The sequence below is a fragment of the Perissodus microlepis genome, chromosome 17, assembly GCF_051167445.1.
Source record: "Perissodus microlepis isolate ML-2025 ecotype Zambia chromosome 17, ASM5116744v1, whole genome shotgun sequence".
Classification (NCBI taxonomy): domain Eukaryota; kingdom Metazoa; phylum Chordata; class Actinopteri; order Cichliformes; family Cichlidae; genus Perissodus; species Perissodus microlepis.
In genome coordinates, this window is record NC_140477.1 from 23,987,872 (window position 1) to 24,254,704 (window position 266,833).

Consider the following 266,833-nt stretch of genomic DNA (forward strand, 5'->3'; position numbering starts at 1 on the left):
CTCTCTGTGTCCCTTAATTCTGATTAAAGGATGTGCCAGGTTGGACTAGGTTTAATAAACTGATGGGGCAATGACATGTGATGTCTGTGCTGCTCAGAGGGATATCACTTTGTTTTAGTTCTTGTGGATTATGCAATGAGATGTCTCAAAGCAGCACTGCTGCTTAGCATTTTTGCAAGGAGTGTAGCACAGATGCTGTTTTAGTTCACCTCCTGAGTCAGCATCCCAATAGAGATACAGATGGACCACAGCGCCTTGTCTCACACTTTAAAAGAATGCTATGAATTGGGCTAAAAGTCTGTTCGGACCAGCGTCTATCACTTGCACACTGACAGGTTAGTGGGGCATATGAAGAAGACTTTAAAGTCTATGACTTGTAGGTTCATTTACAAGGATGAACACAATTGGCATCACTGGCTAGACCAGGGGTGGGCAATCTCAGTCCACGAGGGCCGGTGTCCCTGCAGGTTTTAGATCTCACCTTGGGTCAACACACCTGAATCGCATGATTAATTCGTTACCAGGCCTCTGGAGAACTTCAGGACATGTTGAGGAGCTAATTTAGCCATTTAAATCAGCTGTGTTGGTTCGAGGACACATCTAAAACCTGCAGGGACACCGGCCCTTGTGGACTGAGATTGCCCACCCCTGGGCTAGACTCACTATTGTGGTTGTGAGGTGCCGTTGAGGTGCCGCAGGACTCTGCAGGATTTTCTCCCTTTGAGCTGCTGTTTGGCAGGAAGCCATGAAGGTTGTTGGAATTAATTAAAGAAAATTGGGAAGAAGGTACAGGGAAGCCTATTAGTGTTAGGTGCATGCCATTAAGCAACTTAATTCATTTAAAAAATAATGTTACAAAAGCTTAGAAATAAAGATGGTCCAGCACACCCAGGGGGCTTGAGCTCCTGGCATAAACATCATATAGGTTTACAGTTCATCAGCATATTTTATTTTAATTTCAGTAGATTTTCTATTGATTTGTTGTTGTGTAAAACAAACAGCCATGGATGAAGTACGGCTGCTTCTTCAAGTCAAAGTGTGTTTATCAGGTGCCTGCCAGCTTTTTCCCAGTAAAGATTTTAATGGTGATTACAGGAACAGTGCTGCTGTTTTGGACGCTGGACAAATGCACCTGCACCGTGTGTGTGTGTGTGTGTGTGTGTGTGTGTGTGTGTGTGTGTGTGTGTGTGTGTGTGTGTGTGTCCTCTTGCTCTAGGCAACGGGGCTAGCTTCTTTCTGCTAGAGAGGTTTTACTGTTTTTACTCTTGTGTTTACTTTTTATTGCTGTTTCGTATTGTAGTAATTCAGTTTTTACATCGTTTTATACATTATCTATGCAATCACTGTGGTAGTTTGTGCTCGTGCAGCACACTGTGCTTCTGCCTAGAAATAAATGAACTTTAACCCTACCCTAAAAATACTGACTAATTGTGAGGTTTGGTTTATATGCTGTGACATCGCTCATCACCGTTGCCTCCACCAGTGTGTGAACGTGAGAGTGAATGAATAGTGGAATTGTAAAGCGCTTTGAGGGTCTCGAAAAGCGCTATATAAATCCAATCCATTATTATTATTATTATTATTATTATTATTGTTTATAAAGTAAGCTATGCTTGCATGCATTTTTGCTACATGAGATTTCATATTGAAGCAGGCGTCTAACTTTTTTCCCTAAAACAAACCTTTTCTTAAGTAGTCTTTGAATAACCAGAATAATGAAGACAAGGAGAAGGAAACCGACAACAGCTGTCAGGCCGAGTAGCCAGGGCTGAAGGGACACTGGCTTGGATCCTTCTGCTGCTCTCATGCCATTTTGAACACCTGCACACACACAGACTTGGGTTCTAATCACCAGGTGATATTGCACTTTGCACAGATTTCCTGTAAACCTTACCCTAAATGCTTACTCTAAACTTGGGTCTACCATAAGCTTAAACTGATTGTTTAACATCATAGTTTAAAGTATGGGTGCTTCTGTCTGTAAAAGGAAGATTAGTCCTCAGTGTGTACAGAGAATTATAATGACATTTGTGATATCAATGCATAACTGTAAATAAAGTGAAAACCGATTTAAATTAATTTGTATGTTTTTAATGACATAATCATTTTTTTTAAATTTGACGTTAGGCTCAGAACTGCTCCTTATCAAAAACGGAGCGAGTCCGAAGGACAGAGTTTACATTCTATTCATTTCGATAGATCTGGTAATTATATGTAACCTGGTGGAAGCAGTTTGTAGGAATAATTGTTCCTACAGGTTCACACCGCACTGCAACAAGGGTCCCATATGTGACCTCTTCAATCATTAATGAACAAAATATGGAAACAGAAAGTTGAGTAACAAAGAAAACACATTTTATGGTACCACAAAGTGCCATAGTTAGACAGATTCATGTTTCACAAGAACAAGCATTTTAGCGTTTAAGGACACCAGGTTAAAATAAATCAAGTAACTAAACAATGACCTAACGTCTGAGCTGTAAACAGTATAGCAGATAAAAGAAAATCAGACACACCAACGCACATATGTGTAGACAGCAAGACGATATAACCCACACTTGTTTGTAGTAAGAAATACAGAATTATATATGAATTCAAACAGAAGGCGGGACATGCTTTACCTCTGTCAGCTAAGCAGATGGTGGCACACAGCAGCACGCATGACAAAAATATTTTCATTGTGAATTCAGACCAAGTCGATCCAACGGCTCACTAGAAATGGGACTCCAACTCACCTGGCTTTCTGAGAAAACACATGCACCTAACACTAACTGGGGTCAAAGTTCACAGTCCACACAGATAATATCACAGAAAGTTATTGTGCTATTACAGTTCAGCATTTTCACGTGGTTCATGTACAGCCATAGGCCTCATAAGGGGCAATAGTTAATTAGGCGAGCACTGCTGAGTAAAAATCACAGGGCCATTACAAAGAATCAGAATATACTGAAATATTTTATAGCTTTAACAGCAGCAGTTTAACTTGATTGCTGAGCCTAGATTATCCAAGCGGAATTCTGGGCAAAAAAACAAACAAACAAAAGCGCTTCTTTCTCCACTAACATAATAATCTGGGTAGGCTATTTAAGAGAATGAAACAAGTAGGAGTTAGGTAAGCAAAGGAAAGCAGAGGACAAGAAAAAAAGGTGTGCCATTTTTATGGAAGTTGCCTACTGAGAATTGCTTTGCTCAACATTAAAGTTGCTGAGAATATCTTCAGTATGCCGACATGTCTGTGTCCTGATGGTAGATTTAACATGAACTCGAAGAAATTAGATTTGAACTCATGAATAAACTTTGGGCTCTCTGTTTTCAATCTAATGTCTGATTCGATCATTCAAAAACATTAGTGAATTTTTATTAGGATATTTCCTTTGTGGATGGATGTATACACCGTGTGTACATCTATCTTAGAGTCTCAGAGCTTATCCCAGCTGCTATGTGATGAGAGGCAAAGTACAAACTGTAGCACAGCTGCCGGCAATTTAGAGTCAATAATCTAACCTAACTGTAATTACCTCGGGAGGAAGCTCCAGAGAAAACCCACGCTGGAGACACCCACGGTGAGAACATGCAAACTCCACACAGCAAAATCAGATCATGATGGAAAGCTAGATGGTGGATTTGAACCCAAGACCAGGGATGGGGTTTTTGATGCTGACGTTTCCTCACTGTGTCGATCTCCCAAAGCACAGATGTTTCGAAATACTGCTCTGAAGTGGGGTATCACTGGTGCTCTTATGGTTTTCAGATTGTTTGTGCCAAAAAGCGATGGTCTGCCAAAAAGTAATTTCCAGTATTTAAACTGCTGAAAATAATTTGTTGTCTTTAATATGTGAAACATATGTCAAATGACATCAAGTCACAAACAACATTTCTGCCACAAGGTAGAAGCTGTAATCAGTTTTTTGGCAAAGTGACTTGTATATATTGCTTATTTGTCCAGTTAAAAGGTCTTGTTGACATTAAAAATTTCTTTTTGAAGAGAGACCTGGCCAAGAAAGCAGCAGAAATGGCAACAAGAATAACAATAGTCCTATAAAGATATTTTAAGTGGCCAAACACTAATCACTACTAACCACTACTCAGGACCTTTTTACTGTGGTAACCTTAAATGCTATGTCATAATCAATATAATAATCATATTTTTTAAGCCTTTCTATTGAAATCTAGCTGGCTAGTATCCATCAGACATCTGTGTCCACGAGTATGTAAGCTCACGATCCCTGTATGTCTGTCACTGAGGCTTTGATGCAATATAACTGCAGCTGGAGCTGAACTCCTGAACATTTAGCGCCCCCTGTTGAACTCTTTGATATGACAGCGTGTGTAACCTGAGTGTGCGAAATACTTCCAAGACCACATCAAGCCAGACTTTGATTCGTAGATTTTTAAGTTTTAAAGGTCACTTGTTCGTGTTTAAAGGATATTTTCTTTCTTATGCCACATAAATCGATTGATTAGAAGACAAAGTGTCAATAAAAGACTTTTATTCTGAAGGATCGTAAACGGAAACGCTTTTAGTTTTGGCGGAAGGCTGTGGGTGGGTGAGGTGCTGAGGTTAAACATCAGCTGAGTTCAACGCGGGTTTATTTCACCATGTCTCGATTCAAAGGGGGGTGTAAGGATTCTCTGGCGGGCTTTAAGGTGCAAACGGCAGAGCCGACTGTTCCGTACGGCCTGCTGAAGGCGGCCAGGAAGAGCGGGCAGCTCAACCTGTCCGGCCGAGGACTGAAAGAAGGTAATTTTATGTTAGCTCACACATACAGCACCACTAAAAGACCAGATCTGCCATTGATTTAATAAAAAAGTAACCTAATATATAATAATAATAATAATAATAATATGACTACACGTTTTCTTCCTCGCTGGACTTCTTTCAGTATATATTTTGACTGAACAAACTGAACCTTGATATTCCCATATTGCTCATGTTTGAACACTGACACATGATCCTGCCTGTTTCCAAAAAGTATATTTTACGCCAGTGTAAATATATATATATGCACAGTCTCTCTGCTTAATGTACACTGCTTGTTAATGTAAACATGTAATCAACCGGCCACATGGCAGCAACCCATTTATTCATGTAGACAGGATTAAGACGACGTGAGTACAAATAAGAGTATGAGAATGGGGAAGAAAGGGGATCTAAATGACTTTAAAAGTGGGAGGATTGTTGGTGCCAGTCTGGCTGGTGAGTATTTCAGACACTGCTGATCTGCTGGGATTTTCCTGCACAACCATCACTGGGGATTACAGAGCATAGTCTGACAAAGAGAAATATCTGGTGAGCAGCAGTTATCTGGGGGAAAATGCTTTGTTGATGCCAGAGATCAGAGGAGAACGGTCACAACACTTTGACCTGTTAGGAAAGCAACAGCAATTTAAAAAAAAAAAAGAGTTAGCTAACAAAGTCAGACAGATAGGGCTGAAATGGTTTGGACATGTGCAGAGAAGGAATAGTGTGTGTATATATTTGATGAATGATGATGAAGATGGAGCTGCCAAGCAGAAGGAAGAGCTTTATAGATGCAGTAAAGGAAGATATGTAGAGGGTTGGTATGGCAGAGGATGCTGAGTGAGATGGAGACAGATCCACTGTGGCGACCTTCTGAAAGGTAGGCCCAGGCGGACAAAGTTTATTGTTCTTGTTGCTGTTGCAAAGGTTAAGATGAAACCTGGGGTCCAGGAATTTATTGGCTTTGTTACTTTGTGACTAGTACCATGTTGTGCATACCTTCATGGCAATGGTCTCTTTCCACAAAAAAATTACACTGGCCTTTGTTGTGTCAGGTGAATGGTAAATGGCCTTTATTCACGCTTATACAACTCACCTCATTCATCCATTCACACAAGCATAGGTTTATGGTTTGTCTAAGTAAGCGCTTTCTAACATTTGCACACATTCATATTCCGATGGATTCATCGGAGAGCACACAGGGTTAAACCTTGCCCAAGGATATTTGGCATGGGAGCAGCCAGGGATCGAACTTCCAACCTTGCGATTAGTAGATGACCTGTTCTATCTTGTGAGCTACAGGCACCACTTTTTCTTACTACTACTATTATTATTATTATCATCATCATCATCATCATCATCATCATCATCATCATCATCATCATCATCATGATGATGATGATGATGATGATGATGATGGGAGCATAATCCTTTTTTTACTTTCATGTTGTAGGCAAGTTATGTGAATGAAAAAGTTTTATGGGTGGGGTTAGGCAAGTAAAAATTAGGCTTGAGTCTCCAGGACATGAAATGAATTTAATGTCACCAATACTGCGTAGAAACCCTACTAACACGTGACTCAGTTCCCCAGAACATCTATCGTCTAAACATCGACACACCAGAGGAGGCCCAGCAGAATGTGTCCTTTGGAGCAGCAGATCGCTGGTGGGAGCAGACAGACCTCACAAAACTACTGCTCTCATCCAATCAGATTACATTATTGTCAGATGACATCAGACTGCTGCCTGGACTGACTACACTGGATGTAAGTAGTAGAAGCCTCAATCAACAAGTTAGCTGTGTGTGTGTGTGTGTGTGTGTGTGTGTGTGTGTGTGTGTGTGTGTGTGTGTGTGTGTGTGTGTGTGTTACTTTTTTGGGGGGGGGGTTCTCATGTTTTTTTTTCCTCCCCTCAATAATAAGCTAATTGCTAATGCTGTGTTAGTCAGAAACAATACATTCAACTAACCTAACAAGGCAGTAAAACTATGGTGAACAAAAGCTGATTAGAATTTGACATGGAATCATTTTTAATCTAAAAATGTTTCCAACATATATTTGTTTTTAAATGGTAAATGGACTGATTCTTATGTAGCGCTTTTCTAGTCTCCCGGAGCACTCAAAGCGCTCTATACAACATGCCACATTCACCCAATCACACCAATTCTCACAAGCACTGTCTCTATACTTAGTGCTTACTAACTACTTGTGATACAGTGTCTGAAAGCTACCAGCAAAGATCAAAACTGTTTTATTGTACCAGGCTGTAAACGGGACTGTATGGGGAATTGTCTCATAATTTAAAACTAGCCTCAAGTGCTGATTAGAGGAAATGCAGTTTCTGTTTTCACCTGTGAAAATTATGACTTGAAATGTAGCTAATGAAAAAATGTCAACTTTTGTTTTGGCAGCTACATGACAACCAGTTGAGTAGTTTACCCAGTGCTTTGGGAGAACTGCAGAATCTTCAACAGCTGCGACTCAGGTACACACACACACACACACACACACACACACACACACACACCATAAGTCCATAATCCTAATGGAAAAGAGAAATCTGAAACAGTTTGTGCACACTCATAATACTCCAATAAAATATCTTATGTTACAATACTGTGCAACAGCCACCCCAGTTTGTTTACATTTTGCCAGGAAAATAGATGTAGCGGTTTATTGAAATGTGCAGATACACATGGAAATACAGTATGTAAGGCAAACCAGAGTTTGTACAATTCTAATGTGTTTGAAAGTCAGTATGTGGTATGACCACCTTTTATTTTACAGCCCAGCCTGAACTCTGGTACTCAACCACAGTCTGGACTATGGTTCAGTGGGTTAGCGCAAAAGCAATCTCCCTGTAGAGTGTGTTTGTCGCTGTAGGCCGTGTACAGACTGTGCAGTATACCCGGTCTGCTGGCCAGTCTTGTGTCCACTGGAGCCACAGAGGGAGTATGTAGTCGGTTCTGTTAGTTTGTCCACAGTCCAGTTTCCAAGATCTCAGCTTCAAATTCTCTGTGATGGTAGATAACGGCTCAAGCTCATTTAGTTTTGGTGAAAATCAGATTAGGTTGCACCAAATATGAAAATCAGTAAAAACTTTCATTACCCACAATTAGTTATGTATTGTTTTCAAACTTCACAGTAGCAGACTAGGCCTTGGGTAACATGAATACCTAGGTTGGCTAAGGCGAACTAAAAAACATTTAAAGAAACCATATCAAGTCATATGTCGTGTGAAAGTGCAGGAAAGAGCTGTACGCTTTATTTTTTCAAAATGACGCCCCACAATGTCACAATAGATCTTAAACTCTCAAGTTTGTATAGCTTATGGAAGCCAAAGATTTCAGCCACGTCTGCTTCAATCATATGGGTAAAGCTAAAATACACCATTTTATGATGTAATCCTTCAAGGTCAAAGGTCAAAGTCACACGAGTTAAGAAAAAGCTTTAGTTTCTGTTGGATCAACTCCAAACTTCAAAACAATATATTAGTCATTGGAGAACAAAACATCGCTTTCTTTGTTTGAGCTCTTTAATGTTTAGTTTAACTTCATTATCATACGTACAACAGTACAATGAAACTGTAGCACTGTCCCACATCGGCGCTAAAAGAGAGACGAGCAAAGCAGTAAATGAAGACTATAAATACAGAATTTGCTGGAGCTATCAGTTATTTTAGTAATAGAGTGTCCTATTGATTATTCCACCAGTTCATTGCATAAGAAATACTTGTGCCTTATTAATGAGCAATAATAAATATTCAAAAGAGAAGACACTGCAGGTCTTTCATAAATGAGGTCTTCATTGATTTCTATTTTAGAAATTGCAATACTTTAATAATTTAAGTGCATTAAACAGCTGTCAAAAAACAAATGTAGTATTTACATGCATTTAAGTGTGCAAGTGAAAGAGAGGGCTTGTGTCTGCAGTCCTTTAAAAAGCATGCGGTGGCTGCAGTGAAGAAAAGTGAGCATATCAGCATTCTGAAGTTGGCAATAACTAGTGATCTGTTGTGTTTTTGTTCTGTGTGGCCAGTCATAATCAGTTAGACTCTCTGCCAGTTGAGATGTGTACTCTAAAGAACCTCCGTAGCCTCACACTGCAGCAGAATCTGCTGGGGAACCTGCCAGAGGATCTGGGACAGCTCGCGAACCTCACAGAGCTGGTAACTAATGCATAATGCATGCACTCTAGTGTGTCTTCCTCTCTCTGCTGTATTGGAAATGCATTGATAATCCATTTATTTCCCAATTAAAACAAAGTGGAATGAAAGACTGAAATGGAATGATGGTCAATTTCTGTCCATCCTGTTGAACGATTAAAGGACGCGTCCAGCAACCAGCTGAAGAGCCTGCCCTCCAGTTTCGGGTGTCTCGTCAGTTTACAGAAAGTGAACCTGTGTCACAACCAGCTTAGCGGGCTCCCAGACAGCCTAGCCCGGCTCACAAGTAAGAGTTGCAGAAGTGCTTACAAATAAGTTGTGAACGAGAAAGCGTTTGTTCCGGCGTAACAAATTATTCCATCCATTTATTTTCTTCAAAAGCAGCTCGCAGGTTGGCGACCACACCGAATAGATGTTTATAAAAAGAATGCAATAATATAGATTTGACATAAAATATGCACTAAAGTATAAACATCTATGTATGCATATGACCACAGCCTTATAATTAATAGTCTGATAGACATCAAGATGACCAGAAACAGACGAGGATCAGGAGAAAAAACAGCCACCGGTGACAAATGTATTTGTGGTTTGAGGAGAGAGAACTGGGCAGGTGTTTTGTTTAGTGAAGGACCATAGCTATTGTTAGCTAATGTTGTTTTATTAAATAATAACATAACTCTGTGCATATTCAGATATAACAGAATTGATTTTGTTTACTGTTGGAGAATTGGTGCTTATCTAAAAGATGAGGATCAGCTGCTATAAAGCAAATGACAACAGATGAGACAGATCAACAGGCCAAAGCTAAGCTACCAATTATAGCTACACTAACATTACAGCAACTCCATCCATTCATTCGCTTCTGCTTATCCTTTTCAAGGTCGGGGGGGTGTTGGAGCCTACCCCAGCTGTCTTAGGGCGAGAGGCAGGGTACACCCTGGACAGGTCGCCAGTCTGTCGCAGGCACAACCATTAGCGCTCACATTCACTCCCGCATTCACACCTATGGGCAATTTAGTGTTTCCAATTAACCTATCCCCACAAACTATTAACTATTATAGCAACTCGTTTAAAGTTAATATTAAAAGCGTATATGTACAGGACAGTTTGTGTTTTTCATTTAGCTGAATTTAGCTGATATTTGCTCCCACCAGCGCTCATATTAGAAAGTACAAGCAAGTGAAGAGAGGGAGTGTTTGATGCTCACATTCACACCTATGGCAGACTTCGATGTTTAGGTCAGTTGCATTAAAAAAAAAAAACAGCAACAATAGTTCATGCAGAGCCTTTCTTTCGTTTTTTAAATTTCATTGTCCTCCTGAAAAATAAACGACGGCCCCAATGCTGATTTTTGCGGTCGTGCCGGGTGGATTTTGAATGAATATCCAGCAAAGCTGCAACAGCATCATGGCTCCTCCTCTTGTTTCCTTCTTGTAAATTCACTGGAATTTTATTTGTTTGTTTGGGGTTCTTTTACCCCTCAGGTAGAACAATGGTGCAGTAATCAGCACGGACACCTTATAGCAACGTTCTGTGTTTAAATCTTTGTATTTATTTCTGGATAACACAATAGTGTCATTTTATGTCTGCCATAATGTTCCACACAGAAAATATTAATATAAGACAAACTCGTGAATGAATAGGTCTGAGTAGTACAGCTTGAGCTTTATTTTGGGCAGCTCTCTCTGTATTTTTATGTTTGCTACAAGCTGGCCAAAAATTCCCCAAGATGTGGGTGGAGGGACAACAAGTTATTTCTTTGACATACACTAAGGCCCTGTAATAAGATGGGCATGTCAGCAGCTGAAAGTTGTGTTACTTTTTCTGCCTTTTTTGAACTCTGGTTTAATTTGGCAGATGTTAAGCTGCTGGACTGCAGTGACAATCAGCTGACTGAGATTCCTGAAAGCCTATCGGAGATGCTCGCTCTGGAGCAGCTTTACCTTAGACATAACAAGCTCCGCTTCCTCCCAAAGCTCCCTGCACCTGCACTCAAGGTATTAACAGCAAAATGATGTTCCAGGAATTAAAACTCCTTTGTGGTGTGAGTGAAGCTGACGGTATTAGAGCAATGGCCAAAACGCTCTGCGCTCTGTATTGTGTCTGAGACATGCTTCTGTGCATCCATTACTCTGGCAGTGCAGAAAGATGTAACTCTGTGTGCGTGTGTGCGTCTGTGTGTGTAGGAGTTATATGTAGGGAACAACCAAATTGAGCAGTTGCAGACGGAGCAGCTATCCTGCCTGACAGCCATCTCTCTTCTGGAACTCAGAAACAACAGGATCAAAACAGTCCCTGAAGAGATCACTTTACTGAGTACGCTAACGCGCCTTGACCTCACCAACAATGACATTACCAGGTAAGCCTTCAGTATGATGACACACTGCTCAGTAAACCTTTTATTACCTGCAAGCAGCCAGGATGTGACTGAATTCAGTTGGAAGGAAATATAATCACTGCTCTACACTGAGAGCAGCTGCATCAAGTTTCTAGTGCCATTAGTCTGAATTTATGCCTAATTTGTATTTTATTCTCGTTTTCTTTATTTCAGGTATTTCTTGATGTTATATCTGAAAAGTGTCCACCTTTTCAGAGTAAATCCTAGCAGGTAGATTTTCATACGAATAATATTTTGTGTCCTGTCAGCCTTCCAGCGTCACTCAGCCTGCTGCCCAATCTGAACGTGCTGCTGTTGGAGGGAAACCCTCTGCGAGGAATCAGGAGAGACATCCTCTCTGTAGGTGACACATGAGGACTCAAATACAGAGTATGCATGGTAAAGCAGAGGAAAGGAAGAGAGAAAGGAAACGTGGCAGCTGAATATGTAAAAACACTGAAATCTGAATTTACAGGATTATATGGAGAAGTTATAATACAACGTGAATTCCAGAAAAGTTGGAATGTTCTTTAAATTTAAAAACTAAAAGACTTTTAAATCACATTAAATATTATTATCTTTGAGTAATTCATTATCTGCAGTACATAATATCAAGAAAATATTCAGAGAATCTGGAGAAACGTTGTCTTTTCTTACAGAAAGGAACCAGTGAGCTTCTGAAGTATTTGAGAGGAAGAGTTAAAGGTAAAGTTGTTTTTTGCCCTACCTGTATATGTAAATGGGATACTAACTAGTAGTTATGCTATATAAATGAAGTTGCTAACACCTTATTAATACCTTAATAATGCTTAGTAGTGTGATGGTATTGCTATCAATGCTTTAGTTCTTCTTGTCTTGGGTGCAAATCTACAGATTCTGCTGTCCTTACATGATCTTTTCAAAGTGTTTATGTTTGTTTTTTGTAGAGGAGCCTGACAAAACAGATGGAGGAGATACAGCTATGATGTTACCCAGCCAGGCCAGGGTCAATGTGCATGACATTAAAACTCTCAAGCTGTTGGCATACAGGTTAGTTATATAGACTGGTTTCTGCATTTCCACAGGAATGTGCATGTACTCCGTCAGGGAATCAGAAAACTATACTCACCAGGCTCTTTGTGCTGGTTTTTGTCTTCATACCTAAATACTAAGAGAAAGATCATATGTGTCTTCATCCGGATAGGGGTTTGTGTTGGTGTGTGGGACTTTAGCCTCAGGCTTATAGTGTTAAATGGTGATTACAGGTCATTTTATGGAGAAACACAAAAGTAATGTAACGAGTAGTGTAACAAATGACTGGCTCGTGGGAGTAATTAAGTAACGTACGGCATTATTTTAATGTTCTGTGTAATAATTACTGTTTTGGAGTAATGACCCAACACTGATCCCAACAAAGAGGAGAAATACCCCCAACATGCACAAACATTTGACCACATCATGCAATTAATTTGCAGAATGTAAAGTCTGTGATATGCAGTTTAGTTATGGTGGTAGCTCACAAAGTAGAGCCAATAACAATCGATGCGAGAATGAATAGTTAATCAAGTGGATAAGGGATCGAGACAATGGAATTGCTAAATTCTTATCAATTCCCATGCCTAATAATTATTGGTTATTACAGTATATTTACGCTAAATACTCCAATGTGAATGTGTTTGTGACCAGTGACAAGCAAGCAGGGAGTATCCCAGAGGAGCTGTTTGATGGTGCAGCTGATCAGAGCATTGCCACAGTTAACTTCAGCAAAAATCAGCTGACTTCAGTTCCCCCCAGGTACATGCACACTCCCTCGCTCTCTTTCTTTCACACACAGAGCATCACTGTGTGACAGACGGTAAAGCCCCAACAAAAAGCCATTTTAATGCAGATGATTGCAGGCTAATCACACTTCTGTCTGCAGGCTGGTGGAATTCCAATCTTCACTGTCAGAAGTCAATCTGGGTTTCAATAGACTGATCAGCTGTTCACCTGACATCTGCAAGTTGCTCCAGCTTACACACATCGATCTCCGGTACGCAGACACAGCCGACACTCGGATATGGACAGAATTTATTTCAGGAAGCTCCCATTTATTATATAATATGCAAATTTTGAGTCCAAAGTACAGAAAGGACAGAAATCCACCGCATCATTCATGTGTGTGTGTTTGTGTGTTCTTTTGCTTTTGTTTTATTTTTGCCTTTCCAAATCAGACACCACATCATTGCAAACCGCTGCCAACATTTTAGCTCTGGAGTCTCCCGTCCTGTCCTGTTTAAATTAAGCTATAATCTGACATTACATAATAATGGGTGTTGTTTTTAGTACTAGTCAGTAAGATGTATGAAACCTCTGAAAAGGGAAGGGTCAGGTGTTAATATTTTATGCTGTATTTGTTTCTTTCGTTTGTTTTAGGAATAATCAGCTGAGTGATTTACCGTCTGAAATGCAGAACTTAACTAAACTACGTTCCATTATCCTCGTTTACAACAGGTAACTTAACTCCACATTGCAGCCCCATCATCCAGCATTTTTTCATCACACCCCGCACACACATACGCAGCTGCTCGAGGGAGCAGCCACAGCAGTCCCAGCGCCTTACTTAGATTCCTCCTTGATGTCTGATCAGCTCTGAGGCGATCCTGACATGGCTTGCACATTACTCCATAAAGCACTTCAGTGCTGTTAGCTTGTAATGTTGTGTGTTGTGATGTTCCATATACAGCTTGTGATCCATTGCAAGACCTTCCCTTGACTGACCTTTCTGAGCACCACATCTAAGCACTAAATAAAGAAGAGTGTGCAGGATGGAAAGATGGAACTCAGTGGGATGTGATCTAAACCTCTGCCCTTAGCAGCTTAGCATGAAGCATCCACTGTTGTCTTACTCGATCTGATTCCACAAGGGATGTCAGCTGACATGTTGATTCCTGCCTACAGTATGTTGTACAGTTTGGACCTCAGAATATGATGCAGTTAATCAATCACAGACTAGACAATGATCCTCTGCTCTCATGAAACTAATAAGAAAAATATGTTATCGTCATGGTCTTAGCTACAAATCGCTGCACGTTGTTGTCCGGCCTCCTCGCTTTGTGGCTCATAAACTGTAGGTAATGGAGCACATGTACAGTGGTTCAGTAAGTTGGCCTGTCTGACCTGTGTTTGTGTACTCGGTATATTTCTGTTGCTCACAGGTTCAAATCCTTCCCTGACGTCCTGTATGAGACCCTTTCTCTGGAGACTATATTGCTAGCTAATAACCAGGTGTGTGAGGTGGATCCTAGTCGCCTGATGAAATTGACTCATCTGTCAACACTAGATCTGGCAAACAATGACCTGCTCAACATCCCTCCTGAACTGGGCCTGTGTACCAGCCTCAGGTAAGGACCTGACTCATTATTTATTTTATTTTTTTAAGTGAGATCACTTTATCCTGCTGGATAAAACAGATGCTGACAACGTTTATCTTTGAGGACATAATTTGAAGGTACAAGTGACAATATATGCTACTGTCAGCATGTCGCAAAATGTTAAATGGCAATAATATCGTACCATGAGTGAAGTATCATGATAATATCATGATACTTCACTCATGATACATGGGCTGTCTGCTGATTCCCACCTCTATACCATAAGTGCATCTACTTAAAATCGCAGCCGAGTTTGGAAACTGTGTAAAATTCCTGTAAGATGTACATTAAATTCCTCACAAAATGAGTTGATTTTGGTGTTGTTCCTCAGGTGTCTGAGTCTGGAGGGAAATCCTTTCCGCACACCCAGAGCAGCAATTGTGGCCAAAGGAACAGATGCACTGATGGAGTATCTGCGCAGCCGCATACCAACATGATTTGTGACCATGTTTGAAGGAGAGCACCACCACCGTGATCAAGACGTTTAAATGCAATCTTTTTAAATTTTTTCACACATCTATGAAAAATGGTGCAGACTGCTTTTTGAAGATGTTAAGGGTAATAAAATAAAACCATTGATCTGTTTTTCTTTTTTCCATGGATGCGAGTCAGAATAGGATTTATATTGTTTGCTATTCTGCAGGTGCTGCTGAAAAGTAGCACTTCTCCAAATAAAGTTGTTTGGCTAATTGTGACTGGTGTGAATTTCGTAACATATTAAGTACAGCTAATAGCCCACTAAAAGTATAAAAACTAAAAAGTGCTGTTTATCTGAGCTCTGCATAGAGTTTATAGAACGTCTATACACACTACAGTCCTTTTGAAAGGTTTTAGGTCCACTTTTTGGTCATGTTGTCAGATCAGTTCTTTTTCCCTCATTAATCACAGTTTCATAACAGAAAACACTTTTCAGTGTAAATTCATTTATACATAGCTGATATGTCCAATATAGTCGTTTTTACCCTTCAGCTGTAAAAGACTGATAGGTATTGTTGTCACCCTGCCAGGCCGGCGTGTAATGTTGACATCCAAGTTTATGAACACAATAACTTGAGAAAGACTTTCGATTGATTCCATAGAGACCTTGGTCAAGGTCAAGGTTAGAAGCCAAGTGTTCTGAAAATCTTGTGAATATGATAAGAAGGTGGTCAGAATTTTGAAAATGATAAGATAGGTTTGTCTACTAGGAGGCTGACAACACTGTCGAGAAAGGTGGGACAGAGAGAGATCAAGTCCCCCTGACATCACATCTGATTGGGGGTAAAAGCTCTTAACATCCAGCCTCATGTGTTTAAAATGATCATAGTGCTAAAACAGAGTTTCTAGTAAATCATTGATTTTGAGTCTGAGAGCAGAGAGTCTCTATGGGGATGCGGTTTGTGGAGGATGACAGAAAACGAGAATCTGCAGAGAGGCGTGTAAGACTGCAACTCTACTTCCTGGTCCCAGCTCTGGATAGTCATGTTTTGGGGAATTTGATACATTTGTTCAGATTTCTAGGAATGAGAGCTGCGCCATCCATAGTGGGATAGATTCCATCTCCCCAGCCACCTCCTCCAAGATTTGGGGGAACACCAAGATGTTCTCAGACCAGCCAAGTGCTCTGGGTCTATCCTGGGGCTTCAACCAGGGAGGCATCCTTGTCAGATATCCTGAACACCTCAACTGGTTTGTTTCAGTGTGGAGGAGCAGCAGCTCTAATTTGAGGCTGAGCCACCCTTCTTCTGCAGGACCATTGGGGTCATGTGTTGGTCAGCAGTGAAGGATGGATGTCCTGGACGTGTGATCCCTGACTTTTGAGGCTAGCTACTGTGATATTTTTTTTAAATGCTCAGCAACCTGGCTTATTAATAAACTACCAAAATAATAACACTTAATATACGAGCTTTCATGTCACGAGCACAACCTGAAGGAGTGTTTTGCGACTTCCTGGTTGTCCAAACTTCTTTTTTAATTAAAGCAGAATCAGTCCAAATCTAAAAACAAAATCAAATGAATTTATTATTCAACCAAATTGCACAGACATTTAAAAAAAATTATAATCTGGCCATGACAGACACACAGATAGAGACACATGGACAAGAGAAACTACGACTTTGGAATCTCATAGTAACTACCACTAATATATCCCCAGCACTGGGAGAAGAGCCGAGTTATTTGAACACTCCCATGCAACTACAGGTCAACACACAACTTCTAGCATCCTATACGTCTTAGAAAAACAGAAAAAGGGTAGTTGTAGTACGTGTGTGTGTGTGCGCTGTTGGAATGACAGGCTGGTTGTTGGTCGAGACCGAGTATGGATGTTTGATGTTGAACGTGGATCTAAAAGTCTTCAGAGCACCACTGTATACCCACTTTTGCAAAATGGCCAAACTCCTTACAATATTTACAAAAATATAAAATGTAAATAAAAATACAAACAAATTTTCTTTTTAAACACATTTTTGTTACGAAAGGAGGACTGAGGTGTAGAAGGTTTGCTGGCTGTCTTTCAACAGTGTCGTCCTCCGTGCAGAGTGGGCGCTGCAGACACTACTGATCTGTCTTCTGCTTCTTGCTTTCAACCTCATCCTGAAAACCGAGAAGATCGAGGTTAGAGGTGATGCTGCACAAAAATACAACACCGCTATTGATGTTTTGTTATCCCCCTTTTCACAAGTAAAAATGAATGTTTGTCAGCAGGTTAACAAAACATATTTCAAAGACATGCTCTGAACTTTTCTATCCCTCACTAAAAAACGTTTCAGGTAAAGATAACATCCATCCAGATACGTGTTAAACAGGACATTGTTTTATGTTTTTATTATCATTATTATTATTATTATTATTATTATTATTATTTAAAGGAATCTTAGATAACTGTTGGATTTTGCACTGTAAATCTGTAGGGTCTTTATAATTTGAAACTATACAGAAAACTGAGCTAAAGTTTCAAATATATGATATTTTGAATATCAAATCTGGGTTCAGGATAAATAACACCTTTCACGAAATAGTTGAAGGTTTACAGACACGTCTCTTTGCAGCTGCAGGCTGAAGCCCTTCAGTGTGACTGATCTGCTGTAACCCTAACTGTTCTTGCTGTTTTTAGCATAAAAAGCTGTTCCTGTAAGCTGGACACATCCTCACATCATCATCATCATCGTCATCAGCTGCTCTCTTCCCCCTCGGTCCATCAATGTCATCTTCTTCATCGTCCTCCTCGTCACCTGAATACAAAAAGATAAAGCTTGTTAGAATGAAACAGTAGAACATATCGAAGCTTCAGCTCAGTATTTTTCATCCCACCTGGATCACACTGTGACTGCTGTGACTTCTAAACAGATGTCTTGTCAAACTCTATCAATAAATAATGCAGACAAATTTCTACTTACATGAATAATTGGTCTTATGTGTAGTTATCCATCGTGTGTATGATTCATAATTTAGATATGTAGCAAACCCTTGGCCTTCTCTCAATAAGCTTCATGATGTAGTCACCTGAAATGGTTTTCACCTCACAGCTGTGCCTTGTCAGGGTTCATTTGTGGAATTTCTTTCCTTCTTGATGGGGTTGGGACCATCAGTTGTGTTGTGCAGAAGTTAGCTTGCTACACAGCTGAGAGCCCTATTTGACTACTTCATATTATGGCATGAACCAATCCACTAAGTACAGAGAAACAACAGTCCATCATTGCTTTAAGAACTAAAGGTCAGTCAATCTGGAAAATTGCTAAACCTTTGAATCTGTCCCCAAGTGCAGCCGTAAAACTATCAAGCACTATGACTAAACTGGCTTACATGAGAACCTCCCCAGGAAAGGAAGACCAAGAGTCACCTCTGCTGCTGAGGGTATATATTTCTGAGTCACCAGCCTCAGAAATTGCAAGCACCTCAGATTAGAGCCCAGATAGAGAGACTGCAGGTATCAGGCCTTTATGGCCAAATAGCTGCTACGAAAGCACCACTCAGGAAAAGCAACAAGCAGAAGAGATCTGTTTGGGCCAAAAACAAGAAGGAATGGCCATTACACCAGTGGAAATCTCTGCTTTGGTCTGATGAGTCCAAATTTGAGATCTTTGGTTCCAACCATCGTGTCTTTGTGTGACACAGAAAAGGTTGAATCCTCACCCTATCTCTCTTAGAGATAGGGTGAGGATTCATTTCCCCCATTTGTATCTGTGATCTCATTCTTTTGGTCACTACCTACAGCTTGTGCCCGTGGGTGAGGGTAGGGACGTGGTTGACCAGTAAATTACAGACCCAATATCTGATTTACAAACATGAGGACTGAAAATTTCCAGTTTATCAAACACCGCTGAGCAGTCCTTACCTTTAAATCTAACCTTTCTTCTTTCATATCTTTCTCCATCTCGGAGTGAAGTTAGCTCTCTTTCTTTTCTCTCCCTGTGTAATACAGCAGCTGAACCTTTAGCCAGCAACACACTGTGGGACAAGCTGCACACAAGCATCTGTGTTTGCTGATGTTTGCTGAGCTTCAAACCAAAAGTAACGATTTGTTTTTGAAAATATAAGAAATTACTACCAACATTCAAAAATGTTGGGAGTAATGTTGGGAGGTGTTACAAAAATCCAAACTCCTAAAATGACCCCAACACTAAAAACAACGCCACGTCTGCTTTTCCCCCTCACCTCTGCATTATATTGATTGACATGTTTTGTTGTTGTTCTGTTTCATCACCTCTTTGCTCAGCATGGCATAAAAAAAACCTACCTTCTCTATCCTCCTCCTCTTCGTCGCCCACATCCTCCTCATCCTCCTCTACCTCATTGTCTTCCTCACCATTTTCCTTTTCCTGACACGGTGAGACAGATTTATGTTGGTCACCAGTAACACACAAGGACTATCCACGTCCTAAAAGGTGCGAGAGGAGTTACCAGGAGCTGTTCTTACATTTTTGCCATTGGCAGCAGAGTCTTCTCCATTCTCTGTCTCTTCAGTCTGTTTCTTCTCCTTCAGCTCCTGAAACAAAACATATTCTCAGACATGCTGGCCCACTTTTATGAATGCAGGAAGAGCACATGATTAAACGAGATGACCTAATGACCAAGTGTGATCTCAGCATAACTCACTTTATGGTTTCAGAAAATTTTTTAGGAAAGATTATTTAGTTTAGAAAGAGAAAATTGAGCGAAAAGGAGAAAAAGGTAAACACAAATTGCATTGTTTTAAAGTTTAACTAAATACGACATCTGTCAAAAAAAACTAATGTAATTTTTTAAAGAAAACATTTTCTTAAATGCAAAAATAGATAAATGATCTAAGTACTGTAATGTCAAATGATATAAGGTATACATGCAACATAATACATAAAATAAAACTGTCTGTTGGGCTTTCTTACGTTAACAGTGGGAAAAGGTTCTGACAGTGTTGCATCTGCTGGATGACATAGATTAGGTATGTGTTCATGAGTATGTGATTTTGTGCAGGTGTGTGTCTGCATGTTTACATGTGCAAAATGATTGAGTGAGTTTGTGTCTTTAAGCCTTTAAAGGAGCATGTGGTAGCAGCGGTGAAGAAAAGTGAGCATATGCACATTCTGAAGATTTTGTCCTGCTGAACATAAACGTTATGATGCTGCACATGTTAATAATTAATGTCAGTAATCATTTGGTGCAACGTAACAGCCCCAAGCCAGTGGCTCATGATCCACAACATTTTTATTGGTCTGTGGGGAAAAAAAGCTTTTCATGTTATATTTTTAAATATTAAAACAATTTCATTAACACAATATTTTATAATATTTCACTTTAAATCTGAAAAATAATGTTACAAAAGCTTCAAATAAATACTGTCTAGTTCACCTCATGGCCCCTTTTAGACTCAGGTGTTGCAGTTGCAGCCTAATCTAAACGTGGTATCAGACTAAGTGAACAGTTTATCTGCATATTTTAATGTAGCCGTACGTCTGTAGCTTAACTGTAGATTTGTTGCTGTGTAAAACAAAGAGCCGTGGATGGAGCAGCTGCAGGGTTTGCTTTTCTTTACATTGGAGTTTATTGATCAGGTTCTTTGATGAAGGGCTCCTGCCAGCTTTACCCAGTGAAGGTTTTAATGGTCATTCCAGCTAGAAAAAAGTTTTCACTCCAGCTGAGCTCAATGTGTCGTCTCCTCTTTGCCCTTTGTAGTGCACAGTGTAGACAGACGTCAAGCCAACGTTAACATGTGACATTATCATCACTGCTTCTGTTGTGTTATCGGGCTTTCTGTTGAAACACTGGGCTCTGCGTGGGCTTTATGTTGTCGTACTTTTTACTCACATGCATGTTTCTAAATACGTTTCTATTGCAGGTCTATTTTTTGTTACAATGTGGGCGAGCGTTACAGTACGGAGGAGTATTTTTGTTTTCTTTTGTTTCTTTTAAACAAAATGTGCAGATTACAGTTGTTTACAGGCTAGCGTCCACAGCTCCTATACCCTCTACAAAATGCCATGTGTATTTGAGATCTTGTGACACAACCTACATCCTCTGTATTGCACATGGTGTAACCATCGATATCCTTGCACCTGTCCACTGCAGCCACTTCATTTTTTACAAATCTGGCCAACTCTTCCCTGACCAGATGTAGCTTTCTGCACCATCTTTTCAACATTGGAGTGGATAGACTGTAAAATCTAATTAGTTCACAAAACGTAAAAAAAAAATGTAATCAAATATGCAAACTTGTTGCCTTAAAAAAAAAAAAAAAAACATACGAAAAGCTTATTTAAAATAACCAAGTTAGGGCAACTTATTCATTATGAGTACATTGGTCATAATTAGTTCTTACAGAGTTTTAAAAAATATGCAAGCTTGTTGCCTCAAAAAAAGAAATAAGCATACTTAAGATCACCAACTTAGGACAGCTTCTTAACTGTGAGTACACAGCACTAAGAATATGTTGGATTTTCTGAGCAATAGTAAATGTTTGGTCAATGACAAACATTTCAAGATCAATTATATTAAAAAAAAAAACTTCTGAAAAAAAATTGTGGTAAGTTACTATTTTTAATTTGTCTACATACAAACTGAATGCAACTAAAATCACATTATTTTTTATATTCCTTGAGTTTAAGAGATTTCTAGTTCAACAACACTCAGATATAAACACTGTAAGTATAATTAAAAACACTTCTCGTAATGTAGTTAAAATCAGCCCAACTTTTATTTTCAAATGCAAAAAAGTATATCAGCCAACATACTGGACACTGTTCTGCTGAACAACAAACAAGTATACTGCCGCTATAGTAGCCTGTGTTATTGAATTTTATTTTAAATATTACCAAATGTAAATTTCATATTTATTTGTTACACAATTTAAAGCTTTAATAACCGTATAATGAAACAAAGTCCTAGTTTCAATTTCTATCTATCTATCAAATGTTCAGTGTAGTCTGTAGCTCTAACACCACATTTGTTTTGCATTTAAACACACAAGCTTGTAATACTTTAAGGATGTGAAGGTCCTGGCATTACTTTCAAAATGACTGTCATAGATTTAGGTGATTCAAATATAAGTGCCTGAAGAAAGTCTTTAACATTGTCCCAACATCCCCGTACAGTGGCAGTGGATGTGGGTTGGAGATCCAATGACCTTGAAGATGCAGGTGACCATCTTCACTGACCACACCATCTGTGACGGAGGACTCATCTCTCCTTGTGTTCTGCAAGGAAACAATCATATTCTTTAGAACCCATTCATTCTCTTCCGCTTATCCTTTTCAGGTTGGTGCCGGGGGGCTGGAGATAATCCCAGCTACCATAAGGGAAGAGGCAGGGTACACCCTGGACATGTCGCCAGTCTGTCACAGGGCTAACACATGAGACAGGCAACCATTTACACTCTGATTCACACCCACTTGCAATTTCGAATAACCAATTGACCTAACCATATGTCTTTGGTCGTGGGATAGTCCGGAGTACCTGAAGAGAACCCACGCCAACACGAACATGCAAACTCCACACAGAAAGGCCCTGGCCAGGTGGCGGAATAGAACTAATCACCGTGCTGCCCATTCTTTAGAACACCAAGTTATATTTGCTCTTAAAACATTTTTTCTGCATTTTAGACAATCAAGTTGCATTATTACACTGTTTTCAAAAAATACTGTCAATTTGATATAACCAGTTATGCCATCCATCCATTTTCTTCCACTTATCCACGGCTGGGTCGCGGGGGCAGGGGCCTAAGCAGAGAACCCCCAGACCGCATGTCCTGGGTCTGCTCTGGGGCCTCCTCCCGGTGGGACACGCCCAAACCACCTCGACTGGCTCCTTTCGATGTGGAGGAGTAGCAGCTCTACTCTGAGGATGATTGCAGCTGTGGCCCCAATCCATCTGCCAATCTTTCGTTCTTCTCTCCGCTCATTTGTGAACAAGACCCCAAGATACCTAAACTCTTCCACTTGGGGCAGCAACTCGTCCTTTAGCCAGAGTGGACGCTCCACCCTTTTCCAGCTGAGGACCATGGCCACAGATTCTCATTCCCGCCACTTCACACTCAGTGTGAACTGCTCCATTGCGAGGCGGAGGCCACCACCTGGCTAACCAAGGCTGGTAGGACTCCTCCTTCAGCTTGATGCCTCCCTTCTGAGATTACCACCACGACAGGCACCAACCACCTACCGGCCGCAGCTCCTTGCTGCAGCAGCATCAGCTATGGAGGTGCAGAACATTGTCCATTTTGACTCAATGTCCCCACCCTCCCTTGGAAACTGTTGAACTGGGATATTAAGATCTCCTGAACTGGGGCTTCTGGCAGGCATCCTCTGTGCAGCCTATATGCTTGGGTGTGACAGGTCTGTCCAGCATCCCCCCCACCACCTGATCCAACTCAGTTGAGTTGATAGCTCAAACGTTCAGACTTCACTATATACTGTACAGACATTGTGGTACCTCTAAACTAAGTTTGTGAGATATAATCTTTCAAGAAATGCAGCCCAAACTGTTGTTTGTATTTACTTACACAGCATGTCTTATGAAATGTACACAAAGTCCTGCTTTAATGCCTCTGAGGACAACAGCATAATGCAGTCATATCTGAGGTCTAATAACAGAAAGCACGAAAAGCTTGGTAAAGAAACAATTTCCCAAAGCCAAAGAATAAATTAGAGGAGTAAAACAGGTTGGTCTAAAGTATGATTAAACGTTTAGCATGATTAATATAGATGACACTGAATATTACTAATCTACTGGAAAACAAAAAATACTTACCACTCAACTGATGTCTGTCCAACAGCTCCTTTTCTAGACTTGCAAGAGTTCAGTGTAATGTGGGGAATCATTAAACTCTTTCAGTCTAACGACAATTCTGCAAACTCTCTGAGAAATCTCTGACAAAGTAAAAAGAAAGAAAGAAAGAAAACAAGAATAAAAACCAGCAAATTATTCAGAAGCAGATTAGATTCCTAATGGCTGTGCAACCATAGATAACTTACAACATAAAGTTCTGTTGTTTACAACATAGAACTTAAAGTTGTTAAAGTTGTTAGTCAAAGGAGCTTGCAAAGAAAAGCGTCTGGACTTCTTTAAGTTACTTGAAGACGTTTCACCTCTCATCCGAGAAGCTTCTTCAGTTCTAAGGTCAAATGGTGGAGAGTCCCAGATATAAACCTAGTGGGAGTATCCCCCCACAGAGGGACAAAAGGACCCCCTGATGATCCTCTAATCGCCTGAGCCAAGGTGTGAAACTGGGTGTGGGTCCCAATCAGCCAGAGTTTCGGGTGTGTTCATTGTGAAACCTGGCCCCACCTTATCATGCGAATTCCTGAGGTCAGATGGCCCAGGATGTGAGTGGGCGTTAAGGCGTCTGGGAAGGGATCTCAAAACTGGATTATAGATGGCAGAGAGTTGGTGTCGTAAACCCCCGCCTCTGTTCAAAGATGGTCGCTCACAGTGGACATAGATGGCTTCTTTCACTCCTCTTTCAATGTGAACATTGGCATCCTCGAAAGAGTGTCCTTTATCCTTAAGATGCAGATGGACTGCTGAGTCTTGTCCTGTGGAGGTGGCTCTTCTGTGTTGTGCCATGCGCTTGTGAAGTGGCTGTTTGGTCTCTCCAACGTAGAGGTCTGGGCATTTCTCGCTGCACTGTACAGCATACACCACATTGTTAAGTCTGTGTTTTGGCGTTTTGTCTTTCGGGTGAACCAGTTTTTGTCTGAGCGTGTTGCTGGGTCTGAAATGCACCGGGATGTCATGCTTGGAGAAAACTCTCCTAAGTTTTTCTGATACACCGGCTATATAGGGGATGACAATGTTGTTGCGTCTGTCCTTCTTATCCTCCCTCGCTGGTGTCTGGTCTTCTTTTCTGTGCCTCTTTGCTGACTTTAAGAACGCCCATTTAGGATAGCCGCACGTTTTGAGTGCTTCCTTTACATGTGTGTGTTCCTTCTTTTTTCCTTCAGGCTTAGAGGGAACATGTTCTGCCCGGTGGTGTAGGGTCCTAATTACTCCAAGTTTGTGTTCCAAAGGGTGATGGGAGTCAAAGAGGAGGTACTGGTCCGTGTGTGTGGGCTTCCGGTAAACTTCGATGTTGAGTTTGCCGTTCTCTTCAATGTGCACAGCGCAGTCCAGGAAAGGCAAACAGTTGTCCTTTGTGTCTTCCCTGGTGAACTTGATGTTTTTATCCACAGCGTTAATGTGCGCAGTGAAGGATTCCACTTCTTGTGTCTTGATTTTGACCCAGGTGTCGTCCACATATCTGTACCAGTGGCTAGGTACTCTTCCTTTGAAAGAGCCAAGAGCCTTCCTTTCCACTTCCTCCATGTAAAGGTTGGCTACAATAGGTGACACGGGGGAGCCCATGGCACAGCCATGTTTTTGTCTGTAAAAGCCTTCGTTGTATTTGAAATATGTAGTGGTGAGGCAGAGGTCTAACAGTGTGCAAATCTGATCGGGTGTGAAGTTGGTCCTGTCCTCCAAGGAGCTGTCTTCTTGTAGTCGTTTTCTGACAGTCTCCACGGCCTCCGTGGTGGGTATGCAAGTGAAGAGAGAGACTACATCAAAGGACACCATGGTTTCATCTGGGTCCAGGGTAAGTTTCTGGACCTTGTCAGTGAAGTCGGTGGAGTTCTTGATGTGGTGTGGGGTGTTCCCCACAAGGGGAGCAAGGATGGTAGCAAGGTGTTTAGCAATGTTATAAGTGGCTGAGTTTATGCTACTGACTATGGGTCTGAGTGGGACAGCTTCCTTGTGGATTTTAGGAAGTCCGTAGATGCAGGGTATGGCATCCCACAGTGCAGCGAGAAATGCCCAGACCTCTACATTGGAGAGACCAAACAGCCACTTCACAAGCGCATGGCACAACACAGAAGAGCCACCTCCACAGGACAAGACTCAGCAGTCCATCTGCATCTTAAGGATAAAGGACACTCTTTCGAGGATGCCAATGTTCACATTTTGGACAGAGAGGACAGATGGTTTGAAAGAGGAGTGAAAGAAGCCATCTATGTCCACTGTGAGCGACCATCTTTGAACAGAGGCGGGGGTTTACGACACCAACTCTCTGCCATCTATAATCCAGTTTTGAGATCCCTTCCCAGACGCCTTAACGCCCACTCACATCCTGGGCCATCTGACCTCAGGAATTCGCATGATAAGGTGGGGCCAGGTTTCACAATGAACACACCCGAAACTCTGGCTGATTGGGACCCACACCCAGTTTCACACCTTGGCTCAGGCGATTAGAGGATCATCAGGGGGTCCTTTTATCCCTCTGTGGGGGGATACTCCCACTAGGTTTATATCTGGGACTCTCCACCATTTAACCTTAGAACTGAAGAAGCTTCTCGGATGAGAGGTGAAACGTCTTCAAGTAACTTAAAGAAGTCCAGACGCTTTTCTTTGCAAGCTCCTTTGACTACGATGACCTGGATGACTGAGAACCTTCACAGACTTAAAGTTGTTACTTGTTAAAGTTTCTTGTTACAGTTTCTAATAAGCAAGATGACCAGATAAAACTTGTGGCTGTGTTTATATCTAACACAGGCTACCCCAAAATGTTTCTAATCTGATTTATGGATGTCTTAAATTTGACTTTCACAACGAAATTTGTATACGAATACAGTTTTTAGTAAAAAGTAATGGTATTAAGACTACTTTTTTTTAAAAATGTAACTAAGCAGAAATGTTGCAAGTTAAATGTAAAAGCAGTTTGTTTATGTTGATAAAGAATGGCTAGATTTGACATTCACAGATGCCGCAGATGTAGCCATAAAGCATTAAAACAAATGCAGGAGTTTGAATACATGCTTGTAAATTATTGTGCTTTTGCCACCTAACAGTTTGTGTGAAGTGAAAACATGACAACGCCGCTAAGCGCTGGGAAAACGTCTCGTCTCTTATCTAATGATTTATAAGCTCACTTTTCCCATTTTGAATCAACAACAGTTAGTTTCACTGAGAGAAATGTAAACGAAAAAATTAAAGCTGCAGGGTTTATGTTTTTTTAACCAACAGAAGCCAAGAGGCGGCAGCATGCACAGAGCATCGGTGCTACAAGGCTAGGCTAACACTGGCTAGCAAGTTTATAAACCTGACACTGCAAGAAGGCAGAAAAAGTAAATTATTTACTCACCAAATCAGTGCACCTCCTATAAGAATCACAGTAATGCCAACAATAACCACTTAAGCTGAAGCTTCTCCAGCTGCATCCAGGTTTGCTCATCATAGTCCAGAAAAAAACATACATGCCATGAAAGTGGAGGAGGAAAGCAGCCACATGGCATTTTTAAACCACATCATTTTATCCTTCCACTGAAGGAAGACTCTGCAAAGTCATGCCATGATGAATTAAAACAAAATAAAATGACCATTTCACATGGTTTTAACTGGTTTAGTATGGTTTAGTAGGCATTTGTATGACCTAAGATGCATGTTCTCAATATAGTTCTTTGTTTTTGTGTAGAAACAAAAAACAAACAACAACAAAAAATACTAGGAAAAAAAGCAATGAGAAAACGCAAATCAAAAATGTATTAATATTAATTTTTTTTAGCTGTACAGCTGGGTAACTTTATACAAAATTCCAATAGTGATACAAACTGTCAGATAATGAAGTATCTGAAGTGCAATTTCATTAAGTCATCTACACAGAGGGTATGGCAGCCATGGCAGTTTGCCTTGAAAACAACAACCGTGATCTCCACATTTCAGCTTTCCTCAAAATAATAAGGAAACACCACAGAGAAAGGCACCAGCCTCTCACCACAAACCAAAAGATTAGACAAAAGACTAATTACTGCATCATCATTATTTATCTATGCCTAAAACAAATAGAAAACAAATACTCAAAGTGAATATTTTTGTCAGTAGACATAAGCGCAAAACCTCTCGGGTTTTTCCCTCCTGTCCTCACCTTTGTGGAAATGGGATGCCAGTTATCGTTTACATACACAGTGCTTCGATGCTTTAAGTTGCAGTTGGCTGGAAAAACAAAAGTTCTTTTTCACAAAGTAGTTTTCGGTGCCTTTCATGGACGCTTACTCTGCTTTCCAGTAGCACGCTCTAAACAGAGCATATTTACATGAATGCAGCATTTCACAGGATTCATTCTAAACATGGCTGAACAGGACTACAAATCTATTCTCCACTTGTGAAATTGGGGTACATGATGCTCTGTGCTGAGTTTACATAATAAAAAGCGCATTTGCACCCTGCCACTCCAGGTCTTTGGAGTGGTTTTCCAGTGTCTGTATGCTAGTTTAAGTGCTTGATGAGTTGTTGGACTGCCTCTGTGTGGTTAAGAGACTGAAATAATCTCCATGTCTCTCATCTTATCTGATTGCCATAAATAGGTCTTAAAACACTGAGCCTTTGCCTTGGGTTTGATAACTAAAGGCTCCACATTAAAACGGGTGGATTAGACTGAAATTTCTACTTACTCTGAATTGTTCTTAGACACTACACTAGGTTATCCAACTAATTAGGCTGCTTTTGAAGGTGTAATGATTATTCAATTGAACTGAGGTCTGCTGATGTAAGAAGGGCTGATTACATTTGCAAAGAGCATATTATGAACAGCACATTATGATTGGGAGCTGAGCCCCCCTAAGAGTTTGAACCTAGAATGGCACCTGGTTAGAGGAAAGGAAGGCTTCCACCCCTCGTGGAGCGCGCGAGTCGGCTTGCAGACAGACATGCACAGCTTCACGGGCACGGCTCGCGCGCCAGCTGTTTGAATTAGCGTGTACCTGTAGAACACCCTGCGCCGCATCGCTCGCTATTAGCCTTTGTTTGAAATGGAGCTGCTCAGAAACTAACTGAGCGGAAATCACCAGCGTCCCCTCGGCATCACTCAGTACTACAGTACCAGCGGGTACACGAGGCGCGAGGAAACTGAGACATTAAAGAAAACTCGGTTAAAGAAGAAGAGAGGCGCAAGGGTCAGCACGGGCACAGCAGCCTGCCTCCACCGTGACGACACTGGTGAGAAACACAGGAGCGTGCGCGCTCCCAGCTCCGCTGAGGGCCACAGTAGCAGTGAGGTGGAGCTCCACATGCATAAATTCAGATTATTGCTCGATCGCGTCACTGGAGTTACAGACAACACAGAGCTGGACAGTTAGAAACATGCGTGTCCACGCCGTTTCACCTCAGCGGAACTACCATTTGTTTTTGTGAATGACAGGAATACATATCAGAAGCACTAACAATGAAGCCGACATTTACTATGTTAAATCAAAACCAGAACAGTAGTTTAACAAGACTAGATGTGGCTCTGTGATAGTCCCACGGTCGTGAATGGAAACACTCGGTGCTGGGCGGGAGATAGCCCACTCTGCTATCCTACCTCCATCCCTGAAGGTCTTTATTTGCTTTCGGTCACTGCTTCGACTTCTAAACGTTCCCCAAACAGTAAAAGTAACAGTTCTGCGCGCCTCAGCTGGTTCAGTTCCCTCAACTATCCGAGAGTTTGGCGACAGCCCTCACAGAACACACACCTGCATTGACGAGTACAGCGGCCGTATATGTAGTTTGTGAAATGACAGACAGGCATCCTACAATCTCTGCATGTCTGACTCTAAATGAAACTGGGAGGCGGTATTAAGCTGCCCACCGAGGAAGCTTAGAAATGTTCCCTGTGCCAAAACTAGTACCTTAATAAGCCCGTCTTTATTCCTCATCCATTAGCTCCGATCCTTCAGTACATATGTCAATGGATTACAAATGTGTAGATTTATATTAGAATTTCGTGCATACAAGCAGGTCATAATGAATATCATCTAGAAAACTGGTAGTCTTCTTTTTCATACGCACTGTGCTTAAAATAGAAAAATTAGTAACAGGTTACAGTTATAAATGGAAGCAAGAGTTAGAAAAAGCATCGTGCCCTGTCTCCTTCTATTGTCCTTACCTTGGTGCTCAGTTCTCCGCTGCTTTCCACCTGGCTGTCTGCCATATTAGATATATAAAAGGAAATTATTAATATCCAGTCAGAATATAGCAAAAAAAAAAAATGAACGTATTTTATTCCAGCTGCTGTGTTAAGATAATCGTTGCGCTGTCAGCTGCGTGTCCGCCAGCTGGAGCTCCCTTCTTTATAGAGCAGTGGGAGGAGAAGGGTGTCCAGAAGCGAACTGTGATTGGTGGTTTGGCTTTGACAATGTCCAGCCTACTATTGGCGAGGGGAAAACAATACCCAGCCCTCCTTGTGAGTGTGTGTGTGGGTCCTGACATTGATACACTATAAATCTCACACATGCTGTGTTGCACACACACACACAGTGCATGTTTAACTTGAACAATTTCACAAGCTAGAGCCTGCACTTTATACTTCATACTACGATATGGGGCGATCGTGGCTCAAGAGTTGGGAGTTCGCCTTGTAATCGGAAGGTTGCCGGTTCGAGCCCCGGCTTGGCAGTCTCGGTCATTGTGTCCTTGGGCAAGACACTTCACCCGTTGCCTACTGGTGGTGGTCAGAGGACCCGGTAGCGCCGGCAGCCATTGAGTCCCTGAGGACATGTCAATGGAGTACAAATGTGTAGATTTATAATATATAATTATATTAGAATTTCGACTAGTCCTTAGGGACTAGTAAAGCGCTATACAAATACAGACCATTTTACTGTCATACACCTGCTGTTCAGTTGTGCAAGAAGCATCGCCTAATTACGCGTAATGAAAGGAGCGATGCTGAGGTAAAATACCCCAACAGCATAATGGGCAGGCACCTAGATTTTACTTCAGTAAAAGTACTAAAGTATTACCAGTGTCATTTAAAAAGCTGTCATCATGCTATATTACACTACTTCTATTATTATTATTATTATTATTATTATTATTATTATTATTATTATTATCATCATCATCATTATTATCATTATTATTATCCTTCGGAAGTGAACATGCAATAAGATTTTTTTTGACTTTTTTTAAAGGAATAATGCAATCAGTTTCTCTCAGTACTACATGTGTCAATTGTATCAATTGTATCAAATGTATCAATTGTATGTGTAGTGGTTGTTATATATGCTTAGCCTACGTGCCAAGATCGCATTTTATGTTCGTTTTTTTCGTAACTGACTATTGCTTCTATTGTCTTTCTATTTGTTCCCAGTTATAGTACTTATGTATAAGAATGGGAAAGAGAAAGGCTGGACAAGGTAGCGAGATATAGAGAGGAGGGAGGACGGAAGCTTGGTGGCAGGATTGGAAAGGCGTTATGGATCCAAAGGAGGAGAAAGTGTGAACATATTAATATGAAAATATTCTCTGTGGACAGGGCTGCATTTTTTTTTTTGCCTAATAACATTTTCATAATGCGTAGTAAGTTCTTTACTATTAAAGGAAATATTAAATAATCCTAGTAAGACGTTAATACTGGAACTACAAAGTAAAGAAGAACGCTACACTGATTGAATCCGTCCTGTAATCAGGATAGCTTGTATTAAAAATCCCACAGAGGGCTTCGGGGGCTTCCCTCACCAACATGGCGAGTCTTGGAGTCCGTATTGCGTCTTGAATGTTTAACACTTGTCCTGATTGGTTAGCAAACCGGAGTAAACGTAAAACTGACGCTTTGCGCCCTGTGAGTGGCTGACAGAGCTGCCAATCACGGAGAGCCGCTTATGAAAGTGTGCGCGCTGTCGGGCAGCAGACAAAGACAGGAGCGAATCGGAAGCAGGTGGACGGGCTGTTTCTGAGCTGCTCTCAGGCCTCAGAACTCAAATGAAAGAACCTGAAATAACGCATTTCGTACTTTTAAATTAAAGTTAGGTAATGTTTGAACACATTACAGAGCAAACTATGAACCAGTGTGTAGCAAAAGGAGAGATCCTTAACACACGGTTAAATTCTTTTGTCTTTTTATATCGTCTGTGTCACTTTTCATCAGAGACATCCCAGAGGTCTTGGAGGTGGAGAAGAAATTCCAAATATGAGCGATCAGGTGGTTGCAGTGGGCACAGCAATCCTGGAAGAACTAATGTGGTCGATCTCCATCTCTGCTGAGACTGCAGATGCTTGGCTCAGAATTTGGCTTGAACAGCCCATGGGGCCAACCTGGCCTGTATCAACAGTCTGGCTGCTGTTGACAATGTAAAAATAATAATATGGGCAATGTTTTCTTGGATCATTTTAAATACCAACAAATCATTGTTGCTGGTCTTTACTGCCACAACCTACCCTTTTCTAATGACCACCTGAGTGCCCCTCCAAGTCACAATCATGTAAATAGAGAAAACAATAAAGGTACCAAGCATTCTAACCAGTGGGTGGTATGAAGGAGGATGGAATTGATGTTTCTTTCTGAGTAATTAATGTTTGATTTTAATTAGGGCTATAGAGTAATCCATCGATTAACCAAGAAATCACATAAGAAATACTTTTGTCTTATTAATGAGCCTTTGGAAAGCTTCATCAAATACATATTATATAAATAATATACAATGATTACTGTCATATAGATAACAGAAAGCGAGAAAGACCAAGACTGGTGGGTGAGCTCCATTTCCTCACATCAGCAGAGAGAGCGTGGCACACTGTGATGTATAATAATTCAAATATGTCAATAAAAACCAACTCTGCTTTCAAGAAGAAAAATAACACAGGAGGGTTTTTTAGCTCTGATTCTGTCTGGTCTCTAGTTTTTCTTGAATTGTGCAGGGCTTGTCTGCATCTTACACTTGGTATACGTGACGTGACCTGAACATAAGACAAGGACTATCAAAATAAAACAGGAAGCACAACAAATACTCAGACGTGGACGAAGACACACAACCTTAATGCTGGGAACAGGGGGGCATGACTGATTTGGAGAGACAGAGAGGGCACCTGGAACACGGAGTCAGAAACCTAAAGACTAAAAACTATAACATAAGCACAAAAACAATAAAGAGAACCAAAACAATGACTGACACAAAACCAAGGAATATTAACAAAACTCAAAAAGACATGAACACTGGGTCACCACACCCAGGACCATGACAATTCCTCTGCAGATGATCAGTCAGCTGTTTGACAATCACTCTTTCAACGATTTTTGAGATAAAAAGAAGCTTGGAGCTTTTTAAGTAATGGTTTAAATACTGCCAGCTTGAAGGTCTGTGGTACATAGACAATTATTATAGATAGGCTGATCATATTTAGGACTGAAACTTCATTAATGGTAGGAATTTTATGAGCAGTCTTGTATGAATGGGGTCTGAAAGACACATTGATGGTTTGGAGGATGTAATTACTGAAGTTGACTCAGATCAACTGGAGGAAAACAGTCTAAATGAATATCAACGCTACTGAAAGTAGCTGTACATAATTTTATGTCTGTGAGACGGTTATGAGTAATTTTGTCTCTAACCTCTTAGGACCTGCCGTCCACATATGTGGACATCACATTTTGGGTTGTCTAGAACAAAATGCTAAATTTTGCTCTACAAGGGCCTGATATCCAAATTTGTTCAATCGACGTTTTAAACGAATGTCTTCATATGTGGATCTCATTTTTCTCAGAAACTAAAATCAGGTAATTCTTTGTTTTTGCATTCATCAGGTCCCAATCAGCCCAAATAGCAAAGAGAAATTAAAAATGCATGCCATGAAAGAGTTCAGGTCTTAGGAGGGTAATGGTGAAAATGTTATCTGGGAAGAAGTTCATGAAGTCATTACAAGTTTACGTTAAAGGGATGTTTGGCTCAACAGCGCTCTGGCTACAGCGATGAAGAGAAACTTAGGGTTGTTCTTATTTTCTTCAATCAGTGATGAATAGTAAGATGTTCTGGCTTTGCGAAGGGCTTTCTTATAAAGCTGCAAAGTGTTTCTAAATGATCTTCTAAATTTGCGATACACCATTTTCTCTCCAGCTTACAATTTAGCAGCCAGAGAGTCAGGTACTTCTGATTTTAAGGCTCTATTGTTCACAGGAGCTACAGTATCCAGTGTCATACGTAAAATTATTAACAAGATAATCAACCTCTGTTGGAGTAGTGTTCGGGTAGTGTTGGTACAAGGCATTGAAGAAGATAACTGTGGCTGAAATATATTCTTAAACTGAGTTAAAGTGCTTTGAGAAAGACATCTGTGATGACATCTACTCCCCACTGCTGTGTGATCCATTCTTGTAAATTCAAATGTTATTAGGAAATGATCAGACAAAAGAGGGTGTTCAGTTTCTATGTCATATGCCAGAACAAGATCTTGAGTGTGATTAAAGTGGTGGGTGGGTGCTTTGCCGTTTGCTGATAGAAATGTTGCGTTTAAAATTATCCGACGCTTAAAAAATACGACTCCCTTTATGCTCGCTCGTCTTCTACTAGGGGTTAAAAAAAACAAAACAAAACACAGTCCCACTTTAACACCTGACTTCCTGACTTTGAAAACACGGTTCTGACTCTTTCATCTTTTATGCGACATCCCCTGATGACTAATATACAAACAGGACTAACTTTTATGTGTTGCTGTTCCGCAAATTGGTAAAAGTAATGAGCCTGTTTTGAAAATGTAAGGAGTAGAAAGTTGAGATATTTGTTTAAAAATATAGTCAGTAAAAGTAAAAAGTTGTCAGAAAGAAAAAAAAACTACTTAAATAAAATACAGATACCTGAAAATTCTACTTAAGTACAGTAACAAAGTATTTATACTTTACTATATAATTATGTTACTTCCCACGTCTGTACAAACCTGTTTAAAAAGAAAAACGGCATCAATACCAATAATCAAACAAAATGAAATATATACATTATATGTGTATAAACAAATGTATACATCTTAATATTTACCAAAAAAATGCCAGTTTTTGTTCCAGCCCAGACCTGAGGAGAGCAGCTGCTGGGCTTTGGGAGGGAATATTGTCCCATTCTCATCTTTCAGAGCACTGCAGCTGTTCAGCAGTCCCTGGTCTCCATTGGCCTTTTTCAGTTGTTCAAAGGTTTGCACTACAGACATGCCAGTTCAGCACCTGGACCTTTCTACTAAAAAGCCATTCTGTTTTCCAAATAGAAATAAACATTTTTATTCTCCTGACTTTAGAGCAGTTTTCCACTTTTTCTCAGTCCATTTTAAATGAGCTTTGATCCAGACAGGATGGCTGTGTATATTTTTTATTTATTTATTTACTGCATATAATTATACTTTGAATTTGAAAGGTAACAAACGGGTATCAGTGTTCTGCATTTGCTACTAACACATTTACATTGGCTGACTGCACTGATGTTAAAGTTTTACTCATAACTAGTAACGCATGCATTAATCACTGCTTCACAATTCCAGCCCCTATTTTCAGATACATTTCTACTTCCTTCCTCAAATCTCCTCTCCCTCTTCCACCATCACAGGATTGCTGTAATCCTATTTGAAATGGCGGATGAGACAAACATGGGAGGGAGGGAGAAGTGAGGCGCCGCAGAGGCTGCAGGGAAACCCAGAGTGGAGCTGCAGCGTAAAGTGGAGCTGGACTGACCTAACTGCTTTGAACACAGTTAACTTACTGAGAGTCAGCAACTTCAGCTGTGCCTATTGAATTAACCGCCCCACAACTGTGAAGCATAAGGATGGATTTTCCCTTTGAATGAAAAAAGCAAAACCATAATATGTAATGAAATCTAAAGCTTCTTTCTTTCACTGACATTCACTGGTCTTTGAGGGTCGAGCACGAAGCTGATGTTACATGAGCCACATGGTTGATTTCCAATCCCAGTTAGCATAAAGCTAGTATAAGATTTAGAGTTTAGCACATTACCTTAAACATCCTAAAAAGTACCTGATGTAACCCAACAGGAGCAACACACCCTGTTAACAGCATCACTGAAAAACTTCACCACAGTACTGCAAACTAGTTTAGCCTGCAAAACTTTTTTTTTTTCATGCAAACTTTCAATAGCACAAACTTAAGTTTTGAATTGTTTTTTCCACAAAACAATTCAGCAACACATTGTTTATAGAACTAATATCCAAATATAAACTAAAATAAATTAGAACATTATATGTAAGATTTGCTTTTTCAAATGATAAAGTTTCACTTCCTGAGCAGCCCTTACCTTTGAAAATAATTCATCTTACAGCTTCCTCCATCTCAGTGTCATTTTTCTCAATCACTGGAAAATACAGCAGCTGTCCATGAGCTAGCAGACACACTTGTGACAAACAGCACAGATGTACTTTATGGTGATTGTTTGTTGAGATCTTTAAAAAGCTGCATCTGAAATTACCCTGCACTAAGCCAAGCTGTTATAACTCCCTCTACTGCAAAGTCTGGAGGACACATGAAGTTAACACAAAGTGCCAGCAGGGCAAACCACAGATTAAGCCTCCAAATAAATCATAGGAATTTATTCACGATTAACTTCCACCATTAAAATAAATCGGAGCAGAAAAAGGAAGCAGTTCAATGGCAAGGTCTCCAAGGCCACAACAAAACCTCACTCTTACTAGAAAGTAAAGAAACACCATTCTCAAGATTGAAACCAAAACTATAACGCCCGAGCTCCTTGGCTGCCCACAAAACAGGACAGAAATGTGCATAAAAATGTCAGAGAGCTCCTACCAAGCTTCTACTAATAAAGAAGTTAGTGTACCAAACAGCCGAACAAAGATTTGTCGCCTTAACTAGAAGTTTACCTAACTACTATTACTACTACACACAGTATTAGTAGAGGCCAAATGGACAGAAGCGCTTGCTGCTCTAGCTTTATATGGGAAACCTGAAAGGAGAAAGTAGCTTTCTTTAAGAAAGGTCAGTGAATGCAATATTAACCTTCTTCTGGAGCACATCTAGAAAGGAGTATGCTCTCTGCAGTATGTATATGATTGCATCACCTATTTCCAGATTGGATCTATGTGCAAACTGCTGGTCTCTGGTGGGCATACTCCCACCTTCATCACATGCGATGTCAGGGCAAAACGCCATAAACCTGACTCAGGAATCACATACAGCAGGCTGACATAGATCCATAGAACACACCAGATCCTGCACTGGTGTAGTGCCTCCAGCTGTCCCAACTAGTAATAACAGTCAGTAATACCACAGGAGACATCCATCCATCCATTGAACTTTTCCACTTCTCAGGGTCGCGGTCGGGCTGGAGCCAACGCTAGCTAGACAGCCTGTTGGCACTTGGGTATTTTGGTATATACAATTATATTACGTATTAAGCTGTCTTACAACAAACCTTCCAGTAGGCTGTTTGATATTGCATTTTCCTTTTATTTTCCTTTTCTTTAACAGTTGTAGTCAAATCTGTGGAGCCTGCATGTTGTCTCAGCACTTGTGTAGGTTCTCTCCGACTTCCTCTCACAGTCCCATCACATGCATGAGTTGCGTTTTCTGGCAATCCTAAATTGGCCACAGGTGTGAATATGAGCATGAGCGGTTGTCTGCCTCTCTGTCTTAACCCTGCAGTTAACCTTTGACAGTTGGTTAGTAGAGTGGTGTAACTAATAGAAATGAGAACTTTTCCTAATAAATTTTATTAATGCATAAGATGGTCTGCTAGCAGCAGTGGCTGTATTATAAACTCACACACATGTGTAGATGGAGCTAACATTCTCATGTCATAGCTGTAAGAGGAAACAGGAACATTTATTGATAAAACATGTAAAACGAACATCGGCAGCCAAACTAGACAAGCGGCTTGGAGACGTTTTAGGCCAATGAGCTCCTCCTGACAGAAGTCTCTGATCTTCTTAAGTATCCATATGTACTGTTGCATAAATCCTTCAACACAAAAGTCTCTGGTAAAACTGGATTTTGATCTTTTCTTCAACAAATCTCTTAGACGTATTCAATGTGGATTTTAATAACGTCCCCTTTGTGTATCACTAGACAACTCATTGATGAAAGTCACTCCGACACATGAGAGAATTAAAACAAGAAAACCATAAAGAAATCAAGTTTCCAGTCATGTACGTTGATTTTTCCAGCAGCACAAAGCAAAATCAACTGCCTCTGCAAGAGCTCGTGTCCTCTTCATCACTTCTTTGCACCCATTGTCAAACTGAAAAACAAGGGAACACCACATTAGCTTACACTGTTACACACAGTTAAACTCAAAGTCACAACTCTGCTGTCGAGCACAACACCGTTCAAATTTCATGTTATCAGGAGTGGAAATAAACTCAGTGGTAAAACATAGAAATGGAATTTAACAACCTTGTTGAAAAAGCTGAGTCAGAAGAAAAGTGCAACACAGAGCAGAGACCAGATCCTTTAGCGATGAACAGGCAATAAATATTAAACATTTCACTTATTAAATTTAGTTGAACTAAATCTGTATTTACAAAAATAAAGGCACGAGTTTCAGATATGATGCAGATGTGAAGCCCATTAGCTGTTTTCTTGCTTATGTGTTGTGGACAAAATAAAGACTGAAGATAAAAAAATTTTTTTAAAAAAGTGTTCATACATTTTCCAGAGGAAGTAGTTTGTGTTTTTATTTGGTACTATATAACAGCGGTCCCCAACCCCCGGGCCTCGGACCGGTACCGGTCCGTGAGTCGTTTGGTACCGGGCCGCGAAAGTTGAGGCTCAGGTGTGAAATGTATGGTTTTCAGGGTTTTTATCGGTTTTCAGCGTTATTTTGTTATCGTTTTTATCGTTAACTCGGTTTTCCTGGGTCTTTTCGCGTGTGTTATGAATAAATCTTCTTTTTTTCGGTACTGGTACTAGTTTTATTTTGTTGTATTTATCCACGACACCTTAAAGGCCGGTCATTGAAAATATTGTCGGGCATAAACCGGTCCGTGGCGCAAAAAAGGTTGGAGACCGCTGCTATATAAAACTAATGACTGCTGCCAGTCCTGACCTCTCGTCAAGTTGACTCGAACTGAGTTCAAGGTCATTGTGTGTTATTGCATTTACAAACTTCAGTGTGCATGCTGCCCACCTGCCTGGGTTACGACCAGGGATGGGCAGTAACATTACTGTAATCCAATTACTTATTTCAAGTAGCGTGTAGAGTAAGGGATTACTATTGCAAAAAGGTAATTAGATTACTGTTTCTTCCTCATAAGTACGCTGCGTTACTAAACCGCGATTTTGTTTGTGAGAGTGTCTCATGACAATGACGTACGAGCGTGCGACGTGTGAAGATCAACGATGGATAATATAGAGTACGACCATGCACCGTACTTTTGAAAATAAGTCATGAGTAAAGTAATAGGATTACTCTCTTGGAGAAGTAATCAGTAATTAGTAACTAATTTCTATTTTCAACACTGGTGACGACAATAGCCTTTCACAGCTGACGGGGTAAAAAGTGCCATGCTTTGGTGGAGAGGTGTGTTTGAGGGGTTTTTGTTTAGAGCGGTTTGTTTTTGAAAAGTTACATAAAGACCAGAACTTTAATAATGCAAAAGCTCATCCGGCTCCCTCATCATTCGTAGGTCACCACTTGTAAAGCAACTATGAGCACAGTTTGGGGGGAAACCATTAGGTGATCGTCACCTGCAAGTTTTGCTAAAATGTGAAAAAGACTCTACGAAGAGCAGCAGCTGAACTGTGGACAGATGGACACTGGACGCCTCAACATGGCACAAGTCCACGAGTCCTTCAGCTGGATGAGCTAAAAGTAAAGACTGTGCTTTGTTTTATAAACTAATAAAAGTGAATTCAGTGAAGGCAATAATGTTGCAATTGAATTTATGTTGATGCCAGCAGGATATTTTACAGGAAAAGAAACACTGTTTATACTTTCTGTTAAAGTGATGTAGATTAAGACGGAGGTCTGAGGTGTTGTTTCGCTTTGTAACTACTGAGCCATGTGCAGTCTGCTGATTGTGTGCAGATACTAACAAAACTGAACGTGGGAGTTGAGCTTCAGCCTCCGATCATTCACAGTCAAGACAAGTGGAAACTAAAAGAGGATGCAGCGTCCTTTGAAGTGATGCAGATGGAAATTAGCTGACAGCGAAATCTGGTACAAAACTGATAAATCTGTGCATGGTCCGAGTAATAAAATGAAACAATGAAGCGATGCAGACATTTGTGTGTTGGTCTGTGTGTTTGTGAGGGACAGAGACTGTGGGTAAACCTACTTGTTAAAAAGTGCCTGGTCTTGTAGGTTTAGGACCAAACTGTCAGCATTAAGATACACCTTGTTCTGAGACGATGCCACCTGGAAGCAGACACAACAATTATTAGTCACCTCCCAATGTTGGGAGTTAAAGTCTACATTTTCACCTTGGGGAGGAATTCTGCTGATTACTCAAAAGCCAGAACACACATTTCTGGGATTTTACTGAGTGTCAAGACAAAACAGAAACGAAGCCACAGGCAATGAAGGAGCGTACTGACCGTCTTAGCAATGTTCTGTGCCGCTCGGATTCTCCTCAGCTTCAGGTAACCAGGATTCTTAGTCACTGCTTGGCCGAGCTGAAGGAAACAGTTTGTGTTTAGATTATTAACGACATTCATACAATATGACAAGAAAGGTAGAGAATGATTACTTTTAATTGTTCTCTATGGATATTTACGTTTGTCACAGTTCATTCTCAGCACTTGTTTTGCTGTCTGACTCGGGTTACATACATGTGTGAAACCGTAGAGGTTTCAGGTACAACATCCCTACTTCCAGTTTGCACGGAAAAGATACTCCCATAATAGAGAACAACTTTATTTCTTGGCTGACATGTAACAGCTTCTCAGAAAAACAGTAGAGCAGCATTTTGTTGTGCAGTAATAACTGCTGCTAACACTGCACTGAGACCACGTCAGTGTCTGCTTACCATTTTAGCAGCTTCAGCCTCTCCTTCAGCCTGGATGATCTTCTGTCGCTGATCTTGTTTGGCTTTCTCCACATAGAACTGGGCCCTCTGGGCCTCTTGCTGAGCTAAACACACACACACACACACAGTTACACTTTAAGACAACAGGCGTGGTCAATGCAACCCAAGCAGCCACATTTACTTCAGAGACAATAATGAAAACTATGGCAACAGCATTTTCGCTGTTTGTTGCTCCAGTGATGCTAATGACAGACTGGAGCAGTCTGATTCACTGTTTGATAACATTGTGGTATACTGAGCCTTACCAACTTGCTTAGCTTCCACAGCAGCAGTGTATTGGTTGCTGAAACTCAGCTCAGTAATGGCGACATCATCGAGAATGATGTTGAAGTCTTTGGCCCTTTCAAATAGCTCCCTGCGCACCAGCAGAGACACCTAAACGAGACACACCAACACAAGTATGATCTGCACCGTGTGTCAGCTTAGTGGAACGACTGAATCCACAGTCGAATCAGCTGAATATTATATTTACTGTTCTGGATCAACTTATCAATGCTGATTACAGTAACTGGCCAACAGGAAAAAAATGAATCCCCCCCAGCAGTGCGAAGGTGCTGCAGTACCTGTGCTCTCTGTGTGATGAGCTGGGAGGCATTGAACTTTGCTACCACAGACTTTAGGATCTCGTTGACAATAGACGGGAGGACTCTCTCATCGTAGTCCTTCCCCAGCCGTTGGTACATGGCTGGCAAGTTGGATGCCATGGGTCTGGACAACACCCGCACTCCAATATTCACCATCTGCAGATCTACAAACAAACATGCACGGTTATTATACTGGTACATTGATACATACATCAGCAGCTGTCTCAAGCACGCGCTAGATCACTATTACAAATAACAAATAAAGAATCGAGATAGTGTGTGACAGAAAGAGAGTGAGAAAGCCCCCCATGTTTGTTACCTTTGCTTCCAGTCAAAGAGGAGATTTTTCTGGGTTTAGCTCTGATATCATAGATGATAGGGTACTGGAACCAAGGGATCCTACAAAAGATTTGAAAGTCATAGCAAAGCTGATCAAGATTTCAAAGCATACTCACATTTAAGTTATAAATGACTTAGATATCATGTGCTGTGATCACCTTTAATATTCTTAATTCATAATCTTTTTTTAAAGGTAATGTCTTGACCTCACCCCAGAGCTCACAGCCCATTTCATGTCTTTATTATATTATATTATATTATATTATATTATATTATATTATTAGATGAGTGGCTGAGGCTGAAAAACAACACACATACCATAGGACCCAACACATGCCGATTTGTGGCCACCCACACAGTTTCCGCCATGTTTGGCTGTGGCTCATCTCCTGCACTACGGCAGTACTAAAGCCAATGGTTTTCTTGTAGTTCTTTAAACCAAAGATCTAAAGGCATCAGTACAGCTGGGCCATGAGCCTACACAGAGCTTTGTAGTCACATGCTCTAACTATTTACTGTCACCAGGGGGCAGCATCAAAAATCTCTAGAACCAGCCAAGAAGAGCAAAGTCCAAACCTAAAGCGCTAAAGTAAACCGAGTGTGCTTCTCATCTTCTTCACATTTTTTCCTGCACTTCTCCCCTTTACAGTCAAAGCTCGTGTCCGTTCCTTTTCAGGTACACTTGTCAATCAATCAGCATTTAACCTATGCATAGCAAATGCTGCTGGGCTACAAGCTGTTGGTTTTTTGGAGGACTGCATACAAGGACATCTGTGTAAGTTGCACACCCAGAATCCTTCACTCTGCCTAGTCATGTACCTCTCAAACAAACATAAAAGTGGTTTGGAAACTGCTTTGGGTGTCATCAGGCAAAGTGACTCACAAAAATAATAGTAAAAAGTTGTTTTTTTTAATGAACTAAGAGTCAGTTTCTCGGGGAATATTCAGAGAGATTTCATTTAATTGTGCTGAGTGCAAAATCTGTATCATTAATAGATTCTCATAAATTTATCTAAAATTTATCTTGACACTAGCTGTAACTCTACCTGAAATGTAGCCCTTCAGCCAGAACTGTGTCCATCTGCACCCCTCCGATCCTGTTGAAGATGATGGCTCTGTGACCACCCTCCACTGCTCACACACACACACATTATATTAGCATGACTGAAGTTGTGAAACCTTGCCTTGTCACCATCTTTAACTCGATCAATAAGTACAGTAGTACAGTTCTAGTACACAGCATGTTATTAACAAAATTAATCATTAAAGTTTCTAAACAGGTCTTCAGATCTATTTCTGTAAATCACCATAGCATTACCCAGGCCGCCACAAATTTAAAGCATCGTGTAAAAACCCCACATCTGTGTTTACCTGTGTAGGTGGCTTCTTTAATGCCATATGCCAATGCACCAGCTCCAAGAAGCAGTTTCAGTCCTAATCCGGCTCCTCTGCCACCAGATGAGGACATCCGACCAGCCAGATCCCTCAGGTGCTGGATGAACCGCTGCAGTTTATGTTTGTATGTGGTGGCGAGAGTGCAACAACAAAAATACAATCAGTATCTTGGTGCGGTTTATGTTTATGTCAGGTGTAAAGCTTAATTTTTCTGATTTATCATTTAGCTGATGGAGCTATGATGGTGCAGTGGTTAGCACCATCACCTCACAGCACCAAGGTTGTGGATTTGAACTTAAGGCTCTGTGCGTGGAGTCCGCATGTTCTCCTCCCACAGCCTAAACACATGCATGCCAGCCGGGTTTTTCATACACATGGATGTGGACATGAATATTGGCTGTGTCTGTGTTAGCTCTGTGATGTATGTGGGACCTGTCCACGGTGGATCACTGCCTTCCGCCCACTGTTAGCTAGCATTGGCATGTTTAGGTAGTTAAGAAAAACGATGAATGCTTGAAAACCATATGTGGTAGTAGAGAAGAAACCCGCTATCCTTAAGCAGAAACAAGGTCTAACAGTAGCTTGCCGGCAGGTTTGCCTGTATAGCCCAGTTCAGGTTACTCTACTAACAGAAGGTCAGCTCATGATATTGCCTACAGTGTGAAACATCTGCCTCACAGCGAAAGGTCGCCCTGTCCCACTATCTCCTGCCCTCACCTGTATCGTGTAAAGCCTACTAGATCACATACAGCAGTTGTCGCTGCTAACCGCGCTGTTAGTGAACTACAACGAAACTAGCAAAGCTGCTCAATCTGATGGAGCATGCTAACTTAGCCTCGTCACCAGTCACATTAGTGCCAGATAAACACGTCGCACAAAAATAAAGTTCATGCTGTCTTCATTCAAAACCAGTCACATTTCAAACACTTACATTCGGCTCCTTATTCGCCATGTTTTAAACGTCAAAGCCCAAGGTCGACACAGATGGAACCCCTCCGCGTGGGCCGCAAACTACACTGGGACATGTAGTCCCCTTTTTCTTCGGCGTTTCACGTCATAAAAGCATTCTCACAGAAGTAATGCTGCCCCCTGGAGGTCTCCGTTAGCCTCCAAAATCCAGCCGTCATCTACAGGGTGGGCCATTTATATGGATACACCGTAATAACATGGGAATGGTTGGTGATATTAAAGTCCTGTTTGTGGCACATTAGTATATGTGAGGGGGCAAACTCCTCAAGATGGGTGGTGACCATGGTGGCCATTTAGAAGTCGGCCATCTTGGATACAACTTTTGTTTTTTCAATAGGAAGAGGGCCATGTGACACATCAAACTTATTGGTAATGTCACAAGAAAAACAATGGTGTGCTTGGTTTCAGCGTAACTTTATTCTTTCATGAGTTATTTACAAGTTTCTCTTTGTTCACAGCCATTGACATGTCGAAGAGGTTAACACGTGAGGAGCGGATCGAAATGCAAGACAGATTTCAATGCAAGACACCCTACGAGACCATCCATCTCCCATGCTACAGTTAGCAAACTGCTTGCTAAGTTTGGTGAAACTGGTTCAGTGTTGGATTTGCCAAAATGTGGACGCAAGAAAACTGTCACTAATGAAGAAACATCAGTGGCTGTCCTAGCTTCATTCAGCAAGAGCCCACAGCGTAGCACTCGCTGCATGTCACTGAGAGTGGCATTAGTCGAACATCCCTTCGGTGGATATTAGCTACTCACAAATGGCACCTTTACAAACTCCAGCTACTGCAGCATCTCAACGAGGATGACCCAGATCGGCGCACAGAATCTGCAGAATGGGCAAAACAAAAATTGGAACAGGACCCTCAGTTCACGCAGAAGATTTTGTTCAGTGATGAGGCAAACTTTTATGTGAATGGTGAAGTTAACAAACAAAACCACCGCTATTGGTCTGACACTAACCCACATTGGATGGATCCCTCCAAGACTGTTGGAACAACAAAAGTGAAGGTTTGGTGTGGTATATGGGGTACAACGATAGTGGGTCCATTCTTCATCAATGGATATTTGAAATTGCTACATGATGATGTGTTTCCCCCTTTATGCACTGAAGCTGGCACGTTCCCTGAGTTTTTCCAGCAAGATGGTGCACCACCACATTATGGGTGCCAGGTCCGAGCATTCCTAGATGAACAGTTTCCTGGAAAGTGGATTGGTCGTCGTGGGCCAGTTGAATGGCCCCCCAAGGTCTCCCGATCTGACCCCCTTAGACTTTTATCTTTGGGGTCATCTGAAGGCAATTGTCTATGGTGTGAAGATACGAGATGTGCAGCACCTGAAACTACGGATACTGGATGCCTGTGCTGGCATTTCTCCTGCGGTGTTGCTATCAGTGTGTGAAGAGTGGGAGAAGAGGGTTGCATTGACAATCCAACACAATGGGCAGCACATTGAACACATTTTATAAGTGGTCAGAAACTTGTAAATAACTCATGAAAGAATAAAGTTACGTTGAAACCAAGCACACCATTGTTTTTCTTGTGACATTACCAATAAGTTTGATGTGTCACATGGCCCTCTTCCTATTGAAAAAACAAAAGTTGTATCCAAGATGGCCGACTTCTAAATGGCCCCCATGGTCACCACCCATCTTGAGGAGTTTGCCCCCTCACATATACTAATGTGCCACAAACAGGACTTTAATATCACCAACCATTCCCATGTTATTACGGTGTATCCATATAAATGGCCCACCCTGTATAATTTACCCAAACAGCGTTTGAGTTTCTTCTGCTTGCTATGTGATTATTTTTTGTCTTTTATCCCAGTGGATCATCTCACCCTGTCCCTAGCATGTGCTTTTTCCTCTCAGCTTCATCATCCTTTATCTGATATATCCACTCTCCCTCCTCTGCACATGTCCAAACCATCTCAACCTCGTCTCTCTCACTTTTTCTCCAAACTGCTCAGCCTGAGCTGTCCCTCTAAAGGACTCAGTTCCAATCCTGTCCATCCTGCTCACTCATAATGAAGATCTGAACATCTTCAGCTCTGCTTTCTTTCTTTGTTTCAGTGCCGCTGTCTCCAAACAATACATCATAGCAGGTCTCACTACCATCTTGTAATCCTTCCCTTTCTCTCTTGCTGCTATCCCTCTGTCACAAATAAACACTGAAAACGACCTACAGTATATTAAGTACATTTCTAAACATAATTGTTCAATCCATAAAAAAAATCCATAAAAAAATCTGCATGAAACTGAAGAGATTTCCACATCAGTGCACTTAACACCCACAACCTAGGCTGAGAGAAGCTGAGCTGTCAACTGTCAAGGTGGTGTGGGAAGATGCACTGATGTGGAAATCTCAATCAAATGTCCAGTGTGGATGTACAGGCACCATCTGGCAGAATGCCTGCTCCAAGAGCAGTAGATCTTTGGTCAGGACATTGAATCCAAATTAGTCATGTGCCACTCCTCTATTTCTGGCTGTAAAGTTGCTGGTACCTGTCTCAATGGTGGACGCCAAAAGTGAAGGGAGCAGTCAGTTGAAGGACAGTTGTACCAATCTTGGTTTGTTTCTTGGATTCTGGAGCCAGCTGACTAGTATCTGCAGTGAAGTAAATGCTGTGGGGCTGTCTTGGTTGACAAATCTCTGCTGCATTGTGTGGAGGTCAGGGACAGTCCCCTCTGGATTGGCAAACTGGGATGGTGGTCCCACAGGTAACTAGGGGAATGACATTCCTTGGCCTCCCTGTGGAAGTCTTTGCCCCAGTACTAGAGAGGAGACTCCACCTGTTTTGTTGGCCTAGCCATAGAAGAGCATATCAAGTCTTTACCTGTGATAAGATACTTCAGGGTGCTTGGGAATTTTTCCAACAACTCTACATGCATCATTGAAATTGGGGAAATTGTTTCCCAACCAGGTCGGGGAAAATTATTAATTAATAAAATAAACAGAACGCATCATGTTATTCCAACATCATGTAACTTTAATCCACACCTCCCATTATATTACAACACAAATCTATTTTACAAAGCCCAGATAGGAGCTAAGAAAAACACATAACGAGGTGTATGTGTGAACTACACAGGAAGCCAAAGCTAAAAATCTAGTGAGAATATGCAAAGCAAAGGTGTTGTAAAAGAATTTAAGCTGCTGTTACCATCTGGATCTAGCTAAGATAAAATGACGCATGTTTTGGTTTCACCCTGATAATGATTTTATTCAAAGTGAAATATCAGAATTAAGTCATGTGAAGGTCAATTAAAACATAAATTAATGGAATAAAAGCTTGTTTTGTTCTACCAATGAATAACAACAGTTTTTAATTATGTCATAACTGTGCGAAGGTTTCATTTTAACAATTCATGGAGGAGTGTAAAAAAACAAGCAAACATGTGTAGCCCTCTATCAGACTACATTGAAACCACTGTTGCAAACATTACATTAAGCGGGTTTGTCTCAGTCACGAGTCAGCCTGCTAAGGTTAGTGCTTTTGAAAACTAACAGGGGATGAGCACTGCAGTGTTAGACGGGCCTCATCAACTCATCAAAGTGAAACATTACGAATGGGTTAATGTGTAAAGATTAATATATCCACAAATGTATATTTCTTCCATTTCTCCAATAAAAACCAAGCAATTCTAATCAATGACTAGAAAAAAACAAATTGACCATCTGAGGAGGAGAAGAGTGCACAGGTTGTGCTCCTTCTGTTGCTCAAATGAAGGAAGGAGGCTGCATTTCACCTGTTTTGGAAAGTCACCCTTACTAGTAAAGACATACCATGTGAGAAATGTGGGCGCTCACAGACAGCCTCTGAAACGGGAGGCAGCCAGAGGAAATGAGCTCAATTCAGTTCAATTTTATTTATATAGCGCCAGATCATAACAACAGTCGCCTCAAGGCTATACTACTTTACAGGGAGTGCAGAATTATTAGGCAAGTTGTATTTTTGAGGAATAATTTTATTATTGAACAACAACCATGTTTTCAATGAACCCAAAAAACTCATTAATATCAAAGCTGAATGTTTTTGGATGTAGTTTTTAGTTTGTTTTTAGTTTTAGCTATTTTAGGGGGATATCTGTGTGTGCAGGTGACTATTACTGTGCATAATTATTAGGCAACTTAACAAAAAACAAATATATACCCATTTCAATTATTTATTTTTACCAGTGAAACCAATATAACATCTCCACATTCACAAATATACATTTCTGACATTCAAAAACAAAACAAAAACAAATCAGCGACCAATATAGCCACCTTTCTTTGCAAGGACACTCAAAAGCCTGCCATCCATGGATTCTGTCAGTGTTTTGATCTGTTCACCATCAACATTGCGTGCAGCAGCAACCACAGCCTCCCAGACACTGTTCAGAGAGGTGTACTGTTTTCCCTCCTTGTAAATCTCACATTTGATGATGGACCACAGGTTCTCAATGGGGTTCAGATCAGGTGAACAAGGTGGCCATGTCATTAGTTTTTCTTCTTTTATACCCTTTCTTGCCAGCCACGCTGTGGAGTACTTGGACGCGTGTGATGGAGCATTGTCCTGCATGAAAATCATGTTTTTCTTGAAGGATGCAGACTTCTTCCTGTACCACTGCTTGAAGAAGGTGTCTTCCAGAAACTGGCAGTAGGACTGGGAGTTGAGCTTGACTCCATCCTCAACCTGAAAAGGCCCCACAAGCTCATCTTTGATGATACCAGCCCAAACCAGTACTCCACCTCCACCTTGCTGGCGTCTGAGTCGGACTGGAGCTCTCTGCCCTTTACCAATCCAGCCACGGGCCCATCCATCTGGCCCATCAAGACTCACTCTCATTTCATCAGTCCATAAAACCTTAGAAAAATCAGTCTTGAGATATTTCTTGGCCCAGTCTTGACGTTTCAGCTTGTGTGTCTTGTTCAGTGGTGGTCGTCTTTCAGCCTTTCTTACCTTGGCCATGTCTCTGAGTATTGCACACCTTGTGCTTTTGGGCACTCCAGTGATGTTGCAGCTCTGAAATATGGCCAAACTGGTGCCAAGTGGCATCTTGGCAGCTGCACGCTTGACTTTTCTCAGTTCATGGGCAGTTATTTTGCGCCTTGGTTTTTCCACACGCTTCTTGCGACCCTGTTGACTATTTTGAATGAAACGCTTGATTGTTTGATGATTACGCTTCAGAAGCTTTGCAATTTTGAGATTGCTGCATCCCTCTGCAAGATATCTCACTATTTTTGACTTTTCTGAGCCTGTCAAGTCCTTCTCTTGACCCATTTTGCCAAGGGAAAGGAAGTTGCCTAATAATTATGCACACCTATATAGGGTGTTGATGTCATTAGACCACACCCCTTCTTATTACAGAGATGCACATCACCTAATATGCTTAATTGGTAGTAGGCTTTCGAGCCTATACAGCTTGGAGTAAGACAACATGCATGAAGAGGATGATGTGGACAAAATACTCATTTGCCTAATAATTCTGCACTCCCTGTATATTTGAATTATGTAAAATATGCAGTGTTCATTGTAACAGGTTTATACATTTTATCTGAGTTGTCAATAAAATTTGTAGCACCTAAAATGACAATAAGAGCTTTCATGTCATCCCCGTCCCTCTAGTGCAGGGGTGGGGGAACTCCAGGCCTCGAGAGCCGTGTCCTGCAGGTTTTAGATGTATTCTTGATCCAACACAGATGATTTAAATGGCTAAATTAGCTCCTCAACATGTGTTGAAGTTCTCCAGAGGCCACTTCCAGAGGTAGTGAACTAATCATTTTATTCAGGTGTGTTGACCTAGGCTGATATCTAAAACCTGCAGGACACCGGCCCCCTGAGGCCTGGAGTTCCCCCACCCCTGCTTGAGTGCATCACCTTCCCTCAACAACAACAGTCCATCTTTGACCAGCCATGACATGACACATGGAGATTAGAAAACATGATATCTATTCACAGAAGGTTACACATCTGTTCTGTTCCTGAGTAAATGCTACCTGGGAGTGAGATAGGGCAGCACTACAAAAAAGAAAAAACACAAGAGGGCTTCCCTAGCTGACTTGAGATCAGTGATCACGTGTTTACAGTGAAATAGTCTGAAGGGGAAAACAGAGAGAGAGGTGATCCTGGAACAGGGGAAGCAATCGAGTTCTCTCTCCTCCTCTTCCCTCTTCTTCCAAGGTCCAGAGGTTTTCAAGTCGACACAAAACTAGAGAACACGAGCTCGCTTGACTGATTGTGGCGCCACAGCTGGGTTTCACCCCAACATGCTGATCCCACGTCAGCAACGAGCTCTTTACCGCTGTGAATTGTAGCTAACCTTGGGTATTTACAGACCTTGGCAGGGTGTCAGCATTCAGGAAGGTAGACTCGGGGGGGGGGGTTAAATGTCAGACGTAGAAAAGCCGTACCCTGGAAGTACTGACATGCAGGTCATCGTCGAAGAACTTGGTCTCTATGATAACATTACCACTAGAAAACAAAGACAAGTGTCAGCCTTTAGTAAAAGTGAAACATAACGGAAAATTCACTACAACAGGGCAAAAGATACATGAATGCTGCGCAACTTTGTACAGCTGTGACTGGTAGAATAAAAGGAAACTAAATGTGGGACTTGACTTTAATTATGATTAGCCTGCGCTTCCCAAGTCATCTGTTTAAAGACGACCTCCGGGCACACTGAAAGAAGAATGTAGGGCTGCTGAACAACACTTTGTGCGGTTTGAAGCTCAGCGACTGGATCTTTTATGATTCGGTCGCTGAAAATCTACAGGGCGGCTACGTGCAAATCTTCAGATCATCAGAATAAAATGCAGGCATGTAAATAGATTTCAGCCAAGAACATAAGACCACTTGTGTGTTGATGTACACTTTGTATCGCTATGGAAGCAGGCCTGATGTAGCTCAAGGCCAGACAAAAGCCTAGCACAGCTCTATGGCATTAAAACATAGAGACGGTCCAAGTACAGAAACACAAAACAAAGCACAGGAAACATCTGAGCAGAGACTCACGTTAAAACATTGGCTGGCATCATCTGGGACTCTGGAGCCGCTTCTATCAGAGACTGCCATGTGTTGGTGGAGTTGGGGATAACGAAACCAAACTCAAAGAACCACTCTGGACAGAGAGACAGAGGGCTCAATGCTGCTGCTCTAGCACACACTATCATTGCTATTACTATACCACCATGGCCTAAATATTAGTTCACAGACATTTCTCTTCTCAGGTGGAAAACAGCAGCACAAACATGTTATGTGGGTGTGGATTGTGTGTTTTCTCTCTGGAACCGTGCAGCAGGGTGTCAGGGGGATTACTGTACTACAAACACAGTGAAACAGGGAAGTGACGACAATGCACAACAGGTTCCAGGGCTGTGAGCTGTCTGTTCTTCTCTAACCGCCTTCTAGTGACCCTGCACAGGTTTTCCTTCTTTCAGATTTCAACTTGCTTGATCATAGAATCTTATAATTAATTTGCTAATGAATTCACAAAAATACATTTTTATTTAATTGTAATTCTGAGCATTTTATCATTTTTGGTTTGGAACTCTGTAACTAATGACCAAAAGACAAAACATGATAATAATCATAATACTATATAGCAACTGTATTCATTGTTTAACCTTCCAAAGACTACCAGGCCTTCATTTGTCCCGACACATGGTCAAAACAACAAAAAAGCTGTTAGCCTCCTAGTAAACGCACCTATAGTATCAATTTCAAAATTGTTTTTTTCTCAAGTTCTCACATTCACAAGATTTTCAAAAAAACTGACCAAGTCCAAGTCATTGAGATTTGAACTTGTCTGAGATTTTTAGTAGACACAGCTATGGTATCAATGCAAAGTTTCTTTTTTGCCTTGTTCTTGAGTTCTTGCATTCACAAACCTGGGTGACCTCTCACCCGCCCACCATGGTGACGACATGACGCAGTCAGCCGATTACAGCTGAGGGGTCGAGGTTAAGTGATGATGCTATGTGAAAATGTTAACATCTTCAAATAGCATTTAACTGCTCACTCTGTGGGTAGTAATCACTTTTAAGGGAATACTATTGTATTTTGTATATATTCATTTTGGTCTTTGTTTTATTTTTAAAAAATTTTAAACACATTTTAATAAACTTGACATAATTTGGAGTAAAATAGGTTTAATCTTACACTGACTATATTATATGAGACAGATAAGATATGGATAACATATAGCACTTTTCCAGCAGTACCTAGTCAACTCCGTTTTTAACATGTTCAGTTAGCTACTGGTCCCTGTACCACATGTGGATAAGAGGATGTCTGTAGAACCAGACAGGAACATGCAGGGCTTGTGTCAGTTTTCACATATTACCTTCTAAACACTGTCCTTTGAAGAAAACTTTCTGCTCCAGTCTGAACTTCTCCAGTTTCTCCGAGGAAGAAAAGTTGAGCTCTCTGGACACTGCTTTACATTTCAGGATCTTCTTTGGGACACGAGCTGAAGAGACAGATATGTCGTATATAATTAACTCTGCTTACAACAGCTAGGTACGTAATACCAGCATTCAGTGTTTTAATTTGTGGGCCCAGGACCTAAGACTTTAAACTTGAATATGAGTATGCAAAAAGTTAGTGATCTCAATTTAGCAAACAAATCTAAAACAACAGTTTGATGCTATTTTGTTTCCAGCATCTTGTTGAATCTCTGTCAAAAATAATGAAGGCAGTTCTGAAGGCTAAAGGGAGTAAACCCAAGGTCTAACTAATGAAGTAGCCAGACAGTGCATGTCGTAGTATATGTATAACAACTACTTTTTTTTTTTCATGTGAAAGCTAAATGAATAAACTCATGCAGCAGACAGACAGTGACATCTGCAAAAGTTTGGGCACCTAACAGCCCTGAACTGGCAATCTGGCATTTGCCTAGTGGGTCAATTTCTTCCCCTTTGTAGACATAATTATACAGGCTACAGGTCAGCTTGTAGGATCGGATCAAATCTGTCAACGCAACTGACCCCTCGTCTGCCCTCCCTGTGCATTCATGCACCTTGTAGAACAGAGTGTATCGTGGAAGAAGTGGCTGATAAAGATGGAACAAAGCAAACAAAAGTAGCAAAGTGGAGCTGAAAAGCTAAGACAGAAATGGTAAATGGACTGGTTCTCTTTTCTACTCTACTGGGGCACTCAGAGCACTTTATACAACATGCCTCATTCACATCCATTCATACAAGCACTTTTTCCATGCTTATGTGCTTCCATCCAACATTCACACTTCGACGGATAGTTAGCATCTTGCCCAATGATACTATGGCATCCAAACCAGAACAGGCAGGGATTGAACCACTAACCATCTAATCAGTACGACCCGCTCTAGCTCCTGAGCTATAGCCACTCTGATACAAGAAATGGATGCAGCAAACTGTGTGAAATTAAGCGACATGTTAGTTGTTAGGGCTGCTGCTACACTGACAGCTGTAGTCCTAGCAACAACTAGTAACCAGCCATCGCAGTCACAGGAGGCTCCTGCTGCTACACTGACAGCTGTAGTCCTAGCAACAACTAGTAACCAGCCATCGCAGTCACAGGAGGCTCCTGCTGCTCACACTTGCTGTGGAGAAGTGCAGGAGGAGAGACCGCAGGCCAGAACAGAGTGAGAAAGACAGGAAGGTGTAATTACTATGGTTTAAAAAACTGATGGAGGGATATGACGGGGAAGGGAGAGAGTGAAGAATAATGAATGGCTGATTTGACCATTGTCCACTAACAGACAAAGTTTAGCTTTTTACTGTCACTAAAAAAAAGTTGCATAACCCATTGATCATTATTTCACTTCAGTAACTGAATTATCAGGTTGAATGGAAACCGAGAACAATTGTGAGTGTAAAAAATTGATCAGGCTCCTCAGATTTGCGGGAAAATCTGTGATGACAATGGAATTCATAAAAGACTCCCTGCTGTCAGTGCGATATCATGCTGTCAAGTAACTTCTTGAACAATAATGGACAAACACATTTTTTCCCTAATTTCCTTCGGGATTAATAAAGTATTCTGATTTTGATTCTGCTTGGTCGTCCTGTGTTATACATTATTTGAAGGCACAGTGCCACACAACATTTTATGATGGATGTGATGACTCCACTCCTGTTTACCTGCAACAGTCGATCCTGATAAACAGTCATTTCCGACCTTATCTGTCATTTACAAAAGAACCCATTTATTGTTTGTGCTGCACACAATTTTCACTGGAAGAGTGAAACCAATTTCTTCCAATGTTAACTAGAGGCTGGTTTCTACAACAGGATGATTGAAAACCGCAAAATCACTTTTGGTAACATTAAAAGGTCAATCTGGTGTTTTTTGAGTGGCCCTCACAAACGCCTCTTGAACATTATAATTTTTGAACTTAAAATAATGTGAAAAAATGACTTTGTCTAAATATACAGCCTCTAAATAAACAGAGAGAAGGATACTGCATATATAGAACCATCAGTATCAGCTGACAATGTTGGCTTATGAGATGAGTGGGTTTTATTATGAATTAGTGGGTAAACCATCTGATAAACAGGTCTCATAAAAATGATTTGAAGATTTGTATTTAGTTGTTCTGTCACAACAGATATGACTTGAGAGTGTCAAAAGCGCAGACATACCTTCGTGCTCTACTCCCGGTACAGAGAGGTCCTCCGTTCCCTGCCACAGCACTTTGCCCGTCTCTGCATCCCGAAGATTCATCCAGTTTCTACCAGGAAACAGTTAAGTAACAGTGTCCTAACCAAAGTGAACGCACCACTCAAATACACACCGGTAGACTTACTGGGAATTTCTGCTGCAGTGGGAGATCTACAAAGTAGCTATGCTGTAACCTAGCGTGTACCTGACCTACACCTCCCTGTAAAGTCCCTACATGTCAGGTCAGCGCAGTGAGACTTTTCAACATGCATATTTTCAGGCTCTTTCCCTGTCGTGTTATCCCATTGCCAACTTTTTCAAGTGTTTGCTGCCAAATTCAAAATATTTGAAATTTTGTATTTGTATCATTTCCAATTAAAGATGATCTTTTCCCAGCAAACAGCGTGTACTGTGAATAAACATTATGGATCTGGATACTTCTACAACTGGTGTTTTCAAAAGGGACATGCTGCACTGGAGAAATCAGCCAAAAACCAGTAGAAGCTTACGTGAAGGAACTGAAGCTGTTCTTAATGCGCCATGCCCTCACTTAATTCCAATCAAAGCAAAATGAAAACTGGCAGAATATCTGGTGAAGAAACACAACCTCTGATCAGCTCAAAAATATTACTGCAACAACAGCAGTACTACAACTTAACACTGGTCAGCCATTAACACCAAAGCATGGTACCCTGGAACAAGTATTCCCCCAGACTTCATGAAGCCTGCATGCTGAATTTCCTACTGTAGTACAGAAGTGCTGACTGCTCACGTTAGAAACAACAGGAGGACAACAGCACAAACCCACAGAACACAACCTTAAAACCATCAGAGTACAGATTTAAATTCTCAAGCACTGATGGCTGGAACATGTTGAAAATGATGACGTTACAACTTTTTTTGACAGTGTGTCAAAACACAGGTAAAAAGCAGACCTTTAATACGCTGCTATTATTATGAACAGTCATCTATCATATACTGTAATATGACCTTTGAAATTTTTCTCATAATGCACTTTCAACCCACGGTAGCTACAATTAAACCCCACCCCCACAATAATCAGAAGAGGATGGATGGATAAATTGATGATGAACAAAAAGCAATAATTTTATATGTAACCTAACCAATAGAATTCTGGAGTCATTTTTGACCAGGAAATGTCCTTCAATGCACACAGTAAACAAATATGTAAGACTTTCTTCCATTTGCGCAATATCTCTAAAATTAGAAACATCCTGTCTCAGAGCGACGCTGAAAAACTAGTTTGTGCATTTATTACTTCCAGGTTGGACTAATGTAATTTGTTATTATCAGGATGTTCTAAAACACCTTAAAAAGCCTTCAGTTGATCCAAAATGCTGCAGCAAGAGTACTGAAAGGGACTAGAAAGAGAGGGCATATTTCTCCTGCATTGGCTTCCCTTCATTGGCTCCCTGTTAAATCCAGAATTGAAGTTGAAGTCCTGCTCCTCACATATAAGGTCTTAAATAATCAGGCCCCGTCTTATCTTAATGACCTTATAGTACCATATCAGCACATTAGAGCACTTCGCTCTCGCACTGCAGGCTTACTTGTTGTTCCTAGAGTATTTAAAAGTAGAATGGGAGGCTTTTTTCAGTTTTCAGGCCCCTCTTCTGTGGAACCAGCTTCCAGTTTGGATTTGGGAGACAGACACGATCTCTATGTTTAAGATTAGGCTTAAAACTTTTCTTTTTGCTAAAACATATAGTTAGGGCTGGACCAGGTGACCCTGAATCCTCCCTTAGTTATGCTGCAATAGGTGTAGACTGCTGGGGGATTCCCATGATGCATTGAGTGTTTCTTCTTCAGTCTCTTTTCTCACTCACTATGTGTTAATAGACCTCTCTGCACTGAATTATACTCATTATTAATCTCTGGCCCCCTCCACAGCATGTCTTTTGTCCCGTCTTCCTCCCCTAACGCCAAACAGTTGCAGTAGATGTCCGCCCCTCCGGGAGTTTTTCCTTCCCACTGTCGCCGAAGTGCTTGCTCATACGGAGTCATATGATTGTTGGGTTTTTCTCTGTATGTATTATTGTAGGGTCTACCTGACAATATAAAGCGTCTTGAGGTGACTGTTGTTGTGATTTGGCGCTGTATAAATAAAATTGTCCTCCATCCATACTCCTGGATCTCCTCCATCTTCTCAACACTCTTTTCACTCATTACTCGATTTCCATCTTTATGTTTAGAGATGGAAAGGCTGCTGCACAATCTTTTCAGCATGATCTCTCTGCAAGTCCTTTTGTCCTTCCTTAGTCTCCAGCTTCACAAACTCACTATGAGCCTTTGCCACCTCTTTCTTTGCTGTAAACCTCTCAGTACACCTGTCTATTTTCTTCATCTCTGTGACTATCCCACTTTTTCTTTGCTAACCTCATTCTTTGAATATTTTCATGTACTTCCTCATTCCATTACCAAGTATCCTTATACTCTTTCTTAAATACAAGGGATATGTCAAACACCTTCTTGACAGGTTCTCTCACCACTTCAGCTGTACATTCCCAGTCATCTGATAACTTCCCAACAAACCCCACAGCCTGTCCCAGCTCCTTCCTGAACTCTGAGCAACATGCTTCCTTCTTCAACTTTCACCATTTAATCCTTGACTCGCTTCCTCTTCTTAATTTCTAAAAACATCCTACCAACTACCATCAGATGCTGCTTAGCTACATTCTCCCTTGACACCACCCTGGAGTCTCATATGTCTTTCAGACTGCACTCAGGGTGACCATAAGGTGACCTTATGCCACCCTATGTTCCTCTCTTTTCTTGTATGTTTGACAGTCCTTTCCATCCTTTTTGCAAAATCCACTGCCATGTAATTTTCCACATTTCTCTCCTTAAAAGCATACCTCCCCAACACCATCACCTCTGTTCCCATAACCTACATTACACTGAAATTAACAACTCCCACCCGCCATAGGGACACTCTGCACTGACAACATTTAACGTCACACCTTCAATTTCCATCATCCAACTCATGATCCCACCTCACTCCCTCTTCATCTCCATAACACTGTTGACATCCTCTTCCTTAAAGATTACCCCCACACCGCTTCACTTCCAATCTAAACCATGGTAGAATAGTTTGAATCCACCTTGAGTGCTTCCCTTGCTTGTTAATGAGCCCCCAGTGAAAAAGCTGCTGCCTCCTCCACACACAATATATCAACCTTCCTTCTCTCCGTATCACCCAGCTCTCTCCTTTTACCAGTCGGAGTCCCTACATGTAGAGTTCCTACTCACACCTCTGCATTCATGCCTTTCCTTCTCTCTTACCAATGCCTAAAACACCTTCCCCTTCTCCTCTGTCTTCATCTTCAGACAACAGTAGCACAGTTTCCACCAGCAGCCTGTTGGCCGACCCCCCAGAGGAATGAAAGTCGTCATATTATGAGATTATTCATTGGTCATCTGTGAATAGTGTAATGAATAGTGGATTTCTTATACTATTTTCTAATTTGCTTGAAGAACACACAGTTCTACAAATGTGTAAGCTTTATGTCACAGATGTCCTTAATTGCCGAAGTTACTTTTCTATGTTTCTATAATAGCAATTATAAATGCTATTATAATTTTCAAATTTATTGGATATAAGTACAACATGTTATTATTTTTTTGATTAAGATGCCAAATCAGTTATTTACTTCCATTTTTGAACTGAAAAAGTAGTTTTAGTGGTCACATGTTTATGTGATTAGTAATTCATTTCTGACCTCCCAGAGAAGTCCACTGAACCTTCACTACAGTGAATACAGTCATTTATAGTTTGGAAAAAAGTTTTTGGCCCATTTGTAAAATATTTGTTATCTGTTGATCACTGTACATGGTGGCTGTGTGGCTTTTGTCCAAACAGTGTATATAAGAGACTGAGTGGACTTTCACATACCCTCCCTTTGGTTGGGTCTGTGCACAGTTGTCTCCACAGCCACTCCACTTGAAGGGCACCAAATGTACATACCTCCTCCAAGCTAAGTGTCTGCAGTCGACAGCTGTCCGTGGCTGAGTCTGCAAGGGAGTATAATCCCAGCCGTATGGGTCAGATCCCACTGACAGCACAACTCCATTACCTCTACTATCCCCTCCCCCTTCCTTTGGCTTTCTAGTAAAGTATGCTGAGTTGAACAGTTTCACTAATCCCTTCAAGTATAACCAGATCTACACCATCCAGAAGAATCCTCTTTACACGCTACCAAAAAAAAGGCTCAGAAAATAAAAACCATCACCTCCACAAATGCTTTACACCCAATAATGTATGCCCTTATTCAATTTACTTCCAATCACTTTCTCACAGTCTAAAATCCATACACACTTCAGCTCCAATAACATCATACAAAATGATACCATAGCCTCCTGTGGGTCTGCTGCAGGTTGTGTGTGTGTGTGTGTGTGTGTGTGTGTGTGTGTGTGTGTGTGTGTGTGTGTGTGTGTGTGTGTAAATCACCAGGGTGCCTGCACAGACCCGTCAGAACATCGTTAATGAGCCCCCAGTGAAAAGCTGCTGTCACATTTTAGTCTGCATTTATTTTTTAAAGACATGTTAATGGCTCCAAGTATTGGCAACTTTCTAACCCCAACATTTATACAACTACTGACCTTTAAGCCATTTACACCAGAATTCAATAAGATTTGATTGTGGAGCTGCCAAAATAGCTTTTATAGTATTACATGTTAGGATAAACAAAGAATACAATTTTGATGTACATTTATTTTGAGGTGATGCTCACAGCACATAACTGCAATTTTAGGAAACTGAGAGAATTTTTCTCTTTGCTTGAGGTTTTACCATCAATTACATTAGCTGCTTATATTATGCCTTTAATTTACAACTAGTAAACCATAAAAAGAAGAAGAATAGTGTTTTGAGCTGGCATACAGTTAAAACAAAGGTCATTATTTTACTTTTTTGATATCTAGAAAGATATCAAAAGATTGAAAAGTCAGCTGGAAACACTGAAGTACCAAACACTAGAGCTGTCTGCTTTAGCACAAAGACCACTGTGTAGCTCTTTTAGTTGTCAGTCTCTCACAGCAGCTTGCTGAAATCTGACTAATCCTAAAAGACTTCCTTCCAGTTCCAAGGTGTCTGAAGGGGTTTTGTAAGAACATCCTGGCCATTTAAAATCATCACATTTCACCATTTACAAATCTGATGACTACTCAGTATGGGACAAAGTGAAATAACTTCACAAACACTACTTTAGTATTATAGAAGTTAAACAGGGCTGTTGTCATATTGGACTTTATCTGTGTTACCGTTACAGTAAAGAAGGGAAAAAGAAAATTCTATTTACCCCATTTCAATAAGGACAGAAGGCAGTAAAGCTCCATTCCACTAAATCATGGGTTTAACCATTACCACAGTGCATCAAGAGGTCTGACCAAACGGTTAAAGGCATGCAGTAAAAGTGCTGTAGAAATGTGTGTGAATGTATGAATCAAGCCTGCAGTAAAAAGTGCTCACATGAAGCTGGTTCTTAACTGGTCAAGTTAACCCAGGATGTCCTAGTGTAGCTTCAAGCTAATTTACATGAAAGGGTGACACTGGCACAGACCATTAACCATTAAGCACACAATCCCCCCCCCCCCTCTTTTCTGTAGACTTTTTCTATAGTAAGATTTCTAATCTGGACATGCTTTTCAGTTTTTATGTTTTCTGAGCATCAGAAATGAAGTGTATTTGTTTAATTCTGTGCGACACAGGTTATAACATAGTTTTACTCCTGTGTTTGAGTGCATATTTCAGAGCTTCTAGGCATGTCCTTCTATTTTACAAGTGTTTTAATGATTGTGAACTGACTCAGCACTGAGTTCTTATAAAATATAGGCAACCTAAACATCAGATGTGTGCTTGAAACACCTCCTTAGCTTCTGCTTCATGCTTATGTTACAGCATGTGTACACAAGGTGTAACCCCTAAAAATAAGTCTACAATGATAACCTACACATAAGAGACTATTGTGATACTACTCTACCGCACTTTTACTGCATGACTTTAATCACTTTGTCTTTTTTTTTTCCCCCCTTGGCTAAAAAACAAACAAAACACCAGCTTCATGTTTAGTTTACAGACTGATGTTGTGACATTTGTCTTTCAAACTGGATGCTACAACTCAGAATTAATGAATCAATCAATGACATGTTGAGCTGCATCAAGCTTAAAGAGACTCCATTTACCTACCTAAATGACTGAGGTAACTTATGCTGAACACTTATCCTGCGTGGGAGCGCGTTACGTTCAGAGTTTTTCTTCAAAATCCACTGGAAGCACCACTTTAAGTGCATTATAGATTCCTTGCGGGGGGAATATGTTTTATATTTGCAGCTGTTAAGCTGTACAGTCACAGGAATGTCTATGTATTAAACTGGCAAATTAGAAAATGTGTAAATGCTGTAATACATGACTAATCTACTGCAGAATCTTTTACTCTGCTGGAACTCACATCAAATATACAGATTCAGTCAACAAAATTGATTTCACTCTGAAAATTGATTTCTGCGTGTCCTTTATCAGGATGTGGGACAGTACCCTGTTTCTGATGAATAAGAAAGTTCCTCTTGGAAATGTTTAATTACTTCTGGCTTAGTCACGTGATCTTTACTAAGCTACAGATGGGCAGCAGTGTTCTCTGTCGGGAGCAGTGGATTTTCCTTGTAGTCCTGCATTCAGTGCACCTGTGCAGAGCAACAAAGATTTTGATCCATTTGTACAGTGTGACTGGATCGTTAGAGATGCCAATTCAACGTTTAAAAACATGATGAGGAACAGCATCTCCTATTCTCTAATCACAAATCTGTTGCTCGGTCACTTTCTCAGACATGTGTTGGATGAGCGCCAACAGGCACACCAAAGAGGAATAAAATTGACTCACTACATGAGTACACGTTTAACAGGTCATACTGCAATCTCCAATGTTGCTCTGGTGGTTAGCATACAAATCCAGAATAGCTGCGTGGAATCAAGTCTGCCATCATCACACAAAGAGGCGCACCTGGGTTTCAACTTCCAGCATTACGGAACCATACAGCAGTCAGACTATGCTCAACGCAAGTCACATACCTGTGAGGCGCTTAATAATAGTTACAGGAGGCACAACAGTTACTTCTCAGCTACCTGAGCAAAATCTCATCCTCATCATGTGCCACAGGTACTACAACTGCAGGCGAATTCACCCTCATGTGGAAGCTCATGTGAGCCCACAGGTCGTCATTCAATGAGCTGCTGTTGTGTCCGTTCAGACACTGGAACACTATACAACTCCGTGCGCAGAGACTGTGGCAGGTTAGCTTTAGCAACTAAGCTTGTTGTACAACAACATCCATCCTGCTAATGTGGCTGCTGCATCCTGTCCTATGCCTTTACCCAGACAGCTAGCTATTTAGCTCACTGCTGTGTTTCTAACATTCGCGCAACACAAACAGGAAAAAGGATACAGTTTGAAGCCCTTCAAAATTTCCTTGGCCCTGTCTTCGTCTGAAGACATGTCCGAAATGGTTTGTTTTCGCTCCTTACAGATAACCTAGACTTTTCTGAAAAAAGACGGCTGCTGTTCACGTTAGCTTAACTACTTGGCTAACTACTAGTCAGAATTCACCTGGAATAACGTTCACTACTCTGCTGGACTGCAGGCTAAATCTGATCCGATAATGCAATCAGCTAAATATACCCAGCTAGCAAACGGGCTGCACACAGCCTAACCAGTGAAACGCAAGGGAACCACTATCAGCCAATCACAGGGAGAATAGCGAGCAAGGGCGGGACTAAAACGGATAAAGACGCGTCACCAGTGGCAACGCCACACACAAAGTATTACATCATTATTGCGCTGTCTGTGTGCTTACTTCTTTTATCATTTAAGCACTCACTCTCCTAAAACGCAAAACTAGGCGTGTGTTCAAATTCAGGGGCTGCCCTTAAAGACCGGAAGTGAGCGGCTGTTAAACTGGACCGTGTCCCCTACGACGCTCGGCTCTTGTTGCTTAGCAACCGCGACAGTAGACGCTGCATCCGTGATGGACGACTGAAATGGAGAAAATCTTTAATTTATGTCATTTATTTTACTTTTATTGGAGCAAAATTGTGTTGTTTCGTGTGATGTATGTGAGAACACCACAACCGTGCGCGGACTCCCTTTAGCCAACAGTAATGTTAACTTTAGCAAGTAAACTAGTTAGCTATAGTGTAGCTCAAGACACTCATTTCACTCATTTAATTTTGACGGTGCAAAAAATAATAGGTCTTATATTATACATATTTTATTATATATCCCGTACTTACATCAAAACGTAGCTCAGAGATAGAATTTAACTCAGTTGTCCTAAATGTTACATTTCAGTTCAAATTCAGGGTATTTAGTTCTAAGTCGTATTATTTTAAACCTGTATGACTGTCTCACAAATAATTATATACTGCGACCCCTACAACTGTCTGAAAGCTTTAGTTATATTGAAGGGCAATATCCCTTAGTGACAGCTAGAAATATGTGATCCTTTTGTAGGTTTTAAATAAAATACAAGGTAAACGGATGTAGTAAATATTCTTTTATTGGATGAGAAAATTGTGCAATATAATTCTCTTAAGTTGTTAAAGACGGCTGGAAACTGTGGTTTGCACGCAGAATCCAAACAGGGCTGTCCTTCTCCAGGACCAAACAATACTAAAAACAGACATGTTCATTGTTGGTGGCAAATCTGTGTGCGCATACAATTTTACACAGTACGACTGCACCAGGCTTATGTAGAAGTCTTGAGCACCCCTTATATCTTTATAATTTGCATGGAAAATGGGAGATGGGTGCAGCAATTTATCATTTTTGCAGATGCTAAATCTTTTGATACTTATCTGGATTCATAATTTCATCGATTTTAACAAGATCTCCAACACCACTGGCTGAAATGCAGCCCCAACCATGAGAGAGCCTCCACCGTTTTTAACAGATGCAGGCTGTAAATTTTTTAATTTGGATCCATCACTCCATTGGGCCAGTTGCCACTGATTTTCAGTCCAGTTCTTGTGTAATGTGGCATACTTCAGGCTTTTGTTTGTTTACCTTTCTTAACAATGACTTCCTGAAAGCAACCCTTCCACTGAGACCATTTCAGATGAGGCTTAAGTGAACAGTACATGGATCAGCTGAAGGTGGAGATGCATCTCTCAGGTTCGAACCTCCTCAAATAAACTATTTTTCTCTGCACGTGATCAGTTAGCGGTTTACAACTACACTTTCAAGAATTTTTGAAATAAAAGGAAGGTTGGAGATTGACCTATAATTAGCCAATACAGCTGGGTCAAGTGATGGCATTTTAAGTAACGGTTTGTCTACTAAGGTCTGTGGTGCATAGCCAATTAACAGAGATGGAGATGATCAGCATTATTGAATTCACCTGTGAGCGCTAATTTTAGCATGACTGGTATATGTGTCGCGTTTTGTAGTACTGATCACTCAAATTCTGTAAGACTACAAGCCATACATCAAAACCATGCAAACTCATCAAAGAACAGCCCAGTTGGGATGTGAACCACAAACCCCTCACTGAGGCAACAGTGGTAACCACTGAACTTCCACACCTCAAGTTTCTCCATTTAATTTTGTGAACTCATTTAAAATTTGGAAGTGGCTTGAGAGTGACCGTGTGTGAGACAGAATAAAGTGCTGGAGAATACTCAGCTGATTAAGCATTTTCACACACATGCCAAAGCTTCATGCTCCTTTCAAACAGAAAAGAATGGGCACAAGTCACCATTCTAAAATTTATTTTATACTTAAAGTACACATTTCTATACAAAAATGTATATGCTTTATTTCTGCTGCAGCGGTAATTTTACAAGTTCTTTGGTGATATTCATTCCTTTAGCCACAGTAGGCTAATCTACAGTCTGGTCTAAAGCCAAGCAGCATGTTATGTCTATATTTTGAGATTTCTACAAACATCTTCAGGTGTGCTGACGACCGAGATGGTTGCAGCAACATAAACAGATCTGATGACAAAGCAAAAAAAGAAAGACGAGGCTGGAATGTAGTTTCACGTTTTATTAAATGACTTTTACTCCTTCTTGGCAGCAGCCTTTCTCATGGCAGCCAGTACGTTGCTCAGCTCTTCTCTCTTTCTCTTGGCCCGAATGTGAGTGCCGATCTGTGAGGGGAAAAACCGTATAGAAATATTAGAAGAGCTCTGAGCTTTTCTGTTGTCCAGTCAGTGCATAAAAATCATATCCAACAAACGATCACAAAAAGGCTCAGGTCCTTATAAATGGCCAACACATTACAGATGGCTCATTATAAAACTACCTCACTGAAATTGTGAGAATGCACACATCTCAACTCATAGTTAGCAGTTGGAAGGCTGTGTAACATGGAAAATTATGAGTATAACCTCCAAATCACAAAACATGGTACTGATAACCTCAGTAAATAAACATGTTATGAAAACTGAGCTCATTTTGAATGTGATCGCAGCCACAAATCATAAATAAGTTGGCGCAGGGTCACGTGCAGCACTGTGTAGCATCCCCTCTTCTTCTAACAACAACCCACAAGTCCACCAGAGCAGCTGCGGGACTTGTGGAAGAGGAATGCTAGAAGATTCTTCTTCTCCTTCTCTGTTAGAGGATTCCAGCTGCTCAGCAGTTCTGACCCTGCTTTGTCCTGTTTTTGGTGCAAACTGCCACTTCCAAAGGCGCCGATTTTGATTAGTATGACCTCAGCAGTTTTCCACTTTGCCTCAGTCTATCTTAAACTGGCTTTGGTCCAGAGAAGACAGCAGTGTCTATGGATCACGCTCCCATGTGGCTGCCTCTTTGCATGACAGAGCTCTAACCTGCATCTGTGGAGGGCACGCTGAGCTGTGTTCACACACTGATCCTGAGCCCATGCACTGATTTCCACCACACAATCATGCCTGTTTTAAGGGACTGGTGATGCAGATATCCAACAATGATGATATTATGAACTACAGATGATGAATTACTCAAAGTCTTCACATGTTTACATTCAGAAACATTCTGAAAAACAATTTGTAGATGCAGTTTTCTGCAGAATGGTGAACCTCTGCCTCTCTAAGATGCTCTTTTTAGACCCAGTCATGTGACTCACATGTTGCCAATTAACCTAAGTGGCTGCTAAATGTTCCTCCAGCTCTTTCTTTTTAGTACCACTTTTTCAGCTTGACCCTGTACGAATGTTCTGATACCTGCTGCTGCCATCGAGTCAAAATGAGCTCAGTTTTCTTAACATGGTACAATAATTCAGTTTAAACATGTAATATGTTTTATAAATATTATAAAGATAATACAACATTTGCATAATCTTTATTTACATTTTACAACTTGTCCTTACTTTTGTGGTTTGTAACTGGGCAAATACTACTGTGGTTTAGGCTGGCAAGTGCTTTGACACAAACTCACCCTCTTCTTGATGAACTTGAGGGCTCTCTTGTCCTTGGACACTTTCAGCAGCTCCATGGCTCTCCTCTCATACGGAGCAAACCCACACACTTCACGGATCATATCCCGCACAAACTTGGTGTGTTTGGTCAGACGCTGGGCAGTAAAGACATAGTACACGGTAAGTCAAAGCATTTAACACCATTGACTCTATTTGGACATAACGTGATATAGGAATGTTGATGCCTGACAGATTATGCTTATGTGGACTGATTTACACTATATGTGTCATCGAACGCTTCAGGTCAAACCAGTCACAGAGTAAGTACACAAACTACTGTCTGAAGTGCAAATATATTTATCTTAACACTTGTAATATAGTCAAGTCTGTAAAGTCACTCAGCAAGAGATACTCACCCCGCGCCGGCGGCTGTGTTTGGGAGCAGTTACATTTTTGGTGACTGGGTGGCCTTTGTTAAGGCCAACAGCCATAGGATAACGAATAGCCATGTCTGCGGAGGATCACAAACAAACATTAAGACAAGTGCAAATGATGAGGCTTTAACTAGCTGCAATCTCACATGATCAACATATCAGAACAAATACTTTGGTATGCAATAGCAGGAAGACCAACACCGACAACAGGCTCTTGTCTAAGCTCTATTGTAAGCAGTGATGGGAATAACGGCGTCACTTTTTTCAGTAACGAGTAATCTAACTAATTACTATTCCTATCGTTACAACGGCGTTACAGTTACTAACAAGAAAATGCGGTTCGTTACTATTTTTCAACAACCAGACGGTTGATGCTGTGTTCAGTTTACCACATCTTATATCAGTTGCACGGAAGTAGCTGACTACGCAAGTAATCTGGACGCTACAGCTTTAAGCAGCTGCGCGCGCTCCCGCGGACGGTAATCACGATCACTGGCTAGCACAACACCTGGAGCTAAGGGGGCAAAACAATCGCATGAGTGCTGCTGTTTGACTGAGGAAGAATAAAGTAGTCGTGGTAAGCCAATCACATGACCACTTCAAGACAAAGCTATTTATTTATACAAAGTTATTTAAAAAATCAAGGTAAAAGGTAAATGGATGCAAATAACTTTGTTGTTTGCAAAACTTGTGCAGAGGATTTTAAAATTGACAATTTCGATTTGCATTTAAAGTTTTTTGTCTGATTTTAGATCCATTGTATTAACACAGTATGTCAAAATGAAAACATGACTGTAAATTCAGACACGCGAGGTTGTGCTGAAAAGGATGATACCAAACAAGGCAAAGTAAATAGTTTTTAAAGGTAAAATGTGGAGGGAAAATCAAAAGTAGTTAAAATGGCCAATTATACCCTGGACCCCAGCGCGTTAAACGTTTTATTAAAGTAACGCAATAGTTACTTTTCAAGTAATTAATTACTTTTAGAATATTGTAACTCAGTTACTTTTTTGAAGAACTAGTAACTAAAATTAATTACTTTTTCAAAGTAACTTGCCCAACACTGATTGTAAGCCACATCAGTTTTGCACCCATGGGCAATGTTTTACCGAAGCCTTTTTTCCTACTTGAGTGGTCTACATCACTGGGTTCAGTAGCGCTATGATCATCTGACAGCAGGAAAGCTCAAATAAAACAGGGTGTAGATATGACATGGCAAGGTCTGTGACACAGGAATAGGATGGGGACCTCCATCGCTTTACTTTACTGCAAAGGTAGCTGTAGCTCAGGAAGTCGAGCAAGATGTAAGGTCAGTGGAATCAATTCAACCTCATAAAAAAACAAAGCACTGTGTGGTATTCACACACAACAGACCAATTACTCTCGTTCAATGGATGCGACCTGCAGATTAGACAATAACTGTGTGCAAAAAGAATGTTAGCAGGAGCTTCTGGTTCTTTTGAGCGAGCTATTTGAAACAACACCATAATTTGGTCTCAAAAACATTTCTTACAGTGCTAACAGGACTCCAAATCTCCGTTTAACAACCACAATCTAAACAGGTCAATGTCGGTGGAAGCTTAACCATCATCATTTACACTCAGTGAACGCTGTTTACTAAAAGGTGCTCTGCTGCAGCCACCTTCAGTAAAAGCTCTTGACTTGGACTCGCCATGTAAGACACGCGAGGTAGCCTGGAGCAATCTGCTGTTTCATTTCCAATTTTGAGGGTACAAGCGACCTACTGGCGCTGATCCGTCACATCGGGCCGGTAAAGCTTGAGTGTCCACCAGACTGTGCGACAGCTCCCTATGTGCCCGCAGGTCTGCTCGCTGCTTTAGTTTCTCACTACAACAATATTCAGTCTGTGCTCGGAAGCACCGATTTCTACGCACTCAGGAACATAATGAAAACGGACACGGCTGACTAGACGCCACATTTTCTTCAACTTCATATAAATACGGTGCTACAATACTGAGCTGAGACGTAAAGTAACGTTAGTAGTTACTAGCAGTTTCAACAAATCTTCTAAAACTCGACGGATGGCAAAGATTAGAAACGGCTTTTGGCTAAAACTTCTCGACATTAAAATCGTACCTGCTATCTTTGATGGCGGTCAGGCCGGAAGGACTGTTGCGTGAGCTAAACGGGGCAATGAAAGCGCTGACCCGGAAAACGCTTCTGTTACGCTGGCGTGACAGCGCCCCCTGCTGCCCTGGAAGAGGAAGTGTTTTTCATTTTAATGGGGTTTTCTCATTTCACTAATCTGTCTCTGGAATCAGTCTATGTACACTATGTTAAAGGGCGTTTTATTCCTAAAATGCATGAGGTTAGAGGATGGAGGAGGCTGTGATGATGCACAGCTTTATCCTTTGCAAAAGTGTTTCTAATCTTCACCGAGTTTGGTGCATCAGTATATAAAATCCATAGCTCTTAATATTCTAATACAAATACCATTGTTGTTTAGTGAGACTTTTGATTCTTCTTGCCCTAAATGTCTAAATGTTTTTTTTCTATATACATTGAAGGAAATAATTATTCCCCCAGAAACCACTGTTGGTGAGTACAGTGAGATGCTTCTTGTAGTTGGTGGAAATGTGAACCAATAGATCCTTTAGGTTTCTTGGCTGCTGACACACAACTTCACACAGACAGACACACAGCTCCTCCTTACTAACAGCTGGATTAGCTAATGCTAATAACACTTAACAAAACTTAAGGAGAAAGTTCAGAGGTCAGCAAAGCTCCTGTTTTCACTAAAGTATTAAACAGTCTTCATGAATGTTAACCTGGCCGACACATATGGTAACATTAGCTGTTTACTATTAGCATAGTCCAAAAGCAAACCAATCCCCCAAGACAACAAAAGGGGCATAGTCCAACACAAAAAGTTCAGAGGGCCAACCGCAGGTCCAACTTCGGCAATGGAACAGTTCAGGTGGGCAGCAACAATGGCGAAAGACTTTTGGTGGCCGGCGACGGCGTGGCATGGCAGGTGACCAGCAACGTGCTGGCAGTGCAGACTGTGACTGAACAGGATGTGGCTTGGCAGATCGTGGATTTGTAGGCCGTAGTTTGGCAGGACATTGATGTGCAGGCCGTCTCGCTCAGGCATGGCAGGTCATGCACAGCAGGTCCAGGCAGTGCGCTGTCTTCCGGCTGGGGTGTGGCAGGTCCAGGTGGCACACAGATCTCCAGCTGGGTTGTGGCAGGTCAGACGGCGTGCTGTCCTCCAAAGTGGGCGCAGCATGTCCAGGCAGCGCGTTGACCTCTGGCTGAGGAGTGGCAGGTCAGATGGCGTGCTGTCCTCCAGCTTCGGTGCGGCAGGTCCAGGCAGCGCGTTTAACTCCAGGTTGGGCGTGGCATGTCAAGCATGGCAGGTCCAAACAGCACGCTGACCTCTGGCTCAGGCATGGCAGATCCAGACGGTGCGTTGACCTCCAGCTCGGGTGCAGCATGTCCAGGTGGCGCGTTGACCTCCGGCTCAGGTGCTGCAGGTCCAGAAGGCGCGCTGTCCTCCAGGTGGGGCGTGGCAGGTCAGACGGCGTGTTGTCCTCCAGCTTGGGTGCGGGAGATCCAGGTGGCACGTTGTCCTCCAGCTCAGCCGTGGCAGGTCCAGGCAGCGCGTTGACTTCCGGCTCAGGCGCGGCAGGTCAGACGGTGCTCTGACCTCCTGACCGGTCCAAATGGCTTGCTGACCTCCAGCTCAGCTGCGGCAGATCCAGGTGGCACGTTGTCCTCCAGCTCAGCCGCGGCAGGTCCAGGTGGCGCGTTGACGTCCGTCCGGGGTGTGGAAGTTTACCAGAAACCCACACACACAGACCAGTACCTCCTCTTTGACTCCCACTGCCCTCTGGGACACAAACTTGGAGTAATCAGGACCCTAAAACACTGGGCAGAAAATGTTCCCTCTAAACCAGAAGGGAAAAAGAGGGAACACACACGTGTAAAGAAAGCTCTTTTTTGATCACCAAATCAGCAAAGATGCACAGTAAAGATGCACAGAAAAGAAGGTCAGACGGATGGTCGACAGGACAACACTCGGCTGTCCATCTGCATCTTAAGGACAAAGGTCACTCTTTCGAGGATGCCGATGTTCACATTTTGGACAGATTAGACAGATTGTTTGAAAGAGGAGTGAAAGAAGCCATCTATGCCCATTGTGAACGACCATCTTTGAACAGAGCTGGTGGCTTATGACACCAGCTGTCTGCCATCTATAATCCAGTTTTGAGATTCCTTTCCAGACACCTTCTAACTTAGAAGCAAAACCCAAGTTCACTGTTGCTGGTGGCCTAGAACAACAAACAGTACCTGTTTTTATGAGCTGACCAGGCCCAAAACACACAGTATCTGTGGCCACTGACCCCGAAATACACAGTAGCTGTGTAAGGCAGTGAGTTTATTTACAATGATAAAAAGTGAACAACAATAGGTGACAATCCTCGCACTGTGGGTCCGTGCTGATTCTCCATGAATGCCACACAGTGCTCGTGTCCGTTGTGTGAATTGTGACAACTGCAATTCCCACATTTGTACAGTGGCTGGGCTCCCATGACAAACTCTGTTTTCAACACCTCGAGGAAAACACACATACGTTGTTGATCTGGCAAGCTATGCACACACAAAGTTTTCACAAGCTAATGAATGAACTCAACATCCCAGCGCAGACTGAAGCTCAGCCACACAGTTGTAGAGAGGCTGCTGACGAAGGCAATACACTGTAAAAAAAAAAAAAGGATTTTGGGGGTGATTATATTGCTGCTAATCAGTTAATCTGGTTGAAAACATTCACAAAACAAATAAAAGTTCTGAATCCTGGTTCTAAAAAAAAGCATTTCTGTTTTCTTTTCTCTTCTCTGAAATAAACTTCATGTTTTTGAAAATGACAAAATTGGTGAAAAAGATCAAATTGTTACATTAACAGAGTAATTATTGCAGTCCAATATCATCAGTCTCGAATTTAGCATATTTGAATTACCTTTTTTGGGGGGCTGCCATCTCCCCAGCCAGCATTTGCCTTGCTTTAAACTGTCTTATCCATAATTATTTATGATAAATAATCATGTCTTATTATAATATATAATAATAAGACAAGTGTGGAGTTAAAATGTTTCATCATCCAGTTCTGCAGAGAGTTGTACACTGTTCAAGGTATTGAGCCAACCTACATTTGAAGAGCTCCATACACCTTGATGTTTTAGAGTGAAGGGAATCATTTTGTACCTCGTTTGTGGTTTTGATAATGTCATTGATTAAAGATGTTGACATAATCATTGTTTGCTGTGTCTGAAAATAAAATCTGGTGTAAATCTAAAAATCCCTAAATATGTGGGGGCTAATTAGTTAAACTGATCATTTATTAGTAAATATTAAGTAGGTTTAACAACTGTGTACTCGTAAATAATAAATTACTCCATTTCTATGAGTCATTAGTTTCATAATCTACTTATGATTGTTGAGCTTAAGGATGTGCACGACTGGTCGACTACCTGACTAATCGTCGGTATTTTCACTAGTTGGTACCAGATTTACTTGTTGTTTCATCTTATTGTTAAAATTAGTGTGAATGCTGATTTATTATTTACAGTGTAGAGATCATAATCTTTATTATTATGTATTCCATATGTTTTGTGTATGCTATAGCCTTTAAAACCTTCAACTTAACTACTTTTCGACATGGGTGTTTGTCTTTTTCTCATTTCTGACATTTACCCTCAAACCATAGTCATCTTGGTCTTCTTTCATCCAATGTAATTGTTAGTGGGATAGGATTTACGCCTCTGCCATTAATCTCACCAAAGTGCAGCCTCCTCCATCCAACTCTTCCACTGAGAACAAAATGAAAACAGCTCCCAAATGTTGTTTATAAATCAGTAGTGCAGGCTGTCTTTGCGCTGCCACCACATCCACATAATAAACTCTACAGAGTTAAAAAAATATTTTTAGGATTTTGTAGGAGGCTGCTTATATTTTCATAAATGGACAATAACAAACAAACATAATTAAATTACAAGTAGGAGATTTTTGTTAAAAGTCTTGTTTATTTATTTTTTTTCAATAGAGGTAAATTCATGTTAATGGATTTGTGTTAATTTCATGTTCAGTATTTTACATAAAAGCACAAGTTTATATTTAATGTGTCAATTAGTTATAATTTTGACACTTACAAGCGTTACTGTAATCTGATTACTTTTTTCAAGTAACAAGGGATTACTATTGCAAAAAAGTAGTTATATTACTGTTACTTTCTCGTAAGTACGCTGTATTACTAAACTGTGATTTTGTTTGTGAGAATGTCTCATGACAATGACGTATGAGCGTGCGACATCTGTGGCAGCAACAGATGTGTGTTGCTGGAGAGAGTACGACCATGCAGCGTTTAAAGCTTGGAAGTACTGACATTACTTTGAGTTTGATTCTGAAAAAAAGGGACAAAAACCTTAGTGTCTGCTGTACACTCTGTGTGGGAGGAAAACCTCTTTCTACAGTGAAAAATTAAACTTCAAATCTGAGCAAACCCCTAGATCCCCCCATTGACATGAAAGCTGCGGCACCAGGAAAACCTCCACTGGCACCACTCCTGCTAAACAGGTGAAAATAGATTTAAGAACAACAGGAGTTAGTGCCGCTGAATCTTTAATTTTATTTATTTTTTGCAGTGTTTTACTTTCATATATTTGAAATAGTGAGTGTAAACACAAAAAACCCCATTTTATTTTATATGCTGGAATATACAGGAAATAGGTTTAAATGTTAACAAATTTCTTCAAGTCAAACACTATTGCATATAATTTAACTGCAATGCGCATAAAGTTAAAAGATTAAAATTAATAAAACAAGTTTTTAAAAGAGACTTCAATTTTATATGCTGGATTATGCTCAAACAAAGTAGTAAGTGGCTAATTACTTTTGGAAATAAGTATTCAATAAAGTAACAGGATTACTTTTTTGGAGGAGTAATCAGTAACTAGCAAATAATTGCTATTTTCAAGTAACTTGAGCAACACTGCTTACAAGTGGGATAATTATGTAATAGAATGTTTTATAGTTGTAGCGGTTGTCTTTGAATGCTGACATACTGTATAAAAAGATAAAATAAGATAAGATAAGAGATCTTTATTGTCACTGTTACCAGAACAATGAAGCACAGTAGAACAATGAAACACACACACACTATGTTTGGCACTCACAGGAATATAAATATACTGTCATTTACCAGAATGAACTGCTTCTATTTCTAAGCATAGAGGAAAGGTGAAGTTTGGTTTTATGGCCTGACATCACAGTCTTTATATGCACCTGTGTAACCCTATCCTATTGCTATCATACGGAAGAGGATTAGGGCCACTGGAAAAAAAATCTGAGAGAAAAGTCAGAATTCTGAGATTAAAGTCAGAATTCTGAGAAAAAAGTCAGAATTCTGACTTTTTTCTCAGAATTCAGGAAAAGAAGAAAAAAAATACGTTCCGCCTTTTTTTTTTCCAGTGGCCCTAATCCTCTTCAGTACTATCAAGTGTGAACAGTTCTTTCTGGTAATTTTTCGTGGGTTTTGGTGGGGAAGCTGTCCTTCATAATGTTAAAGTCACGGGACATTTTCGAAAAAAACCTCTAAAGGTGCTTTTGTTTAGACAGGAGGTTATGCGTTACGTTACGCCCTTCCCGTACCTCTGCTTTCCCATCAGCCATTGCGGACAGGAAGTGTCCTCTGCTTTTGGCGCGGTCCTGACCGCGGCCATCTTGGAATCACATCACTGTGTAAAGCAAGCGTTCGAGACACTGCGTGGTCCTCCGGCTCATTGATTGCGATATCCTGGCGCTAACTATCAAGAGGAGCTGTTTTGCATCCCGATCTAACAAAGCCAGTAGATACAATCATTTATTTTCTTTTGCTCGCTGAGTGCTCAGGAAAACTCGGGCAGAATTTTGAAGGAACCGCTATGGCGACTGCAAGCGCTACCCCAAGCCGTGAAGCTGGCCGGTCAGCGGCCTCCACTCCTCTCTCCCCGACTCGGATTTCTCGTTTACAGGAGAAACAGGAGTTGCAGCATCTGAACGACAGGCTGGCTGTGTACATCGATCGCGTGCGGGCGCTGGAATTGGAGAATGACCGGCTAATGGTTAAAGTGTCGGAAAAAGAAGAGGTGACTACGAGAGAGGTTAGTAAATGAAAATATTTCAGCAAATGTAATATCAGCACGTGATCCCTGTCGTAAAAATGTGTAACTGAAAAAAGGCTCGTGCGCGCACATATCTAGTCTTGAACGATAGGGAAAATCGGTCATTATAAGTCACGTTAATTATGCGGCGTAAAATGTGTAACTAACAGTGCGCTCACATACGGTAAACTCAGCTTCACTGGTGCCGTTGGCTTTGCATTGTTTGCCGTAATGATCCATACTGCATCTGTATTCAAATATGACCGGACCGGAAGCACTGAGCGGGTGGGTCTGCGCGCCAATCTCTGCTCAGTGATTTTTTTTTTTTTTTTTTTAATTTAATGTATTTTTTGTATTTGTGAATTTGTCCGTTCATTTGACTTTGCCCCCCCCCCCCCCCCACAAAAAAACAAAAACCAAACAAAACAAGAAAAAACCTACAGAATCCATTTTTGGGGAATTTCTTTACCAGAACGATTGATTTCCTTACCTGGATGATTGTATCAAGACAATTTTGCGCTTCATCAGATAAGCATCGATAGAACCTATCATGGGACAAAGGTGTTTGTTGTAATCTTGAATAGTTGTTGCCCTAAAGTTAAAATTTTAACTTGTGCGTGGTTTCTATTTTATATGTGACCTTTGCATGATGTATGATTTCTGCTTCATCAAAAAAAACAAACAAACACAAAAACCCAACATATTTGAGTAATGGTAGATCTTGTAATCGTGCCAGATCCTTTATTTCTTCGTGCTGTGAGTCATTGTATGCTCACAGGTAGCAACCCTGTAATGGAACTGCTTCTTAAAGGAACTACTATTTCGACACTTGACCTACAACAGATACATTTTGGTCTTGTAGTGTTTCTACTGGAGTTATAGCAGGTGGTGTTGCAAAGACACGTTGTTGCCCATAGCAGCATCAATTTCCTGTTTTTCTTGTAACGTAGCAACCCCAATCAACACAGCGATGAACGCACGCAATAACCACATTCGCGAAAAATTGGCCTTGTCCACCCTTTTTACACTTTCATATACTATACTAGTTCCTTCTTTTATAACGAGTAAAGGAGAGCCCCTAAACGTGTTCTTTTATGTTAGCAATCACTCAGTGGATCACTCAGTGCTACCTTTTTCTGCACACTAGCCTTATGATTTTATTGGTTGGCATGCCTAGTGCTAACTGAATTAACAAGCCTGCGTTTGTGACTGTTTTCTGCTGTTTTTGTTCTACTGCAGGTATTAGGGAGTAGTTACCAATGTGGCTAACACTGACAGGGTTGCTACTTAATAATGTAATATAAATTCTAAAAATGTTATTTTAAATTCCAGTGACACTAAGGTAATTAAAAAAAAAAAAAAAAAGTAAATTAGATCATATGCAGGCAAGTTTTTAAAAAAATAATAAAATTCTGGATCCAGTAGAAGTGTGACATGCTTGCTGACATTTTTGGAAAGTCTTAAATCCCAAACCTCTCTCCATTGTGTAAATGGTTGTACCGGTCTTCCTTGCTTTGTTCTGTCTTCTTTTTCTTCACCTTTTTTGCCACTGGTGAAGCAATGTGCGATGGTTGGTTTCTATAGGTTTTATAGAGGCCCATGAAGTACTTAAGAGGTATTTTTTGCTCAAATGCTAATGCACTTCCTCTTTGCTGTTAGTTGAATCTTATTTAGACTCGGAAAGTCCAATGTGGTGGCAGCAGTGAAAGGAAAGCTTTAAGGCTATTTTCAGACAGTAATTACTTTTGTTACATCCTAACATTATATATGGTTACTGAAAACGTCACACAGTGTGTGTAGTTGTGGTAGTTGGATCTATTCATTCAGAATAATTGATACTGAATGAAATTAGTAGGTCAGCTGGAAACGGCTGCTCTGACTGTTGAATTTAACACTGCTCCCAGTGCTTGACTGAAAGAGTTTTATTTATTTTTATATATATATATTTTTTTTCAATTCATTATTTATTCAGATAAAATTCAAACGGGAACAAATTTAATTTTAAAACATAATAATGGAGCCACCGTGTATATTTAGTTTAGTATATGTTCCTGTAATAATCCTCTGTCTGATTAAAAGAAAAGAAAGGAGAAAAAAAAGAAATAGGTTGGGGTTTGTTTGTTTTTTTAAGGTGAACTTTAGAAACATGTCCTTCTGTTGTAATATGCAACCACTCAGAAGACTTTCCATCCTGGAACAGTCAGTAGTGTTTGTTTTCTTCACCAGGTAATGTGTTTTGCATCCCTCTCTTTAGGTAACAGGCCTAAAGGCTCTGTATGAGGCAGAGTTGGCTGATGCTCGGCGAGTTTTGGATGAAACTGCTAAAGAGAGAGCCAGGCTCCAGATAGATCTGGGCAAGGCTCAGGCTGACCTGGAAGAAGCTACACGCAGGTAACGCCTTATCAAATACTTTTTTTTATTTGAAATCGTGTTAACGTGGCTAAAGATTTGGGATATTTGCTTGTAAGGGCCATTAAGTGACCACTTAAAGATAATAATTGTGTTCTGCCTCCTTGTCTCTTTGTTCCAGTATAAAGAAAAAGGATGGTGATCTTGCTGCAGCAATCTCCAGGGCCAGTGGTTTGGAAGCCCAGCTGAATAAGAATGAAGCAGCTCTTTCAACAGCTCTAAGCCAAAATGCTGCTCTGAGCTCTGAGCTAGCTGATGTCAAGAACCTGCTGGCCAAGGTGGGAAAGATGCGAGATGTTTAGTAAAAAAAATGAAGCCAGAAAAAAAATATCTAGAAATGGTTGAATAATTAGAAATGATAATATATGATCACCACAATACTTTAATCGTGATTGATATTACAATTTTGTTTACCTTTTCAGTTGGGTATTATGTCCCCAAAAGTAAATGTTTCATTTACTTTTCGTATGCCAGACTAACATGACAAATGTTCTCTGCTTGGTCATGAAGAGCCAGCCAATCAGCCTAATGTTGTCCATGTGCTAATAAATGTCCCGGTCTTATGATGTGTAGGCAGAGGACAGCCATGCTGTTGGTAAACGCCAGCTGGAGGCAGAGACACTGATGCGTGTGGACTTGGAGAACCGCTGTCAGTCACTGAGTGAAGAGCTGGAGTTCAGGAAGACTATGTTTGATGAGGTAAGGGTTGTGTCGTAAATACTGTGCATGTGCACAAGACTGCCATAAAGTTTGCATAATCAGATTTCTTTCCCTCTCTATTTTAACGTAGCAAAGTATTTGGGTTTTCTTTGGGTGACGTTTCTCACACTTCACTCACTTCTTGTGCTCAGGAGGTGCGCGAGTCTCGCCGTCGACATGAGCAGAGAATAGTGGAGGTGGACTCTGGAGTCAGACAGGACTATGAGTTCAAACTGGCACAAGCTTTACAGGTATGATTTCATTTCTGATGTTGCCGTGTCTGTGGCTGCTACAACCCAGTATATTTACAGGTACAGTTGTGTCATTGAAAAACAAATGTTATCATACAAATAATAAAGGCATTTTTAGTATCAGTCAGTTTTTAGTTCTTTTTTGCCTGTGGCACCAAAAGAAAACCAGTACTGTGTTTCTCAGACAGTTTCTGTAAGTACCCGTACACCTGGGCAGGTTGCCATCAGCAGCTAACCCTAATATCTTTTGGTAGCAGCAACTCCACTGACCCAGAATGTCACACTGTGAAAGCACGAATCTGCTGAGGTCATTATGAGTTCACGTTGTTATTCCTTGATAAATCTTGTGTTGGAAACACCAATTCTAGTTGTTTTTTTGAAAATTGTGCGCACATGCACAGGAGCATGCTGGTTGGCTCTGACTGTAAAATGCTGCACAATTTCACATTGCGTGCTAGGACTTGTTAATTTTCTCTGTAACCATTTTGGCAAGTATATTATATTATGAGATATTTACTACTAGAATATAAAGGCCAGGTCTGTACTGTGTTTGTGTTGATGCTAAATTTCACCTTCACATCTGTGTCAGCACTGCTCAGCAGGCTTTCTGTTGAGAATGAATGTTAATCAGAGTTCTGTGATCCCAACCAGGACCTGCGGAGGCAACATGATGAGCAAGTCTCTATTTATAAGGAAGAACTGGAGCAAACGTTTCAGGCCAAGGTGAGAGACACATGTTTGTCTTTCCCCCCCTTTCTTTCTTTTTGTTTTATGCTCCTTGTGTTCAAATATCCTATCTGTCTCGTTCTGTCTGCAGTTGGATAATGCCAAAGTGTCCTCTGAGATTAATGACAAGGCAATGAGCTCAGCCAGGGAGGAGCTGCAGGAGTCTCGTACCAGAATAGAGAGCCTTGGGTACCAGCTCAGCGCCCTGCAGAAACAGGTGTGGCCTTATGGACACCACTACACCCAAATGGAGACCTCTCCTACAGCTTCCACACTTTAAATCCCTTAAACAGCTCATGATTTCTGGTGGTTTGCTATTTGGTTTTAATTGAGTGGTGTCTGCATGTTTGCTTTTGTAGGTGGCTGCCTCAGAAGATCGTATCAGAGAGTTGGAAGAAATTCTGTCGTCTGAGCGAGACAAGCACCGCCGTGCCATCGAAGCAAAAGAACAAGAAATGGCTGAACTGAGAGACCGGATGAACGCTCAGCTCAGTGAATACCAGGAGCTGCTGGATGTGAAGCTGGCTCTGGATATGGAGATCAATGCATACAGGAAACTGCTGGAGGGAGAGGAACACAGGTGCACATGTTTGTGGTGTGCTTTATAAACTGAATCAAAGTGATAAATGTGTGAAATCCAGTTTCAGACTGGCCTATGTTTTCACATCATTGAACGGTTTCAGTCCTTGTGGAGGTGAATGAGACTGATTGGGCTAAAAAATAAAAAAAATAGAAGTCATAATCTTATCTGTACCTTGAGGTACCTGAAGCCAAGGTATCTGTATGTGTGGTATTTTCTGATACCGAGTGTTTTTCCACAGTAGAAGTATTTTATCAAGTACTTTATCATGAGGATGCCATCAGAGCAGGTACTTACTGTAGGCACCGTGGGTAGGATGTGTAGCGGGTGGAAAGTGATACTTGGATCAGATTAGACTGTTGGGATCGTTGCACATTGATTCCAACAGCATCATTTTCTCCTCCTGTTTTAGACTGAAGCTGTCCCCCAGCCCGTCTTCCCGAGTCACAGTGTCCAGATTAACAGGATCTTCATCCTCCCGCTCCTCTAAGAGGAAGAGAGCGGAAGCAGAGGTTAGGGAGATGCCAGAGATTGGAAGAGGAGAGGAGCAGTTGCTGGTGTCAGAAGAGGCTACGGCTACTGGAGCCGTCACTATATCACCAACTGACATGGATGGAAACGCAGTCACACTCATCAACGATACTGAGCAGGTGTGTTAGGTGAAATTTTATATTGTGTCTCCTTTTCTGAACAAAGTGCACTTCTGTATTAAGGCTCCTCATGTCTTGCAGGACCAGCCTCTGGGCAACTGGAGATTGAAGAGACAGGTTGACAATGGGGAAGAAATCATCTACAAGTTCTCACCAAAATACGTCCTGAAAGCTGGGCAGTCTGTCACGGTGAGTAGATTGCGTATGGTTGCATGACCCTAAACGATCAGACACGTATAGACACACATGTAGTGGAGGTGAGACAGGAACACTGATGAAGAGCCCACAAGGACACCAAGAGAAAAATCAGTCGTGAGGGATAAGGAGGGAGCGAAGGTCTGTGGCCTCCAACTGCTAAACCCTCTGGGGCATTGACTTGTTGTCTCTCCACTGCACCTGTTGTCATTGATTTGCACCTGTGCAGGTGAAATGGGTTCCCAGCGGCTCAGACTTCCTACCTGGACAGACTGATATTTCTCAAGTTTAACAGACTGTACTGTGATGATCATGCTGTGTAATATTGTGAAAATGTAATATGTGAAGCTGTATGTTATACTGTATGTTGTAAACAGCTTTTTTTTTGTTGTTTACCTGCACCTAGGTGTGGTCTGCCGATGCTGGTATGGCTCACAGTCCTCCAACTGACTTGCTGTGGAAAAGTCAGGCTTCCTGGGGCACAGGAAATGACATAGTTACCTCTTTGGTCAATGCTGATGGCGAGGTAAAGACGTCCGTGCATAGCTAACTAAACCAGTTTCCTTTGCTTGAAATTCGTACATGGTTTTGATTTTTTGAGTCATGCGGTGTTTGTCTCACAGGAGGTGGCCAGGAGGACTGTAACCAACACTCAGGTGGATGTAGATGATGTTGATGGCGAGGAGGAGACAGTGGCACAAACGGTACACTTGGCCAACAATTTTTCTTCTTTACCTTTTTGGTAAAACTTTTTGTTTGGCTCAGTGTAAAGGAGCAGGGCTGTCACTGCAGTTAGATTAGATGTTAAGAAAACTATGAGCTCATTTTGACTCGATAGCAGAGCAGTTGGACAAGGTCAATAAAAGGTTGATGAAGTAAGTGGTACTAAAAAGAAAGAGCTGGAGGAACATTTAGCAGCCACTTAGGTTAATTGGCAACATGTGAGTCACATGACGGGGTCTAAAAAGAGCATCTTAGAGAGGCAGAGGTTCACCATTCTGCAGAAAACTGCGTCTACAAATTGTTTTTCAGAATGTTTCTGAATGTAAACATGTGAAGACTTTGAGTAATTCATCATCTGTAGTTCATAATATCATCATTGTTGGATATCTGCATCACCAGTCCCTTAAAACAGGCATGATTGTGTGGTGGAAATCAGTGCATGGGTTCAGGATCAGTGTGTGAAGACAGCTCAGCGTGCCCTCCACAGATGCAGGTTGGAGCTCTGTCATGCAAAGAGGCAGCCACATGGGAGTGTTATCCAGAGACACTGCTGTCTTCTCTGGACCAAAGCTAGTTTAAAATAGACTGAGGCAAAGTGGGGAAACTGCTGAGGTCATACTAACCAAAATCAGTGCCTATGGAAGTGGCAGTTTGCACCAAAAAAACAGGACAAAGCAGGACCAGAACTGCTGAGCAGCTGGAATCCTCTAACAGAGAAGAATGGGACACATTCTTCTTCCACAAGTCCAACAGCTGCTCTCCTCAAGTCCCACACACTTGTGGGTTGCTGTTAGAAGAAGAGGGGATGCTACGCAGTGCTGCATGTGACCCTGCGCCAACATATTTATGACTTGTGGCTGCGATCACATTCAAAATGAGCTCATAGTTTTCATAACATGTTTATTTACTGAGGTTAAACAGTGTCTCAGTCAGCACCTGTTGTAGGCTGTTGGATGGAGTCAGTCTTTGGAACTTGTACATCTGTACAGCTACACATGGAAGTCTCCCAATAACAAACCTTTTTGTTTCTCCTACAGGGCAAAGTGTCGTCCAGAGAGTGTGCCATCATGTGAAGCCTTCCTCATAAGTAGATGGCTTTTACCCTTTATATACTACTTTTTTCTTCTAGAGCCATTCAGATATGATCCTGTCCATTGCCTCATTATTTGATGTTTTTACTATTCAAGATCATTTTTTGTATAATGGACTTGGTTTTTATAGCTTTCCATATTTCTGCACCTACTTTAATGAGTCAATAAAAATTAGTCAGACGCCAGCAACGATGGATTAGACATGATGGATCCCAACTCCTAAGCACAACAGAACATGGTATATAGACACTATATATGGTATATAGAATATATAGAGTCTATATGCTATGTACACCCGCTGTATACTGGGTGTGTACTGGGTAAAATGCATCTGTTATCAAACCCTTTTCTTGTGACATCAGGGCCTTTCTGAATGTGTTTCTAACTTTAACATTTATTGCGTGGATACTCATGTTTGTCTGCTGCATGTTTTCTTAGTATTTTTTGAAGTCTTCCTTTCACTTGCATCCAAATGCAAATGAAACGATACATTCTTGTTCAGTTACCTTGGATTTCCCTATTCAAAAGGTGGTTTGCAAATTGACCGGATCCAGTTCTTCTACTTTGGGCTCAATCTAACCACCTCTGACCTTTGAGGTACACTCGGTTGATACTTGACCTTCTGGTCACAACCTAGAACTCTTTGTGACTATGCTCCGTACTTTTCTCTTCCTTATTTCTTCAAAGGTGAAGAAAAAACGTTCTTAGATTTCTGAAAACTAAAAGCAGCCTCCTTTTTTTGTTAAATGTGGCTCCCAGTTGAGCTGCAAGCCGAAATCCATAAAGCCAGGAAAAAACACAAGACAACTGCCAAACCTAAAATCATGCAGCTCTCCCGTCTGTGTTCTTACGACCCTCAACAAGACTAGCATGGTCAGAATCATGTGATGCATGTGAACCCTGCTTTCCTGGGGAAATGTGCTTTGTTGAACTCAGTCCTATCCACACCTAAAAGAGCTGCGAGTGCTCCAAAGCAGCTGTGTAAACCCTGACAGCAGACCCAGAGGAAGTCCAGGGCCCTCACACCGCTCCTTTACAGTGTTTGAATGTTCTTATTTAGCTCTTATTTTTTGAATTACACTGCAACTTGTTGCCTAGACTGGCTATATTTGTTGCTAATAGTTTTTTGTAGAGATTTTCTTAGCGAGGCCAGCACTTTTTTTGACCCAAAAACACTAGTGGTTCATTTTGACTGGCAACGCTTCTGTTAGCAGGTGCGTGTCTATGCTGCCCGTGTGTAGTCTGCAGAGGAAGAAATCTGCACTTGTAACAAAAACTGACCGATGCCTCCAGAGAACCAATGAAACTAAACTTCAGAACAATAATAGAACACTTGTTACAAGTGCTGACATTGTAGGGTGGGTGGCGTCTTCTTACAGTCTGCTGTCCTGCCTCTTGTTGCCGTTTTCAGTTTTCATTCGACAAAGTTGGAGAACTTACTGGTGCTTCTCAGACTTGCTAAATGTTGCGTCTCTGAGCCAAAACACTCATCCTACAAACAGGACGTATGTGTGCAGACAGACAGGATATTGGACTCATCTAACCAACATGCCAGGCTGTTAATAAGCACCTGGATCTGCAGAGTGGAGCTGAGGCGTTAGGGTTTAGGAACATTTACCATGCAGCGGCCAGTTTTTCTTTGCTTGGGTTTGTTCTTCTTTGAACGGTGCAGTGTCAATTGGATTAGGTTAGATGATGAAATTAAAGTTAAAGCTTTCTCAATCTGAAACCTAAAACTGACAAACTTTTTGAAGTGTGTGGGATAAATGATGGAAGTAAGATTCCTGTTTCCTCAGACTTTTGCAGGTCTGACGTGATATTTCGAGTACACGGTCTCCGTCTGTACTCTGTTTCTGACTTGAGCACACTGTATGAGTTTTTCCTCATACCTGCTGTGTGTTATTGTGGAGACGGCTCTCTCGTGTGTTTGTGTTGTGTGATTTACTAGTTCTATGTAATCAGTTTAACTTTTTTTTTTTTTTATGTGTGTACAATTCTTAGATTGGCTCTGGTAGGGTTTTTGTGACTTAATGAAACTGGGAAACTCGACTTATATTTCAGGGTCCATGTAAAAAATAAACAAAAAAATTACCTAAACACTATTCCTGTAGTGTTCCACTAAAAAGTCGAACAGCTTCACTTGATACGAACAGTTAATATAAAATGTTTTGATTTCTATTGGGAGAAAGCACCAGTTGCTTTACTAATAACTGAAAAGTAACCAACATTGATGACAACAGAAGTCCGAAAAACCGGAGAAATGCTATTATTCATGTAGGGGTTATGGCATGTATTGTCTGTTTTATCTATGATTTTCTGTCAAGCTACTTTTTGTACACTTAATAAATGTTTTACACATATGTATTTGGTATCAAGAGTCTTCTATGTGCATACAAATCATTAATATTAGTGGGGTGAGGCGTGTTTATAAAGAATGCCTTGAACAGACATCATTTGATAGCTCCTCAGTAAAAACAATATGAGTCAAATAATGGCCTTTGAGGAACTTGTGACAGTTACTGCTGCTGTTTATCTGACAGACACTGCAGAGTCCAGGGTCGTCCGATTTAAAAATGCCACTTAATTAGAATGGTTTTAAAAATAACATGGGTCAGTGTGGCCCCACTGCTCAACAGTCTCTGCTTGCATATGTGATGAGACATGTCATTGAAGGCATTTGTACTACAACCAAGTCATTTTAACCTGATATTAGCATTTATTATTAACTTGAGGTGACACAAATATCAAACATTTGAAAGATTGATGCAAAAAAGTCATATTCAGAGTAAAACTTCCAGCTCTGAGTCAGCCGACACCCGTCAGACCCTTGACTGAAGGTCGGAGTGACCTTGAACGTCAATAAACTACGTTAAATTAGAGGTGGCCCTACCCTTAAACACAAGAACATTTATAACCAATACGTCATTAAAAGAGAGGCAGGCCCTTGCTTCGACCAATGGGAGCGCGGGAGAGAAACACGTGAGTGGAGCTGTGACACCCCCTCACCTGAAGCCAGAGGTCTGAGAGATAGTGATGGGATTTACGGCTCTTTTTAGAGAACCGGCTCTTTTGGCTCGGCTCACTAAAAAGAGCCGGCTCTTTCGGCTCCGAACCGGCTCTTCAGGTTGTTTTGTTGCTTTAATTAATTAATTATCAACAACAATATAAAATTATGCACAAAAGGAATTAGTAATGTAAAAAAAACCGTGGTTTTGTTTATGTATGTTTATATATAAATATTTATGGGGGCCCCTAGAGACGAAACACGTACAAACTCCAAAACACATTTCTAGCGTTGACTGAACTTCCAAAACAGAGCTACCTAGATCACTTAAATTACACAATCGAAAGCATGTCTATTGTTTTTGTATTAATACACAAACACTCATATATATATTTAAATAATTTAAAAAAAAACTTCATTAATCTGTTACTACCACACACCCAATCTGATTGTTGGTACTTCCTGGCTTGTGTAGCCACTAGGTAACAAAAGCTCAACGCGGCCCCTAGCATCCTGGAGCACTTCCGTTGTGTTTTGGAGTTTGTTCGTGTTTTGGAGTTTGTTCGTGCTTTGGAGTTTGTTCGTGTTTTGGAGTTTGTTCGTGCTTTGTCTCTAGGGGACACTGTAAATATACTTTTATTTATTCACTCCACATAAAATGTAATAAATAAATTATAAAATACAAAAACCAACTATTTACATTTCATACATTTCAACTTTTAACTACTTAAATTTTCAGCCTTTTCCTTTTAAACAAATTAAAGTGAAACAACACAAAACACTGCAAACCACAACACAGTAAAATATAAACTAAAATATGGGGGGGGAAGGGAAAAAAAAAAAAAAGAATGCCCAGATCTTAATTAAGGGAAAGGTTGGCATTTAAAAATGTTAATATCACACTCAACTGACTGCGTTTTATCTTCCCATTGCACTGATGGGTGGACAGTTCTCAGGTGCCTGTGCATGTTGTTTGTGGAGCCGGCTCTATATGATATCCTTTTCTTGTAGACTCTACACTCTGCCTTTGCTTTGTCAATAAGATTTAAAACGGTTCCAGACTTTGCTTCTTTTCTTGGTGTCACTCATTTTCTTTACTATACCTTTCCAGTGTGACGGTGTTGTCTCTTGTTGTTGCTCCCTACTCTCTTTCTTTCCCTCTCCCTCCTGCTCTTGTTGTGTGCTACTGCTGTTGGGAGTGTAACTACCGCCCCGCCCCCTCAGCTCAGCGCTGAGCAGAGGGGGGAGGGGCGCAAACGCAAGGCTCTGTTTGCCGTCTCTGCTCAGCGCAAACACAAGGGTAACTTGCAGCGTGAAGCGAAGAAAAGTGAAAGAGAGGACAGGAGAAAAAAAACCAAACAAAAACACGGCTCCCAATAAGGAGCCGGCTCTAAGAGTCATTTCGTTCGCGACCGACCCATCACTACTGAGAGAGCTCTCGTTTGCCTGACTGAGCTACAGCAAAAGCCTCTCGAGTCTACAAGCGGGACCTGGAGCTCCTTGGAGAGCGGGAAACACAAACAGTTTTAGGGGTTTCTGAGGAAGGGGTTTGATGTTTAGAATCAGTAAGACCTGCGATGTTTCTGGACACTGATTTCTTAGTCCACTAACCGACTGGTAGAGCTGCCACTCCACATCTAAGGTGACGGCAAAGGCCGTCGCCTGCTGGGTAACGTGTTTCAGCCAGGCATGTCCATCAGAAGGGCCGGGGTAGACCCGGGAACAGCTCGATGGCTCCCCGGAGGAGGATGTGTTTAGAGGGAGGTCCGAGCTTCCCTGCTGCTGCCTCAGCCAACCGATACTTTCAGTCGCAGTTTATTAGTGTTTGTTTACTTTGTTGTTAATTTGTCATGTTTTAGTAATACATTGAAGATCTTTTGTAGTAAAATGTTTTCATATCATAGGGCATCACCCATGCACTGAAAGTTAATGTTTTGTATTTGATTTAAAACAACAACAAAAGAAAAACTAAGCTATTTTTTTTTTTTTACTTCTTTGGACATTTATTTATTATTATTATTATTATTATTATTAGAGATAAAAAAAAAAAGCATAAAGAGGGAGAGTAACAATCAGCCACATATTCTTCATGACAGTCCGTTTTTAGCAATAAATTTAGCTCCAGCAGGGTAAACTGCTGGAGCTGGAGCTTTTATATTTTTAATTTACATTTAAACTCTATATTGTGTATATTGTGCATTTTGCTATTTATCGTACTGTTTATTTTAATCTCTGTGTGCAGCGCTTTGTGGCTACCTGTCTATGAAAACTTAATAAATAAACTTTACTTACTTACTTACTTACTTACTTACTTACTTACTTACTTACTTACTTACTTACTTTACTTAAACTTAAATGGAGGAAATCAATCTGAAAACACATTTTCACAAAACAGTGAGCAGCCTGTGATGTAATCTTGGTAATGAGCAAAGAGCTCTGACTGGGGTGTGGCCCATTCCTGCATTTACTTTAGCTTTAGAAAAAGGTTACAAAGTAGCTAAAATCACAGAGGTATGGCATTTCAACAAAGACTGTCCAAATTCCAAGACTCCTCCAAATGCCCAGATTTGAAGGATGGCTCATGTGTATCCCTTGTGGCCCACCCCATCCCAGCATTCATTTTGGGCCATCTCACATGCCCACTCTCTCCATCTTTCCCTGGGGCTGCTTAAGTGGATTAACCTTGTATGCCTTTGTCAAGTAAATGGGACGCAGCATATGCATAGAAACGGCAAAAAAATAAAATAAAAATAAAAATTTCATGTTCTTGGGAAGGCTTTGTGCTGCTGCAATGAATCCGGCCCAAAATGTTCCTTTTCTTTTGGAATGAAGAGATTTGTCACAGGATATTCTTGTTTAAATGACCTGCATAAAACAACAGGGATTGAACACATTGTGGTGAAAATGCACATTTTGTTTTCTATCTTCTTCACAGTGTACTTTCAGCACAGCAGACATCTGATCTCACATTGTTAAGGACAGCGCTGTGAGGTTTTTCATATTCTTGGTGCACCACTCTTTTCCTAAGTACTTATCAGTAGTATTACCAACTTCTCCTTGACCTTAATTATATTTTCATTGAGGTCAAAGAGAAGAGGTTAGGAAAATGAGATGGAGGCTTTTGGAATGCACCCATAGAGCAGATAGAGGAGAACAGTAAGGTGGGTCTGGACTTTAGATGAAAAGGCTGAGGTATGCCAGATTACACAAGAAATGAACTGAAAAATGGGTCTCATGAAGAGTGATGAAGCCACATTTGCAATTTTTGGTTCAAATCTTCATTGACGTTACAGTTACAGTAAAGCTGCCTAGGATAGTAAGAGAGTATAATAAAGGTGCTCATACCAAATCTTGGCTTTCAAGCTCATTACAAACTCTGTTTTTGTTTTATATGTTCATGCATGTTTGCCCATGTTTCAGGCATTTGCTGCACCAGCTTCCCATTGTCCTAGCAAAATGTAAAGAAACAGTGGATGAAGGGGTCAAGACTTCTGTACAGCTTTTCAATAGGACTGAGGTTTGGAGACGGGCTAGGCCACTCAATTACCTTAGTGTGCTTCATTTTTAACCACTCCTTTGTTGCCTCGACGATATGTTTTGAGTCACTGACCAATCTTCAGTGTCCTGGCTGAGAGAGGGAGGTTCTCGTCAAGATTTTATTGTGAAATTGTCTTTGGCAGAAAAAAAAGCCCAAACTACGATGTTTCCACCTCCGTGTTTGATTGTGCAGATGATGTTATATGAGTCACATTTAACCTTTCTCTGCCTCCATACATGGCGGGTGGAGCTGATGTCAAAGAGCTCAATTCTTGTTTCATCTGACTTCAACATTTTCTTCCAATCCTTCTCTGAATTGTTTAGATGTTTACTAGCAAACTTAAGACAGGCCTGTACATGTGCCTTCTTGACCAGGAGGACCTGCAAGATTTCAATCCATTACAATGTAGTGTGTTACCAATGGTGTTCTTGGTGACTGATCCCAACTGCATCAGATCATTAACAAGCAGCACTTATCTCATGATCAGCTTCACCCATGAGGCAAAATTTTGTATGGAGCTTCAGACTGACTGTGAATTATTTTCATTTTATATTGCTTCCATTTCCAAATAATCTCACCAGCAGTTGTCATCTTCTCACCAAGTTTTTTGTTAATGTTCTTGTAGCTCATTTCAACTTTGTGCAGGTGTACAGTTTGTCCCTGATGTCTCTTAAAGCTCTTTGGTCTTGACCATAGTGGTGGAGCATTTGGAGTAGAAGGAATTGATTCTGTGGACAGGTGTGGTTTATACACAGAATAGTAAACTAGAAGAAATTATTTATTAGTTATACATGATTATTATGTAAAGTTATATATAAAAATTCATATTACAGTTTAAAGGTTGGTGATCCAGAGTGTACCCCGCCTATGGCAGCTGAACAGACTAGCCCCCAAGCTGGATGGCTGTTCAACATGAACTTTTCTTACTAAATGGTCATTAAGAAATACAATTGCAGTAAAAGAACATGACCTGGACTGAGTCCAAATCCAATCTGTTCCAGGATGAATTGGAAAACCAACTATGAGCCAACATCAGTGCTAGGCCTCAGCAATGCTCTTCTATCTAAGTTGGAATATTTGATGTGTTTTGAGTTTTTAGCCACATTAAACAAGGTGGCCAAAAAATAGAGCTAAAAGCATCCTTACTTTTAGCTTCCTTCACAAACTTTAAAGACATTTTTATGGTTTGAAGAAACTGAAAATTCCTAGAAAATACTTCGAAAGGAACTGAGGAGAGTTAATGGCTGGAAAATGTTGTATTCCATAAACTACTGATAAAATATTTTAGTAACTAAACAAAATCATGTTTTCTACTCCACCACTTGGAGGAAAGAAAAAAAAACTGTTTTAGTGTGGTCACTTTTTTTTTCCATTTTAGTTTGAAAGTTAATGGAAGATGAAGAAGTGTAGGGAGAAGGAGTAGAGAAGACGCAATCATTTTACGTCTCATATTAAGGTGCACTGGGCTAAATTATACACCATGCATTTTAGGGAAACATTGTGATAAAAAATGTAAGTACTGTGGGGGTGCTGAGAGTAGAGCATGTAATATTATACTGTCAGGAGTATGAGAAAGAAAGAAGACAACTGATTCAAAACCCAAATAGAATGAAACTGAAACTAGATTTAATTTGTTTACTTAGAAATAACCCAGGAAGTAAAAGTTATCAGGTCATAATTAGGTATCTTAGACAAACCCATTTGTACAATAGGATCCAATCCTGAAGTGTCATTCTGGTTCCCACGCCATACAAGTTGGTGGCGGTAATGCACCAATTCGTTCTTTGTCAACCGCTGATAAAGACCAAGAAGAAGAAGAACAACCACAAGGGAAAAGTACGGGAAGCTGGAGTTGAGCTGAGCAACAGCATCCGAGTAAAAAATTCTTTGTTTTGAATGAAGATGGACTCTGAGGCTGTGGAGATAGACGGCAGCGCGATGGAAGGAGTGAGTACTCACTTTATGTTGGGGAGGTGATCACATGAAAAGCTGCCGGCTTTCCCCGCCGCTAATGTGCTAGCACAATGCTAGCGCGGCGGACAGCAGGCGGTTTTTAGCTCGCTGATGTCGCTTCTGTTTCCCCTTCATTTGCTCTGTGCAGGGCGGACAGATCCTGAGAGTCTCGGCGGCGCTCAGCTGCATCATTGGGTCCTCCATCAAAATCACCAAAATCCGAGCCGGCAGAAGCACGCCGGGTCTGAGGTGAGTTACTAGCTCAGTGCTAGCAGGCTAATGTTAGCCTATTCATTAAAGTTGATGCATCGGTTAACTTAATAAAAGTATTAACAAAAACAACCGATTGTCCGATTTATTTACATTGGTGTTATTTGCTCTACCGTGTGAACACTGATTAGTTAAATACCTCCCGGTTTGTCTGCGTGCTTTTGTTGAGACTCAGCTGATTTAAAAACGCAGCTTCTGTGTGAAAAGAAGACCATCTGTCACCTTCAGCTTCAGTCTGCACAGCACGACTTTTAGCAGCTTCAGCAGAAACCTTCACGACTCTGTGCCGCAGAACTTCCTCGGCTTTTAATCAGTTATCGTAATTAGATTTTATTGATTACTGTTCGGTGCATTTTATTTGCGACGTTTTCGTGTGTATTTCTATTTCGTTCTTAAAAAGTTGGAGGCACAATCCCCCTCAAAGTCCCAGTAAAAGAACAGAGTTCTGAAATTTCAAATGGTAACATTTTGATCAATTGTGTGCAGACCACAGCACCTGACCGGCCTTCAGCTGGTCTCAGATCTGTGTTCTGGCAGTCTTCAAGGAGCCAGCATTGGCTCCACTGACATCAGTCTGACTCCTGGTAAAACCCGGGCTGGGAACTACACGGCTGACACGCAGACTGCAGGGTAAGTCTGACCCACTGACTGCATCGCTTACTAAGTAACCAGCTGCTCTCTGGCAGTAATACAAAAGCTATTGATTGTTTTTGTTTTAAACATTAAACATCTATGTATAATCACTTCTTGTGTGTGTGTCAGGAGTGTGTGTCTCCTGCTGCAGGTTGCTCTGCCTTGTGCTCTTTATGCCGATGCTGCCTCACAGCTGTGTCTGAAGGGAGGAACCAACGCAGAAATGGCTCCTCAGATTGACTACACTATCAAGGTAATCGACATAGACACACCACGGCCCTATAACAGACAAAGCAATCATCATTGGTACCCCAATACCAAGAACAGTCTCCATTTTAATCCAACTCACTGAAGAGTACATTATGTCAGTATGGACCATGATGTTTACCTTTAGAGTGGAAAGAGTCACTTTATTTTGCCTGGACCACTCTGATCCTCCATAGACCGTATTAAAGTTTGATAGAACATAACTTTTTATGCTGTCAGTGGTCATCCACCCAAGTCTAATATTCATTAGATGTTGCTAGAGTTCTATTTGACTTTTAAATCTAGTTATTCAGCAGTAATCTGATGTGGCCTATGAGACAGAAAGTGAAGATCAAATGTGTAGAAAGGGATAAGACAGAGTTTACTGATGGGCTTGTGATATTAGTCAACCAGAGAGAAACTGCGGGTTACCACAGTCTGTTACCCTGCTAACTGACTCAGAGCTTCAGTTAGTGCTTAACTTGATGCACTTCCAGTGAAAGTGAAAGCAGAGAACTTTAAGTGTGTGTTTATAGCGTTTGTTTTTATATTACATTTGATTGTATTTTTTTTTTTTTATTGTCTTCAGGTATTCAAACCCATTGTGGAGAAGTTTGGAGTCCATTTTGACTGTGACATCAGAATGAGGTCAGTGTACCAAGATCTACAGAGTTGAAATGTTACTGGAGTACTTGTGTGTATCTGACCGTGTACTGTGTATTTGTGTATCAGGGGTTTCTACCCTAAAGGTGGAGGTGAGGTCATGGTGACAGTGAATCCAGTCAAAGAGCTGACGCCTGTCACAATGACTGAGAGAGGAAACATCACAAAGATCTATGGTAGAGCTTATGTTGCTGGAGTTCTACCTTTCAAAGTAAAGTTCACACTCACTCACATTACTCATTTTATGGTTTTTACTGCGTCGACTGTTGTGTTTTTGTTTTTCTTGTGTACTGGATTATTTTTCCAGTCTTTCATTAATTTGCCGGTACACAATTTCTTCTTTGTTATTTTTTTTTGTTAATACAGTCACTGCTAATTAACTAGTCTTAGCCACATGCTATGTTTCAGAAAGGATTATTTGTGCTCGTTATTAGCTCGTTGGCTAATAACTTGTCATTCAAAAATGGCTAGCCAATGAATAAGCAGTTTCACAGTGAGGCCTCCTACTAACGTCAGTTTTTTTTTTTTTTTTTTGAAACTCTATTGTGATGACCTTGCTACGTCAATCTTTTATACAGTCTTTCACTTTGTTTATATTGAGCTACACAAAGCTCACGAGGCTTCAGAACAGGATAAGGACTGACATCACCAGCTAGAGTCCAAGATGGCGACTTTAAGCCTTGATTTAAGTCTGTTGCGGACACGGACAGCTGGAGACCCAACAGCCTAGTGTTGGACTTGGTCGTTCGGTCTCCACCTGGCTAAGGAGTGCACTCCACTCCTGAATATATAAACATATCCACTCTTTGCAATGAATTGGCGTTAGGTTTGAGTCCTGTGCAGAACAGCAGTGGGGACAGTGCATAACAGTATAGTTAGCACTTAACTGTCATCTTCCACAACTGCACTGAATTCCTGATGAACAGTGTGCTATTAACCCTTGTACTGTGCAAAGACCCAGAAATGAATCTACCAGCAGTTTATGGGATGCAGATTCTAGTCAGACAATTTTTCAGACCATCATGTGACTCCAGAAATTTTCCGTGTTGTTATCGGGGAATCATTTAGACAATCGTGATGCAAGACAAATTAGCAGTGGTCAGAGTTTTGGAGTATGGGGAGTGCCAGCCTCTCATCGATATCTCAAGTGCAAACAGCACACTGGATGAGTGTCTGGTTGCTTTAGGAGATGCTGCCCTTTCAAACGGTACATGCCAAGATAACATAATATGGCATAAAGATATGGGCAACATATGTGATGCCAGGACAAGTTGTGCCTGGAACATACAGAGAAAATCTGAACCTCTCTGATTTGTTGCCTTCTGTTTAAGAAGAGCCACTGTAGCCAAGGTTGTATGCAGCCAAGGTTTCTGTGGAAATGGATTCACTTTCTTAAACTTAGTTAAGGAACTTTCAAATGAAATGTACTGTCCGGTGCTGCGTAGTCTGTTATTGTAAAACTAAATGTGAAAATGTCAGGTATGCTTTTCTTTATTGAGCTGACTGTAGTTTTTGTTTTCTACAGTTGGCTAAAGACATGTCAGCTGCTGCTGTTCGAACCATCAGGAAGGAAATCAAAGAACTTTACATCAACATCCAGCCACAGCAAGAGAAGGAAAAGGCCCGCGGGAATGGAAATGGAATAATGTAAGCTCTGAACATACGATGCATTCAGCGTTGGCATGCAAGGAAGAAAAAATGTTCTGGAACGTTAGAAAAGAGGAAAAGCATTTGGCCAGAGTCCTGATCGTTTAAAATCCTCAGCATGAAGAGGAGTTCTAGCTTTGTGAAACCTGGTCTAAGAGGCCGTACGCTATGAAGCTCTTGGTTTAAAACTGCCAATGCTTCCCAAAGGATCAGCCCCCTGACTGCTTTTCCACCTCTTTTTCAGAATCATCGCCGAGTCCTCTACAGGTTGCATATTTGCTGGTTCAGCACTGGGAAAGAAAGGTGAGGAGTCACACGAACCAGCAGGTGGCAGCAATGATCCAGTAATGTGATAAATGTTGACACCTCATTGAGAAATGTAATTTATATGAAGTCATTACTTTCCCATGCCCCTCTTTGAAAACACATGCTTTGAATGCTTGTTGGGCTGATGTTCTGAAACAGGTGATGACTTCTTTGACAGTGCAGATGTTCAAGTACATGGGATTTTTGTTTTTCAGGTGTGTATGCAGATAAAGTGGGTATTGAAGCTGCTGAGATGTTGCTGAAAAACATCAGACACAATGGCTGCGTGGACGAATTCCTGCAGGACCAGGTGAGTGTGAGAGAGAGCGACACGCACACACTCTGCGACCTTACTCTGACCTTACTCTGACTCTCCTCTGCAGCTCATTATCTTCATGGCGCTGGCAAAGGGAACGTCTCGGATTCGAACTGGTGCTGTGACACTACACACACAGACAGCAATTCACATCGCAGAGCAGCTGACTCAGGTCAGAAACTCTTACAGCACAAGACTCACCCAATGGTGCCTTTTCTGTTCGCAAGTCACAGTTCCAGTTTTAATATTGCTTCTTTATCTTGTCCCGGTGTCTGACGCAGCACCTCAGGTCATCCTCGGGTCTGAGTCGAGCTCATCAGTCATTAACCTTGTGTGCTGTTGTATTTGCAGGCAAAGTTCACAATAACAAAGTGCGAAGACGAGCTGAGCAGAAACATCACCTACATCATCGAATGTCAAGGCTCAGGAGCGGTGAACCCCAACCTGTAGCAGAACACGCTGTGCACACGCTGACCCCACGCTCGGTAGCTGCTCCTAACGTGGCCGACCCTCTTAGTTTCTGTCTCTCAGGGTTTTTTCCATAAATACTGTAATAAATAAATCTCCTCCTTGTGTTCACATGTTTCTGGCTGTTTTTAACTGCTCCAAGGAAAGATTTCCAATATTTCCCCATGTGCACTTCACTTTCCTGGTTCTTTGGTTGCTCTTTGACTGAAAGCAGATTTGGGATTATGCTTTTTGGTCAGTATCCTTTGTCAAATTTGAGTTTTCTTTGTTCAGAGTTTTGAAATTTGTCATATATCCATAGCCCTGATTGAGATTTTGGCTTTTTGCATGAGAATTGAACCCTCAGCAAAGAAGGGTCTTTGCGATTAAAGGATCAGGACTATTTAACACTTATGTGGAGTGTAGTAGTTAGACTTTTGAGAGGTTTTTTCAGTCCGGTTCAGAAATCAGCATTGCTGATTATCTAACAGTGACCACTACATATGAATTTTTGAGTTGTAATCATAACCTGACCAATAAAATGAATAAACTGTCTTCCAGTTCTATTTTTATATGCATGCTTTGCTCAAGCTCGTCATAAAACTGATTGCAATTCAACTACAGAGTAACCTTCAGTATGATTTCTTAAAAGCAATGGTTTTTGCTTAGGATCTACATTTATTGGAAGCATGCCCACTATGAACTGATGTATCGGGCCTCTACAGATGAGCGTACAGGCTGACTCGGAAGAGATGACTGCTGTGCTTCCTGAACCAAAATAAAATTCATTCAGCAAATGTACGGCATTCCCAGTTTACTGGTCCCACCTACAGGAGATCTGAAATATGGCAAATAGAAGCTTAATACAGATATGGGGATTACAAAGGAGGAAGTTCTCAGTTGGGGTGGTTGTAGAGCAGGTTACCGACTAATGACAGGGTTGGTGGTTTGATCCTGGTGTTCATATGAATAGTAGGAAGCACTTTAATGTAGATGCATGTGTGTGAATGTGATGTTGTATAAAGTGCTATGTAAGAGCCAATCCATTTACAATTAGCCCTGTGCTGTGGCTTTATGTTGTTGTGTAGGAGCTGTGAGTGGAGGTTTATAGATATTTGACCACACACTCCTACTGTTTACATGGTTGTAAGATTTAGGCTCAAGAATTGCAGTTCATATGTAACCACTTTAATTTTGGACTGATGACTTAACCAGTTACTACACACAAACACAGGACATACACCAAGACAAGACACTGAGTCAATTGAAAAAAGTGTTTGTGTTTACTGCATGTTTTGAGGGACGCCTGTGTGGTTGTGTGCAGATCCAGTGTATAAATTGATATAAGAGAGAAAATCAGTCCACCAAAAAGAAAAACAAAGTTCTATCAGTACATCAGAGCTGTTCATGTCTATAAAGTGAGGTACTGTTACGGGCACTGATGAAGTCGTTAATAGGAGGATTTACAGCTGTACGAGGGCCCGTTTTGGCCAAATCAGCAGTGTTTTTTTATTCTGTGTTCAGCAAATATTTTGAATTTTTTTTAAAAATCTTATGTTGTGGTCTGTGGTGTCTTTCTAGTTAAGTTTTATGTCACCCCCAGAACTGGCAGGAGGGGATGACCCTAACTCTTCACACCACCTGTTCCTCAGGTTCCACAGAGTGCTCCACATCCACATTGCCCAGCTCTCTGGACTTTGGGCCATGACTTTCCATGCCTGTTTGGATCTCCCTTTCTTCATGTTTTCAATACTTTTGCCATGTGTCATTTCTCATTATTGCGCATAAATTAAATTATGGACATCTATGGTTTGATTTCTCTCCATGTGTGAATTGGATGGGTTGGTACTGAAAATTTCACTGAAAAACTGGTGAAAATTTCATATCAATAGCACCTTCAGAAATATTTTTACTTAGACAACTGGTGACGTGTTCAAAACGTATGTTACTCACTGTGTATTGTGTGGGTGGTTGAATGGTTAGGTATTGGCAGGGTTTTTAAAATATTTTTGTAGCTTTTCTACCCCATGCAGTTTCTTCCCAAATAGCATCAAAGTTTTTTTGATGTAAAAACTGAATGTGTGCCTATGACTGCGGATTAAATGGGTACCTGGCTCCTGACTATTCTAGACCTGGACTTCCTGTGTCCTATGGTCCTGTTTCCGTGATGTCATTAGTTATTGTGTTGGTTGCCCCTCTAACTCACCTGCGGTAGGTGACATGATGTACAGTGTGCATAGCAGGAAGTCCAGCTCAGAATGTGTGTTGAAACCTGAGGAGGCTGTAAACTCACACCTCTGTCCCCTCTGGAACCAGGGGTAACCCAATCCAGGGCACCTGACACCGCTTTCCTTCAGCTGTACCCTTACAGTCTGTTTGTTCCCCTGCAGCATGGCAGACACCGGGTCCTGGAGGACCCACCAGGTCAACCCTCTGATACTCCAGCCAGGACCCAGACCTGGACAAGGACCGGTACCAGGGCCGGGACCTGGATCAGGATCAGGATCAGCTCCCAACTGTGTGTGGATCTCATTGATCGCAGGTGAGTTTGAAGTCGTCATTGGGATACATACAGATGCTCAATGGACGTTAAAGGACTACTCTGTAATACAAATACAGCAGTAAACTTTACCACAAACTCAGTCTGAGGTCTGAGGAAGGATCATTTCACCTACATTTCACACAGAATAGTTTAAAGAATTTTCTAGAAACTATTTGATTGACTTAGGAAAGACATAGGAAAAACAAAGGAATAGAAACTCCTATTTATTGTAGGGACTCATTATTGTAACTTTAATGACATATTCTTTTTCATATTTATCTATAAATATGACTTTTTATTGACTAAATGAGGCCTAAGCCCCATAACAAACACGTCTCTTGGTCATCTGCTTGAGGATTTGCCATTAATTACAGATAATAGACTCAAAACACCTTGACCTTGGTTACTTTTGTTTATCCAGAAATGCTGATGTCTTGGATTTGGCTGGAGGAAGAAATCTAATTTAAATGAAATTATATTGCATTCAGAATTTCATTATTTACATTGCACTTACATGTTTCACATATTAAACAAATTTTAATATTAGACAAAGATAAAAGCTACCCAAACCTGTGTGAGAGAGTAACTGCTGCCTAAACCTAAAAACTTGCCACCCTTGGCAGCAACAACTGCAGTGAGTCTTTCACATCGTGGTGCTGGATTTTGGCCCACTGTTGCAGAATTGCTTCAACCTCATTGGAGGGTTTTTGAGCATGAGAAGAGCAGAATTTATGTTTCCACCAATTATACCAAGTGATCCAGTTCCTGAAGCAGCAAAGCATCCACAGACCATCGCACTACCACCACCATGTTTAACTGTTGCTGCTATGTGCTTCTTATGAAATGCTGTGTTCGTTTTATGGCAGATGTAACAGCAGTCAAACCTTAAAAAAGTTCATCTTTTGTCTCATCAGTCACAGAACATTTTCCCAACAGTCTTGGGGATCATCAAGATGTTTTCTGGCCAATGTGAGATGAACTGTTGTGTTCTTTTTGCTCAGCAGCAGGTTTCTTCTTGAAACTCACGGTTGCCACTATTGCCCAGTCTCTTTCTTATTGTTGAATTATAAACTCTGTCCTTAACTGAGCCAAGTGAGGTCTGCAGTTCTTTAGATGTTTTGGGTTCTTTTGTGGCCTGGATGAGTCATCAGTGTGCTCTTGGAGCAATTATGCTGAAAACAGAGGATAGAAACAGAGTTGATAATGGCCTAAATTTAAAATGGACCACTGTAATTTGGAGACAGCAACAAAGATGGTGTTGTAAGCTCACCTTGTTCAGACAGCAACAAGGGTGGGCAGTCACCAAGAGATGCCTCAAATAGGGTGAGACCTGTTGCAGTGGTTGATACTGGTTGGTTGATACCACACACCAAAGGTTGCTTCCTGCTCCTGGTTGGCTCTTTTGATTTGGCCATTAGTCTGCAGCTGGAAACCAGATGAGAGTCTAACATTTGGCCCAATGGCAATGCAGAACTCTTTCCAGACTCTCAAGGTGACTTGAGGGCCACTGTCTGAGATGATGACAACAAGTATTCCCTGGAGGCGGATCACATGGTCGATCGGTAGTTGATTCATTTGTAGTGCTGCAGGGAGCTAGAGTAGAGCAATGAAATGAGCAGCTTGGAGATCGATTCTCCAATGACGATGTTAAGTGATAGCAGAGGCAACCCAATGACAAAATCCAGGGACAATGCATATACAGGTGGAGTACAGGTCTAAGGAATCCTGCAGATGGAGAACTTGAAGATTTATTTTGGGCACAAATAAAAAAGGCAGGAAAAAGCAACACGGATGCATTTTGCTTTTCCGTTGCTACAAGAGCACTGCTCCTAAACCGTAAACCTGAGTAGAGGTGTCAAAGAAAACCATCTCTGCTGAGCGTCAAATGGTTGCAAACCTTGGCTAGGTCTACTTTCACCTGTCCACTTTTGATAATGAATCCAAGAAAAGTCACAGATTCAATGCACCTGTCTCATGTTAACACACAGTCTGTTTTCTCATAGTCGTGGTGGTCTATAAAGTTCTTTGAGATGATGAGTATGTCATTTAGGAAGACAAAGATTAACTGGTTCAGAAAGTCCCGAAGCACGTTGCTCGAATCTTGCTCCGTTCAGTTGTGTAAATCCACAAAGAGCAGTAAACCTGTGAGCAGCCTCAGCAGCACGGGTCAACCAATCACAGCCTGAACACAAAGAAAATATACTGGAACCCACATTAGAAATCATTTTGTATTGTGATATTTGCCCCCACGCTGAGCCACCATAGTTATTGTTAACATCCCCGCACCTACCGAACCCCACTTTAACCCCATACTCATTTTTCTGTTTAGGTGTTGAGGAAGACTCACCATCTACAATGTAGGCAACAGCAAATAGAACCGTTTAAAAAAAAATTAATAATTCCCTTTCTTTTAGATTAAAATGTTTGTATTCCAGATAGAAATGTCACATGCTGACTGCCATACACACCCACAAGATCAGCCATAATGATTTAGATTGAGAGAGAGATAGTGACATAGTAATACCAACAAGTCATATTGGAAAAATTCTTTCACTGCGAGTAGCCTCAACTTCCCAAATATAAAATGCTCATTTGGTACTTACCTAGTGTGCATAATGTGGACATGATTACAGTATAAAGACACCCTCTGCGTCTGATTTTCAGCTGAAAATTTGAAGCTGTTTTGTAAATGCTTTTAATGGCCAAGGTTGTTGGATGTCTGAGAGAGCGATAAATCCATCATAATGAATATTATTTACTTATTTATAAAAAAATAAGTTGAAAAAAACCCATGCATTTTTTCCTGATCATTTTCCAGGCTCGCTTTTATAGTGATAGATGTTATCACACTGCAATAGGAAAATCTCTTGAAAACAATCAAATGCTTCATAAAACCTTAAACTGCTACTGTGAAAAAAAAGTAAAAGATATAAAAACATGGAGAAGTTCAAAGCTCACAACCTTTGAATGGTGTTTCTTTGATAAAGTGTGCCTGAGATTGCTCTTGGTTTGTTACTTTTCAAGATACTCAGACAATTGCTGACTGAGTTGCCTGTCCTGATATAACTTTTGTGGGAGATCTCTCAAATCTGAAAGACAACTTACACATCAAATTGTTAAAGGAAAGAAAAAGAAGAAAACTGATAATTAATTGTTATTGCATTGGCACATTCAATAAGAATAATAAATCTGACAGTCACACCAACCCCTCTATATGTGCTCATTACATCCATTTAATCCCCTGAGGTCTTCCTCGTTTCCTCCGCCCTCTCATCCTTTATCTTATATCACTTTCCCTCCTCTGCACATGTCCAAACCATCTCAATCGTGTCTCTCTCACTTTGTCTCCAAGTTGCTCAGTCTGAACTGTCTCTCTCATTGACTCATTTTTAACACATATAATTTGTGTTCTTTTGTGAATAAAATACGGAGTTTTTGGCTTTGCAAATCGTTGCTCTGTTTTATTTACATCATTTTTTTTTTGGAACCAACTAGTTTTTTCTTTTTCCAGCTTATCAAATACTAGTCGAGTAGACCGAGTGATTGAATGCCTCGTTATTTGTTTCCCAGTGGAACTTGAAAGCAACGCAGAAAGGCAGCATGTTCTGTTTGGTGATTGGCTGTCGTTGCTATGGGAGCGGCTCCCGTTGCTACAGTAACGTGTCTTAAGGAGGGATTTAGGCAATCTGAGTTTTAGAGTGTCGGATCGTCGTCGAGTGGTGCTAACATGCTAATATGAAGGCTGAGAATACTTGTCTTTATAAAACAGAAAGCAATGAGTAGAAAGGCTTGTATTTTCGAGGGGAGAAGCTGAAAAGACCAGTGTGGAACTAATGTGAAAGTTTCTAACTTTAGTTAAAACTCTCTGTTCAGCTGCCTGCTAGCCCGCTAACGGCTTATTGAACTACTAGCAGTTCAGAAAAGTTTGTGGAGATAGCAGGCGGAGCCGAGACAGGTCAGGCGTTAGACGGATCCGTGACGGTGGCGGGTGCAAAACAGTCCCCGATCCTGTCTGCCTTGTTCAGGATGAGCCAGGACTCTGAGCTGCTGGGAGCCGTAGAGTTTATCAAAGGTAACTTTAACAGTATTGTTACAGAGTTAACAAGGGGACAAAAAAAGCACAATACATAGTTAAACTATTTGTCACAACTCCACGGAGAACTGGGAGTTGTCGAGTTAAAAAAAAAAAAAAGGAAAATCCTATAAACGTTAAAATGATAACTAGAAAATCAACTTTATGCCATTACACAGCAGGTTAGCGATTGTTTCCATTGGTGACTGGTTTGATATAAAGTGATGTTGATGGATAACTTTGCTTAGCGCCTACTGAGCTGAAATAGAGATTGTGGCATCCTCTCAGATTTGATCAGTCATCGATGCTTCTAAAGAGGGTAACAGTGCTGTACACCTAGCAGCAGCATTCTGTAGAATTAGCCTTGGATTAGTTCCTTATCCTCTGCACTGTTTGTGCGGTCAGTGCTTGGAGTCCCCAGGGCTGCCAACTCCGTGTTTTAAACAGAGATGGCAGCTTGTCGTTTGTCGTATACGAGTAGATTCATCGTGCACACAGAAAGGTCACTGTGGAGAGGCAGGCATTGCATAAAAACGTTTTTCGGAGAGTTCTACACTGTATTCCCTCTCCAGTAACACTGATCAGCTTTGCTATGAATTAAACAAAAAAAATCGAATTTTCCGAAATCCATTGTGAGCTTACTGTGTGTAACTAAATAACTCAGTGGATCACTCAGATCCGATGAGCAAAGCGAAAGAGCTGGTGAAAACAAAGCAACAAAACCAATGCCATCTTTTATGAGTGTGTGTGTGTCTGTGTCTCATACTAGTGCATAAACAAGGATGAAAGGGTGAAAAATATGCTTCATCACTAAGGTTTGGATTTCAGAAATGAATGAGATGTTTGGACCTAAAATGTTGCTCACTCTGCCCCATTTTTTTCCCTTTTCCTGCTGCCTTTATTAGGCTTTTATAATCTCTGAAGTTAAATTCAGAATTCCAGAAGATCAAACTGTAGCAATAATCAGTCCAGACTGTGTTGCACTACAATGTTCTTGTGGGTTTAAAAAAATAAAAATAAAGCTAAGCTCTTTACATAGAGAGGAGCTTCCTGAACCCTCATTTCAGAGTTGTAGACATACAGGAACAGCGCAACATAAAAGCAGAAGAAGCAGAATGCCCATAGTTGACCTGTGTGTTTATCGGTAAGCGTTGAAGGTTCAAAACTTATCAGCAAGTTGTGGTATACAATGGAAAGGCAGTGATTTCCACAATCAGCAAATCTAACTGCCTTTCATATCTGTCTCTAACAGAGCGCCTGTATTTCGCCACGTTACGCAGTAAACCCAAAAGCACAGCCAACACACACTACTTCTGCACTGATGACGAGTTTGTGTATGAAAAGTAAGTATATCACACCTGCTGCACTGCATTCTGACTATGTGTGTTTTATATACAACTTGCAAAGCCAGGCATTTGTAACCAGCTTTGTCAACGACTGTGTTTAATGTTGTATTTGAAGAGTGTACCAAGGATTTGAGCTGTGCATGTGTAACCTGGCACACACATAGTAGGTGAAAGAAGTGAGATGCATTCAACAGTGTAATATTTATTTATTTACTTTTTTTTTTTTAATGAAGTAAAAGGGATAAAAGCAACTGAGCGCTTTTCTGGATGCTGATGACTGGAAATTTTAGAGGCCTGACTGAACATTAAAAGAAGTTAGTCCTGCTCGGACAGTTGAAATTAGTCCAGAGCTGAATGAGAAGTGTGACCCCTTTACAGGAGAAATACTTCAGGAATTTAAATGGAGACTTTCACTCTCTGTATCACTTTCCTTTTCAGCCAGCAGGAGTCTGACTTCTGTGTGTCTGACTGACCGTATACTCTATGTCCTTTGTGTCTGCAGCTTCTACGCAGACTTTGGGCCTCTGAACCTGGCCATGTTGTACCGATACTGCTGCAAGCTCAACAAGAAGCTCAAGGTGAGTTTCTACTGCTGCCTCACCCTGTGCAGGAATGCCCAGAATGCAAAAGGACAGATGCAGGATGACACAATCTCACAGCAGGTTCACTCTGTGGCAGTGAGTGAACCTGCTGTGAGATTGTGTCATCTTATTTCCACTCCTCCTTTTGACTTCAAACCTCTGTTTTTTGTTTGCACGTTGCCACAGTGATTACATTCTTCTTGTCATTTGTCATGACGTCCAGCTGACTGGACGATCTGGATCCACAGCCCATGTTCATTCTCAAAACGCCCATATAAACACTGATCTGTGCTACGTGTTCATCCCACACCAGGCAGCACGTCTTCTGCTGACAGTGGTAACACAAGATCTGATCTGATCTGATCTGACACAAAGGGAGCAGGTTTAGTGGTCCTGAGCCTGCTTCCTTTCAGACTGAGAGAAAACATGCTTTCACTTGTGCACTGCAGCCTCAAACTTTTCCAGGACTTACCCGACAGACATGCAAGCAAAAACCAAATGGTCCTCATTTTTAAGGTGCTTTACAAAACGAAACATTATGGCTAACAGATGGATTTTACCGTTTCGGTGCAGCTACCCAATCAATGAAGAAGCACTTACTGCTTAAAGAGCAAGAGTGAAAGTGGACGGTATATCCTCAGTTATAACATAAAACTAATTTTTACAGCTGGATGCAGCACAAAAGTGACCCATGAGTTTTTGGTTCTGTTACTACTTTTCTAACATAAACCCATGTAAGTCTGACTGCAACCAACTAACCGACCCGGTGACTTAACGTTTGGTATTAACAGAAGATGGCACTAGACATGTTTTTAAAACTCAACTTTAAGCACTTATTTCTTAATTCCAGCTACAGTTACATATATGTCAGTTTTTGAGAGCAGGGCTCCATGGTGTAAATTAGTCTTTATGCATTTAGTGTTTCATGTCCACTTTGTTTAACCGTGGGTTCTTTCTTGTTGTTGGCAGTCATTCACACTGACCAGGAAGCGAATTGTTCATTACACCAGCTTCGATCAAAGGAAGAGATCCAATGCGGCTGTGCTGATTGGTGGCTATGCTGTGAGTACATCTCTGCTTCTTATCCATCTTTGTGTATAAATCAGAGCTTTTCATAGGAGAGGTGAAGCTAACAAACAAAAAGTTAAGGAAAGAAGAACAAATAACATGTGTTTTGTTTTTGATCATCTTTGCAGTGTTTTGAACTAATTTGTCAGTTGTGTGACATTGGCACACACACACACACGCACACAATGGAGGGGCAGGCCCATTAATAGGTGCACTTGATCTCAAACTATGTAAGGTGTAATTCAGCTTAAGGCATTTAAGTTGACTTAATTTACTTCCAGAAGTGCATAACACTAAAGAGGACAAAGTGTACCAAATACTTTCCAAGCTCCTTAGACTACCAAATACTCAGCAGTGATGTTGTTAAATGGGGAAAAAATGTAATCTACAAAAACTCAGCAATAATCTTCAATGTGTTCATTATGACTGTTCTTTAATGGATATCACTAATGGATATCAACTGCGCACATGCTTCTGTCCATCAGCAATGGGGCTGGGTATTGCCACTGATTTCTATAATCAATTTGATTCTGATTCACATGGTCTCGATTTGATTCAATATTGACTCAGTCAGAAATATTATAATTCTGATCATTTATCAGTACATATCCATATATAAAAACAAAGCTGACACTTGTGAGACTTCAGAGGTATAAGCATCACAGCAGATGCCTTTGTGTCAAAGTAACTGAGGATAAAATGCAGAAAAAACATGAAGGAGATTTTCCTGGCCTGGCTTTTTATAGCAGATAACCACCTTAAAAACATTCTGCAGTAGATGAAAAATGGAAGAAAACCATGAATCTGCATATGAACATTACCTGATGCTGCTTAAGTGAAGCAGAGCAAAGTTACAGAGGTTTTATTAGAGACCGAGCTAAGTGTTTTGCAATTTGGCATCATTTGTAAAAGTTTAAAATTCTTCTGTATTAAAGAGCAGAAATGAGGCTTTCTTGTCAGAGGTAATTTTTGGGGGGGGAACTCCCAAAACAGCAGCAGACAGTGCTAAACACAACGGTGTGTTCGTTAGACTCGTGGATTACTGCATTTTGTTTTTTTTGTTTGTTTGTTTGTTTTGTAGTCATTTCCAGGTTTCAAAAAAGGTGGTTTTGATTTTCATGAATGAGACGCTCTCATGACTCAGTGAGCAGTGCTGCTGGATTCTCCACATTTCAGTTCCTGTCGCCTCATTTAATCAGTCTGTGATTTCTGTGCACGTTATCTTGTCACTACATTGAAATAAACCCTTAAACAATTGTTAAATCTTCAGCTTCTTCCGTCATCATTCTGATCCGTTTTATAGCTAAAGTTGTACAAAACTATGTTTTGGTATCAATTTTTAGCTTCTTAAAAACATTCAGCATTTTTTAAATGCATTCTCTATTAATATCTGTCCTCTCTCAGGTGATTTACTTGAAGAAAACCCCAGAAGAAGCCTACAGAGCTTTGATCTCAGGCTCAAATGCTGCTTACCTACCTTTCAGGTGAGTCTCTCAACAGTAGTATTACTGCAGCAAGTACATTTACCATACTAGACATCTGTACCAGCACTGTTGAAGATCCATAACTTGCAGTTCAAGTTGGAGATTAAAAAAAACAAAAACAACAACAAATGACAAGGTTGATTCAAAAAAAAGAATTCTTTTTTTATTCCATTTGTGTGCTGCATTTCCAACATTAAATGGTGACTTGTCTGAAAAATAATAGTATTTAGTGTTCTTATGAGCGGAGTTAAATGTTGTGAAGCAAACAACAACAACAACAGATCTGTCTTCAGGCTGGCGACCTTACCACCCCTACCTTACAATGCTCTTGGCTAGTAGAAAGCATATGTTGGTTATACACTTTTGCTTTCTACTGTAGCACTGTTTGTTTCTAATAATTTGAATGCATTATTATCTCTGTGGAAGTTTAATAAAATAAAATATTTTCAGAGGACTTCTCTGGTATCAGTATTGAGATGCAAATTTCTTTATTTTGATGGGATTATCTTATTTTGTGGCATTAAACCAAAGCTGTACTGTTACAATGTTGAATATCCAAAAGTAGAAAGGTAGTGTTTGCCCAAAATCCCCCAAATCTAATTTTTATCACTTTATTATGGTCATGTCAACAAACATGTCTACTAACCCTAAGCCAATCAAAACTAAAAAAAAAAAACTTCAACACAAATTCAACACCAAATTATTATTTTTAACAATTAATGGCTACACCACCATAATGTGTGTTTTCAGCAGCACAAAAATGTCCTCCTATTGATGTCGAAAAGCTTTCCAAGAACACAGAGTAAGGTACATTTTTAGTCCTTAGTTTAGATTGTGTGTGTGTGTATAAATCTTATTTTATCTTTTATTCTAAAAGACCTGTGGTTTTCCTCCTTTGAATATTTAATATTTGTCATTAATAAAACAAAAGTCATTCTTACTAAAATAAGTTTAGGGATGCAGCTATCGTTTAAGTGAAGGGTGTTAGCAGTTTGTATACCACAGCTAACAGTCACTGAGAGACCCAGAGCAGATGAGCTCTGTGTAAGTGTGCGTGCTTACAATAAAGGACTTTTTGTTGTCACTCACTGAATTGTTACATAACAGCTGAGCGTGCTGTTGAATGGAGGAGGACTCTGTTTTTCTGGTGGCCTCATGAGAAGCTTTGAGGTCTCACCTGGCTGCTAATGGATTAAACATGATGGGTAGGGCCCACCTTTCCAGGGAGGGTTGGTAGTGAAACGTTCAGTGTCTCATCACAGCTCCATTAAGTTGTAGCTATAAAGGATTCAGACCCCTGAAGCAGCTGCAGCAAACACCACTCCTAAAGACTGAGGCCATCTGTTGGAGGTGCAGCTTGGGTGTCTGGGTCTGAACAGAAATAAGAAGAATGTTTTAAATAAAAATGACATGTCTGTTTTTGCCACACCAGTTGTTGGAGCAGTGTGTGTGGTTTTTTTTTTTTTTTTTGTTTTGTTTTGTTTTGTTTTGTTTTGTTTTGTTCCCCCCCCCCCAAAAAAAAAAAAAAAAAAAGTCAAAAAAAATTCAGTCGACAAGGTCTTGGCTTTTGGTTATGACTTCTCCTCCTCCTATATCAGCGTTTATGTGGTGATATATTGCCTGCGTTGCGACAGCTATTGTATAGTATGAGTATACTGCAGCAGCGACCTCACTCCAACAGTGGTTATAAATGAAAGTTTCTGTGGAACGCTGTGGCAGGTAACTGTGGCCTTGATATGATGGTGCGTAATACAAGCGCCGCATTAAGCAGGAATGGCACTGTTATTTATGGTGTGGACGAGTTCAGTCAGAGTGCTGTCAAAGTGAAGCGGAGTCCTTGCACACTGAGGATCTTAAACCACCTCTTACCAAAACAAGTGATAAACTCTGCAGCTGTGTGGAATATATTTATTCATCCAGACCAGGAGGGATTCCAGGAACCATGTTCATCTAAGTCTGAGGTTAAAAACAAACTCTGAGATCAGCAACTGAGTTTCCTATTCCAGAACAGCTGATCAGAGTCCGTCCAATCAACGGACTAGGTTCACCCTGAGTTAACAGAGCTGACAGAGAAAGAAAGCCGTCATCACAGAGCCCTGATTTCACAATTCACCATGACAACGGGTAAATAAAGTGCAGCGCCTCAATTTTAATCCAATGGACCGAGGAATATGAACACACGTCAGTGCTGACCAAGATATTCATCCATAAAAACAGGAGGGAAGAAGAGTCATTTTAATCAGTTTGGGCCACTCTGTCATCATCACAGCCAAAACACATTATTTCATTCATAGTTTGTTATATAATATTTAAATTGCAACAGCTCTGCTTTCATGATTTAGGCCAATAAGAATTTTCATTAGATAAAACTAAATACTAATTTTACTTTTGATTTTAAATGTAATTATTCAGCTATAAGAAGAGAGAGACAAAACGTGTGAAAACAGAAACTAAAGATCTGAATGTGGAAAAATAGATCAGACACAGTTTACTGATGGACCTCGGGTATTAGTTACCCAGAGTGGCTCTGCCCTCAGGTCTGTTTTATTAAAAATAAATAAATAAAACCGTTTGCTGCTTATGAACAATTCCAATAATAGTAATAGAGAATTCCATTATTGGATAAAAATGCTTAAAGACAAACTCCCAGTGTAAGCATTTATAATTTGATCTAATATCACCCTTCATTAACAGATGATGGGCTCCCTGATGGTCACCGTTTCACATTTAACTAAAAAACAGGTTGACAGGTGCATTCATATTCACACAGTCACAATTAAAATGATGGAGACTACTTATATTTTATTCTGAGATTATTATAAATCTGTGTATAAATAAATGATGACAGAATGTCTGTAAAAGTGTTCATGTTATATACACAAAATGGATTTCAGTATTTGTTTCAAACATAAACTTCTGGAAATTAATTGACTCACCTATGCACCCCGATAGCAACTTAATGAATGATGAAATGAATTGATGTCTGTCAGCTGGTTCAGGTGCAGCAGGAGGGGAGGAGTCAGGGAAACTCAGGCTGTTGAAGAAAACCTGCCAGCAAGCAGGTGTGTGTTACCCTGGTAACTGATTCAGGATTGAAGTTGATGCTCTTTCTGGTACAGAAAACCAGAGTGTCCCTCATCTCAGGGTTAACAAACTCAGAGTTGATAGCTAAACCTACTTCTTGGAATACCCACATGGACATGGTCACCTAAAACTTGGATGGTGTACATATCAATAAAAGAAGGAAAACTGCTGCATAAGCGAAAACCTGGAGCAATCCCTTATATGTCAGGACTCGGAACAGTTAAGATACAGTTTCTCTAAACACAGCGTCTCTGTGTCTTTTAAACCCCAAAACACGCTGCGCCAAAAATTGGTGCACCCCAAGGATCGGGTCCCCCAACACAGAGTAATATAGTGTATGCTGTGAAGTGCCAGGAGGATTGCCATGATTTATACATCGGGGAAACCAAACAACCTCTGGCGAAGCGCAGCAGATAAAAGCTAACTCATCAGGTCAGGGCTACGCAGTCTATACACACCTTCAGGCCAGTGGACGCTCTTTCAATGACTAGGATGTGGTGGTGGGAGGAACGTTGGTTTGGGCGGGCAGTCAAGGAGGCCATTTATGTGAATGTATGGTGTCTTCACAATATGTATCTCTGCAGGGATGCTTCTTTTGGGAATTGCACCTTCAACCTGACTGTGTTGGACTGTTTGCAGGGCATCAGGAAGGTGAGGTCAATGTGCCGTCTGCTGAGTACTTGAATTTAAAATCTTAGTTTATTGGATTAATGACATTTTTTTTCCACAGTAGATGTTCCACACTACCTTTTTTCTGTGGGCATTATTGCATTTTCTGTTTCTTTTAGTGTCTATAGTACAGTTTACACACATTACATTTACATAGATCAAATTACTCTTGTAATGTACTGAGTTCTACATTTTTAACATTTTTTGTTATATCTTTTATATCTTTATATTTTATTGCTCTGCTAGACCATTACTGCAGCCATCTTGCAGCTTTGTTGCCGATCTTTCTGCCCTCAGTTTTGTTCAGTTGTTTACAGAGTCAATCATTCTGTGTTTCAGGCTCTGCAGCATGGCTTCTTCAACTTCGAAACCTTTGATGTAGACGAGTACGAACACTATGAGGTATGAATACTCACATCATTAGTTGCCAGCCGCTGCCAGTGTTTACTTCATCAAGTCAGTCTTTAAAATTCAGTTGGAAGGGAAAGGTTTAGAAAGACAAAAAAACAATCTGAGCCTGGTTGACAGTCATATAACTTTAGACATCAAAGCAAAACACGAAGAGAGTCACTCCAGCTGAGTTCTGTCTACATTTGTAATGAATTAAGATTTGTTTTAAAGAAAGTCAGCAAAAAATTAATACAAAATTCAGCGTGTTTGTTTTGCAGACTAAAAGGATGTTTACTATTCTCACATTATGTAGACAAAAGCACTCCTTGCAGAATGGAAAGAATCTTACTATAATGCACAAAATCATGAGTTGAGCAAGCAAGCTTGGCACACAGGTACATCTTAGACACCTGTCGCTTCTTATCTATATCAAATATTGATGGAAATACACATAAATATACAGGAAGTTCCCCTTGTTTACATAAACAGCATCTACCACTCGTATTTGTAATTTTCTTAATTTGATTAAGTACAGCTCTAAGGGCATTATTAGTTAAAATTTAACTGACAAATATTCAGGATTTTCATCATCATTTCTTGCGTAGAACTGCAAGCATTCATTCATGATCTAAATAACTGATAGTCTTGTAATTAGCTTTGTTAATCTGATGTGTGTGCTTGCTTTTACTCTTAATGGAATTTTGACTACATCTTCTAAAGGTTTTTTGTTGTTGTTGTTTTTTGTTGGTAGCGCGTGGAGAATGGAGATCTGAACTGGATTGTACCAGGAAAGTTTTTGGCCTTCAGTGGTCCTCATCCTAAAACTAAAGTTGAGAACGGTGAGTAAACGTGTTCAGACTGCAGCCTGTCTTTTCTGCAATAGCAAGGGAGTCGGGTGTGTGTTGTTTTAGCATATATTATCATTTTCTTGTCTGTTATCAATTTGGTCGGTTGTGGAAATGGGGGGTGGAGTGGGTTTAGGGTTAGAACACCTCCAGTTACATCATCAGAAGGTCAGATACCATTACCTCAACTGGGGTATACCAGGGGTGAGCATTTAATTTACACAAATTATGAGGTCCGCGGCAATAAGATAAACTCAGTCTGCTCAGTATTCATTTTGTGTCGTTATAAACTGTTACTGGTAAGAGTAGACGTTAGTTAGGCATTGGAAAATGTGAAATGTTTTTGCCCCCTGGTATTGTCTCCCATGGCAAATTGAATGATTCAAAAACCCCTAAGAGCAGAAGATCCAGGGAACAGTTCACTCTGCCTGGGATAGGCTTACTAGGGCCCCCGCCCTCGAGCCAGGCCCAGGGAGGGTGCCTGAGGGTAAGCTACTGGTGGCTGGTCCATAGTCCGTAGGGCCCGGTCGGGCACAACTCGAAAAGGGACATGGGCCCACATACCTGTAGGCCCACCACCCGCAGAAGGCGACGTAAGCGTCCGTTGCATTGTGTGCTGTGTGGTTCCCGCTCGCAAACAGTCAGGTTCTTGTATTTTGTCTGCACATTGGGCCTCATAGTGATTGAAACACAGCTCTCTGTTCTCCACAAACTAAGCGCTTGGCTATGTTGCTGCCGATGACAGAAAATAAATACTTAAAATTCCATATTTTAGTAAAAACTAGAGATGGCACGATACCACGTTTTTATGTCCGATACCGATATCATAAATTTGGATATCTGCCGATACCGATATGAATCCGATATAGTGTTTTTTGATCAATAAAACTGTTTTTTTAATATCTTGCTGCATTTTGTATACGTTCATACTCAAGTTTAAATAAACAACAACACTAAAGCTATTCTGTTATACCTGTATGTAAAAAATACACTGCACCTAAAATATTTCATAGTTCAGCAAAACTAATCAATCTAATAAACTTAAACCTACTCAATCCTCCCTATTCTGGTATTTTAAAGAGTACTTAGCAGAAATATTAAGCAACCTAACTAATAGGGTTGCAAACTCCCAGCAAAAAAAAAAAAAAAAAAAAAAGGGAACCCCCCACCCTCCACCTCGTGATGCTTAATCGACGTAATCAACTTTAATTTGATGCAGTGTGAAAAAAAAAATGCACAGAAATAAATTATTTTTCAAGAATAATTAAATAGATTCAACATCTTTCTTCAACAGAATTGCAGACTGCACAGATGGTATCTTCCCAAAGGAAAAAGTACTATAGCTTACTAGGGTATATTAGACTTAACAGTTACTATATACAGTAATGGACTTCTATATATTTTACATCAGATTAAAACTTTGGGTGTAAGATTCAGATAATTAATTATTAAAAGCTAGACATTTTAAATGAGAATAAGAAAGAAAAGTATGTCTTTGTGCCCCCTTTTCCCTGTTAATGCCCTATCGGCCCCCCTGGCTAAACTTTGCTAGATCCGCCCCTGCACAGTTATCAGCTGCGTAGAAAAGGATCCTGGTGTAGAAAGTAATATTAAATAAATTCTAACAACAGCTTATCAAGGTTAAACGTGCTGCTGTTGTCCAGCCGCTGGTTTCCTCTTTCTGGCGTGAAGTGGGCCAAAAACAAAGAAGAGAGACAGACTCGCGACAGAAAAGCCGATCAGCCATTAAGCAGTTTCATGATTGAAGTAGCAGCAGGAGAGGGAGGGAGAGAGAGGCAGTCGCTCCATATATCGGTTGTTAAGCTTAACGCTAAAATGCTTTACAAACATTCAGAGATGAACTTACACACTTGCTTTACTTCTCTCTGGGATAACTTCCTCGGAGATGAAATGCTGGTTTGGTAGTGAGGCTACAAATACACACAGCCGCTCTATCACGTGATGCATACTGCTCCGACATGCTACGAGTTACGCCGTGTCGCAAGTTTTGTGAGGTGCTTTTTTTGATATTTAATGGATCGGATTCCATTTTTTTATTTCTCTCCGATATCCGATCCAGTAATTTACGTCAGTATCGGACCGATACCGATACGTAATATCGGATCGGTCCATCTCTAGTAAAAACCCTACAATCATCTTCATGCATCCATTAGTAAATTAAAAAACAGTAGCCTTCTATATAGTTGTGTTGTGATTTGCCACAGACTGCATGCAAACTGCATGATGTATACTTATGTACTTTAAATCTTAATTTACCATTGACCTCATGTGGGCCAGTCAGCAACAACCAAGGGACTAGATGTGGCCAATGGGCCATACAATGCAGTTTGCCCTATTGGCTGGCTCAGCAATGCTCCTGTCAGGAGGAACTAGGGAATCCTATATAATAGGGTGACATGGTGTCAGATGACATTCAAAAATCTCATCTTGCTACTCACAGATGTCCACAGTCGAGTGCACAATGCAGTCACTGGGAACTTTGTTATGCTGCAGTTATATACTAGTTCACAAGAAGTAGCAACACTGTCCTGTAGCTAGTGCTTGTATTTAGTGTGTTGAGTAGCAGATGCTACTACCACAATGCTAGTCTTGCCGGATTTACACAGCTTACTATCTCTGGGTGCCAGGAGACTAGTGTTAAATGGTTGTAGCATAGGTCTGAAGTATGGCGGGGTCACATGCTCCTCTCCTGCAAAAGCATCAGTGAAGTATTGAAGGGGTTTCTGAACTGGCTTCTCTGTATCCTGGCATGTAGGTACAACAGGCCTGGTTTTCATGTTGACAGATTGGGCTTTAGATGGGGTCTTTCCTATTCCAGGACCCTCTCTTAAGCATTAGCAGTCTTCATTCCCAGTGAGTGGCTGTCATGGTGATGAGCTGGTGGTGAACTGGTAGACATGGCATAGAAATGGCCCAGGCAGTATTGGCGTTGTCGTGTTGTGTCATGTTCTGTAACACATAAAATAATAACAAAGAAAAAGTAAATCTTTCATTTTTATGTAAAAGACATATCAAAGACAAATTAACATCCACCTGCGTTTAGTAGAGATATATAAGTTTACTGTGTTGCATAATGTGTAAACTACAAATGCCTTTAGCTTGTAAATATTGGTGAAATCACCAGCAAATGAGGGAAATTGATGTTTTGTTGTTGTTTTTTTTAATAGTTCTTTTCAGTCTCTAATAATTATATATGTAAACTAGATCCCTGTCTCTACTCAGCTGGGGCTCTCATTCACTGTTACAATCTTCAGTCTAATACACATGCACACACTCCAATAGGGTTAACAGTTTATGTTACGGAGTTTCACTTTTACAAGTTGTAATCCATGCTCTCCCTCAGCCCTTCCCACTATGGTTTTCCATTTGGTACCTAGTTCATGAATCTATCTGAAAATGTGAAATTATACACTGTATGCCACTGGCTGGCTAGTCACTCGATGATCATAAGAATGACTCCTTCATGAAAATCCAAACTGCAAATTTTGAAACTCAGCAGCAAGGGAAATGGCCAAACCGAACAGCGTGGTCCCCGAGCCTGAAAAAAAAAAAAAAGCAGGCATACAATCGCCTCGACATCCGCCCTTGTTGTTGTTTTTGTGTCACATACAAATGATGCCACAACTTTTAAATGCATCGCTATAACGGTCCACACGTTGAGGTGGTATTCAATTTTAATGCAAAATAACGGAAACAGTAGAGTTGAGTCAAGTTGAAGGATGTAATTTACAAAAACATTTAGGAATATTTATGTGGAGTGCTAATAAAGTAAGAAAAAAGTTGGTAAATGATTATTTTCCTGGGATGAGTTGGGCTATTAATTAATTTTTGGGGAGGAACTGAATTACATACAGTGGGGCAAAAAAGTATTTAGTCAGCCACCGATTGTGCAAGTTCCCCCACCTAAAATGATGACAGAGGTCAGTAATTTGCACCAGAGGTACACTTCAACTGTGAGAGACAGAATGTGAAAAAAAAAATCCATGAATCCACATGGTAGGATTTGTAAAGAATTTATTCGTAAATCAGGGTGGAAAATAAGTATTTGGTCAATAACAAAAATACAACTCAATACTTTGTAACGTAACCTTTGTTGGCAATAACAGAGGTCAAACGTTTACTATAGGTCTTTACCAGGTTTGCACACACAGTAGCTGGTATTTTGGCCCATTCCTCCATGCAGATCTTCTCGAGAGCAGTGATGTTTTGGGGCTGTCGCCGAGCAACACGGACTTTCAACTCCCGCCACAGATTTTCTATGGGGTTGAGGTCTGGAGACTGGCTAGGCCACTCCAGGACTTTCAAATGCTTCTTACGGAGCCACTCCTTTGTTGCCCGGGCGGTGTGTTTTGGATCATTGTCATGTTGGAAGACCCAGCCTCGTTTCATCTTCAAAGTTCTCACTGATGGAAGGAGGTTTTGGCTCAAAATCTCACGATACATGGCCCCATTCATTCTGTCCTTAACACGGATCAGTCGTCCTGTCCCCTTGGCAGAAAAACAGCCCCATAGCATGATGTTTCCACCCCCATGCTTCACAGTAGGTATGGTGTTCTTGGGATGCAACTCAGTATTCTTCTTCCTCCAAACACGACGAGTTGAGTTTATACCAAAAAGTTCTACTTTGGTTTCATCTGACCACATGACATTCTCCCAATCCTCTGCTGTATCATCCATGTGCTCTCTGGCAAACTTCAGACGGGCCTGGACATGCACTGGCTTCAGCAGCGGAACACGTCTGGCACTGCGGGATTTGATTCCCTGCCGTTGTAGTGTGTTACTGATGGTGGCCTTTGTTACTGTGGTCCCAGCTCTCTGCAGGTCATTCACCAGGTCCCCCCGTGTGGTTCTGGGATCTTTGCTCACCGTTCTCATGATCATTTTGACCCCACGGGATGAGATCTTGCATGGAGCCCCAGATCGAGGGAGATTATCAGTGGTCTTGTATGTCTTCCATTTTCTGATGATTGCTCCCACAGTTGATTTTTTCACACCAAGCTGCTTGCCTATTGTAGATTCACTCTTCCCAGTCTGGTGCAGGTCTACAATACTTTTCCTGGTGTCCTTCGAAAGCTCTTTGGTCTTGGCCATGGCGGAGTTTGGAGTCTGACTGTTTGAGGCTGTGGACAGGTGTCTTTTATACAGATGATGAGTTCAAACAGGTGCCATTCATACAGGTAACGAGTGGGGGACAGAAAAGCTTCTTACAGAAGACGTTACAGGTCTGTGAGAGCCAGAGATTTTCCTTGTTTGAGGTGACCAAATACTTATTTTCCACCCTGATTTACGAATAAATTCTTTACAAATCCTACCATGTGGATTCATGGATTTTTTTTTTCACATTCTGTCTCTCACAGTTGGAGTGTACCTCTGGTGCAAATTACTGACCTCTGTCATCATTTTAAGTGGGGGAACTTGCACAATCGGTGGCTGACTAAATACTTTTTTGCCCCACTGTATCTATTCAAAACTGCCCGACACAGAAGTTGATCAGTTAAAATTTCCTGCAAGGGGAAATTAAAATCTTGGGTAGATTGTTTGTCACCCAGTGATATTAAAGTGCTTATGCAAACAGGCCACCACAGCAGATTGGGGATCCGGCGTAAAAGTCTGCTGAGCTTTTTCATGCAAACCCAAGGAGTATTGTCTTTAATGGTCTCATGTTAGTGCAATAGTTTATGCACTCACCTATTTGGACCCGGGTTAGGTTGTACCTTTCTAGGTAAAGGAAGCAATAGAGCAGTAAACTTTTTTTTTTTTTTTTGTAATACAGACTGTTTTTTCGTCACCTCTGTTCTCCTTAGGAAATGAGAAAAGAGGCAAATAAACCAGGATCAAATAAGCAGAAACAATATATAGTGTGTTCTGAGTCAAATGACGATGATGTGGCATCACAGCTTAACCAGGTGTGACTACATTGACCAAAGTCAGGCCAATCTAGTCTCCCAATGAAACAAAAGCATTAAAGGATGTAAGTGACATCTGTTGTCATTCTGCCTACTGCAGGTTACCCTCTGCATGCTCCTGAGGCTTACTTCCCATACTTCAGAAAACACAATGTGACTACTATCATCCGTCTTAACAAGAAGATCTACGACGCCAAACGCTTCACTGATGCAGGCTTCAGCCACTACGACCTTTTCTTCCCAGATGGCACCACACCCAACGACATCATCGCACGGCGCTTTCTGCACATCTGTGAGAATACAGATGGTGCTGTGGCCGTCCACTGCAAGGGTATGTCCTGTCCTCTGTCTGGTTCTGATGGTGTTTTTGTTAATTAATATTATTAATAATTCAGTGTCTAACCTAAACCCCCCCTGGTCAGTGGCTCACAGTTTTACTGGCTCATGGCTTTTTATTAACTTGTTTAAAACAACAACAACAACAACAAAAAACCTTTAACACAGTATTTTATATTATTTCACTTTCAATCTGAAAAAGTATTATGAATACCTTGAAATAAATATGATGTAATACACCCCATGCCCCCCTTTAGACTTACTCCTGTTTGCTGCAGGTAAGGCTATATGTAATATAGGATGGCTGGCATCAGCCTTGAGCAGGCAGGATGAATCGTTGCAGCCCTAATATTTACATTTTGGAGCAAGTGAGGGGATTTTTCCAAATCCCTAGACCCTTCAGGCAGGCTTTAGAAGTTTAACTGAAGTGACCAGTCTATTGTCATTTAGCATGTGGTACTTATCTGCAGTTGGTGCAGTGAGTTAGTGGTGTTCATCCACAGAGTTTGTGATAGAAACAAACAAGAAGGCTGTTTGAAGTCTACTTTAATACTTCTCTGCTGACTCACTGGTTCACGTCTTTCTGTCAGCTGGTCTGGGCAGGACGGGAACTCTAATTGGCTGTTACGTGATGAAACATTACCGCTTCACGGCAGGTGAGGCCATCGCATGGATACGGATCTGCAGACCGGGCTCTGTGATTGGACCCCAGCAGAACTTCTTAGAGGAGTAGGTCTCTCATTATTTGTTTGATTGTATCTCTGCCTTTCATTTTTGTGAGTGTTTTCATCTTTCAGAAAGAACAACAAACAAATTCTTAAGATGTAAAGATAAACAGTATTCAGTTGTATGATGCATCAAACTAACTTGCTTCCAAAATTTACTCATATTTTGTCCACAAACATCTGGTTTTTTTGGTACGTTTACATATACTCACTGTGGGCATTAATGCTACTGAAATTCTGGGCTTTTAACTGTTTTTTTTTGTAGCTGTTCTTTTTGCAGGGTGGAATGATTATATAGTCATACATCTTTAAGTATTTAAAACAAACAACAACAAAAAAAGATTGGGGGGTTGTTGTTGTTGTTCTTCTTCTTCTTCTTCTTCATTATATCCTCTTTATGCAGTGCACCAGTACCACTGGTAGGAAAACAGCCATGATGCATGAGCAGCACCATGCTTGACAGTTGGTACAGTGTTCTTACGTTTGAAACCCTCACCTTTACTCCTCCAAACATATCTCCTGTCATTTTGGCTAAACAGCTCAGGCATTTTCTCATCTGACCATAAAACATTTCTCCAGAAGGCATTTGGCTTGTCCATGTGGGCAGCTGTAAATTGCAGTCAAGCTTAAATGTGTTCATTTTGAAGTAAGTGCCCCGGTCGGCGCCCTCCAAGTCCATCCTGAAGCAATACTCACTTCACTGTGGATAGAGACACTGTGTTTAACTTGGTGTTCCACCACTTTCCTGTCATCTGAGGGTGAGAGCTTGGCTCGTTGTCCAGACCTTGGCAAAGTGTCGGCCAATCCAAATAAGTTGTACTTTTGTACAATTCTTGGAAGTAATGCTCTTGGGAAGTACGGTTCTTTAGAAAGTGGTCCGGAAAAATATCTTCTCAACTTGTGTAAATCTACAATTCTCCTTCTCAGGTGATCCTGTCCTTGTGATATTTCTTGGTAGTAGACCTGGTGATCTTGTTCATGTTTCACAAAGATGAAATTAGAATTGAATATCACTCCCAGGTTACTGACAGCTGATTTTGCATAAACTGATAAAGGACAAATGAAGGACTTGATGCTTGGATGCAGTTTATCTAAATGAGTTTTTTTTTTAAATTGCACACATCCATTCCCTAATATAAGATAAGACAGTTTCAGCAGTGTCACCACTTGCAATGTCATGTTACCATAATAAGCACAGCCTCAGTGCTGTGAACCTGAATGTTTTTTTCAAAGACATTGCTCCGACGTAGGTGTGGAGAGCCTTTCCAAAACCGTATTCAGTTGCATGATGCAACTATAAAAGGTAACTTTGAGATTGGTCAGTAATTGTTGTGGTCAGAGGGATCAAGACCATATTTTTGATGATGGTTGTACAGAGGCTGTCTTTAAGTATTCTGCGACACAGCCAGTGGAGAGAGAACTGTTAATTATTGAAAGTAACCAAAGGCCTGTCACGTCTAAAACTTCCTAAAGAAATTTTGGAGGAGCCTCTATGTATTATTTTGATTCTGTGTGCATTAAAGAAAATCCAAAATAAATTCAAACTTGTGCACCAAAATTATAATACAGTAGTAATACAGTCACAAAACATGTCTGTATTATTCCACCATCCAAAAATACTTTGCCACTTATCCTTGTGATTTGTGAAAGTAAAGCTCTGACCACAACTGTACCTACTACATAAGTGCAGTGTAAAAAAAGAAACAAACAAAAAAACTGAACCATAGTTTGGTGTAATACCAGTTTGTACCACAAGATGGTGCAACAAGTTAATGTCACATTGATTCTGCCCTGTCTACATGAAAGAGAGGAAATGATCATGGATTACGGGTATTCTAGTAAATGTGAGAAGTACATGAAAGTAAATGGAAGGTGTGATACTCATGACCACCAGCACTGACTCCCAGAAAGAAACCAAAAGAAGTGAAACAGAAAATATTGTGATAATAATATCATTTTTTTTAAAGAAACCTTCTGATAGGGCAGCCGACTTTTAAAGTCAGTCGACTTTTAAATTTAGTTTTTAGAAGATTTAACTGGTGACTTCTATATATTCAGTTTTATGTTTTGGTGACTGTTGAAAATAAAGTTAATTTTATAGTGCCTCAAAATAGCCTCATCTTGTATTCATCCTGCATCTGAAACAGTGCAGAAACTACTTTAATGTGTGACCATCCAGTTTTGCTCTTAAAACCTGTAATCAGATTACCAAGTTACTGCAGGCTAGTATAGAGCAGCTCAGTTTGTTTTGTCATTAAACTATGTTTCTGTGAATACATGTTTGAACGTGGTGAAGATTTCAATCAGCACATAGTGGTTTGAGTCTGAGCTTTGCAGCTATTCAACAAACCGCTGAAATTTTTAACTGCTTACGTTTTTTAATTTGTTTTTGAAGTGATAGATCACAATGTTTCATCCAGTGTGACAAATTAATGTTTTGTTGGGATATAGTAGTTTGCAGTTCAGGGTCCTGTTGTCTGTAAGTTAGTTAAAACAAGGCTCAGTTTGTCCTAGTTATATTGATCCTGTTTATTTGGTTCTTCAATCCAATAAGCCTTCAAACCCACAAGAGAATTAAGATTAACCAAATAGGTTTAAGGTTTTGTTGCTATATTAATCAGTCAAACAACAGCTTCAAAGAGCAAAAAGATCCAGGGTCTGGCTGACAACAACTTGATCCGACAAAAACATTAATCCAAATAAGTTTTTTATTTGCATGAGACAAAATTTAAGCAACTGTGAAGCAGGATCTTTAAAGAAAACCAGTTGTAGCATTAACAGTGAGAGTTAAAATATGTGTGTTTGCATTAACAGGAAGCAGGCAGCGCTGTGGTCAGTCGGAGACAATCAGCATTCCCAAAAAGCCAAGCAGGAGGAGAGGGCTATGCCTCATCTCATCACCAGTATGGAGGAGCTCACATTAAACCCTACACACATCAACACAAACCCTAACGGCAACTTGTCCAGATCGCAGAGCTCCGACCAACTACATGAGGTAGGACACACACACACACACACACACACACACACACACACACACACACACACACACACACACACACACACACACACACACACACACACACACAGAGAGAGAGAACAGTCAGAAGCTTTGTGTATGTGACCTGAAATTGTCCTTACCCTCAAACTTCAGCATTCATAATCAGTATCCTCAAAACACATTATGTGATCTTTATCCAAAAAAAAAGTCTTGTTTCTTCTTTGTGTTTCTTATCACATTACAATATTTCAAAGAAGTGAATTTTTTGTGAGGTAATTCAACAAACTCCCAAAATATTGCACAATTAAACATTGAAAGCTGGCCTGCTTTTATTTAAGTGTATTGAGCTTTAAAGATTGAGCTGGTGTTTAGTTTTTGCATGACTATTTAGTCTTAGGCTTTTCTTGGTGATAGGATTAAGTTGGAAACAGGAACTTTGACTAATGATCGGTCAGGATCAGCTATTTGTTGATGGTTCACTTTTAATCACAGGTATTAGGCACTCATTGATATTCTTTACTTACCGTTAGTTTTTCTTTTACATCATTATGATTATTCTGTCATTATTATTGTTAATAGCATCATTTATTTATTTATTGTGAGTTTATTCTCATTGTGAAGTGCAACATGTCAGCTGTCATACGGTATTTTTGTTTTATGTTTCAGGGTGACCAAACAGATGGTGGGCTGGGCCTGACTCAGGGAGACAAACTGAGAGCCTTAAAGAGCCGACGCTTCCCCCGTCCAGCCACTACTAGTGCCCTGAGGTACTAAAACCTAACCAAATCAGTACCACCCATTACAGCTGAAACTTTTCAGTGGGAAAAATGTGATCTCTTCAAACTCAGCTGACTGCACATTTCCCCAACTTATAAGCGGTACATTTGCATAATGGTTGAAACTAGCAACACTGACTAACTAATGGGCTGTGAGGTCAGTCTGATGACATGACCACTGGTCAATGGCCATGAGTACCATTCACAAAGAGTTGGGGAATGGCTGCAATCACAGCATTGTAAGATGGTGAAAGATGGGTAAGGATTCAAGCAGGCCATACATGTGAAAAGGGAACAACAAATTCTGAATCTAAGGGAACCACTTTTATCATCTTACAATGGCGCGATCAGCTGGACTTTTAGGTTCTGTGTCAGTTCTTTGCTGTTTTTTTCTGTTTCTTAAAGACATGACTTTCATATACCGTTCATCTTCTGTAAATGGTTCTTTAGGCCTGCCACCTCTTCTTTTGTTCTTCGCAATGTCCAGTTTCCTCAAATTTTTTAAGTCACGAGGAAGGAGGAGAAAGAGAGAGGACTGCTCACTTGTCGTTATTTATGAGAAATATTTTTAGTTCAGTGCCAAGCAATTTTTCAGGATTGGGAGTCCTTCCTGCAATCAGAACACACACTTAGGGCCGTCCGAAAAAAGCCTGCCGTGCAGCGGTCTCTTGTACCTTATTGCTTTGAGCACCAGATTTCGATATTGCAGGAACTGTGCCATGCTGAGTTATGCATGCTAGTATTCTGCTGATAGTTCTTTGAGAATCAACTTGTTGGTGGAAAAATGCGGTTTCATGTCTTGTTAAACTGTGTTATCTTGGGCAGTTTTCATCGATTTAGGTGAAGAAATATGAATAAATGATATTTTTGTGAGAGGGTCCCCAAAAGTTGATTCTGTTCATCTGGACGTAGCGTTTTCAGTGGGAGAAACGTTTCGTCACTCATCCAAGTGACGTCTTCAGTCTCAGCTGACTGAGGGTTTCCCCAAGTTTATAAACAGTACATTTGCATAATGACTGAGACTAGCACCACTGAGGGAACAATGGGCTGGGTGGTCAGTTCCTTGATCATATGCAAATTCTCAGTAGCATGGGAAGCAGAGCCGTCAGTTGCTCTGCTCCCAGGCAGATTATAACCTTGAAATCTGTTCAAGTGTGCATATTGAATGTGTACTTATTGTTTATTTTGTCTTGTTTTTAAGTGTTCTTCGTGCTGTCTTTCTTCTGTTATATGTTTTTTACTCTTATTGTGAAGTGTCCTTGGGTGTCTTGTAAGGTGCTTTTAAATAAAATGTATTATTATAATTATGTGTAGACACAACCCTGGTTCAGCCTTTGAGTTATGTGTGTTAATTTACGCTTAAACGATTCATAGTTCATCTTTTTCTAGAGCTTGTGACAACTACAACCACTTTGGGTGATATGAAGCAGGAGTGGCCAAAATAATCATTACATACACGAAGTGGGAGGAACCTGAGTTAAACTTTCTCAGCTTTCACACAAGCAATTGAAGTGACTACCAGTGAAAGCAAAGGATATTGTTGACTGAGATATGAGGGGGTGGTAAATTTATTAAAGGGTTAACTAGTTAACCAAAGTCTGGAATTTCCATTGGCAATCAAGCGTCACCTTCAAGGCTGTGTGCAAATTGCTTTATACGTGGACAGAACATCAGAGCTCCTGGGATTCTAATGCAGTTCCTGAGATATTAAATTGGTTTCACTTAAAGGAATAAGCTACAAGAGACTGTTGCACTGCAGTAACTCACAGGCTCTTTTCGGATGGCCCTAAGTGTGTGTGTTCTGATTGCAGGAAGCGCTCCGAATCCCGAAAAACTGCTTGGCACTGAACTAAAAGTATTTCTTATAAACCAGGACAAGTGAACCCTCCTCTATCTTTCTCCTCCTTCTTCTTCCCCTGCTCCCCCTGCTGAAAGGTGGCAGGCTGATTTTTCAGGCACTGGCATGTAGTCTGTCTTGTCTTAAGTTTTGTTCGGAGCCTGCATTGACAAAGATGTCATTTTTCAGAGTGGAGGAGATAAATGTGCACAGTAGATCAGCCTCACAACCACTCAGGTACAATTCCTCACAGCCAAACATTACAGATTTCCTCAGTGCACACGAGAACATAGGAATCGTGACTTTTGATCACCGTCTCTGTGTCTGTGTCCAGACTGTCGATGGGCGCCACTTCCCCACTCAAGTCCACCAACTACCCGACATCCTCCAATTCTGCTGCAGCCAAGAGGATCGGGAAGAGTCCATCATCAACAATGTCAAACATCAGGAGGTCAGTGATCCCAAAGACCTCCTTTATCACACCCTTCTCACCTACATCACATCACCTCCTTTATAACCTACTGCTTTTCATCCGAACTCACTACTCGCCTCCTTTCTTGCTCTGTAGTACTAACACACTACCTGTAGTACCTGTCAGAAGTACTAGTGGCTGTAGCTGAAGTGGTAGAGCAGGTCACCTACTAATTGGAGAGTTAGTGGTTCAGTCCCATCTGCTCCAGTCTGCATGCAAGATACTAACCCATGCAACACCAGATTTCTTTAAGGCACTTGAGCAGCAACTCTTAGGGTTGTCTGATGCAGTGAAGTATGAATGTGTGTGAATGTTAGATAGAAAGTGTGTGTGAATGGGTGATTGAGGGAAGTTGCGAAAAGAGTGCCCTGAGTAGAAATGTGCTATACAAGAACAAGTCCATTTACCATTTAGTAAAAGTACTTGGCTGATTTTCAACTTGTGTTTTAACAATGGCTGATTGAACCTGATCTGTTTCAGGTTTAAACTGGATTTAAATGGATTTAAGCAAAAGTAACAGGATTCCGGTTTAAACCAGTGTAGTCACCTTTACACTGACTTGAATTCAGATGGAGCAGACGTGTTGCATTATGTTAGCTGTATTGTTTGTTGTAATAATTTGTTTGTGTGTTGTTTGCCTGCTGACTTTAGCTCAAATCTGAGCTCTCGATTGGCCAGCTCTCTCAGTGATCTGTACGCTGCTGACACCGAGAAGGACAGGAAGACTCTGTACTCCTCTCTTCCTCCCCCGTCCTCGTCTTCGTCCTCTCTCTCTCTAAGCTCCCCGTCATCATCTTTTACTCCACCATCTGTCTCTCGCTATGGTAATGGACCTCGCAGCATACAGCATGAAGTCAACAACAACATCAGTCTATACAGCAGCCCTGCAGTGCCCTCTACAGGAAAAGGTCTGGTTCAACCAGGGCCTCAGGACTTCAGGCCCTACAGGGGCCCTGGGCCCTACAGCGCAACAAAGGGCCCCTCAGGACGCTACCTGAGCCGCTCCATACCTGTAAGTCCTCTGACACAGCAGCAGCTTGGCCCCTCCCTCTGTGTTGCTTGGCTCTCTGTTTTCATGTCACTAACACACTGGATGCAACAGCAGATTTCTTTAAGCCACTTGAGCAGCAACTCTCAGGGCTGAAAAATGAACAGACGTTGATTGGTGAACTTCAGCCATGACATAACCAGGTTAATGACCTGCTGCACAAAATAGTTTTGCTCTCTACTGTTTTTCCCCTGCATACCCGCTAAACAGGGTGACTGATTTATTTTTTTTTAAGATGAGTCGCTCAGTTCAATCTCGTAAGGCCCTGGTTTATTTGATTGACAGGTGTACAAATTACCTGTAGTCACAGAATAGCTCCTTTCCATAGTTTTTGTGGATTATTTAGTACTGACTACTCAGTATGTCTGTGCATAGTGTACGCATGCTGGCTCAAGAAAGAGCCAAACAACTAAATCTGAGGATGAGTGACATCACAGGGATACATACTTTTACATACAGTCTGCAGGTTCACAACAGCAAAATATGAAAACAGAGTTCAATCCTGTATCTGTGACTTCTGTTTGTTTTTTTGTTTTTTTTTCAAGTGTGTTAATAATGTACAGTAGTTGATCTGGAACATTTTGACTCTCAGCCAGTAAAAACACAGCTTGTTTAATAGCTGATGTTTCCAGTGTGTTTCTGATCCATGACCTCTGCTGTTTTCCGTTTCCTTCTCTGGTGTTTCTGAACTGATCTGTGTTCTGACTGGACAGTAACAACAAGAACAAGGGATGAAATGATAAGGTGTCACCACTTCAAAATAGAACCCCATAAAAAGCAACACGGTATAGGATGAGCTGCTGAGACACAGAAGCCTCAAAGCCTGTAAATAACTCCGTAGTCTGTTAACAGATAAGTAATTGACAACCATTCTAATAAATATGTTTATATGCCTTATTGTGTTTTATGTTCTCCTAAAGATTTAATATTTTGTACATATTATTGACAAAGATTTACAATTATTAATACAATATGCAATATTTGCAGGTTGAAAAACACCTTGTCATTAGAACTCTTTTTTTGTTTGTTTGTAATTTTGGGGGTTTATAAATGGGATGATAATGATCCTCTTGTTACTTTTTAATATCATGATGAACCTGGTGAATCTCTGTTTTTAAAGATGTTGTTTAGTTAATGGAGGTATGAATCAGTGTATTTCTGTGGCGTTTCGCTCCTTATGTTTCTCTCAGTCATGTTAACGTCACTCACACTAACACAAAGCTGCTGCTGAGCTGAGGAACCTGCTCAGATCTCAATCCCTAAAAAGAGTTAACTTATTGTAACTAAAGTTTGAATATAACACATTTGAGAGGGGGTTGTAGGTGTTACTTGGATATGTACGTGTGTGAACATGTAGTCTTCAGCGCTTGATGACAAATCCAAATTCAACGATCCAATTTTTTTTTTTAAGTTTAACAACTGGATACAGCAGGTAAAATGATCATTGAATCATTGAACATGCCACCAATTTTCTAAGTAGATATATTTCTAAAGGTGTTCTTGAGATGAAACTCTCACCCGATGTCAGTAACAACCACTTCACTCCACACATGCAAAGAAATCCAAATACATATGTCTATGTCCTAGTCTAAGGAGCTTGGAAAGAGAAGTGACTGGACATTAAGTTTCTTGAAGACGTTTCACCTCTCATCCAAGTAGCTTCTTCAGTTCTAAAACCAAATGGTGGCGAATCTCAGGTATTTAAAACCTAGTGGGTGTGTCACTTAAGAGGGTCATTGACCCACTATTGATCATGTCCGTCATCACATGAGCCAAGGTGTCAAAAACGATGTGGGTTATTATTAGCAGAGGCTTCGGGTGAAACCATTGTGATAGCTCGTCCTATCATGTAAACTATTGACACCTGATGCAAGATGTGAGTGGGTGTTAAGGCACCTGGGAAAGGATCTCAAAACTGCATTGTTGGTGGCAGACAGTTGGGGTCCTAAACCACCCCCTCTGTTCTAGGATGGTCGTTCACAGTGGGCATAGATGGCCCCTTTCACTCCTCTTTCAAACCGTCTGTCTCCTCTGTCCAAAATATGAACATTGGCATCCTCGAAAGAGTGACCTTTAACATTTAGATGCAAGTGTACAGCTGAGTCTTGTCCTGTCGAGGTGGCTCTTCTATGTTGTGCCATGCCTTTGTGAAGTGGCTTAGTTTGTGTTTGGGAGTTTTGTCCTTGGGATGAACCAGTTTTTGTCTGAGGGTGCGGCTGGGTCTGAAGTACATTGGGAGGTCATACTTATACAAAATTCTCTTGGGTTTCTCTGATAAACCTGCTACATAAGGGATGGCCATGTTGTTCTGATTGTCATTTGACCTTTGTTTACTTTGCATCTTTCCTGATTTGATGAAAGCCCAGTTGGGATAACCATGTGTTTTAAGAGCTTTCTTTACAGGGGTGTGTTCCTTTTCTTTCCCTTCTGCTTTAAAGGGAATGTTTTCTGCTCGGTGCTGCAGGGTCCTGATTACTCCCAAGTTTGTGATGAGTGGTGTGAGTCAAAAAGTAGATGCTGGTCTGTGTTTGTTGACTTACAGGGAAACCCACACACACAGAACTGAAGAAGCTTCTCAGATGAGAGGTGAAACTTCTTCAAGAAACTGTAGATATCCATACATTATAAGAAATGATAAAGGAAAAAGTATTGAACTGATTAAGAAAGGGAGGTGCAAACAGGCATGGAAAGTCATGACAGCAGCTGAAATCTGTCAGTAATTAGAAAGCAATCCTACCACTTAGTGCAAACTAATATCAGCTGGTTCAGTGCCAACTGGTGGCCTATGAAAAAGTGTCTCATACAAAAGAGTCATACAAGAAACATCTCAAGAGGGGTAAAACATACTGATGGCATTGGTTACATTTTACACTGCTCCAGTGAGTTCCACTGATCACTGCTGAAGTGGAAAGAACATCATTACACAATAAACCGACCACGACCGGGTGGCCTCTGCAAGATTTCAGACAGAGGAGGGAAAAAAAATTCTGTTGTCAAAGAGCCCTAATATATTCTGGTCAGACCAAAACTGAACTCTTTGAATGCCATAACACACCATGTTTGGAGGCCAAAAGCCGCTGCATATCACCCCAAGGACAACAGTGAAGTTTGAAGGTGGGGACATCATGGTGTGGGGCTTTTAAGTATATGGCAGTGGCAGTTTTCATATAATTTGAAGGAAGAATGAGTGGAAAAATGTACCAAGACATTTTTGATAAAAATCTGCTGCCATCTACCAGGATGATGAAGATGAAACGATGGTGGACATTTCAGCAAGACAGCGATCCCAAGCGCACAGGCAACAAAACTCTGAGCTGGTTTCAGAGAAGAAAATAAAGCTGCTAGAACGGCGTAGCCAGTCAGCTGACATGAATTTTAGGGGAAAATGCCAAGTCAGCAGTTTACAAGCTAATTTCCCTAACATGTCAGCATGTTAGGGAAATTAAGAATAGTCGAACCAGCAAAAATGAATGTTTTGGAGCAGTGGGAGGTGACAGTGCTGACCTCCTACTTATTGAGTCCTAAGAAGGCTTACTAATCAAGACATTGCCAAATATTGATGAACTGAAACAGTTGTAGGAAGTAGCAGGAAATGGCCCAGAATTCCTCCTCATGACTGTGCAAGAACTATAATCAGCTACAGGAAGCATCTGATGGAGATGCTAACAGGGGGTTGTACGAGTTAGTAAATTTAAGGGTTCACTTAGTTCTTTGCAGCATGCACTGTGCGTACAGCTTGGTTTCTGAACGGTTCATAAAATTGCTGCTTAGTCAAGGTATTTGTGAGTGCTTTAGCATACATGTAGGCATACATGGACAAGGACCAATGATATGGAATAAATGCAGTGCTACTGTGACAGAGACTATATATGTTAGCCACAGCACAGAGAAATGTTGTCGTCATATATTTCTGATGAAAAATGTTGTCAGTTATGTAAAATGAGCTTTCGGAATAATGAAAAACTGAGCAGCAGTGTCTGCTGTAAAAATGTGGGCATGTCTGCAGAGGCACAGTGCAAATGGTCTGCAGGGAGCAACACACAAAGACACTGTAGATACAACTCTGTTTAGACACCTGTGTGCTTATTTTAGTTTTACACAATCAGAAAATCCCTTTCATGTTGTTATGTCATTCCCAGCTACATTTATGTTGGTGCTGGTGACATGAACCAGCTCCACAGAGTACTGTAGAGCTTTTCATGTTTTCAGCTATGACTGTAGAAAGAGTTTTAGATAAGCCCTGGTTGTTATAGTTGATTTCATGGATGTCAGTTCATCTGGAATTTCCTTTTCCCACATCGTCCTCCCACAGCTCTGTTAAAGACCCTCACAGGAAATGCAGGGATCACATTTGCCCTAAAGTTAATCACACTGTTTGTTTTCTCTTTCAGTCTCTTCAGTCTGAGTACATCCAGTACTAAAAATACCCGACTGACCTGAAGACACTTTTCTTTGATTTTTTCTCTCCACAACCCGGCTCCTAAATTGGATGTTCAGAGGGAACCTTCAGATGTTTTCTCTGTCAGGACTGAATCTCCTGTGAGGTGATGGCTGCTTGTTCGTCAGACTGTGTAAATGTGCTGTCTGTAAATAAATAGTCCGCACACATGAAGATATATTTACATGGAAAAGATATATTTTATATTTGTGACAGAAAGTTGTATTTTTGTTTTAATGATCAGTGTAACTTTTTGGTAGAGTGAGGGATCAGCTGATGACAATTTGCTCTGTCATCATGGTTACAGTATTTCCGTCCGGCTTCTGATAGGTTAACCAGCATATTGTTTGGTTGATGTGACGATCAGCCCTCTTTTTTTGTGTTTGTGTGTCTAATTTAATCTAAAGGAATACCATTATTAATAGCAGAAGAATAAGGGACCCAAAAACAGAATGTCATTAACTAAGCTCAGGGTATTGAAGTGAGAATGGGTGTGAATGTGTGTGTTGTCAGTCACTGTACCTTAAAGAACCAGTTTAGTTTTTTAGCGTCGTGATTGTAAAATGAAACCTCACCTCTCTGAATGAATTTGTCAGACTGAATTAAAAGTTTGGTAACAAGGCACCATTTCCACTTCAGTACAGTTTAGAACAACAAGAAGTTAATTCAAGGCCAGATTTCTGATATTTTGGCTGCCATCTTTTATATACAGTCTAACCAGTAGAGCTGGAAGGGAAACAATTTAAAGGAGATGAACAGTAAATGGAAAATGATTAGCAGGCAGTGAAGCATGTGGTTGTATAGTAATGAGTTTAAGCTGTGGGATCAGGGTTAGTTTTAGCCATGTGGACCGCAGACATCAGCAGGCATGCGCTTTACACTAGAAGCACTTGTTGCTGTGAGTAGCATCAGGAAGCACTTTGTGTTTAGCTAACGGTGTCAGTCTGAAAACGGATTTGTGTGTTTATGTGGCCCGCAGAGTCCTCTTTTTAGGAATGACTGTGATCTTCTGTGTTGTTTTATGTGGAAAATAAGTGTTCTGTATTATTCTAAAGGTTATCGCCACAGGAACTTTCTCTAGGAAACAGGAAGTTAAACTTACTTTCTCTGCTGGTACGTCCTCCGAGAATGAGCCTCTAGATTAGAACACCTTTTACCTCCGGAAGCCCCCTGTGACTTTTTAAAGTTTTATGAACTTTAGAAACATAGAACCTTTTCTAGCACCTCAGGATTTTATTTTAATTTAAACCTGCAAAAACCCAAAAGTTGGACTCCTGTGTAAAATGTAAATAAATACAATACAAGGATTTGCAAATGTGGTAAACATATTTTATTCTCATTATAACACAGAAAACATGTCTGAGAACATGAGCTGAGAAAATGTGCCATTTAAGAAAAATATGAGCAGTGTCAGAAAGAGTGGGACACTTTCACATTTCCCACAGTGCAGCATTCCCTCTGCTTCCAACAGCATCTCCTCTGGGAGAGGAATGTTGTGCCTTTCTTGTCTGACAGAGGGTTGTAGCTGCTCAGCAATGCAAATCATTGCATTTAGTCTTTATTTACATTTCCAGAGTCCTAACAGTGTCTTTGTAATTTGGATTGTGCATAGATTAACAACTTAAGCCACAGACAGGAGTGAGAAGGTGTCATTGCACCATGTCATTTCTATCTGTGTGCAGAGGACTGAACGTGAGACCACATCAGCTGACTAATGTGCTTCACCTTACTGCTGCTTTTAGCCTGCTGTAAAATACAGGTCACGCTGTGCTGGATAAAACAATGCCCTGTGTAACTTTCCTGAAGCTTTAAACGCGCTTGATGATGACATCAGCACAGTGTTGTCTTCCTTTGCACTCATGGTGTGTGTAAGAAATGAGTTTATATGTCATTTGTGGCAGATTCCTGGGTCTTTAACATTATCGTGGGCAAATACAGGGAGTGCAGAATTATTAGGCAAGTTGTATTTCTGAGGAATAATTTTATTATTGAACAACAACCATGTTCTCAATGAACCCAAAAAACTCATTAATATCAAAGCTGAATGTTTTTGGAAGTAGTTTTTAGTTTGTTTTTAGTTTTAGCTATTTTAGGGGGATATCTGTGTGTGCAGGTGACTATTACTGTGCATAATTATTAGGCAACTTAACAAAAAACAAATTTATACCCATTTCAATTATTTATTTTTACCAGTGACACCAATATAACATCTCCACATTCACAAATATACATTTCTGACATTCAAAAACAAAACAAAAACAAATCAGCGACCAATATAGCCACCTTTCTTTGCAAGGACACTCAAAAGCCTGCCATCCATGGATTCTGTCAGTGTTTTGATCTGTTCACCATCAACATTGCGTGCAGCAGCAACCACAGCCTCCCAGACACTGTTCAGAGAGGTGTACTGTTTTCCCTCCTTGTAAATCTCACATTTGATGATGGACCACAGGTTCTCAATGGGGTTCAGATCAGGTGAACAAGGAGGCCATGTCATTAGTTTTTCTTCTTTTATACCCTTTCTTGCCAGCCACGCTGTGGAGTACTTGGACGCGTGTGATGGAGCATTGTCCTGCATGAAAATCATGTTTTTCTTGAAGGATGCAGACTTCTTCCTGTACCACTGCTTGAAGAAGGTGTCTTCCAGGAACTGGCAGTAGGACTGGGAGTTGAGCTTGACTCCATCCTCAACCCGAAAAGGCCCCACAAGCTCATCTTTGATGATACCAGCCCAGACCAGTACTCCACCTCCACCTTGCTGGCGTCTGAGTCGGACTGGAGCTCTCTGCCCTTTACCAATCCAGCCACGGGCCCATCCATCTGGCCCATCAAGACTCACTCTCATTTCATCAGTCCATAAAACCTTAGAAAAATCAGTCTTGAGATATTTCTTGGCCCAGTCTTGACGTTTCAGCTTGTGTGTCTTGTTCAGTGGTGGTCGTCTTTCAGCCTTTCTTACCTTGGCCATGTCTCTGAGTATTGCACACCTTGTGCTTTTGGGCACTCCAGTGATGTTGCAGCTCTGAAATATGGCCAAACTGGTGGCAAGTGGCATCTTGGCAGCTGCACGCTTGACTTTTCTCAGTTCATGGGCAGTTATTTTGCGCCTTGGTTTTTCCACACGCTTCTTGCGACCCTGTTGACTATTTTGAATGAAACGCTTGATTGTTCGATGATCACGCTTCAGAAGCTTTGCAATTTTGAGACTGCTGCATCCCTCCGCAAGATATCTCACTATTTTTGACTTTTCTGAGCCTGTCAAGTCCTTCTTTTGACCCATTTTGCCAAAGGAAAGGACGTTGCCTAATAATTATGCACACCTGATATAGGGTGTTGATGTCATTAGACCACACCCCTTCTCATTACAGAGATGCACATCACCTAATATGCTTAATTGGTAGTAGGCTTTCGAGCCTATACAGCTTGGAGTAAGACAACATGCATGAAGAGGATGATGTGGACAAAATACTCATTTGCCTAATAATTCTGCACTCCCTGTAAAATCAAATCTCCAGCTACCAACTCAGAGAGATCACTCGTTCTGAAATCTTTATTCGATGGTGATGTCCCTCGGTCACATGATGGTTTAACTAAACTGACGTGAAGTGCCTTAAATATCTCAGAAATAATAGTTTGGATGAACGTCACATACAGTTCTGAACAAATTTATGAGACCACCGGTTTTACACGAGAACAAATATTTCAGAAGTATTTCACAAACTTGTTTAAAACTGAAAATTACTGAATTCCCTGAAGTTTTTATACCCAAACTTGATCCGGGACAGTGGACTGTGAATCGAACGTAACGTCCAACCACTGAAACAAAACAAATTTTTCTGTTTGCAAATGCATATAAATAAGTGTAATTTGGCATCTGGATCAAAAGGTAATTTTATTGATCTCATTTCCAAGAGAGACGTGGGAATAATTATGTGCTTTACTGTTTTCTGCTTTTTTTTTTTTTTTGTAAAGCAGAAAACGTGAAAAGTCATGGATAACAAGAATAACGATATTTTACAACATTAAAAATAAGATTTTGAATATAGAGCTTGGTCAGAGTTAGGTCGACTGACAAAACGTACACTAGATGGTGGTCTGATACATTTGTTAAGCACTGCAAATATAAGCAATGCACAGAAGGTTTTTATTTTTGCACAACTTGTTGCTGTTATGAAGAAGTGGAAATGGATGTCTGATGTGTATTTAATGTCTTACTCAAGTGTTTTACTGAGGGAACGTTTAAAAAACATTGTAGTTTTTTTTTTCTTTTAACAGAATTTCTGTCTGAGCAATAACAGGAAATAAAACAATTCCTCCGACTCTGAGTTTGTTCTTGATCTGTTGATGCTACCAGAGTGTGGTTTGGAAAAAAAGTCTGGAACAGGACAAGTCCAGGTCAGACCCAAAATCGAACCAGTCTTAAGGCTTCATTTAACCCTTACGTTTGGTGGCTCTCTCCCAGTGGAGGTGCATGTAAGATGTTAAGACTCAGAGGTGCCACCTCCTGACTGCAAAGATGTTTTTCAAGTTCAGGGACAAAAACGTCCTGCAGTGCTCGCACGTGTGCTCCCCCTCTTCTGCACTCCGTCCAAGCAGCGCTTTCACCTGAGCCGTGCCGCTGTGTCTGCAGCTCACCGTTTCCTGTTGTGTGCTGCATTTGAGAATAAACTTTTCTGGACATGACCAACCTGATTCTCTACAACATTAGTCCAAGTGTAAAACACACACGTATACAAACAAAAGCCAAATCCGGCATAGAAGAAGCTGTCCCAAGTCCAAGACTAGTGTGGGATGAACGACCAAAGAAAGGAAAAGTGCAACACAAATAACAGAAGTGATGATTCAGTAAATCAGAGGTCAGATATCTCAGAGCCTGGGGTGGGGGGGCTGTCCAGACCTCTGACTTCATCAGGAAAAGGATTGATTAGTCTGAATCCTCATCAAACTAATCAATACTAAATCACAGAGGCTGTAAATCACTCAAGCTGTTATCACTCAGTCTCCAGATCATTCAATCAGTCAGGCAGAGGTCCCACAGTGAGAGCTTCACTGTATTCAGCTCATTTACTCCTTAATGTGATTCAGCATGTCTGCTGCTGCTTCATCAGCTCACTGACAGCAAAAGGAAATATTTGACTTTAAATGTATCTAAGTGAGAAGGCAGCATTGAAGTGAATTCATGTTCACGTTTTGTTAAAAGGTGTTAGTCCCAGCTTTTAGTCAGCCCAATAAAGGCATAATACCAGAAAACATACGGCATGTTTTCTTCTTTTTGGGATTCAGCCCTAGGAATTTCCCTCACAGGACACAAAGTTCCTGCTGGGAGTCCAAGAAAAATGCTGATTTGTCCTTCTTACTATAACCACTGCCTGTGACACTTCTGTCTTGTGGGTGATTTAATGTCACTGAAAAAGATCGTTGAAAAAACATCAGATTCACATAAATAGAGAAATCAAAAGTGAGAGGAAAATAACCCCGGTGTGAAACGAGGAATATCACATGTAGATAATAACTAAATTTAACAGGAGCATGACAGAGAAAAAGATGGAAACGTGTAGTGCACAGACACGAGGAGAAAGAAAGGACGACAGGATGTTGAAAAGAGAACGGGAGGAAAGGCCGAGGAGCAGTGAACACAGCACAAAGCGACGGTGACGTTTTCCCGCTCATCGCGTGTCCCGCAGAGGGCGCTGTTGCCCGCGCGTGCACACACAGGCGCTTGGAGCTGGATGACGGGAGGGGGCGTTTGCTTCATCAGCCCTGTTTAGGGCTTTAGAGACCCTCTGTGATTCATCATCGCCGGATTTTCTGCTTCAGATCCCGAAACTCCGAGAAACGAGACGCTGGTCTGTTTGTTCACGAACCCATCCACCCGCCCATCATCCGTCCATCCATCCATCAGCGTATTTGTGGCCTCAGCAGAGAAGATGGATCTTCTGTGTGTCCGCAGGCTCTTTGTTCAGCTCATCTCAGGTAAATGTCCTTCCTTCTGATAAATCTGGTTGTTATGTGATGTCTTTTAAACGTAGAGAGATTTTTTTGGGGTGGGGGGTTATTGTAACCTCTGGATTTTCATTTGAGATTTCGTTCGTCATTTTCTCGTTTTTTCATCAGCTTTTGTGCTTGTGGTTAGTATAGCGCAAATAAAGAATAAAAAGTAGAAACATGCGTAAAATATGAGGAAAATTCGAAAACTCACATTAAAAGCCACATTCAACTTCATGAAAATATGAAATGTTTCATTTCCTTTGCAATTTACAGTAAACTCTTTTATGTTTTGGTGTAACTCAATCAAAACAAACAAACAAACAAACCCACCAAAAAAACAAAAAATAACAACATTTGGAAACCCGAGTGACAACACAAAAATGCCAGAAACTCCAATTCCTCTAATGGCCACTCGTGGATGGTTCTAAAAGTGGGTCAGTCTCAGGTTAAAACGCACAGCTTCACAGAATTAAAAAGTGTCTTTCCAGTATGGTACAAATTAAGCTGTTCCCCTTCATAACAACTGCACTGATAGTGGGGGCAGGCCGTGGCTGCTTAGACTGACACCTGGCCACCTCAGTTCTTTTATTTCTACGTACTGAATTTGGGCTCTCCTTTTTATTGACTATTTTGTCATTTTTATCTCACAATCCATTAAATATTCCAAAATGTACCACAGAAACGATGGAGAGGTCCAGCACAGTTTACAAGGCGAGGCTGCAAGCCCTAGCAATCAAAGCAACCACACCGTAATTTAAGTCTCGCCAGTATCCAAATGAATGAGTTCTAAAAACATGAGCTATCATAAAGTTTTTATGAAGGTGGAAGCTCAACAGAAACCAAAACTGTTTATTTGTACCAAACTGTAAATGTGCTTTTTAATGTTGTAAACGTGGACATTTGAACATGGAAGCACAGACGAACTGCAGTTTTTGTCTCTTCTACATTGGCTAAATTGTTTTAGTCCCACAGGTTATTGCTTGGTAGACACACAAGAACATCAGGTGCTGATACATTTCCATCCACGTGGAGAACCTTCCTTTTCTCTTAAAATTCTTGACAAAGTAGTTGTTGAACAGCTAACGGAACGTCTGCAGAGGAATGGTTTATTTGAAGAGTTCCAGAGCTCATCACAGAAACAGCTTTAGTGAAGGTTACAAATGATCTTCAGATGGCCTCTCACAGTGGACTCATCTCTGTGCTTGTCCTGCTAGACCTCAGTGCAGTGTTTAATACTGTTGACCATAATATTTTATTACAGCGATTAGAGCAAATTGCAGTCTAAAATTTGTTCATGTAAATGAAGAGTCCTCTTCACACACTGAGGTTAATTACAGAGTTCCACAGGGTTCTGTGCTAGGACCAGTTTTGTTATACATGCTTCCTTCATTAGATAGCAATAACATTTTCATTACTGTGCAGATGACACTCAACTTCATCTGTCCATGAAGTCAGATTACACACACTAATCAGTTAAACTGCAGGAAAACCAACATAAAGACCTGGATGACTTCTAATTTCCTGCTTCTAAGTTCAGATAAAACTGAGGTTATTGTGCTTGGCCCAAAAATTTTAGAAATATGGTATCTAACCAGATTCTTACTCTGGATGGGGATACTTTGGCCTCCAGTAACACTGTGAGGAATCTTGGAGTCATTTTTGACCAGGAGATGTCCGTCAATGCACATATTAATCAAATATGTAGGACTGCTTTCTTCCATTTGCCCAATATCTCTAAAATTAGAAACATCCTGTCTCAGAGTGACGCTGAAAAACTAGTTTGTGAATTTATTACTTTTAGCTGGAACAACTGTAATTCCTTATTATCGGAATGTTTTAAAACTCCCCAAAGAGCTTTCAGTTGATCCAAAATGCTGCAACAAGAGTACTGACAGGGACTAGAAAGAGAGAGCATATTTCTCCTATATTGGCTTCCCTTCATTGGCTTCCTGTTAAATCCAGAATCAAATTTAAAATCCTGCTCCTCACGTACAAGGTCTTAAATAATCAGGCCCATCTTATCTTAATGACCTTATAGTACCATATCACCCCATTAGAGCACTTTATTCTCACACTGCAGGCTTACTTGTAGTTCCCAGAGTAAATTAAAAGTAGAATGGGAGGCAGAGCCTTCAGCTTTCAGGCCCCCCTTCTGTGGAACCAACTCCCAGTTTGGATTCGGGAGACAGGCCCTCACTCTACTTTTACGATTAGTCTTAAGAATTCTGGTGAGTCTGAATCCTCCCTTAGTTATGATGCAATGGGTCTAGGCTTGCTGGGGGCTTCCCATGATATTTCTTCTTCGGTCACCTTTTTTCACTCACAGTGTGTTTATACACCATTTTACATTTAATCATTAGTTATTAAAAATCTCTGGCTCTCTTACAATGTCTTTCGTCCTCGCTTCCTCCCCACAGGTCGTCTAATTATTGAGCGCCCCCCCCCCCCTTTTTGTATTATTGCAGCATCTTTACTTTACAATATAAAGCACCTTGAGGCAACTGTTATTGTGATTTGGCGCTATATATTCATCAGCCTCATTCATACATCATCTGTATTTGAGGCAAAGTTTACCTGAGGTTCAACTCAAGGTTAACAAACTCTAACTTTCCACTAAACCTGTTTTCTGGAACCTGGCCCAGCTATGTTGTTGCTTTGTATAATTTTTGTTGTTTCCGTCCACAGCTGTGCTCCTGATGTCATCGAAGTACATTTTGGCTCTACGGGTGGACATAACTCCTGAAACCGCTCTGTTCGGTCTGGGTGAGCGTCAGCAGCTGGTCTGCTTGTTTCAGGGCTGTACCACAACGCCAAGTGTTTCCTGGTCCATTCTGGGGGACCGGCCTCTGAGCGGGTCCATCAGCACCAACCAAACTTGTTCTGTGTTGACCTTTGAGCGTGTAAAGATGGAGCATGATGAAGCGATACTGTGTACAGTCAGCTGCAATGGAGACAGGAAACAAGCGAAACGCTCGGTGCAGGTTTACTGTGAGTTACCACTGAAATGCAGCATACATTTGAAACGTTATGTTATATATTTTATTATTGCTCTATTTAAAACAACATGAGTTTAGTGCACTTTTGTAATTTTGCCTCTGTACACATGAAGTAGATTTTAAATCTAAGATCAAAATGAGATCGAAGTGCAGAGTGTGATTAAGAATCACAGAAATGTGGATGAAAACCTTTTGCTGAGAAACAGAGGTCTAAGACCCTTGCATCACCAAATACTGTTTCCTCCTCTAATATACTATGCCTTCATTTTTCATAACCACGTTTACTTTATTTTTAAACACTTGCTGTCACTTTAGGATAATTTTTCAAAGTGCAGGGTAATCCATTAGATTACTTCCGACCCTCCCAAGGCTCACATCACAGAGGAAGAAGAAGAAGTTTGACCTTGTGATATGTAGTTAGATTTGTGAAAGGGTCCATTCTAATCCAAACCGCGATCCTTTCCACACTATACCGAGCAGTTTTGGTTGCCAAAATCAAGCGAAAAGGTGAACAAATCTTAGCTTTTAAGTCCTGTAAAAGACTTTAGGGGCTTTCATTCTCTCCCAGCAATATGCTTTTCTAGTGCATCACTTTAATTCTACTACAGCAAACAAAAATCCACTGTAGCAAGTACAATGTAATCCACCTCACTCTGAATCATTATGGACACCAGAATCAGCCTAATCAGTCACCAGCTGGCTGTCTGTGTCGGGACCTCTGTCTGTCAAAGTGGCGTTACCTTCATGCCTCACCAGCATCCACGCAGAGAAGTTAGCATTAAAAAAACTGTGTGCTTATGAATTATCCAGACACAAAAACCACATTGGAACCAAACCTAAGGTGCTACAAGTAGAATTGCACCGTTTTTATTTGCTATTAGACTGTTGTTGTTATAAGAATTAATGCCTGCGCTCTGTGTCTCTGCTGTTCTAGCCTTCCCGTCCGACCCTGTCATCACAGGCCAGGATAATGTCAAGCTGGGGGTAAAGTCCACCCTGACCTGCAAGGCATTTAACATATATCCTGATGAGGAGGTGAACATCACTTGGCACAGTGGGAACACTATCCTGCAGACCACAGTGCAAGATGGTGAATCCGGGGCAGTCCAGTCTGACTACAACTTCACAGCTGAAAACACGGATCAGGGAAGGAATATCACCTGTAGGGTCACACTGAAGCTGAAGGACCTGCCAGATAACAAGAAGACCAGAGAAAGCGCAGTGCCAATAAATGTCTTATGTGAGTCTGGGTTTGGTTCTGAGTCCTCACGTCTGAGTCTTGTTGTCCGTGTCCTCATAAACCCGACTTCTCTGTCTTCAGATGCTCCTGTCGTGAAGAAGTTGGAGTCTAAGGAAGTTATGGCCGGCTCTCCGCTCACTCTCACCTGTTTGGCAGAGGGAAATCCTGAGCCGACCATCACCTGGAGTTTCAGGACAGCAGATGGCCGAACTCTGCAACGCGGTCAAGGCGGTCAGCTCAACTTCACAGCGGTGGAACTGTCTGAGGCTGGACGGTACGAGTGTGATGCGCGAAACATGGAAGGAACCCACAGTAGCACCGTGGACGTCACGGTTCACAGTGAGTGATGGTCCTGTTTCACTCTTAGTATGTGCACTTCCTTTAGTTTCAATGAGTCAGTTGTGTCCCTTGTGTCTCCCTAACAGGTCCACCCACTAACACCTCCCTCTCTGTAATTCCGGGTGAGGAGGTGGTGGAGGGTCAGCAGGTAACTTTTGTCTGTAGCTCAGAGGGTGCTCCGCTCCCCAGACTGGTGCTGAGCAGGAATGGGACAGAGCTTCAAAGCGTTGACAGAGCGTCCACGATAATCTTCAACCTGTCTTCCGCCCTGCTCGAACACTCTGACGTCTACCAGTGTGATGCCTCTAATCTGTACGGATCCCAGCTGGCCTCCAGCTCCATCACTGTCAGAGGTAGTCTTTCCTCCAGTTTGTATCTTACAAGGTGATCTCAGAAAAACTCTCAAATTTTAATACGAAATGAAATTAATGAAAGTACCTCATGTGAAGGTACTCCTAAATGACCATCATGTGTTGTGATGGACGTCTCTAATCCCATTTCCTGATCCTTCAACCTGCTGTGAATATTCTTCCTCAGATGTCACACCAGATTATTGCAGACATAAAGCATCATAGATACAGATTATATCACAATATCTATCTTGCAATACAATTGATATAGTCATCAATTTCATTTGTAATTTTTCAGGTGCAGGTCAAGTGTCTTGTTCCTCCAACATGAGGGTGTAGTAGTAGGAACAGTAATGAGAAGTGTTACATTTCTTATCAAAACATTTCTTGAGTTTGATCTCATAGCCCTGCAGCCACAGAGAAAAGGAAGCTTCTATAAAGAGAACTTCAGAGTACAAACCTCTGTAGTGGAGGCTTAGCTGTAATTATTGATTAAGCTACAATGGACCAGACCCAGTTTAACCACTTTGCAGATTAGTTTGGATCCATGTTTAAAGTGAGAGAAAAACTATTCAAGTTAATGGTGTAAGGGTAAAAAAAAAGCCTCTCCTGTAAAAGAGCCTTCACAGACAAGATTAGAATAACTGCTTTCAGTGTGAACATGCAGGATCAGTAAGATGTCTGTGTTCCTCCAGCTCACCCTCTACAGGTCGAGGCGAGTCCTCAGGTCTCTGCAGCGAGAGGTTCAGCTCTGAGTCTGAGCTGCAAGGCCTCCGGCTGTCTGCACAACCCCATCCTCCTCACCTGGCTGAGGAAAGACCAGAACCAGACTGTCCTCCAGACAACCTGGCCGCAGGACGGACTCTCTGTGCTCCATCTGCAGGACCTGGATCTCCAGGATCGGGGTGAATACAGCTGTCAGGCTCAGTGCGAGACCGTCAACAGGAGCAGAAACATTCAAGTCCATGTCTATTGTGAGTCTGACACACCTGATAGCAGTTATAGTCCCGCACTGCCACTTTATTTGGTTTCAAATCACACCTATTAAACCTATTAAGAAGATTTTCATGTTCATTTGAAGAATCCTCTCAAACCATTTAGAGATTGCAGTAGGTGTCAAGTGGAGAGTGGACCCAAATGAAGACACCAGAGACAGAACTAAGCTTAAACTAAAAGCGAGCCTTTATTGATGGCTGAAAAACTGAGCAACAAACAAATGAGACACAACAACTAACCTAACAAAACCTCAACTGGGAAAAGCAACTAAAACCTGAATACATGACTCTGAAAACAGGATGAACTGGGAACCTAAGGCATGAAACATGAACGGGGACGTGAAAACGTCGACCAGGAAAACCTAAACATGAAATACCTGACTTGACGCTTGCCACACAGACAACCCGACGAGGAACAATACACACAATATGTACACGGAGGGTAACGAGGGAACCGCAACTGGAGGGAGACACAGTTGGACCTAATCTGACATAACGAGACAAAAGGGAAGCAAAGCTAGATAAACTGAACAGAGGACAAGGACTATCAAAAAGAAACAGGAACACTCTGACAGACACCCCGACTCAAGACACGCAAGCTTGACATGGTGACTGGGAAGACGAGACAAACTAACCACAGGAGGAGATCAGACGTTGAGGGGAGGAAGATCTAGATACTAAACAGAAACCAGAGGATCTAATAAGAACACTAAAGTACAGGCAAACTAAACATAAACCCCTCAGAGAATCTAATTTAGAATATCCTATTTCACAGTCCAAAAACATAAACACCGGGTCACTGACAGTAGGAATTGTACTGCAAAATATATGATAAAGACTCTTTAATAATTGTTAATTATTAGATTAACAATGAGAGGAAAAGAGGAAGTTAGAGGAATTTAAAGATAAATGAAAAGGATTTGTTGTTGTTTTTGGGTGGGTTTTTTTTACACTGTGTTGTGTCTGACTTGTGTCCTCGTATTTTAAGAGTTTTATGTACTAAAAACTAGAGATGGACCGATCCGATATTACGTATCGGTATCGGTCCGATACTGACGTAAATTACTGGATCGGATATCGGAGAAAAATAAAAAAAAATGTAATCCGATCCATTAAATATCAAAAAAGCACCTCACAAAACTTGCGACATGGCGTAACTCAGCTCATAACCGTAGCATGTCGCAGCAGTACCCCTCACGTGATAGAGCGGCTGTGTGTAATTAATCTGAGGAAGTTATCCCAGAGAGAAGTAAAGCAAGTGTGTAAGTTCATCTCTGAATGTTTGTAAAGCATTCCCGCGTTAAGCTTAACAACCGCTATATGGAGCGACTGCCTCTTCTCTCTCCGTCTGTCTCCTGCTGCTACTTTAATCATGAAACTGATTAATGATCAGCTGATCGGCTTTTCTGTCGCGAGTCTGTCTCTCTTGTTTGTTTATTGCTTACTTCGCGCCAGAAAGAGGAAACCAGCGGCTGAACAACAGTAGCACGTTTAAGCTTGATAAGCTGTTGTTAGAATTTATTTAATATTACTTTTTACACCAGGATCGTTTTCTACGTAGCTGACGGCTGGTAACTGTGCAGGGGCGGATCTAGCAAAGTTTAGCCAGGGGGGCCGATAGGGCATTAACAGGGAAAAGGGGGCACAAAGACATACTTTTCTTTCTTATTCTCATTTAAAATGTCTAGCTTTTAATAAATAATTATCGGTATCGGTATCGGACATAAAAAAGTGGTATCGTGCCATCTCTACTAAAAACTTGAAGTGAAACCCTTACAAGTAAAGCAGAACAGCACAAGCAGGAAAAAACTTCAAAAACATAAGAAAATGCGATGTTTGTCAGTTTTATTCCCAGCAGTCTCACACAACAGGAGCCAGACATTCAATGATCTCAGAGGTGCAATCAAAAGATGAACTGCTCATAACAGACATGAGGCTTAGTAATGTTTGCACAGATGTCCTGACGCCGAGCTGCTCATCAGTGTGGGGGTAGAGCGGTACACCACTGCTTTCACTGGTTTGGCGATAAAGAGCAGACCATGCCCCGACAAACATCGCCGTTTTCATGACTGATCAGTTAACCTAGATCAGGCTTTCTAGATTTTTCTCCAAAGTCAGTGTGTTTTTATAAAAAAAATAACTCTGTTTCACCGGATCACATCAGAACTAAAAAGCAGCTCCAAGAGAAACTGCAGTGACTAACAATTACTAACACGCTCGTGATCTGAGAGCCACAAACAGAGGCTCATTTTAAAAGGTTTGTTGACCGTCAGATCTGAGCTGAAGAAGATGAACTCCAACGCTCTGTCAGGAAATGACAACATGGGGGAAAGAAGCCAAACACTCGCCCATGCACTCATCTTTACCCCCCTACCACTTCAACAAAGACTGAAAACATGCAAAATCCTCCCACACAGAAAGGAGGCGAGGACTCAGTGTTTCTGACAGTTACATCCACACTTGGAATATCTGTTAGAGTGCATGACCTCGTTACGGCACTGGACAAGAAGCAGGAAAATGACCACAACTTAACCATCCTCATCAAGTTGCTGAAAGTCTTCCAAGTCACTTAAGGTTGCTCAGCTCTCCATTCACGGACTTTTACATTCTAGTTGTTAAACTTGCTTTTCAATGACAAAGATTTTAGAGATGCAGTTGTTTGTTGCATGCCTCGTGTGTTCCAAATATTTTCATACTTTGTTACTAGGTTTTTAAAGTCAGAGTTCTTACTTTGATCTCGGAAATCTGGAAAAGAAACAAAAAAGATGTGCCCACATTTTTCTCCCCATTGGCCCTAATCGTCTTCCATAGTTTAGAGTCCACTGGTTGTTGTATTTTCAGAGTTTACAGTGTTCCCTGACAAGGTTCCCTGCTTTTACAGGTGTTGAAAACGATTCAGTGGAACCAAAATTGTTTTGAGAATCATAAAAGGACTCATTTAGGTTTCAGAAGTTAATTTAAAGAGGTTTTTGAGGTCTTTCAGGGGAATCTAGTATTCTTTAAAGAGTTTTTAAAGCTTTGGAAGGTGGACATTTGAGATTTCAGTGATCCCATTTCAAAGGTTTTAAATGGGATCTGTGAGTTTACAGGATATTAAGGAAGTTTGGCGCTTTGTTAGGCCTGAAGAGCTCTTGATGAGATGAATGAGGAGGTTTTAGATGAACATATTTTATTGGTTGAAATTGTATTAGATTAGCAGTCCAATTTTCTTTAACAGTTTCTTTAAAAAGCCGTGCATATATTGAAGGAAAGGGTCTCGGCTAGGATTCAGGGTCCTTGAATCTGCTGGAATCAGTACTGACATTTTGCAGGTCTTTCTCGTGGTCTTAGAGTTCTGTGGTGGGGGGCTGTTTTGAATCTAAAAATTTCAGATCATGAATCCCAACTAGGATTCACCGCTTTAAATTCCAAAATATCAGAAAAGCATAAAAAACTTTACTTTTGATGTCTGTTGACTTTGATGTAAAATGTTTATGTATAATTAGCCATCAATTGATGTTTAAAGCCGATTTTTATTGGCACAATTTATATATTTTCACACTCCTGAATCATCATTAGCTACTTACTTCTCTCTCTCTCTCCAGCGTTTCCATTTGATCCCGTACTGGAGAATCCTGGCCCTGTCCTGCTGGGTGAAGAAGCAGTCTTCCGCTGTGATGTCATTAATGTCTTCTGGGCTAATCAGCTGAGGATTCAGTGGCTTTTGGGAAACAAAACGGTGGCGGAAAAGTCGTTCAGTTTCTCCAGTGTTTTACAGAACGTCTCTTTTAGTCTCCATCACCGGGTTGACGAGGATCATCAGGTGCTGACCTGCAGCGCAGACCTACTGCAAGAAGGCGGAGACTTGTGGAGGTCCAAGAGGACCAGCATCCATCTGCAGATCCACTGTAAGTGTTTGTTTTTATGTTTTTTCTGCAGCTCTCATTTTTTTCAGATTCAGCTTTATTAAACTCCTGATCTAATTCTTTTTCAGATCCTCCGAGGAATACATCACTGTTAATTAGGCCAGACGAGGAGCTGGTGGAGGGTCGTCACGTGACCTTTAGCTGTCACTCAGATGGAGCTCCGGCCCCAGCACTGGTGCTGAGCAGAAACGGGATGGAGCTTCAAAGAATCAAACCAGCCACCTCATCACCACTGACCTTCACCTTCTCCCCCATCCTCCTGGAACACTCTGACCTTTACCGGTGTGAAGCATCTAACAAGTATGGATCTGAAGTGGCTTCTCACTCCATCACTGTCAAAGGTCAGATCATTAATAATAATTATAACAGGCTTCTTTTTGTTTTTTTTCTCTGACAGCTGTAATCAGAAGCCAGAGACAGAAATAAACTTCCGGCATTACAGTGGAGTCATTAGTTCAGAACTTTAGCTGCCAGGCTCAGTGCCGCCATGCATTCAAGGATGAAAACTCAGTATAAGTTAAAGCGTTTTGCTGCTGTGGTTTTCCCAAGAGGGCCATCAAGTGAAAGAGGTTGAAATACATTGAATAATGCAAAAGTGAATCTTATGAAAGCATTCTGATCATTTCTTTACCAAACATTCAAAACTTCTCTGTCTGCTCTTGCGTCAGAGCTGATCCAGGTTGTGGCAGGCATAAAAATAGATTTATGTCCGTGGGCCTTCTAAACCCAACTGGTTAAAAATAACCATATTTATAGAAAAGGCCCCATGAGCTGTAAGTGAAACAGTGAGGAGTAGATGACCTACTAAATGATGAAACACAAAGAAGCAAAATGTGAAAGAATGTTTAGTATCAAACTGGCATGCAAACCTGTTGGTTTTTCCTGTGGCAGGGCTCTCCGCTATCAGGTGATGATGTGTTGGTTAGAGGTGTGACAGAAGGTCAGCAGGTTCAGCTGAGCTGCTTTCACACGCTTTTCACGTTCACTGTATGACCCTCTTTCCACTGAGATTCAGGTTACACGTCCTTATGTTAAAAGAGGACGGGGTTAGTTTAAACAGATATGAGGCAATTGTTGTTGTGATTTGATGCTAAATAAATAAAATTGAATTGAAAATTGAATTGGTCAAACTATGACTGAAGTGTTTCTTGAAAATCAGCAGAGAATGAACTTGCAGCGACGTCTACAGAATGCACTGTAAAATCAGCAAAATACACTGTAAACTAGATGAATAAACTATAAGAACCAGCAACACAGTGTAGCCCAAGTGTACTGTGGTTTATGCTCAAAGCATGATTTTACTGCATTAAAGATAGTACTGTACCTATAGCTATAGATGATGAGTTGCATGGGGATTTGAGGTAGATAGTATTCTTAGAGTTTATAGGATAAAGTGCATTATGAGCATATGGATATAAGTTGTTTGTGGTCTAAAGTGCTTTGATTGGACAGTAAGACTGGGAAAGTACTATGCAAATGTACAAACCACAAAATCAAAAAGTACAATCAGTACAGCGATGTTATTAGTAATTTGTAAACTGTAATATATATTGTATGAACACAATATATTAGTTAGAACAAAGCTAAACTCCCCAAAATGACAAGTTTCTCAGTTGGGTCTTTTCACATTTCCTGCAAAAGTAGTTGTACAACAACAACAACAACAACAAAAAGGAAGATCTAATTTTAATCTGTTTTCTTATCCAGCTCCTCCGAGGAACACCACAGTCCACATCCTGCCGTCTACAGTGGTCCAGGAGGGGCAAAATGTCACTGTCTGCTGCCAAACCATCAGTTTCCCACCGTCAGCTGTGATTCTCAAGAAAATGACCAATGGCACAGAGCTATATTCTACCAATGGAACTTTCCTACTGGTCAATCTCACAGCCAAAGACTCGGGGTTATACCAGGTCAACGTGACCAATGACCTTGGGTACCAAGTCAAAATCTTCAGCATCAGTGTCAGAGGTCAGTAAAATTAGCTTGGATTTTATTATTTCCTTTAAGTTAAAATGCTCAAGTTTGATTTGAACATATGTTACCCACAGCAGTTCTGTAAACAGTTTCAAAAAACTGGCCTATTTTCTTGTGCAGAGAGAAGTACCAAGCTTCCACCCAGTTTCAGCGTCGTCATCATCCCAGCTGTCTGCATCGCCACTGTTCTAGCAGCTTCTGCTCTGTTCCTCGACTACGTGAGGAGATCCAGGAAGAAAGGCTTTTATCAACTGCCCCAGTCTGCTCCACCTTCAGCCTGAGGCCAACCCTGGCCTAAAAGGCCCCTGGTTCATGCAGCTACCAAGTGTGTAGCGTCAACACATCTGAATCTATGGCTGTCAGATTTTTTTAAATGTGGCTGCTGCAGGACAATATCTCAGTATGACCGATGGCTTTTATTTCAACACGTGCTTTGTGCTTTTAAACACATGGCTTTGATATTCATAGGTGTGACCATGTTGTCCCAGCAATAAGCGGCTAACAAATGACATGATTTCAGTATCCAGGAACATGTGGCTATATTGTCTTTCCGTGTGTTTAACACGTTCCATCACATGGCTACATGTCACATGTAACTGCTAACTCTGCAGATGTGTTTTACAGTTCATGGCCCAATCACATCCCATTGTATGGCTACTGCTTTATGACATGTGGTTATGTAACATGTGAATTAGACATGCTGATGTGTGGCCACCACTTCTAATAAGGCGTTGTGTGCTAACCATCTCCAATTATGTGGTTACCCCATCTTGACCTATAGCTAGCATTTCCTAAAATGTGACTACTACCTCTTAACGTTTTACTACCACTTCTCACAATCCCAACATGGTATAAGCCTCCCAATACACCCTCATATCCCAACAGGAATTGCCATACAGTTATCTTCCATTTGCCAAAAGCAGGCGTGTATCACGGCATGTGATAATATCAAACCCTATCCTATCCTGTCGTATCCTGTCACATCTTATCCTTGGTTATTGTGACATGGGAATTCTACCTCCTGATATACAGTTTATAATATTGCAACATGTGGCTTGCTATCTGTTCACAGATGAAACTAATTTTGTCCAACATGTGACAAAACTATCCAGAAACCACTCCCAAGTTCATGGCTGCCAAATTTTTAAATGTGGCTGTTCTTCCAGCAAGTTACCAACATCCATGGCACTAATCAACATGTGACTACAAGAGTCCAGCTTGAAAAATAAACACTACCTATGGCTCAATAATCTTATATGCAATAATGTTCACTGTCAGCTTTCAGCAGCATTTTATTCTCTTATCAGGGTCAGCTGAGTTAGTGACTTTTCAGTGAGTGTGAACATTCCTCTCAGTGAGAGCTACTCAGCTTAAAGATTTGTGGAAAGCAAAGATGTTGCTCAACTTGTTAATGGAGACTTTCTGACTGACACCATATGGCTGAACTCTCCCAGAAAGTCTTCAGTCTCCTCCGAACTCTCGCCGTGGTACTGCTGCACACTTGGTGTGATGTGGAATTATCTGCAGAGTTATAAGAGATGATATGTAAATATGTGTACAGTTTCTTTTTGCTTGCTTTCAATAAAGATATTTATGTCTTTATTTATTATCACAGGCTTTTTGAAATTTCAGTGTGCAGGATTTCCCCGGGAATTCCCTGTAAGTGGCGAGCTTTCGCTTTTATTTCTGTTAGATTCGGTGTTTACTGGAATCCTTGGCATTGACTCAGCTATTACCATGGTGACGGCTGAGCTGCATTTCAGTCATTTCAGCTCGCCAGCCTTTAAACCCAAAATTAAATAAAACACTGTCTGTTTTTCTCTTTCCTTACTGCTCATTCACAAGAAAGATCTGGCCAAGAAAGAAATTCTCACCAAACTCCCCACACAAACTACAAAGCAACTAAAGACAGATATAAAACCACAACAACAACAAAGAAAACAACCAAAAAAGGCAAACTGACCCGAAGACACACAGAAAACTACTGCCAAAAATAAATACTGCATAAATATACAAAAAAAAAAAAAAAGCTTTATAATACATTCTTCTAGTCTGTGAGTGTTTCTCCTATATGCAACCTTAGCCTTGTTTCTCATAATCCATCTTTGGACTCAAGTCCTAAAGGTGTCATAAAAGCCCAGAGACTTAGTGCCCAGTGAAAATCTACTAATTGTTGTTGAAAAGGTCTAAACCAAGAAAACCACAAAACCACATTAAAAGCCCTGTTTTTATCAGGAAGCAGCAGGATGTGCCCAATCATGGAAGGGTCCAACAAACTGGAAGGATAAATTAAAAGAGTTCTGTTGGCTTTTGTTTTCAGTGTGAAGCTAACTGGGTCCTCGTTGTCATAGAAACAGGAAGGTTTCAGAAGCGAGGTGTGAAGAGGGGAGTCAGTATGGATCAGACCAAGTATTTGGACCAGTTTCGAGTCAGACTCTGTAACAGTCTGTGCTTCTCTAGTTCTATTTACCATTTTAAGGAGCCGTCAACATCATTGCATAGATCTCTATGATAAACGGACCTTTGGAAGGCTGACCTATTACAGTTTCCATACTGAGGGCTTTGAGAAGAGATTGAAGGCATGAAAAAAACCCCACTTCAGTGGATGATGAGAGTCAGACCTTAAATACTGATCCGTATGCAGACTCTCTGATAATAATGCCATCTCTTTAGCTTTCAACACACCGCTCTTAAACAAACAGGTGAATTAACAACACGGACTAATATGCAACTGCAGAAACAAGCCAGGTGGTGAAAACTGAAGCTTAATAAATAAGAAAACAGAGAAAACAACAGAGAACAGCTACAGCTAACATGGAGGGCAGCAGAAGTGCACTTTGCTCAGTAAAGGTACACCACACATACAAAATAAATAAGATACTATAAAACATAAAAATATATTTATTCAAAATACTATCTAAAATACTATTTTCACTTAATAGCAAATATCTTCACCACCACTGCAACAAAACTTATGACATTGGTTATGTGTACTGGCATTCGGACAGTTAGTAGACTTAGGTTTTGATTCATTTAAAGTAACATAATCATCCTGCTGCAAGACAGAATAAATCAATATGTTTATCAATAATTAAATCATGTACAACCCGAGATTTGTAACAGAAGGATAGCAGTAAGAGTGAAAGGGAAAGTTTACAAGAATACCCACTGTGAGCTTAACTAGAACTCTGAGGGTGAATAATAGCCCAGAGTTCAGAAGTTGGAAATGATCTATACTGAAACTGAACAACTAAAAAAAAATTGTTTAAAAATACTGCTTAAGACGCTCCAGGTCAGGAATACAAAGGAGCTCCATTTTCGTTTTGCTCTGACAGGAAATACCAACGAAACAGGAGATTAAAATGACAAGACACAGCAGAACTCTTGTCCTCACTTATTACACAACACCACTTGGAGGTGAGAGGTCTTGGAGGCCCATCAGGACACACAATATGAAAAACACCAGATGGAGTAAAGAGAAACGCATTAATCAACAGAGTCCCTAAAATGTTTCAGCTGAATGTGCATAAACTACAGTCGCACACTCCATGAGCGTGCCTGCATAGATGCCACAGTCATCTGGACAAATAAATGTATGTTATTTTTCAGTTTTGTATTCCAAATGCATTTGGAATGAAATAATCCGTTCTACTTTAAACGGCCAAGGCTTTATTTGAACAGGTCTCCATCTGCATAGAAACGACTGCATAAGAGATGCAGGCCATAAATCTTTTTTCTTTATCCTTTAACCTCGGTTTCTCTACTAGAGGTCTGGGAGCTTGAGCCTGCATATTATCTTTGCTGTTTCAAGGACTGTGCTCTTCTGGACAGAAATCTCAGATGTTGCTGGAGCCACCTGTCTATCCTCTTCATGTAACCCTTTCTGCTGGGGTTACTTGCGTAGTAGAATTCCAACAGTGCCCTGTTCTCATCTCTTGCCCACTTTTGCCTCCTTGTTCCACTTTTGCCTCCTTGTTTTGCCTACTTCTCATCAGTGTGTCCTGGTTCCTCAACACCTGACATGGACCTTGTTAATCTAGGCTAAGGACTATGCCATCAGACTTGGAGGTGATGATTCTTATTCCCACCACTTTGCACTCTTCTACGCTTTGTTGATAATCCAGGATCCCATCACCTGCAAAAAACAGATGCATTGTTCGCCCTCTATCTGACGTTTGACTAACAGATGAACTCTTTTTTTTTTCCAGCGCCTTGGCACACTTAGGAGTCTGATCCCCTGTAATTGGAGCACACTGTCCCTTCCCCTTTACCTTGTGCGGCTCTGTCCACTGGGCCAGATCTGGGGCACCCTTACAGGTGAAAAGTTTGGCATATACCGCCCGTAATAGCCAGCCACCACATATACTCCACCCAGGTGTCACTATGGATGATAACGCCATCCAAGTAGGTGGCAGCATATGCAGCATGCGGACACAGTACCAGGTCCATGAGGAACTGGGAAGTGGCTTGGGCTCCAAACAAGCCAAATAGAAGTATGACGAATTGGTACAAACCGTATGCAGTTGAGAAAGTCGCTTTCTCTGTAGACTCTAGGGACAAGGGAATCTGCTAGTAGCCCTTGGTTAAATCCAGTGTCATGAAAAAACAAGCCGTGGCTGGGGCATGGGATAAGTGTCAAACTGTGACCCTCATTCACCTTGTGGTAGTCAACACAGAACCGTATAGACCACATCTATCTTTACCACGAGAACTATGGGGCTACACCACGCACTGCACTCTTATATTACTCACATTTTCAGCATCCCAGCCAGTTCCTTCCACACAATTTGTCTTTTATTTTCAAGCAATTTATAGGGGCATGAATGCAACGTCACCCAAGGCTCTATTAGAGTGGTACAACCGGGCAAGGGGGAGAACACATCTGCAATGCAAATGCAGGAACATTGAAGGATTATGTTATTTGTTATTTTCACGGTAGAGGACGTGCAAAATGATGCTGCTGCAGCGTTGCCGTTTTCTTTTCTATCCAAATGAGGGCAGTGAGTCTAACGGTTACCATGGAAACTGATCAGCAGTCCTCTCACAGCACATACTGATTTCATAACCAGCTGACTAATGTTTTATGTTTTACATTTACATGACAATTCTATCAACATAAGTGGTTTGACATGTGGTGAGCATCTTGAGACTAAAAGACAATCTCTCAAATTTAAGAAGATAAGGTGAGAGAGATACGTTAGAGAGATTAGAGATGTGGTAACAAAGCTATCCGACACCAGGTTGGGCTTTGACCTGAAAGACTCTGGACTGGCCTGGAGTGTCTGAACTTCAGCTGTATATCAGCACCATCTGCTGCTCATAGCTGAGGCAGGGCAAGGCTTTTATTTTTAAATATCATGCTATTTTTAATTATTTCCCATAGAAATCCCATACAGCTTGCGTTGCTGAAACTTTAATATTGAGCTTCATTCAGTGGTTTTAGTAAGGTGCAGATTATGGCTTAAGTTGGTTGTATAAAAAATACTCCCCTAGTATAGAAGGTATATCACACTTATAACTTACTGTAAATAAAAGAGTCAAAACAAATAAAAAGAAATACTACTACTCTACTTGAGTACTCAAAGCGCTTTATACAACATGCCTAATTCACCCGTTCACACAAGCGCATTTTTCTACACCTAAGTATCCAACATTCACACTCCAGTGAATGCATCGGAGACCAGCTTATGGTTCTGTACCTTGTCAAAGGATCCTTAGGCATGCAGACTGTCATAGCCAGGGATTTTACCACAAACCTTCTGATTAGTAGATGACCTCTAACTCCTGAGCTACAGCCACTACAAATCTACATCTTCACTTGATTTTTGCAACACCCCCCCACCCCCAACAAAAAAACAAAAACTCCCAAATCATTTGGTTGTAGTTCCTCTAAAGATCCATCTTAATCAATGTACTCTTGAAGCCTCTATTATAATAAATGTCTCAAGCCTGAAAAGGGTTGGAGCTGGGCCTCTAGTCAAAGTAGGTCAAACTGGTGTTGAAAGGCCTTTAATCTTTGGTCTTGCCATGCTATTTCTTTTTCTCCAGTGGAGCCTTAAGCCTTCCATTGTCCTAGGCCTGAAGAATATTGTCTGATATTGTGAACTTGTTCTTTTTTTACTATTATTGCCTGCTGCTCCCGAACTAGCTCCATACTCCTCATCTGCATTAACTGCTTGTTCCTACGTGTTTGAATGGACTGAGAGAGCAGTGAACGGTGGGCAGGCATATTGCAGGTGAGTATTTCTTACGTAATTGGTTGCTGTCTTGTGATAATGGGTTGAAGTGGGTTTGTACTCAGACCTGTCCACAGAAAAGCAACAATGACAAAAAAGAAGTGTCAAGCATTGTTTCACTGAATGAATCACTGAAGACAGATAAGAGATCAAGGTTAAACAGGGCACAAAGCAAAAACTAGTTCTGAACATGAGACAGCAAATTACTAGTCCTGAGAACAACATGGCAGAGAAGCGAAGCACAAGCTGTTTCTTCTAATACTACTGACTGACAGGTCCTCAACCTTCCTCTAATCTCAGAATTTAGTGAAACAGCTAACAGATCATCTGCAGTTCCAGTGGTTTATTTAAAGAGTTTCAATCAGGTTTCAGAGCTCATCTCAGCACAGAAACAGAATTAATGAAGGTTGAAAACAATGTTCTTTGGCCTCTAACAATGGACTTATCTCTGTGCTTGTCCTGCTAGACATCAGGGCTGCGTTCAATACTGTTGATTGAGCGATTAGAGCATGCTGTAGGGATTAAAGGTACTGTGCTGCAGTGGTTTGAATTATACCTATTTAATTTTTATTGCTATGCACATGATACCCACCTTTATCTGTCCATGAAGCTAGATAAAAGACAAAGACCTGGATGGCCTCTAATCTCCTGCTTCTAAATTCAGATAAAACTGAGGTCATTGTACTCACCAATAAAAATCAGAGAAACATGGTGTCTAACTGGATACTTACTGGATGGCATTACTGATGTCCAGTAACACTGTGAGGAATAATTTTTGACCAGGATATTGCCTTCAATGTACACATTAAACAGATATGTAGGACTGCTTTCCTCCAATTGCACAATATCAGTGATGCTGAAAAACTAGTTCATGCATTTATTACCTCTGTCCTGGACTACTGTAATTCATTGTTATCAGGATGTCTTAAAAACTGCCTGAAAATTCTTCAGTTGATCCAAAATGCTGCAGTGAGAGTACTACAGGGACCACAAAGAGAGAGCATATTTCTCCTGTATTGGCGTATCTTTGTTGGCTCCCTGTTAAATCCAGGATCAAATTTAAAATCCTTCTCCTCACATACAAGGTCTTGAATAATCAGGCCTCATCTTATCTTAAAGAGCACATAAACCCAATTAGAGCACTTCACCCACAGACTGTTGGCTTACTTATGGATCCTGGAGTATTTAAAAGTAGAGTGGGAGTAACAAACCTTCAGCTTATAGGGCCTTCTGGAAGCAGCTCCCAGTTTGAGTTGTGTCTATACACGTCTCTAAATTGAATTTTTGCTAAGCTAGTCTTTTAGCCTTCCCGGTCATGTACCCATGTTTGTCTGATTTTTCTCTCCAGTCGTTGTGTCAAGCCAATGTGTCTTAGTCTCAGTATTTGTACTTCCTGTTTCCTTTTGATCTTGTGTTCTTGGGTCCACATCTCTGCCTGCCACCCACCTGCACCTGTGGATATTACAACTGCTTTACGGAAAATTTATTTTTACAAATTCAATGGAAAAAGCAACCTCAATCAATTAAAGACTGTTTCATTTTAGATGTCATACAAACTTGTGGCTCTAAAGCAGGGGTCTCAAACTTAAATGAGCTGTGGGCTACTGCTGGCACTGTCATCTCATTGGAAGGCCACTTTAGTATTCAAGTAGTACAAAAACAAACAAACAAACAAGAAAACACCCACAAATATTTCTGAAAATGTAGTTTTTTAAAAATTTCAAATATTGTACAACAAGGCAAAACTGCAAATGGGAATGCAATTTTCCCCCCACTCTTAACTAACTGAGTGGACTACCAAATAAACATATTTGTACCCAGACACATGGCAGGACTTCGGTCATAATTTTGTTCATGTTTAACAAAATAAAAATGCAGACATAAATGTACACATTAGTTTTTCACACAAAACATGTTGTTACCTTCTGCTCATATTGCCTTTATATTAAGTAACTTTTTGCTTTTTAAAGAACTTATTTTAACATTGCACTCTGCAACAAACAAATCCTCCCTAACAAAAAAAGGAACTTATATCTCTTGATGTCAATATATGGGCCGCAAGAAGGGGTGACGTGGGCCCAGGGCTGAGGGCCCATTATTTTAGACCCCTGCTCTAAAATAATGCGTAGTGTAATTTTGTAGCATCGTAGCTCGTGACGTGTATACTTTTGGATGGTTATAATGTGGCTTTTAATCAAAATCTCTATAATGGGTGAATATGATGGGATTTTTACCTCAGAAATCTCAAAGACCTCTACACAAATGTCTTTTGTCACAGGCTTATCTTAAGCCTCCTTCGCCCTTTATATGTTTCATGCTGCATGTCTTATATTGTCAAGTTCGTATTGCCATGTCTGCGCCTCATGTTTCCTGTTTTATTCTGAAGGTCTGTGTCCTATGTCAGTGTAGTTGGCTTTGCTTCCTTTGTCTCATGTCAGATTAGTGTCAGCTGTTTCTCCATGCATTTCCACTTCCCCTAATCAACCTTGTGTGTATTTAGTCTGTGGGGTGTCCAAATTCATAGACTGCATCCTCCTGAGGACCCGTCCTTCGAGGTCTATGTGGGCCGGGTCCTTAGAAGGTTGGGTAGGCCAGAAGTAAATGGCTGTGAAATTGGACGGTCTAGTAGAGTTTAATAAACTCAGCTGTCTCCTCCTTGCTATCTAAAATATAACAGGACACTGGTGTAAATTCTCAACCATCTCACACTTCTGTTTGTTAGGAGACCTGGGTCGTTGACCCAGAGTTTTGAGTTTTCTTTACTATTGTACTTTGATTCTGCCATTATTTATTGTTTCTTCTGGTTTCTTTGTTGATGTTCTGGTTTCTGTCTGTGTTTCTTAGTTGCTCTGTCTCCCCTGTCTGAGGTGTCCCCTTGTCAAGTCCATGTCTCTATGTTATGTTTCCTGTTTTACTTTAAAAGTCCATGTCTCTGTGTTATGTTTCCTGTTTTACTTTGAAAGTCCATGTCTCATGTTAATGTATCTGGTTTTGCTTCCCTTGTCTGTTAGCCCTGATTTGCCCCAGCTGTGTTTCCCTCATGTCTTTCATTCATTTATTGCTCCCTCTGTGTAGTTAAGCCTTGTGTTTCTGTGTCAGTGTCGCAATCTACCCTCATTCATGCTGTGTGTTATGCCTGCCTGCCTGAGTTTATTTTTGTATTTTGAAATTTGTTACTTTGAGTTCAGCATTAAAACTGTTTTTTGAGTCCACGTTTTGTCTCCGGAGTCTGCACTGTGGGTCCTCCATACCTGCACACGGCCTAAACGTGACACTGTTTAATCAGTTTTCTGTTTGACATTTATTCAGCTGTGTGAAAACCAAGGAGGAACCCACCCGAGGGATTAATAAAGTTTTATTTTATATAATCTAATCTAATCTAATCTAATCTAATCTAATTACTTTAATCACAGCCAAACTGGTTTACTCTTGAACAAATAAAACACTGAAAACAGCCAAACAATAAAATTTTTAGGTTATTTGAGTGACTTATAAATCACGTTTAACCTGAGTAGCGAAAGAGCGCGGTGATCTGAAAATGAAGTGCCGGGAGTTTGCCGTTCTCGTCGGCTCTAGTGACCCTCGAGTTCCCGGCTAGCTATCGAGTGGGTGGGTAACAGACGTCTCCGAAAACGTCAGAGCTCTTTTGCAAATATGTGATGTCTTGATAAACTGAAATATGTTAAAAGTTTATTTTGTGACTCAGAAAGAGTAATAAGAGTAATATTAAAACTTAGTAGCGGCTGCCATTGTTGGAAACTGGAATTGGCTGAGGCACGCTATGAATTCTGGGATATGGTGGGCCACGAAGGACCCACCCGACCCAGCCTTCAAATTCAGGGCAAAGGAGGACGCATTTGTTGGCTGCATTCGGAGGAGTCTACGAATTTAGACAGCCTTCGTCGCGTTAATGTGACGTAATCGGTCTACAAATGCGGCCTCAGGAGGATGCAGCCCATGAATTTGGACACCCCCTGTGTGTTTCTGTTCATTCATTGTCAGGTCATCTGTTGTCTTTTGTGCCACGTTTCCATGTTCTATTCTCCAGGTTTCAGGTATCTTTGTATCCACGTCGAGTTTTATGTTTTGGTTTTATATGTTTATCTCTTGTTTCCCCAGTTTAGGTTATCGTTTAGCTTCATCTCTGCCTTTTGTTTTGTCCAGTTTTTACCAGCCTTAATAAACGGCTTGCTTTCTGTTAAAATCCAAGTTTTGTCCACGTTCCTTGGTGTCTGCGTTTTGGGTCCTCTTTGCAAATTCATACAGTGTGCTGCCGCATACTGGGACATTATTCTGGTATCTTCTGAAAATAATCAGCAATAAAGCTAAAGTGATTTCACTCCCTGAGTCCAGTATATCTCTGCTCCGGTCCTGGGCACCCAGAACCAGTGCCCAAGTCTTCCACACTGCTGGAGTCCAAGACTCTCCACCATCAATGCTGGCCTCATGCTGGCCTTGGCGGCCACTTCAAGCCAATCTGTGTTATTGGTCATTTGTGAATCTGTTCCGCTGCTGCCCTCACTGCTGGCCCCTGCAAAGCCACCAGAGGTGAAACGTCGTCTCTGGCATTGTCCTCCAGGGGACTTCCTTTGTTGCCAGCCTCTGGCCATGACACCGGAGCTGGCCACTCAGTCAGCCCCCAGAGCCCTGCTGTCTCTACTGCTGGTCACCGGGGAGACCCCAGAATTCTTTTGTCACAGCTGTTTGCCGTTTGAGAAGCCCTGTGGACTGAGCACTTTATAGGTGTCTGTCCCTGCACCTCTCCCAATGGCGTACTAGCCTCATGAACCTGTTTTTATCTCCCCGGACAGCCTGGGACAATTTGTGGGATTTTTTTTCTGTTTAGTTTGATTTTACTTATGTGTTTGGTTCAGGCCCTCCTTTCAAACCCATTTGCCTGCCCGGTGCAGGTTAGGTTTTGTCTTTGTTTAAGGACGTCTAGAAGCTAAATAGGATAAGGGGGGCTTGGTCATCAACTCAGTGGTTTGTGTTTTGTGGGTTCGTGGTCCTGGGTTTTATCTCAGCATTTTGTGTTTAGAGTCTTGTTATGTAAAATTCTGACCTTGGAGTCCTCCTTGTATTCTTGCCTCCCTATGTTGCCATGTCTGTCTTTGTCGCTTGTCCGAAGTGTCCTGAGTGAAGTTGGTCTCGTCTCTGTGTCTGTTATTGTTTGTCTCCTCACTTGTGTCCTTATATCCATCTGGTCCCTCAGTGCCCTGAAGGTTGTCTTCTCCCCCCCCCCCCCCGACAGTCATGTCTCCATGTTTGCTTCCCATTTTGTCTATGTCAAGTTCATGTATTATAGTCTCCATCACTATTTCCTGTTTTATTGTGATAGTCTCTTGTTCTGTGTGCATCATGGTTAGTTTTGAGTCCCCTTGTGTCATTAAGCTATTCAGCTCAGCTGTTTCCTCCCAGGTGTCTCCACTTCACCCTGTTTGTCCCTCCTTCTCTGACTTCATCAACCAACAGTTTTGCCTCTAAATACATCCACTACAGCCAGATAACATTAGATATTTAGGCATAAATTTTTCCACCAGGCTTTCAGTATAGTTGAATCACATTCCTTTGACTAAAATGGTAGAGGTTGATCTAACATATTTGTATCACTCATGGAGAGAGTTGCTGCAATTAAAATGACGATTCTGCCTAAAATCAATTGTCACAAATTCCTAATAAACACTCAAACATCTCATTATTTTTATGGAAAAACAAACCATTATGAATAATTTTAAAAACACTGATCTGCCTTTTATTGGAACTAAGCATTATAACTTTAAAAATCTCACCATGAACACTTCCCTGACACCATGGTGGGATTTATTTGTTGTTTTCTTCACTTATGCCATGTAAACTAATACCCATTTGGAACAATCCAGATATCTCTAAACAGGACAAAGGAGTTCCCAAATGGGTTACACGCTCAAACATAAGAATCCACTGTACAGGAAACTCTGCTGAGAACGATATGTGAAGACTCATCCAAATAGTTTTGTTGCTCTATCTCAACCTCACCCGAACTATGCATTTAGGCAACGTAAGTGAATTATCTATGGAAGCAAACAATCACATGTAGTTCTACAGTCTTATGCATCACTAAGAAAACTATCCTCATAAATTGATATAAAAATGTATTACTTAACATCAGTGGTGTATGGTGGCTTTTAAAGGAATTATTAACAACTTATTCACACTCCATCTTCTCTACATCATACATGTTAGGCAAGGTAGGTAGCAAGATGAGACTCATCTGTTACGATCATAAGTCACTAAGGTTATCTTTCTTCATCATGCTCGTTGTGTCCATGCAAAGTGCAGATTGTACTAACTGAGCAGTGAAAGCAGACCAGCAGCAACTTGCCTCTCATTCTGGTCTCCCTTTAGTTTATAGTCAGGCCAGAGGTGAACCTACAATGTGCATTCAAAGGATGTTAAATGTGGTGTATTTAACAATGTGGTGTATGCGGTATAGTGCAGCGAGGAATGCCCAGACCTCTACATTGGAGAGACCAAACTTCACACTTCACAAGCGCATGGCACAACATAGAAGAGCCACCTCCACAGGACAAGACTCAGCAGTCCATCTGCATCTTAAGGATAAAGGACACTCTTTTGAGGATGCCAATGTTCACATTTTGGACAGAGAGGACAGATGGTTTGAAAGAGGAGTGAAAGAAGCAATCTATGTCCACTGTGAGCGACCATCTCTGAACAGAGGCAGTGGTTTACGACACCAACTCTCTGCCATCTATAATCCAGTTTTGAGTTCCCTCCCCAGACGCCTTAACGCCCACTTACATCCTGGGCCATCTGACCTCAGGAATTCGCATGATAAGGTGGGGCCAGGTTTCACAACGAGATCATCCGAAACCCTGGCTGATTGGGACCCACACCCAGTTTCACACCTTGGCTCAGGCGATTAGAGGATCATCAGGGGGTCCTTTTGTCCCTCTGCGGGGGGGATACTCCCACTAGGTTTAAATCTGGGACTCCCCACCATTTGACCTTAGAACTGAAGAAGCTTCTCGGATGAGAGGTGAAATGTCTTCAAGCAACTTAAAGAAGTCCAGATGCTTTTCTTTGCAAGCTCCTTTGACTACGATGACCTGGATGACTGAGAACCTTCACAGACCTACAATGCGCATGCACAAACCAACAGAAGATAGCTGCTGGCCCTTCAGCTTGGCCAACTCCAGTCAGTGTCAACTATAGTTGGACACAACCTCAGAGACAGAGACGACTACGCTTTTCAGTGAAATGAAATGAAATATGCACAATAGTGGCAACAATAGCTAACTGCAAGCACAAGATGGCAGTAATGTAAAGGCTGGATTCAAATATTCATTGACAGGCTAGGAGCTTTATGACAGTGCAGTGCTGCCCTCTGGTTCTCTTCCCTTTAGCTGTTAGTGATCTGTCTGCAGCCTCACTTCTTCTCCTGTTGTGGGGGGTGGCCTCGGGCCTTTAGTATTCTGGGTTGCTGCGCATTGCTCATATTCTTTTCTTTTTTCTTTATTTTCTTTATTTTTAGGTGCTGTATGTTTTTACAGGTGCAGGTTAAAGACCGATTGTGTTTTTCCACTTGTGATCTGTCCTCTTATTCTCATCTTTTCATGTATTGTCTCTCTTTTCACTCTTCTTCCTGCCCGTCAACTCTGGCTTTGCCATATTACATAGTAGTAAATAGTAGGAAATGAATACATAAATGAAAAGAAAAGAAAATCACAAACAATAGGATCCTATAAACTTATCTTGGAAAAGCAAATATGTTTGACACAACAGTGTATTCAGATGATGAATCTGATTGCAAGAGCTGCCAGACATGACAGTTATTTAAAAAGAAAATATAAACTCCATACGTGATGTCTGCCTTGTCTAATAATCAACACACACGTGTATACACAGACTGAAACCTGAACAAAACCTAATATAACACAAGTCAACAAATAATTTTTACACACCAGGATTAATTTATAATATCATACATGATGACTTTCAGTGTAATGCCATACCTGAATGATAGAACAGTGGGTTATTTGACTGTGATTATCAGAGTGACAGTCTGGGGGATGAAATTGTCTCTGTGGCAGCTGGTTTATGTAAACTCACTTTACACATCAAATTTACCAGCCCACTGGTGGAGGAGGTGTTTTTTTTTCTTTTACCACAATAAATCACACAGAATTACAGTTTAAGTAAATGGCAGGTCTAAAGGGGTTAACTGGGAGGGCACAGGGGTAGAAAAGTGTACATAGGACTCATGAACCTATAAGCTCTTTCTCGAGTAGCGGTACACAACATTTCACGCAGATGTCAATAATATCAGTCACAAAGAAAGCCATCACCAAGGTAGCAGCTACTTAACTGACGCACATTCACAACTGATAGCTTCATCTGAATTTCATCATCTGACTGCTTGATTTGAATCTTCTCTGTCTGTGAGCTCCATGATTTTCATGTGTGTTCTCAGCAAATGTTGGTCTCGCTCCCAAACAGACAGCTGAATACAATTATAAATGGACTTAGATATATTTCAGTCTATTTAAATGTATTTATCCATTTGTCCATCAGCATCCGTTACATCTGTGATTTTGAATATAGACATGTGAAAACACAAATATTTTTGATTAACTTATTTAATTCCTATTCATGTCTCACTGAATTCTAAAGGAAAATCATCACAGCTTCAAGTATGTGAGGTGCCATTCACAGTTTAAAATACTGTGAGTTTACACATACTGGTGTGTAACAGGAAGGACTGGTTGGTTGTAAAGATATGACCTTCCAGGTAATTTCTTGATACTTGATTTGAATTTTCATTCATCCTAAAGATGGATGAAAAAAGTTGTGTATTAATTTTTCAATAAGTTAATTTTAGATAAACAACAGTAACATCTCTGTTTTAGCGTAAAAATCACCAGGGATTTGAGGCCATAGATTTTTGAAATGAAGGAAATTTAAATTCTCATCTATAAAATGTTACAAAGGTAATTTTTTTTACTGCTTCACCTGCAATTTGACATCAATGAACTCACCTACTTATATCTGTGTGGTTATTGGTCAGTAGTGTGGATATGTGGAGATGGGAGTGGTACAGCTAAGCCTGAGCCAAAGGTTTGATCTGTTAGATAAGTAATTTAGTATACATATGTACAAAAGTCTGCCTGCACCAAATACATGCTAAAACAACTCAAACACATTGTTTTGTGTTAGAAATGAAACTAACTGATAATAGGAAAGTTAAGCAATTTCTTTCATATGGACTTCGCTATGAGTTTAATTTCCACTTGTCCCTCTTTTCTTTTTTGAAATCCAGACTTCCCTTTTAACTGAGCCACCAGTACGTGTGCACCTTGACCAAAATAAGAAAGGGGGAAGCGGGGTCAGACCCTGGCTGTATGCTATTCTTTGTTGACAAATACAAAACAAACCTAATGCCAGGAAACAAACAAGTTTCTAAGTACCTTATTAAGCAAACATTCATTTTGGTGATAGGGTAATAATAATAATGACAATAATGCCAACAATAATAAGAATAAGAATAAACGTACTCTTCTACTGTTTTCTAAAACCCTTAATCACTTTTCTCCACTTTATAGCGCCCCTGCTCACTACTCACCTGCTCACACATTAACTGCTCTATACTATCCATTGTCTCCCACTCGTTTTAGCCAAACTATATATCACCAAATTTGTTTATTTTTAGCAACAAGCAAAAAGCAATAACAGAAATCCCATTGTGATTGTTGTGATCTCTCCAAAACGGCAGTGTAGTTGATTTATTATTATTATTATTATTCATAATGATAATAATTATAATAGTTATCTTCTTCTTCATCATCATCATCATCATCATTTCAACATTACTTATGGCAGGCGAGCACAAACTGTGACAGCAATGACGCCTTATTGTGAAATCTCACAAACCGGAAATTGACAGTTAGCATTCCGTAGCTAAACTATCAAGTGAGTGTGTGAGTGTGTGTGTGTGTCTCCAGTTGTGAAAATGTTACCATTATCTATTAAAGACGATGAGTATAAGCCGACCAAATATAACCTGCTGCTGAAACTCTCCGGATGGTTCAGGTAATCTTCGCACTGTTAATAGCGGCTAAAAGGGAGCCATCTAATGATAAGCTGCTAGCCTATTGCTGGCCGGCTAGCCTAAATGATTCTGTGCCACTGTTAGCGTCCCCTGCATTAAATGTTTTTTTTTTATAAGATTGTCAGCTTTCAGGGTTTGTGCTTGAACGACAGTTATACGTATATATAATTTCTAGGAGTTGATGACAGGGATTTGTCTGCGGTCTGTGGCTCATGCTATGATCTGTGCTGCTGGTTTTCATACTGTTGTGTGCTTTTTGTAGGTCTATCCTCGCCGATAAAACTTCCAGAAATCTGTTCTTCTTCCTATGTCTGAACCTGTCCTTCGCCTTTGTGGAGTTAACGTATGGTATCTGGAGTAACAGGTAGGCTAACATAGCGTTAGCATCAGGAAAGTGTACGTGTGTGTGTGTGTAATCTGCTGTTTTCAGGATGTGCCACGTATGTGTTCGTGTTAGCATGGAGGAAGCCAGAGTGTGTTAGTGTCGGTCGTCTTTAAACTGAAAGCAGAAGTTGCCGTTAGCCAGCAGATACACAACCCACACTACACAAACTTTCCAAATCTTCCCAATATTTCTAAAACTGCATCCTGAAAAATACCCCCAAAATGAATAGCAAATCATTATTATTATTATTATCATCATCATCATCATCATCATCATCATCATCATCATCGTTGTTGTTATTACTGTTAACAGAAGAAGACAAGGGGAATAAATATTTGTCTGTCTATACCTAAGAATGATTCGTTTTGACTATTTCAGGATTTACAGAGAGAAAATACTGTGACCTGATGGAAAATGAACAATATTAAGTAGTAATAGAGTGAAAAAGTAAGGGATTCAATCATCAGTCAGCCTTTCCAAACTCAAAATATTCCAGCGCTGAAGCACAGCTGCATGGGAAAGGCTCAGATGGTTTGGACATGTGCAGGGAACAGAGCTCCCCATTCTTGCAAAGAATATTTCCACATGTCTTAAATATATATATATTTTTAAGCGGAGCTATTCTGCTCATTTCCAGCTCCATTTTATTGATTCTTGAATTTAACAAAAGCCACATTTCAAAATAGTCCTGTTTGACTTACATTGGGACTTCATCCATTGTCTGAAAAAAGCTGCTTCATTCCTCCTGCTGCTCTCCCTTTAAACTTTTGATTGGCAAACAGAAGTTTTGAGCAGCATGTGGGTGGATCTGTGCTCACAGCCAAACCTGTGTGCCAGAAATGACTATATTAGGGGTATCCAGGGTCATATAAAGCCAAGAGGAGAAAAAAACTGTGAACCTGTTAAGAGCTTAGCTTTTGGCTCAGAGGGTTAAAAAACATTTTACATACATACATAGACTGAGATCAAAATTGGAAACTTCAGCCAAATTTAATATGAGCATCCATCACTGGAACAGTATACACTACCAGTCAAAGTTTGGACATGCCTTCTCATTTAATGTTTTTTTTCTTTATTTTTAACACTTTACTACTATTATAGATACATACTGAAGACATCAAATATATAAAGCAAGATATATGAAATTATGTAGAAAAGGATAAAAGTTGATAAATAACTCTAATTATGTCTTATTTTAGATTTCTCAAGAAGCCACCCTTTGTTGACAGTGCTACAAACCCTTGGCCTTCTCGCAATAAGCTTCATGATGTAGTCACCTGAAATGGTTTTCACTTCACAGGTGTGCCTTGTCACAGTTCATGTGTGGAGTTTGCCTTCTTAATGGGGTTGGAACCATCAGTTGTGTAGTTAGGAAGTCAGGTTGGTACACAGCTGACAGCCCAATTTGACAACTGTTAGAACTCATATTATGGCACAAACCAATCAGCTAAGTAAAGAGAAACAACAGTCCATCATTACTTTGAAAGCTTTAGGTCAGTCAGTCTGGAAAATTGCGAAATCTTCAAATGTGTCCCCAAGTGCAGTCGCAAAAACCAGCAAGCACTACGAAGAAACTGGCTCACCTGAGGCCAAAAGGAAGACCAAGAGTCACCTCTGCTGCTGAGGATAAATTCATCCCAGTCACCAGGCTCAGAAATTGCAAGTTAACAGCACCTCAGATTAGAGCGAAAATAAATGCCACACAGAGTTCCAGTAGCAGACACATAGAATTAAAGGATTATTCTATTCTATTCTATCTCCACATTAACTGTTCAGAGGAGACTGCGCAAATCAGGGCTTTATGGTCAAATAGCTGCTAAGAAACCACTACTAAGGAAAAGCAACAAGGAGAAGAGATCTCAGCCTCTCTGGGAACTCCTTCAAGACTGTTGGAAAACCATTTCAGGTGACAACCTCATGAAACTCATCGAGGGAATGCCAAGAGTGTGCAAAGCCGTAATCAAAGAAAACTGGCTATTTTGAATCTAAAATATAAAACACGTTTAGAGTTATTTCACATTTTTTTGTTTGCTACATAATTCCAAATGTGTTCATTCATAGTTTTGATGTCTTCAGTGAGACTCTACAATTTAAAAGTCATGAAAATAAACAAAAACAATTAAATGAGAAGGTTTGTCCAAACCTTTGACTGGTAATGTATGTGTGACAGAAAAAAAGAGGAAAAGCGCGATGGGTGTCGTAACCATTTAAAAACATTGTTTTATCTGCGGCAGCATTAAAATCTTTTCAGATGCTCCTGTTCCTTAATGAATCTCTTTACATGTTTGTCATGTGTTCAGTTTAGGTCTGATCTCAGATTCTTTCCACATGTTTTTTGACTGCACTGCCCTGCTGGCAGGTCTGGCAGCCTCCGTCATCTCCAGGTGGAGATCCAACGATAGCTTCTCCTATGGGTGAGAACATCCACTCTGAGCTCTGTTCTGGTCTCTGACTGACAGTCAGTGTGTTTAATCAGTCTGTGTCCTGTCTGTGTCTCAGCTATGTGAGAGCAGAGGTTCTGGCAGGCTTTGTCAATGGGCTCTTCCTCATCTTCACTGCTTTCTTCATTTTCTCGGAAGGAGTTGAGGTAACACATTTGCCACTTTACCTAAGTTTTACCATCACATCTACAAGGTGTGTCTGCTTATTATGCAGTGCCTGTTATAGCATTACAAGTAGGCCAACATAATGGATTAAAAGAACTGGTTCTTGTGGTTCTTCTTTTGTTTTTCTGTACTCGAGCACTCAAAATGCTTTATACAACATGCCTCATTCACCCATTGACACAAATGCTTTTTTCTACACCTAAGTGCTTTGTATCTAACATTCACACTACATTGAATGCATCAGAGAGCAACTTGGGATCAGTATACTGATATGAAAATCATAAAGCTTTAACATCAGCATCAATAGTTTCACGCAGATGGAAGCCTATAGGGAGAAAGCCTTCGATTTGACGAGATTGTTTGATTGGTTGCTGTGAGAACCAGTCGAACAATCTTTCTTTGACTCGGAGTCAAATCTTTTCTGGATTAGGTTTATTCACTGTAAACGAGGTTAAATAATGGCTTAAATGACATTGACCAGCTATGGCTGCAACATCTGCACACCCTGATTCATTACTGTCAGAGAGGTACTACAGTCTAGGAATAATTCTTATGTGCAATTTATTAGCACCCATGTAAGGAAAAAAGAATTTCCTGTCACTGTCCATAAAAACTGGTCAAATCAATGAAATAACAAAATTTCACTACACGGTTTGTCATATTACACACATAATGGCAGGAATGATGATGGAGCTTAGTTAACCTGAAGTAAAGTCGCATCCGTCAGTCTTCAGCAGAAGAAATCACTCCTTTTATCAGATGAGCCAAATAATATATTAGTTGGGTTAGTTTAATTGGTGATTCTAAATTGCCAGGGTGTACCCTTCGTCTCACTCTGTGGCAGCTGAGATGGGGCTTCATCCCCCTGTGATGCTGAATTGGATAAGTGGAAGAGAATAGATGGATTTATTATAACAACAACAAATCAGACAGCACAGTCAGACTTACTTTTGTTGAGTATATAATAAGAGTATATACAGTAGATCACCCAGTTGATCTTGGGTGATCAACTGGGTGATTAAACAAGGTAAGAACAATGAGTCCCTTGTGTAGGTTTTTGCATCTGATCATGTGTGCTGTATCAGTTCTCCTAATACTGCAAAAGTTGGGGTAGAAACAAATCATTTTTACTCTTGTAGTTACATAACCTTAAGCTTTAACAGGGCATGCTGAAATTTAGTGAAAATACACCTGCCAGCATGTGACCATCTGTCTCTGTTTGTCAGAGAGCCCTAGAGCCTCCAGATGTTCACCATGAGCGGCTGCTTCCTGTCTCTGTAGCCGGTCTGCTGGTGAACCTGGTCGGGATTTTTGCGTTCCAGCATGGAGGACATGGGCACTCACATGGAGAGGGAGGTAATACACCTGAAGGATTTAGCTTAGAGTGTCTCTGCCGCTCTTGAAGTGCTTTGAGTCGATTCCGCAGTTTGGTTCCAGTGAAAATGATGTTGTTTTCAGCATTCATACCTGTGCGGGCTGCACTGATGCCAGCATGTAGTTATATTTCTAGAGCGCAGATACGACATGGGGTGTCAGAAAGGTTTGCGGTTACGGTGTACCTTCACCAGCCATTTTCCACAGAAAGTTTTAGTCATACCTCAGCCAAATTAGAATATGGCATCTTTAGTGTCAACTACCCAGCATTATATCCTACGTTTTTCATGGATTCCTGGGCTTTACACCTAAAAACCTCATTGTAATGGAGTTGGGAATAAATAAATCACATTATTGGAGTGGAACCCTCATAGCTACTTTTGTTCAATCAAGTAGAGCCTGTACAGATCAGGCATCTGAGTGCAACCATACAACATGTAACCACACGTCTCATTTTTACATTATTGTTGCAACTCTCTAAAATGTGTTCTGCAGATCCAAACACTAAAGCAGGTCTCTAAAACTTTGATATTGTAAACCTGGTAGATGTTCGAAGCTTGTCCACCTTTTTATAGGGACTCTGCAACTCTGTAGACCCTCTGTAAATCAAGTGAACTAAACTCAGGCTCAGTTAAACGTTGCTGCATGCCACTAGAACATTGATACATCTGTGCAGAACCTCACAGGTTGACTGCAGCCTTGTACAACTTCACTGCAGATCTTTGCTTGTCTGACGTCTCCTTCTCCATCCTCAGACCACGGACACAGTCACTCTCTGTTTAATGGTAGCACAAGTCACGGTCACAGTCATGGAGGACATCACCACCACGACAAACATGCAGATTGCCACAGTCATGGAGGACATCACCACCACGACAAACATGCAGATTGCCACAGTCATGGAGGACATCACCACCACGACAAACACGCAGATTGGCACAGTCATGGAGGACACGAGGAACCACACTATAATGGTGAGAGTCTGACAAAGTATAATGCTGCATGAGAATGCCACAAACACAATTTAGACACTTCTAGCCCTTTTCCCTTAGTACCTACTTAGATTGGCTTGGCTCAGTTCGACTCAGCTAATTTTCTATTACAATTGAGGACCACCTCGTGAGGGTCATTATAGCAATGTGGCCGCACGTCCCGTGATGTCATTTTTATACAACATGAACATGATTGTTGGTTTGATCTCTGGCTGCCTCAGCCTGCATGCCAAAGGTGCTCCCAGTGTCGTCATCAGTGTGTGAATGTTAGAAAGCTTTCTATCTAGCACAGGCATAGTATGTGAATTTGTGAATACGCTATATTGTAAAAAAACGTTTGAATGCTCATGTAGATTTAATAAACTGCCATCAGAATCTCACGGTTTTTCATTTAGTAGTAAAACAAACCTGCGTGGTACAGACTTCCTCCAACCTCACCTGTTGCGTTTTTTAATTTATTTATTTTTTGCTTTTTAGACGAACTGCAACACCTGCCGGGAAAAGGCTCCAGCAAACAGATCCTGCAGGGTGAGAAATGAACACACACACACACAGTGCTACACTAAACTACTGGGGTGGAGGGGCGTTCCCAAAGTGCTCCCAAAGCGCTGAGTCTTCTGAGCATGCAGTACATAGCATCCTCATCATCGTAGCATTTGGTACCCTGTACATTTGTCCTCTGATCCCAGAGAAAATTATGTGGTCACATGTGCTCCAAGACAGTAAGAACACTAATACATATAATAACAATAGTACCAATATTAAATAATAGGGCTGTTCGATATAACGATATATATCGGATGACGATATAAAAATGTCTATCGTTTCATTTTACGCTATCGTTTGTTTCGTGGTGTCGCAAAATAAACTTTTTACAGCAATATTTTTTCATCGTTTTGATGGTCACTGTAGTGGCTATATTAATTTCTTAAAGTTCTCTCTTTCTCTTATATTTAATATAACCACACTACGGACAAACAAGCGCCTGTTTTTATCCGTTGTGGTTAGCAACAACTACGGTAACAGCATGGCATGTCCGCTTGTTTATGTTCCACATAAACCTTTCACAATAAAGCTCAAGATCCTGTTGAGACTTTTCAAAATAAACTGAATCACGTGAAAGAGCAGATTATTTACAGATGAGAATTTAAAAAGAGCCGCCAGGTGCTAAAAAATAAACCTTAGACTCAAACGTTAGAATAGGCTTTTCCCCGCAGCACGCTGTGTAATAAATACTCACAAAGAAAACGGCGGCCGTTACAACTTATGTCTAAAAATGTATCGTTTCATGCATCGGTTAAAACACTCGACTGCAGCTACATGACGCGCAGCTGGAAACACTTCCCACAAGTCGAGCTGCCCGAGATTCACAGAATTTACAGAAAATGTTACATTTTTGTGATTTATATCGTTATCGGGAAGATAGAATTCTTATATCGGGATATGAGATTTTGGTCATATCGCACAGCCCTATTAAATAATACAATATATTATAGAATATCTCTAATAAATTAAAATGGCTCTAATATATAACGATCACAGTATGTTACACAAAGTTGAATGTAGCTGAAGTTGAAATTATGGTGCCCCCTTTTCATACCGACTTTATTTTCTCTGTAGAGGATGTGATAGGAAGTGTGTGCTATTGCAGTGTTTATTTGTACTTTAGATGTAGGAATTGTACAGCAAGAAGATCACAAGCAGGAATGATTTCCTGTGTCGTTTAGTGGTGCATTTTGGGTAGTCTCAGTGTCTTACTGAACGTGCTCCTGTGACTGGCCAGCATGTCATAAAGTGGGTGGGAGATATTGTCCAGCATTGTCCTTATCTTGGACAACATCCACCTCGCCGACACCATCTTAAGAGAGCCCACCTCCACCCCACAACACTACTGGTCTTGTGGATTGGTTTGTTGAGTCTGTTGGCATCTGCAAGTGTCAGCCTGCTGCCCCAGCATGCAACAGAATAGAGGATGGCACTGGTCACAGCACAATTCTGGAAACTGCTTAGCATTGTCTGACAGATGTTAAGACCTCAGCCACCTCAGAAAAGACTGCTCTGGCCCTTCCTGTGGAAATAAATAGTGATCAGGACTTAAACCAGAGTGCTTTCAAACTTTTGCACTGCTCCTTTTACTTAAGTAAAGAGCTAAAGTACCTCCTCCTCCTGAGCAGTCACATTTGTGAAAGTAATTCTGTCAGATTTAACAGTAGTGTACAGTAACTACAGTTATTACTAGCTAGCTCTGAAGGAGTATAATTATAAATTTCCTCAAGTGTAAGTCTTTGAGAACTTCACGCTACATGTCAGATTCCATCACTGTACATGAAGCAGTTTGTTCTATTTTTTATTTAGCTTAATTTCATAACTATACTCACAATTGGATTTGTAGTATTTTAGAAGAATTAAATTTATGCCAACCATTTAGAATTATTAGTTTCTGCACTTATTTTTTTTAACCTATTTTAGTATCTTTTTCATTGTCTTACATAAACTAGTCTCAACTTGTTGTATTCTGATGACTATGTATCAAAATTGTATCGATGTGTGTTGTATCTTTGTGTTCCAGGAGTCCTGTTGCATATTATTGCAGACACTTTGGGCAGTGTCGGTGTGATCATCTCCGCTCTGCTGATGCAGAAATATGATCTAATGATTGCCGATCCCATCTGCTCCATGCTGATCGCCATCCTCATTGGAGTCAGGTGATACTTCCTTATCACTTCTTACTGTTTAATGTCTGATTTAGCCTTGGCCAGGGAATTTATGTAGAGCTATGATGTAACCTACAGAAATGGCTGCCGTCGTTGCTGCCTTTTCTGCGTGTGCTAGTGCATATGGGTTAAGTATGTGCTGGTGTTTTACACATGCTGCCAGCTGATAGAAACAAATAAAATGCTGGACTTTTTTCCCTCCTGGGTCCTCGCTTTTCACTGTGCTCAGTCTTTTAAAGGCAGACAAATTTGTCCCTCTATTTTTTTTCGACTTCTTTGTGCATGCCCCTCACTTCATTGTGGTCAGGGATTTGCTGACATATGTGAGTCCTTATATTGATGCTATTATTATTATTTCTTATACTGAAGTGATGATTTTTTTCTGTTACTGAAAATACAAAAACTGTGGCCTAGACTTAACGCTACAGCAGAAATTGCCAGTAATTCGTAAAGTGATTTGATCAGCCAGTATTGGTCTGGACAGTAATACTGTGCCAAAACTTTTTTTACTCTGGTATTTTATATTCAGTTTCATTTACATAGTGTCACAACAGTTGCCTCAAAGTGCTTTATATTGCAAGGTAAAGACCCTACAGTAGTAGAGAGAAAACCAGAACAATCAGATGACAGTGAGAAGGATAAGCTCCCTTTTAACAGGAAAGACCTCTGGCAGAAATGGACTCAGGGAGAGGCAGCGACCTGCTGCGACCACTTGGGGACAGTAACAGAGCAAAAGACGCACAGTAGAAGACACCCGAATACATGTGTGTACATGTCCATGATCGGATGATTTAGTGCACAGTGCAGTGAAATAAACATTTTAATTCTAGTTAATTATTTTATCACGGAGTTTTCTCTCAGTGCTGCTGTTGATTTCTAAGATGATGGCTGCACATTTGAGCTGTGAAACTTACTATCCCAGTATCATCCCAGTAGTGTCCCAGCCTGATAAAAGAGATGTGAAAATTCCCTCAGTTTGATGCATATCAAAGTGAAATTAATTTTTGAACAATTTAATTTGATTAACTTGATGTGTGTCCTGTGTTTCAGCAGATTGGAATCACATATAACAACATTTATACATTTTCAAATTCACCAAATTAATAAACAGACCTTCCTTTAACAGTGCGGCACACAGTTTGAGCTTCACCCAATGGTTTTAGAAAGGAACAGCTTAAGAAGCTGCACATAGAAAACATATTCCCCTAGCAGAGAATCTATAATAAGCTTAAAACCTGCCGTAAATAAAAGAAACAGTGAAAATGTGGCACTCCCAGCTGATTTTTAAACTAAAACTCTGAACACAACCTGCTCCTGACAATTTCAGTTTAGATTCTTTGCTGCAGACTCAGAGCTGTTTTGAGATTAAATATAAAACAAATATCAAACAAAAGCTTTATTCTACGTGCAAATTTGATGTGGGGTCAGGAAGCACAGTGTAGGTGTTCCGTTTTAAGATCAGTACATGGACTGTAAAGTTTATTTGTCAAGAAATTCATGAAGTCATTACTAGTCAACGTTAAGGGACTGGCTGACTCAACAGAGCTCTGACTTTTTGTCAGCCTGACTTCAGTGCTGAGGAGAAACCTAGGGTCGTTCTTATTTTCTTCAATCAATCAATCAATCAATCAATCAAGCTGTTCTAGCTTTACGGAGGGCTTTTTATAAAGCGGCAAACTATTCCTCCAGGCTAAATGATCATCTTCTAAATTTGTGATATACCATTTTCTGTTAGTGCAGCTGCTCTGCTCTGTGTTGGTACAAGGAATTGAAGAAGATCACTGTGGATGAGTATATCCTTAAACTTAGTTACAGCACTTTCAGAAAGACATCTACTGTGACTAAAACTACTCCGCACTGCTGTGTAATTATTTATTGTAAATTTAAATGTTATCTTGAAGTGATAAGACAAGAGGGTTTTCAGGAAACACTGTTAAATGTTCAGTTTCTATGAACATTTAACAGCAAGTAATATTCCCTTCCATGAGTTTTATATAGTGCTTTTGAGCCTTTATAAAAGATCTTTTCTAGTCTTGCTGACCACTCGGAGTGCTTTAAACTAAAGTTATTAACCATTGTATTCTCTATATCATAAGCACTTGACCTCATATCCATGACCAATTTAAAATCACAAATTAAGCTAACATTACTCATAGGAAGGCCTAAGCAAAGATTCAAGCCAGGAACCTTCTTCCTGTGAAACAGCAACGCTAACCACTGTTCCACCATACCACCCATTAATCTATATTACTTAATTTTCATCAGTTAAAGGAAAATACTTGGTCTTTAAAACTTTTAGGCAGTAACTATATCCACCCGAAGATCTAAGGGAGCTGATGGGTCAGTAGGTGATTACTTCACATTTTCCTATCTGGAACATAAACTGTTCTTGGGTCGGATCTGGTCTGTGGCATAACAGTGATGTATGCCAAAAAGAAGTGAACCACTCTCTAATAATGAAAACCCAGATTCAGGCCTGAAGTCACTGCAGGACTGTGAGAACCTTTTTTTTTTTTTGGGGGTATTTTACATTCTTTAGTACTTTGTCTTATCAGAAACATATGTTAGAGAAGCTCATTTCCTTCAGATGATAGCAGACATTCCTTAACATCTTACAGATCCTCCTCATTGACTACTAGAGCTTATGGATTATCAATCAGGTTTCAGCTCTAAAGTCAAATTCCAGAGAAAAACAAGCTGGAAACAACATCTGCCTGGAAGAAAGAAAATCAATCAAAAACTGACACTCTTTGGAAAATGGTTTCCACTAATGTAAAGAATGTCCAATTAGTATTTAATGGACGCCAACATGCCAAACCACTGGTATTGTCCTTTATACAGTCCTGGAGTCTGTTCTCGAATCGCTGGTCTTCTGAATGTGAATGCAGTGGTCAGATTTCCCAGAAATCCATGATAAATGGAGTTCATGTGTGCTGATGTGGTTTGATATGCTGGAAGTGAGCACAGCTGCCAATTTAAAGAGTCAGCAGAGTGGTGCTGTGGTTAGCTGAGAGGCCTTCACATAACTGCAGGTATCAGGTTTCTGCAGCTGGAAAGTCAAACTCATCATGGAGCTGAACTTCAGTTGTAAATCTACAGATTCTGCAAATGAGTTAAACTCGGACCCATCTTAAGAATCTCTACAATTTTGAACTGTGGTTCATGGTACATGCACCACAACTTGGACTTGGACTATGATTTCAAAATTAGTTGACTAGTGGCATGGATGTTTGCATGAGTGTATTCTTGCACAGCAGTGGAACAGTATTGCAAGTTTTTTTTTTGTCCTCCCTTGTTTTCCTGTTATGTTATATCTTTGACTTTTGTCTCCTGATCCTGGTTCTGCTGGAGTTTTCCTTGTGTTAAAGGGGAGTTCTTCCTTGATTCTGTCACTGCTTACTCATAGTGGATCGTCTGACTGCTGGAATGTTTTTCTCCAAAATTGTGGGGTCTTACAATGCAGAGTGCCGTGAGGTGGCTGTTGTTAGGAACTGGCACAATGTAACTAAAAAAAACAAGACTCTCTACTTTCTGTCTAAACTTTCTCTCTTCTATCATTTGATCCTCAGTGTGGTACCTTTACTGAAGGAGTCTATTGGGATTCTGATGCAGAGAACTCCATTTTCACTAGACCATGCCCTACCAGAGTGCTACCAGAGGGTGAGTAGTGAGCAAACATCAGTATTTAGCATAAAGTTAGATTTTGGTGTACTATGTCAGTTACTTGACAAATTAATAATTTAAAAGTGTATGCAGCTGCATTTCCTGGAAGTCTGATTTTGCACAGATCGTCTTAGGATACAGTTAGTGGAATAAGAACCAGTTCTTTACTTGTTGCAGGTTCTGGCAGTTCATGACAATAGAAACCAAAGGTGCCACTGAATATTCTGTAAATATGTATTTTAGCGTATAAACTGTACATTTCTTGATACTATCATTAGTAAGTAATCATTTGTTTTAGTAGTAGTAGTAACAATTGTAGCACTAATTTAAGAAGGTAATTGTACCTCAAGCCCTTGAATGGAGTGGACAAGTCTGATGTTTGTTTTGTTGTGTTGTGGCCAGGTGCAGCAACTGCAGGGAGTGTATAATCTGCAGGAGCCTCACTTCTGGACTCTGTGTACTGATGTTAATATCGGAACATTAAAGCTGCTGGTCGCCCCTGACGCTGACACCCGCTGGATCCTTAGCCAGACACACCACATCTTCACGCAGGTACCTAAACACAGCTTCATTCAAGTACACTGTACCTGGTGGCAGTTGAAGTTGTAGATGTAGGGTTGTGTCAGCAGCACCATTCTTACGAACTTTACTTTCAGTAGCAGTATTGATGGTTTGATGGTAGTAGGATGTCAACATAGTATTCAGCCATGATGAATGGTTTTGTCTCCACAGGCAGGAGTTCGGCAGCTGTATGTTCAGATCGACACAGCTGCCATGTAGAAGCTGCTAATATTCCACTACACTTGGGACCAATCGCATTCAGTCTACTTCTGCAGGTGACTTCTGACCCCCACAGTCACCCCAGCACAGACTGGAATAGGGGGAGGGCTCTCAGAACTGATGAACTAAAACAGCCCCACCCACTTTCTTAAAAATAATAATAATAATCCTGCTCACAGTGGAAATTCTGCCCCTCCCACAAAGAATTATGGGTAAGTGCCTTTGTCATGAGACAATCTGAGCCCCTCCCAGCACCTCTGACATCACTGCTCAGACTTGATTGGTTGACAGTGCGTGTGAAGTCACTCTGTATGTGCCAAACCATGTGACCGACCAGTGGATTTAAGCCTTTTTTTTTTTCTTTTAAAAAAAATAAATATTTATTACAGCTGTAATAAATAAATCTGGTTCTCTAAGAATGATTATTCATAATCACATCTGTAGTACTGATTATAGAACTGAGTTAATTAAACAGCTGCAGGAGGACTGGAGCCCTATGGAAAGAAAAGCTCTCACTTCACGTGCAGTAATATTTGTACATGGTTTTAATATCAGAATTGTTAACAGTGGTGCCTCTGCACGAGTGGAAACATGCAGGTTTAACATGAAATGATCACAAGTTGGAGCCGAGTTCAAACATATTTCCTGCCTCCTTCAAATGTTGGTTTTTTTTTTTTGTTCTTTAAATATATGACTTTAATTCATTTTTTCTGCATCTGTGTTTGACTTCTTTGTTAGGGAACATTTTTGGCCTCAAAAAGATTCAAACAGAGTTTGGGAATTAGGGAAATGCTTAATATTAATGCCACTGAATCCTGATTAATGACTCAGCCTTGTATAGCTGTTTTTATAAAGGGCAATTAAGAAAAGTTAAATCTATGAAACTTGGAACATTGAAAAAGAAATGAGCATGGGAAGGTCACGGTGATGACATGTCTTCAACTTCCCCAAAATTTCCAATTCAGTCTAAAACATCACATAAACAACAACAAAAAAAAGTTAATTGGGAAGGCTCAAGGTCTGCCTCAGGGTGCAGTTTAATTTACCATTTGGGGCCTGGGATTATATAGTGTGTCAGTAATGGTAGTTGTAGACAAGCAGGTGAACAAGTGTGTCAAGAGGTGTAGGTTGAGCTGTCAATCACGTGCAGGTTTTCCAGTGCGTTTGGTTCTGCATTTACTCGCAGCATGTCCACCTCCAACGGGTGGAGTCGACCGGTGATGACCAGCGAATGGAGTGGAGCACCGAGGTCACATGACACCAGCTGATTTAATGTTCCTACACGGATCTTTTGTTCATCAGAGCCGAGTCGGGCCACGCCAACGCACACAGTGTCCTCCGTCATGCCTGGAAAAGGGGGGCAAAGACTCACGAGTTTGAGAGCTGCAGCAAACACAGCTGACTGGCTCTTTAAGGAAAGATGGGGTGGTCCAATCAGACACATGACTTAAAAGACTGTTAGCATGCTACTGGTTCTACTCCTATCAGTAACAATATTATATGATTAACAGTGGTTAGCACAGTGTCATAGCTAAGCAACACATGTTTTGGGTCTAGTGTTGCAGTATCAACTAAGAAGCTAAAATGTTAATGAAAGGACGAAGGGCTCACTGCAGATAGTCCGAGCCCTTCATCAACAATTTTAAAAATCTGCCTACAGCAAAGTCGTGGTTCAGAATATCCTAAAGATAAAACACAGTACTGCAATGTTTTTTGTAAACTTTATTATCGTTTTCCTTCTGATGACTGTACCAGAACTTCAATCTGAACAAATATGGGATTGATAGAAAGTACTCGCATGTCAGGTATGACTCACCCAACTCCTCGCCCTCCTCCCTCCTCCTTTGGATGACCTGTATTAGCTGATCTGCAGCCTGGTTGACTGTCATGAAGCGAGGAGGCTCGTAGATCTTCTTCCCTCTAAAATCAGTAACCAAAGATTCACTTTAACCACATGTCATTCTCCTTTAATTCAAACCTTCACATCTGTGCAAGAAAACTTTGAAACTATGCTATATTACCAAAAGTATTCAGTCACACATCTAAAATCATTGAGTTCAGGTGTTCATGGGCACAGGTTTATAAAATCAAACACCTACAAACATTTGTGAAAGAATGGGTCACAGGAGCTCTGTGAATCCCAGAGTGTACCGTAGTGATGTTCGATTCGTGAACGAATCGTTCAATACTCGAGAATCACTTTACTGACTCGTGAATCATGATTCACAAGCCCAACTGACTCACTGACTCATCCCTGTTGCTGTTAGCAAACTAATTCCATTAGTAGAAATATATCTAGCTTATAATTAAAATTGTGGGGGGAAAAAACAACAGCCAGTTTCGTAACAAAAGCATTTCTGCTCTGAACTGGAAGAAAAAACCCTGAGTAGAAGCTCACATCAAGAAAATAGTTCCTCGGTTCAGAGTAGCATCGCGCTGCTAACATGCTAACAACACATTTGAGCTACTCACCCCCTCCCTTCCTGTGCTGAATCAAAGAGCGAACGAATCACTCAGGACTCGCTCACCCCCTCCCTCCTGTGCTGAATCAAAGAGCGAACGAATCACTCAGGACTCACTAACCCCCTCCCTCCTGTGCTGAATCATAGAGCGAGCGAACGAATCACTCACTCACTCACCCCCTCCCTCCTGTGCTGAATCAAAGAGCGAACGAATCACTCAGGACTCACTAACCCCCTCCCCTCCTGTGCTGAATCGTAAGCGTAAGCGAATCACTCAGGACTCGCTCACCCCCTCCCTCCTGTGCTGAATCATAGAGCGAGCGAACGAATCACTCACTCACTCACTCACCCCCTCCCTCCTGTGCTGAATCATAGAGCGAGCGAACGAATCACTCACTTACCCCCTCCCTCCTGACTCACAGCTTCTTCTTCTTCTTGGTTGGCAACCAATGTTAAGGCGCATTACCGCCCCCTGCCTCACAGCGCAGTGGACATTTAGATGAGAAAATATACATTTGACACACTTAAGGAATATATTATTAAAATACAAATAAACAAAATAAATGTTTATTAAGCAATTTTGATAGGAAATTGCTTAATTTTAGAAATGTTTTTGCTCTTTTTTTTCTCTATAAAATAGTTGTTGTTGTTTGTTTGTTTTTTAATCATTCATCTTAGCAGTGGGATTTACATGAAAAGGGAAACAAATTAAGTTTGAGTGAAAATGTAAAATTTTTGCACTCTCTGGTCAACTGACTCAGTGAATCAAATGACTCAAAAAACCCGATTCACTTTGGTGAGTGACTCATTAACACTCGATTCAGTAAAAAGAATCAAATTTACCATCACTAGTGTACCATGATAGGATGGCACCTTTCCAACAAGTCCAGTGGTGAAAATTCCTTGTTACTAAATGTTACACGATCAGCTGTTAGTGCTATTATAACAAAATAATGGATACTGAGATACATACTGCGCAGAGGTCACCAACTTTCTGCAGAGTTGCTACTGACCTCCAAACTTTATGTGGTCTCCTGATGACCTTGAAAAGCCACTGAACTTCTTTAAATATCCCGAAGATGCTTCACCTCTAATCTGAGAAGCTTTTTCAGTTCTAAGGCCAAGTGGTGGAGAGTCACAGATTTAAGCCAATTGATCAGTTCACAAATAATTAATCATTCAATTCAATTTTATTTATACAGCGCCAAATCACAGCCGCAGTCGCCTCAAGACGCTTAATATATTAAGGTAGACCCTATAATAATAAGAAAAATCCAACAATCATATGACCCCCCCATGAGCAAGCACTTTGGCAACAGTGGGAAGGAAAAGCTAACAGGAAGAAACTTCCAGTAGAACCAAGCTCAGGGGAGGAAGACGGAACAAAACACATGCAGTGGAAGAGAGCCAGAGATTAATAATAAGTAATGATTCAATGCAGAGAGGTCTATTAACACATGCTGAGCCAGAAAGGTGACTGAAGAAGAAATACTCAATGCATCATGGGAATCCCCCAGCAGCCTACATCTGTTGCAGCATAACTAAGGGAGGATTTAGGGTCACTGATCCAGCCCTAACTATGTGCTTAATCAAAAAGGAACGTTTTAAGCCTAATTTTAAAAGTAGAGATAGTGTCTGTCCCCTGAATCCAAGTGGGGTTGAGTTAATTGGTGAATCTAAATGGCAAGTAGTTGTCTCTGTGTTAGCCCTACGGGTTTTTCCGAGTGTGCAAAGCCGGGTCTCCCATTCAGTGATCCTGGAGCTGCAAACAGGCTGCAATCATTACAAGTATCGTTATTACTAAAGGAGGCTGAGGAGTAACTAAACATGATGAACAGGAAAGTGCAGGAGGGACGGTGAAGAGGCCATGCTGCTAGCGAGTCGGTAACGAGCCGAGCTAAGACAGCGAATCCCTAAAGACACAGTAAGTGAATACTGTGAATGTAATTAGTGGGTGAGTCAGCAGAGAATGTGCTTTTGATAGAGCACGTGAAAAATACACTATGAAATAAGACGTCATCTATAATTTTTTTATTAAATTGCTACGCAGATAAGCCACGCAAAAACTTCATGTGGACATGGTCTGGGTTTCTGGTTCTGACAAACGCTGACTGAGGGTTAAGTCAGAAAATAACAGACCTCACATGGTGCGATCTTTAACACTCCAGAGGTGGTTGTGGATGTGATCTGGATCTGATTCTTACCTCATCATGTTCTCGATGCTCTGCTCTTTGACTTTAATATCTAACAATAAAAACAAAAGAAGAAGAAAACTGTATTAAACACATCTCGCACTGTTTTCACTTTTAATCTCAGAACTAAACGTGCACTTACACCCCAACAGTCCCAAGAAACCATTTGATTTAAAAAAAAAGAAAAAAGAAAAAATAAATAAATCTACTGTTTGTATTTTTCTAATATCCCTTTAAATTAATATCCAATGTAAAATATCGCACAGAAATGTGTCAGTTTTATTTTAAATAAAAATTCTCACCCGTTAAAAATGGATGCGGCTCAGGGAACAGAGCGGGTTGGGAAGTTGGTAGTTCAATCCCTAGCTCGTCGATTTGCATGTCAAATTATCCTCAACCCCAAGTTGCCACGGATGCACACATTACTGTGAGTGTGTTAATGTCAGATAGAAGCACTTAGGCAGAAAAAAGTGTTTGTGTGTGTGTTGGGTAAATGAGGCTTGTGGTAAAAAAAAATGCTTTGAGTGGTCAAACTAGAAAAGCACCATGCAAGTACAGTACAGAATTCACAAAACATTTCCAAACCATGCTTTTATTTTTACTAGAATCAAGCACAGGAAATTAATTAAGCAGAAGAGAATGGATGGATAAGAATGTAATAAGTATTCTGGTAAATGGACTGGTTTTTATAGAGCTTTTTTCTACTCTGGTTGAGCACTAAGAGCACTTCAAGTACAACCCTCATTCACCGATTCACACAAGCACTTTTTCTGTGCCTAAGTGCTTTCTATCTAACATTCTCACTCTAATGAGTGCATCCATGGACAGTAGTAGTACTGCTCTACCTCCTGAGCCACAGCTACCCAGTTACCAATTTCGTAAACAATTTCTGTCATATTGCAGACTGAAGGTTCTTGAGGTTTAGACAACAAACCACATAACATTACAAAAAAACATTATATAAAAAAGTTTTGTCGAGCGCCAGTGCCATCCCTCACACACCCATAGTACAAATTTCAAAAATATGTCACCTTGTTCCCGAGTTATCTCACTCACACAATTTTAAGAAAACCTCTGACCTTGAGGTCAAGGTCACTGATTATTTAAATAAATACACCTATGGTATCAATTTGAAGCTCCTGTGTCGCCCTATTCTTGATTTATCGCATTCACAAACTTGGGTTTCCATGAAACTTGCCCTTCTGGCCAACTAAAAATCTAAAGTAGGGTGAAACATTTCAGCAAAATCTTATTATTTTCTGTCAACTAAAGAGAGATCTCACCGATCACGTAACAGTGTGGCTGTTATTTTTTCGTAATATTTTATTTAATGCTCTATTTTAAGCTGTGCAGTGTCTGTAAATAATCTCTTAATTATGACGCAGCTTTTTTCATCACTGTTGTTGTTTTACTTACTTACTTTACTTACTTACTTACTTTACTTACTTACTTATTCCCTATTATGTTAAAAATGACCAAAACCATAGTGAATTCTTGAAATAAATAAATGGCTCACCTGGGTGTCCTGCCGTGTTTGTGAAGTCAAAAAACATGGCCGTGCTCTTTTGTAAATGTGTGTGTGGAGAAGTAATAGATGAGGTACGGACACCAGCATCAATCATCCCAGGGACCCCAAATGCCCCAAACGCACATAAATTAGGAGTCCAGTGGGAGGGGGGTGACCTGCTGGTGAGTGGGTGTGTTTTAAATATTCATTACAGAAAAAAAAAGAGCCTCAGATGGCCATCAGCATTATTTCAGATTAATTCACAATGACTGTGTTTTGATTCAGACCTTTTGTTTGCATATTTTCAATAATATTTTACATTTTTAATAAGTTTTTTATGTTAAAATGCTTTATTTCAACATTTATTTTTTACTAAATTGTACTACTTTTCTTGGATATATGAAACTATATGTATTAGAGGATTATAATATATTTTTCTACTTTGTTAATGAAATGATTTCAATTCAGTTTAGAAAATAATGTTTCATTGTTTGCTTTTTGGCCACTTAACATGAAAATTTCAGAAATTTCAGTGGTATCGGTTTTTGTTTCAAATATATATAATTGTATTCTATTATCCTTTTCTAGAAATTCGATTTTTTTGTTTTACATTATAATTTTATCTTGGATATTGTGGATTTTATTTTAGGAGATTTGTCTGTCTTTGTGTGCAAGCCTCACCCAGCAGACAGAGTGTGTGCAGTCCAGCTGTTCGGTTTTTACAAATTTTGTCGTAGAAGCTCTCTGGTCTCCACGTCTCTGTCCAAAACACTACAGACACCGTTTCTCCAAAATTATACAACTGAAACACACACAGACAAACACATGTTTCCATCACACCAAAGGGCTTTTTTTCCAACAGCTATTTCCAGGAGAGTCACAGTTTCTTGTCCCTCAAAAGGAAGCGAGGCCTCACAATGTGATAATGTAAGCAAGTGTATATTCAAATATGAGACTGTAAAATGGTTGATTGACATTTTTGTATTTCACTGGTTAAAAAACATAAACATACTCCTGGAGGTAGTGATATCAATGTCTTGAATGGAAAAACAGAGAAACAGATTAGACTTTGCAGAAAACATCTAAAAGAGCCAGTGAAGTTTAGAAAAAATCATCTGAACAGATGAAACCAAGATGAACTCATACCAGAAGGAGGGGAACAGAAAAGCATGGAGGTGGCAGTGTTATTTAATGGGCATGTACAGCTACCAGTGGAACCAGTTAACTGTTTTAGAAGTGGTAGGATGAATTGTGAAGTGTACAGGACTTTCTGTACGATCGGCTTGGATCCAACTAAAAACTACAAACTGATTGCACAGAACTTCACATAAGAAATGGACAATGAACCAAAGTAAACTGCAAAAGTAACAAGAGCCAAAGACAAAGAAATTGGATGCCTCTGTCAGTGCGCCCCAGGGTGGCTGTGGCTACAATGTAGCTTGCCATCACCAGTGTGTGAATGTGTGTGTGAATGGGTGGATGACTGGTTGTGTAAAGCGCTTTGGGGTCCTTAGGGACTAGTAAAGCGCTATACAAATACAGGCCATTTACCATTTTTACCATTTAAAATTGTCTTAGTTTGTCCAAATACTTTTGAGACTGAAAAATGGGGGACTATGCAGTCATGCGCAGAAGTCTTGGGTTATTTCTTTATAATTAAATAAAATTTTATTCATATAGCACCAAATTACAACAAGAGTTTCCTCAACACACTTATACTGTGCTAGGACACCGGGAAACAAGTGCAGTTGTTTTTTCAAAGGTGCAAACATAAGTAGAAATATAGTATATACGCTAACGTTTTGTTTCAAGTCTCCAAGCTTGAAAGTCAATATTTGGTATGACCACCTTTATTCTTCAACATAGACTGAACTGTTAGACAACATTTCTTCTAATTTTGTTAAGTAGTCTTCATGCATAGTTCACCATAGTTCTTTGGATGTTGGCCGACTTTTTGTTCAATTCTCGGTCAAGATAATCCTGCACTGCTCAAAAATTGTTGATGATAAATAAAAAAAATTTAATTCAGTTATTTATAGCCCTGTGTCAGACTGGCAACCTGTCTAGGGTGTACCCTGCCTCTCGCCCTATGGTAGCTGGGATAGACTCGAACAGCTCCAGGTTCAGGGAGAGGACCCATCTGCCATGACCGGCTGGTCAAAAATGACTCCATGAGTCCTCACATTGTTACTGGAGGCCAAAGTAATGCCATCCAGAGCAAGTGTCTGGTTAGACATCACGTTTTTGGATTTTTAGGGCCGAGTACAATAACCTCATATTTGTCTGGTTTTAGAAGCAGGAAATTGGAAGCCATCCATGTCTTTATATCTTTAAGATATTAATGCAGTTTAACTAATTACTGTGTGCCATCTGGTCTTATGGATAGATAAAGCATGTTGTGCTGCCTTCTTCTAATACTGCCTAACATGTAAAATGTAAATAGAATTGGTTCTAGCACTTTTGCGACACGCTGCTAGTAACAAAGTTCCTAAAGATGCAATTAAAAAGTGGTTCTTTGCCAAGTTATCTCTTATGTGTAGACACAACACTGGCTCTTAAGTGTGGAACTCCAAATTAAGTTTAATGTGAGATACTTCCCATTTATATGACCCCTTTGTTAAATCATGAATTAACTGCAATTAACTACATTTTTCGGAAAGTTGAGCTCAACTTCACCCATTCTGAAATACTGCCAGACTTGTTGAATCTGGAAATCATTTAAATGTCTACCAAAGTGAAATAGGCTTGATGGTCTCAAAAGGGAAGGTTAGAGTTCATGATTTAACAATAAGAATGGCATTCATGGGAGAGTTCCAAGAAGAAAACCACTGCTGACCAAAAAGCACACAAAGGCTTGTGTTTGCCAAAAACATCTTGATGATCCCCAAGACTTTTGGGAAAATAAGACTCATAAAGATGGCAGCCCTCCCAAGGATATTACATATGACATCTATACGACAGTGCTGTTTTTGGTTCTGTCAAATCTTTTTTTTCCTTTGTAGATTCAACTAGATTCGAGAAATGAGAGCAAATGATGTGCTTTTGTGACACACTGCTAGTAACAAAGTTCCTAAAGATGCCATTAAAAAGTGGTTCTTTGGTAAGTTGTTTCTTATGTAGACATAACACTGGCTCTTAAGTGCTTTACATTTTTGAATGATTGGGTGGCGTAACAACAAAAAAACCCATTTGAAAATGGTTTAGGTACAAGAACTGGACTGAAAATTAATAATAATAATAATAATAACAATGATAATAAAAAGAAGCAGCTAACGCCCAGAGAAACACTCTGAATGACCTTTAGAAAGACTGGAAAACTTGGTTTACAATCCTCCGTGGTGGGTTACAGAAGCAAAATTGCAATTCTTTTTTTACCTTTCTATAAATGTGCCTGGACCTGACTGAACACACATCAAGATACTAGCCAATGCTTAATAACAGAGGGTGTTGTTAATCAGTTTTACATAGATTGAATACCCAACAGTCAAACGATGTCCTATGAACAGCACTTGGTAGAGGTGGGAAAGAAGAACTCTGTTTTTTTTTCTCTTTTTTTTTAAATCGAGAAGAGAACTCCAGCAGAACCAATCAGCAGGGGGCACCATCTGCCACTAGCAACTCAAGATGCAAAAAAGAGACAGAGTCCTAATGTGCATGTGCTAATGTGACTGAATGCAAATTAACAAAAAGGAGCTCATGTCTGAAAGGTGCTGAACAGTGAAATTCTGGCAAGCTGTTCTTGGATAAATGTTTTTTGCTGATTATTATTAGTTTTATCTATAAATAAAACACCATCAAAAAAATTAAAATACTGTTTGTTTTATAGAGAAAAGCCCTGAAGGATTCCAGTTGTGAGTGTATAGCACCTAGAGGAAGGAATAGAGCTCATTTGCATGTGTCCTTTCTCATTAGCATATTAACTACTCCCACTGGAAATGCTGTCTTTACATTAATGCTAATCTTTGCATGTTTGCAGGAGGAGGAGCTGCAGCTGGGTTCTGCTCTATGATTGGCTGCTCTGACAGTTCAGTTATTGATGAGATGGAATTATTGAGAGGTGTTTACTGTGACAAAAAGGTTCATCATGAGCTGCAGCTGCACTCATGACACAAATACAAACACAGATTGTGCATAAAAAATGGAAGTGGTTTCCAACTCCTTCGGTTGCATAAAAACCAGGTCTCCTGATCTGTCACCTCAGTAAACACTATTCTGATGACTCAATGGGCTCAATCCCTTTTGGAAATGATGGTCATTAGTAGGCTTAGAAAGGATGACAGATTCTTGACTTTACAGTCAAATCCATGCTTTGCTTGTCAATCATGAACAACTCCTCCAGGGGAAGCACCATGGGGGCTGCCACGATGAGCCGGCACCCTCCACAAGCAGCCGGCTACGCCAGAGCAAACCGAGCTCTGGGCCCAGAGACTCCAGACCCAAGGACATCCCACCCCCCAGCGGGGGCCAGACAGAGCCAGGGGCCCAAGCCCTGCAAGCAGGTGCCAGGAGCAAGCCAGTACACACCCGAGCTCCCAGGTTCGGACACTACACCAGACTACATAAGACAATAGACAGCTGACAATGTATCTGTAACATGCAACTTCTGTCGGTGCTGTGCTACTGGAAACTGAATTTCCCGGAGGAACCCACCCGAGGGATTATTAAAGTTTCATCTAATCTAATCTCTAATCTAGACACCCAGGTTGAGTCCATCCTGCACCTCTGGTAGATCTCCCCCCTCTCCGCCTGCAGTGTGGTCTCCTCAAAAGTAGAGAGCACCTTCAAAAAGATGGCAAAAACACTCGCTGCCAGCTAAAGAGGCCCCCAGTTCCACCAATGCACCAAAGGGCCACGGCCAGGCCCCAGTGCATGCAGCAACCCAAAACCCCGTCAAAACACCAGCTAGGACCCAAGCCCCTGGGGCCTAGCCAGAACCAGAGCATGGAGGTGGTACACCCCCAGAAGTCACCAAGCCCACCCCGCACTCACCCAGGAGCAGCACAGCTACCAGACCGGTCACCCACACCAGGTCTCTTTTGTGCCACGGACCGGTTTATGTCCGACAATATTTTCACGGACTGGCCTTTAAGGTTTTGCGGATAAATACAACAAAATAAAACCAGTACCGGTACCCCCCAAAAAAGAAGATTTATTCATAACACACAGGAAAAGACCAGGAAGGCCCTCCACTACAGGGGAGCTGCCACCAAGGACTGTTGAACTGTCTCATTAACCTTGCTGCTAGTGATGACCTGGTCATCTCTCTCATTCCCAGACTCTGCTTCCAATACAGAATACTATGTCCACAGTTGAAGTCAGCTACACCCCACCCCCACTAAACAGAATGTAAGTGGAGCACCACCTTCCCTTTCTGAGTTGGGCTGACAGTTTGCTAGAATCACCTTGAAGCAGACTCAAAGTCTTTTTCGGTTGCTTTACCTGGCCGGGCCCCACAGGCTAAGGCCTGGCCACCAGGCACTCTCTGGCCAGCTCTGGTTGAGCAGTTTAGACAAAAGGTTTGAGCAACAAGGCTAAGAAGGTTTGGACATGCACAGAGGAGCGATAGTGAAGAGAAAACAGTTCATTTATTTTTTAAACCCGCCTTTTCATTTTCATTATGTCTTCAAGTTAGGGAAAGGTGTTTTGATTGACAACTGTGAAAACATTAGCTGACAACGCTCCACCCCTGCATCCAAATATGGTCACTTCTGCCCCCTCCCTGTGTTTGGAAGTTCTGCTTCACAGACTCAGTTCAGGAAATAATTACCTGCAAACCACAGCAGCCCACTGCATTCATGACGGAGGCATTGTGAATGACTTTGTATGGTATCCCAGCATTCACTGCTCTCAGCACTAGGTCACTGTGTGTGGTGGCTCTGCAGAAAGACACAGAAAACAAGGGCAGCCTTTTCTTATAAAATACACAAAATCAATTCAGCTGCTATATGCCTGGTGCCTATGTAACAGCAAACTAGCTGACAATGAGTTGCCTCATTATTATTACAGTAAACTAACCTATGAAGACAACAGGTTTTCCCCAGTGTTGTGTTGGACAGATTGAATGACAGAGTAATGTATAGATGCTGAGGTCACGGACAGGTCAAACCTCAGTGTGATGAAAAAAAGCTTCATTATAGTTTTCAGTGGGCCAAAAAAGGACCCGTGTTTTTTTGATGAAAAACTGAGTCTGAAATTCCCACGGACAAGACTATAGAGCTTGTATATTCCATTCAGCAGGCGAGCTGCTCAGCACTCTGTTATTATGTCTGAGAGGAATAATGTGGCTTTGGGCAGAAATCTGCTGAAATGTAAAAACTCTGCTCTGACACAAACTCTGTGGTTTTATCTGCCTCTGCTGCTCCCCAGTACAGTGCATGTGCTGACATAGCATACTTCAGATCTGTGGGATCAATTTGAGCTGTTGCTTATACAGTCCAGAAACACTGTGACTCACCCAAATGGGTCGCCCACCACCAGAAATGCCACATCAGTGACATCTGCATCCTCCAGGATTTGATCAGCTCCTTGTTCAACTAGATCTCTGTCTGCCAGGATCAGCTGCTTCCCATAGTACTCCTCCTGAAGCAAAGGAATATACTGTTAGGATATTTTAACAAGAATACTCATTTTCTATTTAGTTCTCACTCTCCTGAGACCCTGCATTGAATAAGCAAAAGATGGATGGACTGGTAATTACAAAGTACTAATTGTAGCGTTCAGATCACTTTCTACAAGTCTCATTTACCCAATCACACAGGCCCACATCCATACTCAACTTTAGTCTATACCTAAATACTTTCTTTTAGTCATATGCACCCACTCACACTCCGATGATAATTGGAGGGCAACTCACTCTTTAGTATCATGCCCAAGAATACTTTGACGTGTGGACTGGAGCAGCTGGGGATCAATTCAGTAACCTGCTGACTGCACCTTGGGCTGTGCTCTGAAGGACATGTCGTTGTCAAATACAACTCAAGATTCCTCACAGTGTTACTGGAGGCTAAGGTAATGCCATCCAGAGTAAGCATATGGTTACATATTTCGAAGATTTTAGGGCCGCATACAATAACTTTATCTGAATTCAGAACAGGAAATTAGAGGTCATCCAGGTCTTTATGTCTTGAAGACATTCCTGCAGCTTAACTAACTGGTGTGTGTTATCTGGCTTTAAGGACTGATAAAGTTGGGTGTCATCTGCATAGAGAGACATCAGCCCATACACCGTGCTGCCCTGGCAGCATGAGTGGGTGCTCAGGAACCTGAATGTGAGCTGGGAGCTGACGCTGCACACTCATGGGGGTCAGAAGGTCGTGCTGGAGCAGAGCCGAGCCTACTTCTTAGAGTCCTCCGCGATCGTCCGCTGGAGCGCAGGGTGCTTCCCATCCTACCATCACATCAGCAGCACGGAGTCAGCCAAGAAGCTGGCCTGGCGCTCTAGAATTTTAAACCTATGATTTTAAACCTACATATGCAGACTCATCCATAGAAGTTCATCGGCAAAGACAGACAGATCAGGCATCGGCATCTGGAGGGGTCGGAGTATTGTGGCCTTCATCATGAACAGCCTGCACTTCCACAGGCTGGTGGAGAAGATTCTGCTGGGATCTCCAGTCTGCCCATACTCCGGATCTTTGGACCCGCCCCCCGTGGACGAATCAGACCCTGAATTTGGTCTCCACGACTACACTCTGCACTTCGTCCAGCATGCAGATCATGTGGGGACACTTTTGGCAGCTCTCCTGCAGCACAATTCAGCAGGGACTTTCTGAGTCAGCAGGACCGACATGTCCCAGCAAAAAAACACAGTTTTCCAAATAATTTCTTAGATTAGAAAATGGTCTATAAATATTAATAACCAGTGGGTCTAAGTTATTATTCTTGAGAATCGGAGTAAATAAAGTATATTTAATAGAAACAATGAAAATGCTAGTCTGTAGAGAACTGCTTATAATACGTACTACATCATTTGTAAAACAGTGAGATACAGATTTGAACAATTTATTGTGGATGGGATCAAGTAAAGAGATGCAAGATTTAACTGATGAATAATTTCTTCCAGATTGTTAGCATTTACAGGTGAGAATGAGGACATTGAGCTTGTGGTATTAATTTGATCAAAATGTGAGGAAGTCCTAGATGAATTAATATGAGAGACATTAGACATCTCTAATCCTACACCGATCGTCTGAAGAAAGCAAGAAATTACATTTATTTGTTGAAATTAATTCATTGAATTATCCAATTCAGGACCCAGGTCTGAATATGCAGTTAAAAAACCCGACGGGATTCATCCTTTTGATTTACTATAATTACTCATTGTAAATCATATGATGTCTTCGAGTAACACGTACTGAAACCCAGTTCTTATGTAAAAAGTAACACATTTCCTCCTAGTTCTGAATCGGTCCTACAGCCAAAACAAGCAGCTCCTCTCCTGGGACGAGCTTTCATTTCAGCCCTGGTCCAAATCCTCCGGTCGTAATGCTCCGGACTCACCAGCGCCTCTTTGCCCACGGTGAGAATGGATGTGTAGGCCTCCAGGTAAACTCTGGAGCAGCTCTTCACCGCCTGTAAACCCTTCACTGTAATGTCTGTGGCGTCTCCGAGCCCCAGACCGATCAGATACAGCATCCTGCTCGTCCCGCCTTCCGTACAGGGTCAGTGTTATTGCCGCAGCACTTAACGGAGCTAAAACTTCTTAAAAAGAAGCACCCAGGCGTGAAACTTCCCCGTATTCACGTGGGGAGTCGCTGCGCTACTTGGAATACGGCTTGTCGTGAACTGTTTACAGTTGCGACAGCTACAGCCGCGATACGGTTAAGTCTTCAGCCGACGGCAAGCCCTGATACATGGCTCGCATATGTTTACAACTTGATCTAGTTTCTTGTTAAGCGGGAGCTTTGAGATCAGTTTAGTAGTTTTACTAGAGCTTGATTTACAAGTGGGTCTGCATGTGTCCATCATGGCAGCAGTCTTTCTGTTGGAAATAACCGTAAAACTTGTGTATATCTTACTTCTGAATTACAAGCAGCTCAATGAACTTCATTTTTGTGTCAGGAGAAGCAGAAATGGCTAAAAGTATAAAGTATCAGTGTGACAATGAACTTCCTCCTTCAAGGAGACAGAGCAGCAGAGAGGCATGTAAGCATGTAAGACTGCATTATTATGATTATTCCGGTTTGGGGGGGCTTTTCAGATTTCCACAAATGACAGCTGCTCCATCCATCCAAAGTGGGATGGATGCCGTTGTTTTTGATCCAGAAAATCTCCTAATTATCTGTAAAAACTCACATCATTTTGTACACAGCAGTACAAAATGATGTGATTGTGGAGGGGACCCGAGAGAAAACAGTCCAACATAGCAGTTTTCTAATCTCCCTGCGCACTCAAAGCACCTCATTCACACGAGCACTTTTCCTATTCAAGTTCTTTTTATACAACACTCATATCCATACTTTGATGAATACATCAGAGAACAACTTGTGGTTAGTATCTTGTCCACAAACATTTTGCATGCAGACTGGAAGCAGCCAGAGATCAAACCATCGACCTTCCAATTAGTAGATGACCTGCTGTACCTCCTTCTCTACCTCCCAAGCAACTCCTAAGTAGCTTGGGGTGAGTGCAGCTCGGGTGGAGTGCAGGATTTCTCCAGTGGAGAGCTACATTATTACAAACTGGAATCTGTTTGGAACGGCTGGTCTCTAAGTTTTAGTAAAAGAACACAAAACATTATTTATCATTAGATCACAAGCTGTCCGAATTACGACATTGATGTCCCATGTCACTTTAAAAAAAAAAGAAGTTTTATAGCATACCTATTGTTGTACATGTACAGTGACAATAAAGGGCTATTCTATTCTAAGTTTGAAAAAAAAAAAGTTGACCAATTCTTCCAAGAAGCCATGTCTCAGTCTAGGAGGATGATATATAGTGAGGACTAATACAGGCAGAAATACAGAGTTATTACTAAACTTTTTTTTAAATATATAGAACAGTAATCCCACCACCCCTCCGAGATGTCAAGGAGAGTAACAAAGAGTTGTATCACAGACAAATTAGTCGTATTTCACTAAAATCTGGAGGATTTCTACGAACTGTGAGGGATGGGTGGACAACAGATGACTGGCTACTGAAAAATGCATCTGTCCTTCAGTTGAATGAACTAAAAATAAGATGCAAACCTTTATTAGTCCCACACATGGGAAATATTTTGATATTATGGTAACAGCAAGATCCTTTTTGGGCTTTCCACTCAGCAGACATACTATTTAAATTAACTTTAATGGTCACATAAAAACTGCATGCATATAATTACCATTCATATCTGATTAAAGCCAAACAAACATACAAAAATTTGAAATAAAACAGAAAGCATTCAGAAAGTCTATGAACTTTATCCTAAAATAAGTCTGTCACAGTTGAGAGGCAAGAGAGGAGAGACTATGAATAGCAAACAGAATAAAACAGACTACAGAAAATTAAACAGAAATGAATTTCATTTCATTTCCCCTTTCCATCCACAGAGTAGCTACACCAGGGGTGGGCAATCTCAGTCCACGAGGGCCGGTGTCCCTGCAGGTTTTAGATGTGTCCTCGAACCAACACAGCTGATTTAAATGGCTAAATTAGCTCCTCAACATGTCCTGAAGTTCTCCAGAGGCCTGGTAACAAACTAATCATGTGATTCAGGTGTGTTGACCCAGGGTGAGATCTAAAACCTGCAGGGACACCGGCCCTCGTGGACTGAGATTGCCCACCCCGGGGCTACACTGTGGTGCACAGAAAGGACGTTCAGGTGTCTTTAGAGTTTTAATCGTGTAGTTTTCATGAAGTGGACAAACAGATGGACAGATGTGAAACTGTTTCTGCTCCCACTCCCATTCCTTCACCCTCCCACCCCTTGCTGCTTTTGCTTGAGCAATCGTTTCCATGGTGACGGCGGTCAGCAGCACAGCGACTGAAAGCATTTGAGTTGTGAATGAGTTGGTGGGAAAAGCTGCTTCGCCTCTTCTTTTTTAACTCCCTTTCTTACTTTTTTTCTTCACAGTCTGTTTCTCCCTCGTTCAACCCTTGTTTTGGTAAACAAGCCCCTGCACCACGTGATCCTTCCCATCCCCTTCACTCTTTTAACTGGGAACCAGTTAATGAGTGAGATGGTTGGTGGGTTACATAATGGGATCCTTTTTTTTCTGCGATGGGGTGAAGAGGAGGGTGGTTGGAGAGGCAGATTGTGGTCTTTTGTTGCTGTGTTTTAGGGTTTGTTGGAGTCCAGTCATCCAGAGAATTGACACGCTGTCTCTGTTAACTGTTTCTCTTCAGGTTCAAATCCTGACAAACTCTGATCTGGATCTGCCCCTCAAAGGAAAAGGCAAAGCAAACAAATTTACAGTTACAAACAATTAAAATAATTTCCAGCCCTGTGATTCATAATTCAATTTAGCAGATTTCATTTATCATGTCCTTCTTTTAAAGATCAAACTAGATTTTATGAGTCAGTAGCTCAGGTGTTTTTGCCCCATTCGATTTTAATTTGTGCAGTTTATAAAAGCTCAGAAAAACATCAAACTATGTCCTGTGGTACATTAACAACACAGTAAACCAAAGCGCAAGACAGAAACACAGAGTGAAACTCTATGGGATGTCCTTTTCGTTAAGACATGTGAGTTGTTTAACTATTGCCCACAAACAGCCAATCATCAGCTGAACTTGAAATCATGTGAGACAATCATTTAGGTGTCCTCTAACATGGGGTGGACAGGTGAAGACAGATCCAGCAAAGGTCAAAGCAGTGCAGGGATGGCCCGTTCCTAAGCCATGAAGGGAACTCCCTGCTTCCTTGGGTTCGCTAACTTTTACAGACACTTCATCAGAAACTACAGTCAAGTTGCTGCTCCCTTCACTCGTCTCACCTCCTCTAAGATACCACTCACCTGGCCCTGGGAGGCCCACACTGTCTTCACTAAATGAAAGCAGCTATTTGCCTCTGCCCCCATTCTAATTCACCCAGGTTCTAATAAGCAGTTCATCGTGGACGTCGATGCATCAGACGTAGCAGTAGGGGCAGTGCTATCCCACAGATACGAACCTCAAGGTAAACGCCAGCTCTATTTATGTCACCTCACCCCCATCAAGAAAAACTATAACGTGGGGGATAGAGAGCTTCTGGAAATTATAAATTAACCCTGGAATGATGGCATCCCTGGCTGGAGGGAGCCATACAGCCGTTTCTCATATGGACAGATTAAAAAGATCAAACTTATGGTAAATGGCCTGTATTTGTATAGCGCTTTACTAGTCCCTAAGGATCCCAAAGCGCTTAACACACTCAGTCATCCACCCATTCACACACTGGTGGTGGCAAGCTACATTGTAGCCACAGCTACCCTGGGGCGCACTGACAGAGGCGAGGCTGCCGGACACTGGTGCCACCGGGCCCTCCGACCACCACCAGTAGGCAACAGGTGAAGCGTCTTGCCCAAGGAAACAACGACCGAGACTGTTGGAGCCAGGGCTCGAACCGGCAACCTTCCGATTACAAGACGAACTCCCAACTCCTGAGCCACGATCGCCTATATCTCCGAAATGCTAAAGGACTTAATTTCCAGCAAGCTCGCTGGTCTCTGTCTTTCATCCAAGTTAATCTCTCTCTCTCCTACCACCCAGGCTCTCAGAATACCAAGCCAGAAGCACTTTCCCACCAGTATTCCTCAGATAATGAACAATCCTTCCCAGCTCCCATTCTACCTGCCACCTGCAGGGTGGGTGCTCTCACCTGGGATATTGAAAGCTTTTATCAGCGTATGTGGCCTATATCAGAAATATTTCTTAGTATTCCTGTGTTTCTGTATTTGAGTAATTAGCTTCTTTTGTTACCTTGTATTTAGGTTTCTGTTTGTGTACTAAATGTCTTCATGTTTTCTTGTTTATTTTCTCCCTTTACTCTGCTTCTAGTATTTGTTAGTTATTTAGATTGTAATGTACATGGCTCAATTATTTGTTGAAAAACAATTAAAACATAAGAGATATGGATTAAGAAAGAACGAGGGCCCAGAGAGTCTGTTTATTATAGGGCATAGAGCTCCGCACTGCTCAAAGTATTAAAACGTTTGCAAAATGATCCATAAAGTCCAATTTTTTCTTCCAATTTTTAAATTGGCTGACAAATAAGAAGTAATCTGAAATTTTTTTTAATGTCTTGGTCTGAAGATTTTCTGCAAGTTCTCGTTAACATTGGGGAAACTTGTGGCCTGTGCAAAATATTTTAACCTTTTTTCATAAAACACATTATGAAGATGGAGCATTTAAGTTTTACTAATAATACTTTAGACCTATATTAGTATAATATTTATCTTAGTCTTAGATCATGAGCTTAGTTGCAATTCTAAAAATGTAAGTGACAGTTGTGCTCTATGTTTTTAAAGTGCTCACAGCTTCAGAAACTACCAGTGATGCAATCTGATGTCAGACTGTCTCTGTTTGACAGAAACAGGCTCAAGCAGATAAAGACTTAGGGCAGGATTAAAGCTGTTTAATGTTTGGTGAAGGTCAATCATACCTTAGATCATTTCACTGTGTCAAGAACCACAAGTGCAGACTCCTGAGGCAAAGAGAATAAACTGAAGATGTACCGTTATTATGAAGATGAAGATTCAAAACAAGGTTATTAACGCCATAGAAAGACTAAGGTGAAGGAAGGGAACCCGCAAACCTAACTGTGACTAGAAAAAGAGACATATCCCCTATAATGACATCTTTTCATTGGTGCCTTGTTAAATCCAGAATTAAATTTAAATAACTTTTCTGCACAAATAAAATCTTGAATGGGCACCATCAAATCTTAAAGGTCTCATAGTACATTATCATACTAACAGAGCGCTGCAAGCAAAGTGGGCCTTGCTTTTTAGCCATTTTAACTTTGTTATAACCTAACCTACCTATTGCTACAATATTACAAGTGGCAAAAACTACAGTTTGGTACATCCTGAGAAACAAAGAAAGCACTGGTGAACTCAGTAACACAAAAAGACCTGGACGACCATGGAAAACAACAGAGGTGGATGATCGCAGAATCATTTTCACAGTGAAGAGAAACCCCTTCACAACAGCCATCCAAGTGAACAACACTCCCCAGGGAGTATGTGTATCCATATCCAAATCTACCATAAAGAGAAGACTGCATGAAAGTAAATACAGAAGGTTCACTGCAAGGTGCAAACAACTCATAACCCTCAAATCAGAGTAGCTGGAGAGAACCCACGCAAACTGCACACAGAAAGGCCCTGGCCAGATGGTGGGGTCAAACTGAAGACCTTCGTCCTGTGAGACAACAGCGTTAATCACTGTGCCACCATTGTTATATACACTGCTATATAGACCCCAGTTAAACCTAATCCTGTAGCACGGATGTTCGGCAAGAAACTGATCTGAAAGTGTTTTTTGCAAAATTATCTGCTTTTGCAACTTTTTTCATCCATTGACCCAAAAGAACGAAAGCATTAGCAGATACTCAGATCAGCAAATACACTGGCCACTGACTACTTGTTGGAGTTTTGAAAACATGCCATTTGTGAATGCTGTTTGGGAGAAATGTGTGGATGTCAAAGACTGTCTGCATAAAACAGTCTTTGAGATCCACGTGTCTGGACCAAAATGGGATGGGAACATATTACTATACATAAATCTTAAGGCCTTTCCATGTATCTGGATGGATAATAAATTTGTATAGTGTTGTAGTTTTGATCTAATGCCAGTGGTTGGTAAAGCAGATGCAATAGCACATAAGAAGAAGACTGGAAAAAACAATAGTGTAGCTGCAATGAAGGAGACTGGATGTGCAATCAAAATTTGGCCAGGTGCAAATAAAGGTAAACTAGAAACTAACCTGCGGATTGGGCCCAGTATCAAGTCTCTATTGTAGTGAGAGCTTGGTTCGAGTTTCCCCAGAATTCCTCTCTCTCTCTTCTGATGGATATCCAACCTGTGGGGCATACACACTGACCACATTTCATCACATATTCAATTTTCAGCTTCAAACTCATGATCCTGTCTGACACTTGCTTTACCTCCACAATACTGTTCACATCCTCTTCTTAAACATGACCCCTAATCTATTTTTTTCCTATCTACACCATGATAGAATAATTTGAATCAACATTCAATACTCCTGGCCCTGCTTTCATTACATCTTGTCTCTTGCACAATATTCCTACCTTCTTTCTCTCCATCAACCAGCTGTCTCTCTTTACCACTCATAGTTTCTACTTTCAAAGTCCCTACACTACTCCACCTCCACACTACACACACTGCCTTTCCTTCTCTCTCACTGCCTCCAAACTTTTTTCTTTGCCCAGCAGTAGCACACTTTCCACTGGAACCATGTTGACCAGTTAACCTAGGCCCCAACCAGTTCCGTGTGGAAATCTTGATGATTTACGTTTGATTTAGTAAAGATCTTCTTGGCACTAGGAATAGATGGGCTTGTGGCCCAGCAAAAACCTTCTGGTGTGTGTTTTGTTCTGGTTTTGTACCCACAAAAATAATCCATAAAGCAGAGTGGTCTTATATGCTCTGAAGCCTCTTATTGCTGTCGGCAAAAACTATGAACTTCAAATAAAGAAGTTCAGAGTTTAAGTATATAACCACACTGTTTTCAAGAATTTGACACATTTTTAATGAAATTAATATGTAAAATATTTTCAGTTTCATGCTTTGATCCTCAGACAAAGGTGATCTTATCAAATATAACAATACAAATATCACTTCCACTTAGCAGCATTTGTCCATACGTGTACATTGCATAGGAATTAATATCAGAATGAATGAATTTTGTTCAAAATGAATGCTCATTTGTGCTGTTAAAAAGATGTGGTGTCTGCCATCTGCAGGTTAACAGGTGAGAACGTCAGAGTTACTTTAAATATCACAGACTTGACCTGTGATGCTTGGTTGCTTCTCTACTTTTGAGATTTTACTTGGATCATTTCCTGGAAACTGAATCTTTGTGCCACAAGTTACACAACAAAGTGAGGAGGAAGGACAGGATGGATCAGAGAAAAGTGGAACGGGTGAGGAGGGTGAGGAGGCCCTGCTCTCTTTGTGGCTCCCACAGAACCATCTCCAATTACAGGACAAAGGCAACTCATTCAGGCTTCAAGCGCCAACTCTGCAGCTTTGCATGTCTAATGAGTGTTTTGCTGAATACTAAGCGGACCCCTGAGTGCTGCAGAGGCCTCACCCTCCCTCCCCCATGCAGCACCTACATCACAAAGTTGTTCCTGTACCGCTCTGCATCGGGACATCTCAGCTTCACCTCCTCTCTCTGAAGACAACAGTCCCAGTCCTTTCCATAACAGAGTCAAAACACAGGCAAACAAAACTATGAGATGCAAAATAGGGTTGCAGTACAAAGACTAAGGAATAGTGGATGCTAATGTTGCTTATGCTGGCTGGATATTTAGAAACTGTGGGCGGGGTCTAAAACGAATATAAAGGGCCCACCTACAATACAACGATTCAGAACATGATGGAGTGAGTGTCTCCACATTACAGTGAAAATATGACAGTTTTTCACATCACAGACGCGGGTAGGTTGCTCCAAGTTAAATAGAACAATGCAATCTGAAATGAATAAACACCTTCTGGTGTTGTTGCTTTAGCTTTTAGCCATACTGCAAAACATCCAGAAGCAACACATTTCTTCATGGGAACTCCCACTTCATGGACTTCCTGGTTCCGAGGACGCATATTGTAAAGAAAGGTGGGCACAGAGGGCTGGAGAAAGTAGATTTGACTTGGGAGACATGAAACATGTTGTGGAGCTTCATGTTACAGGGCAATTTTAACTGGACAGAAACAAGATGGACTAGAGACTCGAATTCAAAAAGACTGATATAGCTGGGGATGAGTTTTTTAGGTTCTGACTTGAGAGGAATGAGCTTTGTGGACAGCCAGACCTTGTGGCCAGGGTAATAGCAGGGCACAGAGGTACAACAAAGGTCAGCGAGGTGCTTATTTTGTTCCTTTATCCGTAAAAAGGCTGCCTGGGTGACCCTCCAGATCCTGCGACAACGGCAGACAAATGGAACAGAAATCTCACCTTCCAATGCTGGAAGATGAAAAAAGAATAGTGCAAAAACAAACAATTGACACTGAAGTCAACAATTTGATGAGTTGATGATGAGTTTGCTATGCATGCAAACTCCTTAAACACAGACTAGTGAAGTTTGTTACAAGAGATGTAGTTGAATGACAAACCTAGATAGATCTGGAAACATGTGATGTCGATACACATGGGAAGAGATCAGAATCTCCCATGGTAAAGACTGATCAGGTTGATGAAAATCCAGGGAAGATACAAGGGCTTCAAATTGAGACACCGGTATGTGACATTCTGGCAGAACAGGAAGAAAACTGTCAAAGCATACGCCATCCCCAGAGAGACCGAAAAAGCCCACAGTACCTGAAGGACTATGAGTGCAAAGTGACTTGTGGGGATGATACAGCAATACACGCTGACCACCGCTACAGGGCAAATTTTAAGATGAAAGGCTTTGGAAGACTTAAACATTTCCTAGCCATTGACTTTAGACAGAGAACGAGAAGTGAGAATGAACCAAGATACTGGAGAGGTTTGAAATGTCTGACTGCAAGGGCAGATCAACTCCATGTGAACAAATACCAAACTGTGATGGTGATTGAGAACCTGCTAACCCAAAGAAATATTGGGAGATGATAGGCAGCTTGATTTATGCAATGACATGTACAAGACCTGATTTCAGTTGGGTTGTCAGGAAACTATCACAATACCTATCAGGACCAAGGTACTTAAACGGAAATATGAAACAAGAGTTGTGTTATAAGAAAAGGGAAGAAAAACGTGCATATAGTGATGCTGATCTGGCCACAGACCTAAATGACAGCCGAAGCACAACAGGATACTGTTTTAGTCTGACTGAAAGTGGTCCTATCATTTCATGGACGTTTGAAAAGCAGCCAACCGTAGCTTTATCTACATATGAAGCAGAGTATATGGCATTGGCTGCCAATACACGAGAAAGTTTATATCTTCCACAGTTACTGACTGAGATGTACAGCGGGGGTCAATATACTCCTGTAAAGATCTTTGAAGACAAGCAAAATGCAGTTGCTTTGTCAAAGAAGTTGTTGTCAGACATGTAAACATGTCAACATCAGATATCATTATATAAGCTCTGCTGTCAGTGACAGAAAGGTAGTCATTGAATATTGTCCAACAGCAGATGTGGTTGCAGAGGTTTTGACTAAGCCTGTGAAATAGTTGAAAAATTTGCAGCTTATACAAAGGATGTATGTTTAATGACACTCTGAAAATAATGCACGGATGAAGGGATTCGTCCTTCTCAACCAGAAAAGAACCCTGCACCCAGAGGAGAGGAGGATGGACGAATGATGCCTGCAGAGAGAGATTCGGTAATCTATTTTTACATTGTATCGAGTTCAGGTTTGAGTACCACCTCATTGTGCTTGGGGTTATTACGGCAAATCGATTGAAAGCCCCATGAGATCATTTGTATGCCACACAAACAACACAACAATGGATGACATCAAGGCAATGGTACAGTATACCTGCTGCTAAAGTGATGGGTCTGCACCTCACTGTTGGACCAAGGTGTTGGTTTGTGTACAGCTCTTTCGGTTGTTGCCAGGTTTCAAATATGTGTTAGACTTTTGTGAAGGAGTTGCTGTAATTATTATTCATCAATTAACACCAGTGACTGGCCAGTTGGCAGCAAGAAGTTACATCTAACACATCATGGCATAGAAACTACTTGGCTGAAGTTAGAAAAAGATGGTCTTAGTCCACACACCCTGTCCTCCTGGTGTCAACATGTTCCTTAATTCTCCTCCACAATGTGCATATGAGTATAGCCCTACATTTCTTATCTATCTACACTCATTGTTTAAGTCTTGGTCCCACCCCCATCTTTTTTTGTGTCTGTTTCCCTGTTTTCAGTTATTGTTATTTCTTCCTGTTTTTTGTACGTACTTATTTGACTCTTGAGCACTGCATTTAATTAACTCCTTTTGTCTTAATTTTTTATAGCTGTATCTCATCACCCTGCTGTGGTCATTACATGAATATCTAAACGATGAAATCATGACTAACGCGATGAAAAAAAAGTTAGATTTAATATCATTAGTCAGATAAACTGTTTTTTTTGGTTTTGTTTTTAATTTCTTTATTATGAAAGCAGGACCTGGTTTTACAGCAGGATATTAGTGTGTATGGAAGCAAACTCTGTTTATTGCCAGCATTAGAAACTGATGATAGGATCAAAAGATCCCGAATGGCAGATGGTTTTGGAGCATTTCCTCTGTGGTGTTTGTTGTGAACACAAGATTTTTTGAAAAGATCACACAGATCAACCACATAGATTTTATTTCGTGTTGAAGGACATGGGAGTCTGAAAGAACAGCAACAACTATACAACACTCTATGGGCAAGCACTTTGCAATGGTTTTAAAGAAAACCTTTCTCTCACAGGAAGAGATGTCCCTTTTTTGTAATCTTGTCCTTTCTGGAAACTTTTGCAATCAGAATTGTGATCTGAATGCAAGGTGGTGCCGAACACATTGTGCTTTGCAACAACTGCTATGTAAAGTTTCTACAGGCTCATCTTGTATATGTCAATCTTTTATCTATTGACTTATTAATTTCTTTTGTGTTATTTCAGATATGACATTATATGTCATATCTGAAATAACTTGCTTGCTTAGACATCATATTACATGATGATGTCTAAGGTAAGACAGACAAGAGAAAAAAAAGAGCAGGTGGGTGGAAATGGGGTGATAGAAACAAACAGAAATACACAATGTATCACCAACTCCTGCATCTGTAAGAGACAAAAAACACAAAAACAAAGCAAAACAAACATATTGCACCTGGAACGCAAAAAATGAGAAAATACACAGATATATAAATCAACAATCTTCCTATAGTGTGTGTGAGAAACAGAGAGAGAGAGTGAGTTTGAGTGTGAGAATGCCTGTGTCTTGTGGGGTAAAGATTTATTTGCAGTTCTGACGTCAACCAAATCCTTAAATTTAAGAATATTAACTCCTCAGCCTCCCTGGGAAAGTCTATACCAGGGTGCTGGAAAGGAGGGTCCATCCATTATTTGAACCTCAGATACAGGAGGAACAATGTGGTTTTCGTCCTGGTCGTGAAACACTGGGCCAGGTCTTTATCCTCTCAAGGATACTTGAGGGTGCATGGCAGTTTGCCCAACCAGTCTATATGTGTCTTGTGGCCTTGGAGAAGGCATTCAACCATGTCCTGTCGGAGGTGCATAGGGAGTATGGGGTGTCCAGCCCATTGCTACAGGCCATTTGATCCATATACAACCGTCACATGAGCTTGGCCTGCATAGCCGGCAAGAAGTCAGACTCATTTTCAGCGGGTAATAGACTCCACCAGGGCTGCCCTTTGTCACAGATTCTGTTCGTAATCTTTATGGACAGAATTTCTAGGCATGGCCATGTGGCGGAAGGCTTTCTCTTGGGTAGTCTCAGAATCTCATCTCTGCTTTTCGCAGATGACGTGGTTATGTTAGATTCATCGGGTGATGGCCTCCAGCTTGCACTGGAATGGTTCGGAGCCGAGTGTGAAGCAGTGGAAATGAGAATCAGCACCTCCAAATCTGAGGCCATGGTCCTCAGCTGGAAAAGGGTGGAGTGCTCACACATGGTCAGGGACGAGTGGAGGGGTTTAAGTATCTTGGGGTCTTGTTCACTAGTGATGGGAGAAGGGAGCATCAGATCGACAGACGGACTGGTTTGCCGCTGCAGTGATGCGGATGCTGTACCGGTCCATCATGGTGAAGAGAGAGCTGAGTGTAAAAGCGAAGCTCTCAATTTACTGGTCAAACTACGTCTCTACCCTCACCTATGGTCACGAGCTGTGGGTAGTGACCGAAAGAACGAGATCGCGGATTCAAGCGGCAGAAATGAGCTTCGTCAGAAGGATGGCTTATCTCTCCCTTAGAGATAGGGTGAAAAGTTCCACCATCTGGGAGGGGCTCAGAGTAGAGCCGCTGCTCCTCCACATCGAAAGGAACCAGTTGAGGTGGTTTGGGGATGCCTGTTGGGCACCTCCTGGTTGAGGTGTTCCGGGCATGTCCCATCGGGAGGAGGCCCCGGGGCAGAGCCAGGACATGCTAGAGAGAGATTATATTTCTCAGCTTGCCTGGGATCGTCTTGGTGTTCACCCTGACAAGCTGGAGGAGCTGGCTGAGGAGAGGGAGGTCTGGGCTTCTCTGCTTAGGCTGCTGCCCCAGTGACCCGGCCCTGGATAAGTGGAAGAAGATGCATGAATGGATGGATAAATTTAATAAAAAGTGGATTCTCCTGAAGTGGTTTTATTTATGATCCTTATTGCTTTTTTTTTTTGCAGAATGTATAATGGATAGGTGTGTCTACATGTTTCCCCACACTTCCACACAATATATCATGTAAGGGAGTATAATAGAACAATACAGAGAATTTGCTATTTTGCTATTTATTTAATTCATTTTCTGGTTCATTCAGAAGTTATTCCAAGTTACTTCCACAGCACAGTATCGTCTGCAAATAATATTATTTTCAAAGACTTGAAATTGCACATACCGCATGTCATTAATGTACAATATGAAAAACACTGGTCCCAAAACGGATCCTTGGGGAACCCCACAAACAACAGGTTTCAATTGTGACTTCATGGCATTTATTTTGATAAATTGTTTCTGGTTTTCAAGGTAACTGTTAACCAGTAATAACTCCACCCCTCTGACCCCATATGTGTATAGTTTGTTAAGTAAAAGGTTGTGCTTGATTGTATTTAATGCTTTTTTTTTTTAATCTAAAAAAACTTTGACATCCATGTGTGGTTGTTCTTTTTGGGCCTAAATCCATACTGATGTCCATATAGTACATTGTTTTTTGTGATAAAGTCATACAATCTTTTATAACAATTTTTTTCCTGTATCTTAGAGAACTGCAGTAAAGTAAAGAGATGGGCAGATAGTTTGTGGGAAGATGTTTATCTCCAGTGTTATATATTGGAACTACCTTTGCAATTTTCATCTTGTCAGGGACTAAACCATTTTGTAATGACAGATTCCACATCTAGGTAAATGGTTTCACAACACATCCAATAATATTTTAAATTAAATCCATATCAATGCCATTACAGTAGGTAGATTCTTTGGAGTTAAAGGATGTAACTACAACAATATTTTCCTCTTCATCTACTCCCATCATAAACACTGAGTTTGCTACATTAATATTTTTAGTTTTAGGTTGTGCAGTTTTTACAATTTCTTTCAGGGTCCTGGGTCTCATGACACAGTCTTTTGAGTTTTCTGGTATTTTGATATTCTTTGTTTATGTTTCACTGTCATTTAGTTGTCCAAACTGCATTCTAGGTTTCCATGTTAGTTCTTTTGTTGATGAGGTTCCCCTTGTGTTTTCACCCCTGTGTTAAGTGTCCCTCACCCTTCAGGTGCTTAGTTAAGTCCTTGCCTGATTTTCAGTTTCCCTTTTCCCTCTGTATGTGTGTCTGAGCAGTGTTCATGCTCCTCGTCAGACCACCATGTTAAGTCCACGTCATTGCCTGTCTTGTGTTTCATGTTGTCTAGCTCATGTCATGTCTGTGTCTTATTATGGTTCCAGTTTTACTTTGAAGGGGTTCCATGTTCATTGTTTTAGTTTCATTTTCACCATGGCTTCATTATGTTCTTTCTAGTCAGCTGTTCCCTCATGTGTTTCCAGTTCTCCTGATCACTCCTTGTGTGTATTTACTCTGCGTGTTTCCATTTGGTCATCCTCAGGTCATCCGTTGAACTTCCCCTATGTCATGTCAGTGTTTCTAGCATTTTTCACATGATTGTGTTCAGGGCACGTTCATGTCTTAAGTTTTGGTTTTTCCTTACAGTTTCTATCACGCTCCTGCTCACTATCATGTTCAGGTCAGGTATCATTGTTGTCACAGTTTTGGCATAGTTAATTCATGGTTGCTATAGTCTAGTCTTGCCCAGTTAAAGTTTAGTTTTAGTTCTCGCCACTGTTGATTTTGCCTTGTTGTATGTTCTGTTTTTCATCAGCTACAATAAATGGCTCGCTTTTAGTTTACCACAGTTTTGTCTTCCTCCGTGTCCTGCTTTTGTGTCCACTTCCTTATCACCGGCGTATCCTGCCTTGACAATTTCTTCAGCCAAGCCAGGACCAACATAGAGAAAAAATCATTAAAACTATTTGCAATTTGTTTTATGTCACTGATCATTGTATTTTGTATGTGGAAATTATTTGCATATTCCAATCCTTTAGTTCCTTAATTTACAATATTATTTAGTATTGTCCATGTGTTTTTTTAAATATTATTTTTATTTTCATCTAAAAGTTTACTGTAGTAATTTCTTTTTCTGATCTTATAATTCTTATCAATTTATTCTTATTTTGTGTTCTGTTCTTAAAAAAAATATACAACAGATTCTTTTTCTTACATACGTTCAGCATCCCCCTTGTTAGCCATGTTTTCTTTTTTGTCACAGTTAGGTTAAACAAATCTATATTGAAATCACCACAAATGAATGTCATTTTCTTGTTGTTAACAGGATTATACATCTTCAGCATTTCCTCTGTGAACATTTTTATACATGATCCAGGGCTCCTATAAATGCAGCTGATTTGCAGATTCTTTGACTTTTCAGCTTCTGTTTCAATAGTTATGCACTCCATTGTATTATCCTCTGCTAGTGACAGTTCACTGACGATTCTACTTTTTTAATTATTGTCAGTATACAAGTCAACCCCCCTTTTTTTTTTTATTTCTCTTGATGCAAAATGTGTCATAGCCATCAAGCTTTACAAATTTTTTTGATCCCCATCTAACCAATCTCTGAAACTGCAATGAGAGTGAATTTCTTTGAAAGCTGTGCTAGATAGCCTAGGATTTTTAAATGATTTCAATTGAGGTTTCTACTATTAAAATGTATGATTGATATTACATTATCCATTATTATATTTTGATTAAACTGCTCATTTGATCATGTTTATGGGTATAAAAATTATTTTCAGGGTCTATATCGTTTTCCAAGCCCCAGGGTCTGTCCGTATACTCAAAGGGTTTTAGCCCCACATCCATTGATTTTCTATTCACAAAGCGTATGATTAGAGATGGTTTTCCATTATTATTTTTTCAAGGCAGAGAATGGCAAGCCTTAACATCTTTACTATTAATAGTAATTCCCTTGCCACTGAAGAAATTTACAATTTGTTGCTCCAAAGAGTCGATATATTGCTCTTGCTCTGCCACTCAAGTAGAGCAATTTTTTTGTCCTTTTCCTCATTTACCTTTTGCAGTTCTTTCATAACCAATAGCAACTTCTGTTGTTTGCAGATATTAGAAAGCTCTCCTGACATTTAATTTAGAGGTTTCTCAGTCTCCTTAGATTGATTAATTGAGGGCTGCACCATTCAAAGTCTTTTTTGGACACCACTCAAACAGCCAGCAATTTAAGGTGAACATGCAGCTAAACATGTCACTCCTGGTCCGTTTGGGGAGGTCACGAGAGAAAACCACAGAATTCAGCAAGCTAAGCAGCATACACACTACCCCCAAAAACTCTAAAACCAAGTCCAGCCCAGAAGGCAGAAATGGAAATGGGCTTTTAGATTACTATGACCTGGAGGACTGAGAACCTACAGAAAATGCAACACTGACTACTGACTATTAAAATTCCTTAAATACCAACAGGCAGAGTAAGATCATGTTGGACCATAGCGAAGAAAAGAAAAGAAAAGATGGACAAGCGGTACTGAAGAAACAGCGGGACAAAAAAGGACAAGGTGCAGGGCTTACACAATAGAGAAAATAGAGAAAAACGCAAACATGAGAACCAGTAGAACAAGGTGTAAAAGGGACCTAAAGGGGCCCAAGACCACAACCAAAATCAGGAGGAGTATTTTGCTGTTAATGTTTCAGAACTAAGCCCACTCACAGATAACAAATTGGCTAACCTAATGTTAACTCAATTCTTCAATCTAGCTCTAATTGTCCTTACAAAAGGTAGTGTGGTCTCTCCATCAGAGAGAAAGAAGCTGGCTAATGCTCTCTGTTAAACAGGCAGGCAGGCAGGCAGACAGACAGGCAGACACGCACGCACGCACGCGCGCACACACACACACACACACACACACACACACACACACACACACACACACACACACACACACCAGAAGGTCAGTCTGTCAAAACCATAATTACAGGCTGTAGATGAAGACCAGTTAAAATTTCACTGGAGCAGAATGTTAGAGCCCTAACAGGGCCAGCACACTGGTAAGAGCACTCAGTTTTTCATTACTCATCAAAAATTTGAAATCCGTTTAAAAAAAAAAAGTCCATATCCAACAAAAGGATCACGATTTGCTGTAAAATCTCAAATTTCATGTTCAGCCCCTTTGATCCACTGCATTTGAAATTAATTCATTTCGTTTGGACTGTATTTTATTTTATTTTTTGTCTGTGGGCTTGTTGGTGATTTCTCTTCCACAGTTTCAGAGTGCTCCTTCTCAGTTCCCCTCTAGCTGTCGTCATGGTGATGCTCAGCTATGCAGAGCCTGAATACAGTTAGCAGCTTTGAGGAAAGAGGCCTTTGTTACCCTCAACCCCCATTACCTCCTATTCTGTCCTCCCCTTTTCTCACCCTTGAACACTTTCTGTTAATGTCAGCTTCGTCTTCAGCAAAATAAAATCGAACCTCGGTCATATCCCCAGCAGCAGCATTTACCAAATACACCAATACAGCCCCAGTATGGTCCAAAAACATATACCCAGTAACATTCCTCTTTTCATGAGATATGTAGTATGATTTCTTAGGTTCAACATTCAATTTGATGTTTTTGGACTATTTTGTATTAAATGAAATGAAGGCTTTAAATTATTTCCAAATGATTGCATTCTGTTTTTTTTTCTGTACATTTTTTATGCATTTCTTGTTTGGCAACAAACAAGAAATGCGCTGAAGCCATACTGGAATTTAATTTGTAATAAACAGTCATTAGAAAGGAGTCCAATCTAATTTTAAAGCCAGAGAGCTGGATTTACTGTAAATTCTCAGAAGCTCATCCTTCATGTACTCAGTTTTCTAGGACATCAATCAAGCATCTTACAAAAGTGCTAAGTTGGGTCGAGATCCGGTACCTGTGAAGGCAACACCATTTCATTCACATCATTTTCAGTTCAGTGAGAAGTACACTACACACTGCCTCAAGATGGAAAATTCTTTATCATATGATAAAGTCTAAATTCTGTTTCAACATGCTGTGCTCCTTCATTCTAGTACAAAATGTATGCTATCAAGATTTTGTGAGTTTATCTATGGAGAGGGTTTTCAGCCATGCTGCTCCCATGGAGTACTCCAAAATCCTAACTGCAAATTGCTTAATGTGTAAGACACTGTGCATTGGTCAAGGGAAGCAACAGTGCAGGTCACCAGGAAATAATGTAAAAAAAAAAAAAAAAAAAAAATGGCATGAAAAGCACAGATAATCTCTGCAGTGGTCATTGTTTTTAACACTCATTTTTCATGTCTGCTCTTCATAAGTACTTTATCTTTCCCCACAGCTGACTGACGTTCCAATAACAGCACAAACAAGAGCACAGTCTGCCTGTACCACATATTTTAGACACTGTCTGAAAAGAGATGTTCTCTGCAGGGAGACAGACAGTCTGCCGTCTACCTGGAGTTAACACGGTACCACTGCTGTCCCTTTAAGGGGGCACCTGGAACCAAAGCATGCTAGCAAAATGCATCATTCAGCATAACAGCCACTAAATAGACCTACTGTAGGGTCCCAAGGTTTCATGCATTTTATATAATTTGTCATTATCTCAATATTCTTATCAACAGTTTCTGTATAACCGGTTGACCTGCAGATCTCAAACAATGGCAGTGCCTGGACAGGAAGTACGGTCATCATGCAGGCATCTCACAGAAATGATCCCAATGATGGCGCCTTTCAGAGCTATTGTCAGTGTCTTTCTTGGTAAAAAAGATAAAATCTTCACTATTCTTAAGAGGGGTAAGGTTTTTGATGTCATCGTGTCCTTTTGTGACCTGAATCATCAAGGTTTCTTAAAAATATCTATAGTCCCAAGAACATGAACAATCAGATAATCCCCCTATGACCAAGTACTTAGTCACGGTGAGAAGGAAAAAAATCAATTTTAAAAAGAAAAAAACCTCCAATAGAACCAGGATCAGGAAGGGGAAGTCATTTGGTGTGACTCATTGGGGACTGGAAAAAGACAGACCACCCACCCACCCATCCATCCATCCATCCATCCTGCTTATCCAGGGCCCAGCAGCCTAAGCAGAGAAGCCCAGACCTCTCTCTCTCTCGGCCATCTCCAGCTTATCCGGGGAAACACCAAGGTGTTTCATTGGCTGTGCAAAAACTGAAACACTAGATACAGGAAAACACAACCTAAAACTAGAAACTTAGAACAGACTAGAAATAACAAAGAAACCGAGGGGCACAAGGAAACACACAGCAACATGGGACGACACGACATCAAGCAGAGGAAGACAGAGGACTAAATACACCCAGGAAAACGAAGGGATGGGAAACAGGAGGGAAACACAGCTGGAATCAATCAGACTAACAAGAAAGGGAAACAAAACTTAACATAATGCACACAGACCAGGAGATTTTCAAAATAAAACAGGAAACATGAAACACACAGTAAGACACAAGAGAGACACAACTAGGAAACAGATGAATAAACATGGAGACAGACCTTGGCACACATGATAGACATGACAGACTACACAGGGAAGCAGAAATGGGAACAGACTAAAATGAACAAAAGCCTAAGAACTAGAAACTAAACTAAACTAAATGCCACATGAGAACATAAGAAACATAGAAACACTGAGCCATGAACCCAGTACAATGACACTTCTGCCAGCTGGCTACACCTAGAAATTATGTCCATGAAAATACTGAACAGAATCAATGACAAAGGGCAAGTCTGGCAGAGTCCAACACTGACCAGGAATGAGTCCGGACCAAGCTCTTACAACGATTGTATAAGGATCGAATGGCTGAATGGAGAAAGATAGGAAGAAAAAAAATGTAAGAAGCCGTCACTTGACCCAGCTGTCTTACCCTTACTCCTAACCCAAACTGAGATTATTGTACTCGGAACAAAAAAATGTAAAAATATAGTGTCTAACCAGATGCTTACTTTAGATGGCATTACCCATCTCCCCAAGATATGTTCGGTGATCATATTAAACAAATCTCTAAAACTAGAAACATCCTGTTCATGCATTTATTATTTCTAGGATGGACTATTGTAATTCTGTATTATGTGCTATGATTCACTTTAAATCCTGACTAAAACTCTTCAAATAAACCATTCTTTTGCAAGTGATCATATAACTGCTCGACAACTACTCTAAGAATTTTTGAAATAAAAGGAAAACAAATTAGGACGATGAAGAGAGATCCTTCCACAAACCCAGCGACAGACAGAAGAAAAGATATACATAATGTCTCAGGAAATATCTAACAACAAAATGTTTAATACAATTGGTTAGACAGATATAAAATCTACTCACTCAGTTAAGTGTGTCAGTGTGTCATATACAGTATCTGCTATATAAAAAATTTAAAGCTATGACACAATACAAGCACAATATCAAAATAAGGCGTCAATAAGAGATCTTACACCCACATCCCGTTACTATAAGTGCTAAAAAAGTGTCTTCATTGTTAGATGCAGGAAACATAATTAATAATAATTTGACCGTTAGCTGAAAGTGTATGAATCCATGATGAATCCATGACAGCCCCCCCCTCACACACACACACACACACACACACACACACACACACCATGACATGAAAGATATGATGTAGGTCACAGAGGCTACAGACTCATTATGGGGCAAACCAAGTCTGGATTGAGGGGGGACATGGTATAGGGAGTGCATATGGTTGATTCCCACAAACAAACTAAATGACATACTATATATGATAACTATGCTATTATATTTTTTAGAATGTTGTTTCTGCATCTAATTAATTTTTACTCTTTTATTTAATCTAAACTTTGTTTACTTGAATTACATCTCAGGTCAATTTTATGTTTGTTTTGTGTTCTCTCTAATGTTATTTACTCTCAGGTCTCTGTTAATAATAATCTTTATAAGAGTTTTATTCATTTATTTGCTTGACTAACGATAATAAGAAGGCAGAAAAACGACAAAAAAGACGCGTGGATCCGAAGGAGGGAAGTATCGTCATCATACCATCCTCATCTTCAGTGTGTGTTTCGGATAGAGTGTGCGTGTGTTTCATTGTGTTTGTGCGTCTCTGGTGTCTTTCACTCCGATGCGGGCTGTTTTCCTTGGGACTCTGACTGAAGATGTAAAAAGAAAAAAGGGAAAAAGTGTCTGTGTTATAAACCTTGTCTTCAAGCAATAGAAACTTTGTTTAGCTGTTTTGGCTGACAATTAAACCGAAGCGGATCGTCGTGAAGTCGTTTTGCGTTCATTTGGTGAAGAGGAGAACTCCGCGTTCATCTGAACTCAGGTCAGTTTGATCAAATAAATGGAATTTTAGAGATTTAAAAAAATCGCAGACAGTTTTTATAAAAATCCTCAAAAGGCAGTCGTGCAGTAACTTAAGTACTTTATAATATGAACAAGGACTAACCAACCGATTTCACCGAACAGGGAATCACCGAGAAAATATTTCATTAATAATTTGAACCCTTTTCTATAAGTAGTCTTGTAAGGCGCGACCGTTAGAAATGCCAGGACTTCTCTTAAGACGAGCATCTCTTTAAGACTGATAAAATACATCTGAGAGACGAGTTTCTGAACCAAAATCAATTTCTGGGCTTTAAAGTTTTTTTTTATAAAGGATGTTTGTTCGCTTTTGAGCTACAAGACACCAACATTTTTTCCATTTCCTTTATTAAAGCTATGCGTTTAGTTTGCAAACAAAATCACCGTTTGCAAATAAATTATACGTCTAAACACAAATCCGGACGAATGTAAAAATCCTCAGTTAGTTTATGATTCTGAACAAAAAATAGGAAAAAGATATCACCATGCCCCCGTGCATTTAGAGCGTTCAAATCACCAGAATTCTAGTTAGGTTACAGTTATAATTCCAATAATTAAACAACATGTGACCTATAATATATATATATATATATATATTGTCATTTGTTGTGTGATATGCTGCTGTTTGTTTGTTTGTTTTTAAGCTTTTTTTTTGGGGGGGGGGGGGGGGGGGGGTGATGACAAATAGGTAAAGTATTAGTTGTAAAGTAAGTTGTAAACAAAAAAGATTCTTTTGACACATCAGGAATGACACATTAATCATTTGGTGGTTTCTTTTATTTGGTGTTCCATATATTTTTGGTTAAATTAAAATCAAATCCCAGACTCAAGAAAGCAAAGTTTATACAAAGCTGCACAATTCAACATTTCTTTTTTATTTAATGATTAAAAGGTAAATATAACAAAATATACTGTAATGTTGTGTTTTGTACTGTATTTTAGGCATTCTAAAGCTTCTATCCTTCTCTTAATACATCAGACTGAAGAAAGACTTGAGATTTGCTTTTCATTTTTGTTTTCATTTGTTGCATTTTTTTAACTCTAAAATGAAAGATTTTCTTACAATATAGATTAAAAGTAGTTTAGTTTTTTTCTGATCTTTGCTTTCAAACCAGCTGATTAGGAGCAGCTAGGTTGATGAAGCAAGCTTTGTATGTCATCTGAGGTTTCATTAGCTTATGATTCCAAAGGATACTTTTAGTTGATTATTTGTATGGACTTACAGTTTAAATGACTTGAATTTAAGTTGCTTACTAAAGATTAGTCTCTTTTTTGCTGGATCATTGTTTCATCACAAATTGAAGTGACATTTTTTGTTTGTTCTGGCTCTCAGTGAACAGTTTATAATCAAAGTGCACGAGAAGGGTTCTGTAGAAGAATATTTCTGTAGTGTAGACTCTGATTTAAGACTATTTGTTGTCTAATATGCTGATGTGAGACCAGTTATTAATGTTTTTTTGTTTCTCTCTGTAGGGCCATGTCACCATTCAGCTGGACTCTCTCTGCTGTTCTTCACAGTTACTACCAAACATGAAGGACTGAAGTCTGAGGACACGGTGCCCCCTGCTGGACTAGTGCTGCAGATGGAGGCCATGGCTGAGCCCAGCTACTCTGATCTTATTGCCAAACACTACAATTACACCGGCAAGTTCCGGAAGACGGAGCAGGACTCAGGTCTGAAGGCTGATTCTGTGATCTTCATCATTGTGTGCTGCTTCATCATCCTAGAGAACATCCTGGTCCTGACTACAATCTGGAGGACCAAGAAGTTCCACAAGCCCATGTATTACTTCATTGGGAACCTCGCACTGTCTGATCTTCTGGCTGGTGTCGTCTACACTGCCAACATCCTACTGTCGGGTGCCAATACCTACAAGTTGACACCCACCCAGTGGTTCTTCAGGGAAGGCAGCATGTTTGTGGCGCTGGCGGCCTCTGTCTTCAGCCTACTTGCCATTGCCATTGAGCGCCACCTCACCATGCTGAAGATGAAGCTGCACAACAATGGGAACACCTTCCGCGTCTTTCTACTCATCAGCACTGTGTGGATGATCGCAGCCGTTCTAGGCGGTCTGCCGGTGATGGGCTGGAACTGCATCCAGAGTATGACACAGTGCTCCACCGTGCTACCACTCTACCACAAAGCCTACATCCTGTTCTGCACCACTGTCTTCAGTATCATTCTTATGGCCATCGTGGTGCTCTATGCCAGGATCTATGCATTGGTGCGCACTCGTAGCCGCAAACTGGTCTTCCGCAAAGTGTCCAATGGTCGCAGCAATGCCAGTGCAAACAGTAAGAGTTCAGAGAAGTCAATGGCACTCCTGAAGACAGTCATCATCGTTCTCAGCTGCTTCATTGCCTGCTGGGCACCACTCTTTATCCTCTTGCTGCTAGATGTGGCCTGTGAGACGCTAACCTGCCCAATCCTCTACAAGGCAGAGTGGTTCCTGGCACTTGCAGTCCTGAACTCTGCCATGAACCCACTCATCTACACGCTGACCAGCAACGAGATGCGGCGTGCATTCCTAAAGACACTGTTGTGCTGTACTGCCTTCATTCGACCACGCACCAAGCTCACAGGACCAATAATGGGGGCGGAGTTTAGCCGCAGCAAGTCTGATAACTCCTCTCATCCCAACAAGGAGGAAGTGGAGTACTCACCGAGGGAGACAACCGTAGTGTCCTCGGGGAATGTCACCTCATCATCTTAAACACGCAGGACAAACAAGCAGATGTACAGGGTCAGATGAGGAGTACGTGTTTGTACACAAAATACATGTGAACTCTGCCATGTAGCCAAGTCACGAAACCTCCAGCTGACCAGGACTCACAGACTTTCAAACTGATTGGAAAGTAAAAGAGGTCCAGACACTGTTTGTAGTTCCAAACCGTCATGTCACAGCACCTACTGGAGAGTCAGTGGCTGTAACTCCTGTATGCTGGGATGGATTGTGTTTCATCTCATCTGCTTAATGTGGATCATTGTGGTCCTGCGTCATTCAAGACCTGGTCAGAACATAAAGTGCTTCTTCAGATTTTATACAGATATCCAAACATGCTGATACACAGCATTTCTCTGCAAAATACACTTTACCAGACAGTCAAAGCATGATAAAATAGTGACTTATTGATGTGTTTTGATGCATCAAGGTTAATTTTACTGAATAACACTTACGACATACATAGAAAGTGATCCACATAGAGGAATCAGACTTTATACTCACCCTCTAAGAACAACTAGAACATGTAGCACTTACTATCAGATGTTTAAAATATGAAAATGAATTAAAGAGAACTGTCCTCTATCCCCTTTTACCTTCCCATACAGGGACGCACTTATGAATGCAGAGCTCAGCTGCTTTAAACAACAGTTCATTTTTCTTTAATCGTCATGAATAAATCTTTTACCAATGCTTTATTATTGTTCTACATATGAAGTCTACTCTGCTCAAAAAGAAAAATAATATTGAGGCAAACTTTACTTACCTATTAAAAAAAAGTCATGATTATAAATAAAATCAGTTTGTTATTTAAACAAACTATTTTTAACCCCAATTTTCAATTAAACTGTAATTGTATTTTCCTGTTAATCATAAGTAACTTGCCTTCCATGTATTTTAAATTACATTTTAAAAACCTCAATAAGGTGGAAATGTTCAGATAAAGTTTCAAATATAATTCATTTGTCAACTCTTTGGATTTATTTACTTTTTTAAAAAAACATTTTGATCATTTTTGATCTTGTCAAATTTTCTTTTCCCAAAATGATGCGATTCTGTCAGAATTTTGTTTCTATTTTTAGAATTTTGTTTAATTTTAATATTGTTATAGAAATGAAATGGTCTTAAAACCACAATAGAGCCTTACCAAAAATGGCTTGAAAAATAAATAACTAAATAAACAAATAATCAAATAAAGAAGTCAGAAGTCCAAATTTGTTCAATCTATAATAACAATAATAATAAATAATAAAGACAAAGCACAGAAACGTTAAACTTTTTTTGTCTTGTTTTGTCTTGGTCATCATAAAAAATGTTTCTTTAAACCATCACCAACATTGTTATTTAGACTATTGAGTTTATTGTAGTAACAAACAAAACATTTGGAACATTAAATATTTGACAAAATATTGATATAAAAATTATATTCAAAATTCTAGCCTCATCTAAAACCCTTCAATAAACACTATCTATTAAAAAACCCAAATAAGATAAAAAAAAACAACAACTATTTTTTGTCCAAGAAGCAACTGAACTCTGAATTCATGAATGTTTTTGATGTGACAAGAATTAACTGTGCAAAAGTTGTAGAAACCTTTGGGTCAGAATGTATTTTCTGCTTTCCCTCTGTGTTCCCATTGTTATTAGTAGTGATGTCAGTGTATTTTAATTATTTTAAAGCCGAAAGGAAAAAAATGTAATTTCCACATTTCCTGTAAATTTGTTAATTTGGTAACTATCTTCAAAAGAACATATAATCTTATTGAAAGCTATGAGTAGGATGCAAACTGGTCTCTGTGATGAGACGATTTTTGCAATGCTTACAGAGAAATATGCCATTTTTATCATAATGATTGTGTTTAGTCATTGACAGGAAAGGGCGTTCATGCCAGTTGTTCTCTGTTACCAAGATCAACGGTCCCTTTCAACTTCTCTCATCCTTTATCAGGAGCAGATCAATTAATTAATTAATTAAATTTTGTTTTATCAAGAACATTGACACAGTCCAAGCTGACCTGTGCATTCTTTAACTCCCAAATGTTCGGTTGATGGGTTTTTTTGATTTTGTTTTGTTTTTTAGCAATTAATAAAGACAGAAATAGAAACACACTGTTTTTGTTCTTCACAAATAACATCTGAAAGGCTGCAAACTGATGTTACAATTTCCAAAAGAAATTCATATACAGACAATACAAAGATTAGGGGTTAGGGGAGGAAGACAGGACAAACATATGATGTAGAAGAAAGCCAGAGATTATCAATAACTAATAATTAAATGCAGTGAGTGAAAAGAGGTGAGAGAAGAAGGAATGCTCACTGCAACAAGGGAAGCCCCCCAGCAGCTTAACTCCCATTCTACTTTTAAACATCCTGGGAACCACAAGTAAGCCAGCAGTCTGAGGGTTAATTGGGGTGATATGGTACTATGAGGTCTTTCAGATAAGATGGGGCCTGATTATTCAAGACCTTTTATGTGATGAGAACAATGAAAGAAAGGAGAAGGAAGAATTATTCACACGAAAGTGACTGAAATTTTAACCAGATGTTCAGTGATAGCTTTTTTTCTGTAACAGCTGTACTATGCTTTAAACTACGTATTTCACGTGTTGTCAATGTAGCCACTACTCTCTCTCTTTTTTGAATCATTCATTTTAGAATGAAAAGGGTATTCCTAATTTATCAGTTTCCTTTTTTATCATGAAACACCAACATTTCCACTTTTCTTGAGCCATTAATTTGAGGTTGTTAATTAGTTTTTACCAGTTAACAGCTATCCTTATTTTTGCAAGAAAATTAACACCAGGGTCTCCTAGGCCAAAAACCCTCCAACTGTTAATAGAAAGTACGCAAACACTATTCTCAAGATTGAAACCAAAGATATATTGCCTGAGGTCCTTGGGTGGCCTCAAAACAGGAGAAAAAAGTACATAAATAATAATGTCAGACAGCCCCTAACAAGCTTCCACTAATAAATAAATTAACCACTTTACCAAACCAGCTGAACAAACAGGTCCCACAAATTTGCTGCCTTTATCTTGTAATATCACTTTAAGAAAAAGCAGAACTACTACTACTACTATTACTACTACATGCACGTAGTGGCGGACAAGCAGAGGAAGATAGCTGTAGTGGTAGACGTAGTGATACCGAATGACAGCAACATCAGGAAGAAGGAAGACGAGAAGCTGGAGAAGTACCAAGGCCTCAGACAAGAGCTCGAGACGAGAAGATAACAGGTAACATGGGTGCCAGTGGTAATTGAAGTGATATATATATATATATATATATATATATATATATATATATACAAAAGATGGATTGATAGATTTTCGATCCCTTTCGCTCTGTCTAGAAAGACAGAGAGAAAGAGAGAAAGGGAGGTAGAGAGATAAAAATAAAAATAAATAAAATAAAAATCAATTACACTTGATGTATAGTCTGGTTCTCAGCTTCTTTTGCTTCAGAGTGTCATTGTTAATGAGATTCACTGACTATCCCAGCTGCTGATCCCTGACTTCTAAGAAGGGGGTTGTCTCTGTGAGCCCACAGGGAGAGATAAATATAACTAAAACCTTTTCCTCTGAATGAGGCCCAGTCGATGGTCAGCTGATGCCCTGCATCTAATCCAGATTGATCGGAAGTCTGTTAGGTCAATACTTAATGTTATTTTTCATTCATAAAAGCAATCATGACACAGAACATTACAAAGCATTTATTTTCTCAATCACCTGGGAATGGGCCAAATAAGGTTTCACAAACATCTAAGATTAGGGTATATTATGGGCTGGAATGATATTGAGGAAGTGCTTTGCTAGTCTCTAAAAAAGAAGTTTTACCTCCACCATGGAACCACAAACCATCACATTTCATCATCATGTTAGCACATCTATAGAAATTTGACAGTATTATTGAACCTAAAAAGGTTAATGGTCCAGAAACTAAAGCATGTTAATCTTTCTTAAGCAGAAAAACACTTTTTGAAACCAGACCTTTTTCAGTGATAAGCTATCATTAATTCTTTCAAGAATAAGTCTAAAACTATTTAAAGCAGATGTAGGCCTTATAACACTAACACTGATTAAAAATTACAACCACTCTCTGAAAAACCTTTCATTTTAAATTGTGACTTCATTCATCTTTTCTACATCCAAATGTAAGTAATTCTCTGAGTGTAACCCTCATTACAAAATCACTCACATGGTATTTGGGTCTTCTAACTAAAATAGGAGAATAGGAACATAAATGCCATCATTGCCACACCTGGCCCACATCTGGCTGACATACACCCTGCCATGACACCAGTCAGTCAGAAGTGCCAGTATGATGCCGGATCTGGGCCAGACCTGTTTTCTGTGAGCCTGGGCCACATAAACCAAACCACAATCGGGTCAGATGTGGCATGCCATCACATAAACACTGCCATCTATGGTAGGCCTGACCCATATTTGGATGACATACCACTTACCATGACAGCAGTCAGCCAGCAGTGCCGGCTTGACACCAGATCGGCACAGACCTGTCTGCTATGTGGGTTACCTCTCATTACATCTGAGAAAAGGTAAAAAGACTTAACATCCAGCCTTTTATGTTTAAAGCGATACAGAGTGCTAAACAGAGTTTATCTAAATGTGCTTTTGCTAATAGTAAATCATTTCTATTCTTAATAAAAGATATAATCAAAGTACAGTTTGAATTAATATTATGAATGAGAAATGCAGTTTAAGTGACGAAAATGTCTGTTCTAATGTCTTGATTTTGTTTGTGTAGACCTGATTCATAGACCGCGGAAGATTAGTGTCTGTGTGTGGCTGCAGGAATGTGAAAAGATAAGAAATGTGTCTGCGGGCCGTCAATATACACGATTCTGAATGAGAGAAATGGTATTAACTGTGTTGTAATTGTTAAACACAGAATCATAAGTTGCATGTCATTTTGCTGATAGTTAGTCATGTCCAGAATCAAGGACTGACTGACCCAATATAGACAATATCTGCACTATCCAATGTCCAGTGTTTAGTGGGTGAGTATCAAACCCTTGCGCTATTTAACTCACCAGCTCAAAGTCAGAAAGTTTAATTGTCTGGATGCTTTAAGATGATTAAAAGGGGAGGGGGGTATTTCTGTTATCTGTTACATCATTCATCACTTCTGACAGTAATTTTGAATCTTAGCAAGGTCAGATGACTTTGAATGAATTAATCTGTTGTCAGAGGAAAATATGTTGCTTATTATATTCAGTTGAATCTCCCTTTATTTCCAAAAACAAAGAAGAAGAAGAAGCAGAAGAACTAAAAGACAAAACCAATTTTTTGTGATCTCTCATGTCCAAATACATGAACTACATGGTGGGTACTGGATGTGCGTTGGGGGCTGAAAGCACTCAAGGGGCCAACCACCCCTACATGAAGGCGAATAAGCAGAGACTCTGCCTGATACCCTGTCACAAAATTCTCCTCTCTAAACACAATGTAGCTCACATTCTTCTCTTGCATAAGAACACAAAGCCTTAATCTGGTTTTCCCATCGTATCCTGATTATGAAGACTATATGCCTTTTTGCACCTCCATATCTTTATGTGTTCAATACTTTTTCCCTGTGTCATTTCACATTATTACGCATAGTTAAATTTATGGACATCTATGGTTTCATTTGTTTGTATGTTTGGATTTGAAAGTCTGATAAGAAGGACCCAACACACAGGCATTTTTTTGCCAGGCATTTTAAAACACAGTCCAGCTGCACACTACACTGCTCTCCCACTAGGCTCTAGGGTCCTACTCGAAAGGGAAGGCATGATCAGATGATGGAGGTCAGCTTTGTAGGTCAGCCTCCCCTGACACCACACCCTGAATCACTGCTCCACCAATCACCTGCAGCTGAGGCACAAACTACACCTGCCACAGAAGAGTCGTTACCTATGGATGATCATGCCATTCAGATAGCCATCAGCATATGGAGCATGCAGACCCAGCACCCAGTCCAAGAGGCCCTGGAAAGTGGCTGGCTCTAGACACGCTGAACTGAAGTGTCACAGACTGCTACAAACCATACCCCACATAGCAGACGGGTCTGGCCCAGATAAGGTGTCAAGCCGGCACTGCTGGCTGACTTCTGGCATGGTAACTGCTATGTCATCCAGATATGGGTCAGCCCTGGTGTAGATGGCTCTATTTATGTGATGGCATACCACATCTGGCCTGATTATGGTTTGGTTTATGTGGCCCAGGCTCATAGAAAACAGGTCTGGCCTGGATCCGGCATCAAGCTGGCACTTCTGACTGACTGGTGTCATGGCTGAGTGTATGTCAACCAGATGTGGGCCAGGTCTGGCAATGATGACACTGTTTATGTTCCTATTTTAGTTAGAAGACCCAAATATCATGTTGCAATACTCGGTAGCGGTTTTTGATACGGGCGACACGGGCGGTTGCCCGGGGCGGCATCATGGTGGGGGGCGGCATCACGGGCATCGGCAAAAAAAAAAAAAATAAAATAATTGCTCGTACTCATGCTGCCCGACATCAGCCAGCGCATATCGGGAATGGCATAGGCACCGATCGGTTTTCTATCGCCCATTTGCTGGGAGTAAGGGCGCCCTCCGTTTGCAAAGTGCACCTGCTGCTTGCGGCACATTCTCTGGCTGGCTGGAGTGGCATCTAATAACCAACTTGCAAAATAAAACAAAATAAAAACAAAACAACAAACACGAAAACACCAGACATTATGATACAGACTTATAATGTGCACTGATGTTTTTTGGAAACGTCAAAAGTGAGCGCGAGAGCCCTCGGTGCGCCTGCTCGCTGCTGAAGTCAAAGTAAACTTTGTCATCTCCGCTACATACAGTCCAGTATATAGAGAGACGAGAAGACGAGGCTCCAGTTACAGCAGTGCAAGTAAACAAACAATATATATAAGAAGAGTAAGAAAATAAATATACACTTTAGAACTCGGGGTAAAGGGATCAATAACAATTTAAAATGTATATTTTACAGTTTGATGATCTAAAGTCTCACACACAACCCGTCAAAAGGGGAGGGGGACCGGCTGCTTCCAAATAGAGCACATTTCATTCATAATATTGTAAATCCAAGCCCATTATGTATTCATGATCTGAATCCTGGGTTGTGTGAAATCCCAGAAATACACCTTAGACAAAGTGAATCTGTGAACTAGTAGGTCTATTAGGTTATGTTGTGGCGATCCTCGAGTTGGTGGATTTGTGTTCATACTGGAGGGCAAAATTAAAACCAATGGAAGATGGACAAGAAAAGTTCAAAGCCATCAGGTGCTCAGTTTAGAAAAAAGAGAAAAGAGGAGGAGGAGAAACGAGCAAAAGATGCAGGTAAGCAGATGTGTCATTGGATAATAGCAGGTCATCCTGAAACAATCAGAATCAGAATACTTTATTACTCCCTAAGGAAGTTATGTGGGTTACAGTTGCTCCAAAAAGAAACGGTAAAAATAGTAACAGTAACAGACTAAACTCCAAAAAATACATTAGGTTACATTTTTTAATATTAATTAGTCCTTGTCAATTCTTGATTTGTCCTGTTCTCATTGTATGACAAATTATGATGGCTGTTTGGTATCCATTTGCATGTAATGCATACCCTCTCTCTCTCTTCATATGCGTGTGTGTTTCTCTGGTGAAATTCAGTATGGTTCCGACAACAGTTTTATGTTCATGTACAATCCTTAATATGTTTTATGTATGTGTATGTGTGTGTGTGTGTGTGTGGGAGGGGCGGCGCCAGAGGGAGTGTTCGCCCGGGGCGCCAAACAGGCTAGGACCGCCACTGGCAATACTATACTGCTATGGTAGCCAATGTTTCAAATGCAGGTTTGACAGGTTAGTGAGTGTACACTTATTTGTGAGAGTTTACTCATGTTTGTGTTTGTTAGTGGTTTGATTCCTGGCTCTTCCAGTCTGCATGTCAAGTATCCTTGGGCACCATACTAACCCAAACTGCTCTCTGCATTCATCGGAGTGTGAATGTGTCTGAACGTAGTACTCAGCACTCAGTTTAGAGAAAGTGATTGGGCGACTGTTGATGTTGTATAGAGCGCTTTGAGAGTAGAAACGGCGTTATATAAGAATCAGTCCATTCACTGTCCGAACAGTTCCAGCAGCAGTATTAATTGATATATTGTTAATTATAAATTATCAAAATTATTCAATTCAAAATAAATTTGCTGCATTACCTTTGTTGAGACATTTTTAATCTGTGCTAAATACGGTACATGTTGTTATTACATGGCTTGATTAAGGTACACATTAGGCTGACATCTGGAGCCACAGCTGAAACTGTTCTGGGCCAGTATAGGACCACCAGTGTGTCTGCAACTGACCTTGTGCTGGCCCACCTCTGGCAAACCTGATCTGGGCCACCAAAAGGCCGTCCTTCTTTGCGGTATGTGGGCCATGTGTAAGCACATTGTGTGGGCCAGATCCGGGCCATACCAATTTTGCTATGTGGGACAGAGTGGAGAAGGCCATTTTTCCCTTTTTTTCTGCCAGTAGCCTTTGGTTTATTCAACTTATCACTAGCGTCAGAAATGGTTTTTGCGACGTTTTTTTTCAACATCTGTAACTCCTGTAACTTCTGAACCATTTGCTCAGTTAAAAAAATTCCAGCGGTTCCTGAAAGTAGCAGCTCTACGCTTTTCTGTTATATTTGTGTAATTATGTGTTCGCTTTTTCTGCGATATTAGGGTCATTACGGTAAATTCAAGTCTCGCAGCAGCCCAACGAAGGCAAAGGTCACTTGAGAGAAGAAGAGTGGGTGTGATGTAGTGATGGTAAATTTGATTCTTTTTACTGAATCGAGTGTTAATGAGTCACTCACCAAAGTGAATCGGGTTTTTTGAGTCATTTGATTCACTGAGTCAGTTGACCAGAGAGTGCAAAAATTTTACATTTTCACTCAAACTTAATTTGTTTCCCTTTTCATGTAAATCCCACTGCTAAGATGAATGATTAAAAAAAACAAACAACAACAACAACTATTTTATAGAGAAAAAAAAGAGCAAAAACATTTCTAAAATTAAGCAATTTCCTATCAAAATTGCTTAATAAACATTTATTTTGTTTATTTGTATTTTAATAATATATTCCTTAAGTGTGTCAAATATATATTTTCTCATCTAAATGTCCACTGCGCTGTGAGGCAGGGGGCGGTAATGCGCCTTAACATTGGTTGCCAACCAAGAAGAAGAAGCTGTGAGTCAGGAGGGAGGGGGTGAGTGAGTGATTCGTTCGCTCGCTCTATGATTCAGCACAGGAGGGAGGGGATGAGTGAGTGAGTGATTCGTTCGCTCGCTCTATGATTCAGCACAGGAGGGAGGGGGTGAGTGAGTGAGTGATTCGTTCGCTCGCTCTATGATTCAGCACAGGAGGGAGGGGGTGAGTGAGTGAGTGATTCGTTCGCTCGCTCTATGATTCAGCACAGGAGGGAGGGGGTGAGTGAGTGAGTGATTCGTTCGCTCGCTCTATGATTCAGCACAGGAGGGAGGGGATGAGTGAGTGAGTGATTCGTTCGCTCGCTCTATGATTCAGCACAGGAGGGAGGGGGTGAGTGAGTGAGTGATTCGTTCGCTCGCTCAATGATTCAGCACAGGAGGGAGGGGGTGAGTGAGTGAGTGATTCGTTCGCTCGCTCTATGATTCAGCACAGGAGGGAGGGGGTGAGCGAGTCCTGAGTGATTCGCTTACGATTCAGCACAGGAGGGAGGGGGTTAGTGAGTCCTGAGTGATTCGTTCGCTCTTTGATTCAGCACAGGAGGGAGGGGGTTAGTGAGTGAGTGAGTGATTCGTTCGCTCTATGATTCAGCACAGGAGGGAGGGGGTGAGCGAGTCCTGAGTGATTCGCTTATGCTTACGATTCAGCACAGGAAGGGAGGGGGTGAGTAGCTCAAATGTGTTGTTAGCATGTTAAATTGAAGTGAAAATTGCCTGAGCCTAGTGTCTCTATTGTACAGGTGCTGCTAACATTCCTAGGCCTTGGGCAAATTTCCTCCTGATATAATCTGCTCAATGTGTGCAGCTTTGCTCTCAGGTCCAGAACATATTGAATCTCATGTTTAGGTGTTGATCGATGCTGGCGGCTGCAGCCCGCAATGCGGATGCTCAGCAGTCGGCCTTCTCTTCCTCAGGGCCAGGGTGCAAGCCATAGAAGAAGGGTCAGTCTTCTGGTCCCATCTGCCCCTCCCTGAAGAGGCAGTGATGGTCCTCCATGGAGAGGCCCAGCCTGTCCAACATTGTTCACCCTACATCAGGGTTATCACCTTTTACACTCACTATGTGAGTGCATTTAATTATTTGTTATTATTATATGTCTTTCTCCCCTCACTCCAACCTGTCATGGCTCGAGGTTTCTTCCTGTTAAAAAGGACTTTTTCCTTCACACTGTCGCCAAAGCTCTTGCTCATAGGCAGTCATATGATTGTTGGGGTTTTCCCTGTTCTCTTTGTATTATTGCAGGGTCTTTACCTTACAATATAAAGCACCTTGATGCAACTGTTGTTGTGATTTGGCCCTATATACATAAAATTTAATTGAAATGAACTGAATGACATGGTTGCTGCTGCAGGGAGGCTGAGGTCCTCCTCTGATAATAATGGCAGCAACCTCAGGACCCATTCTTCAACTGGATTGGAATGGCTAGGGGTCGACCTCTTCCCCCATCCAATGGAGTGTCACTGCCAGGGCAGGGGTTAGTAGAGGGGTGTCAGCGACGAGCCAGACTGAGCGACCAGGTCCTCCAGCACATTTTCTCGGTGCTCAGCCTGGTTCTACAGCCAGACTGTCCAGTCTGCTACATCTGACTGACTGTTTAGATCCTGCCTTTTCCTCTTTTCCAGATAGTGGTGGGTTCTGTTTTATCTATCAGTTCCACTTACAGATTTCACTAACTGAGTACTCTGCTTTGCCCTCCTATGTTCACACCTGCTCCTCCCATTCCTTATGCTCAGTCATTCTCATTGCCCATTTTCTCAATTATTAAGCCAAAAATGTAAGATAAAATGACCTGGTTATGATCGCTCACCAACCTCATATTTTACTGATACTACAGTTTAACCTATCACTGTAATAATGGGCACAAAATTAATAGTCTTATTTTTTTTAATCAAATTTCTAAATCCAGAATTAATCATGTAATTTATGTGCTCTGTGAAACCGCCAAAGCCTGACAGTTCAGCAGTTATTTCCCTTCTTAGCTTCAGGTCCTTGTCCAGTAAATTACTTTTTTACCTCTCAGAAATCAGACATTTTTGTACCATTGATACTTGGCTTTAACCAGGGCACCGCTGCCCCTTGTGCCCCCCTTAACTGCTCCACACTCTTATTTTGAAACCACAGGAGATCGTGCTTTCACTTTGTAATGGCCAAACGTCAAAACTGCCTTCATCAGCCATCAGGTGTGCTAAATCTGTGGTTCGTTTCAAAAAACCAATTTCTGTAGGTTAGCTTTTCTTAAATCTGTTGCCCATTATCTGTGCTTTTTGTTCTCCTAAAATTCCTGCATGCAGAGATGAATATTATATTATTTATTATTATTATTATTATATTATTGTAGACTCACTACGGGTGTCAACAAAAATGTAAAAATAACTTTCGAGTCTTCATACCTAGCCATAATACATTTTCATTATAATGATCTCGTGTTTATAAGTTGTACATTTGACTTCCCGTGTCTGAAAAAGTTGTTGAAATGTACAAATGTAGAACTTTGAATACCTAAAAGGCTTTTTGACACATGCCGGGGTTTATGAAGTTTCATATCTTATGAAAGCAGAAACAGCTTTTCTGAATCCAGCTGTGAGCATGTCCGGTTGTTTTACTTTAGGTCTGCTGAAGTCAAACTCCAAATACCAGGAGATGGTCTCTGGGCGAATGCACGCAGGGAACCGTAGTGTTTAGGCTGTACTGAAAACAGCGCTCTGCCCTGCTAGGACTACATTTCCCATCGCGCCGCGCGCTTTTTCTTCCCCCTTTCCTTCCTTCCTGCAGTCTCGGCCCTTCTGCCGTGAAAAGGAGGCTGTGAAGTCTGGGCTGTCCGCCGTCACTGAGCCGATCCTGAACCAGCTCGCAGGTACAGTGGAATGGCAGCAGAGCGCCTGCTGACGGACCGGAGCCCGCGCTCAGCTGTCGTTCCGGGGTCTTGAACAGCTCGCTACCGCCGCTGGAGCCTCGGAGCCTGGAGGAGCCGCGGGTGGAGCTGCAGCCTGTCAGGCCGAGCCGAGCTGCTGTCATCTCCCGTCCGTTAATGATGCTCAGCAAGCTGCAGAACTGAAGTATCGGCAACCCGAAAGCAGACCAGAGCATTTTTCACTGCTCCCTCCCCCTCAGGTGAGAATCCGGCTGCACACCTGGAGGTTCACCTGCCCCCCCGAGACACACCGACTCGCATCGGTTTGGTAGTTGTCCTGTAAGCAGGCTGGACCTGATCAGAGTACAGGTGATCTACCCTGTGACCTGTCATTTCAACGCGATTCCTCCATTTTGATCGGTTAATCAGGTCTTGATGTAACTTGAGGTCCTCGGAGTCTGTCAGCCTTTTGTACAGGCAGGTTTGGGTGGGACTGTGGTGCAACATGACCCTGACTGAAGCACACTTTGTGTGATTTTGGCGCCTGGTCTAAATTTTCCTTGCACATCGCAATGAGCCAGTGCAATGAGTGTCAACACACTGTACAGATTCATACAAATTAAAAGTGTGTGAGGCTGCTTTATACAAAGCCTGGCAGCAGATAGAGTACTTGAGTTTCTATTGAGGAGGTGGCGTAAATAGACTTCTTACTGAAAGTGCTCCTGATCACAGAAAGTGCTGAACAGAGGGGTCACACCAAACTGAACATCCTGTACAAACAAAACTCCTTTTCCAAAAAAAAAAGAAATATGAAGAATGACTGCAAAACAACTCCAGAGAGGCAAAACAACAGACGGAGGATGAACCTCAAACCCAAACTTAAAACCACACAGACATGCAATAACAACCATGCAGACACAACACTACACAAAAACACAAAGCAACCACCAAGGATCTGGGTGCCCTGTGTGGTAGAGGTAGGCCTTTCACGTGTCTGTACCTACAAGCATGTTTGTCTATGACCCTTCATACCTACAAAACACAGCATCACTGAATGTGACAGGAAACACAGAGAAAAACTGCAGTTATTTAGTGAATAGTAATTGTTGATTAGTGTAATATGTGTAAAGTATAACTAACATGAGAAAACTTTGATGGGATAACTTGATAGTTAACTGAGTGCTACGGGGCAGTTTAACACAGCCAAGCCTTCTTTCTTTCTCTGCATTAGCTCGACTAACAAAACCTAAAAGCCCAGCCAGCGATAATGGTTATCAGCATTCTTTGTTATCCAGGGCTTTCAGGTCCAGGCTCTGTGCATGCTCACAGAAAACAGGGAAAAGAAAACGTATCTTTTGACTCTTCTTCCTCAGCAGCTGAGCACTGCTTATTTCAATAGGTTTCATCAGCAGACAAACAGGTAATAAAGGTTACAAGAAATATATTAAAATATATAACAATGAACTGCAACACTGGCGCTGCAAATAAGAGAGAAATGTTTAGGAGGACTGTTAATTTTGTGAACTTATAATCACCTTAAACTTGCCATGTATTTTTGGTGACAGCTGGACATTAGAGCTCTGAAACATTGAATGTTAGTGTGTTCACGTCTGACGCTCCTCCATCGCCTATTGTACAGGAGACATGGAAATCACTTTAGTTTATCCCCAGATCAGAGCAAAATTAATCTTACTAATTGGAAAGTATTGGCCTACAAATGTAGATGATGACTTTTTTAGCCTTAGCCCTGTTGGCTGTAATTCCAGCAGCGTAAAAAACACTAAACATGTATACGTTTGCACATCACTAACTGAATACGTTCAGATTCCAGTGACCATTTGTGCTGCTGTAACTTCACAGTTGGGCTTCATTTGATGATGTTAGTAAGGCATGGCTATTCCCTACTCCCCAACAGAGAATCACTGAAAAGATGCTGTAAGTAAAAGAATAAAACTGTGGAGGGCCCGGCTGATTTTAAATCGAAAGTTGGAACATAACCTGCTCCATAACCAGGTTTTGGGTTCAGCAGAAGTTACCATGGTAAAAACGAAACCTCATGATGACACTAAGAACTCTGACTTTAAACTTAACATAGCTTCTTCCCGTTAATCTCACTTTGTGGTACAGCCCTCTGATCTTCCCCGGACCTGATTCAGCAGACAACACTCCAGTGCCCCATAAAATAAACCAGAGGGTTCTTATCCTGCTGCTCATGAATAAAATCAGTTTTGTCAAATCAGCATGTCATTATCCTCATGAAGATTGAAAATCATGTGATGAATTGGAATAGTCATAGATTAGACTTGCTGGAGGAACTCTCCTGTTTCCATTACTTCTGGCTGTATCTGATTAAACCCTTCCCTGACCATTAGGTAGCCACGGGCATACTAGGCAAAGACAAACACAAGACTGCTCAGAGACAAAAGTGAGAGACTTGGCACTCAGAGAATCGTGAAATAGAAATCTTTGGGAATAGCAAATATGAAGCAGAATGCCGTTAATAGATGCAGTGCCTGGTGACTATAATCTAGTCCTACTGACACCATAGTATGTTCCTGTTTTTAAATTAAACCTGTGTCTATGGGAGTTGTCAGAAGGTGGATGGATGAGGCTGTGGAGGCATAGCAGGGTTTTAAGAGTTTGACTGGCTAAAGAATAGAATATGTCAAATTTTGTGAACACACCATCATACCAGGCAGCACTGTATGCTTTGTGAACAGTAAGCCTTCGATCAGTAGTAACCTGAAAGAACAAAGAGACGAAAAGGTCCAGGAACAAAAGAGCTGAGGAGAGTGCCGTACGACCTAAGGGTAAAGCTAAGGATATGCAAGAGCTCGTACAGGAGGAAGCCAGAGACCAAATTCTAGAGGAACAACACAAGGGATGGGTAGAGGGAGGAGGAGCTGAGGTTTAGGTTCTTTCAAGTAGGGATGTTCCTGGCGACTGATTTAATAGTCCACTAATGGTGGAAAAAATTAGACTAACTCACTAGCCTAAAATTAAGAAATAGTCACGTATTAAGGTAGATTTGAGATTTTTAATTGAAAATGTCTAATAACATTTATATTCTTCAATAATGAATCATGCCTTAAACGTGCGGCACCTCGAATGGTGCATTATCAACATTACACGTTATAGACCAGACAGACAAGGGGTTCCACTATGACCCTCTCCTGAATGACTGAACTCTTCACTCTATCGCTAAGGGAAAGCCCATCTACCTTTTGGAGAAAGCCCTTGTCCACCTCTTGTATCTACTATCATTCACAAAAGATGAGACCAAGATTAACAGATTTATGGCATTTCTCCACAACAATGCGCCAACTGGTGACAGATGGTGCAAACATTTAGGACACAATAATTTACCTTCATTGGGTAATTAACATTTTAATAATTGGATTAAATGACTAGTCTGTATGGACCAGTGAGAAGACATCAGCAATTAGTCGGCTAAGTCCCTACTTTGAAGTATTCACTGGGCAGTTATGCAGCATGATGGGGTCTGTGTGCTCTACTACAAAGTGAGTGTAACATATCCAGGGTATATTTCCATTTTCTTGATTCACTTACCCTAACATCGGTTGGTGATCAGGTTACACAAAGCTGGTTATCAATTCGATAAGTTAACCCAGAGTTTCCACAGAGACATTACCAAAGCATTAATGGGAGAACTTCTTTGTCTTATTAGAATGGGGCGTAATCGACACTTTGGAGGAAGTGATTGTCGAAGTTAACTCAGAAAAATTAATTGGAGAGGAAAAAAGTCTAATTGAATATCAATGAAAGTAGCTGTAAATAGTAATACATCTATGACATGGTTATTATTGATTTATAATGGTAAAAATTTTATTTGTCAAGAAATTCACAAAGTCATTACAAGTTAAGGTTAAAGCGATTCTTGGCTGAGCAGAGCTCTGGCCCTTTGTCAGCCTGGCTACAGTGCTGAAGAGAAATCTTGGGCTGTTCATCTTTTCGTCAATCAGTGATGAATAGTCCGATGTTCTAGCGTTACAGGGGGGCTTTTTTTTATAGAACTGCAAACTTTTTTTCCAGGCTAATCATTGATCTTCTAAATTTCTGCCATTTCCTCTCCAACTTATGGGCTATTTACTTTAAGGTGTGCCTTTGAGAGTTACACCAGGGAGTTTAGTACTTCTGATTTGAGGCTTTCTTTTCAGAGGACCTACAATATGTTGAGTTATACGCAGCAAGGGTGTAACACTAGTAACAAGATAATCACCTCTGTAGGGGCAGAGGTTACTTGCTTTCTTTGCACTACTTTGGCACATGACATTGAAAAAGATAACAGTGGAAGAACTTGAACATAATTATGCACTGCAAATTCCATATGGCTGTAACTTGTTTTTGCTTTTTACGGATTTGCTTTCCATGATAAGGTAGCGTTAGTCACAACACCCCCAATCAGTAATGTCACTGTTTCATTGAAGATTGATGGAAAAAACATCCTGTTTTATTAATCTGGAATCAGATTAATAAAACAGGGTATCCTTGATGGTGCTGATGGTTTCCACGTTACTGGCATGACAAGGAGATCCCATATTATTAATCTGGAATCACTTGCCAGTTTTAAGCAAAAAGGTCCTGGTGTGGGTCAGCACTGATGTGTTGCTGTGTTTTCAGTGTCCCTGCAGGCTGCAGCATGGAGCGTACCGGCAGCATACAGCTGGACATCCCAGACTTCAGTAACTCTGTTCTTTCTCACCTGAACCAGCTGCGTGTTCAAGGCCGTCTCTGTGACATTGTGGTCAATGTTCAGGGCCAAAGCTTTCGTGCACACAAGGTCGTACTAGCAGCCAGCTCGCCATACTTTCGGGACCACATGTCTCTGAGTCAGATGAGCACTGTGTCACTGACAGTGATCCGTAATCCATCAGTGTTCGAGCAACTGCTGTCCTTTTGCTACACGGGCCGTCTCTGCTTGCAGCTTGCAGACATCATCAGCTACCTGACAGCTGCCAGCTTCCTGCAGATGCAGCACATTATTGACCGCTGCACCCAAATTCTTGAGGGTATCCACCTTAAGATCAGTCTGGCTGACCTGGACGAAGAGTCCAGGGATGAGGAGGGGGCACGGGGCTCCAGGAATAGTAGGACATTGGAGGCTGTGGTGCGAGGAGGGGGTCACAGTGGTCTGCGGCTGCTTGGCCCACGGGGAGGTGCAGAGCCATGTGAAGCAGTCAGTCCAGCAGAAGAGCCACTTAGCCCAGTTCCAGCGGTGGAGCACAGTGGGCTAGAAGGGCCAGGGACCACCAGTGGAAGAGCAGGCAAAGAACCGATACTACGCATCAACCGAGCTGGTCAGTGGTATGTGGAGACCAGCAGTGAACCAGAACGGACCGGCAGCGCTGAGGAGAGCAGCATGGATGGGATCAGGATAAAAACAGAGAGGATGGAGGAATGGATTGGAACAGAAGAGCACCAGGAGGAGGGAGGGCCAGTGGAAGAGGGGGCCACGGTGATGATTGACACATCAGGACGCAGTACACTGGTGACTGGACCAGTAGGAACGCTGGGGGCCCGTAGTATCCAGCCATCCTCCAGCTTCAGCGAGACAGACAGGTGAGTCATAGCTAAGATATTCCTCCATGGTTCACTGACTGGTCTGCAGACACCTAATGATGATGATTTGTGTGTGGGTTTTGTTCCCCTTTCCTTTTAAATTAACTGATTTTTGATGTCAGGTTTAGTCCCACTGGCAGCGTGGTCGTCCTGACAGAACGTCAGAGAGCAAAGAGCGAGTCTCCTAGCAGGGCAGATGAGTTGCGACAGCCAAGCTCACAGGTACAAACACAAACTGTCATAGTTAGTAAGCCAGTAGAGACCAACCTTTTTTTTTTTTTTTTTTCTTTTACAGACAACTGAAATTATTAAAACACCATGTTTCTTTTCCATGGATAAGAATCATGGAGGAAGTTACCAGGAAAGAGTCAGCAATATGGAGATCTGTCACATTTGTCCCTGTCACTCTCTTTCACCTTTTCTTGCTCTCATGTTACGTTTGACACCTTATTGGGAATGTTTTGTTACACTCATGGCCAAATGAGGAAGTGCGGTGTTCACACTGAAAGTGAGAGCAATGTGGACTCTTCTAGGGTGGACATAAATCACAGAGAAACACAGTAAAGAAATTTAGATATATGAAGTGAATAGTAAATACTTTTTTTTTTATATGCGTCCTGTTGGTATGTGTTATTTAATTATTAAATACAACTTCACTAAGCTTATATAGTAATATGTAATGATTTACAAAACAACTGGAAACCCAGTGGCTCGTGGTTACTGGCTTACAAAGTGGTTCTTAAATAGATACAGAGTCTATTTAGTGATTACCAGCCTAGTCATGATAAAGGATCACTAGACTCTTCCTGTAGATATGCAACAACCTAAAGAAAAGCACTGTTTTTTTTTCTGAATCCCATAACAACAAAAAATAAAGTACTGTGTGATCATTTTGTACATCATTGAAAATTGGCAAAAAGTCATATTTTGGTCAAATTTTAACAAAGTTCCAAGTAGAGCTTAAACATTCAACTAGAAGAAATGGGAGTGAGACAAAACATTTTTTTGAGCATGCAATTTATTGAAAACGCTTAGTTTTTACTAAGCTGTTTTACAGCTGATCAAAAGTTTAAGACTGCAAAAAACCAGAAAACCCCCCTAAAACAGAAATCAATATTCCAAACATGAACTCAGTAATGAGTAGCTCCGCCGTTATTGTTGATCACTTCAAAAATCTGTTGCAGCATGCTTGATGCAAACGTTTCCATGAGGTGAGTGGGAAGATTTCTCCAAGTGGTGAAAACGGCTGCACAAAGGGCATCTACTGTCTGGAACTGTTGTCCATTTTTGTAAACTTCCCCTGCCATCCATCTCCAAAGGTTCTCAGTTGGATTTAGATCAGGGGAACACGCAGGATGGTCCAACAGAGTGATGTTATTCTCCTGGAAAAAGTCCCTTGCTTTGTGGGTATTGTGTACTGTAGCGTTGTCCTGTTGAAAAACTCAGTCGTTACCACACAGACGAGGGCCCTCAGTCATGAGGAATGCTTTCTGTAACATCTGGACATAGCCAGCGGCCGTTTGATGCCCCTACACCTCCTGAAGCTCCATTGTTCCATTTAAGGAAAAAGCCCCCCAGACAACTATGGTGCCCCCTCCACTGTGGCGCGTAGAAAACATCTCAGGTGGGATCTGCTTGCCATTCCAGTAACATTGGAAACCATCAAAAGCACTTTGTCTCTCTCCCATTTCTTCTTGTTGCATGTTGAAGCTCTACTTGGAACCTTGTTGAGATCTAACCATGCAAAATATGATTTATTTATTTTTTTGCCATTTTTCAAGTGGTCTTAAACTTTTGATTGGACCTTTCCTGCTGAATAACCATTCTAACCTTTTGAAGGACTTTTAAAATCTCCTTATTGTGCAGTAATACAAAAACAATAAGGGTACATTTAAATCACATATTGAATTAAATTAAGTTGAAAGTCTTTACTGATATATGTTATCATAAATGATACAACTGTCAGTGTAAATGGAAAAACTGATCCACCCTTTGAGGGCTCGACTCACTAAAAATGAAAGATAAAAAATATCATCACAGGCTTGAGTCATAATGTGGGTTAGTAGTGTGTATGGCCTCATTGTACCCATACGCACTGCTAACAACATCTGGTCTTTATGTTGACGAGATGATTGATGTCCCAGGGAATCTATTATAGTTTGAATTCAGTTTTATTTATATAGCACCAAATCATAACAACAGTTGTTTCAAGGTGCTTTATGTTGTAACATAAAGACACTACAATAATACTTTTTTTTTTTAAAAGAGAAAACTGTTGACAGTTTCTTACGGACATTAACATACTCAGGTAACACAAATTTGACCGACAACAGAGAGCGTGATGCAGGAGGACAGTACAATTTGTTCAGGGCATGTTTATCTAAAATGATCTAAAGTCTTATTTGATTCATTCTGTCATGGTGTCCACTATGTTAACGTTTAATTTTGCATTTCATTCTACCCATCAGGGAGAGGAGCATACAACGTTTGATATGGGCGGTTATGAGGACTACTTGAGGGAGCAGGTAGGAGATCGCTGGTTCCGCTACAATCCACGCCTCACCTGCATCTACTGCTGCAAATCCTTCAACCAGAAAGGGAGCCTAGACCGTCACATGCGCCTACATATGGGTATAACACCATTTGTCTGCCGCATCTGTGGGAAGAAGTACACCCGTAAAGACCAGCTGGAGTACCATATCCGCAAGCACACTGGCAACAAACCTTTCCACTGCCACGTTTGTGGGAAGAGCTTCCCCTTCCAGGCCATCCTCAACCAGCATTTCCGCAAAAACCACCCAGGCTGCGCACCCCAGGAAGCCCACAGCGCCTCTCCTGAGACTACCACCGCTTCAGTTACATCCAGGGGTGGTCCCAGTGATGAGGCCTCCCCTAGTCAGGAGGAATCTGAAGGTGGAGGAGGTAATAGTGCTGGAGGGCAATATGGAGAGGGTCCCCAAGCCTCTGTTTCTACAACAGGACCAGACTGACCCCAGTGAAGGAAGGAACATGGGGTGGGGGGTGAGTGGGGCAGCATGATCCTGTTGTAACCAAAGCTAACAGGATGTTAAACCCGCTGAAGTCAAAGGACCCCTCAGAGTCTGAAATGAGATTTATCCGCTTTAAACCGCATCTACCTTCACCTACTAAACCGAACAGATTAAGCTAAAATGAAGAAATTCCACACACTCCAACAACCTCATATGCCACAAAATTCAGTGGTTCTCGTTTGCCTCCGTCTAGTTTATGTTACAGATTTCTACTTTTATATTTACAGGTATTACTGGTCCACAATACAGCATCACAACAGTATGTCTGGTGGAGACTTTGCCAAACTACTCAGTGCCAGTTAAACAATTCAAATCCTTCATATTTGCCTTGAGACAATCTGGAGCCGTTGGATGATGATGATAATAATAATAGTAGTAGTAATAATAATCTTATGCGTTCTATAAGTGCCATAATGGCGTTAAAAGGTATAGTTGCACAAAAAGGTTCAATGAGAAACTTAAAACTATTTAGCTGACGGTGCATCCCAGTGTGATTGGAGTTGCTGGTCTTTCCCCATTTTCCTGCATTTGGCACAATTCAGGATAGATAAAGTTATTACACTACACACTTTGACACTACGTACATACCTCACTGTACAGCACAAAAAACTGCAGGCACAATCTTCTGTTTCACAATATGACCATCCATCAAAAATTGTAAAATGTATTGCAAGACGGTAGAAAGACGATGTAAGTGGACTGGTTCTTATGTAGCGCTTTTCTACTCTGAGCACTCAAAGCGTTTTATACAACTTGCCTCGTCCACGAATTCACACAAACACTTTGCTGTGTGCTTTCTATCTAACAGTCACACACATTTGAGTGACTTGGGGTTAATATCTTGCCCGTGGATATTTGGATTGGAGATTAGAGCAGCCATGGATCGAACCACCGACCTTCCATTTAGAGGGTGACCTGCTCTACCTCTTAAGTCATAGCCACCTGTGTGTGCCCAGTGGAAGAATTTGCAGGTGTAGATGAATATATACTTGGCCGATAAAAATCTGCAAATGTTTAATGTTATTATTTTTGATCGAGAATAGTCAAAAACCCAAATACCTGCATTTTAAAAGAGAGAAGATTTGCCTTCGTCACTGTGAACTAAATTTTTCTTTGGGGAGTATTTTGGGGTTTTGAACTGCTGTATACAAAGTTTTTAACTATTACTGCATCTCACAAAAATAGAATATGGAGAAAAAGTGTGGCTCTGCTAAGATCCTATTGAAGCTGCTCTGATGCCAACTTCGTGTGGATTTTTGGATCAGGTTTTCACATCTTCCTCAAAAATACTCCATAGAGTCTCTGTGGGGTTTAGGTCATGCGATTTGGCTTGACAATTAAGTAGAGTAATAGCATTGTTGGCAACCATGTGGTAGTAGTTTTGGAGCTGTAGTCAGGTCAGTCCTGTTGGCAAAGGAAATTTGCACCGGCATCGCTAGATAGAAACATGAACTCTGTTAATGCAGCCATCTTCCTGGAAGTTTATCCTTTGACATATAAAAACTCTCCACTCAGCCGGCCTTTTCAGCAGTGACCTTCTGTGGCTTACCCTCCTTGTGGTGGATATTAATGATTGTCATGTGGAGAGCCGTCAGGTCAGCAGTCTTCCCCATGACTGTGATTGTGTACGAGTCTGAGACAGATACTGTGGTTTGAATAGAAATTTTCTAAAATGATAAAGACCTCAGTGCAGTATCTCGGACAGTTTGAAATACTCCATTTCTAATTTTCTTGAGCTATAAGCAAACTTCAAAAATGCTTGAAAATATTGACTTTGTGTGTAATTAATATAGAATATATGAAAATCACCATTGTGAATGAAATTGCCAAAATAATCACTTTTTCACTGTAATTTTTGGAGATGCAGTAGTATATCCCATTGCCTTCGAATGCAACATAGGTCATGTGACTTATTTGTGTCACATGAAAACTATTACATGCTTTCATGTGACCCTGTGATAAAGTCACAAGTTTGTATGTATGTATGCACAAGTATGGCCCTGAGAATCAAATGTGGACAGCTCCATCAGCCTTCCGCTTCTCTGGATGTACACGGGATGTGTCGTAGAACAAATATTGAGAGGCATTCTCACGCTTCATGCAGGCAAAATGGATGGAAAAATGTCTGTGGGGACTCCAGTCACACTGGGTTAATGAATTTGGCATGAATTGAATAGAACTTCCTTACAATAGTGTTTTTACTGTGGCAGTTGAACTCAGCTTCTACAGCAGGTTTTAGATCACACTTGACCACCAACAAACTCACAGCAGGAAAACTGGACATGGTCCAGCCTCAGATAAGCTACACAGCTCAATTACCTCTCATCACTACGCAATACAGCTGCAGCACAGCACCACCAGGAAGCGCTCTGCTCCACTCCCACAGAGATCTCAGTCACTTTTCTCAGATATTTTTATAAACAAACATGTATTTATTGTTTTTCTTCAGTTTTCTTGGACACTTTCTTGCTCTGACAACGGGTGTGATGGAAGACAGCTTGTTGTTTGAGGAGAACAAGATATTGGGAAGACCCGATCAGTATCTTGTGTGACAGTTAGTGACGCATTTAATCTACTGCACTTACCAACAAGCCTGAGGGAAAAAAATCAGACTGAAACTAAGAGTGAAGAACAGGTGAAGCACAGGTATTCAAGACACCGACACAGCAGAAAGGTCTGCTGAAGTGACTCCAATTATAGTCAGCACACCGAAGTCGAATCAAAATTTATTGCCATCGCTACTGTAAACACAGTGTACAGAGACGAGATGACGTGGCTCCAACAGCTGTAGTGCAACAAAAAACTACAAACATGACTCGTAGATTAAAAAAACAATATAAATGGGGAGAAAGTCTTATATATAAGGGGGCCAGACCCCACTGACATAGCTAAAAAAAAAAGCATTATTATAAAAAAAAAAAAACTCACCATAAAGTGTCAGGAAAAGGGAAATGATCTCTTCGGGTCTCTTTGGGAATACCTTGCCTTAGAACAGGGGTGGGAAACTCCAGGCCTCGAGGGCCGGCGTCCTGCAGGTTTTAGATGTGTCCTTGATCCAACACAGCTGATTCAAATGGCTAAATTACCTCCTCAACATGTCTTGAAGTTGTTTTTTTTACCGCATAGTAAAGATCATAAAATAATACATTAATATGCTTGCCTTATTTAACCTATTAAAAATATTAGTTTTGTGAGAGTTCAAAAATCCTTCTGTAACTTGTTGAGCACCACAGCACTGCCACAGATGACCTCACCTTCACTCCTGATGTCACAGACATGAAACGGTGACATTTCAGACACTGTTGAGGATAAATGTCTAAACATTCAGAAATGGAGTCTTCACATAAAAAGGTAGACCACAAAATATATACATTTGAATACATAAACAGAACACATGTTACCCGACCTTGGCTTCGTTTTTGTGTACAGAGTGCAGTAGAGGTAATGCGTCACTGACAATAGATGGTTCTGATCTGGATGAACGTTGATTGGATATTGACAAGCCAAACCCTGATAGACCAGATGGATGTAGTGGCCAGGCCATGGAGCTGAACTTCAGAAGCCTCCTGTGATCAGAGTTGACCTGTTGGCGGGCGGGAGCAGGTCGGACTATCTGGCAACCAAAGGAAAGATGGCGTGGCCGTGTGGGCCCCTCAAAACGCCAAAACAACTAAACCTCTTATCAATGAGGGAGAACGAGAAGGTCACAAAGTTTTTGTAACAAGAGAACAATAACAAATCTACACACATTATAAGACAAATGTATTTAAACTACTAAGATGTCTTTGTTTTGTTTTTTAAATATGATTAATGTAAACAAGCTAGGAGTAGGCAGGTAGCACACAGATGGACTGTTACTGTTTTCTTCTACAGAGCTGTGAAACAGATTCTCAGTGGATGGTCAATTTTTTTATGCAAGTGAAGCCAGCGGCTCTGTCCTCAATCGAGTGATTGGAGATTTTGTCCCAGATGCCACTGCAGCCACTGCCGCTAGGCTCACACTTCAGGCTAACCAGGATATCAGGTATACAAACTCTTTTCTTTTATTCAAAGAATTGGATGTTTACCTTTCCCACGTAGCAGTATGCTAACAGCTAAACCTCAGTGCAGTATGCACGCTGCAGAAATAAAACTTACCTGTAAACAAAAAAAAAGCAGCAGGGAAGGCATCCTCACGAGTCGCCGTAGAGGTCGGCAAAACCAAGACTGGGAAATATGAAACAGAAATGAGCATGGTGACCTCAAGACCTCTTTCCACAGAATGTGTGGATGTCTCCCACAGTCTGGGTCGGTGTTTAAGTATGTGGTGATCTTGCCTCTAACAGATGTTTAAGTTTTGTCTGCTGTGTTGGGCTGGAACGTGACTTTGAGCAGGTGTTTTGAGAGAAATCGCGACTTTTAGAAGCAACCAAAAGGGGCTGAATAGAATGACTCGTGCAGGAAATATTGCGTAAAATTAAGCAAACATTATTCAATTAAGTTCCATTCAACAGTCACCCCAAGGTGCTGTGTATTGTACCCTACAGAATAACGGGGAAAAGCACATTTATAAAATATTTCATGTTCCATAAAGTGACAATCAAATGATTTTAGCTGCTAATTAATAATCAAATTCTTTGAACAAATTCCCCTAAATGGACATTACTTTTGGAAGGTATTTAGTATTTCAACATGGCTCCATCACATTCAAATCAGGAGCTGATTAAAAACTATTTAAAACCTGCCGTGATTATACAGATTAAACAGTGCAACGTGCTGGGAGGTATGTGACATGACAAAGAGCAGCTCGAGTCATTTGCCTGAACCCGCATCTAGCAGCAGCCAACACGTGACTTTACAGTGCATTTGTGTATTCGTGTTATTTCCTGCATCATTTTTTCAGGTCAAATGTATCCATTTTATTGTAGTCTTAACATGTTATGTTAGCAAAATAATGTTAGTCTCAATTTCAATTCAGTTTATACAGCGCCGAATCGCAACAAGTCTCCTCAAGGCGCTTTATATTGTAAGGTAGACCCTACAGTAATCCATACTCAGTAGGTATTATAGCAGTTGAGGACTTTTAAGTGTGGAACTCTTTAGTTTTGTTGATATAAGGCTAAAAAGAAGACGTTGGCAGTTACCTGCTATTTCTTCTTGTATTTAAACGTGAATTACAAATCCACAGGTACGGGGCTTTCCTGCTGCAGAGTGGGCCTTTTTGGGGTAACAACTAGATTGGTCTGCATGTAGTTACATAGGATTGACTGTTTCAGCATTGTATTGCTGTTTCTGGCCATTGACCAACAAAAATGCCTTTTATTTCTGAGAAACCCCACCCAAAAGAAAAAAAAAAACTAAAAGAAATGGGTGTGCCACCATTTTTGTAAAATCCCAGATGCATATACTTGTTTTATCATATATAAAGTCCAGTACCAGAAAGCGTAGCCTGAAACACTTTTTCACCTTCAATAATATTTTCTGCACAGGTCAGGATTCAGCCCCTCTATTGATTCAATTACCGACATCATGTAGACGATTTAAGACCTGAGCGTTTCTTCATGTGTTTCATAAGAAATCCGGTTCATTTTGGTTCACTTTGTGTTTTACATTTATCAGGAATTACCCAATGTATAGAAATTTTTTTAGAGCAGTGATCATGAGAAGTACTTCAAAGAGACATTTCTGACAAAGAACAAAAGATTCGAGTTGCACATGTTGACCTGTTCCAGCATTAAGACATTAACTTGGGGTTTCCAACCACCATAGATCCAGGAACAAACAGATCGGCCTTCTTTTTTGTGTTTCACGTTCTGTTTCTGCTTCCTCCTCTTTGCTCTGAGTTGAAGGAAAGCAGGGAAGACTTCGTGTTTTCACTGAGTAATACATCATTTCAAGTTATTGCTGGTAACAAGATGCTCCCTTCTGGTTCAGTGTGGTCCTACTTGAGAAATCTACAGTAGGAAAAGTTGGCTTAGAGCTGCATTCAGAAACAACTGCATTTCAAACTTGATCATAAGAGAATCGCTCAATCAAGTCTTTCTCTGCTCAAACATGCAGCATTGACAGTTTGCCTATAAGGCACCAACAACAACCCAATCTTCATGAATCTGTCCAGTGGAAATAGATGTGACAGATTTCAGTCTATATTCAAATTATCATTCTGTTGTACATCAGACTTGTATAGTTATACGCAAAAATATTAAGAAAAACTTGGTAAAGCAAGCAAATGTGTCTCAATTCACCCAAAATGGGTTGTGAAGTGTAGTGAACACTGAACTGTAAGAGGGAAGGTGCTCAACTGAACCAACCTCGGTGAAATGGCCTCGCCTAGCATTCTTAAATGTTGTTCACTCGTTAGTTTTTGAAGTAAACTGGCCTGTATCTGCTGTTTGCCCAATCCCTTGGAGTCACAAACAGTCTCTGTCATTATGCTCAACAACACGAGCGACGCAGTAATGAGTCAGACATGAGTAAATGTTAAGGCTCATCGCAGTGTTCACCGTTACTTCAGCTACGTTTGCTTTAAACACAGACGGCCCAAATCAGACTTTTCCTCCTCAGTGATTTCTCATGTTCTGATCCGCTTTCATCCTCAAACTGTGAAAAACAGCAGAACCTCCTCATGATCCTCACGTCTTTGAGTCAGTCAAGGTTCCAGCTCATTTGCTTTATTCAGAATGCTAAAGTTTAATTCTCTTGTAATAGGTGCAGTCTAAATTTTCTTTTTCCTACCTGGATAAATCCAGTGTTTAGCACATGAATATCCAGTAACATTGACCACAACATGCCTAACCATGAATCTGATCATTTAACTATATTCACGTAATAACTCTTTAATGTTGATTCCTCAGAGTATATCCTAATATATCAATGCAGAAAATAAGTCAAAGTAAACAAATTTTAGATAGTAAATTAACTTTTAATACTGTACTTTTTTTTTCTTGAAGAGGAAGTACTTAAGTTCTGTAGTAGATGAACCTGAAAGGTTTTATGTGAACATCTTTTATGTTGCATGTCTATTGCTAAATCATGTTGGTGGAGGGTGTGGGAGGGTGGGGGGATGTGAGGCCAAAGGTCAGTTAGTTTAGATAAATGTGAAGATGCTTACTTTCACTATGACCACTAGATCACTCACAGGTTGCATCTCCTTCAAAGGAAATAAAGCACTTTAAGTGACAAATGCCACCGACTCGCCTCTGTCTCCAGCAGCATTCACAAACGTGCGCGTGTGAACGTGACACACACATCTGGAATTCAGCACTACTCTCTCACCTGTTTTCCATGAACATGTTTAGAAGTGCCTCAAACTGAATACTGCAACTACTCCTACTACTACTAAAAATAAAAAAAATGTATAAAAATAAAAAAAAGTTTGTTGTTATTGCAGCAAAACGCTCAGAATTAAAGTATTTTAATGCGTTAAGATTTAATGCTCTTTAATATTTTAAGTTATTGGATGTAAATCCTCTCGTTTCTTGGCACTCTGTCAGGTGTGGATGGGTTTTTTTTTCCAGTCCTTGTGGAGAATCTGGATGGTTTTCAGTAACCTGAGTTCGGGCTGACAGGGCAGATGCTTCTTGTCCTTCATTTGGTCTCTTTTCATGTTCAGTTCTTTTTCTTTTTCATCTGAAGCCACGGTGAGTATCTCAAGGCAGAGATATTCAGCAACACTGTTATTTCATTTGTTTTGCATTTATTTACTTAAATCATTTACTGTGGAAACACTTTTGAAAGCTGCATCTTTTCTAAGTCACCCTGATCGCTGATTTGAGACCGGGAAGAGGAGACATGAACCCATCCTCAGGGGTGATCAGCTGGTGGATTCCCGGCGCTGGTCCCAAGCTTGGATAAATCTAACTGCTGTGACGTGTTGTTGGGAAATGAGGGAGAAGCAGCAAGGCACCATACACCAGCGGGCTGGCCTGGGAACGCCTTGGTGTTCCCCCGGACAAGCTGGAGGAAGTGGCTGATGAGAGGGAGGACTGTGCTTCTCTGCTTAGGCTGCTGCCACCGCAGATGGATGGATGGATTTAAATGAAATGAAGTTGAAGTACAGAACAAACGTCTAAAACTTTGGTTAAAAATCAAAAAACCCACTCTTGAGTGTGTAGTGTATAATGTTGTAAAATGAAGTTTGCATTAGCTCCACATCATACAGCACAGTGCTGAATTGTTATGCAGTATATTTACATTTTGAAATATTTATTACTATATTTTTACGATTTGCGGCTTTTAATAAAGCAGTGATCGCTTCATGTGTAGGTTTTTATTGGTTGCAGGGATCAGCCACACGGCCGGTGAATAGCAGCGTGTTGATGGTGGACTCTCTGATGAGCAGCAGAAACGGCCGGTCGGCTGTAAAAACCTCCCTGTACGGATTGAAGGAGCGTCCAACGGCCACCACAGCGGTGGCTGCTGCTGCCTCACTGCCCTCCTCATTCACCTGCAACAGCACACACAGTTGCTTATTAACTAAAATTAAAACCTGTGTCTGAGAGATGAACTCGTATAAATACATCTCTCTGAATTTATATCAACTGTCAGGATACCAATATGGATTTAGATTTTTATGTTTTAATACCAAACGAAATGATATACAAAAAAAGGCCCAAAATAACATTTAAGGGAAAAACATTTTTTCCAAAAAAGGTCTGGAAATTCAAGACAAATTGTTAAAAAAAAGTAAAATTAAAAAAACATTTAAAATGGAAACACTACCACTCAAATGTGGTCATTCATTACAGAAGCACCCCTCACCCCTTAGTCCTGATCATAGTGTGTTTGTAGAAATGTATGTAGCCATCACCCACCAGTTTGTCATGTTTTTTACAATCTCAGGACTGAAATAACCAAGAAAACCTGCAAGCTCATAGGAAAACAATTTCTTTTTATACTTCTGCATTGGCTTTGCTTCTCAGACCTGGAAGCTACGCTGATCATTCGAATACAGTCAATGGTCCCGACCCACATTTGGGAAAAAAGGACTTGTATAATGTAAAACATGCTCTAAGTGATGTAGATAGTATTTGACTGACCTCCAGGAAAGCTTTATGGAAGGCATCTGAGATGTAGAGGCCAAAGTTGCTATCCTCCAGCATCCCTGAAACACAGAAGGAATTTTGTGGTTTTTCTTAACTGTTCATTTATAACTGCCATAATCAAAACCAACAACAGGTCAAGTTGACTTTTTCTGCTTCCCTTCTATATTCAGAATAAAAACGCAGACCACTTAATAGAAGCCATCAAAACACACCATGCTGCAGGGTCTCCTCCATTTATGTTTGCATCAAAACCTGATTTAAATGACATGAATCTTCAGTAAATAATATAATTTGGTCTTTGGAGAGAGTCTTCCTTTCGTCTTGATGCATGCTCAATCATCCAGGTAAGTAAATCCCCCAAAGTTGATTCTGTTCATCTGGACGTAGCGTTTTCAGTGGGAGAAATGTTTCGTCACTCATCCAAGTGACTTCTTCAGTGTCCGTTGACTGCAGGTTTCCCCAAATTCCAAACATGTTCAGACTGTTAAATGTTTGGACCAAATGTATCATGTTTGACCAGATTGACCAAATATAATTGAATAACATGTATAACAATTATATTTGATTATGTAATGGTATAATCAAAAATAATACTCAAATTCACTTTTAATTCAGTTGATGTGGACTTTGGACTGAGATCCAAAGTTCAGGTTTAAGTACCTGGCAGGCTGGCCTTGTCAGAGCTGAACAGGTCAGTCAATCCCATTTCCTTAAGCTTCTCCTTCAAGCTGAAGCTGTGCTCCACCTTAAAGCGAGGGACCTCAACAGAGACAGTTGTTTCCTTCATCTGATACAACCAACTGTTCAGTTTTGCCAGGTCCAGACTCTCCTCCACCTCAACAAACAAGTACACATAGCACAGAGGTGAAGTACAACAGCAATGAAATATGCACCAGTCAACATTTGACTCTTAAATTACTACATATCTTTAATAAAGGCATTTTTTCTGTAGCAGAAAAAGTAGCAGGACAAAAGACAAAAAGTTTTTATTTGTTATTTACATTCTGCATTTCTGCTTAATATAATAATGATTCCTTTTTAATTAGTATTATGGCCACTTTAAGTGTGAAATAACTAGTAGGAGTAGCAGGGGCCCTAGTTCAATTCTGACCTGAGGCCACTAATTGTGTGTCTTTCCCCATTTGCTTTCTCCCTGCTTTCCTATGTGTCTTCACTGTACTATTCAATGAAGGCAAAAGAGCCCAAAAGTTTCATTAAAAACAATAATAAGCAGAATAGAATAGAATAGAATAATCCTTTAATTGTCCCACAAGGGGAAATTTGGTTGTAACAGCAGCCAAAAAGACAAATATACAAACAAACAGCACACAGGACACGGAACAGAAACATACACAATTTTTCTTACATATTTACATTAAGGACAATGGTTACTATAAACAGAGAGTACTGTAGTACTCTCTGTTTAGCATCAGTGTAGGTCTGATAGCAATTATAATTATCTTATCATTTTTAAACTGCTCTTTTCCATGTTGTGTGAAAGGGACAGAAAATGTTATGGTTGTATTTTTCTAAGTCCTTTATAACAGAAACATAATTATAAACAGCAGACAAGATGAGCTGAAAACACAGAAGGGTTACCTGACTGAGTGTGGTGTCTCTGCTTGGCAGGATGATCACCATGGTGATGTCGTCTCCACGATATGGCATCTCCAGCAGCTGCACATGATCATCAGGGAAATACTTGTACCTGAACTTGGTCTGCTGGTACATCATGTTGACGGAGCAGGTGCGACTCTCGCTGACATGGAAGTCTGCGATGAACACCTGGTCTTTATCAAACTTGTTCTTCCACTGACCCTAAGAGGCAGAACGTGTGCTCAGTTTCTTATATTATACAAGCTCCCTGTTGGCTCACTCCAAGTCTGACAATTTGGACGTTCCCACCTGACCCCTGACCCATGTTTAATGAATGCATATCCCTTGATACTGATACTGAGAGTTTAGAGAAAGCAATTATGCTGTGTGTTTCCCTCCATACCATCACCCCCAATGATTTAGCTTTCTGTGCCTGTAGCTGAAAATGTATGTGGCTGTACTGAAAACATTAGCAGGGTTCAAAAATTCTAGAAAAATAAGACCACTTAAAAGGCTTCGTAACTTCACTAAATCAAATAAAGTAAATGTCCAAAAAGAAAAAGCCGGTTCATAGGCTGGACTGGAGCGTGCCTTATCCTCACTACATGAAATTTAGTGAGTCTGCATAAGCAGACTCAAGAAAGTGGAAGCTATAACGCGCCCATCAACCACTAATCCAAGCACTGCACCAATGTGCTGCCCAGAGATTAAATTCCTCAGTTATTTTATATCTTTAAAAATCTTATTTCAATCTCAGATCTTAATCTTAAAATACAAAGTTTCAATGGGTAAGGTGTTTTAGAGTGAGAAAAAAATGTAATGGATTTTAGGAAATGCAGCGATATTTCCATTAGAATTCCATGTTTTGAGATGATGGTCCTGACTAACATATAAATATTCTTTCTATAAGGATATTAGAAAGTGTAAAAACAAGGAAGAACTTTTTACATTTTGATTAAATTGCAGCATTCGTATAGCACCAAATCACAATGACAGCTGCCTCAAGGCACTTTACAGGTACAAACCCTGCAATAATGATGTATGGAGCATGCAGACAAAAATAATTTAGTTTGAGCTGCAGTATTTGGTATTCAAGTACCTTAAAGTAGATGGTGTTCACAAGCACCAGGACTGTGGTGCGATCCAGTGACCCAGCTGGCAGCGTGTCCTGTATTCGGTTCTCTGTCTTGTTGGAAATCCAGTTATTGATGGCGACCCGGGCGTTCTCTGGGTTCTCCTACACCACAGACACAAGGTTATCAGTATAACTGGTGTAAGACAGATCAATGCCCTTTTGTGAATAATGCTAAATTTGCAATCTCAGCCTCCCTAGAGATTTAAGGAAAATGGGATTTTAATGTTAACTATTTAAAGGTGCCGTATACCTTAAACTGAGCGAGGCAGTTTCTGTTTCACACCACTCCCAATCCTAATCAGTACAAAGTTTTTTTCTAAGCCTGACTTTCCTGAATTTTAAAGTATCCAGATGTTCAAACTAAATAGTTCACATATATACTATATATTGATACAATATAAAGGTCCACCCACTATCTTTATAAGCTTACAGTGTGAATACTTTTGCTACACTGGGGGATCCAGGCTTCCAGGCTTGCTGGTTCATTTAATCAACTCATCAGTGTAAACTGTTTGTATTTGTGCGACTGGCTTTCTGGAAACTCGACAGCTGTCGTAAGTCGGTGTGGTCGAAGTCAAACCTCAAAGTGTTTGACCTCTCAAAAATGAACCTGAAGAAAAGACAAAGGCCATAACGACCAACCACTCTACTCTGGGCTATTGTAGGATGTCGATTCTTTGACTATTATTATTATTCGTATTTGGCAGCATCATAAATTCTAGGCTCCAGAGTTCAAAGTTGTCTCAAATTGAGTTCTTTTCATTATTACCTTGAAGTTGAGAGGCAGCAGTTTGGCTCCATACACTGTCTCGCTAATGTTCTGGTATGTCTCGTTGAAGGTTAATGATTTGTCCCCAAACAGTCGGTTGGCAGATATTAGTTCAGTGGTTTCATCCTTCTTTCTGTACAGACGGCAGTTGAGTTTGGCAAAGAAGAAATGGACCTGATCCGATGTCTTTTCTTTGATGGTATCAAACTCAAATACCTGCAGAAAATCAAAAGTTTATTTTGAGCTTCAAAATTGGGATAGCTGTGGCTCTGGAGGTAGAGGGAGTTATCTACTAACAAGAAAGTGATTTGATCCCTGGCTCCTCCAGCCTGCATGGCAAAATATCCTTGGGTATGATACTGAACCTCGAGTGGCCCCCAGTGCATCCATCAGAGTGTAAGTGTGTGAATGTTGGGTTAAAAGTGCAGAGGCTGAGGATGAGTGTGATTACTGGGGGTGAAGTCACAGTTGCAGGTCCCTGGTGTGGGTGAGCTATATAAATAAAATTTACTAACTTAACTGAAAGTTTTTCTCACAGTCTTGAGATGCTGGAGCAGCTTGTTATCCTTTTAAGAATATTTGAAAATGCATGAAAAACCCATTTTCATGTGCTTTGTGGAGTCAGAGGAGACCTTCGACTGTGTCTCATGAGATCCTGTGGGAGGTGCCACAGAAGGTCCTCATTGCTGTCAATAAGCTGGTCTTGTTCCTGATGAGTGTTGAACTTTTTCCAGCTTTGTCTTTGTCACAACTTCTGTTCATCTTTTTATGGACAGAATTTCTAAGTATTACTCAGAATATAGTCTCTGCCTTTTGGGATTGACGTAGATATATTACACCTCCCATGTCTTAGGGCACGATTCTCAGCTGGAAAAGGGTGAAGCTCTCACTCCAGATCAGGAACAAATTGCCACCTCAAGTATCTAAGCAAGTATCTTTCGGGTCTTGTTCCCAAGTGAGTGGAGAGGGGAGCGGGAGATTGGGGATGGTTTGTGGCTGCTTCTGCACTGATGCTGAAGCTGTACAGGTATGTTGTGGTGTGTGAGTGTAAAAGCGATTTACGTCCCCATCCTCATCTATGGTAATGAGCTCTGGATAGTGACTGAAAGAATGAGATCATGGATACAAACTGCCAAAATTAGTTTTCTCTGAAGATTGGCTGGCCTTTCTCTTATAGTTCAGAAAGTTTGGAGGGACTCAGAGTACAGCTGCTATTCTCCCACATTAAAAGGAGCTAGGTGAGGTAGTTTGGGTATCTGACTAGGATGCATCTCTTGCGTGAGGTGCTTCAGCTTCGGTCTACCAGGCCATGTACAACCCTTTTAAATAAACAATCAAGATATGATTGTAGTGCAGACTTTCAGCTTTAATTCAAGTAGGTCAATTAACTGTGAATTAACTGTTTGTGAATTTCAACCATTTTTATGCATACTCCCTGAATTTTTACATGCTCAAAAGTTATTGGACAGTTTAATGAAAAGCATTTTCATGGCCCAGGAAGACCTCTTCCCCTGGTATTGCATGACAAATCTAGGCAGATTGTAAAACCTGGAGTTGATACCAAGTGCTAAACTTCCATTTCATAGTTTTAAATTGAAACTTTCAATATGTGGTCTGAAAGATATCTGAAAGATAGCAAAAGCTCTACAGGTTGCCAAATAAACAGTCATGTGCTTAAAAAGGAATGCTCTGGCCAGCTCAGTAACACCAAAAAGCCTAGAAGACCACGAAAACCCAAGAGTCAAGAATACTTTTTGGTATCTCCCCTGGTTAAGTGTGGGACCCTGGGTTCGATTAAACCCCCAGACCATTTCCTACACTCACACTCGCTATCGCCATACTTTTCATACTCTCTAGTATGTAAGTAAGTATCCTGGGGTCTTGTTCACGTGTGAGTTAAGAGGGCGATTGAGGACGGTCCTCTCTACGGTCCTCTCCCATAAAGGCAGACAGAAGAAACCAGGATGAACTGGTACCAGAATGATGGGAAGAAAACATTATAAAGAAGGAGAGAAACAGCTCATGATCTGAAGCAGACTGTCCCATAATGCCATGGGTATGTGGTGCCAGTGGTAAATGGACTGGTACTTATATTGCTCCTTTCTACTCAATTGTGACCCCTCAAAGGATATTCTAATACAAGTCTCATTCACTCAATCACACACACACATTCATGCAGTGCTTTTATCTATACTTAAGCACTTTTATCTAAAATTCAGAGACATACTCCAATGAATAGGGGAAGTGAGGGGTATCTTGCCCAAGGACACTTCAACACATGGACTGATTCACCGACGTTCCGATTGGTAGACAACCCACCTGAACCACTCCAAACAGAAACTGCTATCACTGGTAAGATTTTAGTTTCTATTCAAAGACTGAATTCAGGCAAATATAGCGGCTCACTGAATGTGTGAGTCTGTCTGCTGCAAAGATTTCTGCTGTTTTGACTCGTCAACACATATATTGTGTGAAACATATTGCTTCTTGTTTCTTCATAATTGCCCCCATCTCAATGAGATTCCCAGTTCAAGACAGAGAGAAGCATTCCCACAGCATAACACTCCCACTACTGTTTCACTGTGCAGATGGTGTTCTTAGATTAAAGTTATGTTTTGATTTATGATTTATTTGAAATGCTTTATTATTAGAAAATAGGGAAAAGCTCTGTTTTAGCACGCTGATCATTTTAATTCACATAAAGCTGGATGTTAAGACCTACCAATACTGGTAAATTTTGTTTTTTTCTGAAATGATTTATGATTCAAAATGCTATATTGAAAATCCCTTTGTCTGTTAAAAAAGCACTTGGGAAAATTTTGACAAAAGCTTTGGGGTGGGGGTGCAGTTGTCTTCATCTACAACTAAAGGATCACAATGATGCAGCATTTCACCTTCATGATCTGCTTCAGCGTTTCATTGCAAGCTCCGAGTTTGGTCATGGCGAATGCGGTGGAGACGCTGATGGGGGACATGAAGATGTTAGACTCGGGGCTCCTGCCAAGAGCCAGCTGTTTGTACAGTGACAGAGCAAAGCGTCCATTGGCCTTTGACAGTTCCCATACTCGGGGATTGGTGAAATTAGGGACTGCCTCAGGCTCCAGCGATGGTCCCTCAGAGAACTCAGGGCTGCGATAGACACAGTATGGCTCCAGAGAGAGGTCCTTGGGTTTGGCAGAGCAGATGTCTATAGCGATGGCAACAGAGAGGAATGGCAGGAACACCAGAACCAACAGGCAATCAGCAAACCTCATCCTGGAAAAAGGATGAGCAAGAAGTGAGCTTATAATATTGCAGCTCAGTCCATTTGACTTCAGTTTTCTAAGCTTTTATTGAAAGTCTGCCAATTTCAAGCACAAGACCTTTTTAATACCACATACAATTGAGTGCATTTTTCATAAACGCTTAAGTCAGAATGAAATCAACAGTAGATAACGCTCTTGAAAGAGTGTAAAACAGCTAACTGATCATAAGCATAGGAATGTTTTATTTGAAGAGTTTCAGTGCGGGAAGGTTACAGATGATCTTCTTATGGCCTCTGACAGTGGGGGTCATCTCTGTGCTTGTCCTGCTAGACCTCAGTGCAGAGTTTGATACTGTTGACCATAATATTTTATCACAGAGATTAGAGCATGCTGCAGGTATTACAGGTGCTGCGTTGCAGTGGTTTGTACCATATCTATCTAATAGATATGGTAAATGGAGAGCCTTATTCACACACCAAGGTTAATTATGGAGTTCCACAGGGTTGAGTGCTAGGACCAATTCTGTACACATTAAACATGCTTCCCTTAGGCAGTAACATCAAAGGCATAGCATAGCATAGCATTTTTCACTGCTATGCAGAAGACAAACAACTGTATCTATCCATGAACCCAGATAACACACACCAATTAGTTCAATTGCAAGAAAATCCTAAAGACATAAAACCTGGATGAACTCTAATTTCCTGCTTCTAAATTAAGACAAACCCCCTAAACGTCTAACCAGTGTCTAACCAGATACTTACTTTGGATGCCATTATCTTGGCCTCCAGTAACACTCTGAGGAACCTTGGAGTTGTTTTTGACCAGGAAATGTCCTTCAATGCACATATTAAACAAATATGTAGGACTGCTTTCTTCAGTTTGCACAACATCTTTAAAATTAGAAATATCCTGTCTCAGAGTGATGCTGAAAAATTAGTTTGTGCATTTAATCCTTCTAGGCTGGACGTTTGTCATTATTATCAGGATGTCCTAAAAACTCTGTGAAAAGTCTTCAGTTGATCTAAAATGTTGCAGCAAGAGTCCTGACAGGGACTAGAAAGAGAGAGCATATTTCTCCCATACTGGGTTCTCTTGTTGGCTCCCTGTTAAATCCAGAATCAAATTTAAAATCCTTATCATCACATACAAGGTCTTAAATAATCAGTCCCATCTTTTCTAAAAGACCTCATATTACATATAACCCCAATAGAGCATTTCACTCTCAGACTGCAGGGTTACTTGTGGTTCCTATGGGATATAAAAGTAGAATGGGAGGCAGAGCCTTCAGCTTTTAGCCCTCTCTTCTCTAAAACCAGCTCTCAGTTTGGATTCAGGAGACAGACAGCCTCTCTACTTTTAAGATTGGGTTAAAATGTTCCTTTTTTTGATAAAGCATATAGTTAGGGCTCAATCAGGTGACCCTATATCCTCCCATAGTCAGGTTGCTGGGGGAGTGTTTCTTCTTCACTACTATGTGTTTATACACAACTCTGCTTTTTGTCATTAGTTATTATTCATCTCTGGCTCTTTTCCACAGCATGGCTTTGTCCTGTCTCCCTCCCCTCACTCCCAATGGGTCGCAGCAGATGGCTGCCCCTCTCTAAGCCTGGTTCTGGCAGAGATTTCTTCCTGTTAAAAGGGAGTTTTTCCTTCCCAGTGTCACCAAGTGGTTGTTTATATGGGTTCATTTAATTGTTGGGATTTTCTCTTTTTTTTCTCTATATTCTTGTAGGGTCTTCACCTTTGGTGCCATATAAACAAAATTTAATTGAACTGTAGTTTTGGACTCTGTGATTGGAATATAGTTTTTTGATGTATTGTATGTACAACTTTTCCACTGATCTATTATTTTGTATGTCTTTTATAGAATGAACATACACTATTAGAATAACAACAAGACAAATAGAATAGAGTTCCTTCCATCTTTGTCATCTTCAACTGCTCATTTGTACAAAGCTGGATCTTCTATCCACCATCAGCTCTTTTAGACAAACTTTCCAAACACTGCTAGCACAGAGACAAAACGCAATCTAAGAGAGAACTAAAATAATCCCAAAGCCAATGAACTTCATATAACACAAAACACCAGGAACATGTCGAGCATTAACTTTGCTAAAAACAGCAGCCAGGATCAACAAAAATACAATATACTCTTTAAACATCAATACTGAATACAAGAATAGCATAAAGTCACAAGTGTGTAAAGTTCAAAACAACCAGAAACATTTTCCCTATCAAGCACCAGATCATCAACATTTTTAAAATAAGACATTTCGTTCACTAAAGCATGTTTGCTGTATGGCATCACAAACACGATATTCTACTCTAGTCTACCATATGCATATTTCACTGTTATAGCAGAAAAAGAATAAAATTAAAGATTGGGTCTTACTTGACCAGGTAGAGCCGTGAGTGTTCACACAGGCAGATTTGTGCAGTTTGAGCTGAACTCAGGTCAGTGTCCTGCAGAGCACACAAACAACAAATCAACCTTTGAGACATTGATCCACTGTTAGTTAGAACAATCTGCAGCCATCAACAGAAAGACGCATTCGCCCACATAATGACGACTGGAGCGGTTATCCCACAACAAAACATCCTTAGAAAAACAAATTCTTTACCACTACTGGAACAAAATGTCTTCTTATGATCACAAATCACATATTTAAATATTAGATTTTATGAAATATTTTAAGAAACAATTCTTGGAAAATGTTACATTTGAATTAAAACAGGTTTGACGTGGTGAGTCACCTCAGTTCATCCTCTGTCTGATAAACGATCTTTAAACTCAACTCCACAATCTCTTTGAAACAGCCTTCTTCTCCAAATACTTTGGGACTCTTTTAGTCTTTACCTTAACAGGAAAGCTGTGTGAGAGAGAGCAGGAGGACAACATAACAAAAGGCAACACAGATTTAAACCCGGGCCACTTCGACAGCAAATGGGCAAACTGCTCAACCTGGTGAGTTAAACCATGGCCCCAAACCTGATTACTTCTGACTGTCTGTATGTGAAAACAGATTTCAACGGCAGGTGGTCGGACAGTCGGTGTTCAAGGTCAGAGCTGTGTACTATGAAAGGGCCATGTTAGGGATGTCCTCTGAGCTTCAAGGATTACTTGTAAATACATTGGCTCTCATTTCCTGTAGTGGGTGTCATTTACGAACAGTTCATAGGCACAAATGTCCGCATAAATTATGCATACAAATATTTCATGGAAAAATCAGTTATTAATCTGTTATATTTTCATACCTGGATTCATTTGAACTTAGCAAAGAAATCAGCAGCCTGGCTGCCTTAGAAATCTATACACAAGCCTTTAAATTTACCACCACTACTACAATAAGCAGTAATAATTATATTTATTATTGCTTTTCAGTCATTATTTAGTTTTCCAAAGTACCATAAGCCACAAAATGCTCAGAATTAAAGTTAAAAACAATGAAGCCTACAAATGAAGCTAACTAACCTGGACGGCATACAACAAGTTTTGGAAGGACATCCAGCACCATATAGACAACTTTATTAAAAGGAGCTGGTGCCCCAAGATGAAGTGAAACTCAAAATACAACAATGCCACAGAGCTCTCAGGCCAGAGTAGTGTAGCCTCAGTCAATGGTGTGTTTGCTTTCAGGAATTTCAAACCAAAGAACGATGTTCCTCACTGCATGGAAAAAGAAGGGGATACTCCGTGGTGACTGGAGGACACGTTTTGAACATGATTAACCCACAGAAACTCTGGCAAAGAGAGAGCCTTAGGCACCAATAAGGAGAACGTTGTGGGAGAGGGAAAACCGCCTCCTGCCAAACTACATGTGTACAACAGCGGGCTGGTAATGTACAACAGCGGGCTGGTAATGTACAGCAGCGCAAGCAAGGGAGCAGAGGATTTAAAGAAAAGGGGATCCTGATTCATCTGGACAAACCAAATGGACCTGCTGCACAGGATACCGCAGAGGTGAGACAGAAGAGGGGTTGGCTGCAAGCCGGGAGATGACAGCCAACAGAGTCACCAGAAGACGAACAGAGAGACTGCAAAGCTTCACGGGGCACCACTAAGTGACAAGATTGTAACTGAAGGCAGCAGGTTGAACTAAATGCATTACAGTAATGAGGAACTTTGTAAAAGATGAAGCTAGGAGTTAGAAAACTCCATATCAAGTAACAAACATGCTGACTACTATTTATGTGGAGTATAGGTAATGTTTACTAGGTGATTGTTAGTTTAAAAAACAAAACTTTTCTAGAATGATCACGTTTCCTTGGCTCCGGCACGGACAGAGTTCTGGTTCTGAAGCTCTGGTGGGTGTGGAAATACTCATTTCTAACAGAGTACATTTCCAGATGACGTCTGAAGTAAGCAACACCATCAGCTGCAGTTTTAATAGAATTTCCTGGGAAAACTTTATTTGTGGATTCATAAATACTAAAACAAATTGTTCATGAGACATTTTACAGAAGAGGAAAATATGACACAAAAAGTCCATCAAACACACAAATCTGATCAACTCAATAGACTATTAGTTCATTAACACACTGAGCACACCATTCAAACTTTAATGGTTTTTAAAAAGAAACCATGTTTCCAGTAAAAAAATTAAAAAAAATAAAATTAAAAAAAAAATAAAAATCGTATTAGCAACAGTCCTGAGCTCCTTGAGCAAAGCAAATTCCACTTAAAGTTTAAGAGGTTTGTTTAGTCTGGTTTACACGGTGTCATAAGAGTTTGGGCAGCTATCTTAAATAGTTTAGCCTCCAGCGTTTTTCTGCATCCCAGAGAATTGCTAGGACTAAAGACGGCAAATTTCCAGTGACAGCCAGTGTCCATGGAAACCAGGACGTCTATCAGACCAGCTGAGAGTACCTAGGACACACCAGGCTTCAACTATTTATAAAAGCTTAGTGCATATTACAGTTCAATATGGGGTTGCTTTACTGGTGATGTGGGCATCAGAAGAGTTTGGGCAGCTGTCTCAGGCGGCTCAGGTCCAGGATGTTTCCCAGTGATCCCTCTGTCTGACGGAGGTTTGCCCTGACAAAAGATGGCTGCCTGTTGGAATGGTTCTTTTTGTCACTGGTATGTGGTTCAGTGTGGTTGGCTAATAGCTGCATTTTGGGGCGCAGATCTTGGATCAGCTGACTCTGTGGGAGGAACCTCGCATTCACAGCTTCTGTCAGGGGCTCACGATCTGATGTCTCCTGAACTCCCACCTCCTTTTGCTCCACCTCATCTTCGCCATCCTCTTCCTCGATCAACCCATACTTTCTCATGTACTTTCTGGTGGCCAGAGACATGTTACTAGGTGATGGCAGAGAATCACTGGTGGAGGAGGAAGTGAGACTAGAATGAGGAATGTGGCCTCCCAAGGACAGCCTGCTGAGCTGAGAGTCACTCAAGTAGTGCAGGGCAATGGCGTTGGCCTCCAGGCTCAGATCCACGCTGCCTCCTGGACACAGAGCGCTGGCTGTCGGCTCAGAAACACTCAGTCTAGAAAGTACTGCTGCCGGGTTGATGCTGGCCAGAGTGCTGACAGTACACAGAGAGAAAAACAGTCATAACATCGGCTATAAACTTGTTGTGCAGATGCATTACATTCCAACACTGACAGGATAAAGTGTAGCAGCATAGTTAAGATAACGCAGACCTTTCATCTACCTTAGTGAAATGCAAATTCCTCAATAACGTGTCTTATCTGATTTAGGCTGTGCATTTGAGAGTTACACAGGGGAATCAGGCATCTCTGATTTATTGCCTTCAATTTCAGAGTACACAGTGTGTCCAGAGTTGTATGCAGTGATGAATGTAACACTGTAAAAAAGCCAATCAACCTCAGTGGGAGTAGAGTTTAGGTAGCTGTTCTGCACATGGCGTTTAAGAACATAACAGTAAAAAAGTAATCATATCCCTAAAATGACACAGAGCTTTCAGAAAGATATCTACTGCAATTCAATTTATTCCCCACTGCTTTGTAATGCATTACTGTAAAATTCAATTTGACTAGAAAATCTTTAGAAGAAAAATAAAACAGTGCTTTCAAGGAATATTGTTAAATGTTCAGTTTCTAGGCCATACATCAGAACAAGATGGACCATGTGATTCAAGTGGTGAGATCACTTAAATTTCGAAAGAAGCTAATTGAGTCTAATAAGAGAATAAATGCCATGCTGAGGCAGACATTTTCAACATTTACATGGATATTTAAAACAAAAAAAAAAACAAACAAAAAAAAACCTCACCCACAATAGTCATTTACTAACATGGAAAAGAGACCTAATGTTTATTAATCCACATTTAACCATTTTACTCTTTTTTTGCAGTTGACGATGTCATATTGTTCTTTGTGATATATTTGTTTTTAATAATCAGGAGGAAAGAAGCAGCAGAGAGGCGTATAAGACTGAAACTCTGTTTCCTGGTCCCAACACTGAATAGTCACATTTTAGGGGGGTTTAATAAATTTAGACAGATTTCTAGAAATGAGAGCAGCTTCATCCAAAGTGGGATGAATGCCATCTCTCCAAACAAGATCAGGTTTTTCCTGGAAACTTCCCAATTATCTGTGAAGCAGACATTTTTTCCGTACACCACTCAGAGAGTTAGCAATTCCAGGAGAACGTGCGGCTAAACATGTCACTCCTGGTCTGATTGGGGAGGGGACCAGAGAAAACTTCACTGAAATCTGGATTCATGAACCTGTACCTAAGTTCAAGCGGCAGTCTGTAGTACAGTTGAGCAGGCTGCAGTAGGAGCCTGCAGATCTAGATGAGTATTACTTTCATGTTTAAGGGTGGCGCACACACATATCCGTGTGTGAGGCGTTTCAGTACCTGGCAGTTTCCACAGCTTTCCGATGGTTTTTGCCAGACTCTGTCAGAACGTCTTCGTCCACGTGGACTCCGAGCTGCTGCAGCTGCCGCAGTGTAGCACTGACCACCGGGTCTTCTACTGGACTCTGCTGCTGCTGCTTCTTGCTGGATGAAGAGGACGACATGGACTGGAAGGACTGAGAACAATCAGAAACTGCTGACAGACTCCTCGTCCTCCTGGATTCGTCCTCCACTTCCTGTTTGCTAGGTGACTCCTGAAGACGACTGGTGAGTTGAGTCTGAGACACAGAGCAAAAGTAATTATCTTTATATGACATGCACAGTTCTGTCCTTTGTACCCAGAGAACAAATGAACCCTGTGTTAATTCATACTGACCAATGGAAAGGGAAAAAAAAGTAGTTTAATTTGGAATTAAAATGTAATGATACACAATCTTTGTGTTTTAGGTTACTTTTACTGAACAGTGATGTCCTTTGATTGATCCTTGTGGGGGGTTTTTTCTGTTAATGTTTGACATATTATGTTTTCATCAGGAGGAGGAGAAAAAAAAATAAAAAAATCAAGGAATTCTGTACAATGAATCCTCCAAAACGCTGCCCTACATCAATGACTGGCAACGCTTCCCCAGCAGTGGGCAGTGCAAAGTATATGCAGCCTAGAGCATTCGTACCTGTGCTGCTGTGTACCTGTGCATTAAAGCACACTTTAAATACATTATCTCTCCCTGCTGGTAATGAAACTTCTGCGTGCATGTCTATTTAACGTTTTAGGAAGCCAAAGGGTGAAAGTGGACACAGTCTCTATTACACATTTTGCTGTGATATTGGTTTGAAAAATTTCTGCAACATGGCTTCTCTCTGACTCTGGAGGCTTAACCCTTTTCTGGATTCAACAGGTGAACACATTTATCTAAAGGGACCGGCACTTCTGTAACGTCATTCTACTCAGCTCAGCAGTTAAAGCGCTTTTTACCAAAAGTCTCAAAGAGTCACAAAGAGATTCATGCAGTGCTTTCTGGAAAGGAAGGGTCTATTCCTATCATTCTGACTGCAGAGTCAAACTGTTACCTTTTATTAGACCTGACATCAAACAGGTTTGCAGATACTATTTTGTCTCACCATGAGGTTGTGGTAGAAGGTGTGCTGTTCCTCTGTTGGTTTGTACATGCTGAGACTTTCTCCCAGAACTGGACTGCTGATGTGGAAAAGAGCAAAGGCATTGGTGAGATAGCTCCACAACAGCGGTTTAACTTTTCGCTAAACTTCAGTAGCACCACAGGTTTATTCAGTGTCACTGCAAATCAAACCATCAATTTACAAAAAGAAAACCATGAAAGCAGAAGTTAAGACCCATTAACTGAGTGGATTTATCTCAGTTGCACGAGGTTATGTCAGTACTTCTGCAGTACAGAGAAATTTGAGCTGAAAATAATTTGTTTCTTTAAATGGCACCTGGTCTCACCTGTGCACACCAGGTGGGGAGCAGGGAGCTGAATGACCTCTGTCACTGTCAGCACTACCCGCAGGCCTGATGAGTGATGATGAAGAGTTTGAGGGGCTAGAGGAGGAAGATGAAGGTGGAGGCTTGGGTGTAGACGGGGGCCCAGTAGAGGAGGGAGGGTGCACCTGCTCTTCCTGATGTGAGGTGGACTGTGCAGGACTCCCCCAGAACAGACTAGCACCTGGAAAAAAGAGTGATGGGGAAAAATGGTGATGATGTGAGCTATAAGCCTCTTCCTGGTGATTTGACTGCTCAGTAAACACTCACCTGTCTCTACGGCGATGCTGGCCACACTCATGGGTGTGTGTATGTCACTTGGGGACTGGTTAGAGGACTGAAGCTTCTTCTGAGCCTCTAGGAGCATCTGGACCTGCCCGATTATCAGAAAATATTAACTGCAGCAAGGATGCAACCACGTTAAACAGTACTTGTTGAAAATAGCCAGCAATACTATCCACAGAAGCCTTTAAATACAGCCACAGTTCCAGTTTCAGGCCTCTTCCTGGTTCCCTGTGTGCCAATGACAAGTCCTTGTTCTTGTTCATGACGTATATATTCTGGTTGTGTTGTGTGGAAAGAGTACAACTGTTACCTGAGCCTGCAGCAGGCGCAGCTGGTGCTCCTGATGGAGGAGGAGCTGGTAGGTGTCTGGCGGTACAACTCTACCCGCCTGATAACAGCATTGATTCATACAGGAGGGTTGGGAAAGCCAGGGCGAGGGCACAGGGTCTGCTGCTGCATAGGAGTGTGGGAAGGAGGCTGGGGGTCTGCACGGGAAGGAAGGAGTAGGAGGGCGGACAAGTGTGCAGGGAGGAGAGTGGTGGTGGGTGGAGTGGGAAGTAGAGGCATCAGGGTTGAGGGGAGCTGGGTGGCTGGAGGAGTGTGGAGGTGAAACATGTTGATGAGATGGAGAGGGGGCAGGGCAAGTGAATGATGGAGGAACAGACCGAGTGGTGGGGGCAGGAGGTACAGAAAGAGATGGATGGTTGCTAGGAGGAGGAGGAGGAGCATGGATGAGACTAGAAGGAGAAGGATCATTATGATGGGACACAGGTGAAGCAGCAGGAGGGAGACCTGGGGAGGCAATAATGGCGGTACAGTTGTAGGGATGGTTAGAGCAGCAGTTGCAGGGCTGCTGTGGGTTGGAGTTGGGGTTGGGGGTGCTTTGAAGATAAGGAGGAGTTCTAAGGGCTGAAGAGGAGTTTCCACGTGGATGAGCTGGAGGCTTGCAGGCAGAGGCAGGATTGGGCTGAGTGCAGGTGAAGCTGGAGTCAATCAGCAGAGAGAGCTCAGGAACAGATGGCTCCACCCGCCGAGCCTGAAAGGAACAACAGATTACTGCAGAGAGAGAGACACAGAGACAGACACACACACACTTTTGGCTTTTAACACAACTTTATTTACACCACATTAAAAACAAAGACCACAAAAAAAACCCACCTAGCACAAAGTTGCTACTACATAATCAGCAACATCAACATGCACTAACCATTTACTAACCCCAACCAGAGAGGAGGAAGAACAAGAGGAGGAGGAAGAGGAAGAATGTTGTTTTGTCAGCAAGCAGGAGTGGGCACCAAAAAAGTATCATATAAAGTGCACATCAAATGTTGTGGGTTTCTATTAACAAGGCTGGGAAAAAGGAGATGAACATGAAACATTGGATTTGCAAGTTGCGTGACGCACAAAAGTAAAATATTCCCAACACCTGAGCCTGAGACATCCTAAGGGCTGGGAAAACTAATGTTAAATCAGCACATCCGCAGAACGGTCAGACCACACATCTCACACACGTAACATTTTCCACATCTGAGAAAAACATCTCCACACCACCCAAACCACCCCACAGTGTGTTAACGGAAGCATTGACCCGAGCCCATTCTGTGACTGACCTGGTGAGCTGGAGTATGAGGGCTCGGGGACGGCCGTGGAGAAAGATCATCATCCTCAACTCCAGAGTCCTGATCAGTGACAGAAAGGGCAGCGGAGGGTGGAGGCGCTCTGAGGGCACAAACAAATCAGCACACGAGCATTAACACACTTTTTAGTCACCACTGCTAATTGTCTGACAAGTTCTAACTAGTTCATTGGCCTGCCTGCTGAAGGAGATCTGAGCTTCTCTGAAGACCTCCAACTTTCTGCTGTGATCCTCTGAAGTCAGCTCCACCTGCAGAGTCTTCCCATCCACCTGCACTGCCTGCTGAGCATACACAGCACAGCTGATCATGAGTGAATGACTGAGGAGGAGGAGCAAGAGTTTAAAACAGGTGCTGTGTTACCTGGTAGAGAGTGGCTGTGTGTGAAGCCGTCAGCAGCTGGCAGTCCAGCTGTGGTCCTGAGCCTCGACAGCGGAAGAACTGAGGAGCTCTGCGAGCGCAACTGAACACAACGAGGAGGAAGAAGCCACCGTCGGACAGCACTCTGAAACACAGCACAGCCGATCAGACACGCGTACACGTCCAATCCACTCCTTTCTGCCACCGTCACCTCACCTGTCCTGGAGGGTGGAGCTGAACATGAATCTCAGACACCAGGCCCACACCTGAGGGTTGTAGATGTGTGTGACTCCACTCAGCCAGCTGTCACGAGACAGGAAGCAGAAAGAAATACCCCCACTTAAGAGAAGCAAAAACATCTGGGCTTACATCTGGACTGTTAGAATTCATCTAAAAAAATCTTTCACATCATTTTTTCTCGGTACTCCTACTCGGAGTAGAACATTTCATAAAAAATACAAGTGCCTCTCATTAATAATTATAAAATTAAAATCAGAATTTCTTAAAATGTGAACAATTTTTAAAAGTAGAACTCATACATCAGTGCTAATCACATCCCAAAAGAACTACCAGGTGATAATTTGGACTCCTCCCCCCCCCCCCAGGGTTGTCTGATGAAAGGTGAAGCTTACAGTCCGACCAGCGGCAGGCTGGAGGCTTTCGGATCAGACTCAAGCAGCAGGAGCAACTTCCTGGTCTGGTCCATGGTCAGAAACCTGAAAAGAGAACTAAGACGTCAGCAAACGTGATCAGAGGCCGAGAAGTGTGGTGATGAACTCTCGCTCTCTCACCCTCTCTGTCGGCTGCTGTCACGCCCCAGTGGTCTGCTTACGTTGGTTAGACTCCTGAACAGAGCAGTCGGGATGATGGGGACACTTCTGACCGGCTCCACTTCCACGCTGACAGACGGACTGATGATTGACCAGCTGAGGGTAAACGTTGCAGCATCACTCTGCTCACAGCAGGCCACATGCCCTTTGACCTTTAGCAGCTGAGACAGATCTAGAGTCTGTCGGCTGCTCACAAACTGCTGCAACACCTAAAACACCAACACACAGTCAACACAGTTTTGTATTATTGTTCAGTCTTTACCTTACAATATAAAGTGTCTTAAGGCAACTGTTCTTGTGATTCAGCCAAATCACAAGAACAGCTGAATTGAACACCAGCAGCTGCTGTGCTCCACCTAAAACCACATCTGTGTCAGTCTAAGCATGCATATGCCAAGATCATTGTAGTAAGAAGAGTTGATCATGTGCTGCATTCGCTGGGAAATGTTTTGTCTGTGTAATCTTTAGGCAGTTTCAAGTGGCCACTAGAGGAAGTGAAAGGGCTGAAGGGTAACAAACTCACCTTGAAGCAGTGATGGAGCTCGGCCTCTGATTGGACGACAGTCTCAGTCTGAGAGGAGAATAAACAGGGAACCAGGACGTCTCCAGGCAGAGGAGCAGAGGGAACCTGACCCGAGGCTCCGGCCTGATCCCGACCCGGGTCGAAGCGATCTAGGGTGATTGTGATGCCCTCCTCATCTGAACCACAGCAACACACAGAGGACGGACAGCTGGACTAAGGTGCTCGACGCCACAGACACATTTATAAAAGAGCTGAATCAGCATTCAGGATGAGCTGAAGTTAACCTCTGACCTGAATTGACAGAAACCGTTCCTAATAAGAAACAGTGGAGGCGGGGCTTGTTACTGCGACGGGCGTGACGATGCGCCAGACGAAGAGTTTTCTCTAATAGCACCAACCGAGGCTTCCTGCAGAGATACATACCTCATCTGTTGTCACTTAAATATGACAAGATTATAGTAGGTTAAATTTGTTATTGATTCAGTGAATAAAATATAAAGTGTAAAAGTCTGTCATGTTTTTATTGCTCTACGTGGTTTAAAAAAGCATCTTATTTTCCTTATTTTCACTCAAATGTGAAAAGTATCCATTCTTAATAACCATCTTAATAACTTAGTATGCAGTCTTTTCCTTCAGCAGACTTTCGCACACATTAGCAGACCACAAGCAGTGAGTCTAGATCTCAGCTACAATGTGCTCTCACTACAACAGTGCACAACCAGTTCTATTGATCAGCAAGGAAGCAGTTACCTGTGTGAGCTGAGGTGAAGGCGGAGCTTCTCGCCCATGGGGCTGCTGTCCCACAGAGCTGATCTGGATTTAGGGAAACTCAGTGGTGTCCGAGGGTTCACTGAGTTCCTGTACACCACAAGAGATAAGATGGGGACACTCCAAAACCAGCTTTTGTTATATTTCATAACAAAATGATTCACATTTTAATCAAGTCACAAAAACTTAATCATTAAAGAATGACTAAAATACAAGGATGACAAGAAATTTTATTTTTTGTATTCAGAGTCCAAGTGTCAAAGTGTATTCTGGTCTTCTTCACCGATCTTGACATAAAGTTTTTAAAGAGCTTATTCAATTCACTGTTAAATCTAGGCTAGCTATAGCTCACGGAAACTCACAGACCAGTTCAGTTTATATAGAGATATCTAGATGGTAAATTATATAGCGCTTTTCTACTCTGAGTAGCCCTCAAAGGGCCTTATACAACTTGCCTCAATCACCATTTTTCTACCTAAGTGCTTTCTATTTAACATTCATACTCCTAGAGTTGCCCAAATGGGAATGGGAGAATGGCATCCATGCTGATTGAGGCTTGGGGAAAAGAGGTCCAGAGGAAACTACAGACTGTGGGTTTTCAGCAGTGTTTTGGCCTGGAAGGAAGATTGTTTGTTGTCGTTACCAAGCCAAGTCAAGTCAACACGAAAGTTACAACCTTCTTCCAGCTCAGAATCTGATCACCTCCTTCGCTGCTGTCATAAAGGGGAACACGCGAGGCTCACAGTCTGTGATATAATCCATAACAGATCAAACCACTGCTGATGTGACAGCTTTCATTTCTCTTGTCGTTTTTGGGAGATGGGGGTGGGTTATTAAACTATTACCTGCTGTCAAAGGAACGGGCCCTGTAACGGAGCAGCTTAATGATGACTAGCTGTGTGCTAACATTAACTCACCGTGCTCTCGCAGTCTCCTGGAACATTTCACACGGCAGACCCTGGAGGCTTCGCGGGTAGTTCATCGCTGTTGTCGCTGAAAGAAGAGACTGCGCGCTAAATTGAGCCTGCTGTTACCGACTGCTGGGGTATTTGCGTTAGCCTAGCGATCGGGCCATATTAGCGCCCTTACTACCTGGCTAAACGTAACAAAACTTAACTCTTTGGGAAGGTCACTGAAAGATTAAAAAAGTTCCAACCTTCCTGGAACAAATTTCTTGTCTGTTACTATCTTAGTAAACCAGGCCGCAAACAATCCGCAGAAAACACAGGTCGGCTACAGTTTAATTATGGCGCTGTTTCCCGACTCGACTGGCGGGGCAACAGAATCAGCCAATAGCAAGTTCCGCTGCAGCCACTCTGGCCAATGGCGTGCCGCTTCTTCTTCTTCTAATTCTAACCCTGTCCATCCTGCTCACTCGTAATGAAGATCTGAAAGTCTTCAGCTCTGCCTCCTGTATTTGTGTCAGTGCCACCATGTCCAAACAATACATCATTGCAGGTCTCACTACCATCTTGTAAACCTTCCCTTTCTTTCTTGCTGCTATCCCTCTGTCACAGATCAACACAGACACTCGTCTCCACCCACTCCACCTGCCTGCAGTCTCTTCTTCACCTTGCTTGTGCGCTGTTTCTTTAAATAGCCAGCGCGAGGTATCTACCTTCACTACCTCTGCTCCTTCATTCACACACGTATTTTTTCTGTCTTCCATTCCTCTGCTACGAAAGAGTATTAGGGCCACATAAGGAAAAATATTATTGAACATTTCGAGGTTAAGGTCGTAACTCTATTTTGAAAAAAAAAAAAAAAGAAAGCTGAAATGTGGAGATTACAGTTCTTTACACCCGCTTTAAAATGTCTGGTGTAGATGAGTTAGTGAATTTTTTTATTTTTTTATTTCTGTCAACCTCTTTAAGTTTACCTTGACCAGCAAAAAGCATGGGCTACAAGAGAAAAGTCTGAGCCAGCCAGGTGGTCTCCCTTTAAAAACACATGATCTATGTATGAGCATCTGTTGAATTATTTGTGTGTTCAGCTGTATCATTTTCAAGCACACAAGTAGTTTCCTGGAAAGCAGCACATGGAGGAATTATTTATCAACCTGTTATATGACACCAGTCCAACAAGCTCCTGTGTGAAGCGCAGAAATAGGTTGATTAAAGCTGGATACCACCAAGTTCCTGCACTTCTGGGCTTTGTTATCATGTCTTGGGCACAGTGAAACACATTATTCCACACAATTTAAAAAGTCAAACTGGACCAAATTAAAATATATATTTCCATTACTTTGTGCTTCCTGTCTTTTATTGTTATTTTTTCTTTTAATCGTCTTGATCTTGGACTCTGGTACTTTGTAATTGATGTATTTTCAGATTTCACAGGGCAAGCACTGCTAGCCTTGCTTGCACGGAAAAAACAGGGTTACTACTATACAAAGCATCCCCCTTTTCCCCAGGTTTAAAGGTAAGAGGTTTTATTGTCGAATGAACAGAATAAACTGTGATTTACACCACACAATAAAATTCACTGTCACATACAAGCTAAATCTTCTAAATCCCCCCCTCCCCCCGTTTTCTGGTCAGTATACTCAAAATGTTTTTTAGTGTTTTGTCATTGATGTTGCAGATTCAAAATCAAATATAAAAGTGTTCAGGTGCCCTTTCAGACATATAATCAGTTTG

The 266,833-nt window shown here is 40.9% G+C and overlaps 15 protein-coding genes and 2 long non-coding RNA genes across 26 annotated transcripts; 8 read left to right on the top strand and 9 right to left on the bottom strand.

Annotated features, from left to right (window-relative positions):
• Window positions 1-4,518: 4,518 nt before the first annotated feature.
• Window positions 4,519-15,371, top strand: lrrc40 (leucine rich repeat containing 40). 2 transcript variants are annotated; one of them, XM_084909825.1, is made up of 15 exons: window positions 4,520-4,741; window positions 6,325-6,506; window positions 7,151-7,224; window positions 8,778-8,907; window positions 9,067-9,190; window positions 10,765-10,904; window positions 11,094-11,266; window positions 11,554-11,644; window positions 11,944-11,989; window positions 12,211-12,313; window positions 12,950-13,057; window positions 13,185-13,295; window positions 13,679-13,756; window positions 14,461-14,646; window positions 15,008-15,371. In XM_084909825.1, exons 1-15 carry the CDS (start codon window positions 4,600-4,602, stop codon window positions 15,111-15,113), a joined length of 1,794 nt encoding a protein of 597 aa, XP_084765951.1. In that variant the 5' UTR covers window positions 4,520-4,599; the 3' UTR covers window positions 15,114-15,371. The 2 variants fall into 2 exon arrangements, with proteins under 2 accessions (XP_084765952.1, XP_084765951.1); XM_084909826.1 differs by lacking the exon at window positions 13,679-13,756 and having other exon boundaries at window positions 4,519-4,741.
• A 1,282-nt stretch (window positions 15,372-16,653) lies between these two features.
• ptmaa (prothymosin alpha a) lies at window positions 16,654-30,205 on the bottom strand. Its single transcript, XM_084909827.1, has 5 exons — window positions 30,017-30,205; window positions 19,574-19,642; window positions 19,394-19,475; window positions 17,809-17,888; window positions 16,654-17,250 (listed from the first exon to the last, which is right to left on the bottom strand). Exons 1-5 carry the CDS (start codon window positions 30,059-30,061, stop codon window positions 17,212-17,214), a joined length of 315 nt encoding a protein of 104 aa, XP_084765953.1. The 5' UTR covers window positions 30,062-30,205; the 3' UTR covers window positions 16,654-17,211.
• On the bottom strand, window positions 21,803-30,010 carry LOC146369689 (uncharacterized). Its single transcript, XR_014797326.1, has 3 exons — window positions 27,239-30,010; window positions 23,875-23,993; window positions 21,803-22,325 (listed from the first exon to the last, which is right to left on the bottom strand). It is a non-coding gene; the product is annotated as an uncharacterized LOC146369689 (long non-coding RNA).
• A 7,074-nt stretch (window positions 30,206-37,279) lies between the features above and the next one.
• On the bottom strand, window positions 37,280-44,248 carry LOC146369690 (prohibitin-2-like). Its single transcript, XM_084909882.1, has 10 exons — window positions 44,128-44,248; window positions 43,173-43,305; window positions 42,848-42,932; window positions 41,782-41,861; window positions 41,442-41,626; window positions 41,124-41,253; window positions 40,819-40,922; window positions 40,388-40,465; window positions 40,129-40,208; window positions 37,280-38,090 (listed from the first exon to the last, which is right to left on the bottom strand). The coding sequence occupies exons 1-10, from the start codon at window positions 44,146-44,148 to the stop codon at window positions 38,066-38,068; spliced, it is 921 nt and encodes a 306-aa protein (XP_084766008.1). The 5' UTR covers window positions 44,149-44,248; the 3' UTR covers window positions 37,280-38,065.
• Window positions 44,249-47,137: 2,889 nt separating this feature from the next.
• Window positions 47,138-62,533, bottom strand: pde6d (phosphodiesterase 6D, cGMP-specific, rod, delta). Its single transcript, XM_084909883.1, has 5 exons — window positions 62,254-62,533; window positions 54,777-54,865; window positions 52,499-52,624; window positions 51,169-51,274; window positions 47,138-50,628 (listed from the first exon to the last, which is right to left on the bottom strand). The coding sequence occupies exons 1-5, from the start codon at window positions 62,301-62,303 to the stop codon at window positions 50,547-50,549; spliced, it is 453 nt and encodes a 150-aa protein (XP_084766009.1). The 5' UTR covers window positions 62,304-62,533; the 3' UTR covers window positions 47,138-50,546.
• Window positions 62,534-64,835: 2,302 nt separating this feature from the next.
• Window positions 64,836-68,843, bottom strand: rpl36 (ribosomal protein L36). The gene is made up of 4 exons (XM_084910687.1): window positions 68,735-68,843; window positions 66,620-66,714; window positions 66,224-66,358; window positions 64,836-64,953 (listed from the first exon to the last, which is right to left on the bottom strand). The coding sequence occupies exons 2-4, from the start codon at window positions 66,710-66,712 to the stop codon at window positions 64,864-64,866; spliced, it is 318 nt and encodes a 105-aa protein (XP_084766813.1). The 5' UTR covers window positions 66,713-66,714; window positions 68,735-68,843; the 3' UTR covers window positions 64,836-64,863.
• Window positions 68,844-74,360: 5,517 nt separating this feature from the next.
• Window positions 74,361-84,480, top strand: lmnb2 (lamin B2). Its single transcript, XM_084910373.1, has 13 exons — window positions 74,361-74,796; window positions 77,051-77,187; window positions 77,327-77,483; window positions 77,779-77,904; window positions 78,057-78,155; window positions 78,807-78,878; window positions 78,973-79,098; window positions 79,241-79,461; window positions 79,874-80,111; window positions 80,193-80,300; window positions 80,713-80,832; window positions 80,930-81,010; window positions 82,067-84,480. Exons 1-13 carry the CDS (start codon window positions 74,578-74,580, stop codon window positions 82,100-82,102), a joined length of 1,740 nt encoding a protein of 579 aa, XP_084766499.1. The 5' UTR covers window positions 74,361-74,577; the 3' UTR covers window positions 82,103-84,480.
• Window positions 84,481-90,454: 5,974 nt separating this feature from the next.
• rtca (RNA 3'-terminal phosphate cyclase) lies at window positions 90,455-95,698 on the top strand. Its single transcript, XM_084910456.1, has 11 exons — window positions 90,455-90,609; window positions 90,764-90,864; window positions 91,372-91,515; window positions 91,648-91,771; window positions 92,354-92,412; window positions 92,497-92,638; window positions 93,953-94,074; window positions 94,319-94,377; window positions 94,596-94,690; window positions 94,764-94,868; window positions 95,048-95,698. Exons 1-11 carry the CDS (start codon window positions 90,559-90,561, stop codon window positions 95,144-95,146), a joined length of 1,101 nt encoding a protein of 366 aa, XP_084766582.1. The 5' UTR covers window positions 90,455-90,558; the 3' UTR covers window positions 95,147-95,698.
• A 96-nt stretch (window positions 95,699-95,794) lies between these two features.
• Window positions 95,795-134,103, top strand: cdc14ab (cell division cycle 14Ab). Of its 5 annotated transcripts, none has more exons than XM_084910445.1 (16): window positions 95,795-97,685; window positions 103,010-103,100; window positions 103,606-103,681; window positions 104,654-104,746; window positions 106,157-106,236; window positions 109,905-109,971; window positions 110,329-110,391; window positions 111,131-111,218; window positions 117,252-117,482; window positions 118,078-118,216; window positions 121,027-121,207; window positions 121,880-121,980; window positions 124,016-124,063; window positions 124,161-124,277; window positions 124,950-125,310; window positions 129,738-134,103. In XM_084910445.1, the coding sequence occupies exons 1-16, from the start codon at window positions 97,535-97,537 to the stop codon at window positions 129,765-129,767; spliced, it is 1,917 nt and encodes a 638-aa protein (XP_084766571.1). In that variant the 5' UTR covers window positions 95,795-97,534; the 3' UTR covers window positions 129,768-134,103. The 5 variants fall into 5 exon arrangements, with proteins under 5 accessions (XP_084766571.1, XP_084766570.1, XP_084766574.1 ...); XM_084910447.1 differs by lacking the exon at window positions 95,795-97,685 and adding an exon at window positions 101,378-101,757; XM_084910444.1 differs by having other exon boundaries at window positions 124,950-134,103.
• Window positions 134,104-135,519: 1,416 nt separating this feature from the next.
• On the top strand, window positions 135,520-149,173 carry vcam1b (vascular cell adhesion molecule 1b). The gene is made up of 10 exons (XM_084910443.1): window positions 135,520-135,757; window positions 138,458-138,760; window positions 139,703-140,008; window positions 140,090-140,347; window positions 140,434-140,700; window positions 141,393-141,671; window positions 145,277-145,579; window positions 145,666-145,938; window positions 147,305-147,565; window positions 147,692-149,173. Exons 1-10 carry the CDS (start codon window positions 135,712-135,714, stop codon window positions 147,850-147,852), a joined length of 2,457 nt encoding a protein of 818 aa, XP_084766569.1. The 5' UTR covers window positions 135,520-135,711; the 3' UTR covers window positions 147,853-149,173.
• A 14,543-nt stretch (window positions 149,174-163,716) lies between these two features.
• slc30a7 (solute carrier family 30 member 7) lies at window positions 163,717-177,170 on the top strand. 3 transcript variants are annotated; one of them, XM_084909596.1, is made up of 11 exons: window positions 163,717-163,893; window positions 164,175-164,276; window positions 166,598-166,711; window positions 166,797-166,884; window positions 168,130-168,259; window positions 169,033-169,251; window positions 169,747-169,797; window positions 171,839-171,974; window positions 175,553-175,643; window positions 176,049-176,198; window positions 176,379-177,170. In XM_084909596.1, exons 1-11 carry the CDS (start codon window positions 163,814-163,816, stop codon window positions 176,424-176,426), a joined length of 1,209 nt encoding a protein of 402 aa, XP_084765722.1. In that variant the 5' UTR covers window positions 163,717-163,813; the 3' UTR covers window positions 176,427-177,170. The 3 variants fall into 3 exon arrangements, with proteins under 3 accessions (XP_084765722.1, XP_084765723.1, XP_084765724.1); XM_084909597.1 differs by having other exon boundaries at window positions 163,760-163,893; window positions 166,603-166,711; XM_084909598.1 differs by having other exon boundaries at window positions 163,760-163,893; window positions 166,657-166,711.
• On the bottom strand, window positions 176,954-191,374 carry dph5 (diphthamide biosynthesis 5). Its single transcript, XM_084909599.1, has 7 exons — window positions 191,087-191,374; window positions 189,042-189,166; window positions 188,355-188,463; window positions 183,269-183,389; window positions 181,093-181,132; window positions 178,243-178,346; window positions 176,954-177,773 (listed from the first exon to the last, which is right to left on the bottom strand). Exons 1-7 carry the CDS (start codon window positions 191,219-191,221, stop codon window positions 177,541-177,543), a joined length of 867 nt encoding a protein of 288 aa, XP_084765725.1. The 5' UTR covers window positions 191,222-191,374; the 3' UTR covers window positions 176,954-177,540.
• A 628-nt stretch (window positions 191,375-192,002) lies between these two features.
• Window positions 192,003-197,947, bottom strand: LOC146369699 (uncharacterized). The gene is made up of 3 exons (XR_014797311.1): window positions 197,656-197,947; window positions 197,475-197,570; window positions 192,003-193,942 (listed from the first exon to the last, which is right to left on the bottom strand). It is a non-coding gene; the product is annotated as an uncharacterized LOC146369699 (long non-coding RNA).
• A 13,620-nt stretch (window positions 197,948-211,567) lies between these two features.
• Window positions 211,568-217,080, top strand: s1pr1 (sphingosine-1-phosphate receptor 1). The gene is made up of 2 exons (XM_084910665.1): window positions 211,568-212,212; window positions 213,724-217,080. Exon 2 carries the CDS (start codon window positions 213,834-213,836, stop codon window positions 214,962-214,964), a length of 1,131 nt encoding a protein of 376 aa, XP_084766791.1. The 5' UTR covers window positions 211,568-212,212; window positions 213,724-213,833; the 3' UTR covers window positions 214,965-217,080.
• A 9,573-nt stretch (window positions 217,081-226,653) lies between these two features.
• On the top strand, window positions 226,654-242,856 carry zbtb37 (zinc finger and BTB domain containing 37). The gene is made up of 4 exons (XM_084909952.1): window positions 226,654-227,324; window positions 231,706-232,644; window positions 232,767-232,866; window positions 235,113-242,856. Exons 2-4 carry the CDS (start codon window positions 231,725-231,727, stop codon window positions 235,632-235,634), a joined length of 1,542 nt encoding a protein of 513 aa, XP_084766078.1. The 5' UTR covers window positions 226,654-227,324; window positions 231,706-231,724; the 3' UTR covers window positions 235,635-242,856.
• A 1,071-nt stretch (window positions 242,857-243,927) lies between these two features.
• serpinc1 (serpin peptidase inhibitor, clade C (antithrombin), member 1) lies at window positions 243,928-253,928 on the bottom strand. The gene is made up of 8 exons (XM_084909953.1): window positions 253,858-253,928; window positions 251,112-251,472; window positions 248,218-248,433; window positions 247,413-247,550; window positions 246,317-246,535; window positions 245,378-245,552; window positions 244,712-244,776; window positions 243,928-244,119 (listed from the first exon to the last, which is right to left on the bottom strand). The coding sequence occupies exons 2-8, from the start codon at window positions 251,469-251,471 to the stop codon at window positions 243,943-243,945; spliced, it is 1,350 nt and encodes a 449-aa protein (XP_084766079.1). The 5' UTR covers window position 251,472; window positions 253,858-253,928; the 3' UTR covers window positions 243,928-243,942.
• A 1,920-nt stretch (window positions 253,929-255,848) lies between these two features.
• stil (STIL centriolar assembly protein) lies at window positions 255,849-265,774 on the bottom strand. Of its 3 annotated transcripts, none has more exons than XM_084910696.1 (16): window positions 265,112-265,774; window positions 264,177-264,284; window positions 263,718-263,833; window positions 263,427-263,602; window positions 262,865-263,112; window positions 262,706-262,789; window positions 262,290-262,376; window positions 262,077-262,218; window positions 261,894-261,997; window positions 261,690-261,798; window positions 260,390-261,115; window positions 260,065-260,167; window positions 259,759-259,978; window positions 259,416-259,488; window positions 258,297-258,574; window positions 255,849-256,995 (listed from the first exon to the last, which is right to left on the bottom strand). In XM_084910696.1, exons 1-16 carry the CDS (start codon window positions 265,174-265,176, stop codon window positions 256,419-256,421), a joined length of 3,216 nt encoding a protein of 1,071 aa, XP_084766822.1. In that variant the 5' UTR covers window positions 265,177-265,774; the 3' UTR covers window positions 255,849-256,418. The 3 variants fall into 3 exon arrangements, with proteins under 3 accessions (XP_084766822.1, XP_084766820.1, XP_084766819.1); XM_084910694.1 differs by having other exon boundaries at window positions 259,416-259,491; window positions 261,894-261,994; window positions 265,112-265,773; XM_084910693.1 differs by having other exon boundaries at window positions 259,416-259,491; window positions 265,112-265,773.
• Window positions 265,775-266,833: the final 1,059 nt, after the last annotated feature.

Coding starts and splice junctions, on each gene's coding strand:
- vcam1b (XM_084910443.1), top strand. CDS start 135,712: ATGGATCTTCTGTGTGTCCGCAGGCTCTTTGTTCAGCTCATCTCAG. Junction 140,348..140,433: donor CGTGGACGTCACGGTTCACA/GTGAGTGATGGT, acceptor TCTCCCTAACAG/GTCCACCCACTAACACCTCC. Junction 145,939..147,304: donor TCACTCCATCACTGTCAAAG/GTCAGATCATTA, acceptor TTTCTTATCCAG/CTCCTCCGAGGAACACCACA.
- rpl36 (XM_084910687.1), bottom strand. CDS start 66,712: ATGGCTATTCGTTATCCTATGGCTGTTGGCCTTAACAAAGGCCACCCA. Junction 66,359..66,619: donor AACACAGCCGCCGGCGCGGG/GTGAGTATCTCT, acceptor TTTACTGCCCAG/CGTCTGACCAAACACACCAA. Junction 64,954..66,223: donor TCAAGTTCATCAAGAAGAGG/GTGAGTTTGTGT, acceptor TTCCCCTCACAG/ATCGGCACTCACATTCGGGC.
- zbtb37 (XM_084909952.1), top strand. CDS start 231,725: ATGGAGCGTACCGGCAGCATACAGCTGGACATCCCAGACTTCAGTAAC. Junction 232,645..232,766: donor AGCTTCAGCGAGACAGACAG/GTGAGTCATAGC, acceptor TTTTGATGTCAG/GTTTAGTCCCACTGGCAGCG. Junction 232,867..235,112: donor TGCGACAGCCAAGCTCACAG/GTACAAACACAA, acceptor TCTACCCATCAG/GGAGAGGAGCATACAACGTT.
- cdc14ab (XM_084910444.1), top strand. CDS start 97,535: ATGGCAGACACCGGGTCCTGGAGGACCCACCAGGTCAACCCTCTGATA. Junction 97,686..103,009: donor GTGGATCTCATTGATCGCAG/GTGAGTTTGAAG, acceptor TGTCTCTAACAG/AGCGCCTGTATTTCGCCACG. Junction 104,747..106,156: donor TGCTGATTGGTGGCTATGCT/GTGAGTACATCT, acceptor GTCCTCTCTCAG/GTGATTTACTTGAAGAAAAC.
- serpinc1 (XM_084909953.1), bottom strand. CDS start 251,471: ATGAGGTTTGCTGATTGCCTGTTGGTTCTGGTGTTCCTGCCATTCCTC. Junction 245,553..246,316: donor GAGACACCACACTCAGTCAG/GTAACCCTTCTG, acceptor TTGTTTGTTGAG/GTGGAGGAGAGTCTGGACCT. Junction 244,777..245,377: donor TGACAAGGCCAGCCTGCCAG/GTACTTAAACCT, acceptor TCTGTGTTTCAG/GGATGCTGGAGGATAGCAAC.
- stil (XM_084910693.1), bottom strand. CDS start 265,176: ATGAACTACCCGCGAAGCCTCCAGGGTCTGCCGTGTGAAATGTTCCAG. Junction 261,116..261,689: donor CTCATACTCCAGCTCACCAG/GTCAGTCACAGA, acceptor TGTTCCTTTCAG/GCTCGGCGGGTGGAGCCATC. Junction 260,168..260,389: donor TGCGCCTGCTGCAGGCTCAG/GTAACAGTTGTA, acceptor ATAATCGGGCAG/GTCCAGATGCTCCTAGAGGC.
- slc30a7 (XM_084909596.1), top strand. CDS start 163,814: ATGTTACCATTATCTATTAAAGACGATGAGTATAAGCCGACCAAATAT. Junction 163,894..164,174: donor AAACTCTCCGGATGGTTCAG/GTAATCTTCGCA, acceptor TGCTTTTTGTAG/GTCTATCCTCGCCGATAAAA. Junction 169,252..169,746: donor CGAGGAACCACACTATAATG/GTGAGAGTCTGA, acceptor TTTGCTTTTTAG/ACGAACTGCAACACCTGCCG.
- LOC146369690 (XM_084909882.1), bottom strand. CDS start 44,148: ATGGCGAATAAGGAGCCGAAT. Junction 41,627..41,781: donor CTCTTTGACTGGAAGCAAAG/GTAACAAACATG, acceptor GTTTGTTTGTAG/ATCTGCAGATGGTGAATATT. Junction 40,923..41,123: donor TGTGGAAGCTAAGCAAGTTG/GTAAGGCTCAGT, acceptor GTGTGTGTTTAG/CTCAGCAAGAGGCCCAGAGG.
- rtca (XM_084910456.1), top strand. CDS start 90,559: ATGAAGATGGACTCTGAGGCTGTGGAGATAGACGGCAGCGCGATGGAA. Junction 90,610..90,763: donor ACGGCAGCGCGATGGAAGGA/GTGAGTACTCAC, acceptor TGCTCTGTGCAG/GGCGGACAGATCCTGAGAGT. Junction 94,075..94,318: donor GGGAATGGAAATGGAATAAT/GTAAGCTCTGAA, acceptor CCTCTTTTTCAG/AATCATCGCCGAGTCCTCTA.
- dph5 (XM_084909599.1), bottom strand. CDS start 191,221: ATGCTGTATCTGATCGGTCTGGGGCTCGGAGACGCCACAGACATTACA. Junction 183,390..188,354: donor TGGGCTGCTGTGGTTTGCAG/GTAATTATTTCC, acceptor TGTGTGTTTCAG/TTGTATAATTTTGGAGAAAC. Junction 177,774..178,242: donor GGAGGAGGGCGAGGAGTTGG/GTGAGTCATACC, acceptor CCCCTTTTCCAG/GCATGACGGAGGACACTGTG.
- ptmaa (XM_084909827.1), bottom strand. CDS start 30,061: ATGGCAGACAGCCAGGTGGAAAGCAGCGGAGAACTGAGCACCAAG. Junction 17,889..19,393: donor AGAGGAGGAGGATAGAGAAG/GTAGGTTTTTTT, acceptor TTTTGTATTCAG/GTGACGAGGAGGACGATGAA. Junction 17,251..17,808: donor ATGACGATGATGATGATGAT/GTGAGGATGTGT, acceptor CTCGGTTTTCAG/GATGAGGTTGAAAGCAAGAA.
- lrrc40 (XM_084909825.1), top strand. CDS start 4,600: ATGTCTCGATTCAAAGGGGGGTGTAAGGATTCTCTGGCGGGCTTTAAG. Junction 4,742..6,324: donor CGGCCGAGGACTGAAAGAAG/GTAATTTTATGT, acceptor CACGTGACTCAG/TTCCCCAGAACATCTATCGT. Junction 11,645..11,943: donor TCAGGAGAGACATCCTCTCT/GTAGGTGACACA, acceptor CTTTTCTTACAG/AAAGGAACCAGTGAGCTTCT.
- lmnb2 (XM_084910373.1), top strand. CDS start 74,578: ATGGCGACTGCAAGCGCTACCCCAAGCCGTGAAGCTGGCCGGTCAGCG. Junction 80,833..80,929: donor TGGTCAATGCTGATGGCGAG/GTAAAGACGTCC, acceptor TTTGTCTCACAG/GAGGTGGCCAGGAGGACTGT. Junction 81,011..82,066: donor AGGAGACAGTGGCACAAACG/GTACACTTGGCC, acceptor TTTCTCCTACAG/GGCAAAGTGTCGTCCAGAGA.
- s1pr1 (XM_084910665.1), top strand. CDS start 213,834: ATGGAGGCCATGGCTGAGCCCAGCTACTCTGATCTTATTGCCAAACAC.
- pde6d (XM_084909883.1), bottom strand. CDS start 62,303: ATGTCTTCAGACGAAGACAGGGCCAAGGAAATTTTGAAGGGCTTCAAA. Junction 54,866..62,253: donor ATTTTGAAGGGCTTCAAACT/GTATCCTTTTTC, acceptor GTTTCCTGGTAG/AAACTGGATGAATCTTCGGG. Junction 51,275..52,498: donor CAAAGGACAGTGTTTAGAAG/GTAATATGTGAA, acceptor CTCTCTGTCCAG/AGTGGTTCTTTGAGTTTGGT.